Genomic DNA, 261,564 nt, shown 5'->3' with positions numbered 1-261,564 from the left:
GGGGGGAAGGGGAAGAGGTCTGTATTCAGCACCCCAACCTCACAGAGGCTCCCCTGGACTAGGTGCTGTCTAGCTTGTCTAGGGGCTGGTGAAAGCTGGCATAATCCAGCACACTGGGCCAATGAGAGTTGAGACAGAATTGACAATCCTGAGCACCAAATGATTAGTTACAAATACAGCCAAATATATCCAAATAGTAAAATAGATACAAAGAGTACATATGCAGGAAACTCCACTAGTGAAAGGGAGACTGCAAACAAGACTAAAGGGACTCTTTGTTTTCGAGACTGTGTAACCTTGACTGTCCTGGACTCACTTTGTAGACCAGGCTGGCCTCGAACTCACAGCAATCTGCCTGCCTCCCTCCTGAGCGCTGGGATTACAGGCGTGTGCCACCACCGCCTCACTGCCAGTGGACTCTAAAATGGTTCCAGGAAATATGCAAAACCTTCCTGACACTATAGAAATGCTTAGAAACACTGCAGTTTGTCTGTTTGACCGATGTAAATCTCACCTCAACAAAAGAACACGTATGTAAGAGGCTTTCAAATGTCTCTTCAAGCACATCTCCTCTTCCTGGGCCAGCATCTCTGAGCCCTGTGAGCTGCTCCCCTGGCCGTACTCCTGGGACGGCGTCTCCTCATGTTTCTTGGTCCTATTGACTCCTACGCTATTTCATATTTTTGCATTGAAGTTAACCAATGCTAAATTTTACAATATTGTTCCACATTTAAAAATTGTTAATCAACATTTTTTTTTAATCTTAAAAAGCTGAGTGTGATAGCACATGTCTTTAATCAAAGCACTCTGGAGGCAGAGGAAGGTCAACTCTGTTAAGTTCAAAGCCAGCCTGGTCTACATAGTGAGCTCACTATTGGGCAGCCAGGGCTACAAATATAGAGAGACCCTGTCTAAACAAACCAACAAACAAAAACCAAAACCACCAAACAAACAAACAAAAACACCTTGAAATGTGCAGCTCTCCTTACTCTTTTGTATTCCAGATAGTAATACTTCACACGGAAATAAGGTTAGCTGTTCTGTAGAAGGTACAGCATTCTGGGAGCTGGAGAGATGCTGGGGAGATGAGCTCAGTGCCTACAAGCCGATGTCTGATCTTATTGAGGACTCACGTTCATTTCCCATCGCCCATGTCAGATGGCTTAGAACCACCTGCAATTCTGGCTTCAGGGCGGCCAGTGCCCTCTTCTGGCCTCCTGGGGCACCTACACTCTCAGGCACACACACACACACACACACACACACTGTTTAAAATATAAACAAATCTCATATACAATATTCGTGTCAAAATTTCTGGGTCTGACAAATTTTATGGGATTTGCAAATAGCCTGCTTAATTGGTGTGCTTAGATTTTTAGGTATCTTCAGACATCTGTTGTAATATAATTATGATTCTTAATTATAATATGTTTTTAGAAAATCATCTGTTTGAACCAGGCTTTATTTATTTGCTTGGCATTCAAATGTTCTCTTCCAATTAACCTTTCTTCTCTAACTGTGAATATTTTCTTCTTTTGTATGTTTTAATACTTCTCTTTCCTTTGCTGGGTTTTCTATTTATTTCCCTATTTAGACTCGTGTACCAAATAATTAGCTCTTAGTTTTGTTTACCAGTTCTAATAATCTTTTTGTCTTCAGATCCATGCATTTTTATTTTACTTCTACGTCTGACCTTAAAAAAAAAAAAGAGAGAACCAACCTGCCCAGTATCCCCATCACCCACTTTTGTAGCAGCAACCTCATCTGTGTTAGTCCTTTGTGTGTGATAATACCACAGTTCCCAAGGCTGAACTCTTTAGAAAGAAGAAAAGTTTATTTAGCTCATAGTTCTGGAGGCTGTGGTTAGTTTTTGTTTGTTTAGGTTTTTTTTTTTAATAAATTTCTGTAATTTAATTTTATTAATTTTATTTATATGTATGAATGTTTTGTTGGCAAGTATGTATGCCTGGGTCCCGTATGTGTGCCTAGTGTTCATAGAGGCCAGACGAAGGAGGCGGGTCTCCTGGGACCTGAGTTACATACAGGTGTGAGACTTGTGGGTGACGGAGTCACACCTCAGTTCTCTAGAGGAGCAGCCAGTGTTCGTCGCTGCTGAGCCATCCCTCTAGCCTTCTGTGCTGGTGAAGAGAGTCTCGATGAAGGGTTGTGTAGATGGGGCATGCCAGGAGTCGTCTCGGTCCTGTTACGCGAGTGGTGCAGTGCAACCCCTGGTCCGGGGCCTTGGATCATATAAGAGTAGAAACACTGACTGAGCAGCAGCAAGCTTCTGTTCTGCTCTGGACTCATTGCCTGGGCTTTTGGCAAGGGTTCACTGGGCTCATTTCATGGTGTGTTGTAGGCTTTGAGCCTTTACAAACCTGCTTCATTGGGCGTTCCTTAATGCCTATTCCTCCCTTCCAACCCCCCTACCCTAGATAGGAGAGAAAGGAGGTTAATGGGAACAGGAGAGGTAGACCTTTTTAGACTCAGTTCCTTGGAGGGAGCCCACTCCTCGTTGTCAGGATTCCAGCAGGCCCATTAAACAGCAAACCAGCAATTCAGCAAAAGGTACTGCAACTGCAGCGGCCGGAACTTGGAACCTGGAAGTGTTCTCTGGAGCATTTCTCTCTAGGAGCATCTCAAAGCAAATCGACAAACAACCAAATGGTGGGACACAACACTAAAACCAAAAAGCCAAGACTCCGGTCTTCACACATACACACACACACATACTCTCAGAGTCTGTTAATAGGATATTTATCAGTTGACAAAGACCATGCCCCCGCAAGAGGCAGTTCCTCTTCTAGTGGACAAACACCACGTGTTCTCTCACAAGTCTGTTTCCAGTGAACCAACACTGCACCCCCTCACACAAGTCTGTTTCACATCCTACACTTGGGATCAAACAAAAACATGTTACAGCGTACTGTGTCATGGAGGCAGTGGGAGGTGAGGTGGGGTAGGAGAGGTCACACAGTCAGACAGGAAGAAGCCAGAGGGAGAGCTTGGAGCCCCATAAGACCTGTGATAACCCTTCATGGGGCATCCTCAAAATGACCTAAGAGCCTCCTGTTGAGCCCCACATGGCTGTGAGAACCAAGCTCCCAATTCATGAACCTTTGTGGGAAAGACTATACCCAAGCTCTAGCGATTGCTACTTGCTGCCATCTGAAGAACAGCTACAGAGCTGTCAGAAAGTCAGGTGTTCCACACCCCTGTTCCTCAGTGTCCCTGAAATCCTATTGGAGCAAAGTAGGGGTAAATGACTCCTCTTGTATGCTTCTGAGTCCTTCTCAGCAAACTCAGCCTCACCCCTGGAGGTCATTGGCAACACCTCTGTGAAGTCCAGCTAAAATCATGAGGGGAGGGGAGACACAGAAAGAGGGGGGAGAGAGGAGAGAGGAGAGAGACAGAGAGAGAGGAGAGAGAGAGGAGAGAGAGAGGAGAGAGACAGAGAGAGAGAGGAGAGAGAGAGAGGAGAGAGGAGAGAGACAGAGGGACAGAGAGAGAGAGAGAGAGAGAGAGAGAGAGAGAGAGACAGAGAGAGAGAGAGAGAGAGAGAGAGAGCGCCCACGGCCTCCGGGCACACATGCCCACGTGCCCACAGCTTCCCTCCCACGCAGCCCCATGTTCTAACCCTATAAATGGCAAGCCTTGCAAAGCTTTTGATGTGGAAGCCTTCTTTTCCCAAACTAGGTTTGTACTTATCCCCCTGGGACATGCTGGGATCTGACGCTAATTGCAGGTTTGCAAGCAGTGAGGAAGTGTGAGGAGGATCAGCACCTGCTTGCAGGGTAACTGCACCAGGTGAGGTCAAAGCGAGGTCGCCTGACAAGACGGGGCAGGTGGGGGCTAGGGAGGAGGTTTTTGATGCCTCCCCTTTGCTCTTACAGTTCTGGAATCCCACTCTGCCAACCAGTACCCACACTCTCCCTGCGCACCAGGAAAGGGGTGGGTGTGTGGCTCAGTCTCTGTCGAGCTTGCATTTGCCTCTGGGGCACGGGGGCTCCGAAGCCTTGAGCTGCAGTGACTATAGGAACATGTCTACTGAAGGCACGCCTCACACTCAGCATTCCAGACCCCGACTGTACTTCCTGACACTCAGTGTGGATCCCCACAGCCAGCTCATCTCCTCACCCTGGGCCCGAGTGTCACCAGCCCCTAGATGACCACTTAGGCCACTGCCTCACCACTGTATGCTGTGGGTTCCAGAAGCGCTGTCATCTGCAGCCAAGAGCAGCTGGGATCCACCTCGTGAGTGCCTGCAGTCACTTTTGGCTCCGCGCATTGAAGACTTAGGCATCCGTAGGCTTTAACACCTGGCCTCCCAGCGGCCCCGTGACTACCACATAGGGCAGAAGGGCCGGGCTAATGGGTAGGGATGAAGAACATCATGCTGTCCATAAGAATAGGGCCCCAGCTGTCCCTCAGAAATGGCCAGTCACAAGCCATTTCACCTCCCATGAATGGGAACCAGTCTTGTGACCAGCCTTGTGAAAAAGGCGTATTTGAAGGACAGCCAAGCAGCTGCTACTTTGGTGTTCCCAGGGGATGGCAGCGTGTGAGCAAGCCCCATCCAGGCCCAGACAGCCCCAGCCTGTCCCAGCCAGCCCCAGCAAGCCCCAGCCAGGCTCAGCAAGCCCCAGCCAGCCCCAACCTGTCCCAGCCAGCCCCAGCAAGCCCCAGCAAGCTCCAGCCAGAAGCCCCAAGGCAGTCCAAGGCTAGAGCCGTGCAACAGGCCAGCAAGAAGCAATCGGCCCCCCATGGACATACTGTCTGACAGAAGAACCAGCAGTGGGCCTCAGGTGAGCCCTGTGAGCATGGCCAGGGGCTCCTGGTCCTGTCAGCATTCCCACGTGACCAAGGCTTCAGAGACAGGTGTAATCTTACCACACCCCAGATCCACACGTTTCACAATGTGGGTTTGCACAGTCTCCCAACATCAGGTACAGCCCAGTTCTCCACTTCTTGAATCGAACGTGTGTGTACCTCAGAATTCCATAACAAATTTCAGTGGAAATGCCGCATCCCGGTTCCAAGCCTGAGCACTTTAGGCAGAAACATACACACACAGAAAGTTGCATGTTGATGGAAAAGGCTACTGAGGTGAAACAGTTTCCTCAGAGACGGAAACATCCCATCCTGCAGGGAAGCTCCTAAGCAGGAAGCTAAACAATTCTAGTAGCTTCAGGAAGTCCTTGAAACTGACCAGATTCACTAGGCCCCGCCCTGCCAGAGTAACCAATGAAAGCTGAGCATTCCCCTCAGACAAGCCAAGCTACAAAGAAGACTTAAACTCAGAGCAGAACCGGAGGAAGCAAAACACTAGCCAAAGGTGCCTAACCCAGCTCAGACCAACTGAGGCACCTGGAAAGACATCCTGCAACCCGTTGAGCTGATCTGCAGTGTGTTCCAGGTTCTCAGCGTTATGAGCCATCACCCATGCTGGGGTGGGCTTTGGTGATGCACTGTCGTTGAGTCATTTTTGCTCCTATATTTAATCCTATACCCATGTTCCTGTAAGTAGCCCCAATAAAGCTCATGGTTCACCAAGTTAGACTTTGGTGGTGTCTGTACTGTTGTGTTCTCTTTCTGGGATGAGCACATGTGTGTGTGGTACCTTCCCAGGAAAAGTGTGTCACACAACAGAGGTGAAGAAATCTGTGAGTGGGAAGGGACCTGATGTCCATGGATTGACAGCTCAGTACTGGTGAGGTGGCAAGAACCCCCCACATTTATCTGCAATGCATCACAACAATCGCAGCTGGATTTTTAAAATTTCCTACAGATATTGGCAACTGAACCTAAAATTCATATGAAAGTGTCCAAATACTCAAAGCGGGGGAAAAAAAAACAGCGTTTGACATAAAAACTTATGACAGTAGGGGCTATGGAGATGGCATGAAGCTCTGATATCCCAACAGCCATGTACAAATCTGGCCACGGCAGTGGACAACTGTAATCCCAGTAGTGGGGAGGCAGGCAGAGCTGAGAGCTCACTGGCTGTCAGCCCAGCCAGACTGGTAGCTCCAGACTCAGTCAGAGACTCTCTCTTAAAAAGTAATGTGGAGACCATTTGAGGAAGACGCCACCAAATATCTTACTCTGGCCTCCATATGTGTGTGCAAACATGTGCATACATGTATGAACATAGACTTGCATGCAAAATTTTACTATAGTAAATCACAGCAATCAATACAATGCGATCATGGCCCAGAAAAGAGACATAGAGACCTATGGAATAGAAGTGAGGGTCTGGAGACGATCCTGTACATTTGTGGTCGATTGATTCTCTCCGAAGACGATCCTGTACATTTGTGGTCGATTGATTCTCTCCGAAGGACGCCAGCACAAAAGTGTACAACTCAGCAACAAGGCTAAAAGGCGAGAGGTGGGGAAGTATGATCCTTACTGTTTCTGCAGAGGATTCAGGTTCACTTCCCAGTGCCTACATTCACAGCCATATTCAATTCCAGTTCCAGGGGATCTAACACCCTCTTCTGGCCTCCTCGGGCACCTGCACTCTCAGGCACACGCACCTGCGTGTGCATGTGTGTGTGTGTGTGTGTGTGTGTGTGTGTGTACACAGACATACATGCAAGCAAACACTTGTATACATCAGGTAAAAATAAATAAATATTGTTTTTAAATGGGTAAGCTGGATGTGGTGGAGCACACCTTTAATCCCAGCACCTGGGGCCAGAGGTAAGTAGATCTGTGTGAGTTCAAGGCCAGCCCCGTCTGCATAGTGAGTTCTGTCAGTCAGGACCACTTAATGAGAGTCTGTCTCAAAATAACTAAATAAAAAAGGCCAACAGATTGGAATAGATATTTCTCCAAAGCCTGTTTTGGAGATCTGTCTAAATGGCAGCATTAATAGAGAAATGCAAATCCAGAGCACAATGACACGACGTCACATCGCAGCAGCAGGACTGAGCCATACACACCCTGCGCTCACCCATACACGCTCATCTCCCACGCCAGATGACTGACGTGTCACTCTGACCGTTGATGGCAGCTTTTTATTTCCGACATGGCAGGTAACAGCTTCCGTGACGGTTCGCAGCATGATACAGGCTCCTGAGGCTGTTTCTACACGCAAGTCTACCTGATGGGCAGCGCTCCCGGGCAGACGGAGGCTGGCTCCGTTTCTGATGTTTGCCGAGCACCTTCTCTTCCCCTTTTGGCCTGGGATCTGAACAAGCTAATAAGAAACTCCAACTGTTGAGCCCTCATCAGGAAGTTAGAGCCATACAAACTCCAGCCTAAGAGAACCCACCCTATTCAGCATCAACTCTCCATCCCTGCTCCACTAAACATCACCATCCCCCACCCCCACCCCCCACCCCTGTCTCTCTGCTGGAGCCATTCCCGACTTGGGTCTGCCTGCTCCCTGGTAGATGGCTCCATGAAGGTGACCAGCACTGCATATATCTTGGCATGTCCCCCCTGGTCCGTGTCATTACGGATGCCAGGTAGCACAGCCATACTGCCAGCTGGATTTTATTCAGTGTACAGATCCGAGGGGTCTGACACCAGGTTTGTATAGAGCTCAGGAGGCCTGGACATGCTGCCCGGAGACTTTCAACTGCAGGTAGCCACAAGGCTTATAGGAATGGAGCCGGGCTTGCCACCCTGTTGTGTTGCCTCTGCAGGGGGAGGAGGGTCGTGACACCTTTCCCTGTGAAAGGTCAACCAGGACCTCCGATCAGCCTCTTGAGTTCTAACCCTACACAAACAGAATCCTGAGGTGAGGGGCACTTCCATGTAATTTTCAGGTCCCCGGTCACTAGGTGCAGATGAGTAAAAAGAAACTGGTACAGGCTGAGCAAGAGAAAGGTCTAGAATAAACCCTGCAACCACACAGGCAGAGGATGGTGAACACACTGACCACAGACTTCTCCCCAGCAATCAATCAATATTCAGAGCTCAAACACTTGCTGCAAAGCAAGAACCTCATGTTTCTCTCTCTCTCTCCCCCCCCTCCTCTCTCCAGGGTTTCTCTGTGTAACCTTGGCTGTCCTGGACTTTGTAGACCAGGCTGGCCTCGAACTCACAGGAATCTACTTGCCTGTGGCTCCTGAGTGCTGGAATTAAGGCGTGTGCCACCTCACAGGCAGTGTGTGTAGGAGGTGGAGGGAGCCCTGCACATAAACTTAACAGCAAAGCTGAAGTAAGTAGTCCAGCCCTGGGAAATCCAGGGTTGCTCTGGTCACATCCTTAGGACACAAACAAAACAGGACCGACCCAGCTGTGTTGCAGTTACCATTTTGCATATGTGTGAGAGAACCTTCTGGGAACCCAGGCCTTCTTCTCACCTGGGCAGAGCACGAGGGCCCCACCTGGCTCCACATTCTGGACCACGTTTCTAGAAAGAGGAAGGCCAAGAGGAAGGAACAGCAAGCCAGGCTGCTCCTTGGCTGTGGCAGGGCAGGGAAGGTGTGGCGTGAAGGACAGGGCGGGGCAGCACGGACAGGGCCTGGGCCAGGCGGTGCCATAAGCTACGGGAGCTGGGGAAAGGCAGATGTAAGATTGTCAGGTGACACAAGACTCCTGGAGGACTTTAGCTGGGTGGAAAGCCCCTGGGGAATTTTATTCTTTCTAGAGGTGAGAAGGTGAAGGTAAGGGTAGAGGGAGATGGGGGGGTGAGGGTGGGTGGGAACAGTGTCAGCAGAGCTGAATAGATACCCTGAGGGCAGGGCCTGGCTGACTCCCGCCCCCTCCCCTCTGCTGCTGCCACGTGGTGAGTAGCTAAGTGGTGGGCCAACCCCCTTCCTTTTTGTGCCCTAAGGGCTGAGTGTAATTGGAGCATCCCAGACTTAGGCTGGCTGAACTCCGGCTGTACTTAAGTAGACCAAGTCACACAGAATTGCTACCATGTGGCTGTTTAGACTGAGAACAAGCAATTTCGTGGGGTTCACCTGGTAGAGCCGAAGGACACCTAGTTGTGAACATCAGGGAGACACGGAAGAGTGTGGGTGAGCCGGCTGGCGTGTGAAGCGAGGTGGGGCTCAGTCCCTGGTCTCCGTTTCCTGCCCATCCTCCACAGGTGGAAGCTCTTGCTCAGACAATGCCAGGACTCTTGTGCCCGCCTATACCTTGGCTACATTCAGGCCACGTACATGGGGACTCTCTCTAGACGCTTCTCGGCCCTGTGGATGCTCACACGGGCGGCTGCAGGAGGAGGATTCTACCATCTCGTGACTCTGCTGTGATGGGCTCCGACTGGTTGGCTTAAGATCTGGGCTCTGCTGCATATAAATTAGAAAACAGTTTTAGAAGCAATTTGGCAGCACGGATTCTAAATGCTCTTGTGTCCTGCAACCCAGCAATTTAGTGTCTAGGAATTTTAACAGCAAATCGGCCGGATGACTCAATCCCCCACCTCCACCAACGAAGCCCGGGCTGTTTCTCAAAAGCAGAAACAAGCAAGTTAAACCGGCAATGCCGTAGGATACAAGGCTAGTGGGGGTGGGGGTCAGTGTCAAGAAGAAGTGGACCTGGGGAGCGGTGGACTCGGCGTGCCCAGGGTGATGTGCTCTGCCTGTCAGTGGAAAACCACAAAGCGTGAGCTGATCACTCGAAGGCGAGGCTGCGTGATCTATGCCACGTGACCTCGCATGGTGGCAAACACACATAAAGAGGACAGAGACCCAAGCATAGGGGAAGCCCGTGCCAACTGCTCTTGTTTCTGCGTAGTGGGATGAAGGTCCCACCCTCACTCCATCCCAATACTCACACAGTTTCTGTACTTTTCTGTCCCTTCACGATTCTCCCCAATGAACAAATGTTACTTTATAATTGGAAGTGAGCAAGATAAACTTAAAATCGACAACGAGACATTACTGAGAGAATCACAAGGCCCCAAGTGGAGTGTGGCTCAAGACTCACCGGCAGCTCAGAACACTAGGTTTGTTACAGTGCCAGCTCAGAGGCTGAGCTGTGCAGAACCCAGCAAGACCCCAGCAGGGGCTGCAGCCACTCAGGAAATCCACCAGACACTTCTCCTAAAGCCAAACAGGAACTTCCTCCTACCAGCAGCAAGGCACTGACCAGAAAGGAGCAAAACCATTGTCCCGGAGCTGGAGAGAGGGACCCTGAAAGTCAGGGCTCCCCAGGGCAGAAGCTTCGGAGCATGGTGGTGGGGAAGCCCCCCCCCCCCTCCGCCACGCCAGGGCTCTCCTGGAGCTTGTCAAGAGTACACTGCTCTTCCATGAACTTTCTTCCCCTGGGATTCACCAGGTTATCACAGCTTGTGAGGCAAGGGGTCAGGGAACGAGTCATACACCCCCTGTGAAGAGGGAAGGGAGCCTTTTTACAAAGCCCAGGGCATTGGGCCTTCCTGACAGTCTCCCCTGAGGAAGCAGCTGCCCATCAGGTAAGAGAAGAGAAGTGCCCAGTTCTGCCCCCAACCCAAGATCACAGGCTAAAATGATGTTCACCTTGGCCAAGGCCAGTTGCTGGGCAGCAGGACACACCCTCCGCACAGCACAGCGTCTCACCACCATAGCACCGACGGCTGGTTACCTGCAGTTCTCTTGCCTGTTCGTCGGGGCTAACATTGAACAAGACTGATGAGTGTTTCCTCTGTTGTTCTCTGACGTTCTCACATGTACCATGGTGTGTGCATGGGGGGGGGGGGGGGAGGAGAGAACAAATAAATAAATGTAAGAGAGAGAAGATGAATTCAATAAAATGGTTCATTCAGGAACTGTAGCCACTCCCAAAAATGTATCACCCACATATGAAAGACAGAACTGAGGAATAAAGAAAAGCGTTCAGAGGGAAGAAGAGGAAGAAGAAGAAGGAGAAGGAGAAGAAGAAAGGAATATCCATCGGATGAAATATCTGATGGAATAGTAGCTGAGAGTTTCCCCAAAATTAATGTAAAAAACAAGCCACGCTGTCTAGAAGCTCAGAAAACTCCAGACAGGACCCCTGCTGTCTTAGTCACGTCTCTATTGCTATGAGAAAACACCACAATGAACGCAAATTAGTTAGGAAGCATTGAGATGCCGTCAGAAGGCTAGAGCCCACCGCTGACTGAAGGCGTGGCGGCGGGAACAACTGAGCGCTCTCGTGCTGAGCTGTCTCGTGCTGAGCTGTAAGCAGGAGGCTGAGGCAAGCGCCCCGAGAATGACTTGAGTCTTTTGACACCCCGAAGCCCATCCCAGGACACAGCTCCTCCAATGAGGCCACACCTCCCAACCCTTCCCAAACAGTTCCACCAAATGGAAACCAAGCGTTCAAACATATGAGCTAATAAGGGCCATTCTCATTCAAACAGCCTCAAATGCCAAGAAAAACAACACTTTGATTAAACTTAAAGCCTCGTGCTCTGGAAATGACAACATCCAGAGCATTGGAAGGCAAGGCAGAATGCAGGATGGTGTGTGCAAAAGCTGTGCCTGGTAAAGAATTGCTACCTGAAATATACAAAGAACTCTTAATACTCAGTGATTACAAGGTGAGCAAGAAGGGAAGTGTCCAAAGGTCTGGAAAAATACTCTGACAAAGAATATGGGTCGCAAACAGCATGTGGAAGGATGCTGGGTGCCCACCCCTGCTGCTCCTGGAGAATGGGCCAGCTGTACCCTGAACACATGTCCACTCAAACCCTGCACAGGAATGTTTATAGCCATTGGGCTTACAACTACTATGACCTGAAAGCAACTGAGGTAGTCTTCCAGAGTAATGGATGGATAGGTGTGGTCCATCCTGTGGGCGGGACACCCCTCCTTAGTAGGGAGAAATGAGCCATCCATTCACAGAAAGCCATGGGGGGAACTGAAACATCTGTGGCTAAGTAAAACCAGTCTGAAGAGATCAGACTCTGTGTAATCCCAACGCTATGATCTTCTGAGGGGCTCAGCAAAGGGAGGTGAATAGGGGAGCCCAGCACTGCTGTGTAAACACGGTGGGTCAACTCCAGCAAAGGAGCCTCTGGGTGGTGTAGAAGGTGCCAGAGGTGGAGGGCTCAGGGGCGGGGTGGGGGTGGGGTCTATAGGAACTCCACTTTCAGCTTAATTTTACTGTGACCCTAAAACTATCCTAAAAATAAATTTTATTCATTTAAAGAAAAATGTAAGGATGCATTTAGCCTACAACCCATCGTTTACACTCTTGGACATTTGTTCCAGAGCAGTGAAAAATACCCTCACACAGACATCCACACGGTGATTTAGGTGGGTGCTTTATTTGTAATTGTCTGGAAGAGGAAATACTTCATGTCCTTTGATGGCTGAACAAACCTTGCTAAGTCCATATACTGGCATAATATTCAGAAGCAAAAGAGTAACATGCTGCGGATGTGTGCAGTAATTTGGGTAATTATTAAAGACTCAAGGAAGAGAAAGCGGGTCTCAAAGGTTATTTATTGTATAATTCAACACATCTCTAAAATGACAAGCTAATAGAAGCATTCTGTTGGCTTTCTGTCATTGTGACTTACAGGAGGAATCTGGCCCAGGGTGCCAGAGGTCTCAACCCATTCAGGGCTCTGTTGCTTTTAAGCTGTGGCGAGTCAAGGACATGTGGCAGAAGAAAGCCACTTCTCATGTCAGCCAGGAAGCCGAGGGGGCGGGCAGGGACAAGACGTCCTCTACAGATGCACACCCCTGTGACTCACGTCCTCCAGCGAAGCCCTAGCTCCCGGTGGTGGCTCCTTCTGTGTGAGATCCCCAGTCCATGGGCCCTCTGATGAAGTTGGTGCCCTGGGAGCCAATCAGCTCACAGCCGCACCCCCAGCTAGACTTGAAGCCTTCCCCACAGGAGCCTCTGGGATACCTCATGCCAGATCGACAGCAGATGAACTGGCGGTTGTCAGTGCCTGGTGAAGAGGTGGAGAGTGTGGCACTCAGGGACAACAGTGGAGTTCTGTCAGGGGCTGTGATCGCACCCTGACACAGGGCTGGCTGTCTGAGTGACTCTACACTCATGATGAGATGTCATGGGAATATGCACATGCAAGCCAGGAGACAAGTTGCAAATATCACTCCACAAGTGAGGCCCGTAGTTGGGATGGCTTTGTGACAATTCGAGTCCTGGCTTTGAGGATGCCTGAGAGCTGTGTGGGTCACATCCGCTAAGGATGGCAGGCATATACATCGCTGCAACTTCTTATGAGACATAATTGCTTGCAAATTGAAAGTTAAATAAAAAAGAAAGGACGGGGAGCTGGAGAGATGGCTCAGTGGTTAAGAGCACTTCCTGTTCTTACAGAGGACCAGGGTTTGATTACCAGCGCCCACACAGTGGCTCCCAACCATCCATGTCTCTAGTTCTAGGGCCTCTGATGTCCTCTTTTGACCTCAGCACAGATGTGGTATGCATACATAAGTGCAGGTGAAACACTCAAACATATAAATTAAAATAAAGAAATCTGATAGAAAAATATTGTAAAGCAACAGCTGGTTTGGGGGCACAAAATTGGCAAGGTGTCCTGAAAACTAATGTAGAGATGTGAGACCGAGAATGGCCAAAACAACTGTGAAAAAGCAAAAACCGACACCCAGTTCCAAGACTTACAGTGAAGCTGTGGTCACCAAAGCCACGTGGCTCTGAGACAAAGATGAGAGACTGACGTGTGAGGTCAGTTCAATGGAAAAAGGATTTAAGGGGGGGAAAGTAGCAGCCAAGCAGCTGTTTGTCACCGATGAAACTAACTCAGAATGGATGGGGGGCTTAAGGGTGAGCCAAAAACTACCAAATCAAAAATATATAATTATGGGGGCTGGAGAGATGGCTCAGAGGTTAAGGGCACCGACTGCTCTTCCAGAGGTCCTGAGTTCAATTCCCAGCAACCACATGGTGACTCACAACCATCTATAATGAGATCTGATGCCCTTGTCTAGCCTGCAGGTGTACATGCAGGCAGATCAATGTATACATAATAATAAATAAATGTTATATATATATAATTATAAAAAAAGAGGAAAGCTGGGCATGGTAGCGCACGCCTTTAATCCCAGAATTCAGGAGGCAGAGGCAGAAGGATCTCTGAGTTTGAGGCCAGCCTGGTCTACAGAGAGAGAGAGAGAGAGAGAGAGAGAGAGAGAGAGAGAGAGAGAGCGCTCCAGGATAGCCAGGGCTACATAGAGAGACACTGTCTGGAAAAGCAAAGACAATTAAAAAGGGGGCAGCGAGGTGGCTCAGTGGGTAAAGCCAACCACCATGCCTGACAGCCTGAGTTCAGTCCCTGGTGGACGGAGAGAACTGAGCTGCTGGTTAGCCTTTGACCTCGATATACATACAGTGGTGTGTGTGTGTGTGTGTGTGTGTGTGTGTGTGTGTGTGTGTGTGTGTGTGTGTGTACATGTGCACACGCACACTTAAATAGTGTAATTTTTAAATTATAATTCAGAGCTGGAGAGATGGCTCAGTGGTTAAGAGCCCTGGCTGCTCTTCCAGAGGGCTTGGTTCAACTCCCAGCACCCACATGGCAGCTCACAGCCCTCTGTAACTTCGGTCCTAGGGGACTCAACCTCCTCTGCTGGCCTCTGCAGACATGCACTTGGTGCGTGGACACACCTGCAGGCAAACCATCCACACCCCACACCTTAGGAGAAACCTGGCTCCCAGCAGCAGGAACGCGCACCAGAGAAACAGCATCACCAGGGTGTTTGTGTTCCCCAGACCCATGGACTCTTGGGGTGATTGCCTTCAGGTTACACAGCGACACAGTTCACATCTCTATTGGCTGAATGGCGTGAGAAGGGAATCCCTTGCCACCCAGCACAGTCTAAAAGTGTCCCTGTCTTAGGGACCTGCAGGTTGTTCAGAAGAACGCCGGACAGCAGAGAGGGCTGACTCCAGAGTCCCAGGTAGTCACACTAGAACACCTCTACGCTGTCATGTGGCACTTGGGGACCTCAGGGTGGCTCTGGCTCCTCAAGACACGGATGCCTCTTCTGCCTTCGGTACCCACATTCTTTTTCTTTCTAACACGAAAGCGAGAGAAAATGGGGCTCTCTAAGTGATGTAAGCCCTGCTGTAAAATCAACTGCTGGGAACTGAGAGAAAATTACGTGCAGGTAGTTTGTGAAAAGAAAATAATTTTAATGCTCTGAATGTGGTTTTCTGCATTTCAGTTTTCTTCTTCATATCAAACCTCTGGAGGTCAATGCCACGATCCAATCGCGTGCTGTTATTTTGTTTCGTGCCCAGGTTGAGGAGGGGCGGGAGGAGTGTGTTTGTTTGGGCCTGAAATTCACTGTGTAGTCACACTGGCCTTGGATTTGCAGCAATCCTCCTGCCTACGCATCAGAGTGCTAAGATTACAGGTGTGAGCCAACACACCCGCCCAGACAGCTTCAAGGGAAGCTGTGCTGTGAGCTTGATTGTTAACAGCTTTGAGGACATGCATCTGCCAGCCTCTTGCCTGCTTAAGTGAAAATCGGTTATAGCTTTGTCGTGTATTCACAAAGCTAAGCAATCACAGTGCTGCCCATCCCACTGGCGGAGAAGGACATCTTGTACCCAGTTACCAGCCCCTGCCACGGCTCTGACCCTCACCACCTGCAGCTGCTCTCTGCTTCCTGTCTTTAGATATCCAGTCCAAACAGCTCTTGAAGGATCGTCTAGTTTGCCTTTCTGTGGTGGTGATAAGACACTGACTAAACCAGCCTGGGGGAGGGAAGGGTTTATTTGGCTCACGGGTAGTCCCTCATCTGCGGAGGCCGGGACAAGAGCTGAAGCAGGGAGCATAGAAGAAAGCTGCTGACTGGCTCCTCCTCAGGGCTTGCTCAGCCTGCTTCCTTACACACCCCAAGACAACCTACCCAGGGGCAGCACTCACACTGGGCTGGGCCCTCCCACGTCAATCGTCAATCAAGAGAATGGCCCCCACACACCCCCGCCTGCCTGTCTGATGGAGGCAATTCCTCAATCTGATGGAGACTGGTCCTAGTTTGTGTGACTCCCGTTTTGTGTCAAGTAGACACAAGCACGAAGGGGAATCGCTGCACGTGTGGCCTTTTGAGCCTGGCTGTTCTCCCTAAGCACAGCTTTCATCCACCCTGCAGTGTAGTCACATCTCTTCGTTCCTGTCTCTGGTTTGTACCATGTCTGGATATACAACATTTGTAGGAACATCCTCCAAGACACCTGCGACTGTAGATGGTACTGATTCCAGTGCAGATGTTTTCACACCTCTATATCTATGATAAAGTTTAATATTCAGGCACAGTTGAGATTAACAATAGCAAATAATAATGCTGAACCACTGTAACAATGCACTGTAATAAAAAGCTATTTAAAGCCGGGCGGTGGTGACGAATGCCTTTAATTCCAGCACTCGGGAGGCAGAGGCAGGTGGATCGATGTGAGTTCGAGGCCAGCCTAGTCTACAAAGTGAGTACAGGACAGCCAAGGCTACATAGAGAAACCCTGTCTCTCCATGGTGGACCCTGGAGACCAGGAACCATACATAGATGGCAGGGTTTGAGGCATCACTGTACTTGCTTTTTTGGCAGGGGTGCACAATTAGGCACCCATTTCCCTCACAGATTTATAGCCTATACTCGGCTCTTCCAAGTCACCCAGTATGCCTTGCGTGTGCATTGGCCTCAGAACTGTTTCCTTGCCTTCTGAGTATCACTTTACCGCCAAGTGTGGTGGCGCACACATTTAATCCCAGCACTCATTCACTCTTCCGCTGTGCATTTCTTTGATGATAAGGACGGACGGCCCCCTCCTCTGCAGATCCATCACCTGCTGTAGACAGAGTGCCTCCTGACCCAGCCACTATCCGACCAAGCATCTTAAGACCATCCGGCTATCTTTAGGAGCCCAGGGACTTCTCTCTCAACTTCAGGATGGGAAATGCTACATCCTCCTGAAAGCAGTGAGAAACTAGAAAGATGCAGGAAGAGTTACTCCAAGAGCCTGAAGGTCATATGGCTGCAGGTGACAGTCATTTACCCCCCCCCCCCACGGAGATTTGGGTGTGGGGGTTAATCAGTGTTTTGGGACATGTTCTTGGTGGGCCATGTTGAGTTGCTGCCTCCACGGGATTCGCCGTGAATCTGCCCACCTAAGGACGGTCCTTTCTAAGCTGAGTAACTTTAGCCCAGGCCCTTGCTCAGTCCATTTTTGGCTTTATCAGGGCTCCGTATCCTTCCTAATCTTCAGATGTGGGGACCTCAGGCAACACCAACACTTGTTGATAACCAGAGTGATCTGGGTTACCCATGGAAACAGTGATGTTGGATGGACAGTGCTACTCCAGTGTTCTCTTGGTGGCCTCCAGGCCCATTTTGTTGTTTTAATTTGGCTGGGTGTTTGTTTTTCAGACATGATCTCACTGTTTAGCTCCGACTGGCCTGGAATTCACTACATAGACCACGTGGGCCTTGAACTCACAGAGATCCACCTGCTTCTGCCTCTCAAGAGCTGAGATTAAAGGTATGAAACACAATGCACAGCCTCTGGGCCTGTTTGTTTGTTTGTTTGGTTGGTTGGTTTTTTGAGACAGGGTTTCTCTGTGTACCCTTGGCTGTCCTGGAACTCACTCTGTAGACCAGGTTAGCCTCAAACTCAGAGATCTGCCTGCCTCTGCCTCCCAAGTGCTGGGATTAAAGGTGTGCACCACCACCATCCAGCTTCTGGCCCTGTTCTAAATTAGCCACTCCATTCAGAGGTCCCTCTTTCATGACATACTATTACTAGGCAGACACTTCTCCTCTGGCTTAACACCAGTTAAAAACAAAAACCCGGCCAGGCGTGTTCCTGCGCAACTTTAATCCCAGCACTCAGGAGACAAAGGCAGGTAGATTTCTGTGTGTTCAAGGCCAGCCTGGTCTACATAGTGAGTTCAGGCCAGCCAAGGCTACATAAAGAAACTCTGTCTTGAAAAACCAAAAACCAAAAACAAACAAACAAACAAACAAACAAAAACAACTAACCAACCAACCAACCAAACAAACAAACCAAAACCCCAAACCAAAACCCTGCACTTGAGCAGATGGGCCCATGTGCTCCAAGCGGCCTCTCTTCTCTGGTGCCTACAGAAACAGCACTTTCCTGTGGGTTCCTGGCCTAGAGCCCCTTGGAACAGCCCCTGCTTAGTACTGCTCACTCGCTGCCTGCCGCCTTCCTTTGAGAGCACACCCCTTGGGGCATCTCTTCCCCAGGCTGTACCCTAGCCGCCCCTGCCACAAACTTCTGAGTCCTATGGGGCCAGAAGGGAAGAAGAACATTGCAGGGCAGACCCCTTCCTTGAGTGCCGCCTTCATTTCCCCCCTTTGTATCCTGGCATAACTCAAATCCTAGATGCTTTCAACTTGACATCTCCAGGCCCCTGCTGACCTGAACTCTTTGGATGACCTAGGCCTGGAACGGATGGAGAAAGGCGAGTCCAGCTGCGTTCAGGAGAGGTACAGCCCGCCCCTAAGTCACTACAGGGCCAAGCCAGCTCCTCCAGCTTCACCTGCAAGGGTTAATGGGCCCAGCTACCCTGGGACCAGGTTCCCATGTAGACTGTCCTCACTGCTCCCTGAGGCTGGTTTCTTCGGAGATAAGCAGTCAGAGCTGTCGCCAAGCAGAGTCAACTTGGTCCCTTGAGCCAAGTGCCAGAGAAGCCGCCAGGAGGGGAGCCTGCCTGCTGCCTGTGGCAATGTGCGAGTAAGTATGAGAGGCACAGATTCATGACCTCAGAACTATCCTGTACCCACATCAGGCTGCCAACCTGGACTTAGTTCCCTGGGTCAGGATGGCCGCTGGGATGCACCCCAGGATCTAGACTGTGTGGACAGGATATGTGGGAGAGAAAGGGCAGTCTGACCTCAGCTCTGAGGAGGATTAGGTGTCAGGTGTTGGGCTAGAGGCCCTGCCCCTGCTGTCTAGACTGCAGTGCCAGCCACTGGGCACGTGTCACCCCACCTAGAATCAGTGGTGGAAAAAGACGAGGCTGTGTGTCCTGCACAAGGAGTGAGCACCCACCCACTGCCTATACCCCAGTCAGGCACCTCTCTGGGGTTTTCCTGTTCACCTCAGAATCCAGACCCATAACCCTGGAGCCACACAGCTCATACCTGCTGGGATGAAGGAAATCCCCATGGCCACAGGAAGCACCTGACCTAATCTTGTTCAGTTGCTTGGCCCCACAGTTATCTCTACATTGTTCCTGGTCCATGCGTCCCTTCCTGGGGGCTGTTCTGACCCCAGCATCACCTTCTTCTTCTTCTTCTTCTTCTTCTTCTTCTTCTTCTTCTTCTTCTTCTTCTTCTTCCTCCTCCTCCTCCTCCTCCTCCTCCTCCTCCTCCTCCTCCTCCTCCTCCTCCTCCTCCTCTTTGGTTTTTCGAGACAGGGTTTCTCTGTGTAGCCTTGGCTGTCCTGGACTCACTATGTAGACCAGGCTGGCCTCGAACTCACAGTGATCCGCCTGCCTCTGCCTCCCGAGTGCTGGGGTTAAAGGCGTGCGCCGCCGCCACCACCGCCCAGCTACACAGCATCTTCTTTCACTGCACATCACTCAGTTTCTAAGACGCTGAACAAGAGGCTCAAACCTTGCTGCAATGCTTGGCCTCCCGACCCCGATGGGAAGGAGGTGTCTATAAGGCAGGGTGCAGACTGACTGGGGGTCAGTTCTAGCACCGGCTGGGTTCTTGTCCATGAATCAAGTTATCTTTCCCAGGTTCCCAGTACAAGACAAGTAGGATAAGAAAGAGGAGGGGCCCATAGTTTCCCAGTGGCCCACACCACAGCAGGTACCTGGCAACGAGATAGCTCTAGGGTAGAGAAGCAGGTATATCCGAGCTGGACCACAATTCATTCCCACATTTTGCTCTTCTCCATCTGGGCAGCAGGATTTGTGGGTAGGGGAATAGGAGCAGTGTCACCAGTCAGGTGGTCAGCTTGGAGGCTGCGACAGTTCCAGGGACAGACACGGATTTCTCCCCACTGGGCCAGGGAAAACCCAGGGCTAGGTCCAACCTCGGAATGACAGTGCACAGCAGATAGCTGGGCAGATGAGCACGTTTTCCTTCGGCTAGACTTGCTGAGGAACCAGGCCCCTGTGACGCTAATTACTCAGCTGTCCAGAGGGAATGGGCTATTGTAGGTACAGGACGGCCCTGGGTCTGACCCCTGCCCATGGGAGTCCTGTTGTCAGCTGAACGGCCTACATTCCCCTATAGTCACTGGCCACAGTGAGAGTGGAGACTCCAAACCAAGTAGAATGTGGAGTGAGCTAGGGGGAGCTGGGCCTGGACCACTTCAGATCACTACAGCTGTCAGCACGAGCTGGCTGTAGCCGGTCTGTCTCCATTCATGCTGGGTACCAGGTTACCTGAGAGGGACCAACTCTCAGCTACTGACCAAGCCAGGCCTAGGCAGGGTATAGTGTGTCAGGGATGCCTGGAACCTGAAATGGACGGGTACACTGGACAGTAGCAGTGGAGGGGAGAGCAGGTCTGTAAGCATGTGCACAGGTGGGCCTCTATAGATACCAGCTCTACTCATGCACTTGGTACACACACAGCACATGGATGCCGCTCTCACGCTAGCCTCCAGCAGCACCTTACCTTGGGCATGAGGTAGACCTCATCCTATGAGCCCCTCTGGTCTATGGGCCTTTACGCTGGCACCAACCAGGCAGTCATGAGCAGCACCCACACACGCATCGCTGCTCATCCTGAGACTAACTTCGTTCTCACGGTTCCAGGTCTTCCACGACAGGCCCTCTACCCAGGGTTTTTGGCTGCTGATGCCATTTCCATTTTTGTCTCTGAGCCTCGTTTGGACTGTGTGTGTTCACGTTCATAAAGAGAAGTGTGTGAGTGTGTGTAGAGGGGGGGGGGGTGCGCACGCACGTGCATGCACACGTATTTATGAATACATATGGGGGGCAGAGGTCAACCTCACATATCTCCCAAAAGCCATCCACTTTTAGTTGGGCCTAGAACTCGCAGGGCAGACTAAGCCGGCGGGCCACTGAGCCCCATGGATCTTTCTGTCTCCTCAGTGCCGTGATTAAGAGCACTTGCCACCACACCTGGCTTTTGATGTGGGTGCCAGGGATTGGACTCATCTCTTCGTGCTTGGGCAGCACGCACTTTACCCAGCTGGGCTCTCTCCATGCCCTGGACATCTTCTGAGGATCACCTAGCTCCACAGCAGCTGCTGGACTTACCTGAAAGTTTTCGTGGGGGATGCATAGCTCTTCCTTTCTCTAGGTTCTGCTCGACTCTGACCGGTCCGGACTGAGGCGTCTTCTCTGAGCATGGTATGCAGCCTTGCCCTGTGGGTGATGGCTGAGAGTCCTAAGGTGCACACAGGCGCCTCTGCAGTCTGTCCTTTAGGTTGCTGCTCACAGGTCAGGCTTCCTGGAAGTCTTGGCCTCTTGGCTATGGTGACCTTGGAAAGTCATTTGAGATGGGTGGGTAGAATTCTAGGATGGGGATTGGTTTGTATGCGCTTGAGGGCCTCGGGTGTTATCATTTATGAAGAAGCTTGAAGCCTAGGGGGCTTTTGGCCAGTATAATGATTGGAACTTAAGTCTTACCAAGTCATGATGACCATGGCTCCTTGGCAGCCTTGCATCTGGACCACCCCGGGCCTCCGCGTCTATCACTGCCGGCTGAGCAGCGTTCTGAAGAGGCTGGTGGGAAGATACAGCAGGTGCCACGTAGATGCTCACCACACGCAGTACAGAAGAGAAATGGCCGAAGGTATCCCCAGAAAAAACACCTGGCAGTGGCCAGGCCAGTTTGTTTACCCAGCAAAAAGTAGGGTGAGACCCCTTTCTCAAGAACTAAGCAATTTTTCTGCTCCCCCGCAGCTGTGAAATCTGGCTTTGCTCCCTACCTTCTGCCAGTTTCTGCCCCCTCAAAGTGAGTAAACAATCTGCGTACAGGCTGGCAGGTGGCCCCAGGACTGGCTCCCAGTGCTCAGCCCTCAGGCCACAGGTCATTCCTTTGTTCCCACGTAAGATACAAACACAAGAGGGCTCTGGCCAGAAGGCTATCCTGTCCCTGGGCTTCCTTCTCTCAAACTTGGGTCTCCTAGACCTTGTAAGTTCATCAATTCTGAGCAGTTTCCTATTTTCACAAAGCTTACTTACCTGTTTAGAGGTAGGAGGCCAGGCACCCACACCCCCCATACGCTATCCCCAGGAGGAGGGTGCCACTAAACAGTGTCTACTACAGGACTCCAGCAACGCTTAAGGCCAAAGGCACCTACTGCGTTGAGGTCAGCAGAACCATCTAACCTCCAAGACCCCACATCTGCATAGCCCAGCAGCCCGGCCATGTCCAACGTCTCCCTGTGCCCCAAGTGTGTAGAGAAAAGGAACAGCCCAAAGAACAGGAAGGCCAAAACGTTTAAGTTATTAAATCAAATATACAGAGTGATTCATTTAATATGTACATATTTACAGAAATGCACTTTCACAAGGAGGGGGGCCGGGGCCGGCAGGTGGGCAGTGGCCTGGTGCCCGCGGCAAACGCTGACAGCTGGGAGGGGGTCTGTGTGAAGGCACTTGTCACAAGCTTCAATACTGCCGCCATCCCGGGAGGGAGACTGAGCAGTTGGGAAGGGCACTTCTGAAAGCACAGTTGGAGATCTCTGGAGAGTTCTGGGCAGGAGGAAGCAAGGACGGCAGGCTGGAGGGGCTAGCCAAGGCATGGGCCAGGTCTGCTTGCCAGCCTTAGGCCACACGAGTGACCTCCAACCCCACTGAACCACAGGCGCCACCAACAGCTATAGTAACCAGCATCACACGGGCCACCAAAGGTCCCACTGACAGCTGCAGGCCAGCCCCGGCAGCTAGTGCCACTTACAGCCATGGGTGTCACCGACAGCCACAAGCCGACAACCACAGATGTTTCTAACAGCCATAGGTCCCACTGACACCCACAGGCCAGGCCCATTGCCGTGGGTGCCACTGATAGCCACAGGTCCCACTGAGAGCTACAGCTAAGACAACAGCCACAGTCCCGCTGACAGCCTCAGGCCGCACTGTCAGCCACAGGTCCCACTGAGAGCCACAGGCCACACTGAAAGCCACAGATCTCGCTGAGAGCCACAGCCCAGCCCATGGGTCTTGTGGGCTTTTGGGCCTCGAGCCAGAGAGAAACTCAAATGAGGAATAAAAAAGAAGATTCTGTAAACAGCGACAGCCTGTGGTAACAAACATTATACGATTTGGTGAGAACACAAACACGCCCTGCTCTCCTGCCACAGTGCGTGCGGACACGGAAACGTTACAAAAATAGCAATGATCCGAGAATACTCCGTTGTTTTCTGCCTGACAGCCATTGAATAATTTATACAAGGTTAAAGAAACGTAAAAAATAAACATTTGTTTTTTGTTTTTGGTTTTGTTTTTTACACAAAATAAAGAAACTATGCACACGGCCTTGGGTCCTGTGGTCCAGCAGGCAGCATGGCACCAGCAAGAGTTCCGGGTGCCAGCCTGGCAGCTAGCCTACTCCCTGCCAGCACAGAGCACATCCTTGGTGCTTCTGACCGCGCGGTTGTCCACTTTGGGCCCTGGAGCCCAGCAGGCTGGCCTTCCCAGGGAGCAGCTGGGGTCTTTGGTGAATTTGTGTGAGAGGAACTTCTCTGCCTCTGGGGAGTCCCCGTCTCCACGGCCCAGCTCCTCATCCTCCTCGTCCTCCCCACCAGCCCTGTGGCCGGCTGGCCCGGGCAGTGCCTCGCCTGCCCTGCGGGGCGGCGGTGTGAAGTTCTTGCACTGATAAAGGACATCCTTGTGGCCCCCAGTGCCCAGGCCACTGCTGCCTGGCCGCTCAATGGGGTTGCGGATGGGGTTGAGCGGAGCCCACTGGTTGTTGGCGCTCTCGTCCCGTGGTAAGCGGCTCCTCTCACGCTCTTTCCTGCGCTTTCGCGTCCACCATACGCAGATGACCACACAGGCGAGCCACAGCACACTGAACACACTGCACAGCACAGGTACCAACAGACCTACGTGGGAGGAGAGGAAATAAGCATCCTCGGGTCTCCAAGGCCAAGCAAGGTCTCTTTGGTTTCTAGAACGGAGCTGGGGTCGCAACAGATGCACCTGCAGATTCCCACTGGTCTCGAGAGTCTGTGAGCCCCCCATCACCCCAGCTCACCTGTGGAAGAGCCACCCATGACAACTGTTTCCACTTTGACCTCAGTGACAGCCAGCAGCAGTGAGCTGTTCCCTCGCTGAGTGATGGCAGCCACGATGGCATGGGCTGTACTCTGAATCAGGTTGCCGTCAGGCAGGTCCCTTGCAGGGCTGAAAGACTGCAACAGAGGATGACACTGGGGGACAGCCCGACAGCCCAAAGGTACCCTGGCTACATACCAGGAACCTGTCATGGCCACTGCCCAAACCCTGACCAGTTCCTAGCCAGATGCACAGAGGACTGCCACGGGTAGAGCTGCAACAGTGCTCTGTGCTACATATCGTAAGGACCTGAAAGAGCCTGGAGGCCAAGAAATGGGACGCCCAGTGGATGCCCCACCAGAGAGGCTCAGAGAGCGGCCTGGCTCTCCCCAGGTCAAGCCCCTGAATCCTGTATGGGGACAGTTGGCCTTCCTCAGTCTACTCAGCTCCCAGGTCTGCACCTAAAGACACACACACACACACACACACACACACACACACACACACACACACACACACACACACAAGCCTCACCCCTCCAGCTCTACTTGTGTGTCCCTGAACACCGTGCTCCTCCATTACAGCATACCAAAAGGCTTCTTTGATCTCCTCCTCACCCCTCCCTTGGCTAGCCCCTACCCCTGCCATCCCATGGCCACCTCTTTCAGGGATAGTTCCAGAACACCCTCTCCTACCTCCTTGCACATGTCAGCCAGGGATCCTACCCAAGAGCCAAAGTGTGGCTTCAGAAGCCAGGCAAAAGAAGGGACTTGTGCTGTGTGGTGAGCCAGGAGTCCTGGGAGTCACTGCTCACGCTGCTTCTGGAACTCTATCTCCCACTAGCCTGTGCCCATCTTGACATCTCTGCCTCCGCCTCTGCCCTGGGGCCTGCCAGTGCCTCTGCCCAACCCTCCCCCCCACACCACGCAGCCAGCACCGCCTCACCGAAGCACGCCCCCTGCTAACCGCACTGGGCTCCTAGCAGAATCTCATCTCACACCCCTGCTGCCTTTCATCCATCAGCTGGCCCCATGGACTGCCAGTGACCATCATCCACACGAACATCTTGGCGTTCTTGCCTCTTACAGCTCTTACAGCCCTCGCTATTGCTGCTTTCCAAGTGGGTACAGCTCCCCACCCAGCCCCACTCAACTGTGGAGGTGCCCCCCAGGGGGATGCCAGATCTGGTTCCCATCTCAGTCCCCACTCTCCAACTGCCATTCTCCCATGTAAATGCCTCCCTGCCTCAAGTTTGCCACTGCCCTCCTCCTCCAAGATGCCAGAGTGCCACAGCCAGGGGGATTAGAGCCTGCCTGGGACAGGTCCCCACACTCACCACAGCCACCTCCACGGCACTGGCCCCTGAGGGTGCACGGTCACAGAGCAGCAGCAGGAGGCGGTCTCGTGCCACTGCCCTTGTGGCAGGCAAGGCTCGGATTCCAGCGCAGATAGCGTCCACGGTGGTGCCCTGGGCAGAAGGGCAATAGGTTAGCAGGGCCTGGAGCCTGAGGCTGCTCGTCTCTCTGCTGGCGGGGGCTCCATCCACGAGGCAGAAGAACAACAGCGGGAGCCTCCCCTGTCCCTGACCCAGCGTGTCTGTAGGCAATGGAGGAGCTTAGGGAAAGCAAGGTTTGTCAGGACCGGCGTCATGGTTTCCAAGCTCCTCCGTTCCAGGGGACAGGCAGGTTAGTTCCAAACATCCAGAGGATGAAGATGGGATGCTATCACAAACAGGAACTATCCTTTAAGTGGCGATCTAAGGTACCCCTGCAGTCTAGGCTCCTGGAACACTGGAGGAGTAGGCAACCCAGACAGGATCTACTCTGCCCCGCATGAGCCCACTGGTGGCCATCTGGCCAACTATGGCTTCTGGACTTCCGGGAGCTGGGCCATGACTCTAAGGGTAAGCTTTGAAGTACGGGGCTCCCCCAAGATCACTTACCTGAGGCACTTGGTCACGGTTAAAGCGCAATGTGAGGCGTGCACAATTGTTGTCTAAATGGGTGGTCCGTGGCAGGCAGGGGGTGCTGGGTGGCAGAGGCTCCTCAGCTGTGCACTCCCCCCAGTTCTCACAGGGTGGCTGCAAACACTGACCCAGGGCCTTCTCCCGGCATTGCTGCCCTGGTGGGCACTGGGCACTCAGGGCGCTGGGCTGGCCAGAGAGCAGACAGGGCTTCCATCCACACCACACCTGGGGGGAGACACACCCAGGAGACACACATGGGAATGTGGGACCCCAGGCAGGCTCAGGCAGCACGGGAGATAACACATGATGGAGTCCGTGAGTCCCAGGCCAGTGTGTGTACCACCCAGGGACCCGAGGGAGGGAGGCAGGCGGAAACGGCTCAGGAAAGGGCTTTCTATCCAAGGAGAAAGAGCAGAACCTGGGATGGGCCTCAACTTCCCCAAGAGTACTGGGAAGAGAGGTGGGTCCGGGACCCCTCCCAGTTTATCCCCCTAGGATGAACCTCAGAACTGGGCAGCCTTATCTACCAACACCCCCACCCCTGCACCAGCCTCTTGATATCTGAGTGAGCCTAAAGGCTCAGACTGCTCAGGGTCAGAGTGCAGGAGGGGTGCACGAGGGGCTGGCCCCACCTTGCTGCAGTCCTGGTGGCCATCCAGGCAGCGGCAGCTGTTGCAGTCTTCTACCCAGGAACTCCCATGTGGGAAGGTCATGCCCTGGGACCAGCAGGGCCTCCTGATTATGACCACTGTGACGAGAAGGAGGCGGCTCAGCAGAGAATCCAGGGAGGATGGGCCTGGTCCACGCCCTGACCAACGTGGCCACAGCCAGCCTACCTTCCTGGCATCTGGGGCCTGAGCGGCCTGGTGGGCAGCTGCAGCGGTACCCGTTGATCTCGTCCACACACGTCGCTCCATAAGCGCAGGGCGAGGACTGGCACTCATCGATGTCTGCAGGGAACAAAGCGGCTGTGTTTCTTACGGCAGGAGGGTGGGAGGATGTGCCTCAGGCCACCTGACCCCACAGCTACCTAGGCCGAGACGGCTGCTACGCTATGGCTGTCACTCGGCCAGTCAGAAGCCTGCTGGCCCACAGGCCTTTTCCCTCTTCCACGGGCCTCTGTGCTCCACTCTTTCTGAGGTGGCCACGCCCACAGAGACATCCTTGCAGTCAGAGGTGAGCATGTGCATTCCGCCCTGTAAGCCTATCCCCCTCCTCCCAAGATGCAACTGGCTCTTCAGGGAGGACTAGGAACCCACAGGACACAGACATGAAAGAGGGGCGTGGGAGAGCTGTGTCCCCAGCTCTTGACACTGAGGTTGCCAGGTGGGGGCCCAGGACAGACCCCCTCCGCCCCACCCCGATTCCTTCTATCCACCTAGGCTGCTTACTGATGCGGCAGTCAGGACCCGCAAATCCGGGGGCACACTCGCAGCGGAACCAGTTGATGCCATCAACACAGATGCCTCCGTTGTAGCTGCAGGGGAGAGGGTGGTCATAAAGGGGTTCCTCGTGATGGGCCCTGCCCCCTACCAGCCTCCTGGGCTGCCACTCACCATGGCAGAGGGTTGCAGTCATTGGTGTCTGGATTTGGGGGGAGAAGACAAGGTGGTTATTTCAGCACACACACTTGCCCATCACGCCTCTGCAGCATATCTTTGCGTCTGAGGTTCATGGGTAGACATTACCCTATCCGTCCCAGCCTGGCACAGGGAGCAGCAAAGTGCCAGGAAGGCCCAGGAGCCCCAGGCAAGGCACAGGGAGTGGGGCTATAGTTGGAGTGGGACCTGTGCCGCAGGCTGCACAGTGGTGGTGGGGGAGGGGGAGGGGGAGGGGGAGGGGGAGGGGGAGGGGGGAGGTAGCGGACGCTGCAGATCTGGGGTAGGGGTTGAATTGCAAAAGGGCAGAGCAGAACATCGAGAGCGTGGAGGTGTGAGAAGGAGGACAGGTGGAGGGACAGGTCTTCGAGGCAGCTGGAGGAAGGGATGAGGAGCTGGGTGAAGACACGCAGACCCCCACAGGCCTCCCCCACCTGAAGCCCCTCCAGCTCACTGTGTGTGCAGGTGCGGCCCTCCCAGCCATCCCGGCAGATGCAGGAGAAAGAGTCCCCGCTGCCCACGCAGGTGCCTCCGTTCACACAGGGATTGGGCAGACAGCTGCTGTTTTTGGCTGCAAGGAGGGAGAAAGGGCTCCTTGTGATGCCTGGGCAGACCCCAGCACAACTCGGGGCAGGCAGCCTAGGGTAGGGGTGGGTAGCAGAGCACGCCGGGGCTATGCTGGGCAGGTAGGGGGCTCACCGATGGTGCAGGTGCTACCCTTCCAGCCTGGAGGGCAGGCGCAGCGGAAGGTGTCGCCACTGTCATAGCACGTGCCGCCGTTGCTGCAGGTGTAGGCGTCGCACTGGAACTCGCCTGCAAGCATGCGGGCGCTCAGCGGGTGGTCCATACTGACCACAGCAGGGCCCTGGCGGGCAGCCCCTTCCACTTGTTTGCGGGGACCCCAGGCACTCACGTGAGTGGCAGGTCTTCCCCTTCCAGCCATCGTCACAGGCGCAGTAGAAGTCGTTGACCAGGTCAAAGCAGCGGCCGCGGCTGTGGCAGGGGTCGGGGAGGCAGTCGTTGGGATCTGGGGGGAGGACGCCGGTCAGCGGGGGTCACCGGCGCTGGGGAGGGCTTCACGGAGAAGAGCAAGAGCTGGGCCCAAGCACACGAGAGCCTGGGATCCTACCCCATGACTTCAGGCCCACGCACACAATGCCGAGTAGGACACAGGGGCGGAGCCAGGCCTTAGCCAGTGGGGCAGTCCACGTGAGGCGGGGGTCTGCAGGAGGACACACTCACTGATGTCACAGAGCTCGCCTTCCCAGCCGCTGGGGCAGAAGCAGCGGAAGGAGTCCACTTCGTCGATGCACGTGCCCCCGTTACGGCAGGGCCGGCCCATGCAGTCGTCAATGTCTGTGGGAGAGGTTAGGTGAGCTGTCCCTGCGGCTGGCCAGCCGGCCCCACCCCACTGGACTCTGCGGGCCACTCACTCTCATGGCAGTAGGTGCCCGTGAAGCCGCTGTCACAGACGCAGGAGAAGTTTCCCCCAGGCAGGCTGACACAGCGCCCATGAGGGCCACATATGCCAGAGGGCGCTGCACCATGTGCCCTGGACCCTGTCTCGAACCCGCAGCCATCAACCACTGTGGGAAAGACGGACGGGGATCAGACCCATCTCCACCTGGGCTCCCACCCTGCCTCGGGGGCTGCATCCCGCACCTCTGCACACCCCGCCAGGGCATGTCTCCCTGGGCACCGAGCAGTTCTTGCCGCCAAAGTCTTCTGGGCAGGCGCAGTAGTAGTCACCCTCGAGGTTGTAGCAGCGCGCACCATTGAGGCAGGGGCTTGGCTCACAGAGATCCAAATCCACCTGCAGATAAAGGGTGGGGTGGGGGGTGTACATCTGTGAGAGTCCAGCTCTAGACAGAAGCACTGTGTAGTGTAGACAGCCAGGCCCTCTCAGGCTTAGACCAGGCAGTGCCAAGCTGAGCTCAAAGCTCCCGCCCACCCGAGAATATCCAGGCACCATCAGCTGGACGGAAACACCTGTGGGCCACCAGCCCCCTCCTGCCGTCCTCGCCTCCACAGCAACCAAGCTTCCTCTGCCTCCCACAGGCAGCATCCGGCCTTGGCTCCTCCTGCCGGCAGGAAGGCCAGCTTCTGACCCCCATGTTGCCAGGCTACCCTTAGGGCTCAGAGAGGACCTTCCCACAGCCAGCCTCACCATACTCCCTGGATCTGAAGCCAGCCGTTTGCCATGGGCCCCAAGAAGCCCACCGCGCATGAGGCTCACCCTTTTCACAAGGGCCAGAGCAAAACCACGTGTCACCCAGGACAAAGATCACCCAACAGAGGTCAGGGCAGCGGCCGTGGGGAAAGCCACCCACTTTTTCCTAGGCACACCCTTGACCCACGATGGGCCCACACATCTAGTACTTGGCTCTGCCTTTGACGGGGGTGGGGGGGTGGGGGGTGGGGCAGGTTCTCACAGGCTGCCTCCTTGCATCATCCCATTAGAGGGCACAAAGCACAGGACTGTTGTGACAAAGGCCAGGCCCGTCTTTGGTGATGCTATGAGGCCCCCTCCCAGCTAGGCTTCTGAGTGTGGGCAAAACACCCAGCTCCCACCAAAGCCCTCCAGGTCACTACCTCACAGTGCAGCCCAGAGAGGCCCCGTGGGCAGTGGCAGCGGACGCCATCCACCAGGTCCTCGCAGATGCCACCTCGACGGCAGGGGTTGCTGGCACACTTGTCATACTCTAGCTCGCAGTGCTGGCCTCCAAAACCCCGTGGGCATACACACTGGTACCCATTTACCAGGTCCTGGGTGTGTGGACAGGTGGGTGGGTGAGCCTGCCTCACCCGACCCCTACCCCACGCCCTCCAGCCACACACCGCCCTCTCCGGTCTTGGCAGGGCATTTATCAGCCTCCTTACCTTGCAGGTGCCGCCATGTTGGCACTGCCCGTGACAGTCGTTGACATCTAGGGACAGAAGGGCACGTGGGCAGGGTCAGGCGGGGCCCCTCTCTGTGCTCCCCAGCCCCACCCACCTGCGCCGCCCACCCATACTGACTGATATGGCAGTTGATGCCCTTCCAGCCCGGGAGGCAATCACAGTAATAGCCGCCAATCAGGTTTTTGCAAGAAAAAGCATTAAGGCACGGCTTCCCTTCGCACTCATTGGCGTCTGTGAATGAGACAAGGGGGGCTGTGGGGCTCAGGCCCCACGTTTCCCACTGTGCCCCACACCTGGCACCCGCAGCCCCAGCAGTGCCAGCAGCAGCAGCCACATGCACAGCGCACAACCCATGCATGGACGGCCCCTAGGGAGCCCTTACCCAGCTGGCAAGTAGCCCCCACCCACTGCTCCGGGCAGATGCACTCAAAGCCGTCCACCTGGTCCACACAGGTGCCGCCTGCTGCACATGGATTAGAGGCACACTCGTCAATGTCTGCAGGGGCAGGGGGTGGGGGGAGAGAGAGAGAGAGAGAGTGAGTGAGTGTTGTAGAGGTGTGGCCAGCCAATGGGAGGGCAAAGTCACTGGGCATAGAGCACGGTCAGTGGATGAGTGAGAGTTTCTAGTTAGTGTAGATGCATGAACTGTGGGTATGGGGTGTGGCCAGTCAGTGGGATGGCACAGCCAGGGAGTAGGGGGACAGCCCATGGGGGCTCGGTCAACAGTAGGGAGACACGGCCCAATGTAAAGAAGCAGGAACCAGTTGTCATCTGCCCAGTGTCCACTGTGCAGTGGATCCAACCACTCCATCCACACTCCTAGGTGCTGCCCACTCCCTACCTCCTGATGCCCCCGGACACTCACCGAGCGCACAGGTAGGTCCACTCCAGCCCGATGGACAGTGGCATTCAAAGCCAGACGGCACTTCATGGCAAGAGCCCCCGTTGGCACATGGGTTGGAGGCGCAGGCATGCTCAGCTGCAGAGCCAGAGTGAGAAGAGTGACACCAACCAAACTCAAGCAACTCCTCCCCAAGCTCACAAAACCCAGAGTCCACTGGGGGCACAGCCCACTGTACCACAGTGAAAAGTGGGCTCATCCAGGCTCCCCGAGAAACAACGGCATTGTAACGTACCCCGCTCGCAGTTCTTTCCCAAGTAGCCCTCTGGGCAGGCGCAGAGATATTGGTCAGGCTCAGCGTTGATACAGGTACCCCCATTGACACAGGGGTGGTGGCTGCCACAGTAGTTCAGGTCTGGGCAAAAGAGTAGAGCTTTCAGGGACGGCCCTATCTTCAGAGCTTAAGGCCTGGCCCTGCCCACTGCCCACCATCTACCTTTGTCACAGAGCAGGCCACCCCAGTTGGTCTCACAGTCACAGTGCCAGGGCTCCACACAGCTGCCGTGCACACAGCCAGGGTAGGGGACACACTCATCACAGAACTTGCCCTGCCAGCCGTAGCTGCACCTGGGGGGGGGGGTACCGAGTGGTGAGCCCATCAGACAGGCAGATGAGTAAGGGGTATGGGAGGCAGGTACTGAAGTGCAGGCCACCGCCACTGGGTCTTGGCCATAAAGAACAGCTCTGAGCCAGCCTCACTGTCATGGGCATTCCCGGCCACTGGCCGACATGATCAGCCCAGCTGTCCCGTCACTCCTCTCTGAGTTATTCTAGGACTCAGCCCTGAGCCAGGCCCCACAAGCAGGCGCCGGGGAGGAAGGCCAAGCCGAGGGAGGCCCAGGGACATGATGCCAGGTCCTGCTCACCAGGTGCTGTTGGGGCCACAGCACAAACCAGGGTCTGAGGAGGAGAGGTCCTAGCTATCCTGGTCCAAGGACTATGTGACCTTGGGTGGCACCCATGTCCTCACTGCTACTCAAGGGCTGAAGTTTCTCTGATTCCTAGGAAAGTCCAACCCACGGGCTGTCTAGCCAGCCTGAAGGGAGGGCCACACGGAGTGGACCTGAAGGTCTTGGCTGACGCCGTAACCCTAAGACCTGGCTCGGACCGCACAGTCGATTAGAGTCACCTCTGGGGAGTCCCTCAGGATGTAAGTGGGTGTCCAGCATAGAGCCAGTAGGTGAGAGTATAGGGTTCCAGTAGGCAGCCCTCTGGGCCCTGGACAAGACTCTGGGGGCCCCTTCCTTAAAGGCTAAGGCCCTGCGGGGCAGGAATGACGTGCAGGCCACGTCACTTCCACGCCGACACCCGCCACAGAAGTTATTTTTATAGAAGGAAAAACCACAGCCCTTCCTGAGCAGCTTGGAGCCACGCACACAGACAGTTATCAGCTCGGCTCACCCAGGCTCACCTAGGGAAACTGAGGCTGGCTATAGGATCTAGCCCAGAATGTCTAAGGCAGGCCCACAGTAGGCCTCCCATCTATAATTGGAGTCTTCTCCCCCAGGTGATACGGGGAGTTGAGGGACAAAGTGAGGCTGTGACTTGCGCTGGGTTATCCACCAGGGAGCTCCATGGCCAGCTAAGAGGCCAGACCCTGTGAGTCCCAAGGGTGAGTTCTCCACCCTGGGCGGGCCATTCCACACCAGACCCCACCTTGTGGCTTTCCTGCCAGTAGTTCCAGGGCTTGGGGAGGGTGGCAGGAAAGCCCAGCCATCTCCGCAGTAGCATCCGGTTGGGGAGGGGTGTCCTCTGCTGAAACCTGAGCCCTGGACAGCAGGAGGCTATTTGGCCTCACCTTCTGGCCCAGGGAGGAGGGGAAGGCACTCACCTAGTGCCCCCTAGCCCGGTTCTCCCCCCTAGTACTCCTGTTGGTGTGCTACCCACAGCCTTCCTGCACTGTGTGGAGGTTGACTTCTTTCATCTCCCTCCTGCGCAGCACTGACCACAGGGGGACGCTGGTACAGCCACACCTTGGGCCAAGGAGTGAGTGTGGGCCAAGGGTTTGAGGGCAGGCTCCTAAGTTTACCACCAATGTAGGCCACATCTGCCCAGAAGTCATGCCAACTCCAGCACACTGCTCAGAGCCAGGCTGTAAAAGACTTACACCAGACAGAGAGCTATCCCCATGGACAACTGCTGCCCCCCCCACCCCCACTTCTCTCCTAGGATGTGGCTCCTACAATAAGATGCTAGCCTATCCTGACACAGGTGCTCCACATGCTGCCTGGAGTTCATGCAAAGCCTGTCTGAAACCAGTGTGTGCAAGTGACACTGGGGAGTGGGGGCGGATCTCCACTGCACACACATTGCTTTTTGCCCTGGGACCAGCCTGGCTGCTGTTCACATCACCACCCAGGCCGTTGTCACCGCACCCCTCCCCAACCCACCTCCACTCCCCACTCCCTGGCCATCACTGGCCTCACTGACCTCACCTGAGAACACTCACGAAGCATACCCATCACTCAGAGGGACACCCAGGGATACTGAGAGCCAGGATGGCAGGGGGGCATTGACAGGCTGACCGCTGGAGCTCCTCATCTCCAGACCCTTTTTCTATACCCTCCAGCACCCTGGCCCGCCTCCCCAGTTCACAGACCTGAGGGTGCCAACCTTCACCCGCGTGAGCTCTACTCGACCCTCTACACCATCACCTTGATCTCGTTACACCCACAAGGCTTTGCAAGCCTCAAAGGGCTTCTGCTCTCTGCTCTAAGCTGCAGGACCCCTTCTGGCCTCCCTGAAGCTCTAGGTCCCTTGTCAAGCCCCTAGTTAGTCTCCGTCTACACGCTTCCAGCTGCACTGTTCCCAGCCTCTCCTCTCCACCTGACCATTGGGCTGTAAATGTTCCTGTATGCCACACGCTCCGGTGCCTTAAGGCCAGGCCAACCGGAACACCCATTTTTATATATGCCAGGCTGCCTCTCCCATGGCCATCCCTACCTCAGCCACCACAGCGCCAGTGTTTAGTAGCTCAAGCTGGCAAGTGTGCAGGCCCTTCTTGACCATCCTCTCACTCCTGTACCAAACTTATCACCAAACCCCTCCCCCCTCCCCCCGAGAGCGTCTGCAGGCCCTGTCCACCCCTCCACCCCACTGGCCCGTCACTCTTCTTTTGTGGTCTCCAATATACTTTCTTCCTCCTTGCCTCTGTGGCTCTGTGGCTCTCCTAAGCCTCTCCTGATAGGGTCCCTCTTCTCACTAAGCCTGCAGCTCTCCCTTTCCCAGTAGCCTGCCACTGTGACTTCCTACTGCGCTCCTCGGGGTGCAGACTCCTCATATTTATGTAGGGGCCCGCATGCCCGCATGCACTCCCGCATGCGCACACGCGCACGCGCACACGCACACGCACACGCACACACACACACCCGCATACCTTTGGCCTCTGTCTCCTGGTGGTGTGACTACTTGACCACCCTCCCTTGTCCCCTTCTAGATGTCCTAATGGAGAAAATGTCACACTGGGCACACCACATGCTCAGGATAGCACGGTCCCCTTCATGGCCACAAGCTGCACCTCTATAGCCTCCGTCCTTCCTGCACGGTGGGCACCTGGCATGAAGCCCATACATACTCCACGGCCTACCAAAGCCTGCAAGGTACTCCAGCTGCTGCGGGCTCTACAGCAACTCAGGTGAAGAAGGGCGGGCACGGTGCTCACCTGCACTCCCCAGGCACAGTGCATCCCCCGTGGAGCAAATTACATCCTTGTTTACACACGGCTGGAACAGAGGGGGCAGAAAGAGGCACAGCTGCAGCCACCCGTGCTGGCCATGCCCTGTGCCCACTCCCACGCCCTCAGTGGGAGCGCCCCCCCCCACCTTCTTTGCACTCCTTGCCCATCCAGCCGTCCATGCAGGCCTTGTTGCCATACTGGTCGCAGGTGTAGTGGCCGAAGAAGTCGTTCCGGGGCCGGCAGAACTTGTTGCAGGTGGCGCTGTAGTAGTTCTCGTCACAGCGCACGCGGATCTGCAGCTCCAGGTGCGCCACATGTCCGCTGAAGTGCAGGCTCTTCCAGCGGTCCTCGGGGTTGATCATGCCGGCGTGGGACACCCGCTCAATCAGCAGCTCCTCTTTGGGAGCAGCAGAGTCAGCGAGCAGCATCGGGCTTACCCACCCGTCAGACCCCAGGAACGCGCGGCACAGGGCAGCCAGGCAGGGGAAGGCTGACACCGGGTCAGGGGCCAGGGGTGTGGGGGGAGACGCTGTCCAGGCTCCCATGGGAAGGTGGGACCAGAAATCTAACCCGAGGGGGCCCAGGAAGCTAGCACTCCTGCTCCACCCTCACAAAGCCAGGGTCAGCAGGTTGTAAGCCCTAAGCTTCCTTCCACGTGCCCTGGGCAACAACACATCAGCCATGGCCACCATTCTCTCCTCCTTCCTGTACTACCTCTGGCTTCCAGAAGCACCCTATCGATGCATCTTTTTTTTGTTGTTGTTTGTTTTTCAAGACAGGGTCTCTCTGTGTAGCCTTAACTGACCTAGACTCGCTTTGTAGACCTCGAACTCACAGTGATCACCTGCCTCTGCCTCCTGAGTGCTGGGATTAAAGGCGTGCGCCGCCACGGCCCGGCTTCTGACCCGTCTTAAAACAAAATTCTAGGGCCCCACTTACACAGGCTGGGCCTCCCAAACGCACTGAGCAGGCTGCACAGCACCCGCCACTGCTGTTTGGGATTTTCTATCTTACGGAACTCCCCATTTTTTCCTCCTGTTGCATTAGTACCTGCCCAGCTGGGTACTCAGTGCCTTGGGCTAGCGCTCTCCTTACAGGGGTGGGGTGAGGGTGGGGGTGGTGGGGGTGGAGGGTGGGGATAGGGGGGGTTGCATCAGGCGCATTAGCCTGTCCTTGTTAAGGCCCTATTGCATTCCTTGGGCCTTGGTGACCCCTACCCTAGCAGTCTGTTCTCCCTGTTCATGTATCCTTGAGTATCATGAGTAGAACCGGGTTTCATCCTGGTCATCATGCATTGCTTTGGAAGGTCTCGAGGGTGACATTTGACCCTAGCCTCAGGTCCCATACATCAGCCACCCTGTGCCTCCACCTTCAAGAACAGCCAGAGCCCCTTAACCGCTCAGGCTGCCCGTCTCAGCGCCCCTGTCTTAATGTGCACAGCATCCTCTCTGCTGGCCTTACCTTGGCCTTGCAGACCCTGTCCACACAGCAGCTAGAGCAATCCATCCCCAGAAAGAGGCCGGGATCCTCACTGGCCCCAGAGCCTGCCTGACCTGAAGGTAGCCTGACTGGCTGCCTCATCCCCAAGCACGGGAACGCCACCCAGATCTTCAAACACTGGGTGTGATCTAGCCTCTGGGCCTTTGTGCCTACAGCCAGTCTCTGCTCAAGGAGCTTCCCTGCGTGTCCACAGAAAACCTCTGCCTCACCGCTAAAAGGCTGAGGTGACCCCACCACATACACACACGACACACAGAACAGCCGGCTTTGAGGTGGTGACCCTCAAGCTTCCTGTTCCAAGACAGAGAAAACACCACACAGCCAGAGAGCCACTTGAGGGCATCCCATTCCACTGTGTCACTAGCATGGGCCCCAAAGAGTGCACTGGGGACACCAGGAATGGAGGGACTGTACACACAGCTCTGCAAAGCTGCAGGTAATGGAGCGAGCCATTGCACTCACAGAAGACAGAGGACTGGGCACCTGGCCACAAGCACGCTGGCCCAGGGACCAGTTTCTCAGCACCTTGGGGAAATGCTGCTGGCAGCGTCATCGCCCACCCACTTCCCCCAGTACAGGGTACACTCACCATCTGGAGTGGTCTCGTTGTCCCAGTCCCAGGCCTCCACAATGAGGGTGAACGAACGCTGCAGACAGAGGATAGCTGGTCAGGTGTCTGAGGCTCCCTCCCACCTGCTGCTATTCAGGTTGGCATCCCATGTGGCTCTGGGATGCTCAGGCCTATGGCTCTGTGGTGTCCTCCTGTCACCATCTTCTGTCCCCAACACTGGCTCCTTTCCTCTGCAGACCCCCAGATATCCCAACTCAAATGTAGAAGTTTTATCTCTGGCTGTATCTGTCAGGAAACTCTGGCTCCTTGCTCTTGGGGTTCTTGGGGTTCAGCCCAGCCACGTGCAAGCTCCTTAAATCAGCAAAGGGTTCAGGCATCTGTGGGCTAAGCACTCCGCTGGGAACACATCCCTGCGCCTCACTGAGGTATAAGCTGAGGTTGAGAATATGTGATGCTGTGTATTTTAAGCCCACTTGGGAGGATGGTATCCTGGCCACTCCGCAGTCCCTCTAGCGGGCACATGGAGGTGTTTACCCAGAGGGCGCCCCCCCAACAGACAAAACCAGCAGAGAGTAACTACCATCCAGAGCAGGGGTTAGGGAGCTCTCCTGCTGTTCAGACAGGGGATACTGAGCCCAAGAGGTGCTATGCTCAGCACAGCCTCAGTCTTAACCATAGCCAGCCCTCACCATCTGTCCCTCCTGCCCCGGGCCACAGTGATGAGCACTGCTGTTGGCTGTTACCTTGGCAACATAAGGCCTGCCCTTGTGAGAGGGTGGCCTGCACCCACCATGCCTTGTCCCTCGAGTCCCCTTCCTCTGCATCCTGGCTGTGCTCAGGAAACTTCATGCTTTCCTGAATGGCTGAGCACACCACTGGCCATTGCTCAGCCCCCAAACCCTCCCCTCAGATGCACTGGAGCCCCATCTCACCTGGTCCTAAGCCCTAGGCTTTCTAGGGATTTTCCCATTCCCCACTGAGCCTGCCATAGCCAGCCTCCCTGGGCCTGGGGTCAGGAGACCTTGACCCGTTCCCTGTCTGTTGGCACCTCAACCTAGACACCCTCACTTCCTATTCTGGCACCTCCTCTGAGCACCTGTCTTTAGACATAGGGCCCATGCCACTGTGAGCAAGGCCAAAAGCAGAGGGCCACTAGTTCCCCCCTAAAAGTCCCTGGTTCCATGAAGCTACTACCAGGTTTCTTAATACTCACTAATCCCCCTTAAATTCTCTTCCCCACACCCACGCCCCTGTTCCCACCCTAACAGCTCCTCTCCCTGGTCTCTGAGCAACCACAGGTCTCCCAGCCCTATCCACAGAAGCCTAAGACGTCCCCACAGCACTGCCGTCACCGGCCTTGGCGAGAGCCTATCTGGTGCTCTACAGTTTCTCCCTTCGCTCCGCCACATCACGCAAACCACTGTGAAAGCCTTCCTCCGGGGCCTCCACTCTGCCAAGTCTGTCTCCTTGGTGATAAGCCAGGTACCCAGTCCCTTCTCAGGCCTTACCTGCCCTGTTCCTTCACCCACCCACTGGTCAGAGTGTAGAGCACAGTTCAGACACTGCCTGTTGCCTACGGCCCCTGCACCAACAGGTGGAGCTAGAGAAAGGGAGGGAGAAGCCCAGGTCATAGAGCCCCAGGAGAAATAGGCTAGAGCCCAAGGGAGAAAACAGTGCAAAGAGGAGGGGGAGGAGGAATGAGGGCCAGAAAGGTGGCCAAGCGGGCAAGGACTGCGAAACGGAGAGGGCCACAGACCCCACCGTGGACACCATCACCGATTCCCACAAACACAGGTGGCCAGTGGGATCTGATGCCACCAGGCTTGACACTCGCTCTGCTGCATAGGGGCAAGGAGCTGCTGGGCTATCAGAGGGCAGGCTGCGCCTGAGGTCACTGCCATCACTGCCACAAGCCAAGCCCACCAGCTGGGTACAGAGGCATGGCCACAAGGCAGGCATAAAAGCCCGGGTCTGGATTCCCTGCACACACCTGGCCTTCAGGTGAGTCAGGAGCACTCCCAGGAAACCCATGCCAGCCACACAGGTAGGGTTACCACCACCTTAGCCTGAGCCCAGGGCTCCGGTTACCTGCTCCCGCAGGGACATGGCCCGCCCGCCGCCCAAGAGGGCCTGTCGCCCGCCAGCTGGGCTCCCTACACCTGGATGGCAGGAAGTCATCTGGGGAGAACCTGAGCCAGCAGGCAGGCGGCACCTGTGGCTTCTCCCCACCTGCCACAGCGGCCCCCCAGCTCCTCCCTTCCCCCAGCCTCCAGCACCACATCCCTCACTACGAGGGGCAGTGTGCATCCCTGCCTGAGAAGCCAAACCCTACAGCTGACAGAGGGACAACGATGCCTAGGCTGGAAGCCTGTGGGATCTTGGGGCCCTTGGGGTATGTAGGGGCTGGGAAAACTGGAAGAGTACGGGAGAGACAGAGAGCTACCACCTGCCCAGGTTCCCCAGAAGCAGAGACAAACTTCTGGTCCTTCCTCCTAGGCCAGCCCTCCTGGGCCACCTGCCTGCCAGCCTCTGGAGGCTCTACGCATCAGAACCTCTTCCTACAAGCCTGGCCCCAGACACACCCACAGCCCAAGTCCATCGATGTCTGGTCAAATGCCAAGTCTTCCTGCAATCCCCCTCGCCTCGCCCTCAGACAGAGCTAATAAAATAGGACAACAAACACGGGGAAGGTCCACCTGGGACCAGGCGTGCCTCCTGCCTGACAGCTAGGGTTCTCAGCACCCAGCAGCAGGCACGACACTGGCTCTAATCCAGCCGTCTAACTTGGCCACCCCCCCCCCCGACAGAGCTCCACACTTGCTGCCAATGCCTGAAGCCCTAAACACAGACAAGTTTCCTGAAGCTAGAGCTTCAGAGAGGCCCAGACCTCTGTCACCACTGTCACCCAAGGCGGAAGGGGCAACCCTCTTAGGCATTAGGTCTCTGGATCACAGGAAGAGACGGTAGGCTACCCCATACTAGAGCTTAGACAGCCACAGCCCACATCAGAGACCAGCTGAGGCCTGGCCCAGGCGCCCCAGTCACCCACTGCTGGAGAACCCGGGCGTGAAGAGTGAAGCAGCCAGCGGGTACCCTAACACGCCTCAGTTGTCCGGGGTTGTAGCTAGCCCAGGATCAGGTATGCCCATACCCAGCTCAGGATGGGGTGTGTGGACAGAGACTAGTTCAGGCCTTCAGTCTGCTCACAAACCCCTTCTGGGTTTGCGAATTAAGTTCTGTCATCTCCTTACTACCAACTAGCTCAAGCCCTTGCCTGGCTCTCTAGGACCTCTCACTGGTCCAGCCCACTTCCCATCCCCTCCAGATACCATGACACATGGCCGGCCTGTCACACTACAGCCCTGCTTTCCAATCAATCCCGTGGGCCCAGGGACAAAGGCCCCATCCACTTCCATGTCTGGATCCTCCACTGGCTTGTGCCTCCTGGGACACCCCTGTGCTGTGGGCTACTGGGAGCCCTACTTCACTGCACACTGTACAGCCTTGAACAAGACCCCCACAACCCACGAGGGGTAGGTCGGGTACAGAACAAAGTGCCACCTGGCCCTAGTTCCACCCAGGGAGGACTCTGGGTCTCATGGGGATGGTGTGGGAGGCACGATGAAGAGGCCAGTGCCCTTCCCAGTCCCGGAAGGCATGGAGGGCAGTGTACACGCAAGGTGCAGATTCCAGAACGCTCAGAACGCTGGGTCAGGTGGTGCCAGTGTGACCATGCCACCGGAGCTGCTCCAGGACGTTCTGCTCTGACTAGGTAGAACTGTTTAGCCCTCTGCCCTATAGGACAGTCCTGTCCTGATCCTCGTCTTGCCACCCTCAAGAACACACTTGGCCATGTGCTAGACAGCCAGCAGGGGGAGAGGACGGATTTATGTAAGACAGAGCCACACTAGGGACTTCAGCTGAGGACGTGCTGGGCATCCTACAGCCTCTAGGCTTGAGGACTCACAGTCAAAAAGGCACTGCATCCATCTCGAGGGAGGGGAGCCAGGCTACAGCGCTGCTGCCACCGCAGCTCTTCTGAGGCACAGAAACCAGGTCAGCCTCAGAGCGCACCTCACTTTCACACAGGACCCCAAATGAGCCACGGAGCCCACACTTTACCATGACACCATTCCTGCAGCTCTGATGGTACATGCACCACTGACCTGCCACCAAGAAAACAGACTGGAACAGGGCTGCAGCCCTGTGCTCAAAAGGCAAGCTGGTCAGGCAGAAGGCTTACAGCAGAGACCTGCCCTCTCTGGCAGCCTTTCAGGAGCCGAGCCCCACTACACACAGGCCAGCAACCACTTTTCTCCTCATTCAGCCAACAGAGACACCCCCCCCCCCCGAAGATGCCTCCCACCAGACCCTGAAGGAAAGCTCTCACTCTTCCCAGAACCCTCCATCAGCCGCCCGCTCAACCCACAGAGCTCAAGCATGTATGGCAGGCAGCAGAGCCACCCCAGGGAAGACACACATCTCCTGGGGCCATCTGCAACGTGCACAGCCTGATGTGGGTTGCTGCGCCTTTCCGAGACACATCCAGAGCCACCGCTACACCAGTGCAGACAGAGGGGGACTCGTGGGAGGCCTGGGCTTATTCTCCTCCCATCTCTCCACAAGGCCCTCCTCCAACCCAAGGAACCCAAGTCCCAGCTGGTCCTTGCTGTCCCCGGGAACCAACTGCTCTAGAGGGCACCTGGATTCCCAATGTACCCTGGCTTACGGAACAGAGCCGAACTTGTGGCAAACCGAGCCGCATGGCCGCAGGGCGGTTGCTGAAGAGCGGAAATACCAAGAGCCTGGCATCACAGCACCAGCTAGAGGCCTGGCAGCCAGGTCATGCAGCAAGAGGGGAGAGCGGGAACCAGAAGGGTCCCCCAAACACAGGATACCCTTTAACCCCAAACCTCCATCCAGGCTAGAAACGTGCGCCTTCCTGGGGCATTTGGGGAAACCAGCTGGGAACAGAATGAAGGAAGTTAAAAATGTCCTCAAGACCAGGTACCCTGACTCCAAGGAAGGCAAGGCCTGTTCCATCCCGTCCCACACCAACCGGCTGGCCAGCGGGGCAAAGAGCCACAAGGGACACGCGTTGGCCCGCCACATTCCTCCAGGCCCTCCCTACCCCCACACCCACCGCTGCCAACTCGAGCAGAAAACACATCCTCGGGTAGCGATTTGGAGCCACGCTGGCTTGGGCCCAAGTGCAGATGACAGGCTGTCGGCCCTGCTCAGACCTGCCTGCTGTGCTGCTGTGGGGGCGAGGGGGGCAGGGCCAATAGTAACTGCCTAGGGCCCCTCCCATGCCTGCCCCTGCCTTTTCAACTCCAGGGACACACTTCCTATCACAAGCCCCCAGGGTTGAGGATACCTGGCTAGGCACTGGAACCTATGTACAGGGCAGGAGCCCAGGAAAAGGTAAAGCGAAGGTACAAGCTGGGTGGCCTTGGAAGGAGTTGTCCGGGGCTCAGAGCAGTGCAGGGGAAACCCTGCCTGCCCAATCTTGGCCACGCCTGGTCCCCAACTGGTTTCTTTCAGGACCCAGGCACCAGGCAGACCCACTCCCATGGTTCTGGGTTGCCGGACCAACCAACCACAAGCCCTCGGTCAGGACAGCTCTTGTGCCATTTCCTGATAGCCCACCGCACTCCCTAGTCAAAGGGCTTACCCACACTAGCTGTTTTTGACCTGAATCTCAAGGCTTTGCCCACGCTCACATCTGCTCCCACCTGATTCCACCCATGTGGACATCAGGTAAGGAAGGGTATGAGCCAGGACCAGAAAATGAACAAGACCAAGCACCGTACGGCTCCCAGCTCCGAGGCCTTTCCACTACAGGCACAGGGCCTGTCTCCCCAATGCTGGATGCCCACCACCTTTCCTCCCAGCATGTCCAGGTTTGGGTTCCTGCCTGACCTGGCCACCCCTAAGCCGACAGAATGCTTCTCGATCCCAGAAACTAACGAGCAAAATAAAAAGTCCACAAACGGCGGTGCCACAGAGGGTTTCAACTTGGAGCCTAGTTAGTGTCTCTTCCCTTGAGGGGGGGGGTCTTTCCATCTGTAGCAGCTTCTACAACACACACACACACACACACACACACACACACACACACACACACACACACACATCAGGCCATCCCAGTACAGGTACCGGGGGTGCCTGTCCGTGCCCTCGGGCATCCAGGAAACTGCAGGGCAGGAGCAGGCTGGCCACGGGCCCGGACGGCTCCGCCAGGGCCTGCCCTAGACCAGCCCCAGCACGCGCAGCGCACATGCCTGCGCAGTCTACCGGGCCGCAGGCGCCTCGCACCTCCCCACGCGCAGACACGCGCACGGCGACCTAGGCACACTCCGAGGCCGCCGTGCAAGCAGACCTCGGCCACCCCACCCTGCCGCGACCCCAAGCCTATCGGTCCCTGGGTACCCCGCGCGCCCACGTGGCCAGGCGCGAATCTGGTCTCAAGAGCACGCGCCCCAGGCCCGCCCGCGGCGCGGCGCCCCCTGCCGGCCCCGCCCCGTCTGGGCGCGCGCGGCCCGCACCCGCGCGGCCGCAGGTGCTGAAGGGACCGCGGCGGGCGCCGAGGCGCGCAGGGAAGCTGAGTGCGGGGGAGGGGCGCACGTACCGGCCAGGCGAACTGAAAGGGAATGACGACGAGGCCCGGGTCCTGGTGGCCGCCGGTCCGAGACCGCGCGCGCGCTCGGTCCCCCGCAGCGCCCGCCGGCGGCAGGTAGAAGGAGTTGCCACCCAGCACGGGCGTGGCGCCGTAGCCGTAGCTGCAGGGCCCCGTGGGCGTCACCTTGGCCTGGTACTCCTTAAGGCACACGCGCACGTACGTGTCGCACTCGTCCCGGCCGCAGCCCCCCGCGCGCGTCGTCCGGCCGTCGCCGTCACAGCAGGCGCCGCTCAGCAGCTCCCCGTTCACGTTCCGCAGCGCGCTCAGCTGCAGCTCGAAATAGCCCATGGGCCGCGCCGCCTAAAAATAAGGCAGCGGAGAACGCAGGGAGGCGCGGGCCGGGGTCGCCGAGCCTCCGCCCCGCCCCCACCCTCGCGCTGTCCCTAAGGCTCCGGACTGCGGTCGTTAGTGCGCCGCCAGGCCGGGAGGAGCGGCCCTGCCCGGTGCGCCCCGTCAGCGCCCGTCGCCGCCGCGCGCCCCACTCACCTGCACGCACAGAACCAGCAGCAACAGCAGCCGCCGAGGCAGGCGCCCCCAGCCGCGTGCCCGCATCGCCGCCTCGACCCCGCCCGCGGCCCCGCCGCCGCCGCCGCCGCCCTCGCCCGCTACAGCCGCCGCGCTGGCCTCCAGCGCCCGCCCGCCCTCCGAGCCCGGCGGCGCACAGGCGGCGGCGGCCGCACAGGCGGCGCGGGCGGGGTCGAGCAGTGCGCGCGGGCTGCGCGGCGGGTGTGCAGGGGAGGCGGCGGCTCCGGCTCGTTGCGACCGCGCTCCGGCGGCCGGCCCGGCTCCCACCCGGCGGCGGCGGCGGCGGCGACGGCGGCGGCGGGTCCCGGCCTCGGCTCTGCGCGCCCGCGCTCCCGGCACCGCAGCCAACAAGTTCGGGACGAGACTGACAGCTCGCTCGCCCATTCGTCACCCGCGCACCTGCATATGCATGAGAGGGCGGGGCTTCTCAGTGGGGTGGGGCCGTGGGGGGGGTGCTGGGGGCGCCCCTGGCTTTAAAGGAGGCGAGGGCGCGGTCTGTGCTCCCGGTGGCGGGGCGCAGGGCCACCAGGCTGTGGCTTCTCCTGCGCCCAGGCTCGCTGAGGTGGGGCTTCTTCTGCTCCAGAATTCTCGCCCGGGTTAACAGCCTGGGAGTGGGGCGCCCCCTGAGGTCACCGCCATGGTCCCCTCCCATCAGAGCGCAACCACTCTGGCGCTGCTCTTGGTCCCAAAGGAGATGCCGCCTGCTGTACACATCAGGATTTTGTCCCCACGCAGAGCGGGTGGGGCCCTGGGACCCGAGTGAGCCCAACTCCTGGTTCGCCCCCTTCTTCCGAGGAATCTCCCTCGCTCCGCAGCCTCCTGTCGCTTCCATACCAGCTACAGGGGGCGCTGCTCCCCTCCGACGCCGAGCCCTCCCTTCTTCCAAGCGCACAGGTTGAGTAGCCAGTCAACAAATACTCCTTCCTGCAGTGTGTTCCCTGTACGGGAGCTGAGATGGAGATAGCCAGAGGTCCAAATTTGAGGGAAAGGAAACTGGCATAAAGGATAGTGGTCCATGTCAATGAGCTACCCAAAGAGTATTTTCCAGCACTCTGGGAGTCGAGGTCAAAAAGCCTGGGTGACCCACCCCTCCACTACCATCTCTTAACCCCGTTCCTAGGTGATCACCTCCTACGTATGTCAACACCAGGGGTTCTTCGTCTACAAACTGCCTCTCTTCCACACGACAGGGCTAACCTCAGTGATTAGAAAGCCTACCTACCCTTGGAGCCAGGTATGGAGGCACACACCGGTAGTCGCAGCACTGGGGGAGGCAGAGGCAAGTGCAATCTCTGTGAGTTCAGGGCCAGCCTGGTCTACAAAGCAAGTACAGGACAGCCAAGGCTACACAGAGAAACCATGTCTGGGGAAAAAAAAAAGACAAAAAAAAATTAGAAAAAAAGAAATCCCCACAATTGAGGTGGTGATGTGCTATCCTCCCCTTGAAAATCCCACATTAGCTGTGCTGTCTTTCCCCGCAAGGCTCCTCTCCCTAGTCTCCTCGACTGGACCGTATCATGGTAGAAGGAAAGTGGATCAGGGCTGCCACCCATTCTCCTGGGCAGTGCCAGGCAGCCTACACAGGGAGTCGAGCCCTGGTAAGTCTTGATCCAGTTCGCCTGCCCTACCACACTGTCTGGTGGTCCTCCACAATCTCCTTCTGCAGAAGCAGTAGGCCTGAAAGCATATGCCAGCATCCCCCACTCTTGTAGTGCTCCCGGCTCTTTCCACTCAGAGTGCTCCCACCCCAACCTGAGCCCAGAGAGCCCACAGGCAGGTAGGGTACGTGAGGGACCAGACACAAACCAGGCTTGGCTACACCCAGAGCCCCCACCAAATAAGGGAACTGGAGTGTGTTAGAAGTCTTCCCGTTGTTTGCATCCTTCAAGAAACATTCCCTTACCTTGCCTTCCGCCATGGCCCAGAGACCTGAGGCCACAGAGGACAGATAGCCATAGCTTCCACCTTGCCTATGTTCACCACCTCTCTGAGGCACTCAGCCAAGCTGTGACCTGGGCAGCCACAGCCCTGGGCTACCTGCAGGGGCCTCTGTATAAAGATGGATGGTGGCAGAGACAAATATTGTAGACCAGCAAACCGTAAGAGTCTAAAACCAGGTAGGGCCCTCCCCTAAACACCAGAGGGTGGGGCCAGCAAGGCGAGGAGGAGTAACACGCCGCCACGGTCCTGGGGCTGAGAGAACCTCACAAGGCAGCCAAACCAAGGTGAGTGGCATACCACAGTCTTCCTGCTGATGCCGATGGGAACTCACAATGAGCAGGGCTGGGCTGTGTCACACAGTGACTTACATTTTCACCAACGTCCCTGGCTGTGGCATGGAGGGGTTCCAGGGGAGGTCAGGGTGATGCCATGGTGCTGTTGAGAGCCACGGGGGTCTAGGACAGTGACTAATGGTGTGAGGACTAAGGAGAGGGAATTTAGCATAAAACAGAACCCAGGGAGGCCTCCTACACGACCCCCCCCCCCGTACCTTTCTGTTTCCTGCTGTCAGTCAGCTGTAGGAGGACAAGCCAGCAGCAGGCAGAACCACAGTTTGCTGACACAGATTTCTGTATGGCTGCCTGACTCAGACTACCCCCCCCCCACCCTGCTCCTGCTCAGAACTGTGGGTACAGTGGCCCAGAGAAGGATTCTTCATGAGGTCAGGACACACACACAGGCTCTTGAGGGGATCTGTCTACCAGCATGCCTTAGAGAGCAGGGAGATGTGGGTCTGCCCCTCCTGTCTATCCAGGCCCTTTGTGTGTGAGACCTGGATCCCCTTGGCCAGAACAGCTGGCGAATGTTAGGGCAGAATATTCAGTATTTGAGTGACGCCTGCCATGTCCAGGTGCCATCCCCACAGTGATGATGACCTCTTCCTCCTCCTCCTCTTCCTCCTCTTCCCCCTCCTAAAGCTCCTCCACCTGTCTTCTGGGAGCCACAATCTTTCCTAATAGTGACCAAGAAATGCTCAAAGTGTAAAAGGTGGTCACTTGCATTGAAAGGGACCCTCTCCTGGAAATACCCTCCTTCCTGCACGGACTTCTGCAGCCGTTCGGTAGCACTGCCAGGGCAGATGGACCAACCAGCGTGTGGAGAGTGTTGCCTCACACCCCTTCAAAGCTTATCCCTTCATGCTGCTCCCAGTGTAATTGGGGGAGGGGGTTGCTCAGGGTTCCTGAGCTGACCCTGTGGGGTCAGCTGCTCTCTAGGCCTTTATCACCCTCCAGGCATGATGGCCTTAGGTCTCCCACCTGGTAGCTCTCTCTAAGATCCCTAGCACTAGGGGTCTGGACATATTCTAAATCGGTGCTTGGCTTGAGCTGAACAGGCACAGGGGGCCTCAGGACCAGGCTAAAGGATGAGGCAGCCCAGGATTTGGACAGAGCTGGCTGGCCTCAGGAGTGAGCTATGCTTCCGCCCATGTCCTGTGGTGCTAAATATAGTGACCAGGGAGGGGAGTTTCCGGTTACAGCCCCCCCACCCCAAGCCGGGAAATCGATGCCAGCTCCATTAGTCCCAGCAACGGTGCCTGCTGACCTGCCCGTAAGGCTGCAGATCTGAGTGAGGGACTGGACTTTACCCAAACCCAGGTTCCCTAACTCCCAACCCATCCTTCAGGCTGCCAGAGCCCTCCCTGACACAGTGCCTTTAGAAGCCCCTCAGACAGCAAACACCCGAGAGCAACCCGGAAAGCCACAGGATTCCATTGGTGGACATCAGGCAGCTGCAAAAAGTCAGGGCAGGGCATAGATGGCAGGGTCTGGGTAGACTCCTGTCCCAAGAACATCAGGTTGAAGCTGGGTCACTGTCTCCACCCCCCCCAACTCCCCCAGTCCCCCAACCCCCCTCCACACACACACCTATGGACCCTCTGCTAAAAGCTGTGTTGCTTGTCTGGCTAGGCTCCACCTAAATTGCTGCAAATATTTGCATACAGGTGGTGCTACCTGAGCACTCCACATGTCACAGCCTCCTCAGGGTGGTGCCTCAATGTCACACCCACCTGGGGCATTGTGAGGGGGTGAAGTCGGTACCCCCTCATCTTCTAGGACAGGGCAGGTAGGGGGACTAGAAGAGGGCAGAGGGTACCCCATCTACGTCAGCATGCTGATCTCAATGTGTACAATTAGAACTCCCAACACTTCAGCTCCCGGCCTCATCCAAGGAGCTGCTGGGACAGAGAGCCCCCAGGACATGCTTGCAGATGGCTCATCACCTGAGCTCCACTGACTAACAGGAGGTTGGTGGGGGGGGGGATCCCTCCAGTATACCTCACTGCCTTGGGGAGGGGAGCGGGGAATCAGTGGGCCGTGAACTTAGCTGATCCTCAGGAAGTCATACAAGATGCTGACTGGAGGGTTTGAACCTCTAGGAAAAGACACAGCTGGGCCACTATTCTGAAGCCTGAAAACCAACTCCAAGAAAACCAACAGATCCCCCCCTCAGATGTTGCCCCAGTGCACCTTTAACAGAGGGGCCCTAAATATGTGCCTGTGTCCCATGCAGGTGACTAGGTGGGACAAGGGTGCTCTTTTGTCTATGCTAGGTACTCTGGGGACGTGTAGGATGGCTCTGAGCTATGTGCATGCCTCTCATGTAGCCCCACCCTCAGGCCAAAGAACAAGGCCACACTCCTGAGGCAGTACAAAAGACCAGGCTGCCCACACCAAAATGACTACCCTGGACTCCTATCATGAACCTATCCCTCAGACATTACTTATGTCCTGCAGGCCACCTGAGGTCCCTTCCCTACCTCCTGTGGCCCAAAAGTCATGGAGCGGGTACCGGAGACACCAGATACGGAGCATCACCGGATCTGAGTTCCTGAGCAGTGGTGGTGCGGTTCTAGCCCGGCCCCAAGCATGGCAAGGACCTGGTATCTGCCCGGACCAGGGAGTGCAATCTCTGGGATAGGCAGTACTGTGCCCATTACTCTATCCTGAGGCCAGGCTCAGTCTCTCTTTTGGGGACACAGATCATGTTATGCATATGAATCATGGCCCCATCCAAGGCTGAGCACCTGGTCCTCTTCTGAGCTGGCTATTCCACCTGACAGTACCCCAGGTTTGTTGTGCCAAGCCCACGGACAGCCATGTGCCTCCCAGAGCCTGCACAGCCTGTAGAGGAACAGAGGGTTTTGTGTGGAGACCGTGCTACCCTTCAAGGCACTTTCGTCACCCAGGTCACAGTACTCAAAGCCATCGGCCATCAGTAAAAATTATACAAGCTTTATTGTGTGTTCTGGGCATGAAGAGGAGTGGACGGACCAGCCTGTCCAGCTCTAGGGTCTCCTTGGAGACTCAGGTGGGGAACCACCTGGCTAAAGAACCAAGAGATAGCGAAGATAACACCGAGGGTCTTGGGAATGTCAGGGTTGTCTGCAAAGGCCTGGGCATCATCCAGCTTCAGATGGACCACCTCGATGAGTTCTCCCTCCTCCGCCAGGCCTCCACCAACCCCGTGTCGCTGAGCATCTGTCACCTCCGCATAGAACATGGTCTGCCTGGAGCCAGTCAGTCCCACTCCAGACCTGTCGGGTGGGACAGGGAATGCTGAGACAACCTGCTCCCATACCTCTCTCTCCGCCTGAGTTGCTCCACCCTGGTGGGTACATCCACATAATCCAGCCCTACAGTTGGGAAGCCTCATGCAGGCTGGGCAGTCCTTCTGTTGCTAGGCTGTCACACAGCAGAGGGGGTCTCACACCAATGAGGAAAGAGATATAAAGGGCACTGGGATGATTTTTTTTTTTTTGAAGACGGGGTTTCTCGGTGTAGCCTTAGCTGTCCTGGACTCACTTTGTAGACCAGGCTGGCCTCAAACTCACAGCGATCCCCCTGCCTCTGCCTCCCGAGTGCTGGGATTAAAGGCGTGCGCCACCACCGTGGCACTCGAATTTTTAAGAGGACTCTGATAATCGGGCAGGAGAGATGGTTCCAAAGGCAGCGCACCATCTGACTTCCCAGATGAATATGATAACTGGTATTTTGGAGGGAGACAAAAATGTCAGAGGGAATTTACATATATCAAGGACCCGGGACCAGGACCCAGCTCAGTTACCTGACTGAACTCATCCTATGGGAGACACATAGATAGGCCTGGCCTGATCACGTGAGTTCACAAGACAGCTGCAGGCTCAAAATTTGAGGAAGTCTGATACTCTCTGCTAGCACAGAGGCCAGACAAGCTGCTGTATTGTAAGGAAACATGTGGCAGGGACATGCAGGCATCCTGATCTGAAAGTGATTCTGGTCAACAGCTCGTCAGGAAATGGCCTCTACCCCATAGCCACAAGGAGTTATATTCTGCTCCCTTTGCACCTGGATGGACCATGGATGTGGCTGGTAGCTCTGAATGCAGCTCACGAGACTATGAGGAGAAGATGAAGGGCACCGGACGTACACTGTGCACATACAGATGCCATGAGGTAATTAGCCAGTGGTACCTGAATCTGTTCCTTAGGCCCCTGCCCATGACTCCTGCTGTACCCAACCAGGGCCTCTAACTTCCATCCTGCTAAGGCTCAAGCCAGGCCTACCCACATCAGGGCCTTCTGACTGGCTGGGGAGCCATGGACTGCATGTGGTGGTGGAGATGCAGGCCTCCCACATAAAGGCCAGAACTCCAGCTCAGTTCCAGACATGTAGTGGAGGCAGGGAATCTCCCAGCAGGACACTTCATGGAGACAAGAGCGGAGCTGCAAAATACTCAATGCCTCCCAACCCCCAAGAGGAGGAACCGCCACCCCATCTCCCGCCCGAGACTGACTGTGCCCAGCTACCTCTTTGTCCCCACAGGTGCTACCTGATGGCTCATTTTCCTGGTAGTCACGGCTGCAGCTGTGATTAAAATAAGCCAGTGTGTGCAGCCTCCAGCCTCAGTTTCCCTAGTTTCTGAGAGAGACGGCTCCAGCCTGTGGTCTGGTCAGGTTCAAGGCTGCCTCCAGCCTAAGGGGCTTCTCACTCACATCACAAGGCAACAGTGAGGAAGCCCCTTGGCTTCCCTGGGCCTAGTCATTTATGACTATCAAGGGAGTAGACTGGCTAACCTCTGGGGTCTTGGGCAAGGAACCAGTAGGTGGTAGTCTCTGGCCTGTTCAGTCCCAGTAAGGCTCAGAGGGACAGGTGCTCTGACCTCTACTTACCTGACCCTCAGTTCAGGCTTCCTCACAGCCACACCTTCCTCTTCAAAGCATAAATCCGAGGAGGACATTCACTGTCCAGAACGCTCACTGTCTTGCTGGTACTTTGTGTAGTCAGGACGCAGGCCAGAGGCCCTGCCTATGAGACCTCTCAAGACAAGGCTCCCCTGCCCTCAAACATCTGCCCCCAGGCTAACTTCCTTCCTGCCCTCCATCCCTGGCCAAACTCCTTAGATTTCCCCCCTTCCCTAAACACTGCCATGCTGGAAGTTGAAGGATTCAGGCATCACTGGCTGTCTACATGGAGGGCACCGGGCACAGGCCAGCACTTCAGAGGCAAGATGGTCAACACTCTGGATCGAACACGCTCCAACCACAGCTAGGTGTACAGGGTGAGGTCAGCCGGGATGAGGCAGGAGGTCCCTGGCTGTGTGGAGTATGCCAGGAGACAGGTGGCAGGGACTCTGGTCCTTCTTGGCTGGGGCGTGGTCAGAAGCTGGCATGCAGCTTGTTGGGGACTGACAGGCACCATAAGACCTTCCTTCTGCCCTGAGCCCTCAGCAAGGGTCCGGATGGTGCGTCTGAGGTAAGGGGTGGCTTCTCCTCTGAGGACGGTAGCCCGGGTTGGCTGCCTGAGGGAATCATGGGTGGCTGGCACCTGGGCTTCAGTCAGGGGTTGTCCCTCCTCCTTCCCCTCCTCAGGACTTGTCCTTCCCTCATTCCTGAGCCACGGGTCAGAACAGAGCTGTGACTCACCCCACCCCCAGCGCCGGGGTGCTTAATCCCACAGGAAGTGGGGCATCTGTCGGCAGCAGCTGCCACCCAGAGCCCAACCCCACGTGGCCGGGGCTGCAGGGTAGGGGCACAGGGTTAGCATGCTTCAGAAGCAGCCCAAGGGCCCCAAGTCCGGCCCTTCCTAGGAGGTGGTCCACCATCCTCCGGGGACAGGGGTTTCACCCACTCCCTGACAGCCCGTCCCATCCTTTGGACCACACTTGGTAACATTCCAACCCGTCAAGCCTCCTTACATGTATGTGGCAATTCTGCGTATATTGGTGGGCTCCAGGTGATAGCCACACTCTTCCCAAGCCTCCTTGCAGGCCACCTCTTCCAGTGAGCAATCAGGCTTGTCCACAATGCCGGCACACAGTTCCACCATCACTCCCACTGAGCCAGGCAGTGCTGGCTGAAGTTCTTTGGGCTGGTCTTGGTCCACATCTGCCAGAGACCCGGGGAAGTGGCGCTCCACCTCGCCGGCATATACAGCTGGTTTAGGGGGGACGGTTGAGGGGGGAAGCACCGACACATGGAGATTACCTCAAAGCCATCTACTCTGGGCCAGGCACCGCTTGCTGGCCTCAGTTTCCCCTTCAGCCACCACTGCACCAGCATCCAAACCCTCAGGATGAAGGGCTTGAAAGCACGCTGCCACTCCCCATTCCCAACTCCTGCCCACCCTGCTGGTCTCACCTGGCCGGAACTGCTTCACCAACACCAGGCTTCTCTGAGAAGTGTTGAACATGAGAACCGCTACACTACATGGGGGAACAGAGCTCAGTAAACACACACTCCCCTCTCCCTAGAGCCCCAGTCCCCAAATCTTTTCTTCCCTTGACAGGCCTTGCTCAGATGGCCACACCATCCGGCCATGTTCCAGCTTGCAGGATATGGGTAGGGGAGACAACACGTTGGGCAGCTGGGAAAGTGGAGGCCCCTGCTGGACAGTTTCCCAATTGTCACACCTCCACACTGCTCTGGATCCTCAGGAGTAAGATCAGCTCTAGGATGGCCAGCCTGCCACCAGGGGCCCCATGTCCCCATGCCGGACTTAGCCCCCAGGCCTCAGGGACATGAGAAGCAGAGACTGGGTTGAGGTGGGATGTGTTTGAAGACATCGAGAAGAAAAGACACCAGGGAGCTCCCCAGAGGCCAGGCCAGGCGCTCTCACCTGTCATGTGTCTTCATGAAGTCCCACGACTTTTGGACACCAGCCTGAAAGAGAGACAGGGTAGCAATCAGGAAGGGAGAGTGGCTGCCAGCAACAGATGGAGGTACATGGGCCAGACAGACCCGTTGTAGCAGCTCCCAGCAGCGTCAGGGATGGGGACTTGCAGGAGGTGGCAGTGGAGGAGATTGCCCAGGAGGTCAGGATAGCTTGATGGTCTGGGAATGGTAAGGCAGGAAACCTGGGCCAAGGGCAGGAAAGGCATTTCGTGAGCACAAAGGAGCACAGAGACCTATGCTGCTACTGAGTGTGGCAAGGGACCAGGAGGATACGAACAGGGCAGATGTGACACCCTTAGGCCGGGCAGGGAGGATCCCAGGTGGGCAGAGCAGAAGACGGGTGTTCATTGCTGAAGCTCCCTTGGGCCATTGGACAGTTTACACTGCAGTTGCAGGTCTGGTGATATCAGACGGATGGGTGAATACCTGCCCCACCCTGTTTCAGGCTATCTCTTTCACATCTCATGGTCCTGTTCCTACACAGAGGGCAGGCTGCTAAATTCGTGCAGCGCTCAGGAAGTAGGTAAGGTGAGCCCTGCAGGACAGGGCAGCCAGAAAGGATGCCAACGGTGCTTTGTATACAAGGTTACAAAGGCCCCACCATTCCTGTCACCAGTGGGCTGGGGTCAACAGAAGGACTCCTCCGTGAAGAGGATGGATCCAGGGCTTAGGCACCCCACCACCACCACCACCTGCTTAGTCCATCGCTGGGACATTCGTGAGCCCTGGCCAGCCCACCACAGATGCCCAGGCTCCACCCAAACTGCAATAATAGACAGAGGCCTGATCCCAGAGACAGTGTGTGGCAGGCCATGCATCAAAGAGGGAGGACACTGAGGAACAGCCGCACTGGCTTCCTCAGGTTAGCTTACAGGTGGAGACTGGTGCCTCACAGGTGGAGGTCCCAAATCAGAAAGGTTGACTTGAGCCTGCAGGCTGAAATATTCCTGGGAGGGTAGCAGCAACCTGGTTTCCAGGGGGAGAAGAGAGCCAATGTCCTGGGCAGGTCAGGCTACCCAGGAGGCCGTTGAAGCACCACTCAAGAGGCGAGCCCAGGCCTGCCCGACGTCCAGCCACCCAGGCAGGCTCCAAAGGCTACCAGCCCAGGCTGCAGTGAGCCTGTCCTGCCTACCCCCACAGCTTCCCTTCAGGTAAGCATTACCTTATATGACTTCAAGGGACCCTCTTGACTCAAGGTCAAACATTTTGTCAGGTAGGAAGGTAGGGCCTTCCCTGGTAGGAAGGGCCAGGGAAGCTAACATTAGCACTAGGAGACAGGCCCAGTAACAGTGAACACATGCTGGTTGGTCCTTGCTTTTGGTCTGACTGTTTACCAGACCTCTTTGGTCAGGAGGAGCAGTCAGTTAAAGGCTGCAGATCTCTACTTATGGCAAACACAGCCCAGCCCTGTATCCCTCAGATCCTGAGGAAATGCTGCCTGGCCCCCCAGCCATGACGACGGCTGCTGCCTGCTCAGCTGAGCTCTGGTTACCAACACCATCAGCGGAAATGTGCTGGTGGGCCGCCAGCCAAGGCTGCAAAGCCATCCCACAGCACTTCCCAGGAAGAGAGGGAGAGTGCTGCTGTCACAGGCCATAGCAGAGCTAGCCTGGGTCACCCTGCTCCCACCCACTGCCCACCAGAGCCCCAGGGCCTGGGTATAGACAGCCACAATGGCCATCCCATGTCACCAGCCAGTGATAGGGAAAATGAGTGTGACCCTCATGTCCTCACCCTTTGTCCCTCAACTGAACCCAGCTGCTCCCCGCAAGCCTCTACTACCCTTGGCTGCACCCCGGGAGAGGAATTCCTATCCTGGGGTGGGTGGAGGGGAAAGGACCTCCACACAGCAAAGTGTGCGGGTCAAGGGGAGTTTTCAGGCTTGGGGGGGGGGGGCACAATGCTTGTGAAAGGGATGGGTGAAATGGAGGCGGGGTGAAGGTGGCGGGGGTGGGGGTCGGTGGGAGTGCTGGGCAAACACCAAGCCCTGGGTGGTTTGATCTGGGCTGAAACCTGATCAGAGCTACATTGGTCAGGTTTGGAAAGCAATGTATATCGGACAGCATGGAGAATGGAGATAGGCACGCGCCAGGAACAGCAGGGACCTACTGGACGGGGCCACGCGGGGTGAGGAGAGGGAAGACCACAGGGTGAGAGGAAAAAGCCGTGGCAGCAACTATGCTCAACAAATGCTCTCCGTGAGCTACTATGTGGCCCACAGTGCCAAGTGAGATAGCAATCTATGGCCCTGTTGTCCTGGGGGACGCCTGGGAGCTGAGAAAGGCTGAGCCGAGGAGGCTTCTTCAAAGGCAGTTAGCCTTTCTGTTAAGGCTTGAAGGAGGAGCTAGAAGGAAGGTGCAATAGCGGGTGTCTCCAACCGTGGGCTTCTTTTCCAAGAGCTCTTCTACCCTGCTACCCAGGGTAACCAGTGGGTTCAACTGCATAAAAGGATCGACGGGCGGTCAGAAACGAAGGGCCAGTCAATCCACTTTGGAGGAAAGAGAGACTCTCTTCTTCGTACGTCCTTCCCTGGTAATTCCGGGTGGACTTGTGTCTGAAAACCCGCGGTCAGGACTGCAGGAGGGCGGAGCTCAAGCTCAGAGAACCGGCTTTAGGGAAGAGGCAGGAGCTCGGGGGCGGGGCCAAATCGGGCCGCAGGTGGGGGCTGGGGGTGGGGTGGAGGGAGTGAGCACTGAGTGGCGCGCTCGGGGCGGATCACCTGGCGGTAGTGCAGCGTGAAAGGCCGCAGGTAAGGCGAGCGGGCACAGAGGCCCACGGCCACCTGCTCGATGCGCTCCATGGTGGCGCGCGGAGCTGTCTTCCTCGGACCGGAGCTGGCGAGCGCGTCTACGCACTTCTGGGCATGCCCAGTTCACGCGCGGGGCGGGGCGGGGCGGGCCGGAGGGCGGGCCACTGCGCACAGGTAGCACTTGCAGAGTGGTTCGCTGCCTGGCGTAAAGGTTACTCGAACTGGGTAGGATGGAGGAGGGTTTCGTGGTACATGGAGCCTCCAACGGGTAGGAATCAGAGGGGACCACCGGGGTAGGTGAGTCGAGCGGGTGCCTGCTGTCCCTGGTTAGTAACAGCCCCACCCCCTCCCCGAGTCAGTCTTTTTATGCATTTGATTTTTTTCCAATTCAGATTCCACTCGGGCCTTTTTCTGAGTCTTTTTTGAGGGTCTTACTGTGTAGCCTAACTTCACCAGGAACGCCAAGCCCATCACCCTACTTCAGCCTCTCAGATGCTAGGATTACAGTTCTGAGCCACCACACCGGACAGTTAAAGGTGTTGTTGTTTGCTGTCTGGGGTAGCCTGATGACCTGAGTTCAGTCTCTGGACCCACATAGAAGTTGAAGAGAAGTGACTCTACAGAAGGTGTCCTCTGACCCCCACAGGCCATGTGACACCACCCTCACCCATCATACATCTATATATGGTCATGCTCACTCCTCCACTGCATGCCTTATTTATTCTGCCTCCCTCCCCAAGAGCTGAGATTACAGATGTGCACCCTGGCTTCTGTGGGGGGTGCTGGGGCCTGGATTCAGGTTGTCAGTGCTTGCGCAGGGGACACCTCACCCACCGAGCCATCTCTTTAACCCCTCAGAACAGAGTTTTCAAAGGAATAGGTCCCTTAAGACCAGCCATCCTGAGCACGTCTCGGGTGTGCACGCATCCTTTCAGGCAAGCTCTACAGAGAGTTTACAGCAGGCTCCTGTAAAGTTAAGAGTGAAAAACATAGAGTCAGAATATTGCCCAGAGGTTGTGGCCCAAACAGCTGGGAGTGAGACCAGGGGAGTGAAAGCAGGTCCTGATGTTTGGCTGTGGGGTGGAGACTGGGGCTTTGGCGTCTTCTGAGTGCGAGGCATCTCGGGAAGGGGGGGGGAGGGGGGGCGGGGGGGGCGCATGGGTATCGACAGCAAAAGGATGAAGTTGGAGCCTTGCCAGGCACCAAACACAAAATTAATTCGAATGGATCAGAGGCTTGGGCATAAAAGCCAAAGTTTAAGACCCCTGGGGACGGGGGAGGGGGACATAGGAGAAATCCATGACGTTCAGCTTGTCAGTGACAACCAAAGGGACATCAGACAGATTGCACTTAATGAAGACGCAAAATCCTTGTAAGCCGAAACCTTTGGGCATCAGAACGTTACTGGACGAGTAAACAGGCAGATGTGAGGGAAGGAAGCCAGGGTACAGGCTGCAGAGGATGACCGAGGAGGCAGCCCAAAGTGCCCTGCTTCCATTCATATGAGGGCCCTGGAGCAGGCAGGTTGGTGGATGCAGGGGATAGAACAGGTCCCTGGGGAGGAGCTTGGGGAATTACATAGTGGGACAAGACTTTAGTTTGGGATGATGACAGTGCTCTGAGCTTAATGCCATGGCCACTTGAAAGTGGTTACAATGGCCAGGTGTGGTGGCACACGTCTTTAGTCCCAGCACTCAGAAGGCAGAGGCAGGTGGATACGTGAGTTCAAGGCCAGCCTGGTCTACAGAGCAAGTTCCAGGTTAGCCAGGGCTACATTGAAAAACCAAAAAAAAAAAAAAAAAAAAAGGACTGGAGAGATGGCTCAGTGGTTAAGAGCACAGCCTGCTCTTCCAGAGGACATGAGTTCAATTCCCAGCAACCACATGGTGACTCACAACCATTGATGATGTGATCTGACGCCCTCTTCTGCAGATAAAGTACTCGTATACAATAAATAAATAAATTAAAAAAAAAAGAAAGTGAGTGGGTTCACAATAGAAACTATAATCCCACACAGAAGATGTGGAAGTTCAATGCTCACATTTGCTACATGAGACAGTATTAAACTAAAAAAAAGTTATTATAACAGTAAACGTTGGGTATGCTTTCAGGAAAGAAAAAAATAAAAAAGACAGTTACAAGATTAACCTTGAACTTTCAGCAATCCTCCTGCCTCAAACTTCCAGATTAAAGTGCTAGGATAACAGATGTGCACCACATACAAACGATCAGCAGTGAATGAGTATTACTTTTTCAATGAAAAAAAATCATTCTAAATCGGTTAAGACGGTAAATGTTGTATTGGTGTATTTTACTACCATTAAAACGCTGTGAGGATGGGATTTGCCAGTTGATGTGTGTGTGTGTGTGTGTGTGTGTGTGTGTGTGTGTGTGTGTGTGTGTATTTTGTGTCAGAGGTGAGGTGGGCCTGGGAGACTTAGGAGAGAGGTGGCAGGACAGGGATGAGAGCAGCATGTAGCAAAAGGCCCCAGACACCTTGGCTTGCATCCCTTTAGAGCCTCCGCCACTCCTCTCAAGAGGTAAGATGAGGGAGGCTTCCCTATTATACCCCTGAGACACCATGGCGGCTCTCGTCCCTCCTAGTGTGTTCTAGAAGGTTCTGCCGGGGCAGGTACTCAGCCCTGAGTCAATCCTTAGGGCCACCTCTCCTGAGGTGTCTAGTCTTGTAACCTGTGCCGTTGCCCCTGGGGGTCTGTTTCAGGCCCCTCCAGTACATAAGACGTGGTCCCACTTCCTGCACTAGGACTGGGCTCCCTCCAGCTGGCCACCTGCTTCTGTGAGATGATCTCCCCACATGTCACTGTAGACTCTGGGTCTCCAGGAGACAGCTGTGTTGTGGACTCTTGGAACCAGGAGCCCCAGATCTCCCTGCGTGCTATTGGGCTGTGGACGGTTCTCACCTGCCCTCAATAACGCTGTTTGTTCTGTCTGACCAAGGAGGTCTTGTGACACCAGAGGGCTGCAGTGTGCTCACGTACAGGCCTCTGCACGTCAGGCCGAGCCTGCGAGTCTGTGTATGGTGGCGAAAATGAACCCGAGCTCTGGTTGTGCTACTGAAATCTTTGACCTGCAACTGAGGCAGGTTCAGGCTCTCCTGGGACAGCTAAGGAGGGCTCCCAGGTGCGCAAGGGTGGTGTGGATCTGGGCTTGGGATGCAGCTCAGAGGGTAGAACTCAGAAAGGTGAAAGTGGGGTTGTCCCTTACTCTCTGGGGGGGAGGCGGGGGAGGGAGAGGTGCTGGGCAAGGGACGCGCCCACCTGGCTCCCTTCTGTTCTACTCCCACCTCTATGCTGCACTGCACCGCACCGCATAGGGGGCGCCAGCGTCCCCCACCTCCTGTGAGGCCTTGAGTCTTCTGCGGTCTGTCAGTAAATATAGTCCTCAGGCACAGGTGAGCACCTGAGGGCCAGGTGACACTGTGCCCATTCCTATACCACAGCCATTACAGGGTCACTCCTTGCCACAGGGCCTGTGCAGACTCAGAGCCAAAGTGAACAGAGGGCTGGGGTCTGCAAGACTTCCCCGGGGGAGGCAGCTGCTGGAGTGTAGGGGACAGTGCTCAGCCTTGCTTCTCCCTCTTTCATTCCTGAGCTCCATTCCTGTGACCTTCCTGACCTAGCTCCCCCTCCCCCTAGGGCACCCCTTCATGTAGACGTGCTCCTGTCACCTCAGACTAGTGGCTGGACCAGGGCCCCACATTCTTAACCTCCAGGCGCCCCTGGGTCTCAAAGGGAAGCAGTTCAGTCCAGAGTCCTAGCCTGCTGGTTTCTGAAGGAGCCCACCCGGAAAGCACTGGCCATGAACAATGCCTGCGTGTGACCGGCTTTCCCCCTGTGAGAGAAAATAGTTCCATAGAATGGCAGTTTCCTGCATTTGTGCCTGGGCCTGAAGGGGGTGACTCATGCTGAGACCTCCAAGAAAGAGCTGGCCCCAGAGCCCCTCCCCACCCCAGGTCCCAGGCAAAGCAAGGGTCCATCTTTCCCCGAGGCCAGCCCTTGCCCAGCATCTCGCATCTCCTGGGCGAGCGGATGATGTGTGTGTGTGTGGGGGGGGTCTTCTTGGATGAACCCGGTGGGGTATGTAGCTAGACCACTTAGAGATAAAAGGTTTAGGGAGAGAGGCCATTGGCGTGAGAAGGGTGCACTGACGGCCAATTAGGGCCCCACAAAGGGTTGAGCCACTCTGAGCGGCACTGTAGCCCTGAGAGGGTTTTCTGGAGCAGTGGGTACAGCTTGGGGGAGCTGACAGGTACTCCAACTCGGGGTGATGCAGGGGAGTCATTTCAGACCAGGACTGTGGGGATGAAGCATGTAAGGATGCCCGGCTCCTCTGGCCTTCAGTTGTCACACGGGGAGCTTGTGTCACCTCCTGCATACTGCATGCTCTGGGAGACCGCTAGTTCCAGTCCTGTCCTCAGCCCACCAGGCTCCCTTCCCAAGTCTGTTTTTAATGTAGCATAGTCCATGGGAAGGGAAGGGGCACACCTCTAGCCTAATGTCCCTGCCTGGCCAGTCCCACGTGACCACCTATCTCCCAGGTCCCCTGAAACTTCAGCCCTCCCTCTCTGCCAGTTCTTGCCCCTCTCCTAGGGGCACCACAGTACTCAAAAATGATGGCTCCAGTGGCCAACAGTGGTCTCATCGCATGCCGCCTCCCCTCTCATTTCCCAGGTCCCCATCTCTCAGATCTTGTGACCTCCAGCTGTTCCCACTTAAAGCCCCCGTCAGACATCGGTCGGGTAGGGGGCTTTTGTCCCTGGAGGGTCCAGGCTTCTGAGAGCACCTGCTGCTTGTGAAGGAGCACTAGGCTCTGTCCTGTCGGATGCTGTTTGTGCGTGCCTTCTTCAGTTAGCACAAACTTCGTATCATGGCTAGAGACTCAGACATGGCCAAGACATGCCCAACGGGCAAGGATCTGGCTGGGCAAAGGCAAGCAGCTGGTTATGCTCATCAGCTCACCTGGAGCATTCTCACCCCACTGTGCCCTGAGGTGAGTATGTAGGGAGGTCTCTCTTCATCCCAGGGAGCCTGCCATCCCCAGACACTTTTTGTCCATTTTGTGATATCCTCATGCCTAAAAGAATCCAGGACAGGCATAGGTATTCTGGCTTCTTGGACAGCAGGGCAGTTCTGTCCACTTGCTTAAGCCCTTTGTTGCCAACTCCTCGTATGAAATCCCTATTTGAAATACGTGTATGAGTGGCTGGAGAGATGGCTGAGAGGTTAAAAGCACTGGCTGCTCATCCAAAGGTTCTGAGTTCAATTCCCAGCAACCACATGGTGGCTCACAACCATCTATGATGAGATCTGGTGCCCTCTTATGGCCTGCAGGTGTACATGCAGACAGAACACTGTATACATAATAAATAAATCTTAACACACATACACATACACTTATTTATCAGTGTGAGACTGGGTACTGAGGTCTGGAGAAGGGAGGGCAAGAACTGTCTTGATCTATACTAGGTGGTCATGGGCAGCCCGGTAAGGACCACAATGGATTGTGGGCCAGAGGGCAGACGCCTCTCTCCCACCAGACTCATAGGCCACGTGTCAGCCCTCAAAAGATGCGCCGTCTGGCAGGCAGGTCCACAGCCAACCCAGGGGTCCCACAGTGCCCAGGAGAAGGAGCGACAAGAGGACTCACAGTCCATGCCACAGCCCCCTTTTTCTTTTCTTATTTTCAGAGACAAGATTTCTCTGTGTAGCCTAGGCTGTCCTGGACTTGCTTTATAGATCAGACTGGCCTGGAACTCACAGTGATCCGCCTGCCTGAGTGCGGGGATTACAGGCATGTCACAGTCTTTTTTTTTTTTTTTTTTAAAGTTGAGTTCCAGTGGATTCTTCCTGCACAGGAGGCAGTAGGAGTGGAGTTTCCACGCCCGGATATCTGAGTTCCATCCGAAACAGCGGTTCTTAACTTCTCTGAGCCGGGTGACCCTGTGTCCGGCAACAGCAGGAGGCAGCAGACCTGGAAGGGCACCCGAGTCTGGGGAACCTTCCTCGGCCCCTCCCCCAGCTCTATAGGATCTAGCTCATGAACTCAGCCCCCATCACCGCTTCTCCAGGAGGAGACATTCCGGCTCTCCCATCCACCCAACAGGCTGCTGACGGAGCCGAGACCCTGAGACAGGACCCCAGGCCAGGCTGGCCTCCACATCTTGGTTTCCTGCCGCCCGCCCCCTGCTCGGTCCTGCAGGAAGTGGCCGCCTCCTGAACAAAGGGGCCGGCGGACAATGGCCATTGAATTGGGCTGGGGCGCTCGTGCGGGGACAGGCCGCCAGCTGCCCGCACTGATAAGACCCGGCGCGCCGGACCCAGTGCGACACGGAGCTGCGCGCGCGTCCCTTCTCACCATTCGCTTCCACAGTGGCCCACAGAAGTACCGCGCGAAGCCTAAGGCGCGCCGAGGCCTGCGCGTGGGTGGCTGGGGACCAATGGGGAGTCGGCGCGCCCCGCTTTCGGACCAATCTCGGGAGCGCGCGGGGGAGCCGCCCCGCCCAGAGACTGGCGCACCTAACAGCTTCGGTACTGCCTCTTCTGTTTCCTACCCTAGGGCCGCTAACGAGCGACTCCATCTATGCTGCTTGATACCGCTGACCAGCGACTGGCTCCTGTGCGGCTCTTGAGAGCTTGTATGATGTTTTGATTTTTTTTTTCTCCCTGAAGCCCCAGACGTCATCCCTGTTAATGCTGGGAAACGTTCTCATAGCTGCGCTTCTCTCGTATTTCTTTGGGTGGCATGGGTGCCTACGTGGTAGGCAGTGCCAGTGCCGCCTGGCTTTCAGCAAGGGTTGAGGTGCTGGCTGCCTAGACTCCACGGATACTACACACAGCAGGAGCCATGCTAGAATAGCGTCTGCTCCAGACATCCCCTTTCCTTGCCACACTTTACCCTTAAAGTGTGTGGCAGGGCCATCAGAGCCAGGCCAGATTCCTGCTCCCGGTGACTTTGAGGGCTATCCTACAGACAGATTCCGCGAACTCTCTGGGACCTTATCTGGAAAGCTCACCTCCTTGGGCCTCCTCCTGCTCCAGAGGCGAGGATGGCTAGCACTGGAGCCTACTCCAGAGGGGAGGGGAGCTGAAACTATCAGTTTCCAGGCTCCCAAGTCCTTACCCTAACCCGGTGCGGCTCTGAATGAGCCCACAAAGCTGTAATTAGTGTATGCGGCAGGCATCTGTTGTAGTTGGCCAGGGAGAGCTCAGCTGCTCCAGAATGACAGGGGATACGGGGAAGAGAGCAGAGATGGCAAGGGTAGAAGCAAAGGCTGTAAGTTTGGGGAAACTGAGGCAGAGTGAGATGGCCCTGCTCATGTCCAGTCTTGGCAGACCCCAGGCGGATGGGACAGAGAAGGGGCTGCTTCCCCTGGCAGTGCCCAGACCACAGCGTTTCCTGCTTCATCTTCACAAGCAAGCAACCCCTCCCCCAACAAGTTCAGATCTGCTAGCTGCTCTCCCTACCATGGGGGAGGGGGGGAGTGTCAGGAATTATGGGATAGCAGAATGCAGTGGGTTGGGGACAGAGGGACCCTCAGACACTTCTGAGGCCCCCCGGGGAAGAGGCACTGTAACTCAGCTCTGGTGCAAGGGAGCAAAGGCTTTTTTAAGAAGGAACAGAGAAGAGAGGCTGCAGCAGCAGCAGAGTAGACATTGGGATCATGAAGAGCCAGTTTTGGGGAAAGAGCAGCATACAGCAGGGGTGACACAGGGTGTTAGAGTGCTAGGGGACCTGGTGAGATCTACTTCTTGTGCTGTTTGAAGCCATCATATTGGTAGCCTGGAGGAGGCCTGCCCAGGCAGGGAACATGCCCATGTGGTAACCACCTGCCAGGGGCCCCAGGAGCTGAGTGGGAGTGACTTAAGAATATCAAGTCTGGAAGACAGTGCTGCGTGTGTGGCCCTAGTGATGCAAGGGTCAGGCTAAGCAGTCCCTCAGTGGCCTTTGTGGTTCTGTTGGTGGGCAGGCTGGGTGGCCATTGCATGGCAAGAGTGCTGAGGTGTGGAAGGGCAGCACGCATAAGCCACACAGATAGGACTTTAGGTGGGGCTCTCCACAGGCACCATCTGGAGTCACACCAAAGGTGCGAGTACTGTGCCCTTCCTGGGCGTGCCTTGACTCCTTGGCCTGGCATTGTCCACCTTCTCCACGCTGCCCCTGATTAGAAGGACCTTCTCCTGGCAGCTGTCTGAGATGCCTTGTGCCCACTAGGTGTTTTCTTGTCACAGATACTGCCAGACAAGTCATGTTTTGTGAGACATCCAGGCCAGGCTGTGGACACCTGGGCCTGCAAAAGCAGATGCCGTAAGTCTCCTGGCTGTACCACTCAGTCTGCAGGAAGTGGGAAGCCCTTGGCTTCCAAGCCTGCCTTTTATCAGCCTTCATGGCTTCCTGCCATAAAAGTGCCCTGCTCCCCCACCTTGGCGCCAGGACGTCGGGTCAGTGGTGACTCACCCAGTGCCCAGCATGAAGACGCCTTGGCCTCATGTCCTCCTGCCTACCTTCACAGCACTTGTGGCCTGGTCATTAGGTCTCACAACAGGCTGGCTCCTTCTCCAAGACCCTCACAGCATGGCACACACCTCTGCTTCTGGGCCATGAGCTTGCCTCTGTTGGACTGCCCCACTCTGCAGAAAGTATGACACCCCAATCTCTGGGCACCTCCCACCCAGAGAACCATGCTATCCATGTGAGTCCTGCTCTGACCTCCCTACACCTTACAGCTCCATCAACCTTATTCTAGCATGGTCTCTGTTGCCAGCTCGGTCCCAAGTATGTGGAAACCTAAGACTGTTTTGGCCTGGCTCTGGGAAGTGTAACTTACGCATCTCTCCCCTCAGGACCTCGGGAAGGCTCTCCGGGGCTCCTTTTCCACCCTGGGTGCTTGCATTCCACAGGCTTGTCTCTTGAGTGTTAACGGACTATTAGAACCCTGAGGGAGGCTGCCCCGTAGCAAAACTGATCCTCCACTTTCGCCTGGTGCACCCTTTGCCCAGGGCACTCCAGGACTATAAAGATGGGAGCTGGGCTGGGGAGAACAGAGAGACGCTTGGCTCCTACACCAAGGAGGCTGGTGGAATGTGGGGAAAGCCAAGATGTCTGGGAGGGCTTTTGCCTGTAGGGGAAGCATTTCTCTCCTTTGCATGGGGCTTGTGTTCCCCATGAAGTCCTGTCCTGCTGAGTCTGAGTGGAGGGGTGTGTGGTTAGTTAGCACAGTCACCTTGGAAGAGCAACGACAATTGAGGGACCATGTCTGCGGGGAACCTCACATGGGCCATGCCATCCCGGGGAAAGCAAGCTGAACAAGCCTTGGAGAGCATGGTGGTAAGCAGTGATCCTCCATGGATCCTGCTCAGACTTCCTTCAATGACGGACTGTCAACAGGACATGTAAGCCAAAAGAACCCTTCCCTCCCTCCCAAGGTAGGTTTGCTCAGCATTTTAAAATCATAGCAAGGCATGCTTGGTGGCACGTGCCTTTAATCCCAGCACTTGGGAGGCAGAGGCAGGTAGATCTCTGTGAGTTGGAGGCCAGCCTGGTCTACAAGTCCAGGGCAGCCCAGGCTACACAGAAAAACCCCATCTGGGGGGGGGGAACAAAACCGTAGCAACAGGCTGGAGAGATGAGCTGGCTCAGGGTTGGGAGCACTTGTTGCTCTTACAGAGGACGCAGGTTCACTCTCTCCTACCCACATGGTGGTTCACAGAGATGTTAACTCCAGCTCCAGGCATCTCATACCCTCTTCTGACCTCTGCAGGCACGAAGCATGCACGTGGTGCACATACATGTATGCAGCAAAACACACACACACACACACACAAAGAAATCTAATGAAAAATTTAAATCACAGGAGAAAGCAAACTATGACAGAAAGGGTGTGACACCCATGTCCCACCCAGCTGGACATGGCTGTGTGCAGCCTTGAGCCCGTGACAATGCTCCTACTCCAAGTTCTCAATCTGTCAGTGGGCTGGGTAACTGGTCCAAAGCCAGGCTGGGGCACATCTGCCATTAAGCCTCCAGTCTGGATTTTGCCTGTTTGCTTTTTGGAGAGAGGGCTTCTCTGTGTAGCACTTGGCTGTCTTCGAACTTGCTCTATAAACCAAGTTGGCCTTGAATTCAGAGATCCATCTGCCTCTGCCTCTGCCTCCCAAGTACTGGGATTAAAGGTATACCCCCACCATTGACCAGCAATTCTAGATTCTTCTGCGCAGGGACCCCTGTCCACAGTGCAGGCTCCTCAGGGTGACCCAAGCAGCCAATCCAGCATCTTCGCAGGTGATGGGCATGGTTTAACAGCTTTTCCGTTACACTTGTCTTTAAAGTATGCTCATGACAACAGAGAGGAGTCTGGGTTAAATTCCATGGGGCATCTGCTTTCTGTTATTTTTTTTTTAATCTTTTTAAAATTTATTATGTAATGTGTACACTTGCAGGCCAGAAGAGGGCATCAGATCACATTATAGATGGCTGGGAGCCACCATGTGGTTGCTGGGAATTAAACGCAGGACCTCTGGAAGAGCAGCCAGTGCTCCTAACCTCTAAGCCATCTCTCCAGCCCCCTCTATTAATTGTTTGAAATAGGGTTTCTGTGTACTCCTGGCCTTTCTGGACCTCACTCTGTAGATCTGCCTGCCTCTGCCTCCTGAGTGCCCCACGACTGCCTGGCCCATTGCCCACATTAAAAAAAAAAAAAAAAATTTAGTTATACAGTGCTCTGCCTGCACATACAGCTGTACAGACCAGAAGAGGGCACCAGATCACATTATGGATGGTTGTGAGTGACCATGTGGTTGATGGGAATTGAACTCAGGACCTCTGGAGGAGCAGGTCAGTGCCCTTAACCTCTGAGCCATCCCATCCCATCCCAACCTCTAGCCCCCCATTACCCAGTTGGAGTACACTGTTCGGACTCTTGTGGAGTGTGCTTGTCTGTAGGTAATGAGGGTGCCTTGCTTTCCACGAATTGGGAGGCAGCTCAAACCAGCAGAATCAGCAGCTCCTTAAGTGAGTGCTCAGCTGTGATGAAAGACCTCAGCAAGCCTACACCACCACCACTTTTAAATAAAGACAGCATTTCCTTGTGTGTAGCCTTGCCTGTCCTGGACCCACCAGGCTGGCCTTGAACTCACATATCTCCACCTGCCTCTGCCTCCCAAGTGCTGGGACTTTAAAGGTGTACACCACCACTGCCTGCTGTAAGTCACTTATGAATACATGTCCTGAAGACAGCATGCTTAACCTCTACCTCACAGCCTGCACCTCCATCCACTATAGTCTGCCCCTTGCTTCTACCCACACTACAGCTCACCTGGGCAGCGGGGGGTTATGCTCTGTGATCAAGCCATGCCATCTTCCCCAGGCCCTGCTGAGGCCAGATGCCTGGCAGAGAGCTAATCATAACCTTCATACTGGGAGACAGGAGTTATGACCAGGCTTAACTAGACGCTCTCCAGACTTCTCCAAACTTGGCCCATGCTTGGGCTTCCTGGGCCTGCCAGGCCTCCACCTAAGCAGTAGGGCTGCCAAGGGGCCAGTGACACTCTCTCTACTCCGCTCCCTTCAAGCTGGGCTGGGGTATAAGGGCATTATGCACTAAAGCCCTTCGGAGATGCTTTGGGAGGACCTCCGTCCTCCTCACTGGCAGGTCAGCTGGGATGATGGGAACCAAGAGTATGGCAGGATGGGGCTCAGGACAGGCTAAGACCCAAGGTTAGGTTGAGATGGATTAGGTCCCACCAGCTTGGGGGGAGCTGGCTTCATGGGTCCTAGCCAGGCCCATTGTTTGGGGACAATAGCTCCCCTGAGCTAGGTTCCTCTCCCAACAGGAAAAACCATAAAATCTGCCCATTACCACTGCCCACGGCCCCTTTGAAGGCTGGGCAGGCCTCAGGCGCCAAGTGCAGCTTGGAACCTGGTCCCACCCGTAGCCAGCCTGCCCTAGGGACTAGGAGCCTTCAGGCATGTAGCTCAGGCTACAGACACAGGTTCTAAGGAAGCAGTGGCCCGCCTCACTAGAACTCAGCAGCACGTGGACAGCTGAGCCCCCCTGCCTAAGAGTCCTTCCTGAAAACCGCTATGGGCTGGAAATTCCCAACTAAAGCTGACTTGATACCAGTGTCCCCTAAGAGGTAAGGGCACTTTTGCATACTGGCTGAGCCCTGTGAATGAGACAGATAAGGAGTTTGAGCAGTGGTTCCCAAACTTTCTCAAGCTGTAACCCTTTAATACAGTTCCTCATGCTGTGGTGACCTGCTCCAGCCATAACATTATTTTCATTGCTACTTCATAACTAGAATTCTGCTATTATAAACCATAAATATCTATTTTCTGATGGTCTTAAACAACCCCCTGTGAAAGGGTCATTCCACCCACAGGGTGAGAACCACTATGTTAGAGGGTGCCAACTGTAGGGTAAGTGCCTTAGGACTAAAGCCTTGGAGGTGTGTGGCTCCAGGAGCTGTATTCCTGCCCACGTGCCTGGCTGGTACAGGGGCTGTTTGTTCATCTGTAGTACAGGGAGCGATAGGGCCAGTCTGGCTGTACCACCCAAGCAGTGAAAGCACCTGAGGTCAGCTTTCACAGCTAAGAGCACGTCCAGCAAGGTCCTTCAGAGAGCAGTGCTGCACACAGCCACCAGAGGGTGCAGCCCAAGCCGACCACCCGCGCTGTGGCAAATAGACCCATTTGCTGCAAGCAGCAGATGGACCTGTAGATCCTGTACTCCTGAGGTTCAGCCCCAATGTCTAGTTTCTCCCCTTCACTGTGCCCTGCCCCCACTTTTACCCAGCCAGCTTGACATGTGCTTCTAGCTCACCTGCCCTGCTGTTTGCTCACCCCCGCTGGGGTTTACTGGCCCAGGGCAGTCTAAGTTAAGGGTTGCTTAGCTGTGGGCTCTGGTCTGCAGTCCTACAAAGCAATGGTGCTAAATATTAAATTTTACCCAGGTCAAGAACAGGAGGGGAGGCTCAGACAGCACTGTCATAAGTGCACACTCTCATGAGTGACCAAAGTTATGCTTGCCTGCCTCCAGGGCAAGGCATACCACCTTATACTATAGGTCATCTGGAGACCCCAGTCCTGACTGGGATAAACTGATTTCTAGGAACTCAGGGAGCAGGCTACCTCCTCCAGGATGCTCCCAAGGCAGGGCTATCCAGGGCGTTCATGGAGTAAGCCTGTTATCCCTGACTGGGCCCCTGCACTTGGAGGAGGCTGCTAAGTTAGGTGCAGAGGGCCATGCAAGCTTCAGAGGGCTGAAGGTGCAGGGGAGCCGAACAGGAAGATAGCCACAGTAGGTAAAAGTGGCGACACCCTCAAAAGATATCATTGCCACATGAAACATTAACCTGTACTGCGTATGTCACCAGACCTGGGGACAACCAGCAGAGGACCAGCAGAATCAGCCTTCCACACCAGCAGTCACAGAAATGGGTTGGGCTGAGGGGTGGGGGTGGAGGGATCAAGCAGGTATTTTTTCCCCCAGTGATCACAGAGCTTCCTCTGAGCCCAGGAGAAGCCCAAGATTTGGGATTGCCACACGCTTGCCCAACAAGGGTTACACCCCAAGGCTTCAGAGACTGTGTTCCAAGGAGGGGCAAATGAAGTCAGACACTCCACTCTACACAAACTTAGGGAGGATGTTTAGTTCCAGTTGGGGTATGCCCAAAGCTTACAAGGGTTGTGGGGCCTGCAGCAGGCTACGGCTCCAGCCATCCAATGCAGTTGAGCTGTCTGGATCTCCTTGCTAAAGTCAAGGCCTTTCAGGGGTTGGCCTAGTCTTGGCTCCCAGACTGGACTCCCAGGAAACCACCCTAGATTCAGTTCCAGCTACTGCCTGTAACCCCATTGTCCAGGGCCCCTAACTCTGCCTAAACTGCTGAGCAGAGAGCAGTGTGAACCCAGGTTATCTACCATGCAGGAAGCAGTCCACAGAGGGGTACAGAACAGTCTCCTTCAGTCCCCCCCTTCCCCACTTAACTCCTGTTCTAAGCCTCTTAGAAGAAAGGCCAGAAAGAAATGCTGGGTCTAACAGGTATTCTAAGATGTCGGCACCCATTCCCTCAGGAGCAACACCCACTGAGGCTGCTTCTCTGACCTAGGAGTCCTTGCCGCCCAGCCAAGCATCTGGTGACAGCTACTTCGAGCACATCCAGCTGTACCCATGCCCATTCCATTCATTTCTCTCAAACTGGCAAGGTGTGTGTCCCAAGTCTGTCTGAGGCACAGACCTGGGCTAAGGGTGCCTCTGCCCGGGTTTACTTCACTCCTGCTCTAACAGCTGTGCGGTGGGGTAAAGCAGCTGGACCACAAAACTGGGGTTTAGGGTTAGCTGGACAAGACTCTTACTAGACCCAGCCAGGCGGTGGTGGCGCACGCCTTTAACCCCAGCACTCGGGAGGCAGAGGCAGGTGGAATGCTGTGAGTTCTAGGCCAGCCTGGTCTACAAAGTGAGTCCAGGACAGTCACAGCTACACAGAGAAACCCTGTCTCGAAAACCAAAGCACCAAGACTCTTACTAGGCCCAGTAGCTCAGCTACAAGTGGGAGCAGTGCTTCACAGCCTTGAATGACTATAACCTCTCTCTGTAGCCCAGATCCTGTAAGGATAGGCACACACCCTTCCAAGCCTCAGACACCTAGGGTCACCAGGGACCTTGTGACTGTTATTGTCTTGCCCCAGTGATCACCAACTTTCAGAGGATGGTGGCAACAACCAAGTACTAGGTTCCTCAGTTCAGGTGGCTGGCAAGAAAAATGGATAGTGCATCCTACAGGCAGCATCACCTGCACTTCCCTCTCCCTGGTAGGAGAGCGCAGAGAGCTGGCAAATTTGCCATCTGCTTAGCATTCAAGTGTGCACACCACACAGGGTCCCAGTCTAGAGTGCAGGATCCAATGGACTCCCTTGTCCCTTCCTCCCCACCCCCACCTCGTTTTGTTTTTCAAGACAGGGTCTCTCAGTGTAGCCTTGGATGTCCTAGACTAACTTTGCAGACCAGGCCTCCGAGTGCTGGGATTAAAGGCCTGCACCACCACATCCAGCTCCTCCTCTTTTCTAAGGTTCAGTGTCGCGAGGCCTGGCTCTGCCCCTAGAAGGCTGCCTGAGGCACTGCTCTGCACTCAGGGAAGATCCCAGCCAGGGGGATCCTGTTGATAATCCCAGTCAGAAAAGAGCACACAGAAATGGATTAGCTGCACGCAGATGGGAGCACACAGACCCAGTGCCTCCTCGAGCTGGTGGTGGCTCAAACACAAGGCTGTGACCTCAGCTTAGAGGCACCTTGCCCACTTCACGGGCTGCCCCCCACTGGGACCCTCACTCCTCAGCACCCCAGTCTCTCAACTATGTGACACAGGTCCAATCATCTCAGGCCCCTCCCATATGTCACCTATCTTCTAGGAACCATTCTCACTACTGTCCCCCATGTAACCACAGGTCCCAAGCATATCAAGACCTTCCCATATGTCACCTATCTTCTAGGGACTGTCCTCACTACTGTGCTCCTCGCTCTGCCCCAACTTTTTTCAATTCTACCATGGTAGTGTGGAATTCAATTACTTACCACCACCATTCCAGCCTTACTGGCCCTTGCTCATTTCCCAGGATTGACAACCCCTCCTCCTGCTGTCTCCTGGGCAGACAAGGTACAGCCGGGGCGCAGGTCTCGGTTCCCATTCCAGGGTATTTGCTTCTATGGCCTCAGCTCTTACCTCCCACTCCTCATCCCTGTATTCTCTCCATGCCATAGACAAGTCGTGCTGTATATAAGCACACAAGCATCCTGAAAATACTCTCTCCTACCATGGTTCTAATCTCACTTCTGAGAAGGGCCCCTGACTATGGTTGCACACCCCTCATAGACTTGAAAAGCATTCTGCAATCTTCTCATCAAAATCACGTCTATCTGTCCTGCCCAGCTTCTTCCATCTGTAGCTCCCCCCCAACTCACCATCTCCAGCCTGGCCCCACCTCTGGATCTAAAACAAGTACTCTGCCTCAGCCCAGGGAAGGGCAGCTTCAGTTAAACGCACTGAGGGTAGGCCCTGGGTCTTCTCATGAAGAGGCCCAGGAGACCTTGTGGGCTTCTTGGCAGAGGGTTCTGTTCAGCTCATTCCAAGTGATGGGGCAGCACCAGAACCGAGAATTCCACATAGGCTGTGCTGGACATCAGCAGGAAACTGCATGCAGGTGTCCGTGGTCTGCTGGTCTCCACTTTCTGGGCGCTGCTGATGAGCTTGACTAATTTGCTATTGGGTGGCCCCAAGGGCTCCTGGATGCACAACTCATGAGTCCTAAGCAGGAGGCTGAGGCCTGTAATGCTCTTGGTGGTTCAAGACAGTGAACGGCACTGGAGACGGTAGGGAGCTCCTGCTCACCTCTGCAGGAAGCTGGTGCTGCAGTGAAGGCAGGCTCCAGACTACAGTTGCCTAGAACAGAGCAGTAACTGCCACGTGTCTCCTGACCCTGGCAGCAGCACAGACCAGGGATCTACTTGACTTAAGCCCTTGTGCTTCGGCCTGATGAGTAGGCTAGGCCATGAAGTAGGATCCGGACTCGGCTACTCCCTGACCATGTTTCATTACACATAAACACACAGCTAGTTTCCTTCGCTGGGCAAAAATATCCCTTACATTGCTCAAAACATGATTCCCAACAGTGAGTATGATGGGGCCTCATTGTGGCCATGGGAAGGAAGAGAGTTTCAAACCAAACGGGGCAGTGCTTGACTGGCCGAGTCTCAGGAGTTCTGCCTGTGAGCCGTGGCCCAGGGCCCATCTGACCCTCATAAGACAGACACACTTGGAGTCCAGCACCAGGACGCTGCCTGGCCTTGAGTTCCACTCAGTAGCCGTCGTCCTCATCACCATCACAGCCATAATCTGTAAAGCACAGAGGACAGTGGTGGGGTCCAGGCAACCCTCTGCTGTCACAGGGAGCATGCCCCCAGCTCCCAACACCAACCCCTCTGCTCATCTCACAGGCCCCACAAACTGAAGGACCATCATTTCAATCTGTTCCCAGATGTCTTTGGGGTTGGTGGACTGTGTGTGGCCTGTGGGGCGGCCTTGGCTCCTAGCTGTGCACTGTCAACAGTATAACCAACCCGTGACATTTCCCTACTGACTGACCAGCCCCTCTGCTGACTCGCAACAAGCCCAGAAACCATGACCCTCATAGCAGATACCTCGCCTTCACTGTGGAGCTGGCCTCCTAGTCTTTGCCTAGTTCCTTCTAGCATATTCAAGGGCCTCAAAATCAATATGGCCAATTTTCAGTCTTTGTTCAAATCCCCCCCTTTTTTTTTGCAGAAAGAAACTTAGTTTGCAGCCAATGGGCTTATTCATACTTAGAAGTTACTCAGGTGAGCGACTATGTCTTTATGTCTCTGGATGCCCCTCAAAGTTCCTTATTGGGCCCATACCATGTGGGCCCTACCCACCATTGCCACCCATCATCTGCAGAGCACTGACGCAGGGCTCTCCATCCTCTTCCTCCGCATCCTCCTCATCTGCATCCTCCTCAGGATGATATGACACAGGGCCACTCTCCACCAAGACTGCTGATGGCTTGATGGGCTCAGCTCCCAAGGCAGGGGGACTTAAGAGCAAGGCCTGGAAAGAGAGGGCTGACTGGGATAAAAGCAGAGTGTGTGCTGCCCTCCTGACTGTACGGGACCTCAGGTTTTTCTCAGTGTGAGCATGGGCATTCCTCGGAGCTCCTGTGGAGCTGGTCAGAGGGTCAGCCTGCCTCCTAGTACGCACTAGCTCCTTCTGGTCTCCTGGGGTTATGTAGTTCTAGCACCCCTTCTCCCAAACACTGTGGTATGCAATCTAGCCTCTGCCCACATTAGTCCACAGTGGCGGTTAGCTCACCCCTAGCCCCAGACCAGCAGCATATAACTGGCCTTTATTACCTCCCTGCTCCACCCAGAAGCCCTCTCACCCTGAACTTTAGGACTCTCTGCTGGAGCCAGGCCAGCACTGGAGCAGCAACCAGCTAGGCCTCTCTCTCCCTGCCAAGCCTGATGGCAACTTGTGATCCTGAAGCCAGCCCTAGATGTGTAGGACAACATACCTGTCCCACAGCTGCCTTCTTAGTGGGCTGTGCAGATACCAGAGGCCTCAACCTGAAAGAAAGTATAGAAGCAACTTCATGGGGGAGGAAAGAAGAGGGGAGGGGAAAATATGTCATACATGTGTGGGTTCCTGTGGATGCCAAAAGAGAACATCAGATCCCATGGAGTTATAAGAGCTCCTGACATGGGGCTAGGAACTGAACTTGGGCATCTCTTAACCACTGAGGCATCTTTCTAGGCAGTTTTTGATTATTTTGGGGACTGGGCCTCACTATGAAGCATCAGCCTTCTAGGTGCTACAATAGGTCTCTATTATTAAGAAGACAACAAGAGGGAAGCAGCACAGCAGAGACATTTGCTCCATTAAGACAGATGCCTGGGGCTGGAGATACGGCTCAGCGATTAAAAGCACTGTCTGCTCTTCCAGAGGTCTTGAGTTCAATTCCCAGCAACCACATGGTGGCTCACAACCATCTATAATGTGATCTGATGTCCTCCTCTGCCTGCAGATGTACATGCAGGCAGAGCACTGTATACATAATAATAAACAAATACATCTAAAAAAAAAAAAAAGACAGATGCCCTTCTGGCTTCCCTCCTTCAACAAGCCATGGCTAATTCAAACATGAAGACTGAGCAGGACGCTCACCACACTGAGTGTCCAGCCTATTGCCAGAACCAAAGAATGAACTATCTTGGGACCTCATCAGGAAAGCTGGCAGCTACCACCCAAGAGTAAATCATAGCACAGGAGGACCACACACAGCCCAGCAACCCCCAGTTATCTCCCTGTCAAGCCAGAGTTAACACTGACCCAGCATGCTGTGGCTGGTCGGCTCTGTCCCCACCAGAGGTCTAACTGTGGCTGCTTCCTCCCTCTCAGCAGAGCCCATGGTGTGGCCTCATGTCCAGAAGGGGTGTGGGTGTGGCAGGGCTGGAAAAGCCCATTTCCATTGAGTGTCCAGCTACTTTCTGGGGATGGAGTAGGTCCTGCTGCTGCCAGAACCTCTCAACTCTGGGACCCAGAAGTGAGGGGCGTCAGGACACACCCACATCTGGAGATCGCCAGTTAGCATTCAGCATACAGTGGGACAAGTGTGGCTCCTAGAGCTCTGGCTGGCAAACAACAGCCCCCATGGTGGCCTAGTCCTCTGCTTGCCTCTTCCCAGGCCGAGACCCAGTCCAAGGGGCAGAATGGTACCTCTTCCCTATGCTTGTCCCAGGGTCAGCACTATTCCTGCTGGCTGCTCTTTTCCTCTGTGACAGCTTCTTGGTGCTGGCACGCTCTGGGGGCTGTGAGTCCTCCCTGGGGGGGCTGCTGCCACCCTTGCTGTTAAGGTCCCGCAGCACACTGTAGTTGATCTTGCTGGAGATTTTCTTCTGTTCCAGCATCTTCTCGATAGCCTCCCCAGCTGTGCTGGCCAGGATCGGCTCCCGGCGTTTGCAAGACTTCTTGGGCTGAATGAAACACAAAAGTAACTCCTGTCACCTGCTGGCTTCACAGCTGCCATCTACTCTTGAGCCACAGCTGTAGCCCACCTGGCACAGGAAGCAGCGTAGCCCATCTGCAGGGGCACAGGAAGCTTGGCAGCTCCCAGCCTGGGTACCTGCTACCTCACTTTCTGTGTTATCTATCGTTCCAGCTAAGCCTTTCTTGTGGAGAAGAAAGGAAGCGCCTCACAGAGCATGGAGCATGATGCCTGGTGGGATGGAATTTTGGGACCCACGTCCCTGCCCAAGTCTCCAGTCCTCCTTTGGGGCTAGTACCATTTACTTTCTGGGCCTCTACCCTGGACCCTAGAAGTTTTGCACCACATCCTCTTCTCACTTGGCTCCTAAAAGGTTCAGTCTCTCCCTAAGATAATACTCAGAGGCTGAAGCCCCAGACACAGCAACTGAGCCAAAGTACCAAGACTGCTTGCCTATTATTGAAGAATACAGGTACAAAGAGAGGCTTTTTTTAAAAAAAATGTATACAGTGCTCTCCCTACACATACACCTACAGGCCAGAAGAGGCCATCAGATCACATTGTAGATGGCTGTGAGCCACCATGTGGTTGCTGGGAACTGAACTCAGGACCTCTGGAGGAGCAGTCAGTGTCCTTAACCTCTGAGCCATCTCTCCAGCCCCAGAGAGGGTTTTGTTTTTTTTTTTAAGTTTTTTTTTTTTTTAAATATCCCAATAGAATGTTCTCCTTCTTCCTTTCTTCCCAGTCCTTCCCTCTTACATCCCCACTCCCTCTCCCCATCTATTCCTTCTCCTCAGAAAAGGAGAGGCCTCCCACAGTAGCAACCAGCCTTGGCACACCAAGTTGCAGTAAGATCAGGCACATCTTCTAATGAGGCTAGACAAGGCAGTCCATTTAGGGGAAAGAAATCCAAAGGCTTTTGTGTCCTCAACAAAGACCTCGAGCCCAAGGACCCCTGAGTCCAGCCCTGTATCTCAACTCTATCTCCCCCTTAACACCTGTACTGGATACCCCACTCCAAACCATCTGGGATGGAGCACGCAACCAACACCACAACCTGGCAGTCAGGTGTGTGGGGCCTGTGGTTTCCATTGCCTGTTCCAGGCGGGCTCCTATGGACACAGGAGAGAGGTGTTCCCAAAGTTCTTTCCTCCTATCAGCGAACACTAAGGCTGAGTTAAGCTGGCAAGAGGCACCCACCTTGTGTTCTTTATAGATGCCAAGCTCCTTCTCCTTCGCTATTCTTGCTTCTTTCTCTGTAAGGTGAACAGAATAGCTGGCATCAGCAAGGGACATGGCCTAGGACCTGGGCAGATGGATGGATGGTACTTACCCTTCTGCTCCCGAAGGTACTCAGCATTCTCCCGCATCCACAACTCGGCTTTTACTCGGGTTTCCGACTCGTTCAGGATATACTGTGGGAAGCACAGTGAAGTGGCTTCAGCTCTCTGAAGTTGAGCTCTCAGGTATCTTGAGATCTCTCAGCAACTAGTTCCCTATTTATATGCTCAAACTGCTAAAGAAAGGACGTGAGAAGGCCTCTCTTCAGCACTGAAACCTGTCACTCCTTTGTCCTTCTCTGCCAACTTTACCCTGCAACCCTGAGCCAGTACTGATAGTTCCTAAGCCTTATTAGGCACATCCCTGAGATACAGGGCCAAGTGTGAGTGTAGAGTCTGGAGCCCCTGAGGCTTGGAGACTAGAGATGTACAACATACTTGTAACACAATGGGAGCCATGGCAGGTGCAGAACTCAGGGTCTTCCCAACATGGTCCTGGTGGGGCTGCTTGGGGTTTCAGAAGGAAGGGCACATTACAGCCGAGGCTGCTTTGGAATGGAGTTTGAAGAAGGGAGTCCAGCTGCATGCCTGGACCATAGGCACTATATCCTGAGACCACTCACCTGTCAGGGAATGTCTGAGAAAGCCACAAGGCTCACAGAGGCTAGAGGTAAGTGACCGGCCCTGAAACTAGGAGTCCAACCCCACCTTTGCCTCCTTAAGTCCCAACCACCACTTGGGGACAAGGAGAGCCAGGGCTTACTTACTCTGTCAATCTCAAGGTCATCGATGCCACTGAGGTCCAGCTCTCCGTCCTCTGAAGTGTCTTCTAGAGAGAAGAACCTCGATCAGTGTCACAGAGGCTGCACTAGCAGACACTGCTCACCACGGGATGCTTGGGACTCAAGGCTGGGACAAAGGGGCAGCCCACACAGCCAGGGTGTCTCATTAGTGGTCAGACCGTCCCTCCAGGCTCTCTGAAGTCTGCACCACTTACCTTGCTTTCTGCTCTGAGCTCCCTATGCTCAGATTGCCAAGTCCTTTTATAGTACTCTTAATTACCTGCTCCCTCAAAAGCAGATATCCAACAGTCCTCTACATACTTGGCCCATAGGTGAAGCATTCTGCCTCCCCAACTCAGAGGCTTACCCCTCATATAGGCCCTACCCTCCACCCATTTGAAAGGCTCAATGTTCTTGCAAAGGCCAAATCTTTTTTAAAAATATATTATATTAATTTATTCACATTATATCTCAATTGTTATCCCATCCCTTGTATCCTCCCATTCCTCCCTCCCTCCCATTTTCCCCTTACTCCCCTTCCCTATGACGGTGACTGAGGGGGACCTCCTCCCCCTGTATATGCTCATAGGGTACCAAGTCCCATCTTGGTAGACTGCTATCCTTCCTCTGAGTGACACCAGGCCTCCCCATACAGGGGACATGGTCAAATATGGGGCACCAGAGTTTGTGTGAAAGTCAGACCCCACTCTCGACTCAATTGTGGAGAATGTCCTGTCCATTGGCTAGATCTGGGTAGGGATTATAAGTTTACTGCACGTATTGTCCTTGGCTGGTGCCACAGTTTGAGCAGAACCCCTGGGCCCAGATCTGCCCATCATAATGTTCTTCTTGTAGATTTCTAGGACCCTCTGGATCCTTCTATTTCCCCATTCTCCCATGCTTCTTTCACCTAGAGTCCCAATAGGAGGTCCTCCCCTCTGTCCCACCTCCCTGCTAAGTGAAGACTTTCATGGGACATATCCCTTGGGCTAGTGTCCAGATATAAGTGAATATATGCCATTTGACTCTTTCTGTTTCTGGGTTAACTCACTCATTATGATCATTTCTAGTTCAATCCATTTGTCCACACATTTCAGGAATTCCTTGTTTTTAATAGCTGAGTAGTATTCCATAGTATAAATGTACCATAGTTTCTTTATCCATTCTTCTACTGAGGGACACTTAGGCTGTTTCCATGTTCTGGCTATTATGAATAAGGTTGCTATGAACATGGTTGAGCAAATGTTCTTGTTGTGTGCCAGAGCATCTTCTGGGTTTATTCTAAGGAGTGGAATAGCTGGGTCTTGAGGAAGCCCTATTCCCAGTTTTCTGATATAGCGCCAGATAGATTTCCAAAGTGGCTGTACTAGTTTGCATTCCCACCAGCAATGAAGGAGTGTTCCTCTCTCTACACATCCTTGCCAGCATGTGGTGTCACTTGAATTTTTGATCTTACAAAGGCCAAATCTTTACCTGATCAGGGATCAGAGCCAGATTATAGGGATGGAACCAGTTAGCCTTCCAGACCATTGGTGTCCTAGTCCTTCTTCATAATGATTTATTATTCATTTTATTCTGTGTGTATGGGTGTTTTGCCTGCATATATGCCCATGCAACACATGCGTGCAGGACCTCTAAAAGCCAGAAGAGGGTATCAGGTCTCCTGGGACTAGAGCTACTATGTGAGTGCTGGGAGTCAAACCTGGTCCTCTCTGAAAGAGAACAGTCAGTGCTTTTTTGTTGTTGTTGTTTGTTTTGTTTTTTCAAGACAGGGTTTCTCTGTGTAGCCTGGGCTGTCTTGGACTCGCTTTGTAGACCAGGCTGGCCTTGAACTCACAGCAACCCACCTGCCTCTGCCTCCGGAGTACTGGGATTAAAGGCATGCGCCACCACCGCCCGGCTTTTTTTTTTTTTTAATGAAGTTTTCTGCCTAATTGTGAAGAGGGTAAACAAATCTCATTATGGATGGTTGTGAGCCACCATGTGGCTGCTAGGAATTAAACTCAGGACCATCAGAACAGCCAGTGCTCTTAACCTGTGCGCCATCTCTCTAGCCCCCAATCAGTGCTCTGAACCTCAGTCATTATCCCAGCCCCCAGTGTTCTAAAGGTGACGGGCAGAAGCTGTAGGGATCTGGCACTGCTGCACAGCAGGGGCAACTGCTGGCCTTTATGTTTCCCCTCTGTCCATGCTCAAGCTCAGCAGGTGATACTAACTGTGAAGACTCACCACAACTCAGGCTTTCCTACCCCAGCAAACAGGGAAGGATCAGGAATGACCTGGTCCCCTCCACCTGCATGACTCCAGGCTATGTCAGGTCCTCTCTGAGTCATTTGGTAGCCATGCCGTTAGGCAGCTAGCCACAGCAGCTGGAGTAGAGGGAGCTTATGATGTAGCAAGGCCAGCTGGCATCTCAGCATGCTGCTACACACCCGGCTCTTCACCCTGTGTGCTCCTTAGTTTTATTTTTTTTTTTTTTTTTTTTTTTTTTTTTTTTTTTTTTTTTTTTGCTCCTTAGTTTTAGATGTCAACTTGTCACAATTCAGAATCACCTGGGAAGAAAGTCTCAATTGTATAAACATCTCTGTCAGGTTTGCCTGAAGGCAAGTCTGTGGGGCACTGTCTTGAAGGTTAATTGGCAGCACTATTCCCTAGGCGGGGAGTCAGGCCTAAACTAGGTGAGACAGGAGAGAGCCAAATCAGAAGCAACAATGTGCTCCTTCTCTTTTTGCCATTGGCTGTGGGTGTGACATGATTAGTTGTTTGAGTTCCCTCAAAGGATGGGTGTGACCCATAGCTGACAGGAAATCTATCACCTAAGATAAATGAAACTGGAGCACCTGGGACCACTGACTTCTGCAGGGGCCTAGCAGGGCCTCACCCTAGCCCATGGCATGACTGGTTCAATCCACAGCAGGGACCACTCAGACTATAAACCTCCCCTGTCCCAGGGCACTCACTGGGGTCCCCACTTGGGGAGGAGATGCACTCTCGAATGGAGTCGGAGATGCCCAGGCTGGCAGCTGTGGGCAGGGGGCCAAGTAGAGACTCCAGAGCAAGGGGCCTGCTGCCCCCATCAGAACCGTCAGCTGCTTCTGTGCTGCCGTCTTCCCCCAGGAGCTCTCGGTAGAAGTCCTTGTTCATATGGCTGGCAGCAGCCTCCAGCTCCTCGTCCTCAGTGTCCTCCTCACAGAACGGGCTGCATGTGGTGTCCTCACCGGAGCCTAGGGACACACGATTCGCACACCACCTGTCAACCAGGCAGAAAGCCAGAGAGAACCCACTTTTGTAACAGAAACATTTTTGCAAAGCTGCAAAATAACCAAGATCACAAAAACTACCAAAAAGCATGCCTTTTTCTGCATCAAAGAAAGCATGGTCCTGCCAGCAAATGGCGTTGGCTGCCTATGTTCAAGAAGAGCCCGGCTTATTCCTCATGATCTGTGCAAAAGCTGAGTTAAATGTGGTATCTGAGAGTGCAAGAATATTCAGGAAAGACAAAATGTCTGTGACCTAGGGTTGGGCAAACACACTTCAACAACACTAAAGCAGAACCCATAAAACACACACAGATTGTGAAAGAAATATGATTTTTTTCTAAACAAATAATAATGCTCACCCTGTGAAAGATACTGTCCAGACAAAGGTGAGCCACAACTTCTTTACAGATAACGCCTGAAAGGACAGCCTAGAGCATGTCAAGAGTGCCTATGCTCAGCAAACACAGAACCCAAATAAAAAGGGACCAAAAGGAGACCTGCCAGGCCAACACAGAGAACACATGAAGGGCAGAAGAGCAAAAGAGCACAGCCAAGCCCTGAGAGACTCGCCAGCTACACCAAGTCAGAGTGTGAAAGCTGTCTCCTATAGTCTGACGGCTGAGAACTCACACCATACACATTGGTGACCTCATCAGAGAGGATGGTGAGAAAAGAGAGGCACTGGCCTCATCCATGCTGACAGTGGGAGAACAGTGGTGGCTGCTGTGCAAACTGTTTGCCAAGAGCAGACCTAACAATTCTATTCTGCCCAAAGGAAATGAATATTGACAGAGACTATACACAGGTTTATCTGCAGCAAACACAAATGTGCAACAGGACTGGTAAGCACCTCACCGCACTTAACAGCAACTACAAATACAAAGGACCACACTGCCCTTGAGCAACATAAAAATGGTGCTGAGGAAAAAAGAGAAGGGAACACACTATGTCTATACTAGACTTCTGCACAAAAGTCTAGAAAAAAACCCACTAATTCAATGACAGAAAAAGCCAGTGGCAGCTTGGAGTAGGGAGGAAGGATGGGGCTCCATTACCAAGGACACAAAAGACAGTGACAGTGGCAGGTCTGGAATCACAGTGACTGTGGTGCTGGCCTTAGCTGACACCAGGTATGTCCACAGTCAAAACTCAAAGCCAAAGGTGCTGTAGGTCCACACACAGCCTGCAGCATGTGCATTCTGCCTTCTCATGTTTGATCAGAAAGATACATCTAACCCCAGTCTGTATGATCTGACCAAGAATACCCGGCCAGTTGTTTCTGTTGTGCTCCAACGCCAGGATGTGTGGAAGAGGAACACAGATATAGTCTAAGAAAAAGAGGAATAAAAAATTACACAAAGGGCAAGGTGTGGTGGCACACGCCTTTAATCCCAGTAGTACTCAGGGGGCAGGGGCAGGTGATCTCTGTGAGTTCTAGGCCAGCCTGGTCTACAAAGAGAGTCCAGGACAGCCTGAGCTGTGTAACAGAGAAACCCTATGTTGAAAAACAACAACAACAAACAAAACAAAGCACAAAGGACATTAGAACAGACAGCTCTACAAAAACGGTTTAATGAGTAGATAAGCTTACTTCAAATTACTAAAGGAAAATGGATGCTCCAGATTGAATCAAGACACCAAACACGGTCTCTGCTGTGTTGGTCAAGTCTCCAAGTGGGCATACAGTAAAAGAGGAGGACAAGCAGACACCTAGTGACACCTGGGCTTATGTGTGCCCCAAGGGACAGGTCTTTAGGCTTGAGGGTGGTTAAGTGTCTCCAGTAGAATACAGGCCTTGGGCTGGGCGTAGTGGCGCACGCCTTTAATGCCAGCACTCGGGAGGCAGAGGCAGGAGGATCGCTGTGAGTTCAAGGCCAGCCTGGTCTACAAAGTGAGTCCAGGACAGTCAAGGCTACACAGAGAGACCTTGTCTTGAAAAACAAAACAAAACAAAACAAAAACAAAAAAACAAAAAATACAGGCCTTGGGAATCCTAACAAGGCAGCAGCTGTCTCTTTTTATGAGGGGCCACTGGGAAAAGTGAGGAAGGACCAGAGCTCTGAAAGAGAGCCACTATGTGGCAGGTTCTCAGTATCAGTAGTGATAGTGGGCTAGCATCACCTCTGTGCCCAAAACACAAAGTGCCTCTCATACTGCATGCCCCAGAAATACCAAGGAGCAACAAATCAACAGTATTGCACAGCGCAAGCAGCAGTTAGTAGCCATATCAGAACACACCTTACCCCCAGAATTTCCATAGCTCCCTCACATAAGGAGAAGAGGAAATATCTTGAGACTAAGAAAAGAGGACAGTTCTCACAGGAAGTTCACTGCCCCAAATGCAGGAAACCAGCAGACTCAGAACAGAGAAGTCAGCAGGTGACCTGGAAGGCGGAGTAAGATTAGAAGGAAGGATGGAGCCAGGCAGAGGTCACTGACCTAGCAAACAGAAGGCAGCAGACTATGCACAGCAAAGGATGGCTTATGCAACAAACCTAAGTTAAAAACAGGACGGTAAGAAAGGTCACAGAGAAAAATCACTACACAGAGAAACTGAAAGCAGCAAACTCAACTCTGCAAACAGACAGATCAAAGCCCTTGATTGGTATGAGTAGAGCAGCCACTGAGGCTCAAATGATGCCTTCCAGGTATGAGGAAAAACCCAATTGTGACTGTCAGGACACTGGATCATATTCATCCATTACAGGAACTCCTGTGGTCTTCAGAGATACTGTGATCCTCTGAAGCCCTCACTTGCATGGAGATTAAGTCAGCAATGCATGTGTGGCCGTATACTCACCATGACAGGTGAGGGAACAACCTGCCCAGTGCATGCACTCTAGTCCATGAGAGCTCGAGTGAAGATATACTGCTGTCCCCCAAATCAGGAAGATGTTGCAGGGTCAGGCAGACTCAACAAAGAAATTAAGGGTTAGTAGAGAACAGCAGTAGAATCACCATGCGAAGATGACAGGATCAAGTACTTAGAAAACCCAATGGCAAAATATGACTGAAAACTAGTAGGAATGACAAGAGAGTTTACATTGCCCAGGAGTAGTCAACACACAGAAGTCAATGCTACTGTCAAGCTGGAAGTTGCCATGGGAACCCAAGGAGGAAAGATACTACTTACAACAGCCACATGGAGGCAGCGTGGTACTAGCATCGGAGCAAAGCCCAGACAGAAAGGAAGCTAGAGCAGGACAGAAAGACAAGCTCCACAGCTTCCCCAAAGCTGACAAGTGAGGCAGACTGTAGGCTGGAGAGCGGTGAACAAGGTGATCCTAATGTGGACATAGAACATATGCAAGTGTCTGCAAACACTGAGAGGAAGTACAAAGGACATTCACCCTCATCTGGCATGGCTCAGGATGTTAGCGCAGGGCATCTGATGAGCAGAGAGGAGAGCAACCACAAGGATGCCCAGAGTAGCTTCCCCAGACCAGGTGCCACAGAAGGAAGCCAGCACTTATGCCTTCACTCTGCACGGTCCAGTGAGGGCTGTCTAGCAACACAAATGGCTGTACCAGCTCTGAAGAGCCCACCCTGGGATGCACTGTCCAACAGGGGCAGTCAGAGTAAGCACACCCCAGTAGTCACAGCCTTGCAACAAACAGCCTGAATGGACGTCAGGGCCTCCTAAAACAGCGCATGCAAGGCTGAGGCTCTTTGACAGCCATTGAAAGGACAGGTGGGTGTCCCGGCATAACGTGATATACAATTTAGTGCTTCATGTAGGGAGTGACAAGCAGCCTGGGGTGGGGTCATGGATCAGCGCTTAGGACAGGTCACGGGTACTGGCCTAGGGTCCTCATGACCCACAATGGCAGGGAGGACTCACCATCCTTTGACAAGTTGGCGAGAGCCCCTTTTGCTTTTGGCCGGCTGTTTTCTAGCTCAATTTCAATGGCATCCTGGTAACTGGATATTTCACCTAAAGTGAGAAGTTGAAAGCAAAAAGTAAGCATGTTGATTTCCTACCAGACAGGAAGCACTTGTGCGAGAACTGGTTAGTTACCTTCAACTTCTTCTAGCTTTTTCGACAGGACCTGTTCCAGCTGAAAGACAAAAGGACAAGGAATCAAAGGCTCAAGGCCTGGCTGTGGACCAGACTGTGGCATGTCAGGGGGTCTGGGTGGTGGTCAGAATGGTGCTGTAGCCGGGCCCTCTCCTTCCAGCAAGATGCGTGGAGCCCTGGACAGCAGCAGCCTTTCTAAACACCCGAGAACTTAAGACTCTAACCTCCCACCAAAGCCAACTTGAGCGGGCAGGGTCAGGTCTGCCCCATCTGCAAAATGCACCCCTGTAATCCAAAACTCAGCTGCAACACACTTCTGGCCCTCTGCCCTCCCCTGCTGAATGCAATCCTACTATGAGAGCAGTCACAAGCTCAGTGTCGATGAAAAACAGTCTGGTTGCAGTGGAAGCTGCCTTGATGATGAGCAACAAACCAGAAACAAAGCCTGGCTGTGGGGATGGGCTCAATGGGCCAGGATGAAAAGCTCGCCACGAGCCTCGGCATCAACAGTGCCCGGAGGTCCACATGCCACACACACCCTGACACTCTCATTTTTCAAGACCCAAAGAAGACCAAGTTAGCAGCATGGAGAGCTCAGCAAGTGTGAGAACGGCAGCGCAAACGCTCCTAGAAAGCCCGAGTGCTACTGTACAAAGCCACCTGCTTCATGCGCAGCTTCCTCTGTCCAGCCGTGTAGGAGGGGGGGTCGCATTCCTCCTCCAAGTCAATCTTCATAAACTCGTCAATGGTGAGCTGACTTGTTGGAGTGTCTTCAAATTCTGTGAGCCTACGACAGAAGAGCGGGAGAAAAGCCCATGGCTCCCTCACTGCTTCCACACGTCTACCCCTGAGGCTGCTGCAAGAGTCTCGGGAGATCCTACAAGGAAGGCCCATTTCTACCTGCCAACAACTTAGCCAGGCACTTCTGTGACACCCAGCACAACGTAAATCTTCTTCTTCTTTTTTTAAAGATTTATTTATTTAATGTATACAGTGCTCTATCTGCATGTACACCTGTACGCCAGAAGAGGGTATCAGATCTCTATATAGATGGTTGTGAGCCACCATGTGGTTGCTGGGAATTGAACTCAGGACCTTTAGTGCTCTTAACCTCTGAGCCATCTCTCCAGCCCCCACAATGTAAAAGATATTTTAAAATTTTTATTTTATTTTATTTTATGTACATTAGTATTTTACCTGCATTTGTGAGGGAGTTGGATCCTTGGAACTGGAGTTTCAGATAGCTGTGAGCTGCCATGTGGGCGCTGGGAATTGTACCTGGGTCATCTGGAAGAGCAGCCAGGGCTCTGAACTGCTCAACTATCTCTCCAGCTCCACAATTTAAATCGTATCAACTAAGCCGGGCGGTGGTGGCGCACGCCTTTAATCCCAGCACTTGGAAGGCAGAGGCAGGCGGATCTCTGTGAGTTCAAGGCCAGCCTGGTCTACAAAGCGAGTCCAGGACAGTCAAGGTTACACAGAGAGACCATGTCTCAAACAAAACAAAACAAAACAAAAAAACAAACCAAATAAATCGTATCAACTTTTCTACATTTTCTTAAACTAAAAAAATTTAGTACATTTATTAGGGGGTGCTCTTGTACACAAGCATGCATGCCTGTCACGCTGCACAGGCGGAAGTCGGACAACAACTTGTAGGCCTAGCGCCCTCCTGCCATGCGGTCCTGGGGACTGAATTCAGGCTGTTAGGCTTGGCAGCAAAGGCTATGACCTGCTGAGCCACCCTGATGGCGTCAACTTGGACTCTCCATCCTCAGGCCTCACTAGCACTCTGAGTATGAGCACCTGGACAGTGGAAGGAAAAACAATTACGGCAGGTTGTCTCTTGAGCTCCACATGCATATTTACACACACTATATTTTAAAAATGTATTACAGGGGGAAAAAAAAAAAAGAGGCTGTGTGTGGTAGCACAACCTTTAATTCCAGCACTTGGGAGGCAAAGGCATTAGGGTCTATGTGAGTTCAAGGCCAGCTCTATCTAACAGCAAGCTCTAGGTTGGCCAGGACTACATAGAGAGACCTTATCTAAGAAAAAAATAAAAATTTAAAAGAGTGATTTGTGAGACTAGCTCAGTTTGTAAAGGTTCTTGCTGCCAAGCCTGAAGGCCTGAGTTCAATGCCTAGGAACCACACAGAAGGAAGAAAGAGAACTTACCGCCCCCATTTTCCTCTGATTGCCATATGTGTGGACTTTTGTGTACATGTATGTGCATACATACACACAAATAAATGTAAAAAACCTTTAAAAAAGTAATTTTAAGCCGGGCGTGGTGGCGCATGCCTTTAATCCCAGCACCCGGGAGGCAGAGGTGGGCGGATTGCTGTGAGTTCGAGGCCAGCCTGGTCTACAAAGTGAGTCCAGGATAGCCAAGGCTAACACAGAGAGACCCTGTCTCGAAAAACCAAAAAAAAAAAAAAAAAAAAAAAGTAATTTTAATGATATTAGAAGAAAAATACTTAAGAACAATTTTCGAAGGTATTGTAGCAGATGCCCTCGGCAGAAGTGGTCATCAAGTGTTGAACCTGTGATACATGTCAGCAATAGCAGGTGTCCCAGCAATTCCTTGGCACGTTCACCTTGCCCAGGTTACCCAGATGAGCTAGCACACAGCCTGTGGCCCATGACAAACTTGAAGAGGTTTAACTAACTCTAGCAAGAAGTCATTCGGGCTCTCAAGGCCAGAATGGACCATACCTAATGGGCTGAGGTGCCCTCTGGTGCTGTTCTAGTGTGTGAGGTGGGAAGTGTCTGCCCATTACAGTCTAGTAAACTCAGGAGACACTGGAGTAGGAAGCCAGGGACTTCTAAAGGGTGGGATAACCAGGGCAGGAGCTGCTCCAATACAGGCTGGCCAGTAGTTGTGACAACGTGAACTAGAATGCTTACCTCTTCCGTAGTGTGGACTCACACACTTTGACCACACTGATGACTTCTTTGACGGTTCTCCGGAAGTCATGCATTCTGGCTGCAACCAAAAGCGCTAGAAAAGAAACAAGAAAGATTATCAGAAAAGTCACACAGAAAGGAAAGCAAGCAAAATTCTGCCAAATGGTGACTGACAGCTGAACAAATGTTGGTGGGATGTGTCTGCTGTGGCTTCTGCAAGGGGACGTGGTGCTTGCACTCTCTAAGTAGACCTATGGTACAGACAGTCTTGGGCAGTCAGAGTCCCCTTCTTATTTTGGGTTGAGGCTATACTACATTCTACTTTTAAACATAAGGGAAACTGAAACACAAGACTTAAGAATTTCTTATAACCTTCCATTCAAAGCACATGAACTAACTTTGATGCAATGTATATGAAACCCCTAGTTATGATGGTCCTGAGGATCCAGTAAAGCTGAAAGGGCTGGGGTTGCAAGGCCAAAGATACTACCTGACACCTGTGAGTCATGGTAATAGTGAGTGAATGGGGCCCTTGAATCTGCAGTGTAAGTGTGGAAATCAGGTTTCAGATACAAGGAGAGCCTTGGGCAGCCTCACCCCGCCACTGGCTGGTGCAGAAGTGGTGGCTGGCTTTGCAGAGAGAGAGAGAGATGAATGCTGTAGAAGGAGCAGCCCCGCTGGCCTGCGGCTCCTCCTCAGTAGGGAGCTCTTGGTCCAGGCCACCTGGAGCTCCTGACAGGTACAATCGGAACAGCTACGCTCCTGGGCTAGCAAAGGCTCAGTGTCCAGGGAACGGCCATATTACTGACCAGCTGAGAGTGCCAACAATTTGCCATGAGTCGACAACCTGGGGTGGAACTAGGGCTACCACTGTCACCTCACTCTCTGAGGCCCTGTCTCTCATCTCAGCACCTGCAGAGGCCAGCAGAAGCAAGGACCAGAGTCCTTACGAGGTGAGGAGCACAAAGGGCAGGCCCGTCCTGGGTTCAGGTGAGGGGCAGGGAGGGCAGGCCAGTCCTGGGTTCAGGTGAGGGACAGGGAGGGCAGGCCAGTCCTGGGTTCAGGACACAGCTCTTCTACAGAAGCGACTCCAGAACTACAGCCAATAGCTCATGGGCTCACTGCTTATAGCTCAGGGCAGATGGCTAGGGCTCAGTTGACCTACTGTGTGTGGGGCCCTCACTGCTTACGGCTCAGGACAGATGGCTAGGGCTCAGTTGACCTACTGTGTGTGGAGCCCTAAATTTGTCTGCTGGTACTGTTCCACACACAAGCATGCATGCAAACATGCACACATCAAGAATCAGGATAGAAAATGCTACCCAAGAGCCAGACTGAGCAGTCATCTTAGGGTCAAATGGCCCCCACTGTACCTGCTCCACAGAGGCCGGAAGGGCGCCGGCCCGTGTGCATCCAATCTCTCTTCATTCTCTGCAGAAGCCTCAGGGCTGTCATGGATACCTCATGGTTCTTCTCCCCAAATTCCAGTAGATGAGCAAAGCGTGGAATGTACAAGCACGGGTCTGCACAGTAGAAACAACACTGGCATTTATGCATGTGTACACACAGCACTAAGCAATGTCCTGCAGTTGGGCACCCACTTCTCCATGTACACAGGCTCTCTGAGGTGGTGCCCTTCCTTGAAGCACAGCCTCTCTGACCCTTAGCTGTACAGCTGTGTTTACTGTACCCAGAGAACTGCGGCCTGCACATGGCACAGTCCTGGGCACTTGTGGCAATGTATGGGGTGGGGAGAGGGGTGATGAGAGGTCAGAGAGTAAGACAGACGTGGGCTCTTTACACACCACCTTCTGAAGTACCTGAATGGCTGGCGTCAGCTCAGCACCTTACAAAATGAGCACAGTAGGCACACAGGTCACACATGCGTTTACAGTTGCTTATTCTCTGCTAGGTACTAAGATTTCAGTCAAAGACTTACGGAGTTCATGAATGGGGCCAGCAAGAACCACTGAGGCACTTGATGAATTCAGTTTATTACTACCACGCCATTAGTGCACTGATGGAAGCCACTAACTAGGGACTGAGGAGTCTTGGGATTTGTCCAGGAAGAGCCACTTATGTTCAGTCCTGAGAAGCAGGCAGCAGGAAGGGAAGGGAAGCCAGCAATGAATGACCTAACCCCCTCCCAGGCTAACTGACCTTGACCAAGAGATCCTACGAGACCATTATACAAGGGTCCACTCCAGCTCACAAAAAGACACAGACCAAAAAAGCTGTTGGTGCTTCCCCCCTGCCGCTCCTGTTACTGCTAATGCACTTGACAGAAGACGGTGAAGAAATTCTGAATCAAGGATTGGACTTGCCCCAAGGAACCTAACGACCCTAAGCAGCAGGAAGTAGCTAAGGAAGACTACACCCCATCTTCCCACTAACCTTTCTCTCCTACCTGGTGTTGGAAGGGATTGGGGTGGAGAAGGGAGAAAGATTTAAGAAACTAAAATATAAGGGAAAAAATGGGAGTTGGCAAAGACCACTTCAAGACATTCTAAAGGCTTCAGGAAGGCTGCGGCTGATTCCTTCCACTGCCTCTGTTTGCTGTGTAGCTGAACTACTAAATTGCCCCCAAGGAACTGAGTCTAAAAAGGTCTGCCTCCCCTGTCCCTACTTTCTTTCTCTCCTACCTAGGACCAGTGAGTTGGAAGGGAGGTAGAGGCATTAAGGAACGTAGGCTTTAAAAACAAAATCAAAGTCTGGGGGCTGGAGAAATGGACGGCCCCTAGGTTAAGAGTACTTCCAGAGGTCCTGAGTTCAATTCCCAGCAACCATATAGTGACTCACAACCGTCTATAATGAGATCTGGTGCCCTCTTCTGGCATGCAGATGTCATGCAGCACTGTATAGAGAATAAATGAATCTTAAAAAAACAAGATCAAGCTGGGTATGGTGGAACACGCCTTTAATCCTAGCATTCAGGAGTCAGAGGCAGACGGATTACTGTGAGTTCAAGGCTATTTTAGTCTACAAGGGTACACAGAGAAACCCTGTCTCAAAACAACAACAATAACAACAATCCCACCAAAGCCCACACAGAGGAGTATGTCCACAGACAAGGCAACCACAAAGATGGGAGAAAACTGCTAGGATTAGGATTGGCACCCACACTACCTAAAGAGCTCAGCACAGTGAGAAGGCAACTAACTAGAAGATGGGTGAATGACTTGAGTAAAATCTTTTCCAAGAAGATACCCCACACCTCACACCCTCTAGATCATCTCTAGTAAATCTACAACACTGTAAGAAGCCTTGGTCAGGGTGAGGAGAAATGAGCCTGCAGAGACTGTGGAAGAATGGAAAATAATACAACCACTACAAAAGGCTGTTGCAATTTTTCCTCCAAAGAGTAAATGTAGCCAGGCAGGGGTTGCACACACCTTTAATCCTAGCACTTGGGAGTCAGAGGTACAGGATTTCTGAGTTCAAGGCCAGCCTAGTCTAGGGTGAGTTTCAGGGCAGCCAAGGCTACACAGAAAAATCATGTCTTGAAAAACAAAACAACAAGAAGTAAATGAAGGGCTGGGTGTGACTCAGAGGATGAGGAGAGTGCTCACTGCTCTTGCAGAAGACCCAGGTTCAGGTCCCAGGACTCACGTCTCCAGTCCCAGGAGATCCAACACCTTCTTCTGGCCTTTGTAAACCAGGTACACATGTGGTACATAGACACATGCAGGCAAAACATCCATACGTATAAAATAAAAACACACATAAAAAATTTAAAGGTAAATGAAGAATGACCATTTTCTCTAACCATCTCACTTTTTCTTCTTCTTTTTTTCTTTTCTTCTTCGAGACCGAGTTTCTCTCTGTAGTCCTGGCTATCCTGAAAGTCTCTTTGTAGACCAAGCTGGCCTCAAACTCACAGAGATCTGCCTGCCTCTGCCTCCCGAGTGCTGGGATTAAAGGTGTGCACCACCACACCCAGCAAGCGTCTCACTTCTAGGTAAAGACCCAAAGAATTGCAATTAGGATCTGGAAAGGATAATTGCCCTGCTGTGCTCACAACAGTGGAGAAATAGTACCTACCCTGGAGTCTACCCATTGATTGGAAAAGCTGGTAACACACACACACACACACACACACACACACACACACACACACACACACACGCAGCACAATGGAATAGTCAACTTAAAAGGAGGGTCTACATATGGAATTTGAAGTCACCCTAGGGCACCTGAGGTCCTGATTCATAAAAGAAAAAGAAAGTCTGACATACTACAACATGCACTGCCCTTGACTTTAGGCTCCATTAACCAAGCAAAACACAAAAGGAGAGATCATGCCTTGTGTTTGAGACTCATTTCTTCCATGAAGAAAAGCTAGCAGTGTCAGGTTCTTTTACTAAACCTGAGCTGCTGATAAGGTCTTATTTCTGAGTGACAGAAGGTTTGACTCCAGCCCGCAGACAAACCTGGTCTCCCGGCAGGCTTCACTCCACCCCCACCAGGGCGGTTCCTCTAAGGGAGGAGCCGCGTCCTGACGCACCGTGACGAGAGACGCCAGCGCCGCAGAGGGTACGGGCCGGACGGCGCCCCCTGCGCGCCCCCTGCGGCGGGGCCGCCGGCTTGGTGCGGGGCGTAGGGTGCGGGAGGGCGGCGGGCAGGGCAGGCGTGGCCCCATGCTGCTGCCGCTGGCCTGCCTGCATGGGCGGGTGGCGCAGTGCCTAACCTCCCTGCTGGTGCTCGCAGAGCCGCTGCCCAGGCCCCGGCGCGGCCCGAAAGCGCGTAGCGCGGCGCCGATCAGCGTGGAGGCCGCCCCGGCAGGAGTGAAGATGGCCGCGGAACTGTACCCGCCCGCCAGTGCCTCCCCAGCTACTGCCACTGACATCGCCAACAGCAACGCGGCGGACGTGGCTGTGAGCAGGAAGGTCGGCCTTTGCTGCCCGCCCTGCCTGGCACCCGCCCCACTGCCGCCCTTGCCCACGCCACCCTTGCCAGACAACAACAATCCCGAGAGCCCCAACTGGCAGTCCTTCCACCCTACGCTGCGCGAGAGGTGAGCCACCGCCCGCCCCCGGGCTCCGGAGCCCGGGCGCGCGCCGTTCCAGCCCGTGTGCCTCTGCCCTTTGCAGGAATGCGCTCATGTTCAACAACGAGCTGATGGCTGACGTCCACTTCATCGTGGGGGCTCTGGGGGCAGCAAGGCGCGTCCCCGCCCACAAGGTGGGTAGGGGCGCAGCCCTGTCCCCTGGTGGGCCCCGACTTAGTGCAGTCTCCCTGGGCCTTCTTTACTGCCCTGTAGCTCAGGTGGCTTTCTTTCATCCACAGTACGTCTTGGCTGTTGGCAGCTCTGTCTTCTATGCCATGTTTTACGGGGATCTTGCAGAAGTCAAGTCAGAAATCCACATTCCAGACGTGGAGCCTGCCGCCTTCCTGGTCTTGTTAAAGTAAGTGTTCTGCTCTGGGGCTGGAAGGATGGGGTGGGTACATGCTTCCTACAACCTGAGAGGTTGTGCACGGGAGCCCATGAGCTCTTCTCTGAGGCCAGCCCTTGCAGCTTCCCAGGAGAGTCCCTGCTTTACCCAGGTACATGTACAGTGACGAGATTGATCTGGAGGCGGACACAGTGCTCGCCACTCTGTATGCTGCTAAGAAGTACATTGTGCCTGCACTAGCCAAGGCCTGTGTCAACTTTCTGGAGACAAGTTTGGAAGCCAAAAATGCCTGTGTCCTGCTATCCCAGAGCCGACTGTTTGAGGAGCCTGAACTGACCCAGCGATGCTGGGAAGTCATCGATGCACAGGCTGAAATGGCCCTGCGGTCTGAAGGCTTCTGTGAAATTGACCGGCAGACGCTGGAGATCATTGTGACCAGGGAGGCCCTCAACACCAAGGAGGCTGTGGTCTTTGAGGCAGTCCTGAACTGGGCTGAGGCAGAGTGCAAGAGACAGGGCCTCCCAGTCACCCCTCACAACAAGAGGCATGTATTGGGAAGAGCCCTTTACCTGGTCCGAATTCCAACTATGACCCTGGAGGAGTTTGCCAACGGTGCTGCCCAGTCAGATATCCTGACCTTAGAGGAGACCCACAACATCTTCCTTTGGTACACAGCTGCCAAAAAGCCTCTCCTTGACTTCCCCCTGACCAAGAGGAAGGGCCTTGCTCCACAGAGGTGCCACCGCTTCCAGTCTTCTGCCTATCGAAGTAACCAGTGGAGGTATCGTGGGCGCTGCGACAGCATCCAGTTTGCAGTGGACAGAAGGGTGTTCATTGCTGGGCTGGGCTTGTATGGGTCCAGTTCCGGGAAGGCTGAGTACAGTGTGAAGATTGAACTCAAGCGGCTAGGGATGGTGCTGGCTCAGAATCTCACCAAGTTTGTTTCAGATGGATCCAGCAACACATTCCCAGTCTGGTTTGAGCACCCGGTCCAGGTAGAGCAGGACACCTTCTACACTGCCAGTGCTGTCCTGGATGGCAGTGAGCTCAGCTACTTTGGGCAAGAAGGAATGACAGAAGTGCAGTGTGGAAAGGTGGCCTTCCAGTTCCAGTGCTCCTCAGACAGCACCAACGGGACTGGAGTCCAGGGTGGACAGATTCCAGAGCTCATCTTCTATGCCTGAGGCAAAGGGGTTGGGATGGCCTTGCCACCAGGCTTTTCTTCATGGAGTGCACCCAGTAAGTGCAGTGGAGGTGCAGGACACTGCCAACTGCTTTACTGATACCATTAAAAGCTTGGCTTATGACATCAGCCAGAGTTTGAAACAGATGTGTTCTCCTCACCCAGAGCCTAGGAACTGGACTGCAGGTGTCCCCTCACCCTAGATGGTACTCCACAGATGGAGGACAGACTTGGGTCCCAGGTAGTCCCAGGCCCCTGCCCAGGGGCACCCCACGCTTCAGGACCCTTGGATTTTCCTCGCCCTCTTTTGGATTCTCAGTGGCTCCAGCCTACCTTCGGGCCGTCCTTTCAAGCCACAGTTGCTGAAAAGTCACTTAAAATAGTTTCATCCTATTTAAGTGAATTTTCATAATAAAGATTTCACACAACCACACATAGATAAGTGACTGTAGGAATTATTAACTGGAGCATTCTCTTTTTCAATTCTACTGAAAAGAACATCTTGTTTGTATGAAGTCTGCAGTGTAGAGCTGTTAAAAGTCAAACCCTATGTCAGGGGGACTCATTCCCAAGATAAGCTGTGTGGTATCTGGGCTGTAGAACTCTGCAAGTCTGGGTGTCTGCGTTTGTTTAAGTACCTCAAGGTTCTGTTGCAGGCAGGAGTCATATTCAGGGAGTGGGCTGCGTGCTCTGTTGCCTGCTGTGGGGTGCTCTGTGAGTAAAGCAGGGTTCCTAGGTCCAGGCCTCTATGCTCCCTTGCAGTTTTGTCCTGGAAAAGCAGCTGACCTTTAAAGGCCCACTAGCAGGGCAATGGTCTCTAGGTAGAGTGTTTATGCCCAATGCCAGAAGCTTGGCAGCACTGACATTCAAATCGACACTCCCAGCCCCTCTACTCCAGGTTGATGCTTCAGAAACCACAGCAACCCCATCTTTGCATAAGGGAAGGAACATGGCTGAAGGGCACCTGCTCCTGGGGCTTCCCTCACAGTTGTGAGGAGGGCCCTGCCTTTCTCAGGGTATCTGCTTTAAACAGGACAGGTTCCCAACGTGATGCACATCCCCATCTCTGAGCACCTTAGCATGTTAGTTTTCAGAGATGGTCCTATGTGAAGCAGCCTACCTATAGCTGGTGCATTGATGCAGAGCTCCCTCGCCAAGAGCAGGAACGTCTTCCCTAGCACGTACACGTTCACCTGTGGCAAAAAGAACACAGGAGTGCATTGCTGTTCAAGGAAACATTTGCTGCCTTTCTCCCCCTGCCCCCCCTCTCAAAACAAAACAATTTTTGTTGTTTTTTGAGACAAGGTTTCTCTGTGTAGCCCTGGCTGCCCTAAACCAGGCTAGCCTCTTAACTCAAGAGTTCTGCCTGCCTCTACCTCCTGAATGCTGGGTAAAAGCGAGTGCCACCACACACAGCTGTTTTCTTAAAGTGCCTGCTTCACTGTTCAGTCTTCAGAGACCCTGCGGGACTGCCTCTCTCTCTCTGCCCTTCTTCCTATCTGGCTGACCAGACTCCACCAATCTTTTCCACAGTTGCTTAGAAGAGCTCTTTGAGGGTACCTGCTAGAGTGTGGTAGGGTAATACAGTACAGAGTTATGCTGAATTCTGAGCCAACATACCTTTCAGTCCCAAGGATCTGTCGCCTTGCTGGACTCCCAATATTTCTTCCACTACCCTCACCTGAAGTCCTTCCTTATCTGCCATGAAGCCTGCTGCCCAGATTGGGCCACCTGCCATAGCTTTTCTTTGCCACAGGAGGTAAGCAATGGGAATAAGCCCATTCTGTGGGCCTTTGCTAATCACGTTTCCTGACATGAAGGTAATACCCTCTAGATGTTTGCATATGATGAGAGACAGCCCAAGGGATGATACACAATAGCGTCTGTATTACATGCAAGACTTGGGGGGTGGAGTTTATGACTTATCAGCTTAGTGAGTCAACCCAGCTGAGAAGGCCAGGTTCAGCCACCATAGCCAATCAGCACTGGGCTGGTCACCTTCCACCCTGACTAGACAGAGGTACTATCTTTCTGAAGTCTTCACAAGGCCTGGCAGCTTACAGAGCATCTTCTGAAGTAATTCTACCTTTCTAAAGTCTCAAGGGTTGTCCACAAAACTATGGTGTACCTGACTATATGGCCTTGTGAGTATGCCGGAGTGTGTGATTTAAGCACATGCATGTGACATAGCATGTGGTATGTAGTCTGTTCAAGTGTGCAGGTAAATGTGCTCCCATAGAAGCACTCCGCTCTGCAGCAGCCTCTCAGCTCCTACAGATATCCAGGTCCCCACTCCAGAGGGGTGGCCAAGGCTGGCCTTGACCTCTGCCTACCTCCCTCAGACTCCTTCACTATCTTAACCTTGGGCTCCAGTGGACATGCTTGACAGTGAGATCTGAATGCTACAGCAAGTTCTCAAGCTCTACTCATATGTCAAGTATAAGTCCAAAGTTTTAAGAACACTTTCCAGGTGTTAGATGGTTCAGTGGTAAAGAGCACTGGCTTCTCTTTCAAAGGCCTTGGGTTCAGTTCCCAGCACCCACACGCTGGCTCACAACCATCTGCACCTGGAGTTCCAGATGATCCAACACTCTCTGCTAGCTCTATGCGGACCAGGCACAGGTGGTCCACATACATGTAGGCAAATGCTCATAGAAATAAACCTAAAAGAAAAACTTAAAATCAATCCTTTCTAGAGATAGTTTTTGGATACTACTGCACCTAACTTCTAGACACACTAATATTGGTAGGTACTATTAGATATCGCTACATACACAATTCATTGTATGCTTGTGGCTGCCAGCTACCTGCCTTTGCCATATATGTGAATCAGGAAAAAGCAAGGCTTTAAATACAGGGCCTTTGCCAATTCTACTCTTTCACTCATTTCTTCAAAGCAGCCAGTCCCACAAGAAGCCTTCAGGGACAGGGGTGTATGTGCTCCACCCAGATAAGAGCAGAACTGTCTGTCTTTAGGTCAGGCAAAGGCTGGCACCAGGGAGATCTTGGAGGAACAAAAACATACTGAAGATGTTCTAGGGCAGGGACAACGCTGTATGGCCCTCAGCTACAGGCTGCCTCATACCTTGCCAGCACAGCCCTACCAAGAAGAGTAGTCTGTAGCCACCCAGACCACACAGCTGGCCAGCCCTCAGCCCTTCCTGGTGGCATGCTACCATGTATCCTGACAGGCTGTTTTCCCATTTCTAAAGCTGTGGAGCAAAACTAACTGGCCCACCTCTGTTTTTCTCTAAGAAGATACTTCTGGATCCAAGATACTTCTGGAGCGGCCTGGCCCTGGCCCTGGCCCCCATCTGTGGCCATGTTCTGAACTGAGCACAATGCAATCAAAGGTGGAGTCAATGGAGTATCACAATTCCAACAGGCTATTTTTAGCTTGACCAAAAAAATATTTCAGCAATAGCTGTTGAGAGATGCCATTTATAAAGACAGCTGGAAGGACAAAAATACACACACAGCACCCACCTCTGACTGTAATCTAAATGTTAGCCTTTCCAGGGGCACTAGTGCGCTAGCCGTGACCTGGCCCATCAGCTCTCGAGACCCCAGGCAGGCAGATCAGGGCAAAACTCAGGGGCGTTCTACTTCCTGGTCCATAGTCACTGGACCTCAAGATCCTGCCACAACCCAGGGTGTGGTCTGGAGACGTCAGTCAGTCTCCACCCAGCCTCCGAGCAGTTCTATCAGTGGGGTGATAGTGCAGTCTTGATGTCCCTCTCTCCTTCACTGCCTATGAAGATCCCTCGCTGCATCTTCCCATGACGTTCAGTTACTTAGAAGTGAGCGGTGCACTGGTCACTGTACCATGTGCCTTTAATCCAACTACAACCAGAGCAACATGAAACCTGGTGTTAAAAAACAAACAGCTGGAAGCCGGGCGTGGTGGCGCACGCCTTTAATCCCAGCAATTGGGAGGCAGAGGCAGGAGGATCGCTGTGAGTTCAAGGCCAGCCTGGTCTACAACAACGAGTCCAGGACAGCAAGGACTGTTACAGAGAGAAACCCTGTCTCGAAAAACCTAAAAAACAAACAAACAGCTGGGCACAGTGGCACACGCCTTTAATCCCAGCACTCGGGGAGGTAGAGGCAGGCAGATCGCTGTGAGTTCAAGGCCAGCCTGGTCTACAAAGTGAGTCCAGGACAGTCACGGCTACACAGCAAAAAGCCCTGTCTCAGAAAGAGAAACAAACAAACAGTTTAACAAAAACCACTTATCTGAATCCAGAAAGGCAATGACCCTAAATAGACTGTATTTATGAGGGTTTTCCATAGTTTGAAATGCATGCATGGGTCCATTATTCCCTTAAAAAAATAATTTTCTTTACCTTGGACTAAGTTTCACAAGAGTCTCTCAAGCAGTTCTAAGGCCCTTGATAATGCTGTGGCTATGAGCTGCCCTTCCCTGCTGAGGCCCCAACCTCTGGCCACATAAGCTCCACCACCCTGAACACCAAGGCTGCCTGCTGCAAGCAGTGGCCCTGTAATGCCCTCGGGCCAAGAAGGACTTAAGAAGTGATCTACCTGGAGCAGGTCGCTGAGGTCGAGGAGCATATCTGCAGCCGGAGTTAAGGAGTGTCTGCAATGGAGGCTACTAGGGCAGCATACCCACTGAGCTGGACCAAGTCATCACCTCATTAGTCCCAGGGTCTCTCCAGGCACTGAGGGAGACCTCTCCACTTCAAGGACAGAAAAGTACAAGAGAGAGTGGGGAACAGGGTTAGGGAAACCAGAAACGGAGGTGTCAGACATCTACCTCAGTGTCTTCTGTTCAGACACACAGCATGGCATGGACCAGCACACTTCAGCTCTATTCCTTAGGTACCAATGGGGATCTGCTAGTCACCATTCTGAGAGTCAGCAGGCCAAATGCTAAGGGGACAGACATTGTAGCAAGGCAGAACACCTACCAAACACTGCCAAAGGGGCTCTGATGTGAGACCTATCCAAGAACAGGCCTCACATGAGTCCAAACACAGATAGCACACAGACAAAACAAAAAACAAGTCACTTGTCAGTGAAGTTAAGATGCAGCCCAGGGACAAATCTTGCTGAACATGCACAAGGCCGGCACCCCATCCCCAGTGCTGCATACTTATACAGGCTGCAGGGATGGCTCAGTGGTAAGAGCACTTGCTGCACAGTCATAACTCCAGCACCTACATAACAAACCAGACATCCCACACATGTTCTGTAATCCCAGCTCCAATGAGAGCAGAGACAGGAAATTGCTGGGGCTTGCTGGCTTCCAGCAGAGCTAAGAAAATGAAGCTCCAGGCTCAAGGAGAGACGCTATTTTAAAGGAAGACGTAGAGAGTGATAAAGGCTGAGTCAGGAGGGTGTGAGTTATAGGGTCAAACACTGAGGCCTTGTCTCAAAAATAATACTCCTCATACCATACTGATCTAGAGGTTGGCAACTGGGAAACAAAATGTGGGACTCTGGCCAGGCATGGTGGCGCACGCCTTTAATCCCAGCACTCGGGAGGCAGAGGCAGGCGGATCGCTGTGAGTTCGAGGCCAGCCTGGTCTACACAGCAAGTCCAGGACAGGATAGCCAAGGCTACACAGAGAAATCCTGTCTCGAAAAACCAAAATGAGGAACTTTGTACTTACCACAGAATTTTTCTGTGAAGCCTATAACTTCCTCTAAAAAATAAAGGTTATTTAAAAATAAGCTGGGGCTGCATCGATGACTCAGCAGTTAAGAGTACCTACTGCTCTTCCAGAGGATCTGGGTCCACTTCCCAGTGCCACATAGGTGGCAGCTAACAACCACCTATAACTAAGGTCCAGGGGATCCATTACCTCTCCTGGCCTCTGTGTACTGCATGCATATGGTGCATGGGCATATGTGCAGGCAGAATATCCATACACATAGAATAAAAATAAATCTCAAAACAATTATAATGAAATAAAAATTGATCAACAGGCCAGGCATGGAAGTACATGCTCGTAATTCTAGCACTTGGGAGATGGAGGCAGGTGGATCTCTGTGAGTTCAAGATCAGCCTGGTCTAGGTAGACTCTGTGTCACAAACAAACAAACAAACCCCAAAAATTTTACAAGGCAAAGGAGAGTAGTTGTAACCTATAGTTCCAACACCTAGGGATCTGATGAAGCAAGATCATTTAAACTCCAGTTCAAGGACAGCTGAGGAAAGAAAAACAGACCTCTCTAGAAGATAAGACGGAGGGAGGGGTTTAGCTGGCAGGACTGTTTGTTGCACAAGCCTGAAAACCTGAGTTTGACCTCAGAAATCCATTGTGAAGGAAGAAAAGTGAGTTTTTCAAGTCCTCTGATCTCCACAATGTCCATGTGGCATGCACAAGTCCTGTACACACAAAGATGCAGATAACTGATTTTTTAAAATATAGAAAAATTTGTATGGGTAATAAAACAAGAGACCAAAACATAGGCAAATCTTGTGAACAAAAGCTTTACAAAGGGGGCTGAAGAGATGGCTCAGAATTTAAGAGTACTGGCTGTTCTTCCAGAGGTCCTCAGTTCAATTCCCAGCAACCACATGGTGGCTCACAACCATCTATAACGAGATCTGGTGCCCTCTTCTGGTATATGGGTATACATGCAGGCAGAACACTATATAAATAATAAGTAAATATATCTTTTAAAAAAAGAAAAGAAATCACTCCATGGTACTCATAACACCAAATGCTAGCAAGGATATAGGTAGCCTTAGCCCCACTCTGTCCACAAACTGACCCAGCACAGCCACTGAAGGCTGAAGGGTTTTGAGATAGGGTTTCTCTGTGTAACAGAGCCCTGGCATCCTGGACTCAATTTGCAGAGTAGGCTGGCCTTGAACTCACAGAGATCCGCTTGCCCCTGTGTCTAGTGTGCACCACCATACCCAGCCCTGGCTGTCGGTTTCCTAGACAAAGTACAAGCACACCTGTAACCCACTATTCCAGTTTGAAGCATTTATTTGAGACAAACAAAATGGTTCACCCACAAAAGACTGCACAAGCATGCTTACAGCAACTTCATTCAAAATGGCCTAATAATGGGACCAACCCAAGGATCCATCAACAGAAGGCTAACCACTATCTTGTAAATAAAATGACTCTAGTGTGAAAGCAACATAAGAAATACAAAGCTTGCCAAGTGACACAAACCTTGGAGCAAAGAGTTTAGGCAGTGTGCCTATATTTAAAGTACATCCCACAATAAGGTAGCAAGTCTCTAGTTGTAGGACAGAAGAAAAATGGCAGCCTTTGGGAGCTGGTGAGGCAGGCTCTGACTGAAGGGGCAACAGCAGACAGAGAGCTATGCAGATGTATATAAATTTCTCAGAACTCACCAAGTAGTAAAGGAAGGCCTATGCACTTTGTTTTATGTCAGTATTCCCTCCAGAGCTAACCTTGTTTATCTACAAGGCTGGGGCAGTGCGGACACTGAGCTCTACAGCTTGTTTGGAAATGTGTCAAAAGTAAGATGCTAAAGGACAAAGAGCTGATGGGAAGAGAAGGTGGCTGGGGTGGAGCTGCTCTTGGGAGAGTATAATTACTTTAACCCTGTGATGACTGGCAACCATTCATAATAAAGCTATGGGAGAAAACTTATGTACTTTAAAAAGAGACTAGAATTCAATCTGCAACCAAAGTGGCAACTTTCTTTGATGTGAAACCACCAGGCTGATAGGACGTGTCTGTGGAGTTTACAGAAAACTGAACCAGAGTCTGTTAGTGCCCTGGAGGCCAGCCCACAGTTTCTCCAAATAATGGCCAGAGCTACTGAACCCCCAGCCCCTTTTGATAAACCTCTGCTTTTAACATGGGTGCTGGTGTGTCACAGAAGTCAAGAGAAAAGTCAAAGTCTGACCAAAGCATGAACATGCAAGAACCCCAGTTTCCAAGGGGTAGGACCACTCTGTGACCCCATCTGAACCCTACCATGCTGACAGGTGGCACTTCTATTCAACAAGCCTCTAGCTCCAGTTGTTAAGGAGAAACATAAACACAATAAAGATTTTGAGAGATGAAAAGCTGTTAGGCTGGACTCTCTGGAGGGCTGGAACAGGCCAGAGTGTGAGAGATTCCCTCGAGCCATCATACCTTTGACAAAGTCTGAAAATACTACTACGCCAACCTGGCCCTATGGCAGCCAATGCTGGAGGCTGGGATCAGTTTCTCTGTAGAGAGCAGGCTAGTGGGCAACCACTTGGCAGAAGAACATTCGTACACAAGCTCTGATTTAAACTTAGAAGCAGTCTTAAATTCGCCATAGCATTAAGTGTAGAGATTTAAATGAAGCAGAACTAGAGAAAACATGGAACTGCTTTCTTGCTCTCTGTTTCCCTCTTTCCGTAGAAGCATGGAGGCTTGAGCCGAGGACCTGGTACGTACGGCTCTCTCTATCACTAAGCCCGATCTCTAGCCCATCCCTGCATCTTCCAATCTGAGCTACAGGTAGGGTCCAAATTACACAAGCTATTATTTTTTTAAAATATTTGTTTGTTTACTTACTTATTTGTTTTATGTATGAGTGCTCTGTCTCCACGTACACCTGCAGGCCAGAAGAGGGCATCATATCATATTATAGATGGTTGTGAGCCACCATGTGGTTGCTGGAAATTCAATTTAGGACCTCAGGAAGAGCAGCCAGTGTACTTAAACTGCTGAGCCATCTCTCCAGCCCTGCCATCTCTAACTACCTAGGCTATTCTGGAACTCACTCTAAGGTCCAGGTTGGCCTTGAACTTGAAATCCTTTTGCTTCAGCCTTTTGTGAAGTTGGGATTAAAAACTTGTATCACCAGGCCCAGCTATGAAATTTCTTTATACAGCCTCACATATAAAATGTTTCTACAGATATCCAAAGATAGAAATGAGAGAAATGGCCCTTTTATGTACAATCCAACAAAAAGATCTGTGTCCGTAACAGCCAGCAGATGAATGGGTTAGTAGGGAACCCGCCAACTAACACTGTCTCTACAGGACCCCAAGAAACAAAGAAGAGAAACTGGCCTAACACTCACCCTAGTCTGCCTCCACCGTCTCCTGGGCCCTCCTGCTTTAACCAACAGTCCTTTAACTGAACAGTCCTTCTAAGCCTGTGCACAGCACCCTCTAGAACAGGAGCTCTCAGGATGCTCCATCAGACAAAGGCCAGCCTGAGCTCCCTCTGTCTGCAGCCATGGTGAGCAATGCCTACAGGGCTCTGAATACCTGCTGCCTATCATCAACACTGGGGTCTGTTGTCTATACAACACTAACACCTGCTGTCTACAAGAAGCTGATGGCTACTGACTGTATGACATTTGCTTTCTGTTCTTTACACAACCCGAAACCTAGTGTCTACACAGTACTACCTGCTGTCTATAAAAAGCTGGAGCTTGTGCCCTCTATACCACTGGTGCATACTGTCCACACAACATGCGGATACCTGCTACCTGCAGAGCACTGATCCTTATGTATACAAAACTGATGCCTGCTCTCTGGCAACATGACATGGAGGCATAAGGCTTTCCCTTCCCCTTCTCCCTGGGAAGATAACAGACTAAGAACCAAGGTTACCAAACTCTGGGGCAGAGGCAGAATTAAAACCAAGATAGTTTGGCCTTGTAGCTTTTGGCCTAGCAGAGTGCAGACCCCTCACCAGAAGGTGACGGAGACTTCACAGAGGCTCCCAGTGTGTGCTGTCTTGAGTCTCTGCACTGGGACCACGAAAGAGAAGCAAGCTCACAGCTGAGAACTTTTTTTATCTGGGTTCCTGAAACAGGAGCTAGGAGGGCTGAGGGCACCCTTCACAGCTGCCTCAGCCAAATTCATGGTCTGCACAGGGCCTAGAAGGGCCTGAGTTACCCCAAGCCCCAGGCAGCCCTAGCAACCCCGGGCAGGTTCTATGAGAACGCAGTCCTTAGGGTGTTATCCGCAGAGACTGACTGGCTTTAGAGCCACATAGAACAGCCGCCCTGGATGGTTTCTGATGTCTCGGGCCTGCTGATGCGCTTCATTCGTCCATCTCCTCAGGACTGGCCCTCAGCTGTAGCCCCTGCAATTCTGTGTGTATGGCACACCTCAGACAATGGACACACCACAGCACCCTGACAGAGCATCTGTACAGCGTGGGGCTGCCAACGCGCCTCCTCAAAGCCTCCTCCCTACAGATCCAGAGACGCTAACTACCTGCTTCTATCTGCTCCATTCTGCCTGTGCCTTACCAGGAGTGGTGCAGCAAGCAGAGTTAGTTCACACGCAGGCCCCACTGCCAACGCTTGTCTCCTCTCCTCGCCCAACCACTGAAGAGGCACAGAACTTAGGTGGAAGCTGCAGAAGCCCACTTTGTGCTCACAGGACAGCAGCCAAGCACAGTTTAGTCATCCACACACAACCTGACAGAGATTCCCCCTGCTGCCAAGGACAGCTGAGCCAGCTGAGGCAGGAAAGCCAGGTACCACTGATCTATTCCCAAGGTCTTCAGGTAACCTGCCCCACAAAAAACAGAAGACAAGAAAGTAGCAGACTGGTACTCACATGCCTCACTGGGAGACAGACTTGAAATTCAGTGATGTCTAAACAACCAGACTTGAAATATCAAGTTGCCCAAAACAGAGGCAAGTGACTCTACCCAATGTGCCCAGGTTCCCTGTTGGCACTGGTCAGCCTGAGCTGCCCCAGTGTTAGGGCTGGCTGGCTGCCTGGCAACAGGAGATCTGCCAAAGATCTAAGTAGCTGTGTGATTGAAAAGTATCATGAAGCAAACAGCTAAGCACTCGAGAGTTCTTACAGACCAGGATGCTCTGTGCCAGGGCTAGCTGTCCAACTAGCCTTGCCTGCATGGGTGCCAATATCTCTCCAGATTTCCAGATATAATTTTCTAAACATTCAAGATATGACCAAATGTGACAGTGATAAGAAAATGGAGAGAGGGGCTGGAGAGATGGCTCAGGGGTTAAGAGCACTGACTAGTCTTCCAGAGGTCATGAGTTCAATCCCCAGCAACCATATGGTGGCTCACAACCATTTATAATGTAATCTGATGCCCTCTTCTGGCCTGCAGGTGTACATGCAGGCAGAGTGCTGTATACATAATAATAAATAAATCTTTAAAAAAAAGAAAAAAGAAAAAGAAAATGGAGAGAGAGAGAACACTAAGAAATAAGACCAGGCTTACCTTTAAGCCTCATCCCTCAGTCTTCTGAGTAGCTGCTAATGCAGGCTATACCACCAGGTACACATGAGTCAAAGACTTAAACTGAGCTCAAAAAACAGCCCAGGATGGTTAGCACTTGGCAGATCTCTGAATTCATGGTCAGTCTAGGTTACACAGCAAGCTCCAAGACAGCCAGGGTAGAAACTCTGAACAGTTGACAGCTGGGTGTGGCCATTAATCCCAGCACTCAGGAGGTAGAGGTAGACAGAGCTCTGTGAGTTCAAGGCCAGCTTGATCTACAAAGTGAGTTCCAGGACAGCCAGGGCTCTTATACAGAGAAACCCTTGTCTCAAAACAACAACAACCCAACAAAAAGAAAGAAAGAAAGAAAGCGAGAAAAGATGAGTATCTTTTGATAAACCATCAACCATTCTGGTTTAAACCTACTGTTCTTGAGGATTATGGGTAGTGGTTGTGAACCAGGAAGTCTAGGAGAGCCTGCCCATCATTTTCAGCAAACCATATAATTAGGTACCCAAAACTTGTTTTAAAAAAGGAAGGGGGGGGGGGAAGCAAATCCTGAAAGCTGCTTCAGGCCTGTAGAACGTGCTGCTGTAGTAACTGCACAGGACCCGTAGGCACAGCTAAGAGGCCTCTCCAGTAGTGAGGATGCATGTGGGAGCCAGTCAGCTTAGCAGCACACCCTGGGCAGATCATTACTGCCTATCACACTGAACCATGTAGGCTCACTGGCCTCCTCCCCTGGGGTGTCAGCTGTAGTGGGTTCCTGGCTTAGACCCACTGCCTCAGGCACCCATGGCAGGCTCCTGGCCACATGTAGATCCACTGTAACATCTTAGGTGTTCCAAATAAAGACAGGTGTAAGCAGAAGCAACCTCTTCCATGAATGTGCCTCACACAAGTCCTTTAGGAACAAATCTGGACACACAACTCAAGACAAGTACATTGGTCATACTTATCTTCTTGAAGGAAACAATGTCTCCTTGTATCTGCCCATCACACCTAGATGCTGCCTGAAACAGGTCAGGTCCTTCCTAGCCCTGACACCCCACCAACCTTCCACTACCCTATGAAGAGACTTGAAAACCGAGGGTGAGCCCACAAGGCCTGGTTCCTATATACCAGACGTAGGAGGTCTCAGTTCCCCTAGGGTAAGGGACTGGAGTGTGGGCTGGCAGGCTGACAAGGGTGGGCACAGTGTGTGGGTGAAAGGTCCCAGCATAACCTGGTACTTACTGGGTCACAGTAGACACAATTTTGAGGATGCACAAGAAACAAAGTTGGGCAAGATGGCAAGCATGAGCCTGGGTACTGTAATAAGTCCTATTCCTTCTGCGTGAGGACAGCTTGTGATTGGTCCCACACCCAGGATTCTCCTTCTGCTAGTGGGCTAACAGACTGACAAAAGAACCCCAAAGGGGCCTGAGCACTCTGACCCTCCAGGCACAGAACTCTCCCAAGTACCACCTAAGGCAATCGGGAAAGGGCTGGGGTATGGGAGTGGGTCTTAGGGAGCCAGGCATCCCACAGCAGCATGGGCGAGCCAGGAGGTGATACACAGTACATGCCTACCAGGACAGCATTTCTGGTGCCAGGACCACTAAACCACAACAGAGCAGCTGAGGGAAGTGACCCAAGAGCTTACCTACACCACTTCCTTAGGAAGTCAGGAGATGCCACATCTGCACGGAATGGGCACAAAGACAGAAATACATGGAGCACACAAAGTGCTCCAAGAAGAAACATGAGACAGAAATGACAGAACTTTGGGGCTGGGGAGGTGTCTCTGTATATAAAGTGACTGCCACACAAGCAAGAGGACCTGAGTTCAGAAGCCCAGCACTTATACAAAATCTGGGTGTACCAGTGAATGCCTGTAACCCCAGCACTCCAGGGGGTGAGGGAAGATAGCACATCCCAGGACTTGCTGGACAGCTCGTCTAGACAAAATGACAAGCTTCAGTGAAACATCCTGTCGCAAAAAATAAGCGGACAGAGGCCAGGGAGATGACTCAGTGGGTAGAGGTGTTTGCCACCACACCTGACAACCTGAGTTTGATCCTGGAACTTACAGGGTAGAACTGACAATCACAAGTGGCCCTCCTAACCTGACATCTATACTATAGCACATGTGCTACCTGCAACCCCACCCTCCCCACTTCAAAAATACAAGGACTGTGCTGAAAGATAAAAGTCTAGGAACTATCTCAAACCAAAAGGGTGCGTACACAATGGAAAGGAAGCAAAGATTATCTAACACTCAGGTGGGCAGGCAGAGCACACAAAACAGAAACAGGTAGAAATCAAGTAACCTAAGACAGGGCACAGGTGGGAAGAGGTCAGAGGGAGGGGCTGGAGAGAAGATGCCTTATGTAAGTTAAGCAGCAGCACACCCAGGCCCCTGGAGAGGTGGGGAGTATGTACACGGCAGGAACGCACGGCTGAGGGCACTGGAGGGTTAGGAGATGCTGAAGGACAAAAGAGGCACCTGCACGTATGCCTGCAGAGCTGCAAAGGGAGAAAACAAAGCCAGAGACCATAGGCTGTCCTCCTCCTCCTCCGCCATCCAAAAGTGGCAGGGACTTAAGAGTCTAGCCTGACTACGCACTTTGGCAGCTGTGGTCGTTTGAATGAAAATGGCCCCAGAGACTCATAGGGCGTGTCATCACTGGAGGGGTGGCCTTGTTGGAGAGAGTGGTGGGCTCAGAAGCTCAAACCAGGCCTCCTGGTCTTCCTGCTGCCTACTGGTCCAGCTGTAGAGCTTTCAGCTACCTCTCTAGTGCCATGTCTGCCTGTGTGCCACCATGCTCCCTGCCATGATGACAACTGATCAAACCTCTAAGCCAGCCCCAACTAAATGTCTTCCTTTATAAGAGGCGCCATCGTCACTGTCTCTCTTCACAGCAATAGAAACCCTAAGACAGCAGCTTCAAAAGGGAGCCCTGCATCAAGGTGGGAGGAGACATCCAATAAGGCAACACCAAACTCCTACAATTCCTAAATCAACCAAGAGGGGGCTCCCCAAGCAAAGGATATGAGGTGTGCCTTCAGTTCGGCAAACCAAGTAGAGGCAGGCAGCAATCACATGGGCCATCTTCCGTCCTCGGGTAAGATGCTTGCTTACAGCCATCTTGAAGAAGTTGAAGGCTGTGTCCAGGCAGTGCTGGTTCAGCTGCAGTTGGCTCCCCAGGTGGTGGATGTGGCGCCGCCCTAGGACAGAATACAGAATGACTCTCAGTCACAACTTTCTATTTAAAATTAATTATCACAGGTCCACCTTACAATTTAAGATTTGAGCAAAGCCTGTTTGTGTAATTTCATCCACTTTGGAGATTGAGGCAGGAGAACCACAATTTCAAGACCAGTCTAGGCCAGGCATAATGGCGCATGCCTTTAATCCCAGCAGAGGCAGGCAGATATCTATAGTTTGAGGCCAGCTTGGTCTTCACTGTGAGTTCTAGGACAACCAATGCTACTCAGGGACCCTGTCTCAAACAAACAAACTAGCCTAAGCTACAGAATAAGTTAAAAGCCAGCCTAGAAACTGGGCATGGTGGTACGTGCCTTTAATCCCAGCACTTGGGAGGCAGAGGCAGGAGGATTTCTGTGAGTTTGAGACTAGCCTGCTCTACAAAGTGAGTGCAGGACAGCCAAAGTGACACAGAGAAACCCTGTCTTGAAAAACAAAAACAAACAAAAAAAGCCAACCTAGAAAACTTGGTGAGACTCTCTCTTAAGTCAAACGAGGGACTGGAGAGATAGCTCAGAGGTTAAGAGCACTGGCTGTTCTTCTGTACAACCTGGATTTGATTTCCAGTATTCATACAGTACACAGACATATATACAAACAAAATATCCATACACATAAAATAAGAAATGTTTTTAAAGTAAAATGAGGTTTGCAGATGGAAATTAGTGGTAAAATACCTGCTTAAAACACACAAGGCCTTAGATTTAATATTTCAATAATCTGAAAAAAAGACAGACAGATGACAGATGATAATGATAGATTTATCTTTGTCCTAAGTTTTTTTGTTTTTGTTTTTGTTTTTTTTTTGGTTTTTTTGTTTTGTTTTTTTTTTTTTTTTGGTTTTTCGAGACAGAGTTTCTCTGTGTAGCCTTGGCTGTCCTGGACTCACTTTGTAGACCAGGCTGGCCTCGAACTCACAGCAATCTGCCCGCCTCTGCCTCCTGAGTGCTGGGATTAAAGGCATGTGCCACCACGCCCGGCTTGTCCTAAGTTTTTAATTCAGTTTGTACATTCCAATCAATTTTCGTTATGAACACCAAAACATTAATTTCCTGATTTTTCACATGCCATAAAGCCCTGTTCCTGACACGCGGCCTTTTGGCTAGGCCTCTTCTGGAGATTCCCCGAGGCCTGGAGTATCTGGCTGGAATGGGTCTCCCACAGGTACGTGCAAAGCACCATTTTTGTTTTAACAGCACAAGACTCAAGCCATCTTCCTGGCTTTCCAGGAATGGTCTCTCTGCCTAGTCAGCCCTGGACAGGCAAGCAGCTTGGCCAGACAACCTGGCAGCCTAGTGAGCTACTCCCTGTACACTTGCAGAAGCAGCAGCAATGGCAAAGCCAGGCATAGTACCAGGCCCTCACAGGGACTGCAGAAGCACCTGCAGCTGGGAGGCTGTGTCCGTGCGTACTCACTGTGCTGCAGAGAGGAGACTCGTGGTCTCTACCTACTTGATAAGCACAAAGCAAAGACACCCTGAAGCCTAGTGGTGTAGCTTTGTGGGAGAGCTGCTGATACCAGCTCTCAGTGCAGACTTGTGGGTGGGCACCAGGGATAAAAAGAGCCCTCCAGACACAAGGAATACCCTAGGACATGTGGATGGCAAGCACTGTCACCAGAGATGTCTAATCCCACTAGCATCTTCAGGCAACCTCCATCTCATCCACAAAATGTTAGATACTGGCTTCTCTGGGTCTTTGATAAGGACTGAGGGCTAGCACACTACTCACAGCCAATGGGACCAATAACACATTTCAAGGCACGACTAACACCTAACCAACTGCACAAAAATCAGCTCTTTTTGTTTTATTTTTGGGCTTTCTTTCTTTCTTTCTTTCTTTCTTTCTTTCTTTCTTTCTTTCTTCCTTTCTTCCTTTTTTCAAGACAGGGTTTCTATGCAGCCCTGGCTGTCCTGGATTTGCTTTTGTAGACCAGGCTGGCTTCAAACTCATGGAGATCTGCCTGCCTCTGCCTCGCAAGTGCTCGGATTAAAGGCCTGCGCACCATGCTCTGCTTTTTTTTTTCCTTTTCTTTCTTTTTTTCCCCCCTCAAGATTTGTTTATTATTATGTATACAATGTTCTGCCTGCATGTACACCTGTAGGCCACAAATAGGCATCAGATCAGATTATAGATGGTTGTGAGGCACCATGTGGTTGCTGAGAATTGAACTCATGACCTCTGGAAGAGCAGTCAGTGTTCTTAACCACTGAGCCATCTCTCCGGCTCTTTTAAAAAACTTTTTTGAGACAGAGTTTCCTAGTATAGACCTGGCTATACTGGACTTATTTTGTAGAACAGGCAGGCCTTGAACTCACAGAGATCCACCTGCCTCTGTCTCCCAAGTGCTGAGATTAAAGGCCTGTGCCACTATGCCTGGCTAAAAAATCAGCTCCTCTTCTCAGCACACAGTAGTAACACAGCAGAGACAGCTAAGGCTACTCTGGGTCCAGACACTGACAATTTGCACACAGCAGACTACACTGAGCTGGAGCCAGTCCCACAGCTATCTAAACTCTACAACGCAGGTGACACAGTTCTTCTCTACAGCCCACTGCTCAAGGCTAGACCTGTTCTAAAGCCTCACAATCCCAGGCTAGGGCTTGCCGGCATCCCATAAACAGGATCATATGATAACTGTAATTGATACAAAGCAGCGAAGACACTCTTTAATGACAGTGTTCCTGACAGCAAAAAACACTGACCCTTTCACACTGAGGTATGTTGACTCTTGTTTTTAAACACTGTTTTATTTGGGGTATTAAAGTCTCTACCTCCCTTCCAACAACCCCTTAACTTCTCCCGGCTGTTCAGGGTCAATTGGGTTCTTTTGGGGATAATACCAATCTTCTTCAATAGCAAATGCAGCAAGCAGTCTCCTCTGAGCCAAGGTGTTGAAACCTTCCTCTCTATTTCCAAGCTGCCCATTACCAGCTGGCAAAGACCACGCCCCACAGGAGGCCATTATGAGCTGTGGACAAACTAAAGCCCGAACTAAAACTCCGCACTTAGGATTAAAACAAAAACATTTAGCAGGGCATGGTGGTACACATCTTTAATCCTAGCTTGGGAGGCAGAGGCAGGAGGATCACTTTGAGTTCGAGGCCAGCCTGGTCTACAAAGTGAGTCCAGGACAGCCAGGGCTACACAGAGAAACCCTGTCTCAAAAACAAAAAACAAAAAACAAAAACAACAACAAAACCCGATTTATATAACATAACTGAGTTTACAAAGAAACTAAAACTTCCATTACAAAGGTCAGCAACTAGTCAAGCCTATCCATTCTCAGCAATTCTGAGGAGCCTACAACATATGACCAAAAAAAAAAAAAAAAAAAAGAAAGAAAGAAAGAAAAAGAAAAAGAAAAAAAGAGCACAGCTTTGAGGTGGGAAGCAAGTCTGCTCATAGCCTGTGTGATTGCTAAAATAAGAAACTGTACAAGTTCACAGTTTTAGGTCAATATCATAAATTCTATAATTTGATCTACAGATTCAATATGACCCCAACCAGATTCTTGTCAGGCTTCCCTTTGGACAGATACCAAGATAACTCCAAAACTGAAACTACAAAGACTCAACTCAATGAAAAGAGAAGCCCAGAAGACTTAGTGTCATCAAGGAACCATATTCCCTACAATGATCAGGAAGCAGAGGCAGGCGGGTTGCTGTGAGTTTGAGGCCAGTCTGGTCTACCAAGTGGGTCCAGGACAGCCAAGGATAACACAGAGAAACCCTGTCTCGAAAAACAAACAAACAAACAAACAAAACAACAACAACAACAGCAACAACAAAAGAGAATCCCCTTAAGCCCCAGCTGATTTCCTGGCAGAAATTAGACACAAACAGACTCAAGGGAGGTGGTGGGACAGGCCTTGTGAGCCCAGAACTGGGTGAGGCAAAGGGTATCATGAGTCTTAGGCCAGCCTAGGCTACACAGCAAGACTCTGTCTCAAAAAAGAGAAGGAAGGACAGATGGACCAACCTATAGATCGATTCAAGAGACTCGGAATAGGGGCTGGAGAGATGGCTCAGAGGTTAAGAGCACTGGCTGCTCTTCCAAAGGTCCTGAGTTCAATTCCCAGCAACCACATGCTGGCTCACATACAGGGATATGATCCCCTCTTCTGGCAAGCAGGTATACACCACACAGATAGAGCACTCATATATTAAATAAATCCTTAAAGTTAAACAAACAAACAAAAACCTCAGAATAATCAAAACAGCACCCCTAAGAGAAGAAGTATATACACCTCCCAAATTCAAACTCACCACAAAGCTAGCAGCCAAATAAGAAACACATACAGAACAGTCTAGAAATGACTCTCAACAAGGGAGGGTGTCACCTGGGAAAATACAGTCTGGATATGCACACATAAAATGGACCCAGCCTCTCACCACATTTTCTAACTCACGAGGACCAACCCCCAAACACAACAGGCAGCCCAGACAGTCAAACCCAGACTATAGAAGATATAAGCACCAGCTTGAGGAAGGGGATGCATGCACACCATGATCACACTATGGAGGCTGGTGCATGCACACCATGATCACACTATGGAGGCTGGTGCATGCACACCATGATCACACCTATGGAGGCTGGTGCATGCACACCATGATCACACTATGGAGGCTGGTGCATGCACACCATGATCACATCTATGGAGGCTGGTTTATGCACACCATGACCACACTATGGAGGCTGGTGCATGCACACCATGACCACACTATGGAGGCTTGCGCATACACACCATGACCACACTATGGAGGCTGGTGCATGCACACCATGATCACACCTATGGAGGCTGGTGCATGCACACCATGATCACACTATGGAGGCTGGTGCATGCACACCATGATCACACCTATGGAGGCTGGTGCATGCACACCATGACCACACTATGGAAGCTGGTGCATGCACACCGTGATCACACCTATGGAGGCTGGTGCATGCACACCATGACCACACTATGGAGGCTGGTGCATGCACACCGTGATCATACCTATGGAGGCTTGTGCATGCACACCATGACCACACTATGAAGGCTGGTGCATGCACACCATGATCACACCTATGGAGGCTGGTGCATGCACACCATGACCACACTATGGAGGCTGGTGCATGCACACCATGATCACACCTATGGAGGCTGGTGCATGCACACCATGACCACACTATGGAGGCTGGTGCATGCACACCATGATCACACCTATGGAGGCTGGTGCATGCACACCATGATCACACTTCCAGAGGCCAGAGTCAGGCATTTGGAGGGCCCTCTATTGATCTGCACCTTGTCAGTTTTTTGATAGAGTCTCTCACTAAATCTGGAGTTTCCCACCACGTGTGGTGGCACACACCTTTAATCTCAGCACTTTGGGGGGCAGACACAGGGGGATCTCTGTGAGTTCGAGGCCAGCCTGGTCTACAAAGTGAGTCCAGGACAGCAAAGGCTACACAAAGGAATCCTGTCTCAAAAAAATAAAATAAGATAAAATAAAAAAGTTGGGGGCTGGAGAGGTAGCTCAGAGCGCTGTCTGTTCTTCCAAAGGTCCTGAGTTCAATTCCCAGCAACCACATGGTGGCTCACAACAATCTATAATGAGATCTGGTGTCCTCTTCTGGAGTGCAGGCACACATATGGGCAGAATACTGTACAAATAATAAATAAATCTTAAAAAATAAAAAAGTCTGGAGTTTCCCATTTTGGTTACAGTGACTGTCCACTGAGGCTCTAGAATCCAACTGTCTTGTCTCTCCAATGCCAGGGTTACAGGCTCAGATCATGATGCTCAACTCGGGACCCTAACTCAGGACCTTATCTTTGCACAGCAACCACTATTGTATATCATCAAATAATGAGAAAAATAAAAGTAGTGAAAAGACAGCTCATGTAACAGGAGAAAATTTTCCATAATATATATATCTGGTTAAAAAAATAAAAAAACCAAAAACCTCATAGAGGGTGGCAAGATGGCTTAGGGTTAAAGGTGCTTGTTGTCATGACCACTGATCTGAATTCAGCCTCCAAACTCACACAGAGGAGAGACCAACCTCCTGCAAGTTCTCCATAAATGTGCCATGGTAAGCACACACACATACATATATAAATAAATGTAAATAAATAGATATTTTTAAAGACTTACAACTAAAACCAGGTGTATTGGCGCACATCCTTAATCCCCAGAACTTGAGAGGCAGAGACAGGCAGCTCTCTGTTGAGTTCAGGGCCAGCCTGGTCTATATAGAGTTCTAAGACAGCCACAGCTACATAGAAACCCTATCTCAAAAGAACAAAACAAAACCTTGTAGCTAAAATATACAAAGAACGTTTTCTTTCTTATGTATATGACTACACTGTCTTCATGCACACCAGAAAAGGGCATCAGATCTCATTATAGATGGTTGTGAGCCACCATGTGGTTGCTGGGAATTGAACTCAGGACCTCTGGAAGAGCAGCCAGTGCTCTTATCCGCTGAGCCATCTCTCCAGCTCCTACAAATTCAATAAAGGCAAATAACCTAATTAAAAACAAGCAAAGGATCAGACAGACATTTCTCTATTCTGAGGCTTTCATAAAACAGTAAAAATGTCATTTGTGCCAGGTCAAACTGTTACAAACTTTCTGGTTCTATGCCTATCTCCAGGAAATCAGGAACAAACAGCTGCAGGCTGGTTCCATCTGAGGGCCCTTCACTGAGGGGAGCTGTAATGGAACTTTTGGTTTCTTTGTAAACTCAGTTACGTTATGTAAATATGTTTTTGTTTTAATCCCAACTGTGGGATTTCAGTTTGTGCTTTAGTTTGTCCACAGCTGATAACTGTTTCATGAGTGGCGTGGTCTTTGCCAGCTGGTAGCACCCGCCTTATGTGGCATGGAGAGGGGCGTGGTCAAAGACGCTGAGGAAAATAAATATGAGAGCCTGGAGAGAGAAGGTGTGGGGAGGGGGCGCTAGTGTGTGGTGTGTAGCAGTTTGGAGAGACCAAGGACTGGCATGGTGGAAGGAGAGAAACATTTCAACATGGTTCAGAGGAGACTGCTTGCTGTGTTTGCTGTAGCCGGAGACTGCTGTTGCCTCAAAATAATCCAATTGACCCTAAACAGCTGAGAGAAGTAAAGGGGTCTGCACCCCCTCTCCTGACTTCTTTCTCCCTTATCCAGCATTAAGAGGTTGGTGGAAGGGAGGTAGAGGCTTCAGTGCACCTAATAAAATAGAGTTTAAAAACAAGTGTCAACAGGGGCCTAACAAGAGCTGCAGAACGTGTAGAAGAGGGGCACGCTGGGAACCATTCCTCCCAGAGCGCTACTGGCCCTGGACTATAAGGGCGGCAAAAAGTAGTTGGCCACAAAGTAGGACATGGAGTAGACAGAGTGGGCACTGCAAAGTCTGGTGGATTCTTACCCTCAACCCTAGTGTCCTGTCCCACCACCTCCCTCTCCTACCCCACCCCATGGCCAGCAGCATTGAAGTGGGCAATACCATTCTGTAGGGTCTGTGCTCTTGATTCCTTTCCCAAGTTCACGTGGAAGCCACCGCCTAGGGTTGGGGTTTTGCCCGCACCTGGAAATATAAAAAAGTGAGGTTAGCTACAGCCCAGCAGACAAGCCCCACAGCCCTTCACTGACTGAGCAAAGCAAGACCCAGCTTTCCAACAGGGAAGAGCAGCAGGATGAGAGACTTTGCTCTGCCTATCCAACATCTGTGGCCTTGGCCAGAGGCATCCAAACCTTTAAAACAAAGCAAACCAACAGGGGCTGATGAAATGGCTGAGTAGCTGGAAGCTCTTGTCTCCAAGCTTGATGCCTGCGACTCACACTGGTTCTCCAAGTGTTCTTCTCCATACATGCACCATGATACTTCCCCCAATAAATGTAATTTTTAAAAAGAACAAGAAAAATACTTTATTGCTCTAATCAAAATGAATGTGTGTTTTGTTTGTTTTGGTTTTCAAGACATAGTTTCTCTATGTAACCCTGCTCACTTTGTAGAGCAGGCTGGCCTCGAACTTACAGAGATCCACCTGCCTCTGCCTTCCTAGTGCTGGGGATTACAGGTGTAATCCCACCACACCCAGCACCAGGATATGTGCTTTTAATACAAGTCACTCATAGGATCTAGAAAGAGCGAGATCTTTTTTTTGTTTTTGTTTTTGTTTTTGTTTTTTTTGTTTTTTGTTTTTTCAGACTGGCCTCAAACTCACAGTGATCCACCTGCCTCTGTCCCCCGAGGGAGTGCCATCACTGCCTGGCCTAAGAGTGAGCTCTTAAAGAGGATTCAAAATTGGTTCACAGACAGTTCTCAACTGCCTGTGACTCCAGTTCTAGGGAGAGCTGGCACCTGAGGCCACTGTGGGCATTTGCACTAATGTGCACATAGCCATACACAAATGCACACATAATTTAGAAAAATAAAAAGTAAGACCCTAAAAAACACAAAAATTAGGCTGGAGAGATGATTAGAGGTTAAGAGCACTGGCTGTTCTTCCAAAGGTTCTGAGTTCAATTCCCAGTACCACATGGTGGCTCACAACCATCTATAATAAGATCTGGTGCCCTCTTCTGGCAGGCAGGCACACAAGGAGACAGAATACTGGGTTCATAATAATAAATAAATAAATCTTAAAAACAAAAACACCCACAAAAATTACACTACATTTAAAAACAATGGTGGCATGAGACAGGCTGGGTATGGTGATTCAGGCCTGTAGTCAGGCAGCAAGTGACAGCAGAGCAAGGCTTGCCTCACTCTCCTACCGTACCCAGCACCCTCGCGCTCCCCTCACCCCATGCCAAAAAAGACTTCTACTCCAATTGAATGCTTACTGCAGTCTTTGCACTCCTCCACTCCAGATCCACAGAGCACTCACTACCACTTCCACAGGCACAATCGTACCCCTATGCTGGGAACCCCACACTTACAGTTGGGCCGTCGTTCTATCTGTACTGGCCCTAGGAACTACCTTCTGACTACTGCTCCTGCTGCACCTCCACGTGTGTGCAGCAAGAGGAAATGTGGTGTAAAAAGTGGTTACTCCTCAAATGTCACACCAGGTGCTAGCTGACTCAGGCTCCCAGCAAGTGTGAAAGAAGAAAAGGCAAATGTGCCCTCTAGATGGCGCTGCTGGCCCTCAATGTCAGCTGCTCTCTACTACAAACACTGGACATTTCTCTTCTCTCTTCTCCCTTCCAGACCAGGTTTCACCGTGTAGCACAGGTTGACCTAGAACTCTGCCTCCCAGTGCTGGGATTACAGACAAACAGCACTATGCCCAGCAGGCTGGAAGTATAGCATAGATGGGTTGGGAAGAGTGTGGCCCCTAATGGTCAATGAACGGTCAGGAAGGAAAGGAAGATATACTCTGATTTAGCACAGGATACAGAGGGGTCATCCCAAGACAGTGTGAGTATAAACAGACTGGACATGCTTTGGAACAGGAAATACTACCCTCACATACTAGACCAGACCTAGGAAGAGGGCCAAGAGACCTCAGTGTCCAGAAAGGCTAGCCCATAACTCTGTCCTTCATTTTTCTCAGAGTCCCCAGATTAGAAAGTCTTCACAACTCTATTGGCTTGACATAGAAGGCTAGAGACTCTGAGGCCAGACTGGACTACAAAGCAAGTCTGGGACAGCCAAGGCTACACAGAGAAACCCTATGAAAAACAAAACAAAAAACAAAAAAAAGTTCTGGCTAGTGGGCTGGGAAGTACCTGCCCCACACATGAGGCTCTGGGTTCCACCAGGGAACCTCAGGAGTATTCCCAGCCTACCAACAATGTTTGCTGCTCCCAGGATAGGGGAGGACGAAGCTGAGGCGGCAGGAGCCACAGGCAGCCTGGTGCAGGAGCTCTCTCTGCAACAAGCATTCTGAATGTAGTTACAAGCCTTGAGAAGGGTGCATTAGCATGGGGGGTCGCCATCCACTGACAGAGGGAGGCCTCACAGGGCCACGGCACCTGCTGGGGAATGTGTGCGTGTAACATGGAAACCCTGCTTTGCCCCTACCATCCTTGCTCATAAGGCCCAGACTCTCGTGGTCCGGCTCAAATCCCAGCTTCTCCAGCTACTCACTGCCTTGCATTTGGTATCTGAGCCTGTGGTCCTGAAGCCCACTACTTCCCTTGGCACAGGCTACTTGAAAAGGCCAGGTACAGGGTGCCATGAACCGCTGCTGCAGGGCTCTCATCACTCCCCTTTCATATCCTAGACCAGACTCTTACGTGTGCAGCTTAGGCTGTGGTAAGCAAGCACACCTAGGAAAGATAGATAGCTGTTTTAGAACCTATGAGATACCCACCAATGAGAAAACAGAGCTTTAAAATGAAGCTGGAGGAAGGACAAGATGAGCAAAGAAGACGAGGGACCTACGAGGGCAGGAAATGGGACACGCCATTTGTTTGCAGCCCGTGTGGTCATGCTAAGCAATGGGGCTGGGGTGCAGGGTAGGCAGGTAGCCATGTGACACCTCTCTCCTGTCCTATCAAGGCTAAGAATCCACGGCCCCACAAAACATTCCCATGGGCACCCGTGGCTGGTTGCTGGAGTGCTGCTCCCTGGAGAGCTATCCTGATGCCACCTACGAGCCCATCTGAGCTTTCTGCTCAATGCCTCTGAGCATGATTTCCTAGGATGCACGGTGAGACCTCACTCCATGCTGGCTCAACACTATTTCCCTGGTGTTATGAGGGAATAGAGCGCGAAACATTGTCACCAAGCCATGGATGCACCTAGGAAAATGCTGCCCTAGATGTCTGCTCTGACTAGTACTGTTATCACTCCAACAGGCATCAACACCTAAGGCTGATGGATGGTAAACTGCAGACCAATATCCCAAGTAAACAGAGTCAGAAATCTGCAAACATGCCCAAAGGATAGTATCTCAGGAGAGCTTAGCTCTGGAACTCACAGCAGATCTGAGAACCTGCCACCGGGGTTGGGGAGATGGTCCTGTGGGTTAAATGCTTGCTGTGCAGGCTGACCACAATTCAGATTCCCAGAACCCAGCCACCTTTAACTCCAGCAACTGGGAGGCTGAGAGTGGGAATCCCTTGGGCAAACCGTGCAGCTAGAGCAGCCTGGATTGGTTGAGTTCCAAATTCAACGACAGACCCTGCCTCAATAAGTAAGGTATAGAATTCCCAAGGAAAGTACTCAATGCCAACTTTGGGCCTACTCACTCACGTACCCACACGTGTGTGCGCCTGCACATGCATGTGCACCCATACACACACATACACACTACAACACACACACATACACACACAGCCACACAGGGCACGGTGATGCATGCTTGCAATCCCAGCATTTAGGAGGCTGAGGCTGAAGGACTTCAAATTCAATGCTTCTCTGGGCTACTGATTAAACTCAAAGCCTGTCTGGACAACTTGGCAAAGCCCTGCGGGCGCGGCGGCAGAGCACTTGCTTAGCATGAGCAAGACCTGCATTCTGGCCCGAGGACCACATGCACAGGACACATAACAAGCAAATACACAGTTACTCTACAGTTCCAAAAAACGAAGACAAACGCTGGATGGCTCACAGTATCTGATCTCAAGACATTAGTATGTAAACAAAATGTAAGGATGGACACAAGACAGAACCCAGAAGCAGGCCCACACAGATGACATACAGTGATCTCTGCTGAAGGAACAATGGTAACTCCATGTTTAAAAAAGAAAGAAAAAATAAACCTTCCAGCAAATTGTGCAGAAAAAACAGGACCTCCACACGCAAGAAAGGAACATCAGCCTGCACATCACACTTTCCACAAGGCTTAACTCAAACTGTGGCATAAGCTTCCATTGGCATAAGGATTTGGGAGCTGTTTAGTATGCCAGAAGCCCTGGGCTAGATGGGGGAAGGGGTAACTATATAAAAATATAAGTAACTTTTAAAAGACAAATGCGGTGACACAAACAAAGACATTTTAGGTTCATGACAAAAGAAAAATTAAGAAAGAAAAGACAAGTTGGAATGCTTCAAAATATAAAACCTTTGGTCAAATGAGTTAACTTCTGCTTCATGAATCACATATACAAAGGAGGATTTGGAAGCCCACCGCGCCAAAGACTCCAACACTTAACGGTTAGGAAACAGACACTAATTAAATAATAATAAAGACTTAGGTGACTGGGCAGAGAATTGAGGCTGGGCGTACCTATTTCATAGCCCTTGTCAATGCACACTGTCAGTGGCCAGCCGGGGAAAATCTGAACGTGCATCAGGATGCGAACCTCAAAACCGTGCCTGCCAGAATCCGGGACGCAGCTCGACCGGCTCCGTTGGACCAGACCGGGACTTTTGGACCGCTCAGATCGCAGAGCTCACGTCGGCGTATGGGACGCGGCGGAGAGCTGGCTGCAAGTGCCTGGCCTGGCCCTGCCTCAGTTTCCCTGCCCGCCTGCCCACGGCCTGTCGCAGGACATCCGCTTCAGCTTCCCAGCCGGCCTCGACTTTTTACTCATCTCGCATACTCAGCCCTGCCCGCCCCACGGTCTCCCCGAGCTGAGGGACCCACCGTCGAGAGACACGAACTGGCCGACCGCCGACGAGCCTCCGCCGCTGTTCTCCACGAACTGCACCTCGGACACGATGATGTTGTCCTCGAGCACCGAGCCGCAGCCCGTGCACACCGCGTCGCCGCGCGCCGCGTCTAGCTCGATGTCCGTGCCGCCGCAGCCGCGGCACACGCGGCCCGTCATGTCGGAGCCCCGGGGCCCCGCCGCCGGCCCCTCCCCCGCCGCCCCGCCGCCCGCTCCCTGCCCGCGGCCCTCAGCCCGCAAGGCCCTTCGCGCCGCCTCCGCCTGCGCCGCGCTCTCGCGAGGCCGCCGGCGCCACGCCCGCCGATTCGTCGCGGCAGATTCGCCTCGCGCGTCCGGGCCGCGCCGCCTCCAACGGCCGCGCCCGCGGGACCGGGAAGGGAACGCGAAGAAGCGTCCGGAGGCCGGGACCGAACCGCCGACCTCCCGGCCGGCCCGGACCGACGCTCCGAACCAGGAGCCCCGCAGGCCTCGCGGGCCAGCAGCGGGGCGGGCGGGGAGGGCGGGGCCGCGGGCGGAGCCTAAGCGGAGCGGACGGTCAGTGAGCGGACTCTGCAAACAAAGTAGTGGGAAGGGCTTGTGGGCGGTAACTTGAAGCGGCCAAGGCCCGGCCCAGGGTTATGGTGGCTCCTGCAGCGATTGGCACAATGGGGCTGGAGGGCGGGCGAAGCGGGAGGGGCCTGGCGAGTAAGCGTCCCCCGGCAAGATCAAGGGGGGTGCGGGGCCAGGTTGTGCGAGGGGCGGAGAAATGTTCTCAGCTGCACCCCCATCCCCCTAGATGGAACGCTTGGTCCCCCTTAGCGCCAAGTTCTCCCCAGGACTCCCCATTTCCTGGGTAGGTGGTGAGCTCTGACGGAATGGAGCCTACGCCGAGCCCTCTGGATCTGCAGGTGCGGCTCACCATCTGCCTGGCAGCCCTTGACAAGTTTTAGCACGACCGCAGGTCGGAAACAGACTCCAGGATGTCACAGGAGCTCAAACTAAATTAGATTAGAGAGGACCTTTTCCTGGGTAAGCGGAAGCATTGTAAATGTGCAAGCTTCTCATCAGTTTGCAAAGCCAGTGTAATCCCAACTGAAATATTAACAGAAAAACATATGAAGAACTTGGAAGCCGCCGAGCACGGGGGAGGCAGAGGCAGAGGCCAGCTTGGTTTATAAAACCAGTCCAGGACAGCCAGAGCTCTGTTACACATAGAAACCCCGTCTCAAACAACAGCAACAAAGAACTTGGAAGATCTCAAAACATAGAAAAGAAAAGCTTGCCGGGGCTGGAGAGATGGCTCAGTGGTTAAGAGCACTGCCTGCTCTTCCTAAAGGTCCTGAGTTCAATTCCCTGCAACCACATGGTGGCTCACAACCATCTATAAAGAGATCTGGTGCCCTCTTCTGGTGTGCAGGTGTACATGCGGCACTGTCTACTTAATAAAGAACTCTTGAAGAAGGCAAGGAGGAGGAGATGGCTGGGCAAGTAAAGGCGCTTGTCAAGCAAATCTGAGTGTCCTGAGTTCGATCTCAGGGGTTCATGGCAAGGTGGACGGAGAGGCTTGACTCCACAGAGCTGTCCTCCACACGTGTGCCCTCCCCAACCGGCAGGCACATGGTAATACATTCTAAAGTCAAGGACTGGAAGGGTCCGGAGGGCTGCACAGTTCTGAGCTCCGAAGCCACCTCCAGGGATCCTAACCAGCTGAGGGACTCCCAGTCAGAAGGTCAGGAGAGCCAATGCTGTGTTGAGAGACCATGTCTGGGGGTGGCAGGGAGGGGGATAACCTTTTCATCTTGGAGTTGGCTTTTTTAAAAATATTTTTATTTAATTTTAATTTACATGCATTGGTGTGAGGGTGTCAGATCTTGGATTTACAGACAATTAGTTGTGAGCTGCCATGTCGGTGCTGGGAATTGAACCCAGGACCTTTGGAAGAGCAGACAGTACTCTTAACCACTGAGCCAACTCTCCAGCCCCCTTGGAGTTGGTTTATAAGGCTCACCCTATCTAGGTCTTGAGGGCAAGGAGCATCCTGCTGCACAAGGAATAAACCTGAAAAGCTGAGCGCAAGGTGGGTTCCTACCACCGAGTCTTCTGATTCGCCATTCCCTTTATCTGGCACACGCTTGCTTCTGAATGTCATCTTCTGGAGAGAAACACAGCTCCGAGCTGGGGTTTGTTGTATTTCAGCAGGACACACACCCGAATGCTTCATTATGGGAAAGCACCAAACCCACAGCAAGGGTGCTAGAGTGCCTGTTAAGTCCCTCTGCCTGCAGATTCCAAGTGTGGACCTCCTGCTTTGCCCACCCCCCACCCCGTCCCCATCCCCCCACCCCCGCCCTCCACACTCCTGTCCACTCCATTAGCCTTGCATCCTCTTATTCCCCGGTATGTGTGGAACATTCCAGCCCTCCCACACACCAGTCCACACATTGCCTTACCTTCAACTCTTTTTCTCTTGCTTCAGTAAAATTTGTGCAGAGCGTATTTGTTTGCTAGGGCTCCCACAGTGAAGTGCCACCGACTTGTTGGCTTAAAATTGTCTACTCTTGGACTGGAGGGATGGCCCCGGTGCTAAGAGCACTGGCTGCTGCTCCTCCAGAACTCCTCTGAGATCAATTCCCACCAACCACCAACCACATAGCAGTTCACAACCACCTAAAATAAGATCTGATACCCTCTTCTGTCATGTAGGCAGACATGCAGACAGAACACTGTATGCATAATAAATCAATCTTTTTTTTTTAAGTGATCTTGCAATCTAGAGGCTGAAAGTCAAAGTGTGAGCAAGGTTGTTTCTCCAGAGGCCTCTCTCGCCTTCTGCATCAAATATCCTCTGTGTGTGGGTGTCTTCAGTTCTTTTAAGGACACAGCTATAGTGGATTAGGGCCTTTCCTAACAAGTGCATGCTACCCTAATTACCTCTTAAAAGGCCACCTCTTCAAATGTGAGGACTGCCCAGTGAGCACTGACAAATCAGCAGGAGGCGATGAGCGTGGCGCATTATGTGTCAATAGTCTATGGCTATCAATGCACCAGGTGAACCTATTTTTTTCGTTGGGCAGAAACACTAGGCTGCTGTAGATGGAGCGCTCATTCCCCCTGGGGGAGTGCACCTGAGCCCTTCCCTGAGGCTTTCAGTGAGCGAGTGAGGCTGCCCTTCTGGTACTTCCAGTGCCTGCGCTGCTACTGCAGTCAGAGTGAGCAGGGAAAGATTCCACATGGCGTGACTCAGGGCGACTGGCAATAACTTAATTAACATGAATTTTCCCACATTGCGAATTCACAGGCAAATTTGCTTGCTTTACGTTTGCTCCGTCTTTTTCATTTGATGGTTCTCAGTTTCCAAACCTGAGCTGATTTTTTTTCTTTTTAACTATTCTCTCTTCCCCCTCCTCAACTTACCATATCCCTGTCAAATCTGTCTTTCCAGTGGCTCTTGCCCACCTGGCACCCTCCAGGGCAGACAGGGCTGACCTTTCCTGCAGCCTCTTTGCCTATGGCTGGCCGGCTCTTCCACAACTTCCTGACTCTTTTTTTTTTTTTTTTTTTTTTTAAGGTGTAGATGCTCTTTTACTCCAGAGTCTCACATTTCTGCTTGCTCCAGAATACAGCCTGGCATTGAAGGCCCACTCATAAGGCCTGTAGCAACCCCCATTCCTGTTAAATCTCAGTGCTCAATGTGACAGTATCAGGTAGGGAAATGCTGGCTCAGAACTGTAATCCAGTAATTGAGCAGGAGAGGCTGAAGGATCGTGGGCTTAAGAACTGCCTCTGCTACACACAGAGTTTGAGATCCAGGGCACATGTGACCCTGTCCCCCAAAGCAAACAACAAATTGTTGTTTTTCAGGTTGGCACGATCAAGCCGGGCAGTGTTGCCGCACACCTTTAATCCCAGCACTTAGAAGACAGAAGCAGGTGGATCTCTGTGAATTCGAGGCCAGCCTGGTCTACAAAGAGACTTCCATGACAGCCAAGGCTATTACACAGAGAAACACTGTGAAAAAAAGAAAAAAAAAAAAGGGCTGGAAAGATGGCTTAGTGGTTAAAAGCACTGTCTGCTCTTCCAGAGGGCCTGAGTTCAATTCCAGTAACCACACGGTGGGTCACAACCATCTATAACGTGATCTGATGCCCTCTTCTGGCCTGCAGGTGTACATGCAGGCAGAGCACTCTATACATAGTGAATAAATATTTTTAAAAAGTGCTATCTCAGATTGGCATGATCCTTTTTCCTAACTATAACTAGCTAACTTTAGAAAAATGAAATAGCCCTACAGAAAAGAAGCAATCCCTTCGATTCTTCTGGTGAGGCAGGATTGAACACCTGTGTGCTGTCTGTGGTACTGTGTCTTTTACGAATGTCATCCGTTGTTTTCTGCATGGTATTAGGACCTTGGTATTTTCCCAACTTACTTATCATTATACTTCTCACTCTGCTCTCATTTTTTGTTTTTGTTTTTTGTTTTCCCAGAGACAGTGTTTCTCTGTGTGATCCTGGCCTCAAACTCACTGAGATCCTCCTGCCTCTGCCTCTGCCTCTTCCTCTGCCTCCCCAAGTGCTGGGATTACAGGCGTGAGCCACAGCACCCAGCTAGCATCATTATTCCTGTTGTGAGAAAGATAGAGGAGCATTTAAACTCAAAAGTCCCTCTGATTCCTTTTCCTATTATTGTTTTGTTTTGTTTTTCGAGACAGGGTTTCTCTGTGTAGCCTTGGCTGTCCTGGACTCCCTTTGTAGACCAGGCTGGCCTTGAACTCACATCGATCTGCCTGCCTCTGCCTCCCCAGTGCTGGCATTAAAGACATGCACCACCACGCCCGGCTTTATTATTTTTCTTTTTTTTAAAGATCAGACTGGGACTGGAGAGATGACTCAGAGGTTAAGGGCACTGACTGCTCCTCCTGAGGTCCTGAGTTCAATTCCCAGCAACCACATGGTGGCTCACAACCATCTGTAATGTGATCTGATGCTCTCTTCTGGCCAGAGCACTGCATACATAATAAAAAATAATAATAATAAAAAAGATCAGACCATATCTGGCCTTCCCTGTGATTGTGTGTGTATCTTTTATTTTATTAATTTATTTTTATTTTATGTGCATTGGTGTTTTGCCTGAATGTATGCCTGTGTTAGAGTGTCAGAATTTGGAGTTACAGTGCTGAGCATGGTGGTGCACACCTTTAATCCCAATACTCGGGGAGGCAGAGGCAGACAGATCACTGTGAGTTCGAGGCCAGTCCAGGAAAGCCATGGCTACACAGAGAAACCCTGTCTCAAAAAACAAAAGGATTTGGAGTTACAGACAGTTGTGTGCTGCCATGTGGGTGCTAGGAATTAAGTCCGGGTCCTCTGGAAGAGCAGCCAATGCTCTTAGCTACTGAGCCATCTTTCCAGCTTTCCCTCTAATTCCTTTCTCTTTTTTTGATTTTGAGACAGGGTTTCTCTGTGTAGCCTTGGCTGTCCTAGACTCCCTTTGTACACCAGGCTGGGAACACCATGCCTGGTTTTTGTTTTTGTTTTTTGTTTTTTGAGACAAGGTCTCTCTGTGTAGCCTTGGCTGTCCTAGACTCACTTTGTAGACCAGAATGGCCTTAAACTCACAGTGATCCACTTTCCTCTGCCTCCTGAGCGCTGGGATTAACGGTGTGCACCACCACACCATGCCCAGCTTCCCCTTCATATTCCCCCCCCTCTCTCTCAGTGTGTGTGTGTGTGTGTGTGTGTGTGTGTGTGTGTGTGTGTGTGTGTGTGTTTGGTTTTTGGAGAGACAGTTTCTCTGTGTAGCCTTAGAAATCCAGGGCTCATTTTGTAGAACAAGCTGGCCTCGAACTCACAGAGATCCACCTTCCTCTGCCTCTGAAGTACTGGGATTAAAGGTGTGCACTGCACATCTCTCTCCTCCTCTAATTCTTTTTTTGTCTTTTAAAAAAAAAGTTTATTTATTTATCTATGCAATATTCTGCTTGCATATGGGTCTGCAATCCAGAAGAGGGCACCAGTGCACTTAACCTCTGAGCCATCTCTCCAGCCCCTCCCCCGCTAATTCTTAAGCATAATTTAACTGTGGTCAGTGGGTTAACAGGCATGGTGCCTCACAGCATGTGAATTCAAGGCCAGCCTGGTCTACACACAGTGGCTTCCTGAACAGCCAGAAGTACACAAAGAAACTCAGTCTCAAAAAAAAAGGATATAAGGTAACAGGATGACTTCCTGATGGGCCATCTGCCCATTATTCCAAGTCATGCTGCTCATGAGCTTTATTTCCTGGTTTTTCACAGAATCACGTGCCATGAATGTTCCTGTAGAATAACACTGGGAGCTCCCCTTCGCTGAATACCTCATACCCGGGGAAGATAAGATGTTGTGGCTGGTCTGTCATTCCCGTTACCAGACATTCCCTCCCATAAACTCACCCTTTGAAATAACACACGCTTCTGCAGTGAATGCCTCACAACACATGCCCAGGCAAACGCCAAAGACCGCTGCCAACCAGAAGAGGGCAGCTCTGCCATCCTTGGGTATAGGGTGAGAGAGCCCACACCCCTGAGCAGAGTAGCCCAGGAGGGGGCGCTTGCCCGAGTGAGTCGAGATCAAAGGGGCTAACCGCCCCGGTCTGTGCTTGTCTCCTCTATCAGGCGGGCAACTGAAGTGCGCATCTCGCTTTGCAAAAACAAAAGCCTGTTTATTCTTTGTGAATACTTGGACATTTGTGTTTTCTACTGGCCTACAGACTTGAATGGTTTCCAAGGTCTGTAGGTATATATTACCTGTTAAATAAATGCCTATTTCTATAAAGATGGTCCCTAGCTGATAAAGGGGATGTGCTGGGTCTGCCCTTCGTTAATTTTTCCAAGGCCCTACGAGGTTCTGGAAATGCCTTCAGTGGCAGCTGCTGGTAGTGGTTCTGGGTGCAGTCAGCATTAGTGCTTCAGGCCCTGCCCCATGCCAGCCACCTGGCAGGGCATCCACATAGACGACTCCATAGACTGCATCGATGCATGAAGCTCAGGCTCTTGCCTAACTAGGTCACACATAAAATAAACCAGGAAACGGAGAGATACAGCAGGTGCCTGTGAACTTCTAACCTCTTGCTGGTTTCCTAAGGATAGCCCTCCAAACACAAGCAGCTCATGTTCCAAATGCTATTCGGTAGAATAAGGACTGAAAGCTAAATCAAGATTTAACAGATCAGTGGTGGCACACACCTTTAATCCCAGCACTCAGGAGGCAGAGGCAGGCGGATCGCTATGAGTCCCAGGCCAGCCAGGGCTACACAGAGAAGCCCTGTCTCAAGAACAAACAAAGAAGCAACAACAACAAAACATAAAAGAAGCCACACAGGAAGACTGGAAGCCTTTCCTTACCTGGCATCATCTAAAGAATAGTGTATGTTGAAAACGAAGCCATGAAACACAACCAGGAGCAGAGGTGGGTGCTGAGTGGCCAGATAATTTCTGCTCACTAGTTCATTTCCATTCTTGGGAGTTCTTCCCCCCCCCCTTCCCCGCCTCTTCTTTTTCTTCTTCATCGTTGTCATCGTAGTCTTTTTTTTTTTCTTCTCCCGAAACAGGGTTTCTTCTTGGTTTTTTTTTTTTTTTTGAGACAAGGTCTCTCTGTGTAGCCTTGGCTGTCCTGAAACTCACTTTGAAGACCAGGCTGGCCTCCAACTCACAGAGATCTGCCTGCCTCTGCTCCGGAGTGCTGGGATTAAAGGCGTGTGTCAGCACTGCCTGGCCTCTTTTCTTTTTAAAACTGATTTTATTGTTTGTGTGTGTGTGCAGAAGCAAGAAGATGGTGTTGGGTCCCCATGGAGCTAGGCATGGATACTGGGGACTAAGCTGCCGCCCTCTGCAAGCGCCCCACACATTCCTCTAGCCTCCATCTTTCCCTTCTTCATAAGCTATTTCTTTTCTTTCTCTCTTATTTTTTCCTTTTCTGAGTCAGGGTTTCTCTGTGCAGCCCTGGCTTTCTTGGAACTCACTCTGTAGACCAGGCTAGCCTGGAACTCAGAGAGATCCAGCTGCCTCTGCCTCTGCCTCCTAAGTGCTGGGATTAAAGGCGTGCGCCACCATGCCTGGCTCATACATAAGCTACGTCTATCCCACGTCTAACTTAAAAGGCATGGCTCTTTCCCTTCTCTTCCTGGTGGTTGCCAGGATTTCTACCTAACCTGTAGTATGTTTTCTCTTAAGTGCTAATAAAATTGTTTTGGGCTTCTTTTATTAATAAGACTAAGGATATTACAACAGAACCTTAGTCTCCTCTATAATGTCCACAGTCTTGTCTCCCTTCTGTGGACCGTGTCTGTAGCCCGGTGCTCAGCTCAGACTCCAGAGTCCGGTGCTTTGTCAAGCCTTCCTGCTCATCCCCTCTCTTTACACACCCACCTGGCTTCTGAAGGCTTACCTAGGTTCCTGCACACAACATTCCTTTCTCTGAAGGAGGCCTGCATGACCCACACGCCTTGTGACCAACGTATCTCCCGTGTATGAAGTTTCTGTCTCTACCTCCTTAATAGTGGCTCAGCTACACAGGCCAGAGCTGAGTCTGAAACCCTACAGAATGTGAACCACGGTTATCACAGAATCACCAGCTCCCCAGGGTCTTGGCAACTTACCGGATGCACAGTGCAAAGGAGGATGCACAGAGGCAAGCAGGGGGCCCAGTGCCCAGTGTGCACCAGTGCTAATTCACTAAACACATGAGTCTGGTGCACCCGTGGCATGGTCAGAGGCCTGGAGTCCCTGTGGTCCTTGTGCCTTGGACACACTGCAAGGTCTCTGGACGCTGAGGGAGCTCCTTCAGGCATGGGCCATGTCACACCTGCACACTTTCCTCATGATGCACCCTATCCTCGTGCCAGGTGCTTCCCATTGTAACCCAAGCTAGACAGATCAGTGGCTTCCAAGGAATGCACGGTCCAGAGCACCTGCTGGAGAGTCAGATCCCCAATGTGCAGACTGAGGGAAACCCAGTGACAATCTGTGGGCCTGTAGGAAGCTGGCTAAAATCTCTACTTCCTGCCACTGCCTGAGGTGGCTTTCTGGAGCCCAACAATGTAATTACTTCCAACAAACCATTGCTGGTGAGCAGGCAGCATGTGGTCAGGCCTTAATAGTGGTCTCTGTGTGCAGACATGGGACTGCAGGGCTCAGAAGGACCCTCTCCTTCGGCATTCACCCCAGCCATGGCCACCCACCTCAGCTGTTCACAGAGGCTCATCCTGAACTAAGTTCCCACTTTAAAGGAAAAACTGTAAGAAGATGAAACATGTGTCAGGCTAGGAGTCACATCATACCTAGTTCACAGGAAGAGGCATTTTCCAGCTTACAAGGAACTTGTCTTGGGAGCCATAGTTTCCAAAAGGAGGATGGACATAGCATTATTTTCAAACACAGAGGCCAAAAATACAAATAACAGGTTTGGTGAAACAGAGTCAAACTGCTATCTACTCACTCAGAAAAACACACTGGTAACTACTAACATGTCCCCATGACCTACCTCAACAGACAGCCATCTCTCTCTCTCTCTCTCTCTCTCTCTCTCTCTCTCTCTCTCTCTCACACACACACACACACACACACACACACACCCCTTAGGATGTGCAGAATGCATGCATCTCACTTTCCTCCCCTTTAAAATGAGAACGGGCAGATATGTCATACTCACTGAGAACCTACAATGGTGTCTAGTACAACATAGCACAACTCGACTGAGGACACTGGTGCCAAGCCCCAGTGTGCACAGCTTGGTCACTCTCATTTCTTCCTCCCTTGACCCTGGCCGCAATGCCTGCCTGGCGCACACAGACACAACTCATCAGGCAGCCCATTCTTCTGCTGCAAATGCACCCTTGGTCTGTCCCCAGCGCTGTATGCCAACTGCTGAGGTCAGTGTATGCTTGTTCTTTGCTTCCAATCAAAGGCAGCCTGTCCACCAAGCTCAGTGAACACAGCCTGCAGTTTCCTAGGTACAAGCCTCACTACTGGCCCCAATAGGGCTGCAATGTCAGACAATATTCATCTCAGCTGGGTACAGACTGACAGACCCTCCGGACTTTGTCTTACCACCCCAATGAGTGAGGAACATGAGGGGGGAAAAATCACACACACACACACACACACACACACACACACACAGGTCCCCTTGTTCTGTTCAAAGTGGGATTCTGGCTTTAAGCAGTTGCAGCTGTTTGCAGCTCCCATCCTGGAGTTACAGCAGGAGGCTGCCTCTGGCAGGGGGGTGGGGTGTCACAGTGGAGGAGGGACCACCCCCATAGGGCCTTCCTGGGAAGAAAAGCAGAAAGCAGGATTGCCAGGGTAACCCCGAGGCTCCAGGAGGGACAGCCAGGTCAGATTGGCTTGGGTTAGAATTGTTTCAATAAAATTACTTGTAGATAATAAGACATGGGACCCAGAGGGAGAAAGGCAGTTGTGTAAAGAAAGCTGTGGATACAAAGAAACAAGACGTGCCAGAAGAGCTTTTTCCTAAATTTGTTGACTTTGACCAAAGACAGCCAAAAAGAGAGGGGAGGGACACGTGCCTCTTGGAGCTTCTCCCTGGGCCCCAGAGGCTGGCCTTCCCAAGGCCATGCCTGGCCTGTTGGGCCCTGCGGGCAGTCTGACTGTCCTCCCCCACCCCTATTGGCCCGAGTTACCAGTTCACTGTGAAAAAGGCAGAGTCCACCCTGTGCCAAATATTTGTTCTGATGGTCTTGAGAAAAACTTACAAATAAATAAATAAAGCACTGCTGAATGTAGGAGGAGTTGCTGTAAGGGGCAGCTAGGGAGGACAGATGGTGGCTGAAACTCCTTAAGGGATAAGGGTGGGTGGGGCCTACAGAGTATGAGGAGCCCAGAGAGGCCTTAGGGGCCTGTGCCGGGGGCACACAGGATGGCAAGGGCAGGAGGCACCGGGGGACACGGGCATGTGCCTAGGCCTCCGGGCCGCAGCAGAGCGCGTGAGGGCTCGCAGACCTGGCCACTCCCGCAGCCATCGCGTCGCTTGCCTGGGTCCCTGGGAGGGCAGAGCCTGTACGCAGCCGCGCGCGCGCGCTCCCGCGCCTGGGCGCCGGAGACGCCCTGGGGCGCGCGCCTCACTTCCGGTAGGCGGTGATTGGGTGCGCCGCGCGAGCCCTATCCTGCCGGCCAATAGGCGGCGCGGTGCGGTAGGGGGCGGGGCGAGGGCGCAGCCTGGACACCGCCCGCGGGCCTGCCCGACTCCCGCCGGCCGCCGGCGCCATGTGACCGCGCCGCCGCCCTCCGCGCGCCCGGCCCGCCCGCCCGCCGCGCTCCCGCGGCCCGGCGCAGCCCCAGGCCGCCGAGGGACGGCGGGGCCGGCGCCATGGCCGAGCGGGGCCGCCTCGGCCTGCCCGGCGCGCCCGGCGCGCTCAACACCCCGGTGCCCATGAACCTGTTCGCCACCTGGGAGGTGGACGGCTCCAGCCCCAGCTGCGTGCCCAGGTACGCCCCCGCGCTGCGCTTTGTCCGCGCGCACCTGCCCGCGGGCCGGGACCCCGCGTCCCCGAGCGCGCGCCGGCGAGAGCAAGGCGAGGGCCGGGGCGGGGCAGCGGGCCTCTGGCTCGCGGGACCAGTGCTCTGCCCGCACCTTGACACCTGCGTCTCGGGCGGGGCTGCGCAGCGCAGCGGACCTCAGGCGATCGAGCTCTCGCCTGGTGCCAGAGCTCTCCTCCCGCGTGCAGCGGTACTGTCACACCCCAGAGGCCTGGGCCTGAGGCTCACAGGACAAGGCACTATTGCCTCTCCCTCTAGACCGCGCGGGTCAGGTCTGCGCTCTTCACCTGTCGGCCTTGTGGGAGTCCCTTGTACTCTTTGCTTGGAGCTGTTAATTTTGCCACTGCACAAGCCTGGCCTCTCTATTCCCTGGGTAGGCGACCTCCTCCTCGTCCCATGGAAAGGGTTAGACGAGATTTACCCACCGGACGGACGCTGTGGCCACCCACCTCTGTGTGGACCTACAGCTTCCCGTTCTGCTGCCCAGCTTGAAACTTTTGTGATTTCTTCTTTGCTAGGATCCTAATCGGGAACTTCAGCTAGTGAGGGAAAAGAGGAACTCCAGACACCATGCTAAGGGCGCTGCAGGCTTTCCTCTGGGGAGACTGGGAAAAGTAGGCTTTTCACCAAAGAGCCTTCCAGGCACAGAACCTGGACAGCGTGCCCCGAGGGGATCAGTGTAGAGTTGTTAGGAAGCAGAGTACTTCACTGCAGGCGAACTTCAGGTTGGCCTGTAGCACCTACTTTGCAAGGCTCTTTCAGCAGGTCTCTGAGTGTGGTGTTGAGGTACAGGGGCCACTAGGTAGTGACTTTGCCCTTTCAGAGTGTATAAGCACTCTGGGTCTGGCTGTGTCTTCGGGAAAGGAAGGATGGATGCTGAACCGGTTTCTTGACCTGTGGGGCATGTGTAGGACTGAGACCTGAGGTGAGCTTTTGTCTCACTGGGAGCATCTCCCAGGACCCCAACGATGAGAGTGTGTGGAGGTGGGGGGGGGGTAATGCTGGACCCTCCCACTCTAATTCTGTCTCTGCATCATTGCCCTGAGCATCCCACTTCACACTGACCCTTGTATTCCTTTAGAAGCCCGAGTTCCCTAAGTAAGAGCTAAGGATTGGTTAGTTGGTAGCCCTCGCGCGCTCTCTCTCTCGCTCTCTCTCTCGCTCTCTCTCTCTCTCTCTCTCTCTCTCTCTCTCTCTCTCCCCTCCCTCCCTCTTTTCTTTCTTCATTTCTTTGACACTGAATCTCATGTTGCTGAGGTTGTCCTTGAACTCCTATGTTCTTGTGATCCACCCCTCCCCCACTACACGCACACACTTCAGCTTCTTTTATTTTTTTTGTTTTTCTTTTCTTTCTTTTTTTAAATTTTTGTTTGTTTATTTATTTTGAGACAGGGTTTCTCTGTGTAGCCTGGGCTGTCCTGGAATTGCTTTGTAGACCAGGCTGTCCTCAAGCTCACAGCATCCTCCTGCCTCTGCCTCCCGAGTGATGGGATTACAGGTGTGCGCCACCACGCCCGGCTTTCAGTTTCATTTATAGTTAGAACTACAGATGCAGGTACATGCCCCACACTCACCTAAGACTGAGGCCTAAACCTGGTAAGGAAGGGGACTGAGGCCTTTTTACTTTCTCCTTAAAGGTGGATTGTGTTTGTTCGTTTGTTTGTTTGTTTGTTTGTTGAGACAGAGTTTTGCTTTGTAGTCACGGATGGCCTTGAATTTGTCCAGAGTAGCCTTAAACACTTCATCCTCCTGAATCTGTCTCCTGCGTACAGTGATTATAGGCATGCTTTGTGCCTGCTCTGGTCTCTGTCTTGCAGAACCCAGAAGACCCTCCTCTTTCTACAGGAGAAGGCAGGGTCAGGGTAGGCTGCTTTAGGACAGGCTTGCACACAGGGACCAGTGATGACGATTCTGGGGTGAGCTGCAGCAGGTGCTGGGGAGCGCCAGGCTTTGGGCTTGGCAGAGGTGAGAGGCTGTCTCTGGACGGGTGAGCAGATGTTCTGTGTGTGAAAGCACACAGTCGCAGTGTGTGTCTGCCTGTTCTCTGTCCTGAGTGTTGTGCCCATCTGTGCCCTGCTGCTGTGTGGCTGCACCCTCAGCAGTACCCTCTGACCACCTGCTGTGCAGTGCTGCTCTTTTGGGCACTATCTGCAGAGGAGCCTGTGGTCATGTACCCCGAGTTCTTTTCACTGCTGTCTTTGCTCAAGTCTTTACTGAGCTGCATCTGTGCTGGTGGCTGCTGCCACCACTGCCACAGCGTCATCGTCAGAGTGATGACCCGGACATCTGTTGAGGGATATTACAAATCTGCCATTGCCACCAAAGAGGAGATTGTCTTACCTATCTTCAGAGCGCATGCCTGTCCCTGTGGCAGGCCGCAGTGCCTTGACCGAGTTTTGTCACGTAGGAGGACTTAGGGTGTGGGTGTGTGTTCCCTTAGTGTTACTACTCAGTTGCTTCCCAAAACAGTTGTACCAGCTAGGGCCCCAGCACCAGGGTGAGAATCCTCACTGCCTTGCACTCTTGCCAAGCTGGTGGGTGTGAAACACTGTGGTGATTCCAGTTTGAGTTTCCCTGACTATGAATCCAGACCATTGGTACTTCCTTGTTAGTGAGATTCCTATTCATAGCTTCTGCCAACTTTTCTTCACCCTTTCCCCCTACTTGAATCTCAGCAGTTTCTGTAAGGGATAGTAATCTTTCCCCACCTACAACTGGTGACATGCAGGGCTGGCCTGCGGGGGGGGGGGGGTGAGGTGGGAGTGCTATCCATCCCCCTCACTGTGGCATTGGTTGGTTTCAGTTCCCCTTCCTTCCTGGGAGGTGGTGAGACAGTTCTCCAGCCCCAGGGGGATCCGGGTGCTGAGGCATCCTGGGACTGGTGTGAGGGGGACCCAACTCCTGGTATTCATGGTGGCCCAGCCATGTTGCCCAATTCCCCTGGCCCCAACAGCTTAGCTTGGTGCATCTTGCCCCTGAAGGCTGAGATTCCAGCCACTGCTCAGCAGGGTCTTTGCCACTTTGGACCTTTGTGCTCCCACTTGACTTCATGCTGATGATTATCAACACATCTCTGAGTGCGTGACCTGCGTACTGTTCACAAGCCTCTGCCGACTTGTAGCCCATGTGTTTGGTCACTTGAGGTGAGGTGGTGCACTTGGTGTCTGGACAGCAGCTTCCAAGTGCACACCACTGTAGATGTGTGTTTGTGGAAGGCACAGACACCTCTGTCGTCCTTCAGTCATTGTGATGCCACCAGCTCTGGACCCCCAGGCATATTCTCCCCACAGGGCCCCATGCGTGGAGTGAGGCTGTCTTTGATGCATCCGTGCTGTTTTGTCAGGAGACTTCCCTTTTCGTTGTTACCTGGTACTTCCTTGTGAGAATGGACCCACAGTTTAGATGTGGTTTGGGGCTGTCGTTTGTTATGGGCTCACTGTGGACCTGGGTCCCCAATAGCTGCAGTGGAGGGGAGACGGTATGTGCAGCTTCGTAAGAAAGCTCCAGTTTAAAGTGACGGCCCAATCTTCCACTCTCCCAATGGTTGTGGACGGTGTGGGGAATTTTCCTGAGCCTCTCTTTGGAGATGAGTAGTGGCAAGAGTTTCCCCGTGTGTTGATGCGTTTCTGAAGTGGAGGTTGTCTCCTGGTTTCTCCTGGGAAGGCTCTGTTGTCCTCACACAGTTGAGGAGTCCTTCACACAGTGGGAGTGGGTGCTCACTGCCAGTGCCTCTACCCTGGGGTTTGCACTCTTCTTCTTTGTGGTGTGCTCTGTGACTTCACTTAAGACTGGTCTCATTTTGCTGCCCAGGCTCTTACCTCAGCCTCCTGAGTGGCTGGGACCACAGGTGTGATTCTGTACCCAGCTCTAGTATTTTGGGGTGAGCAGGGGTTATTTGCTTCTGTGTCTCATCTTAGAAACCTTAAGTTTTTTTTTTCAAAGATTTATTTTTTATGTATACAGATCTCATTATAGATGGTTGTGAGTCAATATGTGGTTGCTGGGAATTGAACTCATGACCTTTGGAAGAACAGTCAGTACCCTTAACCTCTGAGCCATCTCTCCAGCCCCAGAAACCTTAAGTTTTGAATGTGTTTCATGTCTGGCTTTGCCATCGGCTGGGCAGACTGTGACTGTGGCATCAGATAGGCTTTGAAATGCCTGTGCACTTTCCTGAGCTCCACTAAGCTGCATGTGGCTGTCAGGGAATAGCCCCAAGCTGCTTCTCAGGCACGTGCCTTGCCTTGGGCTGAGGTCTGTGATACATCCCGAGGAATGTGTCGGTTCTGCTGACAAATCCTATGTGTCTGCGTCAGACTCGCTCCTCACTGCTCCCACTGTGGACATCCCAGTGAAAGTCATCTTTTGCTGCTCTGGTTTTTCCCCACGGTCCTGGACAGTGGGGAATTTTCCTTAGCCTCTCCTTGGGGATGGGTAACGTCAAGGCTTTCCCATGTGGTGATCAGATGTACAGTTTCCTACCACTGTCTGTATATCTGGCACCCAACTTACTTGGGTTGGTTTGGGTCCTGCCTGAACAGCCGTTTTAGCTTTCTTTTTTTTTTTCCAGACAGGGTTTCTCTGTGTAGCCCTGCCTGTCCTGGACTCACTCTGTAGACCAGGCTGGCCTCGAACCCTGAGACTCGGGGTGTGTGCCATCACTGCCTGGTTACTTTCTATGTAGCTCAAGCTGGTTCCCAACCTTGCCTCAGCCTCCTAAGTGTTTGCATTGTAAAAATGAGCCAAATACCCACTGCTGTGGTCACTGAGGGATCTGTTGTAGATTTTGAAGAGACAGCTGGGAAAGTCAAGAGTCTTGTCCTATTGTGGGTGAATATGGCTTTTTGAAACATTATCGTTAGTTGGAAGGGCATGGTGACTCACTCAGTAGGTGAAGGTGCTAAGCCTGGTGGCCTGAGTTCCATGCCAGGACACACACTGTATTAAGGAGAAAAACCTACTCCACAAGTTGTCCTATCTCCGCATGCGCACAGTGGCACATGATCCCTTCCATAAATACACTTTGGGCCGGGTGGTGGTGGTGCATGCCTTCAATCCCAGCACCTGGGAGGCAGAGGCAGGAGGATCCCTGGCAGTTGGAGGCCAGCCTGTTTTACAAAGAGAGTTGAAAATGGCCAGGGCCTCACAGACAAAACCCTGTCCCAACCTCCCCAAAGCCCCAGAATTATCTTTGGTGGGTGTTATATATACTCACTTGAATACCCTCTCCTCTTTTGCCATCTTTTTCTCATCTTTGTTTTTGTTTTTGTGATGGGCTTTGAGTATTGAGTTCTCTGGGCCCTACTTGCCCTAGGCAGGCACTCTTCTACTGAGGTAGAACCAGCTGGCTGATTTTTTTCCCTTTGCCTTCTAGTTTGGTAAATTACTTGTTTTCTTTTTTTAACTGAAAATTTATTTACTTATTTAGTTTTAGGATTAAATTAATCACGATTCTTTGTTGGGGGGAGAAATCCAGCGTGGTCATATGGTGATGCCTCTTGTGTGTTGGTCTTTGCACTGGGCCATGTCTCAAGGGCAAACCGCTTTGAGGTAACTCACAAGGAAGCAAGTAGACTTGCTTCTGTTGTTGAGACAAAGTCCTATAATGCAGAACAGACCCTCCAGCAGTGTCGTGTGTCCCTCTGTCATCCCTCCCCCCAGGGGATTAAAGGTGCGCACCACCGCTAGACCTGCTCTTCCCTGTGGAAAGTTTAACCTCAGACTCATGGAGCCTCTTTTCCCCTTTCAGTTTTGGAAGGTTGTGCTTTTCTGAGTATGTTTGTACTTCATCTAGATTTTTCAGATTCATTGACATGGAGTTGTTTGTAATGTTCTGTCGTTTTCTGCCTGTATGTGGGATTTAGTGATGTTTCTTTTCAGTCTTTTTTTTTTTAAAGATTTATTTATTTATTATGTATACAGTGTTTCACCTGCATGCCACCTACAGGCCAGAAGAGGGCACCAGATCTCAGTATAGATGGTTGTGAGCCATCATGTGGTTGCTGGGAATTGAACTCAGGACCTTTGGAAGAGCAGCCAGAGCTCTTAACTGCTGAGCCATCTCTCCAGCCCTCCTTTCAGTCTTTCAATTACTGTTTTGAGACAGGATTTCACTCCATAGCCCCGGCTGTCCTGGATCTTGCTATATAGACCTTGAACTCACAGATCTGCCTGCTTCTGCCTCGCAAGTTCTGGGATTACAGGTATGTGCCACCACACCTGACTCCTTTTAATTCGTCCTATTATTTGTACATGTGGTGTGCACTCCTGACTCCTCTTGCCCAAGAGTCTGGCTTTTTAAGTGATTGTGAATTTTGCATTTCCTGCTTGTGGTCCTTGGCCCTGTCTTCCCTTTCCCTTCCTTCTCCCTCTGCTGGGGCAGAACTCAGGGCTGTGCGTGCTCAGCAAGCACTCTACCTACTGAGCTACACTCCAACCCTTCCTTCCTTCCTTCCTTTTTTCTTTTTTTCTTTGGAGACAGGGTTTCAGCTCTGGCTGTCCTGGACTCACTTTGTGGACCAGGCTGGCTTCGAACTCACAGAGATCTGCCTGCCTCTGCCTCCCGAGTGCTGGGATTAAATGTGTGTGCCAACACCACCCAGCTCTAATTTCTTAAATACATAGCTAATTGCTTTTCCGCTTTCTTTTTTCTTTTTTTTGGTTTTTCAAAATAGGGTTTCTCTGTGTAGCCCTGGTTGTCCTGGAACTCTTTCTGTAGACCAGGCTGTCCTCAAACTCACATGGATCCACCTGCTTCTGCCTCCCAAGTACTGGGATTAAAGGCGTGCGCCACAATAGCCTAGCAGCTCCTCTTTCTCTTCATATAAGCATTTGTAGGCATAAGTTTTTCTTGAAGAAATGCTTTAGTGGTATTCACAAGCTTTTATGTACAACATCTCTCAGATTGAAGTAGTTACAGTATTTTTGTTGTTCCTGATTTAAGTTAATGCAGTATTTTTAAGTGCCTTAATATCCAAGCGTCTTCATCTAGTTGTCTCCTCTTTTTCTGTTATTCATTTCTAGTTTGTTTAAGCCACATTCATGAAAGTGGTCAGTTTGACACCAGTCCCTGAACATGCTTTTGGGATTTGCTTTATGGCTCAGGCTGTGGTCAGCTTCCACACAGGGTTTGTCTGCTCCGGAGGTGAATTTGTATCTGGGAGCTGACAGGGCATAGCTTGCTGTCTGTGTGTCCATTGGACAAGCTTAGCTTGTTATAATCCTCAAAGCTGTTTGCTTTAGGGCTACTTTGGGAGTGAATTAAAGTGAGAAAGTGTTTTCTATTTCTCTTTTTCTGTCAGTTTTTGTTCTATACATTTTTGGAGTCTTATTCTATGTGCATTTAAGAATTAGAATGCCTTCTAGGTGTTGTGAACTTACCCTCCTCCCCACCCACCCCTGAGACAGGGCTTCTCTGTGTAGCCCTGGATGACCTGGCCTTGCTTTGTAGACCAGGTTGGCCTCGAACTCACAGTGATCTGCCAGCCTCTGCCTCCCTGAATGTGAGATTATAGGCATGCACAACCATGCCTGCCTTACATTTATTTATTGTGTATATGTGTGCAAATGTGTATATGTATGTGGGTGTGCACATGCCATGGAACTTGTGTGGAGATCAGAAAACAAGGTTTGGAAGTCGGTTTTCTCTTTCTGCTCTGCAGGTCCTGGGGAATCACGCTCAACTCATGAGGCTTGGTAGCAGGTACCTTTACCCACTGAGCCATCTTGGTGCCCAGAAATTCCTTTAATTTATTTTATTTTTCAATTATTATTTTGTGGGTATGAGTGTTTTGTTAGAATGCCTATCTGTGTACTGTGTTCATACAGTATTCTTGTGGGGCAGAAGAGAGCATCAGATACCCTGGAACTGGAGTTACAGACAGTTGTGGGCCATCATGTGGGTGCTGGAGATGGAATCTGGGTCCTCTGGAAGAACCAGCCAGTGCTTTTTTTAAAAAATTGTATTTATTTATTATGTGTACAGTGCCCTGCCTGCATGTACGCCTGCAGGCCGGAAGAGGCCATTAGATTACCTTATAGATGGTTGTGAGCAACCATGTGGGTGCTGGCAATTGAACTCAGGACCTCTGGAAGAGCAGTCAGTGCTCTTAACCTCTGAGCCATCTCTCCAGCCCCTAGCCAGTGTTCTTAATGCTGAGATATTGCTCTAGGCCCTGAACTTCCTGTTTTAACCACCAAATGCCCCCCTTCCATGTGATTGATGGATTGCCACCCTTTGAAAAACTAAAGAGAGAACAGCACAGAAGTCACCATATCCTAGCTGCGATCTGTCCTCTTCCAGCCGTGACAGGAAGTTGAACCAAAAGTAGCTTGGCTTGAATTTATAGTTGTAAAAATAATCAAATTTAGGAATGGGGTGTGTGTGTAAAGAAAGAGTGGAAGGAGCAGATTTAGGGGACAGCAGAGGGTTGGGGGATGCTGGACATGGGGTCACATGTAGCCCATAGGCCACATAGTGTCCTGAGTGGTGTTATTAGAAACAGGCATCATGATGGCTGGGCTGGGCTAGGCAGGGTAGCATCTGCCAGGGACTGCCATTTGAAGCCGTGCTCGCTGGAAGGAACCGTGGGATGCTGGGAGCAGGTGGGAGGGGTGGGCTAGCTGCCCCGCAGGGCTCCTCCACCAGCCCTGGTTTTGCAGGTTCTCCCTGGTGGCATCTCCCCTCCTGTAGTGTCTTGTGCAGTTAGGCCTGAGTTCAGGTCTGGGGAGGGATCTGAGGCTGTAGGGTAGGGAGGAGTCATGCCTGTGCTCTAGTTGCTCCCATGCACACACCCAGAGAGCACCGGAGGCTGGACAGCCAGGACAGCTGCTGGATACGCTTTCGCTCATCTCTGGTATGTCATGGGATCTAGATATTTAGCTGGCAACGGAATGTCCGGAGATGGAGGGCTCGGCCCTCACAGGCTCAGGCCTCTGACTTGTAAAAGGTCTCTTTTCAGGTCCCATGTTCTGAAGGCTGCTTGGTGGGTGGGTGGGTGGGGGGGGAGCCTCTGCACTGAGGAGGAGCCTGGACAACAAAGAGCCATGTACACAAGATGAAGGGAGCCTCTTCCCTCTTCCCATAGCCCAGGGTCCTGGGGCATGGAGGGATAGCCAGCTCCTCTCTGAGCGTCCGGCCTCCCTGGGACGTGAGAGGCAGTCTGTGCAATCAGCCTCACTTTTCTTCTGCTCGTTCACGTTTTTGCTTCCTAGAAAATAGCTTTCCACCCAAGAAAGGGTAGTAGTAACCTCAGGGGAGCACTCACCACCCCCCAAGGTTTTCCCAGGCCCGCGTGTGTCTCAGGACACCCCACCCCCACCCCACACTCAATGTAGACATTCCAGCTGCCCTTATGGAACGCTGTGTCTTGGCCCTGTTACCAGTCCACATGGCCATCACCGAGGCCTGAGGCAGGGGACTGGCAGGCCAACAGGAACAGCTGCACCACCAGCTGGGGAATGCTCTGCTCTGACACCACTCAAGGATACCGGGAGGGCCTCTGCTTGGGGTCAACAAAACCACATATGTTCTGCACTTAAAATAGAAGCCCAGGCTGCATGTTAGGACAGTGGTTCTGACTCCCCCTCTATCCTGGGGGACTCCTTTCTGTGGAAGGTGAGTTGCCCTCAGTGCAGGAAAGCAGTATAACTAGATAGCCCAATAAAGTTGATTTTTTTTTTCAGAATTTTTTTTAAGTATGTCTGATTAGGTATACAGTTCCTTACGACTTTCCCTTCCAGCATCTTCTAGCTGCTTTAAGGATGATGAATGGCGGTGAGCATCGTTGCTGTCACCGATGGGTGTGGCTGGAGGCATCATTGGACCCACAGCCATGCAGCTGGGAGCTTCTGACATCACTTCAGTTTTCTCCACCTGCATTCTCATGGGGCTGAGGGGAGAGAGGAAGGTGGAAGCTGCCCTTGGTCTGCCCGTGCTGCTGGTGCCGCTGGACCATCAGTAGCTCTGGCTGGCTGTAATTGGCACTCAGCAAGGTGTGTCTGTCAAAGTGTCAGCTGCTGACACTGTTTTTTATTCTTTTCTGTTTTCCCAGCTCTGTTTGCTGCATGTGAGCATAGCTTCTCTTGTTCTGATTGAAACATTTTTTCCCTTTACTGCTCAGTGCCCTCTTGGGTGGAAGCCACTTGGTCAGACCCCTTGAGGCCTGCACCCAGCAGCGAGCCCAGTGCAGGCCATCTGTCTGCTGGGCTGCATGCTCCACCCTTTGAGCTCTGGAGTCCAGCTGTTTTGTGCAGTTGTTTCCTCTGTCCTCATAGGCTGTGCTTTAGAAGTACAGGCATTGTTCTCCAGCTCCCCAGGCCGGAGCGCAGGTGGCTTTGCCAGCTGACTCTGTGAATGTGAGACTCTTGGCTCTGCGGATGTCATTCCACAGTGCCCGCAGTTCCCCCTAATGCGCTATCAGCCTGCCGCGCTCAGGATTTGCTCGTGTGGCCTCAGCCGAGGTTATGAGGAGGAGGCAGCTGGGCATTGGAGACTCCCTGAAGGGGGGCCCGGACATTTGCTGTGAAGCCCATACTTGATGCATCCTGCTTTGTGTTTGTAACAGCTGAGGCGGGAGGTGCAGGGGGGCATAGGGTACATCTGGGCCCTGATTGATTGTGGGGTCTCTGGTTTTTCCCAAACACGGATACCTTCTACATGAGGCATCGTGGCCCAGCCTAAGACAGGTACAGGGCCAGTCATGGTCCTTCATTGTATCCCAGGTGGCCCTGGAGTCTGAGCATGTTGGGTGGATTGTGGTGTGTGAGTCCTCCACTGCACAGTGATCCACCCCACCCAGCACCTTACCCTTCTCCTGTGTCCCAGAGGAAGCAGGTTTTTGTTGTTGTTGGTTTGGTTTGGTTGTGATTTTTCTTTTTTCTTTTTTTTTTGGTGGGGGGGTGGTGGATTGGTTTTTCTAGATAGGGTTTGTCTGTGTAGCCCTGGTGGTCCTGGATTCACTGTGTAGACCAGGCTGGCCTCGAACTCACAGAGATCCACCTGTGCTGTGGTTACAGATGTATACCACCACACCTGGCAGGTTTTGGTATTTCTTTCTTTTTTCTTCTTCTTCTTTTATTTTAGTTTTTCAAGACAGGGTTTCTCTGTTATCTTGGCTGTCTTGGACTCACTTTGTAGACCAGGCTGGCTTCCATCTGCCTCTGCCTCCTGAGTGCTGGGGTTACAAGCGCGCACCACCATGCTCAGCTGTTTTTGGTTTTTCAAGACAGGCTTTTTCTGTGTAGTCCTTGCTGTCCTGGACTTGTTCTGTAGACCAGGATGGCCTTGAACTCAGAGATCCACTTGCCTCTGGCTCCTGAATGCTGGGACTAAAGGTGTGTACTGCCACCACCTGGCTCAGTTCTGATTCATAACAATGTCCATCCTACACATCTTTCTGCTGTGAGGGCAGGAGGAAATCCAAGGCAATCTCACGGCCCACCTCTGATACACACACACACACACACACACACACACACACACACACACACACACACACACACTGTTTTAGGCAGTGCCTAGGGTGTGCCTACCATCCTGCTGCCTTCAGACCCGTCCCACACCCACACACCTGCGTGCAGGGCAGCATTGCAGCTCCTTCCTTCTGTCAATCCAGAGCCCTTAGCAAACAATGGAAGACGCACACTCCGGGCCACCTGGCTCTCAAGGCTTGGTTTGCTTCTCAGCCCCCTCCTGGTATTCTTGAGGGCCCCCTCTTCCCTCAGGTACCTTAGTGTTCACTCTTGTGATCAGATAGCTGGAGTCACCTCCACTGTGTCCTCCAGAAGTGCCTCAGGTCCGGTAGGTGTTGGGTCTGTCTTAGGCCTCATTGGAGGTACTCCTATATGGCACCACATTGGTAACTACAGTGTGGAACAGTGCTCTGCAGTCAGTCGGTCGGGCCCCATGGAAACTGTCATTATGATGGCCTGCCCCACGGGTGCCAGCCAACTGTGGAGATGGTGTTAAAGCAGCCTGGGACACCTGGGACAGGCAGCTTCGGGTGACTCCTTAGAGAGCTGAGTGTTTGAATTAGTCCCCTTGGTGAGACAAGAGCCAGAAAACAGCTGTTAAGGGTTTTAAGGGGAGAAGGGTTTATTTTGCTCAGTTTCAGAGGTCCAGTCCTTGCAGGCTGAGAGGGCAGTTTCGAGCACAGCTGCTTACCTCATGGCAGACAGGAGACGAAGAGCTTGCCTGTGCTGCGGGCTCTCTCCCTTTCCTTCCTATTCTACCTGCTTCCATGTGTGCAGTGCCTCCTATGCTCTGGGTGTATCTCTTGGCCCTCAACACCCTCATAGCACACCTAGAGGTATACTAGTCTCTTGGGTGTTTTCCAAACCAGAGGGTGGCCCGTTCTTTTTGTTTGATGCTTTTGAGACAGGCTGTCACTTAAGAACAGTCTGCCCTAGAACTGAATATGTAGTGGGGCTTGGCCTTGAACTCCTGATGCTCCTAAGTACTGGGATTACAGATGTGTGCCACACCTGGATTGTATCCCCACTGTAACACTTCACCCTCTGTCCCGTGAGCCATTGTGGGAGGGACAGGAGGTGTAAGGTATTGGCACTTAAGTCTAGAGGTGGCGGGTGGCTCCCAGGCTCTCACTTTTCTGATTTGAGATTTCATACCGTAGTGCAGCTGCCACAAGATGGTTGCTTAGGCCAGAAGCCTACAGTGTGAGGCCAGCAAACCTTGCAGGAAGGCTCATGAGACTGCCCCAGGGCCTGCCCAACAGCTTAGATCCCTGCACCAGATGAGCACTGCCATGGAGGACATAGCGGACACTTGCACTCACAGCATTCGTCCCTGAAGGACATCTCCATCAGGCCCTTGCTTGCCTGGGCACTGTATGTGGTTTGTGGAGGTTGTGGGTGACTTTGAGGTGACTGTGGCATTGGGCCTGGCCCTCATAGAGCCTTGTCTGTCTTCCTCTGATACGGCTGCTTGCAGGGCAGGGCTCCCTACGCAGTGTCCTACAACAGGGCTCTGCACTTCCTCTTCCTTTCTGGGCCTTGTCTTCTGTCGCTCTGCAGCACCTCCCAAAAGATGGGACCATGGGTCAGCGGAATGCTGAGGTCCTAGAGCCTGGCTTCCCTCATAACCCTAGGAAGCCTGATGAGGACAGGAAGAATGCTATCCCCCCACAAAGCCAACTGCAGGCTAGGCTGGCCTTGCTCCTGAGTGACACCCCTACCCCCGTCTCTGTGTCAGATACTTGACAAACTTTTTGTTTGTTTGTTTTTTGAGACAGAGTTTCTCTGTATAGCCTTGGCTGTGTAGACCAGGCTGGCCTCGAACTCAGAACTCTGCCTTCTGAGTGCTGGGATTAAAGGTTGGCCCCTTGATAAACATTTTTAAACCTTACCCCTCAGATGTCTAAGTTCATGGTCGTGGCTTTTAAAGCTGTGGGGAAGCAGAATACAAGGTAGAAGGGCATGGTAGAAAAAAACTACTCACCTCATGAAAGACAGGAAGCAGAGAGAGACAGGAAAGGGCCAGAGTCAAGAGGGACATGGCAGGGTGACTTCTTTCCTCCAACCATGCCCCACCTTCCAGAGTTCCAGTATCTTCCAGCTTTAAATCAGTCTGCGGTTCATTGACTAGATCAGTGCTCTTGTGATTTAGTATCCCTGGAAACACCCCCATGGACACACCAGATCATCTCAGTCCAGTCAAGTTAGCAAGCAAGACTGTCACAGCCTCATAGTTGCATGCCTGTGTGTGACACAGGAGATAGGCTCAGAGCAAAGAGACACCGCTTCTGTCATCTGTCAGGTGCACAGCACATCTGCGTACCTGGGCTTCCAGGTTGTGGCAGAAGAATGGGGAGATCCTTGAGCTGAAAGATCCAGGCCCTGCCTCCCTTCCTAGTACCCTTTGATGGGGTGGGGTGTAGAGACCCAGTGGTTGGAGGGTGTCTGGCTACTGACCCTTTGCTTCTATAGTGGCTGCCCTAGCCCTGAGTGCTGGCCAGTGGGAACACTGAGAAGACGCTCCTGAATGGCTCTTCTTATTAAGGGGAAAGCTGAGTAGAGCCAGTGAGGCCTGGCAGCTGCCCCAGGCTACACGGGTATATTTCTGGCTCAAGGAGGTTAGCAGGTGCTCAGGGTGCAGTGAATGAGAGCTTCTTCCCCAGGACTGTCACAGCACACCTGTTAACAAGAGACCTCTCCTCAGATGCTCACTGCAGTAAGGACTGGCAGAGTTGCATACACAGCCTTGATACTTGGACCCTCGCAGGAGTCGGCACCACCCTGCCTGGCTTCCAGGGTGCTGGCATGTGGCATTTCTCTGCCTTCAGGGCATGAGAGAGAAATGGCTAGCCGCCACCACAGGCCCAGCTCCCACATGGACAGGCATGCATGAGGGGGCTGCACTTGGAACAAAAGGTCCTTCAATTTTTTTTTCCAACAAACATACGGTCAGCAGGTTTGGAGCCTCCAGATTTAGTCCTTTGTGAGACAGAGACCATAACCTCTTGTGTGCCTTCACATGCCAGAAGTAAGGGAAAGGCTGGGAACCAGTGTTTTTAGGGGGCTGCCAAGGTGCTTTCCGCACTGGGTGCAAGTGGCCAATTGTCACCTGCTCTGGGCCAGATAATCTCTGATAATCATGTTGCCTAGGTATGCTTTGATGGAGGGAACCCTGGTCATGGCTGCATAGAGAGTATATTCTGTAAAGCGTCTCCTGGGAAGAGCCTAGGCTAAGTAAGACTGAGCAGTCTCAGGACACAGGAGAGTGACAGAGGGGCTGCAGAGTGCTGGTGACACTCAGAGTCACTGTCCCTAGGCTGTCCTGTGAGGATCTGCAGCGATGGCAAGCATGTGGAGAGCCGCAGTGCTTTTGGCATGGTGTGTCTCTAGAGCTGCCTCGTTGCCTGTTGTTGTCTTCTCCCATCGGTGGGTAGAACATTCAGAGTCACGGCAACAGTGTGGAGTCTACACACCACCTGTGCCGACCAGCCCCTGAGCTGATGGCCCTACCTGCCTTGTCTCTCATTTCTTCACACTGACCTTTCAGCAAGGTCACCTGAGGCAGTGCTCCCTTACTTACCCTGGGGTCACCGTAGTCTGTGGGATTTGGTATTTCATCACTGGGAGCCTTTTGTGTGAGGATCAGCTCAGGTGTTTGCTCCTTGAGGCTTGTAAACTGAGAGTGGCTCTGGAGCCTGCCTGTGCCATTCTGTCCCACTGATTGCCTCATTTTCAAGGGTCAGTGGCCAGGCCATCGCTTACCCTATATTCAGCTTTCACAGAAGACAGAGACATGAAGTTCTGGTCATCAGGCTTCTGATACTAGGTTCTCAACACCCTGGTGGGTGAGCCTTCCAGCATATTCCTGGGCATGTCTGTGACAGATGCCAGGTCTCCCCTCAAGGCCTCTGTCCATTGTTTTCTGTCACTGGTCCTGGACAGTAGAGGCTGCAGGGAGAGCAGGGGGTCTGACTACAGTGCTGTAGAGCCCCAGGCTAGAGCCCTCTCTGAGACAGACTGGACAGAGGGGAGGGGAAGGTCAGGGGTCATCCAGAAGTTAGGAACCTGGAGTGGTCCCTGGTGGTTAGGATACCGTTCAGGCTGTGGAACCTTTTGTTTTAGGTTGAGAAGGTGAAGACAAAGCAACTTGAGGAAGAGATGAGAAGGGTGTACAGGGCCAAGATAGAGTTTCTAGCTGGCCTTTCTTGGTCAGCAGCTGAGGAGACCCCAGCTTTCAGATTCCCAGGGGAGCCATGCTGAGTGCCTGGGCACAGAGGATGTCGTCTACTTAGTGTCTTGGTCCCTGCGTGTGTGCAAGCAGACCCTGGGTCCTCATCCAGGGAGAGGGATAGATGAGGAAAGGTGAGTGGCTCAGAGATACATACACACCAGGAACTCGGCAGTGAGCCTGCTGTTGGCTGTTGTCCCTACTGCCCAGGTGCACATAGGCTCCCAAGCCCTATGGACGACTGAGTGCTGCCTTGGCCCTGCCTGCCAGCCCTATACCCCGTCCCAGATGAGGTCTCCTGACTCTTCCTGGGTGGACAGCTCACTGAGAGGTCCTGCCCCCCGATTATAGCTGTGTCTTCTCTCTCAACAATTATACTTTTGTGTCTCCACTGTGTGTGTGTGTGTGTGTATGCCCTATTCTTCCTTTCTGCCCAAAGTCACCTCAAGAGAGAGTGTGGTGAGTGTAAGTTATATGTTCCTCCACTCAGGTGAGTATGTGCAGTTGGGTAGAGCCACCTTTCCTGTGTGGCTGTAGAGCCCTGTAAACGGAGGACAACTGTAGGCTAAGCCTCTTCACAAGAGGCTGGGTTTTTGAAGTTTTTGAAGATTTTCATTTATATACATTTGTGTGCATCTGTGTGAGTGTGTGCCATGTGTGCATGCAGGTGCTCGTGGAGGCCAGAGGGGGGCAGCAGACCCACTGGAGCTGGAGCGCCAGGCAGTTGTGAACCTTGTGAAGTGGCAAAACCAGGTGTCCTAGAAGAGCAGCTCATGTTCTTAACCACTGGGCATCTCTGCAGCCCCACAGGAGACATTCACTGATGTTAAAGCTAAGCCCTTGTGCCCTACTTCTGAGATGCAAAGTAGCAGGCAGCCATTGTGGAACGTAGAATGTGGGTGCCTCTGAAATCAAGCCTAGAATTGCCCTTTGATCTAGCAATCTCATTTCTTTAAAAAAAGACACTGCCCCCCCCCACAAAAAAAGGACCGGGAGATAGCTGCCCACCTGTAGTCATAGCCAAGACGTTCACAGCAGCCAAGAGGCAAAATGGCTCCCATGCCATAGACAGATGACACATAAATAAGTGTGGCCCATCTATACCACACAGAGCATATGTTGCATTCTATCACTTGGATGAACCTCCAGACGGTCTAACCTGTTGGGGAGCTCCAGCTGCAATGAGAAACCCTGTCTCAAAATATAAGGTAGAATATAATAAAAAATAGCTGGTGTTGACCTCTACCCATGTCCACACACATGCACTTGTACACACATACGCCACACACCGTAAACAACAACAAAACAGTACCAGCTAGATATGGTGGCACACACCTCTAATCCCAACACCTGTGAGGCAGAAGCAGGCTGATCTCTGTGTGTTCAAGGCCAGCCTGCTCTACAAAGCAAGTTCTAGGCCAGCCAGGGTGGCATAATGAGGCCCTGTGTAAAAATAAAAAGCAAAATACAAAACACAGCATTGTCAATAAGTACGAAAACTTTGATAACTTTTCAGAAAAAGTGAATTATCAGTTCAACATCTGTACATCAAAGTTCGAGTCTGAAACATTTTGAGCATCATGATACCTCAAGTGGAAAATTCCGCTCCTGACCGAGTGTGGTGGATACCTTCAACGTACATGTTGTAAGGATCTGAGCCTCATTTCCAAGATGCCAGTGTGTGTGTGTGTGTGTGTGTGTGTGTGTGTGTGTGTGTGTGTGTGTAACTTGAATTGTTCTCGGTAATGGGCCCCTAAAGTAGAAACCTGAGGAAATGAAGCTGAGGTTGGAGAAGGTGGGAAGAGGCTCCTAAGTTGTGGTGTCAGGAAACACAGCCTCAAACAGAAGAGCAGGAGAGTGTCCCATCTCACATGGTGGGATCCCAGTGACAGGCTGAACCTGTAGGGCCCAGCACAGTCCAGATGGCATAAATGGAAGCCAGGTTGGCTGCACGCACATGCAGATGACTTAATGCATTGGGAAGAGGACTGGTATTTGTTGTAGTTTGAGACAGGGTTTCTCCATGGAACAGCCTTAGCTGTCCTGGACTCACTTTGTAGACCAGGCTGGCCTCGAACTCACAGGGATCTGACTGCCTCTGCCTCCCTGAGTACTGGGATCAAAGGTGTGCACCACTGTGCCCAGCTGGGAAGAAGACTGTTGATTGAAGAAAAATGTTTGGTGAGCTTTGAATGTGCCTTTAAGACCATTGAAATAGGGCCAATGAGATGGCTAAGTGGGCATAGGGGTCTGCTGCCAAGCCTGCTGACCTGGGTTCAATCCCTGGGACCTGTGTGGTGGAAGGAGAGAACTGATTCTTGGAAGTTTCTCTTTCACCCATTCATATGTATCCTGTGGCATTTGTATGTCCCCCATACATAAATAAAATTTAACTATAAATTGTGTGTATTTGTCTTATTCTGTTTAGGTATGTGCATGTGAGTGCATGTTCCTCCAGAGGTGAGAAATTGTCAGGTTCCCTGAAGCTCAAGCTACAGATGCTTGTAAGCTACTGTGTAGGTCCTAGGAACCAAATTTGGGTCCTCGGAAGAGCAGTGTATGCTCTTAACCACTGAACCATCACCAGGGAGGCAGAGACAGGCACATCTCTGAGTTCAGGGCCAGCCTGATCTATAGAGTGAATCCAGGACAGCCAGGGCTACACAGAGAAACCCTGTCTCGAAAACCAACCAACCCACAATGATAGCAAAAAGGAAACAAAAAAGCACTTAATCATCTCTCTTGCCCCCATTAAAAAAAAAACATAGAAATAAGTAAGAAATTCATGTTGTTTGTCATCCAGTTTCTATCAGAGTTTGTAGGCCTTCAACATCCAATGTGTACTGCCAATTGCTAGTTGAAATATGTAACTCACCTCTGAACGAGGACATGGGAGATTTCTGTCTCTGTAGAAAGTTGCAGACAATGTTGCATCAGCACACAGTTGTCAGTGCAGACACCAGAAGTAGTGTGCTTGAAGGCAGACGAGAAAGAGCTGTTTAAACTGTTCTTTTTGATTGATTGACTGATTGATTGATTGATGTGTGTGTTAATGTATGCACACGTTTGTGTGAGTGCACATGCCTGTGCATTGGGGAGCTCAGAAGAAGGCATCTAGGGTTACAGGCTGTTACACTCATGTGTACATCCAGCTTGTTTATACACATGCTAGGATCGGAACTCTGGTCTTTATGATTGTGTAGTACATGCTCTTTTTTGTTTTGTTTTTATTTTTTATTATTATGATGATGCATTCACATTACATCCCGATTGTAATCCTCTAGCACTTATCTTCCTATTCCCACCCTCCCTCCCTTTTCCATCCTATTCCCCTCTCCATGACCTCTGACAGGTTGGGTCCTCCTCCCCCACTGTCTGACCACAGCCTGTCAGGTCTCATCTGGATAGCCTGCATCCCCTTCCTCTGTGTTCCAGCAGGACCCCTCCCCTAAGGGGCGTGGTGCATGCTCTTAACTACCAAGCCATCTCTCTAGTTCTTATCGAAACTATCTGGAAGTACTGGACTAAATCAGACAGCTGGCCTCGAACTCAGATCCACCTGCAGACAACCAAGCAGGATGAGGCATGTCTGTAAACCCAGATACTCAAGAGGCTGAGGCAGGAGGATTGAAAGTTCAAGGCTTAACCAGGCAATTTAGTGAGGTTTTGCCTCAATATAGAGTAAAAAAGGCTGAGGGCACAGTTCAGGGGTAAACCAGTTACCCAACATGCCTTAGATTGGGATGCACAAGGAAAAAAAAAAGCCCTTATGGGAGAAATCTCTGGTATGAGACGGAAGCAGAGACTCAAGGCCATTAAGTGTCACTTGTCCCTCAATGCAGTTTGATTTCATAAAATCCTACACGTTGTTTTCATCCCTAGCAAGGTAGTTCTAGAATGTTTATGGAATAGAGATGCAGCTTTGGAAACAGATTGATCTGTGTGGGCTGAGGGGGGTCCAGGGTTTTTGTGTGTTTAGGTGACTATTATAGGTGGAAGCTAAAAACCAGTCCTCACCCCCATGAGGGGGATGGGGCTTACACATCCAGGATCAGGGTGCTGCAGATCCACGTCTAGTGGAGTTACTTACTTCCTGGGTCATTAGCCATCTTTTTGTGTCCTCACCTGGCAGAAAGAGCAGTAGCTGCAGGATCTTTACAGTCTCCCTCACAAGATTGCACCTTCTTGACCGCCTAGGTCTCTCTCTCTCTGAGAGCTGGGGCTTCAGCATGAATCTGGGGAGGAACCAAACATTATTTAACTGGTTTTACCATAGTCTTCCTAGCCATCAGGGCGCTCCTGAGATGGTCAGGTTGGATCAAGTCTAGCCCAGCCAGTGGTAGATTATGTTTTGGGCCATAGGAAGCATCCCTACCCAGGCCATCCCTGGTCGTCTAGGGCCACAGTGTCTCTGTAACTGGAATCTAAAAACGGAGCTCTAAGTTGGCTGTGCTTCCTTCTTTGATATGTGATGTGGTGGTGTCTCTGGTGTGGGGCGGGTCATGTGGTTCTTCATTCTTCCTGTCCAGCTTCTGCTAATGGGTTCTGTCCTTACAGGCAGAAGGGCCTGCCACCAAAAAGTGATGTAGGCCACCTCTGCTCTGGTCTCTCCAGAACCTCCCATCATCCAGCTAGCATGGAGGGCAGCCCACAGAGGAAGTGTAGAGCAGAGCTTAGTACAGGAACCGCCTCCTCAGGACAGTGGGGAGAGGGGTTTGGGGAGCACAGGGGCTAGGGTGATCCTGGTCTCTCCTTCATGCAGAGAGCCTGCTGACATAAGTTAGTGCACACTGCTGCGTCTGCTGCGCCACACTATTCCTAAAACCAAAGCAGGCTCTGCAGTGTTGGCACCAAGCTGAGTCTTTGTGTTTGTTCGGTTCTTCTGAGACGGGAGACAGGATCTCACACTGCTGCAGTCTGACCCGAACTCTGCTCTGAGCTGGGTTTTTTTGTTTTGTTTCTGCTTTAACATGCATGCTTGTGGTGTTTTTGCATTCATGTTTATGCAAATGCATGTGGAGGCCACAGGGTATGTTGGGCATCTTCCATGATGGCTCTTCATCTTACATACTCAAGCTGGGTGTCTGAACCCAAGCGCTCACCAGTTTGCCTACTCTAGCTGGCTCGTTTGCTCCTGGGATCCCCTGTGTCTGCCTCCAGAACACCGGGTGGCTGTCACTCCCACAGGCATTTCATGGGCTCTGTGGATCCCAGTGACATCTCCCCAGCTCCCAAGTGGTTCTTTAGTCACAGGCTTTAGACACATGTGAGTGTCAGGATCAAGCTTGGGTTGCCAGGTTTGTGCAGCAAGTGCCTTCACCGTGGAGACATCTTGTCAGCCCCGCATGTGGAGCTTTTAGCATGGTGGTTTGCATTTACTTTAGATACTCTTTTGGGGTTTTTTTGGAAGTGATATGAATGATTTTTTTTTTTTTTTTTTTTTTTTTTTTTGGTTTTTTGAGACAAGGTTTCTCTGTGTAGCCTTGGCTGTTGAATGAATTTTTTTCTAACACTCTACTTCTAATTGTCAATTGGAAGCAGCCTGTGGTTTATTGTAGCTTGTCTTGATCCTTCCCGCACTCCTTAGATTTCTCTATGCACAGTCCTGGTGTCTGTAGACAATGGTGGTTTTGCTTGTGCCTTTCCGGCCTGTGTCTTTAGTTGCCATGCCTGTTGACCTGGGCAGGACCAGGCCGTGTGAGGCACCAGGATAAGAGCAGTCAGGCCAGCATCCTCCCTGTCTTAAGGGAAAGAAGTCTGCTCTCCTGCTGAGCTGGAGTTTTTCTCCAGCCTGCTCCTGCAGACTGCCGCATTCCTCCTGCACAGCCCAAGGGGCTCCCCACATCCCAAGTTGTTGCCACAGCAACCCCACTTGGTGCCAGCTTTCTGTGTCGCTTGACTTCTGGTAGATAGCAAACATCTAAGGAGTCAACCTAGAGGCCTCAGGGCTATGGAGACTGCTTTGAGCCTGAGGAGCAGTGGCACATGATGGTGGGACTGCGGGTACAGTGAGCACAGCTGTACACCTGACCGCCAGCAGAAAGACAGACAGATAGACAAACAGCAAACCCCCCAAGCCCCCAAAGAAACCCAGGAAGAGTCTGGGTCCCACAGTCCTCCTCAAGGGTGTGTCTTCTACTGAGTCCTCCTAAATGTTCTACCATCCAATAGGCGCTGCACCTTTAATACGTGACCCCTGAGAAAACTGAACCACACCACAGCGTTTTGGTTGACTGTATATATGCCCCCCCCCCCCCGTCCTGTTGTTTACCTTATTGGCATGGTAAACGTAAATGACTTTCAAATGCTGAGCCAGCGTCTCACTCCTGGGCCATCCACCCTTGGCCACGTGTCCTGATGAGTATCTGTGTGTCTTGCTGGAGTTAGCTTGCAGATGCCTGAGGAAGAACTTTACATCAGTCTGTGGGATGCTTTCCCTCTTCCTTTTCTCTCTCCTCTGTCCTGCTCCTCACCCTGCGTCTTTTAACAAGATCTGGCGGTGTAGCCCAGGATGGCCCAGGTCACCTTATCTCAGCCTCCTAAGTGCTGGTACTGTGTGTGAATGGCAGCCGCCCCACCCCCACTCCACCCCCACCCCAGCTTTTGCTGGGTACTGTTTTTGCTTGTGTTGACAGAAAAGCAGCGCTGCCTTCCTCCTCTGCTCTCTGGAAGATTATGTGCACCTGCTTGCTTCCCTCTGCCCTGTGCTGGGTCTCGTGCGTGTTTACACGCGCTGTCCTGGTCTCTGAACTTGACAGATGTGCTTCCTTGACTTTATTTAATAGATAGTTCTGTTCTGTTACCAGTTTCCGCTCCGTACGCTTTGGAGGTTGGAGACAGTAAAAATTGTTATATTTTATCTGCCTGTGGAATAGATATCTGAGCTCTCTTATGCTTACTTTTTTTATTCCTGATAAACAGAATTTTCTGTCTTTTTTTATCTTTATTTGGCTGGAGGTTTTATGAATTTTTTCAGTCTTAACAAAGGACTAACATCTGGTTTTTATTTATTTGTTTATTTATTTAGTTTTTTTGAGACAGGGTTTTTCTGTGTAGCCTTGGCAATCCTAGACTCGCTTTGTAGACCAGGCTGGCCTCGAACTCACAGTGATCCACCTGCCTCTGCCTCCCAAGTGCTGGGATTAAAGGCGTGCGCCACCACGCCCAGCTTGGTTTTGATTTTCTTTATTTTCAAGTTGTTTCTATTCCATTCCTAACACTTCCGCGTTTCCTGTGTGACACTGTTTCTACAGATCCACCTCCCAGGCAAGCGTGCTTCCTGGCTACCTTCTGTCAGAGTAGCCCCCTCTCTACTGCAGCTTCATTTCCCATAGTGCTCCAAGTTCTGCTGTGGTATGAAAATATTACACGGAAAATACCAGAAAGAGACATCTTACAAGTTTTCAGTTGTATCGCATCCTAAATAGTGGAAGGAAGTCCCGTGGGATTCCAGAGTTGTACGCACAGCCCAGCTGGTGACGTTGGTGACTCATTAGGAGCTGCTCTTGTGTGTAGCTCTGACTGGTGACCACAGCTGTTGAGGTATGCCCCACCCACCTATGGCTGGGCGTCTTCTGACAGGAGACTTGCCTGGGAGACTAGCACTGGCCTCCTCTTCTCAGCTCCTTATGCTGAGTCAGGGTGCTGTGAGGGTGCCCTTGTCTGCCCCTTCTCTTCTCTCAACTGTACAGTGCAGACAGCCTCAACTTTGTCACTCTGCCAGGGAGGACCAGTGGGGTCCCTGTCTTAAACCTAGAATAGAATAGGATCCCTGTCATAAGCTCAAGATGGGGTGGGTTCCCTCTTAGTTGGGGTCACTGTTTTCCCATGAAGTGATAAGCACTCGTGGGGCTCACACGTAGCTTCTTGACGTCCCCTGTGGCCGTTGAGGGACCCCTTTTCCCATGCGCAGTTCTCAGGCGGCAGCCCAGCAGCATTACCTTCATGTGGGAGGAACATGAGCGCTGTCTCTTGTCTTGAGGACTCGTGGTAGCTCAGTGTGAAAGCAGAATTCCAGACCTGCCGTTTGAGACCCAACCCAGACTTCTGGGCACTTGTTGGTCTTGAAGTGTGCGTGCTGCTGGGTAGCCAGTGCTGGGTTTTGCTTGCTTGCTTGAGATGGCTTTCTCTATGTATCCCTGGCTGGTCTGGGACTCTGTGTAGACCAGGCTGAACTCCAAGAAAGCTGCCTTCCAAGTGCTGAGATTAAAGGCATGTACCACCACACCTGGTGCCAGGGTCATTTTAATCTGGACAGCTTACATGTTTACCCTATGCTGCCCCATTGAGCAAATGTCACAGAGCAGGGTTTTGGTAGAAAAGCGATCAGTGGGGCTAGAGAGATGGCTCAGTGGTTAAGAGTACTATCTGCTCTTCCAGAGGTCCTGAGTTCAATTCCCAGTGCCCTCTTTTTTTCTTTTTAATAAGATTTATTTATTTCATTTATTGTATATGAGTGTATTATCTGCCAAAGAAGGCATCAGATCACATTGTAGATGGTTGTGAGCCACCATGTGGTTGCTGGGAATTGAACTCAGGACCTCTGGAAGAGCAGGTGGTGCTCTTAACCATTGAGCCATCTCTCCCGCCTCCCAGTGTCCTCTTATAGCCTGCAGGTGTACATGCAGGCAGAACACTGTATACATAATAAATAAATGAATATATATATATATATATATATATATATATTTTTTTTTTTTTTAAAGAAGAGCAACCAGCATTTATAGATTGCAATGGAGGTTTCTGGAAAGTTTGCCAAGGCAGGTGCCCAGTTCCCATACGTTTGGTGGGCCTGTTTGTCTGAGATGTTGTTCCAGGGGCTCATGTATCATGTGAGTGTGTGCACAGGTATGGATGGCGCAGGTGCTCCCAGGAAAGTGTGCGCTCACTTAGGAAGCAGTCAGGCGTGCCGAGTTCTGCAGAGGCAGACCAAGAGGCCACCTGCTCACCTCTGGGGAGTTTGCACAGCTGCTGTGGGTCCTGGGCGTGTCCCCAGATTGCCCTTAAGTAGGCAGTGCTTGTCTCCATGGATCTCTAAGGCCTGAGAGCAGAATATTGGGGTGAATTTATGCCTGCTTCATGGAGGGGGCAGCATGGGATGGGGTAGCCAGGGCTAGGGTGGGAGGCTGTCTTCCCACAGCTAAGAGCTCTACTCTGTTGGTGCCAGCACCCTTTGAGAACCTTCCTAGTCTTCAGTCCCACATGCTTGGCTTTCATATGTCTTTTCTCTGGCCTTTCCATCTAGCCCCTTTGTGTTGGTGCTTCTCCCAGGGACACCCAAGGGTAGCTGGAGCAGGGCCACACCTGCAGCATGACTAGGAAGTGTGCTACAAAGCTGAGCCCTGTGTCTTGCAGGTTGTGTAGCCTGACCCTGAAGAAACTGGCAGTGCTCCGGGAACTGGAGAAGGAACTCCTGTCCGTGGTCATCGCCGTCAAGATGCAGGTTTGTAACCCTTCAGCGCATAGCCATGAGTGCGGCCAGCTTCACTTCTCACATGGTTCCTGGAGTATTCTCGAAGACCCTCCCCCACTGAGCCACCCACCCAGAGCTTTGTTACATGCTCAGCCAGGCTTGCAGGCTTGAGCAGGAACAAGAAGAGACAGGACATGAGGCTCTCTGAACCTGCCCCACTGTTTTGTCTACCTCTTATGGCTTCCTTCGGGCGCCTGTAACTGGATGAGCTTGGAGCCCACCTTTCTAGGGAAGAGAGTCCCTGGCCCGCCAGATGTGTCCACTAGCCCTTTGGGTTGCCTCTGCTATGTTGGGGATTGCCAAGTTCCAGGTCCACTCTCAGGGGCCAGGATGTAGAGGTCATATGGAGCTCCTGGTGCACCTTTACTGATAGCCCTTCAAGGTGTGTGGCATATGCAGGGCAAGTGGAAGGCAGCCTCACACCAGGCCGGATGTGCCTGGGTAAAGGGGACACCTGTTTATTACTGACCCCTGACTTTCTGCCAGAAGTACTGGGTCCTGATGAGGTAGCCCATGTTTGGCCCCACCTGTACTACCTGTGGCACTGGACACATTCTAGATCTGTTGTGACAGTGTGCTGAGCCTTAGCCCTGGGCAAGACTTTTATCTATCATTTGGAGTCTCCGTCACTCAGAACCCTCTATCCATGTAGGACCCTCCCATTTTGCCCTGAGATAAGGCCTGGCTTCTGTTTATGGTGAAGCTTTGGGACACCGCTCTCCCTGGAGGGGGCGCGGTTCTCGGCATCTAAACAGGCAGGCAAGTCACCACCTGCTTGGCTTTCTGCCAGACTTTGCCCTCTATCACCTGCACAGTTTGGATCTGTCTTAAATGTTTGCTGCTCTTCCTGTCCCTGTGGCAGTGTCTTTTTTTAAGTGTCATGCCTTGTTGGCTGACACACCCACACCTGTGCACTGGCCTTAAGGAGGCTGTCACTGGCCTGTGCGGTGCTTTGGTCACTGTTTCTGGCAAGAGCTGTTCTTGATATTGCTGTGCCTGGGAAGGACCTATTGGCAGAGTCAAGTTTTAAGGGTCCTGACAAGCATTCCTGTTCATGCCACCCAGTGAGGCCTCTGTCGTGATAGCTCAAGAGTGTTGGTGTAAGGACGCGCTTAACTGGTTCACTCTAACATGCCTGAGATTAGAAGGCGGTTTCCTTGCAGGGTTCTAAACGCATCCTGAGATCACATGAGATTGTGCTGCCTCCCAGTGGACAAGTGGAAACTGACCTGGCTTTGACCTTCTCTCTCCAGGTAAGCCTTCTGCCTGGGATTTGAGGACTCTCCCTCATCAGTGCTCTAAGTAATGAACCTCTCCTCCGTAGTGCCCCGAGTGCTGGGCGTGCTCTGTTCAATGTCCTGGAGGTGGGAGGTGATAGTCTCATTTCCTCTGCAGTACCCTGAGTGATCGATGTGCCCTGGTTAATCCCTTGGGTATGAGGGACACACATATTTCCTTATTAGTCTCCTGGGTGACGGGTCTACCCTTGTCAGTGTCCTGGATGTTGCTTGTGCCCTTGTCAGAGCCACCTGTGTTCTCTCTTACTTTGATCTTCTCTTGATCAAAGTTTGTTCTTAAACATTTAGAAACTCTTACTAGTTTACTCCCCCTCTCATAATAAAGACAGTGGACTGATGAGGTCTGTGTTAGTTGTTTCATTGTGACAAGGTCAGAAGCTCACTGAAGGGGGAAGGGCTTGTACTGCTCAGTTTAGTGGAAAGGTTCAGGAGCTTGAGGAGCTGGTCATACTGCATCTGCAGTCAGGAGGCACAGAGCAATGATTGTGGATGTTCGGCTTACTCCCTCCAGCCTAGGACCTGTGGAGCTGCCCACGTTTAGGCTGCATCTTCCCACCTCAGTTAACCTAATCAAGATAACATCCCCCACCACCACACACACCGGCATGCTTGTTCAAAGGGTAACTAGACTAGCTAGTCCTGGCTGGAGCACCTCAGGGCCTGTCCTCTAGGTGATTCTAGATCCATAGTAAGCATCATAGGGACCAAATGTAGCATCAAGACAAGGTTGTTTCATTCTCTTTAGCAAAGATTGGCAAGATGTGGAAACTCAGGGATCAGAATCTTTTGAGCACCTTGAGGAGAAGATAGACTGTTAGCTCAGGTCATCTGCTTCTGGGTTTGTGTACTACTGCGAGAATCCAGTTTATTGAAATGTAATTTATCAGCTTACACAGCTGTATCAAATACATGGCCCGGGCTGGAGAGATGGCTCAGAGGTTAAGAGCACTGACTGTTCTTTCAGAAGTCCTGAGTTCAATTCCCAGCAACCACATGGTGGCTTACAACCATCTATAATGTGATCTAATGCTCTCTTTGTCAGACGGGCATACATTGCAGACAGAGAACTGTATACATAGTAAATAAATAAATCTTTTTTTAAAAGAAGAAGAAAAGTGCATGCCCCATGGCTTCTGAGAGCTGTGTATGGATAAAGAGCCTGCATGGACACTAGAATTTAACCCTGTTTCCAGAAGTTACACTAGGCTCTGCTTGTGAGCCCTGTAGAAGCTGCTTCCGCTGTGTGAAGCCCCTGTACAAGTGCCAGTCCTAAGCATATGCAACCTGCAGCAAAGATGGGACGGTTGCCTGGTGGCCTAACCAAGGAGTCCACAGGGTCATCCACAGAAGGCCCCCAGCTACTCCCACATATAGGGGACTACCAGAGACTTGGGGCCACACTGTGTACTGAGAAGCTGCCAGACTCTCTCCAAAGGTCCCTAAACATGCGAACCCATCCCAGATAGTTTAGCAGATATGTTACCCTTGTGTGGAAGTGGGACCCCTGCTTTAAACAGAGGGCAGCCTCATGGATGTTGCAGATTCCTGAGGGTGGGCTGACGAAGGCCCTGAGGACCAAGACTGGAAGCTTGGGCAGTGTTAGCAGGTGCTCCTCGGGGACCTTGCAACTATGTGGTGCACGCTGTGCTGCACCAGGCCTCAGGCAAGCCTGCTTGTGTCCCTAGTACCCCCACTTCCTGAAGAGAGAAGGCAACAAGCTACAGATCATGCTGCAGCGCAGAAAGCGGTACAAGAACAGGACGATCCTGGGCTATAAAACGCTGGCTGCAGGCTCTATCAACATGGCTGAGGTAGGTTTCCGGGCTGGTTAGCAGATTTCTTTTATGTGTCTGGTAGAGCATTCTCCGTGCTGCCGGAGAATCCACTGTGGTAGCACTGTGTGGATGCTTCAGGTCCTTAGTCCTTTGCTGCGCGGTGTGGCTGCTCCTGTACTTTAGCCAGGTGAACCCCACTTTGCAGAAGAGTGCTTGGAGCTGCCTGGCCTGCTCTTCTTCCTTAGACAGGTTCCTCCTGGATGCCCCCATCGTCTTTGTTCTGACCCAGTACCTCACATGGGCAAATGGGCTGTGCCAGCAGAAAGTGCCCCAGGAGGACGACAGCCAGAAACCCCCACACCTCCGGAGGGCCTGGTGTTCTGGGGAGACAGGGTGGGCTCCGAGGCGGATGATGCCTCTGAGCCGAGCAGCTACAGGAATAGCCCCGGAGGAAGAGGCAGCTCAGCAGTGGCCATTTTGTCCCTAAGCTGTAGAGCTTTCCTCTTTTGGAGTTCCGTTTACTGTCTGGGGCAAGTGCAGCTGGGTAGGTGTCTACCTGAGGCTGGAAGGTTGGCTGCAAGCCAGGACGGTGCCACAACCTGAGCTACCCAGGGCTTCTAGGCTGCACAGTGCCTAGTCAACCACTGTGCATCCTGGTCTCCTACATCTGTCTCTTGCCCTCCTGGCCTAAGGGTGTCCCTCTAATTTCCTAGGCAGTTGCTTGAGTAACCATGCCAAAGGTGCCCCTGCTCTAGCACCTGTGGTGTGAAAATCGTATGCTCCCAGTGGCCCATCACTCCTAAGGCTCCCCTCACTCACTGCCTAGAGTTCCCTAAATCCCACTCTTCACTCCCTTCTTTGGCCCTCCTCTACTCTTTACCCTCTCCAGCTACCTTAACTTTGAAAATGAAAGGCTGTGAGGAGTTGGCAGGAGGAAGGTGCTCCAGGGGGACTTGGCCTCAGCCCTGTGCTGTGGTAACTCAGCATCCATCCGTCTGTCACCAGCTCCTGATGGACCATATGGTTCCTGAGTGGTACAGAGCTGCTGAGTGGGAACTGCTACTCTCCAGGGCTGCCCCTAGCCAGCCACGTATAACCTGAGATGTTTCCAGAAGCCCAGCTATGCAGCCCAAGGAAATAGGAAGAAAAGGGCTGGCAGCAAAGCAGAGCTGTGCCCATCTGACTGGGACTATATCTGGCCCAAAAGTCACTTTAAAAAAAAAAATTATTTAATTATTATGTGTATAGTGTTCTGCCTGCATGTGTGCCTGGACTCCAGAAGAGGGCACCAGATCTCATTATAGATGCTTGTGAGCCACCATGTGGTTGCTGGGAATTGAACTCAGGACCTTTGGAAGATCATCCTGTGCTCTTAACCTCTGAGCCATCTCTCCAGCCCCGTAAAAGGTACTTTTTAGGTGAAGCAAGGGGTACAGAATATGCTTCTGACTTTCCAGGTTTCATCTTAGCGTGCACATGTACACACACACATACACACGACTGTAGAGCCAAGTAAGAGAGGTTTTCCTTCCTGTATTTCCTGTGTACACTTGGCACATGAAGGCCCCAGCATTTGGCATAGAGCTGCTAGCCTGCCTTCCTGATTTGGTTTCTGAAATGTTGGTAAAAACAAATGTGAACATTCTTAAAATTTATTTGAGGCAGGGTTTCTCTCTGTGGGCCTGGCTGTCCTGGACTTGCTTTGAAGACCAGGCTGGCCTCAAACTCAGAGATCCCTCTGCCTCTGCCTCGTTAAGTGCTGGGATTAAAGGCATGTGCCACTACCCTTGGCCTCCAGGATTGTTTTGTTTATTTGTTTGGTTGGTTGGTTTGTTTTTCGAGACAAGGTTTCTTGTGTAGTTTTGGCTGTCCTAGACTCGCTTTGTAGACCAAGCTGGCTTCGAACTCACAGCGATCTGCCTGCCTCTGCCTCTCAAGTGCTGGGGTTCAAGGCATCCACCACCACGCCTGGTGCCAGGTTTTGTTGCTTTTTTTAATCTATAAAATTTTAACATTTAAGGGGCTGGAGAGATGGCTCAGAGGTTAAGAGCACTGACTGCTCTTCCAGAGGTTCTGAGTTCAATTCCCAGCAACCACATGTTGGCTCACAACCATCTGTAATGTGATCTGGTGCCCTCTTCTGGCCTGCGGGTATACATGCAAGCAGTGCATTGTATACATAATAAATAAATCTTAAAAAAAAAATTTTTTTTAACATTTAAGTCTGATCAAATAACCCCAAAGCAGCTTTGTATGTGCGAAGACCCTGTCAGGGCTAGATCTACTGTCTATAGCTGCTTTTTTTTTTTTTTTAAAGACTATTTATTATGTATACATTGCTCTGCCTGCTTGTACCCCTGAAGGCCAGCAGAGGGCATCAGATCACATTATAGATGGTTGTGAGCCACCACGTGGTTGTTGGGAATTGAACTCAGGACCTCTGGAAGAACAGTCAGTGCTCTTTAACCACTGAGCCATCTCTCCAGCCCCTATGGCTGCTTTTGAGGCAGTGTCAGGGCCAGGACAATAGTGAGATCAGGACTGGCTCCTGCTGTTCTTTGTAACTTGATGAGGCTGTTAGGACAGTCAGCCAGGGCCTTGGCACTCCGGCCAGTCAGGCCTGGTGGGCTCCTCGTGCCTTGCAGACATGCCCGTTTCTCTTTGACGTCTATTCACACGAGTCTTTAGACATCTGGTTCTCCACGGTTGGGTAGCTGCTACTGAGGTTCCCGGGCTGGACAGAGGACAGGGGTGAGGGGAGCCTGAAATTATTTGAGTGACTTCTAAGGGGCAGCAGGGGTGCCAGAGTTGCTTTGGTCTATAGACAAACTATTCTGTCTGCTTATAGCCAGAAACACCAAGCCTGGCACTGCCTACCCCACTCAGGCACCTGCAGCCCCTAGGCTGCTCTGGTTTCCCTCTGAGGGGGTGTCCTGTTGTTGAGTGTTGGAGCTCTCTGGGTGAGAGCCTTCCTGATGTCTAGAACCATGCCCCACAGGTGATGCAGCACCCCTCCGAGGGTGGCCAGGTGCTGAGCCTCTGCAGCAGCATCAAAGAGGCTTCTGTCAAGGTGGCTGAGATCTGGATCGTCTCCCTGTCCAGCCAGCCCATCGACCATGAGGACAGTGCCATGCAGGCTGGCCCCAAGGCCAAGTCCACGGGTGAGTCACCGCGCCTTCCTTGCTCTGCCCTGCTCTGTCCATGCCACTTCTGGCCCGCGTGTGTAGGAGGGCTGTCCCAGGGTGGTTGGAGAAGGCAGGGTGGGATGGGAAGGGGCTGTTGGGTTTTCCTCTAGCTAGAAGCTTTTGGGGAAAGTTGTGTGTGCTATTGAAGTTCAGTCACAAGCTCTGTGCACCCTCAAGATGTAGGTGTCATGGGGTTTATCATGCAGCCTTTGAAGCTCCCAACACTCAGTTTCTGATGTGGGGCAAGTGCTCAGCAGCCATTGTCTGCTGCTCCTGTCACACTGAGGTCACTGTATTTGCCTCCCTCTCCTGCTCCAGCAACCCCGTAGCCTTGTAGCCTGCTACCCTGAGGCCCTTGGTGCTCAGGGCCACAGCACTGAAGGCTATCTCAAGTTTCCCTGGTCTACCCCGGGGCTCCCTCCCCACAGCTCTCCTCTGCTCCCAGGGGACACCTGTGGTTCTGTTGCCAACTTATTGCCATGGCGTCAGGTGGAATCTAAAGGTACTCTCCCTTCTGTGTGCTCATTCCACAGATAACTACTCTGAGGAGGAGTATGAGAGCTTTTCCTCTGAGCAAGAAGCCAGTGATGATGCTGTACAGGGCCAGGTAACAACTTGAGCCTGAGATGGGGAGGCACCTGACAGCTCCCACTCCCACCTCTATAGATACGAGGCTCGGGACTGAAGGGGACTTCCCTGTGCTAGCCCATATGAGATCTGTGGGTCTCAAGTGCCACTTGGGATGAGAAGGATAAAGGAACTGACGTGTGGTACCTGGCTGCTTCCTCCTGGGGCTGGGACATGTCTGTAAGCAGCTCTGCATCTGCATGGCTTGGGGTGTTAGGGGCTGATGGCCAGTGGTGGCCGACCTCTGAGAAGGGGTGGACCCACTATGGAGGCACTGTGGCCTCAGGCGCTGTCGTGTCTTCACAGGATCTTGACGAGGATGACTTTGATGTGGGCAAACCCAAGAAGCAGAGGCGCTCGATAGTAAGAACGACGTCCATGACCAGGGTCGGTGGAAACTAGTTTTACTAACACTGGGAAGGGCGAGGAGGGTGGGCAGTGGTTGGGCGGCTATGGGCAAAAGGGCAGACAGCCTTTTACATACGGCACGAAAGATTCCTAGAGCTCCCACTTGCCTGCCTGCCTAGCATCTGGCTGTTACTAGTCAAAAATGGACGTAAGCCAGACAGGGACGCCTTCTGGCTGCCGTTTTCCCACCACCACCCCAACTTCATATGGTCGTGGAGGCCTGGGTCTGGAATAAGGCTGGGATAGCTGCCTCAAGCCCGCAAACCTACATGTGTAGGCCATTGAGTGTGCTGTGTCCCTGTCACTACAGTACCGATTCACCATCTGTGGGGCCGGTTCCATTTTGGGGGCGCCTGGTCTGCCAACAGAGACTAAGCTGTTAGGCCTTTCCCATGGAGGAAACATGAGCTAGGTAGCCCTCAGCCCAATCTCAGCCTGCCCAGTGACCAGCAGTGTGCCCTGGAGCCCCTTAGAGCACTGGGCTGACTGGCATGGGTAGCCCTTGCCAATACTGACTAGGGACAGCACCGCCAGCCTTTGGCAGGTGTGAGAGGGAGGTTGTGGGCAGACCGTGGCCACAGGCAGCAGCATCCGGAGCTCTGGGGCAGCTTGAGGGGCTGTGCAGGAAGAGCTCTCCCTGGCGCTGTAAGGGTGGCTGAGATGATCTGGAGGCGCTGTAGCCAGCAGTGTGAGCAGCCTGCTGAGCTCATAGCTCACATATTCCACCCTGTGCTCTACTGAGTGCCTCCCACAGGGTGGCAGTCTCCTGAAGATGAGGCCAGGCCTTTCTTGGGAGGCGGTGCTGTGGGAGGGCGCTGGACAGCCTGGAGAGGACTGCCTAGCCTCCCTGTGCCCTCCCTGGTTGCCCCTCAATATGGGTAGACCATCAGATCCCCCAGATGTTTTTGAGCCTGGCTTCAGTTTGTACTTTCAAACACTAAGAGTGTGCACATGGCCGCATGTAAAAGCTGCGTCCAGTTCACACTCCTGTAGTGTGTGTGTGTGCGCTGTGTCTCCTCCTTTCCCTCATTACTGAGGCCAGAGTGCAATTCCTTGCTATGTCCCAGGAGTGTAGCCTCTCCTCACGTCATTTCTGATGTGAGATTCTGTGCTTCTTGTCTTACAGCAGCAGAACTTCAAGCAGAAGGTGGTGGCGCTACTGCGCAGGTTTAAAGTGTCTGAGGAGGTGAGTGGAGCAGGGCTCTGCACAGCTGCTGAAGCCGCCCCCACCTACGTCATGCTGGGCAACAAGCGCTGAAGCTCCAGGCCACTCTGGTTCTTCACTTACCATCTGTTGGGGGGCAGGGAGGGGTGCCCTCTGCCTGCCAGCCTGGATGGCAGTCGTGAGAGGCCAGCAGTTGTGGACTCTGCACCTGTGGAAAGACCAGCAGGAGGCTGATCACTGGGTTTTATAAACTCACTATTTAGAGCGCAGTCTCGGGTTCATAGAAAAAGTAGGTAGAAGGTACAAGTGTCCACACCCCAGTTTTAGGTATTGAATTTGTTCATAATCCAGAGAAAAATCACAAAACAGAGTTAAGATTCTGGTCCCACAGTAGAGAGGGGACACTTGGGTGTTTGATCCTCCAAGCATGCACCTACCCTGTGAATCCATATTTGCAAGGGCCACACCCAGAGCAGCAGGGCTCCAGTTCAGCCCTGGCACCAACACCTAACAGTTGCTCTTCACATGTGCGGGCACTGAGGGTGGCCCTTCTCAGCCATGGGGCTTTCTGTGGGGCCAGGACCCATCCTGGAACATCACCAGCCTGTCAGTGGAATAGCCTCCAGGCCCTAAACCTTGAAGCTTGCATCTCTCGGAGAGACAGACCCAGACTAGCTCACAGTGGGCACGTAGCAAGGACCATGCAGGCTTGCAGCTGGAGGCAGGTGGATCTTGACCCTGAGTTTCCTATTCACCAAGCAGCAGGGTTGAGTCTCAAAATAAGCCTGATATACACGGCTTTTGTTCTGGCTTCTGAGATTCAACCTAAACTTTTCCTGGACATTGGTCAGGGAAAGAACTTTTTTGTTTTCATAGAAATAATCTCCCACATTTGTGTAGAATTCATGCGCATTACCAACCCATGTGGTCTGTCCCTATCTGCCCTCAGGCATTCCCTCTTATGCAAGGAGAAGACCCCCATGTCTCAGCACTCCTAGTCACTGCTGCTGGGAGCTGTGCATAGGCACGGATGCTTACTCACAACTCACAGAGCTGTCCCAGAATATGTAGTCACCTGTCTGGGGCTGTAGATTATCTTAAACAACCATTGTTGTGCTATAACTAAACTTCTTGGTCTTTGTAAACAAAAAACAGTCAGGGGCTGGAGAGACAGCTCAGCAGTTAAGAGTACTACTGGTGGGTTGCTCTTCTAGAAGATCTAAGACCATTTCCTAGCATATACATGGTAGCTCACAGCCATCTGTAACTCCAGTTCCTAGAGATCCAGTGCCCCCTCTGGCCTCTACATGTGTGTGTGTGTGTGTGTGTGTGTGTGTGTGTGTGTGTGTGTGATAAGGCTGGATCTTCATAGGCAGTGTGGCATCCTCATGTCTTCACACAGTGGATGGGAGCAGTGCTTTCCAAAGGCATGCCTCTTACAGAATGACCTTGAAGGTTAGGTTTCAGCATAAGAATTTTAGGGGCTACAAACATTCAGACTAAAACATTATGCTCCTAAAATGCAAAATTTCTTTCCCTCAGAAAATATATTCATTCTATCCCAACAGTCCTTAAAAATCATAACTCACTCTAGCACCAATCCAGATTCTTAAATAGTAGAGTGCCTGCGACTGCCTATGTCAGATGTGGCAAGCAGCACTTGTCCAGGTATGAGCAAGAAGTCCACATTTCTGCAAACTTTTATAGTTGACACTTATAGGTGCTGCAGAGATTGTTCTCCTGTGCTGTCTGAGGGGCTGTTACTGCTGCCTGTGCCCTGTGAAGACACAGCTTTGTGTCTGAAGAGCAGCAGCTTGAAGCTGTACTGCGCTCAGGCCGTCAGCCTGGAAGCATCTGTGGGTCATCACCTGCATCCCATGGAGCAGCCCCCCCCTCCCATCCATACTGATCTCTTTGAATTTCTGGTGGCCAACATACTTCTTTTAAAAAAATATTTATTTACTATGGATACAGTGTTTCACCTGCATGTACGCCTGCATGTGCATCAAAACTCAGTATAGATGGTTGTGAGCTCTCATGTGGTTGCTAGGAACTGAACTCAGGACCTTTGGAAGAGAAGCCAGTGCTCTTAACCCCCTAGCCGTCTCTCCAGCCTGGCCAAACATACTTTAATTTTAAAACATATTTTTAATTGTGTGCATATGTGCACATCTGTGTGGAGTTTGTGCACGCGACTGCAGTGCCCACAGAGGGCAGAAAAGGACACTGGATTCCCTAGAGCTGGAGTGCAGACTTGGGAACTGCCCGACTTTCATGCTGGGACTGAGCTCTGGTTCTCTGTAGGAGCAGCGTACCCCATAGACTGCTCACCCTTCTTCAGCTCCTACTTTCATTTTTACAACCTGGTCTAGCTGGGACTTTTCCAAGTCTTTAAGATCTGTTTCTTTTCTGATTTTATCTCATTTTCCCCCTTGCATTTTATTGTAAACTGCCAGGAGAGGTCACATGGTTCTCTGTAAGTTGGAGGCTTATTTTGCCAGATGCTTTGTTTTACCACTTAGGAGCTTTATGTTCCACAACCTCCTGGACCCGGACCCTGCAGATTTACCAAGCTGCTTCTCCTTTGTCATAGGTGACCCTTCCTCCTGTCCCCAGAACCACACTTTTTCCTTTGGGCTGCACTCTGTTTTTACCAGCATCCTGCTCTACCCATGCGCACGGTAGCTCCCTGCTTCTCTGCTGGTTTCTGCCTCTGTTAGGGTTGCCGTAGCTGATCATCCTAGGCTGAGTAATGGAGCAGCCAGTGTGTCCTGCTCATGTTTCTGGTGTCTGGAAGTCCAAGATTAGGGCGTAGCAGGTTCAGAGTCTGGGGAAGACCTGTTCCCCAAGGACAGTGTTTGTGTGTCCTCCCATGAAGGACAGAAGGAGCTTACTCCCTGCAGCTCTCTCAGTGGTCACAAATCTCCATGAGAAGTCCACCTCATGCCTGAATCACTTCCCAGAGCCTGTTCAACATGGCGCTTACAAGTTTCTCTTGATTGATACTCTGACAACATCTTGGTGGGAAACACAGCTCCAGACTGAACACACCCTAGATCAGGGCTGGGAGAACTCAAATGTGGCTCTGTCAGGCCAGGAGGACTTTCTGGGAGAGAAGAGCCCTATGTCTTGGTTGACAGTATGGTAAACAGGGCCTCATGTGCTGTCCAAGTTCCACTGTCTGTTTCATAAAGCGTGAGTACTGTGATCTTTTGTTGGTTTGTTTGCTTTTCGAGACAGGGCTTCTCTGTGTAGTTCTCGCTGTCCTCCCTTTGTAGACAGGCTGGCCTCAAACACACAGAGATCCACCTGCCTCTGCTTCCCCAAGTGCTGGGATTACAGGCGTGCGCCACCACGCCCAGCTGAGCACTGGATTCTAAACACACTCTTGACAAGCCTGTTCACATAGAAAGGTAATCACACCATGAGGTGACTTGAGGTCTTTGTGAGGTGAACAGTTCCTGAATTAGAGTAGTAAACAAAAAGCTGTTGGGAAAATGGCTCCTTGAGAAGAGTGCTTACAGGCCGGGCATGATGGCGCACACCTTTAATCCCAGCACTGGGGAGGCAGAGGCAGGTGATCACTGTGAGTTCAAGGTCAGCCTGGCCTACAAAGGGTCGAAAAACAACCAAACAAAGCAAAAGTGGAGACGAGTACTTGCTGCACTAGCATGAGGACCTGAGCTTGGATCCCAGCGCTGCCTAAAAGCTGACGTGCTGTGGCCACTCGTAACTGCAGAGACAGGAGGATCACTGGGGCTTGTGGTCCACCTAGTCCCAGCAACAGTGAGCTACGGCTTCAGTGACAGACCTTGTCTCAAAAAATAAGAGGAGGGTGGGGTGAGCAAACAGAATAGGATGTTTTGGCAATTAAGTGTTCTGTGGCACCGTTCACCCGCTCCTGGTTGTTTTCCTTCACATCCCCTTTTGTTAGCCTTCAACTAATAGCCAAGTAGTGGCACAGGCCTCTGTGGGGCCTTCATACATGTCAGCATTGCTTTAGGTCTTAGATTCGGAGCAGGACCCTGCAGAACATGTCCCTGAGGTGGAGGAGGACCTGGATCTTCTGTACGACACGCTGGACGTGGAGAATCCCAGCGACAGTGGCCCTGACATGGATGATGATGACAGTGTCCTTAGTACTCCCAAGCCCAAGCTCAGGTAAGCTGCACCAGGTTGAAACTGTCACTTCCAATAAGCCTGAGCCTAGACAGAAGGTATTCTGAACAGCCTGGCAGTATCTAGAATGGTCTGGGGCAGTTTGAGTTGATTGTGACCATGTTTAGCCCTAGAGCCCCATGGGCTTGGAAGGTTGTTATAGGGTAAACCAGGGACATCATGAGAAGAGACAACATGGGGTGAGTCCAAGGCTATGGCGCGTGATAGAGCCAGCTGACTTTCCCCCGATGACCAGAAGAAAAGCATGCCTTTGTAGAAAGGCATGTGTGCCCCTGACCACGGGAGCTAGGACTGAAATATTTTCCCAGGGCGGAGTATTTCTCAGGGTGAGTGGGACCCATGTAAACAGACCCCAGAGCTTGCACATCCATTGGTAACTAGAGGCAGGCAGAACCATCTGGAGGTGGGGAGAGGGCTTGAGCTGGAAGGCTCTTTCTAAGGCCAGAGCTTGGTCCATAGGGCAGGCTGCAGAGAAATGAAGGGTCCCAGGGTGTCCCCACTGAGGTATACTGGCAACTGCAGGGTCTACTGTACAGGCAGCAGAAGGGAGCCCCAGCTAGCGCCCTAACTTGGGTTGGCTGGGAGGATAGCTGGCAAAGCCTAGCCTAGAACAGAAAGAGAAAAAGGAAAGCAGGCCGTTCCCCCACGCAGGTACTGGGGCCTGTGGGGCCTAGAGAGGCATAGCCCTCAGGACAGGTAGTGTGTGGACTTCCATCTAGTGTAGCTACTGAGGACAGAGAGACTCAAGCGGTTCCAAAATGTTATAGACCCTTCATCTTTTAAGTTTTTAACCTGGACAGTACAGAGAAGCACACACAAGACATTAGGATTTCTTTTTTCTTTCTTTCTTTCTTTCTTTTTTTTTTTTTAAGACAGGGTTTCTCTGTGTAGCCTTGGCTGTCCTAGACTCGCTTTGTAGACCAGGCTGGACTCAAATTCACAGCGATCCACCTGCCTCTGCCTCCTAAGTTCTGGGATTAAAGGCATGCACCACCATGCCGGCTCGCTTTCTTTCTTTCTTTTGTTTTTGTTTGTTTGTTTTCGAGATAGAGTTTCTCTGTGTAGCCTTAGCTGTCCTGGTCTCGCTTTGTAGACCAGGCTGGCCTCGAACTCACAGCAATCTGTCTGCCTCTGCCTCCTGCATGCGTGCACCACCATGCCTGGCTGAAATTTGGATTTCTTGTGTCTTGAAGTTAATTAACCGTAACATCCAGAAGGTCAGGCAGCATGACTCTTAACAGTGTGTGCATTGCTGCTGGATTGGCTTCTCAGCATTGGGGAAATTTGCAAAACTAGTTTAAGGGCAGCTTGGACTATAGAACAAGACACTGTTTCAAACAGAACCAAATCAAGTCCAGTGTCTAGGGGTCCTGGTTCTGGGGTGCCATCCTCAGACCTCCACTTCGTTCTCTGCCTCCATCTCGCTGGACTCAGGGCCGGGTATTAAACTGCTGTTTGGGGCACGTCCTCTAGGTCGAGGGAGCTGGTGTTCCTCCTGCTCCTCCCTGTGGTCCTTCCTGCCTCACATCTTCTGTTTAAGGCGTGAGTATGTTCTCTGCTCTAGTGTAAGCGCTGCTGGGCGAACATTGGGTCCACCCAGAGTTCAGCCCCTGCCCATCGTGAGCCCCATGACCCCTGGCCAGCTACTGCCTGCGGTGGCCACACAGGTGCCATGCTATGCCTCCAGGTCACCCACATGGACATGCGATATCCTGCCAGCTGTTTTAGCTTAAGTTCTTTAACATCTTTTGGTTTTCTGCTTTCCTCGTCGCCTTTACTTCACTCACATTTTATCTGCTGAAGGTTGATTTGATTGTGAGGAGCTGGCCTGGCTGATGTAGAGCCATGGCTGTTCTGGATCAGTCTGTGTGCTGTTGTCAGGCGTGGGCTGCTGTGGCCTCCTTGGTGTCAGGTCATCTGTGCTGGTCTGGAGTGGTCTGGAATGGTTTGGCTGTGCTGCCCCTGATGCCCATGTGCTGTTGAGAATGTTCTTCTGATATCTGTAGCCTGGCTGTGGATCTCAAGGTTCTCCACGGGGCTGTCTTAGGAGCTCATCGCTGGGAAAAGACATCATGACCACAGCCACTCTTAGAAAGAAAAACACTTAATTGGGACTGGCTCACAGCTCAGAGGTTTAGTCCATTATCATCATGGTGGGGAGCATGGCAGCGTGCAGGGAGCCATGTGCTGGAGACGAGCTGAGGGAATCTACGTCTGGATCGGCAGGCGGCAGCAGGAGACTGTGTGCCACACTAGACGTAGCTTAAGCATAGGAGATTTCAAAGCCTGCCCCCACAGTGACATACTTCCTCCAACGAGGCCACATCTACTCCTACAAGGCCACACCTCCTAATAGTGCTGCTCCCTATGGGCCAAGCTTTCACACACATGAGTGTGGGAGTCCTATCCAGCCCACCACAGGGGCAATCTCCGTTGAGCACTGAGTCATCCAGTGCTGACACCCCTTGTGTTGTTGACAGCCCCACCTTTGGTGAATGCCACAGCAGAAGGGGCTTTCTTCTCTTTTAAAGTTGCATTTTTTTCCGGGGGCGGGGTGTGGCATGCATGTGCCACAGCATTAGAGCGGAGGTCAGAGGACAAATTGCTAAGGTTACTTCTTCCCTTTCCACTATGTGGATCCCAGGGATCAATGCCAAGTCTTACGGCTTAGCTCATCTCACCAGCCCTGGAACACACAGTTTTCTGCTGCTGACTTCACGGCCAGGGCAGGATCTGCACCTACCTGGAGTTTAGTCACTCCAGAACCCCACCATGTGTGTAAGGTTCCGTCGGGAATGGATGTTTAGTCACAGAGTTCTTCCACAGCGTGTTTCTTTGGATGTTAAATTCCATGCTGTTTGCCTTCTCTGTGTGGTGGGTTGAACCTCATTTTCGATGTCTGGAGGATCTTGGGAAATGATACCTACTCCTTCCTCCTTCCAGACCGTACTTCGAAGGCCTGTCTCACTCCAGCTCACAGACGGAGATAGGAAGCGTCCACAGTCTCCGGAGCCACAGGGAGCCTCCCAGCCCGGTGAGTACGGCCATTCTGTGTAGTGCTGGGCGCGTGGGCCAGGCTGGCCGTGCTCATCCTTCTGGGCTCCCAGAAGTAGACATCCTCGTTCTACAGCACAGCCCAATTCCTGTCCCCAGGCGGATGTACCTGAGAAGACGAGATCCCTGGGAGGCAAGCAGCCCAGTGACAGCATCTCTGACACGGTGGTCCTTGTAAGCAGGCCTGGGGTGCATTCACCTGTCCCTGTGCAGCAGACCTCAATCATACAGTGAACTCCACATGGAGGGCTTTGTGTTCATATACTCTGAAAACGTGTGTAGCAGCTCAGGGGCGGCCAGGCTGCCTGGTGGTCAGGGCACCTTTGGTCCACCCTCCGTGGATAATGGCCTGGTAGCTCAGGCGGATGTCTGCATCCCTAACCTCGCTATCAGACCTAGGCCCTCATTGTCTCTCAGATACGGTGCGGGTCGAGTGGGGTTTCCAGCAGGTTCGGAGCTGATCTCTTAGTAGTGCTTGGGCCATGAGCTACCATAGAAGAGGAGTACCTCTCCTCTTGCCTCCATGGGCAGCATGTGATTGTGCCTCACGCAAGGCCTTGGGTCAAAGGAAACCCAGGACCTTATCCCAAAACAGAGGCATGTAGGTAGGAGAGGCATGGTAAATGCTTCTGCGTTTGGTGCATATGGCCCCTTCTCAACCCGTCAGAGTACGCCAGCCCCCCGGGAACCGTCAGGGCAACCTGAGGATAGTCCAGAGACTGAGACCTCTACCCTGGATGTGTTCACCGAGAAGCTGCCGCCCAGCGGAAGAATCACCAAGACCGAGTCACTTGTCATCCCCTCCACCAGGTGTGGGCTTGTGCTGAGAGACCGTGTGCCCCTTTGGGGCAGGGTTGTGGGAAGCTAGCTATATGGGCCAACTCCAGAAACTGCAGGTGGGACCCCTACCCAGTCTGTCAATAGCAGCTTCCGCTGGTCTTCTGCTGGCCTACAACCCGAAGGCCAATGTGCCCGAGAGGTACCACCTACTTCCATGCTGCGGAGGGCTCAGGGTGCTGGGGAGACGGCGGTGTCGCAGCACAGTGTGCAGCCTGCAGTGAACACGTGGCCTTCCATTCCAGCCGTGCTCCTCTGTCTTTCCTGGTCTCTAGCAGGTCAGAGGCAAAGCCAGCAGGCCGCCGGGGCCGCAGCACATCACTGAAGGAGCGACAGCCAGCTCGACCACAGAATGAGCGGGCCAACAGCCTGGATAATGAACGCTGTCCGGACACCAGGAGCCAGCTGCAGGTTAGGGTGGGAGCTGGGGGAGGGTGCTACCCAGACAGAGCAGAGGAGCCTAGGGGCCCTAGGACCAGGCAAACATGGAGGGCGTGCTATAAAATTCCCTGCAGACAAGCCGGTCAGAGGTCCTCTTGTCAGTAAGCCTATTGACCCGGGGCAAGTTCTAGCCATACAGTTGCTCTCCCTGAATTAGAGCCACCCAACATGTGGACACGCTAGAGTTAGGGACCTCCATGCTAGGTACTGCCTCCGTGCCTGCTTGGGGGGGTATGGAGTAGTGAGGCCCATGGCTCAGAGTTGAAAGGCCAGGGTGCTGCGTCCCCTCGTGTGGACACCTCAGTGTCTCTAGATTCCCAGGAAAACTGTGTATGACCAACTGAACCACATCCTCATCTCTGATGACCAACTCCCTGAGAATATCATTCTTGTCAACACCTCTGACTGGCAGGGACAGGTAAGGGGTACAGCCACGTGCCCTGCCCTCTCCTGGGGGACTGAGGGTTCATACGGCCTGAGGAACACCAGTCTATGCTGCGGTGGGGTGCATGACCATCAGAGCTGCCTGGATATTTGTGGCCCCTGTGGGACCTGTGATGAGAGTGGATTGGGACTCCCAGGTGCCACGCCAAGGTCATTGTCAGCTTCTCCTCTTCTAGTTCCTCTCAGATGTCCTGCAGAAGCACACACTTCCTGTGGTGTGCACCTGCTCGGCCGCTGACGTGCAGGCCGCCTTCAGCACCATTGTCTCTCGGATACAGCGATAGTGAGTCTGCCACGCCCCCTTCCCTGGGCTCCGTCCTTGGCATTCTTACCTGAGTATTTACTGGAGTCTTGCATCCTGGCCCTGCCTGCCATTTAAAGACTGGGAATATTTGATCCTGAGAATCATGGATGGTTCAGGTGTGCTGCCCGTAGACTTCCTTAAGCTTTACTCTGATCCCACCAGCGGAGATCCTGAGCAGTCTTCTGGCTCAGGCAGATTCAGGCAAATGTTCAGCTTCCTGCCCCCTAATTCAGAACTCCTGTTGGTGGGGATCCTGGGTTTGGTAGCTCCCTTGGGATTGTGAGGCAAGAGCAGCTGCATCTTAGGGACATCGGGTTCCCAGACCTCAGCAGGGTGGTCCTGGGTCACAGACAGTGAGGCATCTGTCTCTCCCTGCCCCACCCTCTTGGAATCGCAGCTGCAACTGCAATTCTCAGCCGCCGACCCCTGTGAAGATCGCTGTGGCAGGAGCACAGCATTACCTCAGCGCCATCCTGCGGCTTTTCGTGGAGCAGCTGTCTCACAAGACGCCTGACTGGCTCGGCTACATGCGCTTCCTCGTCATCCCGCTGGGTGAGGGGCCTTGGGCTACTGGCCACCTGTGACTAACCATGGGAGACCTCAGAGACAGGGACACAGAGGGGAGAAGTACCAATATGACATGCTTCTGTTACTTAAAAATTCAGTTATTTTTACTATATTGAAGAGTCATGTGTGCCAGATATAGTGTTACGCCTGTCACCCTAGCACTTGGAAGCTAAGAAGCAAAAGTTTCAGACCAGCCAGGAACTAGGCTGTATGGTAAGACCTGTTCTTAGTCACGTTCTCTTCTTCTCTTTGATAAATTCCCTAATCATGTAGAGTGTCTTAGAGGGCAAGCTAGTCTCCAGGATGGTCTATGCTGGGTGCCCCACCACAGAGCACTCCACATGAGCTTTGGTTTCTGTCACCAAAAATTCAAAGCAGTCTCTATCGGTTGCCATGGTCCTGTGGACTTGAACACCAGGAGCCACTTGGCCTGTGCAAGTCTAACTATAAAACACACCTGCCCAGGCTTCCTTTGTTTAGCAGTCGGGAAGTTTGAAGGCAGTGCCTCGCCTGGGGCCCAGGTCTTATCACCTTCCTCGGTCTTCCTGCCTTCACCTTGAGCTTTCTTTCATCTCGTTTGCCTTCCCTGGTAGAGCAACAGGAAGTGGGGTCTTTGTCGGAGCTCTTCCTGCAGGCCTTCGGCAGCCCACTGCAGAGAGGCCCAAGTCAGCAGGGTTGTCTGGGTTAGGCAACTCCACATGCTAACGATTACCTGGGGCTGTCAGGCTCCCACCCTGTGGCCAGGTACCTGGGCTCTGTGGATTACCGCTACAACAACTTCTTCCAAGATCTGGCCTGGAGAGACCTGTTCAACAAGCTGGAAGCCCAGAGTAGTGGTGAGGCCTGGGCACCGTGTTGGTGAGGGGGGATACCCATGCATCTCCAGCCCCTTGCATTGGACAGAGGGGTCTCTTCCATCCATCCCTCAGGCTCAGCTCAGGGAGGGGTCGGAGGGGGTGTTACAGGGCTTCCCTCGCCCAGCCTTGCTGTAGGATATGGGACCATTGGGGAAGGACAGGCACAGGGCTCTAGAACAGGCCTTCAGGATTTGAGAAGGAACCCTGGCACCCTCACCTGGCACTGTTATGGGTGGGCACTTGAGCCAGAGGCTGCTGGCAGAGTACAGAGATAGAGAAAAGCCAGAGCATAGTGCCTGGGACATAGCCCAGACCCCAGCAGATCCCACCTTGTCGCCATGCTGACCCTCTGCCACCTCTGCCTTGTGCAGTGCAGGACACACCAGACATCGTGTCACGCATCACCCAGTACATCTCAGGAGCCAACTGTGCTCACCAGCTCCCCATTGCAGAGGCCATGCTGACCTACAAGCAGAAGAGGTAACATGGTGGGCTAGGGGTGGGGCCCTGGAGGAGGTACCTGGCCCCTGCTCCTTGTAGACTATGGGATAGACCCTCAAGGGGCTGGGATGAAAAATCTGAGTGTGGCAGGAGCCTACCCTGAAGCCATGTCAGATCCGAACACCAGATTGGGTTTTAAGAACCTTTTGTTCCTGTGCATGTTAAAATTCTACGTGCTGTAGTAAGAGGCACTTGTCCCTGTGGTCCTTGTATCTGGTCGTGTTCCTTCCAGATGGCTCCTGCACCACAGGTCCCCTGACCCTGGCTTTGGCCTCTGGGTGAGCAGTTAGATTACCATCCCATCCATTCAGAGGTGGCCAGTGCTCAGCAGCTTGGTGAAGATTGAACAGAGCGGGTCTGGGCCCGGGCCTAGATCCTTCCTCTTCAACTTAGGGAACTGAATGTATCTGTCTTGGCTCAGCTCTCTGAACATTCTAGCCTACTGCAGTCAAGGAGAGTTAAATGCACAGAGCCTAAGGCAGCAGCCTCTTTGGTGTCCATGGTGCCCAGCACCCTGCTCAGAAGACGCACAGACCTGGAACCAATGACAGCGAAGTTCAGAGTCTGTGTAAGCTGTACATGCCACACACCACCTTCCCCAGACCACAGTGGTTGAATTGAAGGCTGATTCGGTGGAGTAGGTTAGCAGAGGCCAGCCTTGCTTCCTGACTGCTCAGGGGCAAATCCACGGCACAGACCCTCCAGGGACCCTCAGCCTGACCACCAGGGGCCATTCTGCTCCTTCCTCAGTGTGTGGACAACTTGTCCATGTTCCTGAGTGTCCTAACATGTGTGTTTTCTCTCTTGGTGGCTTCCCAAAAAAGGAAAAAGCACTTTCACTTTGACTTTACCCTGAGGTACAGCTCTCTGGCCTAATCCTCTCTGTCCCCAGGCTGGTCTTCGGGCTTGTTTAGCAGGGTCATTCATTGCCCAGTGCCTCTCCTCTTGCTTCAGGCAGGATCCCTGTTCACTGAAGAGCAGCTTGAACCTCTTTCTCAGGAGACTTGCAGATGGATCCTGTGTGTCTGCAGAACCAACCTCAAGGCGTTTGTGCTTCTAAAGCCTCTTGCTAAACTAAGCTGTGCTGAGCACTGGAGCCGGCATCTGGGCTACCCCATGCTGCCCTTGCTCTTAGTACCCGACACTAGCAGTGATCTGGTACCCACACACAGCCTCAGAAGGGCGGTACCACAGTGCTGGTCCCATGTGCGTGTGGAGGTAGGGAGGTGAAGGAGCAGGTACAGTACGCAGGTGCCTTCACCACTTTCTGCTCTATAGAATCAGTACGGCCAGCGGAGGCACAGAGACGAGCTTGTAATGTCGTCTCTATTTTCTTGGAGAAGCAACCAGGCTTTTGAGGATTCTGAATAGGAGTAAAGTGTTTTACTTCCCTGGGAAGGCTCTACTTTCTGAAAACCTGAGCTACTCTCAGCTGCCCTCAGAGCTACCATTTTCAATGCTGAGAGAGTCCTGCCACACTTGCCTCAAGGTATCTGCCGTGGACAGAGTCATGGCTCCAGGGTCCTCATTGCTGGTGGTGCTGCTCTTTACCCGAGCCAGCATGAACACAGGAGGGTCCTTGAGTACCAGCTTGCTCTGCTAAACAAGCCCCTGAGTTAGAGAAAGACCAGCCTTCATACCTCTCTCCTGCCCTGAGGCTTGGCCTGTGCCACCGGCTGTGACAGGAGGGGCCTGCAGCATGCTTTGTGCTGTACTTATATCTGGTAAAACCAGGCTTGAGGAGACGCTCTGGCCCATAGCTCCCTCTCCCTGGGACGCAGTAGTGACACCAGCACTAGGTGGGCACAGGTACCTGCAAGGAACCAGTGAAGACCCAGACTTGCCTGGCCTTCCCTGTGAGAGGGCTGCCAGGGAAGTGCCTGCTCTTGCTTGCCTCTTACTTGAAGCTGGGAATGGAGCTTATCCTGTGGTAGCAGCCGAGGTTTTGGGTCATACTGGGACAGCACAAGCTCCAGGCTGCTGTTCTGGTGTATGTGGGTGAAATGGGTCCTCGGGCACAGGCTCTGTGTCTAGCATCATGGCAGGTCTCGGGAACAGATCAAGGGCATGGTTCTCTGACTGCCAACCACTTAACTTCCATGAGTACCTGTGTGGCAGGCCCTGGCTGCCTCGGCATCCGGGCTCTTGGTTAGCCAGCTAGTGTCACTGCTGTTGCACCCATGCCGGTGCTATCTGCATGGCCCAGGATTCAATGTGGCACTGGTGTCACAGTTGCTGTACCTATGCTGGTCCTGTCTGCATGGCCCCGGATACAGCTTGGCTTTGAGTAGCTTCTCCATGTTGCAGTGTCTCCTGTGTCTTGTCACACATGACTTTGTGAGCCGTGCTCTGTTCCCAAGTGTCTTAGAGTGGACCACGGATAACAGGCTGCTCTGCTGTGGTCCTAGAGGGCCCTATAGAGTGTATGAGGCCCAGTGGGTTAGAGCCCTCCATCCTGGGAGCCACCATGCTTGCCTGCTTTCTAAAACCTCCTGGGCCTGAAGTGGACAGGTAAGGGTAGGGCAGATTGGGGCCAGGAGCCACAGCATTTGTATGAACTTGAAAGAAGAGATTTCTCTTCAAAACTGCCCTCCTTGGAAAGGAAAGGGAGGCTGGGAATTTAGCCATCTCCAGTGGGCTAGCATAGCCCAAGATACCTGCCAGGTCTTTGGGTATGTGGAGGAAAGACAGAGACCCCTCTTGCTGCATAGGGCTGTCTTGTGAGTGCGAGTGAGAGCACTAAGAAAAGTCCTGTGCCCCACCAGGAGGATGGGCTGCCAATCCTGAAAGCTCATGCCCACAACAGGCAACCAGCTAGCCACACACCTTCCAAGTGTTGCTTCCCACAAAGGTGTTAGGCCGCACCTGCTGCACTGCAACACTCGGGGGGCACCCCAAGCCTAGATGCAGAGATCTGCCTCATCCATCCATCCATCTCGGTGCTTGGCCCGAGGAACATGACAGGCCCTGACAGATGCACTGGCATCCAACACCAGTGTGAGGAAACAAGATGTGAGAAGCTCGAGAACCATGCAGAAGTGACTGAAGCTCTTCAGGCCAGGAAGGAATATGTAGGACCAGCCTGCTTCAGAGCCAGCCCCACCACGAGATGCACAAGGACACATTCTGACTGCGCATAGAGCCATGTGCCCGAGGTCGAGGTTATGCCTTGTGGGAGACTGGGCTACTGGGGACCAGACTGGTTGTCAAGGAGCCTCCTCAGAGATGAGCCACGTGGCTAGCCCGGAAGAGGGAGACAAATGGTTTTTCATCTCTGCTCTTGATCTCAGATGCTTGGAGTCTTCATGGAGGATAGGCCCTGACTAGCACTTCCAGGATAAGCTACTGGTTTATCAAATGCTACTCAGAGTCAAGTCCAGACAACACTTCATCCGGTCACTAATCGTGGTCAGCTATTCCAGCTTGTCCCAGGAACTCTGCTCAGGCCTCGGGCTGCACTTAGTTGTTACTGTTAGAACTTAGCATCTGCACCCAGCACTTTAGCAGTGCCTTAGATGGCACTGGAGACACCAGGCTGAAGAAGAGACCTTCATGCACTGGTGTTGGGAAGGCCAGCCCTATTACTGCAGAAGGCCTGGCCTGCTGCCGAGGTCTGGATTCCATGGGCCATGCATGTAGAGCAGCTTGGTAGGCTTGGAGGCCTGGCCTTTCTGTAGTGACACAGAGTACCTGAGGGCAGGTGATATGGCTGAGGGCCAGGGTGGGTAGGGCCAGGTCCCCAGGCTGAAAGCCAGCTGGGGTTGGGTGCCACAGGAGGGAGTCCTAACCGTCTGTTTTGCTTCTAGCCCTGATGAAGAATCCTCTCAGAGGTTTATTCCCTTTGTTGGGGTGAGTATCACCAGCGTTGTTCACTGGGAAGACAAGCCTGCCAAGATCCCTGTCACAGCAGAGTGTACCAGAGCTTACATGTACCAGAGCCTTACTCACCGTGTGAGCCAACCAAGGCCTGCCCAGTTCCTCCTCATACACCCCCCCCTTGCTTCCTTCCTGCATCTTTTGGTTCTCTTAGTGAACACATAGCAGTGTAAGCCACTTTTTTTATGGAGATGTGACAGGTCATCAGGGTTAGCTCAGCACTCAGAGAGGAGGCTCAGCCCTCCTGGCAGGTCTGCTCAGTCAGGCCTGCACCTCCTGGCATAGGCTAAGAGAGACCGAATGTGGACGTTTCAGTCTTCTCTCGCTCAGACTGAGGGCCAAGGCTCACTCTCATTTCCACTCCCACAGCCTTTTCATGTCTAGCAGAGGTGTCCTGCTGTGAGACCTCTAGAGCAGCATAACACTTGGTCTCCAGGGCAGTGACAACTGTCTATAACGTCCTGTTCAGGACCTTTTCTGTAGTAACAAAAGTGCCCTATGGGTACTGATATGGTGAAGACTCTGAATTTGGTGTTTTGATTTGCTCCAATTTCCTTGTGGCCAAAGGTCACCGTGCTGGATGGTTCAGGCCAGAGACGCTTTCCCTAGTGGCCCATGCATACTGTAAAATAGCTGCTACTTCTGCAACAGTGTTTCTCTCATACCAGCATTCTAGTATGATGGATGTTTGGGACTGGCCAGTCATGTGGGATTTGCCTCTTCCCAGAGCTGGGCCCTGCCCCATAGGGACCTAGTTCCTCTTTTGTGGGCACAGAAGATGGGTTGGCAGCAGGGACATAGAAGTCCATCCTAGATTAGCTCCCAGCTGGGTCCCTAATTGGAGACAATAGTGCCGTCTGACTTCCCCACCTGCCACTAGCCAGCATCTGTTACTTCCTAGGTTGTGAAGGTTGGAATTGTGGAGCCATCTTCAGCCACATCAGGTAACCTGTCCTCTGTGAGGATTGTCCGAGTGGCCCTCTTAGTAGGTGGCTACTCTGGGTAGGTGGTCCCTTTGGGTAGGTGGTCCCTCTGGGTAGGTGGTCCCTCTGGGTAGGCGGTCCCTCTGGGTAGGCGGTCCCTCTGGGTAGGCGGTCCCTCTGGGTAGGTGGTCCCTCTGGGTAGGTGGTCCCTCTGGGTAGGTGGTCCCTCTGTTCTTAAGGACCAGTGAGTTCCTGCTGATTGTTCTATACTCACAAAACCTCAGATCAAGGCAAACTGGGCAGTTCTCCCAGAAAAGAAAGAGAATACCCTGCCTCCTCCCCCCATAAGCTACTCTGCCTACCCTATTGTCCCGAGAGCTGCCTCTCCAGCCAGCTGTGGGACCAAACTAGAAGACTGTCTGACCACTGGCCTGACTCCTCTCCAAAGGAGACTCTGACGACGCAGCCCCCTCAGGCTCCAGTGTGCTCTCTTCTACCCCACCGTCTGTGTCAACATCTCCTGCGGCCAAGGAGGCTTCACCTACCCCGCCCTCCTCCCCTTCAGTGAGTGGAGGTCTGTCCTCCCCCAGGTAAACAGCATGGCTCTCATCCTACTTGTTCTTAGGGGACAGGCACCCTTTGTGTTACCAGTCTTGTCAGAGCACTGTGGACATAGAGCAGGGTAGGCCATGTCTTCAGTGGGTCCTCCTGGGGGCAGGAGCTGCCATAAACAAACAGGACTCACTGAACTTGAGAGCACCTTTGCACGGGGTGGGCTGTTAAAAGTGGAGCTGAGGGAGAAGATGCAAGAGATAGCTCTTTAGGCCCAACACGAGTGAGCCAAGCCCCACCAGGCCTCCTGGGCCTTGAGTCAATGATCACCTGTTCTCACCAGTCATGACACCTCTGATGAAGCCACTCAGGAAAGTGAGTGCATAGGTTGCTGGGCATGGCCACAGGCACTAACAGTATCCCGCAGGCAAATGGGCAGTCAGCCCTGCAGAGCTTCTCACAGCTCATTGGCACTGGCCAGTGAGTTAGGGCAGGTGCTAACCATACCACCTTGCCTACGATGGCACAGTGACACGAGTGTGGGCACTTCCCTCTGCCTTTTCACAGCCAGGGCGTCGGCGCTGAGCTCATGGGGCTACAGGTGGACTACTGGACGGCAGCATCGCCTGCGGACAGGAAGAGAGACACTGAGAAGAAGGACCTGCCTACCACCAAAAACACGCTCAAGTGCACTTTCCGGTCCCTCCAGGTCAGCAGGCTGCCCAGCAGTGGCGAGGCTGCAGCCACACCCACCATGTCCATGACTGTGGTCACCAAGGAGAAGAACAAGAAGGGTGAGGTGGGAGTGTACTGAGCAGGGCTGGACAAGGGAGGCCGTTCTGTGGTGACCATTGGTGACAAGGATGTCATTCTCCCCACGCCCTAGCAAGTTCCCAGTAAATTCATGGTCGTGAGACCACAGCTTACCTCAGAAGGGGTTGGCCGTCAGACATGCTTTGATGGCTGTGGCCCCTGCACTGTGAAGACACTGAGGTTCTGGGCGGCTTCTGGCTTCAGGTGGGACAGCAGGAGGGAGGGTGCTGTATGTGGCCACAGCGAGAAGCTGAGGCCCAGGTGAGCAGGGCCAGCCACGTCCCCACTGGCTACTGTTCTCACATCCTGCCTGCTGTGGGGCTCTGGCCAGCTTGGCCCAGAAAGAGCAGTGGGTCAACAGCAGAGCTCTTCTCTTCCCAGTGATGTTTCTGCCCAAGAAAACAAAGGACAAAGATGTGGAATCCAAGAGCCAGTGCATTGAAGGCATCAGCCGGCTGATCTGCACAGCTAAGCACCAACAGAACATGCTTCGGGGTGAGCATGGGACAGGGGCTGCTCTGTAGGCTGCTCGGGGAGTCAGTCCATGACCCAGGTCCTGTTTGGTTCTGTCTGTAAAATGTGAATGCAGAGCAAAGGACCTTTCAAACCCCACATGGGAAAGGCGTATTTTCAATTTACTTGGCACACTTTTCGATAAGGTGCCTGCATGCATCTAACAGCCTTTCAAGTTCAAGTAATTTTTTAACCTTTTCAGTTTTTATTGGTGGGGATTTGTGAGGAGATTGCTAGAGATTGAACCTAGGGTCTCATGCATGTTAGGCAGATGCCCTACCTTGAGCTGGATTCCCAGCCCTTCCTTCCTTCCTAAGATTGAGTTTTATACCTAAGTGTCTTACAGAGGCTGTTCTGTAGGAGTGCACTGAGAGTGTAGGGCTCGTGGGTCCCTGTGAGTTCGGGGTCCTTGCGTGGTCTTCCTAAGGCTACCTCTGGAAGTGCAGCTTTTTAAGTAGGACCCTGTGAGGTGGAGGTGGCACAGATGAGCCATGCCTGGCTGACGTGTGGCTCAGACCGCCCTTACCGCTGCTCCCCTTGGGAGTGGATCACCATGGCACTGAGTCCTGGGAGGGCAGGGGTAGGAAGGGCCTGTTAGGCTTCCCCCAGCTTCAGGATTCCCCTGCCTCCTGGCAGCCGCCCACCATCTCTGGTGGCTGCCTTGCCAGGCAGGCAGATGGTCAGGTGGCCCTCTCCCACAGTCCTCATCGATGGCGTGGAATGCAGCGATGTCAAGTTCTTCCAGCTGGCCGCCCAGTGGTCTTCCCATGTGAAGCACTTCCCTATCTGCATCTTTGGACACTCCAAGGCCACCTTCTAGCCCCACCCACGGAAGGGCTGACACGGGACAGTAGAGGGGCCTATGTCCTGCTCTGTGTCAGCCATTGATGGAGAGACAGCTGTGTTTCTGTTAACACGTGGTTACTACAGAGAGAGACTCTTAAAAACACAAAGAAACAGTCTTAAGTATGAATGTGCTCATAGCCCAGAAACTAAGGGGATGCTAGCCCCCTGTGGGCCCCTGAGTAACTGTGCTCTGCTTATTAACCAGAATATGTGGGCAGGTGGAAAGGCTGATGAGAAGGGAGGTGAACTCTGGTCTCATGAAACCCCAGAACCACAAGCATAAGTGTTCTTGCCTTTGTATCTTGTCCTCTCCTAAGGTCAGGATTCTGCTTCCTTAGGGAGTAGGGAGCAGAGTACAGGCTTTGGAGTTTAGTGGCCGGAAGTTGAGGGTCAAGGCTTGGTCTCCTAGCATGGGATATTTGCCCCTGGCACCCCCATGTGTGGTTCCCAATAAACTCCAGCCTCATGGCGGAGGTTTTGTAGTAGCAGATCTTTCTAATGCTCTCAAATACGTCCAATGACATAGCTGCCAAGCAGATGTTGCTCTTGTAAAGTCCCCTTGGGCAGGGCAGAGCCAACAGGAGCTGCATACCCAGCCCTACCCCTTTGGCTCCCGTTCCACAGGCACCACTAGGCTTCTTTGGGTCCTGCAGCTCAGATCAAGTGACCCTTGCGAATTTCCCAGCATCTGGCCTGGCAATGGGAGACGCTGCTGGGTCTCTGAGACCGGCTCTACCATGCCCTTCCACCTCCATTCTGCCCGCTGCACAGGGATGTCCAGGCTTGATTGGCCATGTGGACTCTGAGTAGAGAGTCAGGATTATGAACTGGAGACGGGAAACTAGAGTGGTGTGTGTGTGTGTGTGTGTGTGTGTGTGTGTGTGTGTGTGTGTGTGTGTGTGTGTGTGTGTGTGTAAGTAGCCGTGAAGGCTCCAGCAGGCTGGTCTGTCTTCTACAGAGGCCAGACTCCCTTATAGGGCCGAGTCTGTCCAACCCAAGCTCCTCAAAGCCACCTGGAGCCCATTCTTCCTTTCAGCTCCATCTTCCAGCACCTTCCCACGGAGCAGGAGAGGGGTGTGCTGGCCTGTAGCCAGGGTCATCCTGACTGTACGTGTACCATCAGATTCAAGAAGAGGTCACTGCCTCAGTCCTAATTGTCTCAAGAATCCTCCTGGGGTGTCTAACTAGAAGAGTGCCCGCCTGCCTGTCTTCTCTGCCCGGAAGCTGTGGCACTCCCAGGGACCCTGGTGGTCGGTTTGGGAGCTCTGAGCTTGATGTCTTAGCCTTGAGACCTTCCTAAGAGTGTGCTCAGAAGATTGCCAAGAGCAGGGCAGGCTGAGCTTGAGGACTCCTCCTCCTGGCCCAGTTTTTTGTTTTTATTTTGTTTTTTTACGTCCCCTTCCCTGACTTGCCGAACAGGGTCCATTTGTCTAGGGTAAGGGCCCTGCGCTGCTGCTGGGATCTGGGTTGGGCCGTAGTCCCTGGGCAGTGGAGTCCCTGGTGAGGGACTCTGAAAAGATCCTGTGTTAAGGAGTTAGGGCAGGCCACTGGACTTCTTGGACCTTAAGAGCCTGGTTTACCTGCCCTCGAGTCTCTTCCCAAAGGTCAACCTTGGTAGGAAAGATCTGGCCTAGGGAGTTTAAGCTCATGCCTGAGGCAGCCCCTTTCCAGAACTCTTCCCTGTACATGCTTCCTTGATGGGTCCCAGAGGTGTGACTTCACATACACAAGAGGAGGCTGCTTCTGTTCCCCAGCTGGCCCAAGGCAGACGTGGGAAAGCCTAGCACGTGAGCACCATGTACCCACTGCCATAGTGGTGCAAGGTGCAGACCTAGACGTGTCTTCCCCTGTGCCTCAGTTCCCCCAGTGGTTAGAGACGGTCCGTTTTCCTTGCCTACCTCATGGAGCTGTAATGAGGACTCAGAGAAGCACTTTTGTGAAGGATGACTAGACACCAAAGCCCCCTGACAGGCAGTGCAGTGCTGAGGGCAGCAGTGTGTGTCTCTCACAGGCCTTAGCTCTGAGGCATCACCCCTAGAGTCTGCAAGTCTCAAAGGTCACTGTCCGGCAACACCAGGTTCCTCTTAGGCCTGGCCGTACAGTCTGTGGGAACGGATAGTTTCACTCATTCCTGTCAATTGGGGCCCTGCCTCTACCTTAAAGTCAGTCCCTGCCACCACCCTGGGTATGCAGCTCAGTATCACTGTATAAATACCAGAGCTGAGGGAGGGGCGTGGCCTTCTGCCCCCATGCAGTGGCTTGCCCTAGCCTTACCCTGCAAGCCTCACTTACTCCTCTAGCCTCCATCTCAAGTGAATTCCGCTTAAAAACGTCCTGGTTGTACTGCCCAGGGCCAGGGTACTGGACCCTCTTACTTGCTCCCCAAATCCCCAGGCCCTCCAGAGGCTGACAGCCTTGTGTGAGGATGACTCCGTCCGCTTCTGCCGACTGTCCAGCGCGCTGTGACTGACTTCCAGGATGTGTGTATGTGTTGCTAGGGGGTTTTTTGTTTTGTTTTGTTTTTCTTTTGTTTTTTAATGGAAAGCAGCATTCGTGTAAATAGCTTTTTTGGGAGCAGATGCTGATCTGTCCCATGTGACCATGTGGACGATTTCAAGGTGCTGAAGCGACACTAATAAACTGACGGCGTTCAGGCCGCCCACTGCTGTGATTTCTCTCAATGTATTGGGGCCACGCGGCTTGAGCGCCTGGGCGCAAGCGTCGTAGGGACGGAAGTGGCAGCGGAGGGCGGGGTCTGCAGAACGGAAGCTCCAGGTCGGCTCCGCCCCTCTTAGCATTCTATCCTTGGCTCCAGCTCGGATATCTCAGGCCGATGCTGTTGGTTCCGCTCCATTTACCTGGACCCAATTGACACAGCCTTACACACTGCACTCCCGGTGTAGACCCTTCTGAGTCTAGCCTCTCCGGCTGATCCATTGTCAACCGGAGCCCATTAAGCCTGCCTCATCTGTCCCGGTGCCCACTGAGCCCTCCCCAGAACCCTCTGAGCGATCTATTGCCCCGCGTGGGAGCGGGTGACCCAACTCCTCACATCTCTACCGCTTCCTCTCAACTGACTTCCACAGTTTAGACCCGCGGAGAGGGTGGAAAATGAGAGCGCAGCCTGGCCCTGAGCCTGGGCCTTGTGTGGGGTCGGGTCGTTGAAAATACAGAGGGGAGGCGGCCTGAGGGTGATAGGATCCTAAGATCGAGGAGTTCGTCGGGCGGACAAAGTGCCCGCTGCGAGTCAAAACTGACCAAGTGGTCGGATGAGAGCGGAGACGGGGAATATCTACTACTGGGCTACTGCTGCCCCTCGGGGGACCGCTGGTGTGGAGGGCAGTGGCCACAAGAACTGGGAAAGAAAGTCACTTAAGGGCCCCGCCCATCCGCTATTTGGCAAGAATGGTCAGTGGCTAGAAGGTGGCCTTAGCAGAGCCTGCCATCTACTTCAGGGGTCTGTCGTGGCAGCCAGGCCCCTCTCAGTTCCCTTCCCGCACCTTGCCCCCAGCCCTAGAAGTACGTACTGCAGCCTGCTGTAGGTAGCGATGGATAGCAGGCAGCAGCGCCCCCAGAGGAAGACGCTACAATGGCAGCTCGCTCAAGAGCAAAAGCAGCCGTCTCCCTCACGCGGGCCTTCAGAGGCCTCCAGTCAGCCAGACACCAAGAGCAACCCTCAGGAGGACCTGCAGACCCAAGACTGGGTAAGCAGTAGGAGGTTCTTCTGAAAACCTACGACTGGTTGGGGAGGGGCCTTTGGGACGAGAGGAGAGGGCTGAATGGGACTGACAGAAACCTTCCATTTCTGGGGCATGCCCTCTCCAGCCACTCTGGCTAGGCTTGGAGGTAGACTGGCACTCCTTTCGTTTCCTCTGGTGGACGCCAGGAAGGGATTGCCTGAGGCCAGGAAGAGGGTGACACATAGACCCATCTCAGCTCCCCCCCCCCCCCAGTGTCCTTGACACCTGGACAAGAGGATGTCACTAAGTGGGAGGGACAGTGAGGTCTCCACAGCAGGGAAGTGTCCACTCTGGACCGGCCTCGAGGGGTCCCCAGGCTGCCTTCCCTAACCTTATCCTGCATCACTTTTTCTCCCTGGTGCTCCCTTGGAGTGGATTGTGCTCCCCTTGGGTCTTCACTGGCTGGCTCTATCTCATGTTACCTCCCACAGAGCTCCTGGCCTAGCTAACATAAGTCCTTTGTTCTCTTCCCAGCCTGAGCCCTTAGAAGTCACTTGCTCTGCAGGTTGGCTTCAGCCCACAGTGCCACTCTCAGTGCCTCCTGAATGCGGTGACCTTGGCCTGAGGCAAGGGTTCGAGAAAACCTTCCTAGTAGAGGGTCCCTGAGTGTCCAGCCCAGCCACTGTACAGTACTTCTGACTGATTGGCCAGCGTGCTCTGAGCACTGGAGAGGAGCAGGCAGGAAGCCTGGGGTTGCTATAGGCTGAGCCACATAAGGGACACCTTCCTCACCCTGCCCTGAAGCTGTGAGTGGCCTACCAAGGAGCACCCAACATACAAAGCCAGCCTCATTTGGGGACTCGGACTGTCCTGGTTAAACCAAAAGAGTCTTCCGGAATCTTACAGTATAGTGGTCAGAAGGATCAGCAAAGGAAGATAACACTCACTCTTCATGCGAGCAGTAAAACTTAGGAAATATACAAAACGTGCTGAGGGGATTTTTGTTGTTGCTTTGTTTTTTTGAGACAGGGTTTCTTTGTGTAATGGCCCTGGGTGTCCTGAACTCACTTTGTACACCAGACTGGCCTTGAACTCACAGAGATTGCCTGCCTCTGCCTGAGTGCCAGGATTAAAGGCTTGCACCACCATTCCACCCCCACTCCCATCCCCGCTTGTTTGAGGTGAATTTTAGCCACCTCTTCCCCCCAAGAACTACAAAGACTCGGATGGAGAGGGACACTGTGTTTCTGGAGAGCAATGTCAGATTACATGGGCTCTCTCCAAGGCGTTCCATAGCTCAGCGTGTCCTAAAAATGCTACATGTTGCCAGGCGTGGTGCACAACTTCCCAGCACGTGGGAAGCAGAAGCAGGCAGGTCTCTGTGAATGCAAAGCCAGCCTGGTCTACATAGAGACTTCCAGGCTAGTCAGGGCAACATAGTAATACCCTGTCTCAAAGCAGCAACAGCAAAATAACATAAAACAAAATAATAAGCCTAAGCCCCATGTGTCTCTTGTCTTGCAGCTAAGCTCATGTGGAAAAATAAGAGTAGTTGGGCTAGCTTCAGCCCGAGAGGCAGGATTCCATAGTGTAAGGCTTTGTTGTGGTCAAGAAAAGGAGCTTAAATAGCCAAGTGGGAAGAAAACAGTTGCTATTGGAGCAATATAATGTCAGCCTAGAAAGTCCACAAACAACTTAAAGCTGAAGGAGGAAGGTTGGCTGTGTGACTGTGGTGACATGTTTCAGTCCACTAAGCTGGGAAATGTCATGAGCAGTCTCCACTGTAACAGCAGAAATGATGAGCTCCTTCAGATTCCTTGTTGCCTTTTACCATGAACACTCAACGTTTTGCCAGATAACACCAAGGTCTAGATTGTGTTACTGGCTGGACATATATAATGTTTTAAACCTGATAGTTTGCCCCAAAATAATTAAGTGGTACACCTGTTGGGGGCTGGGGCATTGGGCTTGGGTTTTTGAAACAAGGTCTCACGTAGCCCACACTGGCTTTGTGCACATGTGAGAGAGTGTTGGGAGTAAGGAGTAACCTTGCCAGAAGCTGCTTGTCACTGGCTACTACCGCCCTGGAGGCTGGCTATCCTAGGCAGCAGCTTAAGTATCTGTAGGGGTCTTGACCAGGCAGTGGTGGCGCATGCCTTTAATCCCAGCACTCAGGAGGCAGAGGCAGGCAAATCTCTGAGGTCAAGGCCAGCTTGGTTTACAGGGAGAGTTTGAAGACAGCCAGGGCTACACAGAAAAACCCTTTCTAAACAAAAAAAACAAAACAAAACAAAACAAAAAACCCTACAAGTTGGGTTGGAGAGATGGCTCAGCAGTTAAGAGCACTGTCTGCTCTTTCAGAGGTCCTGAGTTCAGTTCCCCACAACCACGTGGTGGCTCACAGCCATCTATTCCCTCTAATGCCCTCTTCAGGCATGCAGGTGTAATACAGTTAGAGCACTCGTATACACAAAATAAACAAACAAAATCTTTTAAAAATCAAATAAAAGTCTATAGTTAGGCCAAGCAGGATAAGTAGGAGGATCATGTGTTGAGCACCATCACAGTGCAGAGTGCCAGAGATGGCAGTTGGAGACGTTCTGAGGCCAAAACAGCTCAGGGTCCACTGTAGGCTCTATTTTCTCATCAATTATATTTTATTATGAACTTATTAAACGAGCCTACCTCCCTAACAACCCAACTAACCCAAACTATCAGAAAAGGATATTAAAAAACACTACAATGAAACCTTAAGGACATCAGTCCCTGGTGTAGTCTGCAGGGTTTCAGCAGACCAGCAATTCCACCAGAGTTGCTGCTGGAACCTGGAGCCGCAGCTGGAACCTCAAGCCTCAGCTGGAGTCCAAAGCCTTGAAGCTTTCCCTGGAGCAGTTCTCTTTAGGAGCCTCTTGAAGTGCAGGGATGAACAGCCAAAAACCAAGTCCCAACCAAAATGCCTCCTCTCCTGTTTTGGGTATATATATATATATATACCTCCTCTCAGTCTGTTCAAGGCTGTTTTTTTCACCAAGGTCCCCCATGAAGTAGTTCGACCTCTGTGTGGAAAAAAATCCTGCCTTCTCACATCTAAGTGGTAAACATCCCTCCCACACTTGGGATCAAAACAAACAAGTTTACCTCCCCTTCAGTCTACTTTATCCACTGCTGCAAAAGTTCATTACAGGGAATAGACGCTCACACATGCTGACAAGAAAACATCCTGTTTTCTTTTGTTTGTTTTTGAGGAAGGTTCTCAAGCCCAGGTTGTCCTTGACTTTATAATCCTTGCGCCTCAGCCTTCCAGATGCTAGCATCCCAGGTACCACTACACCTAGCATAGCAGTCAGAGTTCTTTTTATGTAGATGCACATGAGCCTGAATGAGTTTCCATGTGTTGTGTGTCTGCCAGAAGAGGGTGTTAGATTCTCCTGGACCTGGAGGCATGTGGAGTTGTGAGCTGCCATATAGCTGCTGGGAGCCTAACCCATGCCCTCTGGAAGAGCAGTGAGCACGCTCAACTACTGAGCCATCGTGACAGCCCAACAGTCTACTTTTAATTTTATGCCCAGAAAAAAAATCTCTGGCATATATAAAAATAAAATGATGGGCTGGAGAGATGTGTCAGAGGTTAAGAGCATTGCTTGCTCATCCAGAGGTCCTGAGTTCAATTCCCAGCAACCACATGGTGGCTCACAACCATCTATAATGTGATCTGATGCCCTCTTCTGACATGCAGGTATACATACAGATAGAGCACTCATATATTTTAAAAATAAAATTATAAAACAGAATTTTCCTGTCAGAGACTCTCACCTCAGCTCTGAGAGCTCACCTGGGAGAGCCAGAGAAGCAAAGGTGTTTTAAGGTTTTATTTTGAAAAGAAGCTATGCAACATTTAAAAAACAAAACAAACAAGACAAGACAAGGTTTTACCGATCCTAATGTCAGAACACGCAAGAAGGAAGCAAGCAGACAGATAAACTGAAGGCAAGGCTGAGGACAGCAGCCTCAGCATCTAAGGCAGACCACGGCTTTGCTTCCACAAGTAAGCGCAAGGACAAGATGGATTCCAGGCCAGCGAGGGCTGCACAGTGAAACCATCTTCCCTGCCCCCCCCACACACACACACAAGTAAGCAAATGTAGCCAGGAGTCTGTGATCCCAGCACTGGGGAAGCAAAGGCCGCGTGGATCTCTGTGAGTTCGAGGCCAGCCTATCTACAAAGTGAGTCCAGAACAGCCAAAGATACACAGAGAAAACCTTGTCTCAATAAAAACCAAAATAAATAAATAAATAAATAAATGTAAGCAATCTATTGCCGATATGTTCATGAACATACCATCTGAGAAGCAAAGGTGTTTTAAGGTTTTATTTTGAAAAGAAGCTATGCAACATTTAAAAAACAAAACAAACAAGACAAGACAAGGTTTACCGATCCTAAACCCTAGCACAGAAAGATGGTATGGAATCAGGAAAGTTGGGTAGATGTACCTGCCATCCTGGACAAATGCTGAGAAATTGACCCCCAAGTAACTCTAGGTGGTTAATTTCTGCTTACCATGGAATTTCAAGGCAGTAGTAAAAGGTTTTCAACAAATGGTATTGGAGCAGTTAGCTGACCATCTACTAGAATACAGTCCTACCTTTCACCACACAAGTGACAACACACCAAACTCAAACACAAACTGCTTTGGCAGAATCTTCATTTAGAATCCCAAAGGAGAAATGTTTTTCTTAGTCCAAAAAGACCAACGGATTTAAAAAGTGTGGCACAAGTGGAGATGGAAAACACTAAATGACAATCTGGAAGAAGCGCTTACGATATTACTCCACGGGATATTATTGGAGAGATGGCTAAGAATGAGGAAGCCAGCACAGCAGCCGTACCTGTAACCCCAGCGCTGGATGCTGGAGCAGGCTCGTGAGTTCAGGAGCAGCCTAGGCTACACGCCAAAATTCCATCTACAAAACAGCAGTGAGAACACTATTTTCTTTCTTTCTTTTTTCAGAAATATTTTTAATTTAATTTTTAACGTACCTCGTTGTTTTGTAAACATGTATATCTGTGTGAGGGAGTTGGATCACCTTGAACTGGAGCTACAGACAGCTGTGAGCTGCCATGTGGGTGCTGGGAACTGAACCCAGGTCCCCTGGGAGAGCAGCAAGTGCTCTTAACTACTGAGCCATCTCTCCAACCCCCAAGAAAACTATTTTCAAAGTTGAGAGGGGGTGGGGGCTGGAGGAGATGGCTTGGTGGCTAAAAGCACTTGCTGCTGTTGTAGAGGACCTGGGTTCAGTTCCCAGCATCCACATGAACCCTTCTTTTTTTTTTTTTAAGATTTATTTGTTTATCATATATACAGTGTTTTGCCTGCATGTACACCACAAGAGGACACTAAATCTCATGATAGATGGTTGTGAGCCATCATGTGGTTGCTGGGAATTGGACTCAGGACCTTTGGAAGAGAGCAGCCAGTGCTCTTAACCTCTGAGCCATCTCTCCAGCTCCACATGAACCCTTCTATAACTAATTCCACGAGTTCTGATATCTTTTCTGGCGTCCACCAGCACAGACATACATGTGGCATACATACATGCAGGCAAACACATAATTTTGTTTGAGTGGCAGCTCATTGGTAGAACATTTATTGCCCACACAAGGTCCTCTGTTTGATCCTCGGCCCCACAAAACAAACATGGAGAAAGAGGAAGTGGGTGAAGTCGGGGCTGTCCGTTCCAAAACAAATAAAAACAACTAAATGAACACCAAATGTGAATACATTAGTAGAAATTACTAGGAGTTTTTCTGGTTGTTTTGTTTTTTTGGGTTTTGGTTTGGTTTTTGTTTTTTTGAGACAAGGTTTCTCTGTGTAGTCTTCGCTGTCCTGGACTCATCTTGTAGACCAGATTGGCCTCGAACTCACAGTGATCCACTTGCCTCTGCCTCTCAAGTGCTGGGCTTAAAGGCGTGCGCCACCACGCCCTGCTAGGAGTTTTTAAAATTATTTTATGTGTATGGGTGTTTGATCTGCACGAAAGTTCCTTCATGACTGGTGCCCACAGAAGTCAGAAGAAAGTGTTGGATCCTGGAGCTGGAGTTACAGACAGCTGTGAGCCAGCATGGGGTGCTGGAAGTCAGACCTGGGAACTCTTTTTTTCTTCTTCTTCTTCTTCTTTTTTCTTTTTTTGTTTTTGTTTTGTTTTTGTTTTTGTTTTGTTTTTCAAAACAGGGTTTCTCTGTGTAGCCCTGGCTGTCCTGGAACTTGGTCTGTAGACCAGGCTGGCCTCAAACTCACAGAGATCCGCCTGCCTCTGCCTCTTGAGTGCTGGGACTAAAGATGTGCACCACTGTTTGATAGTTGTTGGGGCTGCTGCCTCCTTTTTGTTGTCTTCTTCCTCTTTTTCTTTGATTTTTACACAGACCTTTCTGTGTGGTCCTGGCTGCCCTGGAACTCAGAGAGATCCACCTGCCTCTGCCTCCTGAGTGCTGGGGTTAAGGGTCTTTCTCCCAGTGGTGGATTTAAGCTGCAGATTGTTGTCAGAGCACCGCGCTGCCCACACTCTGCAGCTGTGATTTGGTTTATCTTGCTCTCATGCTCTAGCTAAATAAATCTGCGTCTCAGTCTTGACTTTCTTTGGACTCACATGTTGAATTAGAAAGGATGCCCACTTCAGTAGGAGTGCATTAACTCTGATTGGCGATTCGGCTTGTGGTGTTCTGTGGCCTCGAACCGATGAGCCGCAGGGGGTTGCTGTGAGTCCACTCTGTCGTGGCCTAGATCATGGCCAGCTTGCGTGGGTGTTCCATCTGTCTAGGGACAACATGGTCAGAGTTCTGAGCATGTTCTCCCACACGAGTTACTCAAATCTCTTATCTTTACATTTGTGTGTTACTGTTCTTAAACATTCGAGCATGCTGTTGGGCAGCGATCCCAAAGCCTGCTGTCAGCTCTTTGCTGACTGCCTCGCCAACGATGTTTGCAGAGTGCTCCCGTGAAGTTACTGCTGCTCCCTCCTGCGCCACCACGCCCAGCTGAAAAAAAATTTTTTAAAAGATTTATGTATTTTGCCAGGTATGGTGGCACATGCCTTTAATCCCAGCACTTGGGAAACAGAGACAGTCAGATGGCTGTGAGTTCGAGGCCATCCTGGTCTACAAAGCAAGTCCAGGATAGCCAAGGCTACACAGAGAGACCCTGTCTTGGAAAAAAAAAACCAAAGAAAAAACAAACAAAACCAAAAATGATTTATGTATTTTATATGCATGAATGTTTTTCCTGCATGTATGTCAGTGTACCACTTGCTGCCTGGTTCCTGTGGAGGCCAAAAGAAAGCCTTGGGTCTCCTGGAACTGGAGTTAACAGTTCTGAGCCACTGTGTGGGTGCTGGGGCTGAACCCAAGTGCTCTTAACCACTGAGCCATCTTGCCAGCTTCAGCTTCAAAAACTTTAAAGATCTTTTTCTTCTTACCGGTGTTCTGAAATGCAGGCATACCGTATTCTGCTAAGGCTGTTTCCTCTGTCTCTAGGGACAGAATGTGTGCCTGTTTGTGTGTACATGGCTTTGTTTTTACCTTTCTCCTTTTGTTGCAAGTTGACTTAACAGAAATGACTCTCAGGCTTTCTCGTGGTTTCCTAGGGTTTCGTTGTTGTTGTTTGTTTGTTTGGTCTTTGCCGTGGCACTCTGCTTTCAGCCCTGTATTAGTACTTGTAACCGTAGTACTATGTCATAAGTATCTCCAAATGAGTACTGAACTTCTGTCTGCCCGTCTCTCTGTCTGACGTGCTGGGTTGGCTGTGCTGTGTGTGCCTCTCACAGGTCTTCTGTTCCTCTGTCCCTGCGGTTGCTGTGTAAACACAAAGGGCCTAGCATGGGGCTTCCTGTCCATGTGGCATGTGTAGTGCACATACTCCCTCAGCCAGTAGCACAGCACAGCCATTCTAGAAAGAAGCACTGTGACAGCAGTGTCACAGGACGTGTGCTGTGCCACCACACCAAGGGGGACTAGCCATGTCCAGGGTCATTCCTGTCCTCCAAGTGGCCCCTCTCCACGTGCTGCTGCTCCTGTTTCATGCACGGCCACCGGTCTCCTACATCCGAGGGCCCAGTGTTCGAGACCTGGGATCTCTCTGTTGTTTCTCAGGAAACAAGCAGTTAGTGGCTCTTTTCTGATCTTTTCCTCTGGCTCCAGGTGTGTGGGTGCCCAGGTGGCCTTTGTTAGCAGTTGTCTTTGCTGTAGCATGGGCATGTGGGCATGTGGCTTTTAGTGGCTACAGGCTTCTGCCTTTCAATAAAAAGACACTTCTCTGGACTGGGGGATGGGGGTAAAGTAAGCTAGGCTGCAGGATGGGATGTGGACTTCCACCACCGCCTCCATTTTTTTTTCTGACTTAAACAGAAATGTAATTGTCTCACACTACCAAAGCCAGAGGTCCCTAAAGAGAAGGACCAGGTGTTGATGTACCCCCTTTTGGGGGATGCTATAGCAAACCACCATGGCTTAGTCAGCATGGAGTGGTGCTACTCAATTCTAGGGACTGGCAGGTCCATGCCCAGGTCTGCAGAAGGCCCACTTCCTGACTCTCAGAAGTGCTGTTCCCTGTGCTATTCTTTGTTGCAGCACTGTGGCCGGGAAGACCTTGCTTGTGGATTTGGCCCTGAGGACCTGCAGGGTATCCTTCCTGGTTTATAGACCATCATCTTCATCTTCTGTGTGCCTTTGCATGGAGTCAAATGTTCACTTACTATTTGTGTGTGTGTGTGTGTGTATTTTTAATTTTATTTATTTATTTACTTATTTTGCCGTCAAAACCACTTTTTGTGTGTGTTGGTGGGGGTTTTGGGACTGGACCCAGGGCCATGCATATGCTGTTGTGAAGCAGACTTCCAGGGCTTTTCCACTCTCAGAGTCTGCATTGTCGCCAGTAGGCAGCTTCCTTCCTATTCCCAGGCCCCAGAGGCACCATTCTACGTTCTGTCTTGGTGAACCTGAGCTTGCCAGTTCCAAGGCCAGCAGGGCCATAGAGCTGTAAGAGATTGAGAGACTGATTAATTATGTGCACCATGTGCATGCAGGTCAAAAGGGTGTTGGATTCCTTGGAATTGGAGTTACAAGCCTGACATCGGTGCTAGGAACTGAACTCAGATCCTCTGCAAGAGCAGAATGCAAAAAAAAAAAAAAAAAAAAAAAAAAAAAAAAAAAAAAAAAAAAAGAGCAGAATGCACTCTTAACTGCTAAGCCATCCCTCCAGCCCCAAATGCCCATCCTCCTTTGTTGTTGTTGTTGTTGGTGGTGTGTGTATGTGTGTGTGTGTGTGTGTGTGTGTGTGTGTGTGTGTGTGTGTGTGTGTAATGCTGCGTTGTCGGGGTGGATACATCCCTCTCCACAGGCACCTGAATTGCTTCCGTGTTTTGACTAAGTGGATGAAGCCGCTGTGTGGACATGGGGGTGCATACACCTTCCAAAGTCCCAGCTTTAAATCCGTCTGAGTCTGTACCCAGATATAGAACCACTGGATTGTTGGATAGTAATTCCTTCAAGAATTTTTGAGTAAGGAGGACCTTCGCTTGAAATTGCTTTATCCCCGCTTTTAGCTCTCTATCTAGAAGGTTCTCCTAGAAGGGCAGTCTGGAGGGACCTCCGTGGACACCCATCTGGGCAGTCACACCTGGGCAGTCACACCTGGGCAGTCACACCTGGGCAAGGCTTCCCGTGGCTGCTGTATGTGGGCTTTCCTCACAAGCCTGTGCCAGCTTTCTTGCATGTCACCACCTTCCAATCTCCTGCATGGTGCTGGCTGATAACCCTCCTCAGCTCACTCCTGTTTTAAAAAATTTGTTCATGGGAGTTGTGGTAATTATCCTTCTAAATCTATTTATAGACATTTTATTTGTTTTGTGTTGTTGGTTTTGGTAACAAACCAGCTTTAGGATCAGATTATAGGCCTCTTAGGGAGAAAGGATGCCTAGGACTGATCTCTAAAGCCTGACTTTCTGGGGGTACACAACAGGTTAGCTCTGTTAGGCCCCTGGCCCAACCCACCCTCCTCACCTTGGGGCATAGGCCAGGGACAGATGCATTGGTACCCACAAATATGTCATGGGGCCCATGAAGTGCGCAGTGTAGGAATGTTCCACAGAGGGGTATGTGGAGGGTACTGCCTCCCCAGCCACGAGCTTGCCCTGAAGCAAAGCAAAGGAGTAAGACCAGCCTGGATTTCATAGTGAGACCCTGTGTCAAAAATAAACTACTAGGGGACAGAGACATAGCTCATTTGGTCAAGTGCTTGCTGAACAGATGTGAGGGCCTGAGTTTGGAGGTGACCATGCTGGGAAAGAAGCATCCGCCACTCTGTCCTCACAGGTGTGTGAACCTCAGGAGCACAGGCACCCAGGTAGCCGCTGGCAAGTCAGCATCGACGCACACAGGAGACTGGCCATGCTGCATGCCCAGGAGAGGACACACACGGCCAGGGCCCCATCCAGAGATCCGCCAGGCCAGCAGACTGCATCCTCCCCACCGGCCTGGCCTGCCCCAACCTCTCCCTGCCAGGATCCTGAAACCATGGTTGGTTCGCTACAGGATATCCAAAAGATCGTGGCAAAGCTGATGTCTGAGGGTATTGACAAGGATGTACTCCTACCTCACCCTCTAAAGTCCACCAAGTACCCTAATGTCGTTCAGGATGGCCCGGAGCATGCCCCTGTGTGAGGAAGAGGATTTTGAGGCCCAGAAGTTGAGGTCACCCCTGTCCTAAGAAGGTGCCTGGTTTAACCCAGTGTATGTTGTCCAGTGCCTTTCTTTGTGGTGGGGCATAGTTTTGGTACCCCTTGTGCCCTCTTTGCATCTCACAGTGGTCATGACCCACCCAGAGAGGACAAACACGTCAGGACAAAGGTCTCAAGACTCAGACTAGCTGCTTTTCCTGGGAACCCAGTTGGGAACGTAGGAGAACCATGACAGGGAGGGAGAGAGAGAAAGGAGAGAGGGAGGGGCTTTCCAGAAGAGCCCCTGTTCTGTGGGACATAATGGTGACCAGATTTTGTGGGCCTCGGGGAAGCTGGATTTCCATACACACCTGTTCATAGCCTGCTGCTTTGCTAGCCCCATTACTAAGCCATGCTGTATGCGGAGGTGCTAAGATCTCTGCCATGCCCAGTTCCTCCCAGTGGGCATTTGGGACCAACAAGATCCAGCCTCAAGGTCCAGACGGTATGTGTGACCTGGGAGCTACTGTGGTGGGGACAGCTTGAGGAGACGGACCTAGTGAGGTTCTAGACATAGGTAGGCTTCCAGGTAGCTTAGTTCATCCCAGGACATTAAGCTGGAGGAGAGACAGGAACAGGAGGGTAGTAACCCAGTCTGTCTGGTGGGGGACTGCTAGTGATGCTGGGCTTCTGTGTTAGAGGGGCTGAGTACAGGGGATTTTTGAGTCAACAGGAAGTGATAGATTCTAGGTTCAAGTCCGGGCATGAGTCAGGCCAGTGTGCTGGACCTTGAAAGAATCAGCTAGCTCAGTATTGCGGCATCAGCTGCCCCTGCCCAGAGCCCATTGCTGAAGCACAGACTTGCTTGTGCTTGACACTGGTCCCTGGCTGGTTCTTGCTTCCTTTCCTCTCTTCCTAAGCCTCAGCAAAATCCCTCTTCCTCCAAGAAGTCTGCCTTCATCACCCAATGGGGCATCCCTTCCCAGCTGTCCCGATATAATTTCTGTTCATCCCAGCCCTCTGTGTTTCTCAGGATACAAAGGGTAAAGGGAAGGCTGAGCATGGTGCCACAAGGACTAGGCCAGGGACAGTCCTAAGGAGTCTGGACAGGGCCCTGGGGCTCATTGTGACCCTCCCATGTCCTCAGAGGTTTAAAGATGACGTGCAGCACGGCATACAGTGGGATACATACATCCTGTGCTGGGCAAGAAGATATACAGGAGTCCTGTTACCCCGGCGAGCAAAAGCCAAAGCATACAAGTGCCACGTGCCGTGTGCATGTCAGCGTGGGGTGCTTGGAAAGGACTGCATGTTACTGCCCTTTTGCTCGTGGCTGGGGGCTGACAGGGCGTCTCCTAATGCTGTGCTCTTGCCAGATGGATCCTGAGACAATGAACTCCTCTTAGAATCTTCCCCTTACAGCAACTCAAGCCATATCATTTAGAGCATCAGGGCTGAGGCCCTGAGGTGGCCCCGCCCACTGGCCAATTGTAGTAGTCAATGTGGCTGCGCAGCCAATGGATTCAGCAAGGAATGGAGGCTGGTGTTGGAACTGTCAGCGGCTCCCTGCGAGGTTGCTCAAACACTGGGGCAATGCCTAGCTTCCAGTGGCTGCTGCAACAGAGTATCACAGGTTTAGTATTTGAAAAGAACACAGATTCACTGAGTTGGGTAGCAGTCCACAGTGGGCCCCTCTACACTAGGATCAGGATGTAGGCCTGCTTTACTCCTGCGTTCCTCCTGAGACTCCAGGGGCTTCAGCTCACACCCCTCAGCTGCTTGGTGTAAACTGGACTGCTCACCCCTTGTCCGTCCCCCTCCGGCCCCTACGGTTAAGGTCCCTTGAGACTATGCTAGGTCCACCCAGATGCCCTGGAAAGTCTTCCAGTTTTAAGATCAGAGTTAGTAAACCAGACAGATCGATATGAGTTCGAGGCCAGGACAGCCAAGGCTACACACAGAAACCTTGTCTCTAAAAACAAACAAATCAGATTTAGTAAACTTCACTTCCTGCACCCCATCTGCATATTCACAGGATCCCTCTTTTGGGAGGGGAGCATGGCCCCACCTCCAGGCCATTGTTGGCCTATAGGGGCTGAGGGCCAGGTGCTGCTAAGGCGCATAGGACAGCTCCATACAAATACGTGTCTCCAGGGTGCTCTACTGGGAAATCCTGGTAACAGAAAAGGGTAGGGGAGGTGGGGAGCCCTCTGAGGGACTGGGGTAAGTAGGGGTTCGCAGCAGACAGGTTGGCTCATCTTAGGAACACAAAGGTCTTGGGGGCAAAGGTCTCTGGACACCTTAGTCAAAGGGAGGGAGGGAGGTTGGGATCCCTCCCCCAACAGGGCAGGTTGAAGCTTTCTTGAGCTAGCAACAACCACAGGATCTCACTGGGCAATCGGCACCTTTCTCAGTTCTGAACAGGTTGCAGAGGATACCCTGGCTACTTGAAGCAGAAAGAAGCCTTCCCAGGAGCTGACCTTCACAGTGCAGGGCCACTGGGGCACCTGGGAGATGTAGTTCACAGCTGTCTGTGCATGCTACCACATAAGACGTTACTTCACTGACTTTGTAAAAATTCTCACTCAAAAGTAAAGGATTTTTAAAAATGCAGTTTGATTGCTAGAGCGACTGCTAGTAACCCCAGGGAGAGGTCATTCCAGCTGTATCTGGGGTATTCGAGGCGATGAAACGATTGGAATTCTAGAGCACAGAGCTGCTGCTTACACACTTCAAAGAGAAGACCATGAAAAGATGCTAAAATGCCAGGTGTGGTGCTGCATGCCTACAACCCAAGCACTCAGAAGGAAGCAGCAAGAGAATTGATGCAAACGTGAGGATAGCCTGGGCCTGGGCTATATAGTAAGACCTTGTCTCACACTGTAAGATTATTCTTAGAAACTATACATACATTAAGGGATAAATACCCCTTGTTTTTCAAGGTAGACGGCAGCGGTTTTTGGTTTGGTATAGAGTGCCATGGGCCTTCCTCAGTCCACTAAGCAAGATCCATTCCCTTCCCTTCCCTTCCCACTCCTCCCCAGTCCTTGCTCTGCCCTCTTCTGTCTTCAGTTTACCTCTAGAACTTGGGGCATTAGCATTATTTTCTATTATTAGCTGGAATGAAGGTTGACATCTAAGTTTTATTTTCTTATGTGTACAATTCTTTTGCATGTGCATAGTGAACTGTTCCCAAGGAAGCCAGAAGGGAACATGAGATTTCTGGGAACTGGAGTTAACAGTTGTAGACAGCCACATGGGTGCTGGGAACTGAGCCACAGTCTCTCGCAAGAGCAGCAAGTGCCGAGCCATCTCTCCAGGCTCCTACGTTTTTGTTTCTGATTTGTCTCTTTTACATGGGGCTTCATGTAAACCAGGCTAGTCCTAAACTATTTAACTGGTCTCTCTGTGGTCTCTCTGTGTTAACCTTGGCTGTCCTGGACTTGGCTGGCCTTGAACTCACAAGGATCCACCTGCCTCTGCCTCCTGAGGCCACCATGCCTGGCTTGCTGGTCTCTTGTCTTGCCTCTACAAGTGCTAAAATTACAGCTGTGTATCACTATACCTGGCCAGTTTTTTTCCTTTTTATATAATTACATCATTTCCCCTCCTCTTTTCTCCTTCTAAATCTTTTCATATATCCCACCTCTCTTTCAGATTCATGGCCTTTTTTTTTTTTTTTTTTTTGAGACAGGGTTTCTCTGTGTAACAGCCATGGCTGTCCTGGAACTCACTTTGTAGACCAGGTTGACCTCTAGCCCACAGAGATCCGCCTGCCTCTGCCTCCTGAGTGCTGGGATTAAAGGTGTGCGCCACCACACCTGGCTGATTCATGGCCTTTGTGCATTGTTATAGACATACATGCATGTGTTTACACACATGTATTTCTAAATATAATCTGGTAAGTCTGCATAATGTTCCCAGGGCTGAGCACTGGGTCCTGGATAACCAGCTGGTGTACTCTCCCTGGCTCTCCTGCTCTCAGCATTCCTTTAGTTCTTTGTGTAGGGTAGAGGCCTCCTGGTCCTTCCCTGCTGACTTCTGGCCAGTGCTTATATATCTGAAAGTGCTTTAAAGGCTTTATTTATGCAAGAGAATCTGTCTGGGTAAAAACTGAGTTATATTTCCTTAAGTGCTGTTTCTCTAAGCTTCAAAGTGCTGATGTAAAAAAAAAAAATCAATTTTTAATTTTTTTAGTGGTGGGGTGGGGGGAAGGGAAGGAAAGCGAAGCAGGAACTCAAAGCTAGGAACCTGAAGGCAAGAACTGAGACAGACTATGGAGGCGCATTGATCACTGGCTTGCTCACTATGTCTGTTTAAAGATTTATTATGTACACAGATCTCATTATAGATGGTTGTGAGCTAACATGTGGTTGCTAGGATTTGAACTCATGACCTTTGGAAGAGCAGTCAGTGCTCCTAACCTCTGAGCCATATCTCCAGCCCTGTTTGTTTTTTGAGACAGGGTTTCTCTGTGTAACAGCCCTGGCTGTCCTGGACTCTCTTTGTAGACCAGGCTCGCCTCAAACCCAGGACCATCTCCCAGGGCTGGGCCCTCCCACAATCTAAGGACATGCCCACAGGCCAATCAGAGCAAATCCTCAATGGAGGGTCTTTCCAGATTATTCTAATTTAAATTGGAAGAAACAAAACCAACAAACTCATCCAAAAAGCCCACAACTGACACCTTGTCAAAATGACACACAAACACAACACAAACATAATCTTTGTTTGTCCTCAAGTTCATGTTAATATAATCTTTAAAAATTTCAACACTTTATGTGAGATTCATGAGAGAAAGGCAAAGTAGAAGGACCCAGAGGGTCCTAGGAGCCTACAAGTAGAACATTATGATAGGCAGATTTGGGCACAGGGGTCCCACTCAAACTAGGCACCAGACAAGGACAATACAGGCGGTAAACCTTAAACCCCTACCCAGATCTAGACAATGGACAGAACACTCTCCACAGTAAAGTGGAGAGTGGGATATTACGTTCTCACACACTCTGGTGCCACACCTCTGACCATGTCCCCTGGATGGGGAGACCTGATGGCACTCAGAGGAAGGACAGCAGGTTACCAAGAAGAGACTTGATACCCTATGATCATATAGAGGGGGAGGTAATCCCCCTCAGGAACTGTCATAGGGGAGGGGAATAAGGGGAAAATGGGAGGGAGGGAAGAATGGGAGGATACAAGGGACGGGATAACCATTGAGATGTAACAAGAATAAATTAATAATAAAAAAAAATGGAAAAAAAAATTTCAACACTTTAAAGCCAAAAGTTTTCTTTAAAAATCCAAAGTTTCTTAATTGTGGGCTCCTTTAATAAGTTAAATACTTTCTTATTTCAATAAGAATCAGTGCACAGGTATAGTCAGATCAAAGCAAAACCAAAATCAAACTGTAAACATCTGACATCTGGGACTCAGTCATGATCTCTGGGCCCAAAAGTCTGGGCTAGTCCCACCCAGTTCTCCATCCCAGAACACACAGCTGCTGTGGTAGGCGCAGGCCAGGTCATTCCACAGCTCAGCTAAGGCCACGGAGGGAGGAATGTTAGAGACAGTCTGAGGAGGGGTGTTAGAGACAGTCTCTATACACAGCAGTGACTGTCCTAGAACTCACTATGTGGACCAGGCTGACCACAGACTCACAGGAGCTCTACCTGCCTCTACTTCCCAGTGCTGGAATTAAAGGCTACGGACAACCACACCCAGTGCTCCCTTTTCATGTTTTGGTTTTCTTTTCTTTCTTTCTTTCTTTCTTTTTTTTTTTTTTTTTTTTTTTTGCCTTTGTGATATTTTTTTTCTGAAAAGTGGTTTCAATAATGCTTAAAGTTCAGTAGTAACACGTAAGACAAAGCTCAAGTGATGTGTGCTACATCGATGTGCTGGGGCATGGCACGGCATGGACCTCTCCCACAAGGCTTCGGGAGGTCTTTCTTGCAGCTTAACTTTTGATTTACTAGGTCCTATAGGTAGGGCTTTTTCTCTCATCTTTCACTGCATAGCAGCCTTAGGGATCATCTTCAACAGATCAGCTCAGGTCATCAGAGCACCTGGAGGCAAAACACAAATCCCACAACACAAGCGAGATCGGCTCAGGTCATCAGAGCACCTGGAGGCAAACAAATCCCACAACAAGAACTGACAGATGTTGCCCTCTGGACCTCTGCTCACCTGCATGGGAGCCTCCTACAGCTCCTTCCCTGACCTTTCACGAGCTCACAGTGCCTTCTCGCTGCGTCTCTCTCTGCTCCTTTATTGGCACCACTGCCTTGAGACCACTTACCACATATTACCGCTTCTCTGGCCACTTCTGCTATGTGGTCAACTCCCCAAGGCAGACACCGTGTGACCCTCTATTGTCTGACATTGTAGCATGAGACACTCAGAAAGTAAGCCGAGTGGGTTCCACGGATGGTTCTGTCTCCTCCTGAGATGACAGGGAGTCCTTCGCCCCTGACTAGCTCAACACTTTGCTTCTGAGGTGTGCTATGACCCATAAGGTGTTCCTGGGCTGAGTTTTTTTTTTTTTTCCGAGACAGAGTCTCTCTGTGTAGCCTTGGCTGTTCTGGACTCGCTTTGTAGACCAGGCTGGCCTCGAACTCACAGTGATCCACCTGCCTCTGCCTCCCGAGTGCTGGGATTAAAGGCGTGCGCCACCACGCCCGGCTTCCCTGGGCTGAGTCTTGTCCTCGCTTTCCTGTGTCATCCAGTATCTGAGCTCCATTGTCTCCACATTGCTAGGATCCTAGAAGGCGGAGCACTCCTGTGATGGCCTCCTTTGTGAAGATAGTCCTATAAATTACTTGATGTGCCACCACCTAAGCCAGTATTCTCCACACAAGCAGCTCTCCTGTTTGGTGGCTCCATTCACTCTTCTTCCTCCCTTTGCCACTGAGATCTGCAGGCCTGAGCTAAGTAGTCTACCTTCTCTGGCCTGCAGAGAGGAAGGCAGTGAGCTGAGCTGCCTTCTGAGGTCCACAGCACTCCATTCTGAGGGATTCCTTTAGAAGTCAGCCATGACCACCTATGCTTTTGCTACTGCCATCTTTCCCCAAGGAAAAGCACTGAGCCCTGCCGCTGGGGCTGAAGGGGCAACTCTGGAATGGGGCAAAGAGAGATGCTAGAGTGTGCCAAGCCTCTGCCCTCTGCCCTGACTACTGCCTGGAGGTTATCTGGTACTTTCTGTTGAGACACGGTCTCTGTGGCTCTGGCTGGCTGTCCTGGAATTCACTGTGCAGACCAGGGTGGCTTCCAACTCATTGAGATGTGCCTGCCTCTTTGAGTGCTATGACCAAAGCCATGTGTCACCATGCCCGGCTCTCTCTGGTAGTTCTCAGGTAATGGTGCAGAGAGATCCCGTGCTGGATGCACTAGAGACGGACCTGTGGGAGACCAGCCCTCTCACTTTCCCCACGTGGGGAGACTGTTTACCATCATCTGTTCTCCCACATTCCCCCTTCTCACCTCACCAATGACCATCCAACAGAATGCATGCACCTGGGATCCCTTGTCCCTCTGCCTTCTCCTCAGGTCCCCTCATCAGGTTTGGGCAGCTCCAGCTCCTGACCTGCAGCTGCTTGCCTACTCAGTACTCGGCGAGGTAGCCTCTTCCTTGAGACCTTTCCTAGCTTGGGTTCAAGCATCATGCAGATTGGCCTCAGCCCTGACGCCCTTACCGCATGCCTACACCTCACACAGTGGCCTGCATTGCTTCCCTGAGCTCCATTTACTGCGATCCACTCTACGTTCCACAAGGATGCACCCCAAACAAGACACTGGGTTTTGGCAGAAGCCAAAGACTTCCACTATCAAAGTAACCCACTGTGCTCAGACTCAAGCAGAGCCCAATCAGCTCCTCCTCACCTCAACTGTGGCAGGGACAGGGACTCCATCAGGGACGCCACCTTTTTTGTCCTCTCCCCTTGAGGGAATGTCTAAGCACCCCACCTCCCACAGACCTCAGATGAGCACAAAAGCAAGCCCATCACCACACATGCTTGTGAATGCTACAAAACGCTGCCTTCCTCCACAGAGGACCCTCCTCAGCACTGCAGCCCTGCGGGGTGGGGTGTCTGGCTGGGAGGCTTATGTGATCTCACCTTCAGCTGGGGCCTGTGGGAAGGAAACTTAAGGAGAAGGGAGGTCCACTGAGGCGGGCAGTTGAGGAACATACTTGCCTCCTGGGAGGATAGTCATGATGGGATGACCAGGAGACTGAAAGATGAGGGACAGACACACTAAGGACCCCTACAAGATTTGGAAAGGATCCCTACAAGGGGTACAGGGAAGAGCTCACACAAGGACCCAAGGACACTTTTGAGAGAAACTCCCAGGGAGCCCTCAGGGGGCCCACCTCAGGACACCCAGGTATGCTGAGGGCCTCTTAGGAGCGATCTCTCTGGAGGGCCACCTGGGGATACTAAAGACTAGGTGAGCATGGGGCTGGGGAGGGTCACAACGGGTGCTGAGGCCAGCAAGGCATGGGCCTAGAGAAGGTCATTGGAGGATGCCAAGTACCACTCCAGAGGGGTCGCAGGAGGGCCACCGGTGATGTCGACGGCCACTCTGGAAGGGCAGCAGGACTGCTTCCCAGGGATGCAGGGTGTAGGCCTCTGGAGGACCACCTGGGGAGATGCCAAGGGCCACTCAAGCGAAAGCTTCGAAGGACCTCCCAGGAAGAGTAGCTGGTTGCTGAGAGCCAGGTGGGAGGGCAACCCGGGGATGCCGAGGACCACTCTGGAGAGGATACGGGAGGGCTACCCGGAGATGCCAGAGCCAGGCAGGCGTGGGATTCCGGATGGCCACCACGGGATGCTGAAGGCCCGGCGGGAGGGGTCGTGGGAGGGCCATCCGGGGATGCCGAGGACCTGGCGAGCGAAGGGCTCAGAAGGGCCACTCGGTCAGGGGCGCGCGGGCCGGCGCGGCGCGGGGTCGGGTAACGGCCCGCGCGGTGGGCGGCGGCGCCCGAGGCCCCTCCCCGCCGCCCGCGGCCGCTCCTCCTCTTCCTCTCCCGCCCGCGCCGCGGCCCTCCCGTCCCTGCGCGGCCTCGGCGGCCTCGGAGGCGGCGGCGGCGGCGGCGGCGGAGCAGCGCGGTCCCTTTAAACCGCCCGCCGGCGCCCCCGCGCCCGCCCCCGCCCCGGCCCGCGCCCGGTCCGCCGCCCGCGCCCGCGCCCCCGCGCCCTCGCGCCCCGCGGCCCCGCCGCCGGCCCGGACATGGCCGCCAACATGTACAGGGTCGGAGGTAAGGCCCCGCCACGGCCTTTATGCGCCGCGGGCCCACCGCCCGCGCCTCCCGGCCCCGCCGCGGCCTCCGCGCCTCCCCCAGCCGCCCTCGCGCGCGGCCCGCGCCCCTCCCCCCCGTCCCGCCCCCGTCGCGCTCGCGCCCCGCCCGCGAGGCTCGGTTCTGGTCTCCGGTGCTCGTCCCGGCCCAAAATGGCCCCTGGGCCGTCGGGGCCGGGGCGCGCGCGCGGGGGAGACGAGCGGCGCCGGGAGGGGGCTATGCCCACCTGTTGGGGGCCTGGGGTGGCCCGCGGGACGCAGGCTGAGTAACGGCGAGTGGCCAGCGCATCCCGGTGGCCAGCGGGCCCGGCGGCGCGAGGCCTGGGCCTGGGTCCGGCCCGGAGCCCCTGAGCAGGAGCACGTGCCTCTGGAGCCCTGGCTGCCGTCCCGACAACAGGAGTTTGGGGGTCTAGGGGGCCAGCGGCCTCCTCTGGGGCCGCGCAGGGCCGGCTAGGTGTGCAGGCACCGGGAATCCCGTTGTAGGGGCCACAAGCCCGCCCGTCTACAAACGGCGGTGGGGGGGGGGAGGGGCTCTTTTTAGTAGGGGTTCCTGGGGGGGGGTCGGCTACAGCAGGGGGCCTTCATCCCAAGTGCTGGTCTAAGTCACCCCAAACTTTTCTCTGCCGGCTGCTCACCCTAGCCTAGCAAGGAGTCACTTTACTAGCCTTTGGAAAGGCAGGGGTCCTTACTGAGCAGGAGCCATGAGGAGCCATGAGTCCTGGTTACTGTTGTTGCCTCTACCCCCAGGCCCTTTCCCCAGTTTGTGTGAGTGTGATGGGGGCACTATGGGATGGCCTTGCACACATCCAGCCCGTGCTGACCCTTTCAGTTATGTCATCCCTTGGCCTTCTTCTCCCTCTCTGGACTCGGCGAAGACCCTGGGGTCACAGCCTAAAGGAAGATGAGTCTTTGCTGCTATCCTCCTCCCCCGCCCCCCCACTAGCAAAGTTGGGTCTGCTGTGAGCCTGATGGAGTGGGAGACGGTCCAGAAACACCCATTACCTCTCCTGCGTATGACCCAGACCCCTGAGTGCCCAAGTCATTTCCTTCCATCTCACACCAGCAAGACCCCAGTTCTGTGGCCTTGGGCACCGGTGGTGCAGCAGCGGTCGCCACCCAGATTGGTCACCTACCCACAGCAGGGCGTCCTGGGTTCTTCTGCCCTCTCAGGGAATTCTTGGCCTCACACCTTTGCTTCCTGCCATGCTCTGCCACAGGGTACAGCCTGGGGTGTTGAGGCCCCGGGGAGATGCTTCAGTCTTGCCAGTCCCAGAGGGTGTGGGCCGGAGTATTGGATCCTGCAGGCTTACTGGCCTGCCTTCCAAGGCAGAGCTAGCTTTGTTCTGCTCCTGGTTCCCCTGGTGGCCCTCTTCCAGATGCTGTTTCTTGCTGTGCCCTGTGAACCACTTTTGCATTCAGACGCTCTTCCAGTTCAGCATGGTTCCTGTTAGTTTGGACACTACCTCTACTTCCCTCATTCCGGAAGCTTCTTCCCGTGTGAAAGCCTTCCATTATCCTAGTGCCTGGCCACCCGTTCCCCCAGTTCACGTTCCTCCCTTGCTGTGGTTTCTGGCCCACGATGGGATGTCATATGCTGAAGAAATGAACTAATAGCAAGAGTGGAAGTCTGGCTCCTCTGTCTGACTCGGGGAACGGGGAGTTGGTGAAGGTGGACTGCAGGCCACTGGATTCTCAGCCCAGATGCAGATTTCAACTTTGTACTTTCTAAGGGCCCCATCCCTGCCTGCCTGGCAGAGAGCTTTAGCCAAGGCCTTAGCAGTCTGACGAGGACAACCTGAATTTGACTTATTTGTACCTATCTCAGTTTCCTCACGGTATGGTTAAGGATCTCTGTTTTCTTTGTTTGTTTGTTTTTGAGACAGGGTTTCTCTGTGTAACAAGAGTCCTGCCTGTCCTGGATTTGCTCTGTAGACCAGGCTGGCCTCAAACTCACAGAGATCATCCTGTCTCTGCCTCCCCGAGTGCTGGGATGTGCAACCACGCCTGGCCTACCTTTGTTTTCGTCTTGTGTTCTGTGGCTTCTCCTCTAGAGCATATCTGGTGCCCTGGCGTGTCTGAGGTCCCATGAGGGTGGGTGGCTGGACCATGAGCCTCCATGCCAGGCATGTATGTATGTGGCTAAGGAACAGACATAGGTCCTTATTCCTATGTGTATGTTGGCTGCCGTGCGAGGTCTAGTGCTCTGTACGCACTAGTCCCCACAGGGTGCCCATGGCAGCTGTAGGGGCAGCACCTAAAGAAGGACTTTCTAGATAGGGAACTCTCGTGCCATCCTGTGAGTCCCAGCAGGGCCTTGTAATGGTGCTCTGGGTGTTGGCTGTTGGCTTCCTGCCTCAGTCACTGCTTGCCAGATTCTCAGGCCCCCAGATGAGAGGACACACTGGCTTTCTGAGCAGGCCTTGGTTCAGTCTGTTGTCTGGGGTTTGGCCCTCTGGGAAGTCTCCTTTGTCCTGAGGGGGAGTGACCAGTGGGGACCTAGCTTGGGATATCTTCCCCTGCACCCCCCTCCTGGCACATGTAGCAGAGAGAAGTACAGGATACCCAGTCAGGGTTAAATTCCAGAAAAGCAGCCATGCCTTAGTGTAAGTGTGTCCCCAGTATGAAGGCATAGACACTAGAGGAATGCTGTCTACAACACAGTGGGCGCCCCGTGTTCTCCGTGGCCAGCTGTCAGGAGGTCTGTCAGGGTAGGCTGGGCTGGGTGAAGGTGTAGGAGAGGAGGTTGCAGGAGCCAGCACACACACACACACACAGTCCCCAGGGAGGGGACACGGAGTGCTTCTTAAGAAGTGATCTTGTGGGGCTGGAGAGATGGCTCAGTGGTTAAGAGCACCGTCTCCTCTTCCAGAGGTCCTGAGTTCAGTTCCAGCAACCACATCTATACCCTCTAAAGCCGCCTTCCGGCGGACAGGTGTACATGCAGATAGAGCACTCATATACATAAAATAAATAAATAAAATCTTTTTTTTTTTAAAAAAAAGGAGAAGAAGAAGAAGTGATCTTGTGGTGGTGCATGCCTTTAATCCCAGCACTCGGGAGGCAGAGGCAGGCTGGCAGATCGCTGTGAGTTTGGGGCCAGCCTCGTCTACAAAGTGAGTCCAGGACAGCCAAGGCTACACTGAGAAATCCTGTCTCAGAAAAAAAAAATGCAGCACTGAGCCAGTGATCTGTAGCTTCATCGATTTTTATTTTCCAGAAGAAACGTTTTGACTAAGATGAGCCCATGGTTGAAAATCCCAGGCTTGCAAGGGAATTCCTATATTGTGAGCCTGTGCCATGTTCGTGGGTCAGTGATCTCCCCTAGCAGAGCTGGTTTGAAGAGGAGCCCTGTTGAGGCTTCTGGGCATTTGGTCACAGCACTTGCTGTAGGGAAGATCCCGTTAGGCTCTAGCAGGAGTTGTGGAAATAGGCCACACCCAGGGCTGCAGCATGACCTGCTCAGCCTCTTAGCCACTGAGCTCTCAGCTGGATTTGTGTTGGAGGCTGCAGGGAGGACTCCTCCAGGCACGGCCTGCAGCATCCCACAGAGGCCTGTACCCTCACCTGCTGGCCATGAGTAGCCTGTCCCCATGTGGGGTGGGAGGTGTGTCTGCTTTTGGCATTAAATTCTCATAGTGACAGCAGCAGCACTAGCAGAAGTAAATGGTCCAAAGAGGCGGCTCCCATGGCTGAGTCCCAGAACATGATGCTTCCCTGTGCACAGGCTCATGGGACTGGCACCCATCCACAGTGGCCTCCAAGGTTGTCCCTCCCACTGAGCAGCGAGCTGGTGTCCTGTGAAGCAGCATGTCACTTGAACACGTCATAAGGGATGCTAAGGTGGTGAGTTCTTGAGAAGGCATAGCCCCCTCTGCCCCAGGCTGCCTCTGCTGAACAGGTGGGTGCTTCTTGCCAGATACCAAATTTGGTCCTGCTTTGGACCAAGTTGCTCCTAATCCTTGTCCTGTCATAGTATGCATTCCGCCTCACACCTATGTTCTTAGGAAAGTCTTATTTCCTTGCATCTTAGCTCAGAATTGTCTGTCTGGGCCTTGGGTCTCCATGGTGTTCGCGGGCTGCCCACACTAAGTGCTGCAGTTGGCAGTTTTGTAGGTCCCATATCAGCTGGTGCATGGGTGAGGGCTGCTGGGATTGCTTTTATAGGAGGGCACCTGGGAGAGGCGGACGCTCTGGCTCTGGCCACAGCCTGTGAGATAGTGTCAATGGTGGCCTGTGCCTGCTCTTGGGCAGGATTACCTGTGTGCTTAGTTGGGGCCTTTGGCGTCCCTAGGCCTGGAGGGCTTTATGTATCCTAGGCTGAAGCCCCCTCTTGTCCCTCCTGGCTCAGGCTGCTCACTCCTGATGCCTTTCTAGGGAGATGTCCTGAGCAGATATAGTCTGTCCATGTTCCTGCTTCCAGCCACCTAGGGCCCTGCTGTCCTCTGTCTGGCTCTCATACCCTGCTGTGGCCCTCAGAACCCGGCTGCCCTGAAGTGCAGGGCATGTTCTAACTGCCCTGTGCTGTCCTGCTTTACCCCAGAGGGGCCGTGAGTCAGCTTGTTCACCTCTGTGCCTTGAGCTGTGCGGTCTAGGGGTACTCTTTCTTTCAGGTTCTTGGTTAGGCCCCCAACTGGGTGTTGCTGGGGTTTGGGAGATTCACAGGCAAAAATCCTCAGTGTGCAAGGGTAGTGTGTTGTATCTAGGGGCAGAGGCAGGGTCTGGGCTACTACCATGGTGGCCGTGTTCTTGGTGCACTCCACACCCACTTTGAAAATTAACCACAAGGTCACTGGTGGGTCAGTAGAATCCAAGACGACTTCCTAGTTCATCTCTCAAGGCTTTCGGCTCAGTAATGGAGCTGCATGTGGCCTTCTTGGGCCATCTGGCCACTTGCACACACCGGTGCCGCTGCTGAGGCTGGCTGGTCATTTGTTCTTGCTGGTTAGGGTCTTAGCCTCTTCCCCATCTTAGATTTTGCAGGGCCAGTGGCGTGGTCCCCTATGGTGGCTGCCCTCCAAGGTCATTGCTATGACCAAAGGCCCTCTGAGGTAGAATATAGAGGTCTAAGTGAACTAGGATTAGTAGGGTGCTGGCAGGGTGACAGGACCATGGCCAGGATGCAGGTCTAGTGCCCCTAGAGGTGGGACCTTAGCTTACAGGAATGCTCGGGTCAGCAAGCAGCCAGAGCAGGTTGAAGTGCAGCTGCATTGTCACATGTATGCCTCCGTCGAAGGATCTGTCTCTTTGGACAGTCTATCCCTAAACTGGGAATGGAGAGCAACCCAGCCACAGACTGTGCTGGCTGAGAGACAGGCGCTGGGCTTTGGGAGTGACCCTGTAGGGTGGGATGCTGCAGGTGTTGCTACCGTCTCTGAGTGTGGGGTGGGGTGTTTGCAGCTAAGGTCTCACAGGGACCCCACCTCTTGCCTGGGAGTACAGGGTCAGTCTGTTTGTTGGTCAGTCTCTGTGATGACAGTAGCAAGTGTGGGTTCTGGTGCCCGCCCCCCCCCTGCCCTGGGGATGAGGCCGTGGCTATGTTAGCTAGACCTGCTGCCCTGGACCTCCTGAGCTTATAGTATCCTCTTGCCTTGGCTTCCTGAGTACTAGGACTGCAAGTGTACACCATAGGCACTTAACATCTGTCTTTTGACAAATTTCACTGTAGACCTTCAGAACATTCCCAGAACCCTACACTTCCGGTGGTGTTTGCTGGGACGTCTTTCTTCCCTCAACTATTCCTGTGCTCTGTACCCCAGAGTGTCACATAGGTGGAGCTGTCGTTTAAGACGGCTTTTGTTGTTGTTGTTGTTTTGTTCTGTCTTTTTAATCAAGCACACTACATATGGGAATCAGAGTGCCTGGGATGAGCCTTCTCTTGCTGAGTAGTACTCCTCTCCGGGCGTGTCACCATGTCCCCACTGATCCAAGGTGAGAATAGTGACCTGGGCTCTCATTCCTCCTGAGTAAAAATGTGCAACTTTAGGATGAAGGGTCAGGCTATGTTGCTTGAGAATCTGGCCTGTGGTGTTCCAAAGTGCTCTAAGCAAGCGGTCAGGTCCAGCCTTCCCTCTGCACGCCTGGAGTGTCAGTGCCGCCTCTGCAGTGTTTTGGCAGGTGTGTAGGGCACCCTTACTGTCTTAATCTGAGCTCCTTGGTAAATGTGTTTGGCTTCTCATGAGTTCATAGTGCCACCTGTCCCCGGCAATTTGTTTTGTTTGGTTCTTTAAGTTTATTTTTATTTCATGTGCATTGGTATTTGGCCTGCAAGTACCTCAACGTGAGGGTGTCAGATCTTGGAGTTATAGACAGTTGTGAACTGTCATGAGAGTACTGAGAATCAAAACTGGGTCCTCTGGAAGAGCCATCAGTGCTCTTAACCTCTGAGCCATCTCTCCAGCCTGTTTGCTTGTTTGAGACAGGATCTCGCTGTTTAGCCTCAGTGAATAGGTGATCGTGGTGCCTCTACTTTGTGAGATTAAAGGTGTAGCTGTCATGCTCAGCTGCTGTGTTTGACTTGTGTGTTTTTTTTTTGTTTGTTTGTGGTTTTATTTTTGTTTGGTTTGGGTTTTTTTTTTTTTTTTTTTTTTTTTTTTTTTTTTTTGAGACAGAGTCAGTCTGTGTGTAGCACTGATTGTCCTGGAGCTCCCTGTGTAGACCAGGCTGCCTTGCATTCAGTGATTCTCTCACTTGCTGTGCCTCCCCAGTACTGGGATTAAAGGCCTCTGTGCCAGACACTTGCCTGATTTTTACATTGGACGGTGTTCTTGCTGCTGTGACCTGGGAGGTGGAAGTCTAACCAAGGGCCTGCTCGTTTACACTGGACAAGAGAACACGTTCTGCGCTACTGTTGGACACAGCCCCAAAAGCTGACTCTCAGTCTGCACCTCGGACCTTCTCAGAGGTGAATCTGAAACCCAAGATCACAAGGTCTTTGTCCCCTTTTATTATAGATTATTTAAAAATTGAGTTTGACTTTAATATCCATCTTGTTACTTTCCGTGTAAGGTTTAGTGCATGTGTGTCCAGTCCTCCCCACTGGAGCATTGTGACCACGTTGTCAGGAGGCTGCGGGATGCTGGTGTTCTGTTGGTTGGAGGTCTGGCTGTTCACCCCTCGCTTCCCTGTAGTGTTGGAAGTTAGCTGGTCTGAGTTCTCCAACTCTGTTCTTCTGTTCTGTCGTAGTTCCTGGCTTTCCCTTTAAAAGTGTGGAATTCATTTGTTGATTTTGTTTATTTTATTCCTCACTATGTAGCTCTGGCTGGCCTAGAATTCGATATGTAGACCAGGCGGGCCTCAACCCCGCAGAGATCTGCCTGCCTCTGTGTCGGGAGTACTGGGATTAAAGATTTGTGCTGCTAAGTCTGGCTTTTGCTAATTTATTTGTTTCTTCGTTTTGGTATTGGTTTTACAAGGTAGGGTTTTTATCCCTACCTGTCCTGAAACTCAGTGTGTAAACTCAGTAATAGAGATCTATCTGCCTCTGCCTTCTGAGTTCTAGGATTAAAGATGTATGCAACCACTGCCCAGCCTGTTGCTGATTTTGTTTTTTTTGAGACACAGTTTCTCTGTGTAACCTTGACTGGCCTGGACTCACTTTGTAGACCAGGCTGGCCTTGAACTCACAGCGATCTGCCTGCCTCTGGCTCCCTAGTGCTGGGATTAAAGGCGTGAGCCATCATGCCCAGCACTTGCTGAGTTTTTAAATTTAATTTTTTACATTTATTTATTCATAGGTGTGTGTGTGTGTGTGTGTGTGTTGTGGGATGTACGTATGTGCCAAAGCACACATGTGGACAACTTAGGTGAGTCTGTTCTCTGGACCATCTGGCTTCTGGGGAGTTGAAGTCAGGTTGTCAGGTTTGGCTGCAAGTGTTCCTAGTTGCTGGCCCTGGCTTGGCTTGTTGATCTCTACAAGGTAAACAAGCAAACAAGTTAGTGGGATTCGGATGACCCTGGCTGATGGCAGAGCTTCTTGGGAGAATGGCAAACTGCATTGGCAAACTGTACTGCCTAGGTTTGTGTGACTCATGAGCTAAGAATGGCGTTTACATTTTTATGTGGTTGAAGAAAAAAATCACAAGAATACTTTATGACATGAAAAGATGATATGAAATTCAAATCGCTTTGCCCATAAATAAAATTTTATTGGAACATGGCCACTGGAGCTGAAGTGTATATTCTGTGGCTGGTTCTAAGCTATAACCAGCTTGCTTGTCCTCCTCAGCCACAGTACAGAGCACTGTAGCTTTGCCATCAGACGTTGGTGTGGGGCTCTCCCAGCAGCAGCCATCCGTCCAGGTCTCCGTGGATCACTGGCTGGGTATGTTGTGGTTGAATAGGGCTGATGCCATCTGCCTGGAGACAACACAGGCCTTATAGTTGAGGGTTCAGTCCCACCAGACACCTGTACTTCATAGGCTGGCCAGCTGAGCACCCCTGATTGTGGCCTGTGCTCTTGACTTTGCAGCTGTGGGTCAAAGCGCCCATGACGTTCTTCAGGTTAGATTACGTTGCTGGAGCAGCTCGTAGGGCTGAACAGTGGCTGTGTTTGCTGGCTCATTACAGAGGACACAAGGAAGTGCACAGATGAAGAGCTGAAAGCCCCAACCCTTTGATCCTCCCTGCTCTTTCTGTGGTTAGCTCTGTGCTGGGCAGTGGGGTGGGGGTGGGGCTGCGGTGACCATCCCATGGGGCCCTGTGTTAAGTTAACATTTTGTGCCTTCACAATTGGAGACCACCAGTTCATAAGGAGGAAACTTGATCTTGGCTTACAGTTTGTAAGGTTTCAGTGTCTCCTTGGGCTGTGTTGGACCTGTGACACAGCGGAGCATTTGGATAGAAGTGTGTAAGATGGCACAAAACTGGAGAGTCAAAAGAAAACAGAACAGGAAAGGAGTGCAGGCCCTACCCCAACACTGCCAAGCTGGGGACCAAGCCTCTCTGTGCATTGGCCTTTGGAGACACCCTATCTTGTAATAGCACATGCAAAGTGCACTCTTATCTTTCTGAAGGTCCCAAGGCTTTTAGGAGCCATGTGCCAAGAAGCAGGAATGGAAACCAAATATGTATTTCCTTTGTCAACTGTGTCACAGTAGCTGTTGCTTTTGTGTGTGCTGTGGATATGCTTGTGTTAACTGGGTTAAGGCAGTGGCAAATACGCCATCAGTCATTCATTACCTCAGATGGCAGAGTTGCCCAGTACCCACAGCTCCATTACCGTGTGGGCGGAGCACACAAGAGGCTCTCATACCAAGGGAGCCTCCTCGGAAAGTGAGGCCACGACGGAGTGGGACACGGAACAGTGCTCCACGTGAACCTCTGGAACAGTCCGTGAGCTGGGGGAAGGTGGGAGAGTGCTCAGGGTGCAACCGGGGGGGGGGGGGGGGAGGAAGTTGCTGAGATGTATGACAGGATGCATGGAGCAGAAGGGGTTGGGACTAGACGAATGAGGAAACCTCGTAAAAACCCTCAGAGCTAGGAAGGAGCCGCGCCTCACTGAGCCAGTGCCCCAGGCAGCGTGCTGACTGCAAGGGCTTCCTGGGCCACTGAACACGGCCAGAGTAGAAGGTTGACATTGCGACCTGACCCAGTGTGCAGCTCAGCCCGGTGGCATCCCAAAACAAGACAAACCACTTAGAGTCACCACTGTTAAAGCAATGGATGACTTTCAGAACTAGTTCTTGCTACGATCTTGGTGATGTATGAGTTGTTTGTGGAGTCCTGCTGCAGGAGGCTGAGCAGCCCTTGTTTGAGAAGCTCGCACTGTGTTAAGTTCACTCTTGCTGCGGAGAAATGGAATGGGAAGGTCTGGGCAGGGGTATTTTCTAGCTCATGTGCCACTCTGGCAGGAGCCTGCCTGGAGTTCCTCCCTGGGGAGGTGGGTCTGCATGACAGTCCTTGCTGTGAGGGTGGGGTGTTCCTCAAGGCCAGCCTCGGGACCAGGACTCTGCTAGAAAGGCTCAGGAGACTGCAGTGCTCTTGAACTCAGCTCCTTGCTCCTTGTCCTGAAGGGTGCCCACCAGCCAAGGTGGGCGGGTCTCAGAGGATGGAGGCGAGGTGTAGGCCAGCATGTGGTACCAATGATTGGAGACATGTACAGAGGGACCTTGAAACCAGGACTGTTACTGGAGGTTGGTCATATGCTCATGGGTGACCACTTCATCACTCAGCCTCTGTCCCCTCAGGAGTTAGCTTGTTACCATGTAGCCTCAGCCCCAACACTGTAAGTCAGGTTGTTACCAAAGATGATTTGGCCAAAGCCTGGGAAGGGGACACTCCTAGCTCGGACTGTGGACATCCCATACCTGATCTGCGCAGAGGCCGTGCTTGCCATGCTGTGGTGAGGCATGCGTCCACCAGGGCTACAAGATCTGAGCTGCAGCAGCAGCATTGCTGGCGAGTGTGAGCAGAGCACTAACCCTGAGCTGTTGTCACGCTCTGAAGCCCTGTTTACTCACTAATCCATCTCTACTTTTTGCACTTTTAAATTTTAAATTCAGTACATTTGGAAGCTTTATTGTACCTACATACTGTGCTTTACTTCAGGCTTGACCTGTGTGCCTCAATTCTACTCTCTAGACCTCTGCGGAAGTATGCCAGTTTTTATTGTAGTTCATCACACCTTCCCCCCCACCCCCAAGACAGGGTTTCTCTGTGTAGCCCTGGCTGTCCTGGACTCACTTTGTAGACCAGGCTGGCCTAGAACTCACAGTGATCTGCCTGCCTCCGCCTCCTGAGTGCTGGGATTAAAGGTGTGCGCCACCACGCCTGGCTTACAGACACCTCTTAAAGTACCATTTTGATTGTGTGCCTGATGGTGGGTATGTGCATGAGTGCAAGCACCTGTGGAGGCCAGAAGAGGGTAAGGACCATCGAGCTGGAGTTACAGGCGTTTGTCCACGTGGGTGTGGGGAGCAGTGCCAGCCCATCCCTTTAGCCAACCCACTGTTCATACTTTTATCATACAGACCTTTCAGTGCATGTGTGTGCGTGCGCGCTTGCATATGCATGCAACTATCAAAACGAGGGTATTTTAGCCTACCACCCCTCAGCCACCATGTTATAAAGTGTGTGTCTCTGTCTCCCACAGATGTAAGGTGGCGCTTTGCCCCTGGGCAACTGTGCTGCTTTGTTTTCTAGGCAGTTGGTCTATTTCATCACAATTGTTGAGTGACTGGCATAAAATGTAATCATTGCCACCTTGTCATTTTACCTCTTCACAGCACTGGGACCTGTAGGGATGTGTCATGTCCTGTGTCCCATGTCATGTTCTCCTTGCCTCCCCTCTCCCCCCATGTCATGGCTGATGGTGGTTTTCTGTAGCTTTTTTATTTGTTATCAGAATAACATTTGTTCATGTTTTAATCATTTTCTAGTTTCTTTGATTTTTGTTTGTCTTTATTTCCTCCTGCCTTTTTTCCCTCTTACTAAAAAGTATAATGTCCATTTAGCATACTTTGTCTTGTTGGGCAGGCACTTCTGAGGTTTGAAAGAGGCGTGTAGTTGAGTCACTGCTGCCACAGACAGATGTCCTGTCCATGAGGGAGCCCTCCTGTGGCACCCCATCCCCTGCTCTAGGGTGCCTGTGTGCCTGTCCTTCCCTAAGAGCAGCTACATGGTGCCTGCTTCTCGTGTGTCACCCCCGGGTACCCTGCTTCTCGTGTGGCGTCCCCGGGTACCCTGCTTCTCGTGTGTCACCCCCGGGTACCCTGCTTCTCGTGTGTCACCCCCGGGTACCCTGCTTCTCGTGTGTCACCCCCGGGTACCCTGCTTCTCGTGTGGCGTCCCCGGGTACCCTGCTTCTCGTGTGTCACCCCCGGGTACCCTGCTTCTCGTGTGGCGTCCCCGGGTACCCTGCTTCTCGTGTGTCACCCCCGGGTACCCTGCTTCTCGTGTGTCACCCCCGGGGTACCCTGCTTCTCGTGTGTCACCCCCAGGTACCCTGCTTCTCGTGTGGCGTCCCCGGGTACCCTGCTTCTCGTGTGTCACCCCCGGGTACCCTGCTTCTCGTGTGGCGTCCCCGGGTACCCTGCTTCTCGTGTGTCACCCCCGGGTACCCTGCTTCTCGTGTGTCACCCCCGGGTACCCTGCTTCTCGTGTGTCACCCCCGGGTACCCTGCTTCTCGTGTGTCACCCCCGGGTACCCTGCTTCTCGTGTGGCGTCCCCGGGTACCCTGCTTCTCGTGTGTCACCCCCGGGTACCCTGCTTCTCGTGTGTCACCCCCGGGTACCCTGCTTCTCGTGTGTCACCCCCGGGTACCCTGCTTCTCGTGTGGCGTCCCCGGGTACCCTGCTTCTCGTGTGTCACCCCCGGGTACCCTGCTTCTCGTGTGTCACCCCCGGGTACCCTGCTTCTCGTGTGGCGTCCCCGGGTACCCTGCTTCTCGTGTGTCACCCCCGGGTACCCTGCTTCTCGTGTGTCACCCCCGGGTACCCTGCTTCTCGTGTGGCGTCCCCGGGTACCCTGCTTCTCGTGTGTCACCCCCGGGGTACCCTGCTTCTCGTGTGTCACCCCCGGGTACCCTGCTTCTCGTGTGTCACCCCCAGGTACCCTGCTTCTCGTGTGGCGTCCCCGGGTACCCTGCTTCTCGTGTGTCACCCCCGGGTACCCTGCTTCTCGTGTGGCGTCCCCGGGTACCCTGCTTCTCGTGTGTCACCCCCGGGTACCCTGCTTCTCGTGTGGCGTCCCCGGGTACCCTGCTTCTCGTGTGTCACCCCCGGGTACCCTGCTTCTCGTGTGGCGTCCCCGGGTACCCTGCTTCTCGTGTGTCACCCCCGGGTACCCTGCTTCTCGTGTGTCACCCCCGGGTACCCTGCTTCTCGTGTGTCACCCCCGGGTACCCTGCTTCTCGTGTGTCACCCCCGGGTACCCTGCTTCTCGTGTGTCACCCCCGGGTACCCTGCTTCTCGTGTGGCGTCCCCGGGTACCCTGCCTGTTTACCTCTTCTTCACTTGGGAGGAGACACTTGATTTTATTCCAGTTTTTTACAAGTATGAATAACTTGGGATTTTAGGCTTAACTTGCTGTGATTTGTAAACATAAACATTTAGATAATATTGCCTTTTTTAAAAACTAGCTTTATTAAGAATTATCTGCATTGATGAAATTCATCAGGGTGTTTTCACAGTGTTCCAGGAGGACCCCAAATCTAAGCCTAGAGACTTCCTCCAGTGCTGTGTCCTTTCCTTCCTTGGGCTTTTCTTTTTCCAGGAGACCCTTCACCCTGGTGTGAATGCCTCTGAATACTAGCTGTTGGAGTTCTAAGTCCTGGAGGGTGGCACAGGCTCAGGGAACAATTATGATGACAGACCTGTTCCCACAAGTTATGTGCCTGCATGGAAGAAGGGAACAGCAGTTGCTGACTCTGTCCAGGGCCCATGTCAACAAGAGGAATGTTCTAGTCAGCTCAGTTAAGGAGGGGGTTCATTGCCAAGGAGTTCCAGCCTGGCAATATGACAGTCTAGCTTGCTCTCTGCACTGGGGCTGCTGAGCATTGTGGTAGTGGGGTGATAGGAGCTGTCCAGATGGAGGCTGCCAGCTTTTAAAAGTGTTCCTGTATATCTGTGGAGCTAGGAAGACATTTGAAAGCCATGTAGCTTCACCAAAATGCTGAAGTTTGTACTGACCTTATAGTCCTAGTCCCAGGGCACCTTCTGGGGTCATTGTGGCACCCCTGGCATCATACACCTCTAGGATCTCTGACTCTAGGGGAGGCAGAACCTGTAATTCTGACGTGGCTGCCCTGCTGGTGTGTATGATTGCCTAGAAGCCATGACCTCTGCCCTGTGTAGTTGCTATTTCTGTTTTGGAAGCGGCTGGGCACGTGCTGGGCTGCAGTGGCCTCTGGTGGCAAATAGCAGACACAGTGTTGATGCCAGCAGCAGCTACTTGGGAAGGTGTCCAGTGGCTTTGAGCAGGGAGGGCTCAGTGTAGCATTTGAGATGGAATTTATGGGGGAAGCTGTAGTCAGTCCCCACAGACTTCCCACTAAGGCTTGTGCTCTTGAAGGCAGTTGACATGGGATGTTTGAGGGCTGCAGGCCCCTCCCAGGACAGCCCCCTCCATCCTGTTTCTCCCTAGCCCATCCACAGCCGTCATCTGGCCCAGCAGCCCTGTCTGGGTTCTGTCATCCACTGCTCTAGTAGTGTACGGCTTTGCCGAGGGCCTGCCTGAGGCTCTCGGGCAATCCTTTAGGGGTCCTAAGAATGCTGGGAACGGTTTAGAGACTTGGTGCTATGTGTAACGATCTCTCTGTTTGCAGACTATGTCTACTTTGAGAACTCTTCCAGCAACCCATACCTGATCCGCAGGATTGAAGAGCTTAATAAGGTAAGAGCTCTGCTCAGTGGCGCTCCTGTCTGGCCCTGGGGGTGTGGGCGTCCCGCCAGAAGAGGCTGGGAGTCCCTGCCACCTCTCTGGGGCCATGTCTAGGCTGCTGCCTCTTTTTTTTTTTTTTTTTAAATGCTTTTATTTTATGTATATGGGTGTTTTGTCTGCATGTATTATCTGTGTACCACGTGGGTGGAGGCCGGAAGAGGGTGTTGAATCCCTGGAACTGAATGGAGTTACAGATGACTGTGAGCTGCCATGTGGGTGCTGAGAATCGAACCTGAGTCCCGGAAGAGCAGCCAGTGCTCTTGACTTCATTTACCCAGCGCTAGCCTTTGCTTCTTGAGGACTTGCTCAGGGTGGCCTAGAGGTGTTGCCAACTCCGCTACCCCATCTCCCAGCATGTACTGGTCTGTCTGTGGCAGGTGCCTTCATGGACCTGAGCACACCTAGGACGCAGGAATCCGGGTGGATGCTTCTGGACACCAGGCAGGGTAGTGTCTTTCAGGGCTTAGTTCCACCTGTACACACACCCTCTCCTCATCCTCCTTTCATTTCCATCAGCTTAGGTGGCTTCCTGGGCTACAGGACTACAGTGGGCATTGCAGATTTGTCTGCTCTGCAGCTCTGAGGGTACATGCAGTATTTGTATACTGGGGTCCTGTTGGCCTCTTACCCAGTAGCTTCTTCTCCCATGGCCTGTGTCTGCTGGGAATCCTTGGTCTGGGGACATGGTGGTTCCATTACTGGAACCCCAGGGTATCTACATGCCACCTAGGGTGGAGGCTAGAAGTGAGAGAGATGGATGTCTGAGTTTCGGAAGCTTGGCTCCATTCCACCCTGTGCTTGAGGTGAGCTCCTGGCACTTTGGGCAGTGGGTTGGGTCCTGTCAGCCAAAGTCATAGCAGGCACACACTCTAGAAAGCTTCTTGTTCCTTCTGGATTGCTGGGGCTCATGCCCACTTCACTACTATGAGCCTCAAATGTAGCTCACTGTTGGCTCAAAAGCTGACACTGATTGGAGACTTCTCGGGTGCTGGAGTAGACAGGCATGTTCCTGTTCTGCTTCCTCCAGTGTCAGGCAACTGACATGACAGACTTCCCTGACCTGTGTCCCTGAAAATCCACTTTTTCCTGTCAGACTGGGTGGCCCTGGGGCTTCTTGAGTGTCATAGACCAGCGAGAGGGGCTGTTTTACTAGACCTCAGTTTCTTGCAATCAAATGGGACAGGGAGGGCAAGGGTGGATGTTACCCCACAGGTGGCTCTGTTGTACCTGACTGGGCCCCACAGGTGGCTCTGTTGTACCTGACTGGGCCCCACAGGTGGCTCCTTGATGGAAGACTAGGTATGGCCCCAGCTCCTAGGGTTTGGCCTTTCCAGCTCCTTGGGGCCCGTGATGCTCAAGCTGTGCTGTCTGATGTCTTATGCTGCCTCTGTAGCATCTGCTACCAGCCTAGAGGCAAGTAGTGGGTTTGTATGTCCATGTATGCACGTGGGGAGGTGTTGGGAGTATACAGGGAGCTTCTGGAGGCCTGAGGCCTATCATGGCATAGGTGGGCAGTAGTGTTTACTCTGATGTACTTCATCAGGACCAGAGCCCTGACAGGTACCCCATGATTGGCCCTAGCCACAGTTGGCAATAGGCAGGGCAATAGGTTGAGTGGCTGGACCTTTCAGACTAAGTAGTTGGCTGCTACAGCTGTGGGTCAACAGGCTGTCCACAAAGTGTCGTTTATACATCTCAGTTGCACAGACTTGGACATGAACACACAGGCTTGTAGAAGAGTGTCCCAGATGCAGTGAGTGGGTCCAGTCTGTATGTCTGTGTCCCTTGCATTCTGCAGTGAGGGTGTCCCTTGGCCCAGCATATGTAGCAGTATTGGCCCCATTTTTTTAAAAAAATATTTTATTTATTATTATGTATACAATGTTTAGCCTGCATGTACACCTGCACTCCAGAAGAGGGCACCAGATCACATTATAGATGGTTGTGAGCCACCATGTGGTTGCTGGGAATTGAACTCAGAACCTTTGGAAGAGCAGACAGTGCTCTTAACCTCTGAGCCATCTCTCTAGGCCCCCATTATTTTTTTTTAAGATTTATTTATTTATTATTTATAGAATGCTTTGTCTGCATGTACACCTGCAGGCCAGAAGAAGGCATCAGATCACATCATAGATGATTGTGAACTGAACCACCATGTAGTTGCTGGGAATTGAATTCATGACCTCTAGAAGAGCAGTCAGTGCTCTTAACTGCTGAGCCATCTCTCCAGCCCCCAGCCCCATCTTTTTGAGTGACTATCTGGCATAAACCTCACCCACCTCAAAGCCAAGTGTAGAGGACATGTCATGTAATGGAGCTGTGAACTCAGCTGGCAGGCCCAGAGTCCTAACTGTAGGCCAGCCTTGCAGTCTCTCAACGTCAGACCTTTGTTACAAGGATAGGGCTCCCATCTGTGGTGGTCTACCTCTCATCTCCAGCCTGTGAGGGGAACTCTAAGCTGTAAGACTTGCTTGACAGCCCTGGCTGCCATCCAGAGCCAGCATATTCCACACACATGAAAGGTACCTTCAGTGATGAGAAACTTCTGATTCTAGGGACAGGTGATGCTGACAGCTGTTTTCAAGCTGGTGCTTCCTAGGAAGGGAACATCAGAGCTATGTACAGACAGGCAGCACTCCCACCTGCTGACACAGGTTGATGAGCTCCAGTGCCCCCAGGCTATATGGGGGGGCGGAGGTACCATATCCACCATGGGTATTGACCAAACTTGACCAGCCAGAGCCCTACCTAGGCAAGAGTAGGCACTGCACAGGTGAGGCAAGTTCTCCCTGTGGCGTCAGGAAGGGGATGAGAAGATTCTCCTGGGAGCCAAAACACGATGTTGAGCAGAGTGTGGTTCCTCTCCCCACGCCCTGTGACAGATCACACTGTGATGACACCCTGGACGAAGCCCCCTGTGGACGCTCGAGAAAGCTTTTTGTGCAGAAGTTAGAATCCAGGACCTCAGAAAGGAGGGGACAGTACTGAGCATGGGGAGGCACTGTGGCCAGTGGTCACCTCCAGAAGTGGAGACAAGGAGGGAAGATTGGGTGACAACTGAGGGTGCTTTCTAGGGAGTAGGACAGGAGTAGAGAGACGAGGACACAAGTTAGAAAGCCAAAGGTATTCCCAAAGCCCAACACCCACTTAGGAGGGATTGCAGCAGTAGGAGTGACCCGAGGAATAAGGACTGAGCTGAGGGTCTTCTTAGGTGAGTCCTGTCATGTGGAAGGATAGAAGGTGTGGAAACACGGACAGGTGGAGCTCTGAATTTGAGGCTAGCCTGGTTTACATAGTGAGTTCCAGGGCTAGTGAGACCAGCTCAACAAAAGAACTCCTGAGTTTAGAGGAAAAGCAGATGACAGGGGCACACAGCGGCATCCTCCATGACTGTGAGAAGGCAGGTCATGCCAGCCCTGTGTCAGTAGAAGACAGACAGATGACCATAGCTGCCAGCCTCTCAGAAGGCCATGAAAGCTGTGCCCTACCACAGTGAGACCTCCATCCCAGCAAAGGAGGGCAAGTACCCCATCTTAGACATCCATAAGGATGATGTGGAGAGTCTCCAGGGGTCAAAGCTTGACATTGGTCCTGGACCCCACTGATAGCTGTTGGAAGGGTTCCGTGATGGCTGTCGAGTGAGAAGGTAGTGTGTAAAGACATGTGGTGAACGAGCGTGAGTTTGACACATGGGGACCACGTTGGGGCGCGTCACAGGATTGGCTCAGCGTGTTTCTGCAGTTATCTGTGATTGGAAGTGTGTGGTGATTGATTAGTACTGCCAGCGTGGCAGAGTCTAGAACGCCGTGTAAGACTGCCCTCTGGGTACACCTGGGAGTCTTGTCTCGATGTGTTAACGAAATGAGACCTGTCGCTGCTTCCTGACCATGTGACCAGCTTCTGACACCACGACGCCTCTGCCATGCAACATGGAGCTACAAGCCAGACTGTGTCCACAGCAATAGGAAAAAAAAAAGAGTACAATGGTAGAAAAAAACCATTAAAATATGTATTGAGGGAATGTATTATGGTATTGGGCTGTGTGCAGAGAATTCTACCCTACAGTACTGAAGGAACCTGTGGAAGTTGAGCTCAGGTAGGTATGTGGGGTGGGAGCTGTTGTCACTGCTTCAGACTGCATGAACCGCTTCACCGTGGTCTGGCAGACACAGGAGCCACCCAGGGAAATTTCTGGCCATAGAAAGATGGCCTAATCATAGGAGAGGTAGAGTTCTGTTGTGTGATTGCTCTGGGTACACCTGATGTCCACAAACCATGCCAATGTGAGTGAGTGAGCAGGGTGGATAAACAGGAGTGAAGACAGAAGTCTTGTATAGAACTTAATTTGTGTATTTTCCACTCAAGGTGGGAACACTAGTTAGGGGTATAACCTTGCATATTTGCAACATTATTATTTTATTATTAGTCTTTAGACAGGGCTTCACTGTGTAGCCTGACTTGCCTGGATTCCACTACATAGACCAGGCTGGTCTTGAACACACAGATCTGTTTGCTCTTGTCTCAAAGTGCTGGGATTGCAGGATGCCTTGCATCATTTAGCAGTTATGTGACCCCGACTAGTTATATAACCGTCTCTGCTAGTGCCAGCTTGCAGATTGTCACAGGAACTCAGGCTGATGCACAAGGTTGAGGTCCCACCTTCATGGTTCCTGTTGGTGATGTGGGTCTCCACTGCTGGTTGCCCTGGGGAGCGCAGTGTTGGAGGCCGAGCTAGACGGGAGGCAGGGTCAAGGCTGGCCTTAGGAGTTCTGGTAAAGCAAGCAGGGCTGTAGGGCCCTGGCAGCCAGTGTGGAACCTCATGGGCCCAGGTCACTGGGTGGGGGGTGGGGGTCGGGGGGAGTCAATCTGTGTGTCTAGTCTAGCATGCATTCCCTTTTGGTGACGCTTACCTGACTTTGGATGTGTTGGTTGGGGGACTGAGTCCTGTCTCGAGGCTGCTTTTAGGGCGTACGTTGCTCAGACACCTCTGCCTTGCTGTTACAGACAGCCAACGGGAATGTGGAGGCCAAGGTGGTGTGTTTCTACAGAAGGCGGGACATTTCCAGCAGCCTCATCGCCCTGGCTGACAAGCATGCAAGTGAGTCTCAGCCTTCCCCCTGGGGTGACGTGCCTGCCCCCTTGAGGGCCCACTCTTGGGTCCTGGCTTCACTGAGGCCATTCTGCTGGCCTGCTTTGTCTTCTCCTGTCTGTAGCTGGATCCTGGGTATACCTTTGTGGCTCAGTGCAAGTGCATAGTCTCTGGGGTCTGGTTTACTCATGGGCAAGGGTGAAGCATCCCTCTTCATGCCTCTTGCCGGTGTCCCATGCTTATAGATTGCCTGGGATGTTAGTGTACCTGGACCCTGGCTCAGGCCCATAGAGCAGAGGGTAAGAAAGGTGCTGGACCAGAGCAGAGGCTGTGGTCACTGCCCAGCCTTTGAGACAGATTATTATAATTTAATGGAAGATATATACTGTGTCCTCCGTAGTTTTGTTTTTTTCAAAAACAGAGACCTTCTTCCTTGCTCAAGGGAACTCCAGCCCAAGCCTGATAAGCATGGTCCAGGGGCACTTGGCCTCCCTGCTGGACCCTTGCCTGGTCCTCATGCTTAGGGCCTGACCTCTCACTGAAGTAAACCCCCATAGACCTGTGATGTTGTGTACACTTAGCTGTCAGGATTGAGCAGAGCTGTGTGAATGTTGGACAACTGCTGAGCCCTAGATGCTTGGCCTGGGGATATTCCCAGCCGCCATGTACTTGTGGTCACCTGGGGGCTCTGCCTGGGCTTGGGAACTTTAAGGCTGTGGTCACTGGGTGCTCTCGCTCTCTTGCTGGTGTCCCATGGTTATAGGCTGCCTGGAGCAGCAGAGTTGCCTGGACTCTGCTCCCAGGGTACTTCTCCGTCAAGAGTTCAGGAGGTGTCATCCCTGACTCTTTGTTGCTGGTTGAAGGGTTCAAGATCCGTTTGTCTGTCTGTCTGTCTGTCTGTCTGTCTGTCTGTCTCTCTCTGTCTCTCTCTCTCTGTCTCTCTCTCTCTGTCTCTGTCTCTCTCTCTTTCTCTCTCTCTCTCTCTCTCTCTCTCTCTCTCTCTCTCTCTCTCACACGCACACACACACACACGACCCACATGTAGCACATATGCATGTACACACGTATGTCCATTGTCCCCATTCCTAACAGGTGAGAGTAGGTTTGCAGGAGCCGGAATCTCCTTGTGGCTGCCAGTCAGGTGAGACTCCTAGAAACCTCTCCTAAGCAAGACTGTTTGCGTGGCAGGTCTTCAGAACTGGCTCCCTTCCCCAGCCACTGGGGACAGAGTTAGGGAGGGGCAAGAAGGGGCCAGAGCTGACTTTAGAGTAAGGTTGGTTTTTTGATGATGTTCCTGTCATACTGTAGGCAGCCCTGGGTGACTCACTAGCGCAGCATTGGGAGCCTTTTGTTTTTGCTTTCAAAATAAAAGTGCAGCTCCCATCTTAGACCAGGGCCTGTCCTCAGGAACCCTTTGGATACAAAGTTGGGCTCCTTGACCTCTGGCCTCCAGGTGCGTGTGCTCCCAGCATTGTGAATGTTCGACAGGCTTGTGGTCCTACAGGCGTGGGTCCCAAGTCTCCAGAAAGCTGGAGTTATCTTGTGTCCACCACAGTAGAGGGGGTGGTCTGTGATAGGACAGTGGCCTGCTGTAAGGACCACAGTGGAGGGGTGGTCCACTGTAGGGCAGTGGCCTGCTGTAAGGACCACAGTGGAGGGGTGGTCCGCTGTAGGGCAGTGGCCGGCTGTAAGGACCACAGTGGAGGGGTGGTCCGCTGTAGGGCAGTGGCCGGCTGTAAGGACCACAGTGGAGGGGTGGTCCGCTGTAGGGCAGTGGCCTGCTGTAAGGACCAGTGTGTAGTCAGACCCTCACTGCTGTCTAGATGTCCAGATGTGCTACTGCCTTTGTGGAGAAGGGTGTGTGGTAGGAAGATGCAAAGAACCGCAGGAGCATTACCCAGAACCGGGGAGTCTACAGAGCCCCACCGCTATGCTCCCAGAAAAGCTGCATGGGGCACCTCTGGCCAGGCCTCCTATGCTCTGCATCAAGCCCAAGAGGTGGCCTCAAGGGTACCAGGGTTTGCTGGCTGACTCTTTGGCCTGTCTTGTGACTGGTGGGTTCCCTGGTCCCTGGTGCTGCCTCCTTCCTGGTTACATAGAGCTCCCTGAGGCCAGGGTAATAATTCCACAGGAGCTAGAGACTCTGGGAGGGCCCTGCCTCTAGCTCCCAGTTCATGCCCCGCGAGGGTGTCTGGCCCAAGCACTGCCCTTAGAGAGGAAGCTTGTGGTGCACCTGAGCAGGCATCCCTTCCAGATGCCAACATAGGGAAATGTGGCCTGGCCTCTATGAAGTCCCCTCCAGAGCAAGTTAGGGTGTAGCAGAGGTAACTGGAGGTAACATGGGATGGGCTCTGGGCTTGGAGTATGGGTTGGGGCTGTGCATCTGCCTCCAGTATTGGCCCTTTGAGAGGTCTCTAGGCAGAGCTCAAGCCAGAGGCTGTGCATGTAGCTATGATAGGGTCTGGGCCTGCTTTAGGCCTAGAAGAGATGAGGGCATCCTGGAACTACTTAGTGCCTGTGTCAGGGTTGTGGGCATGCACCTGGGGACCTGACGTTGGTACAGCCCACAGGTCCATCTACCACTGAGGGTGTGGTTGTATCCCCTGGATGTACTGTACAGTTCAGTGGGCATACACAAAAGCTGAGTGGTTGGTGGCTGGGCCTCATGTGATTATGACATCTCAGGCTGTATGTGCATAGCTTCTAGCTGCTGGGCAAGAGCTGCTCTGGATAGACCTGTCTGCCTCTTGTTTAGGAGGAAAAACTTCTGTGGAATTGCCCCAGGCTCGTGGGACCCAGTGATCTGAAAACAAACCTACATCCACCTCCCAGCCTTGTTCTAAGGGTGCCAGAGGCTAGGGATTGCCCTCCCAAAAGTGCCAGTACTCCCTGTAGTCACCACAAGGGGGCAGCCATGTCTAGCCGGCTTACTGGAGCTGTGGGTATCAGCAGGGGACCCCTGCTGGACACACTAGGCAAGCCTGGGTTATCATAGTGCACACTATTCCACACTCCCCACTTTGAGGAGCTAGGCAAAGGGGTATTTTGTTGATACTGGGTAGCGGGCAGTAGCTAAGCCTCCTGACGTGTTGGCTCTGACGTTGGTATATTGAGCTTCTCCCAGTTGTCAGCACCCTCCACCTGATGACCTGTAGTTCTCTTGCTCAGGTCTGGACAGTCTTGTCTGGAGGTCCCTGACTCCTGTACTTGCCATTTAGGGAGGAACTAGCTCCTGATTGGTGCAGTGTGTGTGAGCAGCCTAACTGGCGGACAGAAGCTGCACATACCAAGGATCTCAGGCAGTAGTTGGAAAAGGGATGGGTTGTAGGTGGGTGGGCAGTGTGAACGCTGGAGCGGTCAGGTGACACAGTCTGTCTTTGGCTGGGTGGGGTTTGTCCTCCACTGGGAGGCCTGTGGCCCCCATGTCTCCTCGGTCCGGGCCCTGGGCAGGGAGCAAGCGCTGGCACTGGCCCTAACTTGCCATCTGGGCGCTGTCTGTCTGTTATGTAGCCCTGTCAGTCTGCTATAGAGCCGGACCGGGGGCGGACACCGGCGAGGAAGGTAAGAGCCGACCTCTGCAAGGAGGGTGTCCTCGCGTCTGTGTCCCTGGGCTGGGGCGGGCGACGCACGAGTGGATGTATCCTGGATGGGCTGCCTGCATGCCCATCCCTGCATCCCTGCCAGCCCGCTGAGGGCCAGGATTCCCTGTGTCAGCCTGTGCCTAGCCTTGGCTGTGGCTCAGGCTTTGAGGGGGATGACCTGCTTGTGCAGGGCATCTACTGTGTTTTGTGGGGTTGTTGGCCTCAGGCTGCCGGATGACACTTCCTGAACATGTAGTGTGCCCGTGTTCTTCCTGCCTCTCTTCCGGCTGCTTCTGAGGCCAGTCCAAACACTGTCCTTATCCTCCCATCCTGATGTTGAGCCCCTATATTCCAGGCTTCCAGGGCATCCGTGGGGCCCTGCCCAGAGCTCCTGAGCCACCTTGGAATGGGCAAGAAATGTGTTAGGCAAGGAAGTGGCCCTCCTGTGCTTGGCACCCTGCACGAGGAAGAGCTAGCTTGGGGGCCAGGGCTGTCAGCTTCCATCTTCGGTGATTACTGACAGGGTCTCTTTGTCCTCTAGGGGAAGTGGAGGAAGAGGTAGAAAATCCAGAGATGGTGGACCTGCCGGAGAAACTTAAGCACCAGCTGCGGCATCGGGAGCTATTCCTCTCTCGGCAGCTGGAGTCCCTGCCTGCCACCCACATCAGGTAGTTCTCGCAGCTCGAACCCGGCACCTTGCTGTCTGCTTTTCCTCCACCTACCATTCTCTCTTCCAGGGGCAAGTGCAGTGTCACCCTGCTCAATGAGACCGAGTCGCTCAAGTCCTACCTGGAGCGTGAGGTAAGGCCCATCCTACTGTCTGCTGGCCTGGGCACGCTGCTTATCCTATTATTCGCACCACAGCTCCTTCCACGGGACCCTGCCACCAGGATTCAGAGAAGTTTAGATCCTGTTGGTTATGTCAGGTATTCAAGGTGACCCCTGTGTGGACCCACTCTGGGGGGATAGATGGTTGGAGTGTGAGCACTTCAGTCTCACTAGCCAGGATTCCAGGGGTGAGAGTCACCTTGTCTTTTGTACACACGGAAGCAGAAGCCCACACAGACCATCTCTCTCCACAGTCTGCAGTGACCCCATGGCTGCTGGCCTTGGTGGGCATTGCTGCACTTGGGGCAGGGTCACCCTGCACATAGTTAGGTATTACCCACTAGATGCCACCCCAAGAAACTAGTGTTTCTGGGGAAGCAAAGTCCCTGAACATGCTGTATAGGGCTGTATAGGGTACCACTGCTGGGAAGGCCAGGCTCTGAAGTTAGATGGCTGGCATGCCAGTTACTTGGAAGATGTGGCAGTGAAGGGAAGGAACACGGGTAGGCAGGTAAGAGCCAGGTGTGCCCCATTTCACACCAGCATCCTCCCCTCCCCCTGCCCACTGCCTCTCACCTGGGACCTAGCCTCTAGAGCGCTGCAGCCTCAGCTTATTCCCTGTGGCCTGAGGCTCCGTGTACTCAGGTTGGGCTAGATAGGGCCATATTCTCAGCCGCAGCCCCACGCCGGGTGTACCAGAAGCCGTCGGGTGTTGTGGTTCAGCTGTTGATACGTGAGCCCTTCGGGGCCACAAATCTGGGCAGTCACAGTTACGGTGGTCTGCTGAGAAGTGACTAGGAATCTGAGCAGCCATGAGATGTGCACTCTCAGTTCCCCAGGCAGCCAGGGCCTTCGGAGGAAGCCATGAAGGCTGTGCAGGAGCCTAGAGCAGAGGCTGTGGTTGCTGCTGGGCAGAGGGGACTGTGGCAGGACCCCTGCTGACAGCTGTAGAGAAGGGTAGAACTGCAGAAAAGGAAAAGATGCAAGCATTTGTGAGCCAGAGGCCCAGCCAGCCAGTGTTCCCAGCTGCTGCCTCGAGGTGGTGAGGCTGCTGTGCTCTTTGATACGGTTTCCATCCAGATGTTTAGGAAACATGCAGTGCCTGAGTGATGAAGGATGCAGGCAGCAGCTTCCTGCTTCTGCTGGCTAGGCACCTCGCCGTCCTTTGTGCCTGAGACTGCTTTTTAACTTCTTCCTTAGGCACACTGAACTAATCTACTGGGTTCTGTATAGCTGTGGCCTACCAGGCCTAACTGCCAGCAGCCTTTGAGAATCCTACTTTGCCTAGGCCTGAGTCTTCACAGGCAAAATCTCAAGAAACAAGAGACTCCACCATGAAGAGTAGCCAAATCCCAGGCAGTAGCAGATGATGAGGCATGACCAGGCCACCCAGACCTTCCAACTAGTGAAACTCAGCACAAAACAGACCACAAGCTTTTTATAATTCAAAGAAGCAGTATGGGATCAGAACACAATGACAGGTGTGGGTCAGCGCCACCATCCACTGGGTGTTCTGGACCCCGAGAAAGGCAGGCGTTGTTGACTAACATCCCAATGCAGTGTCTAAGAGCAGCTAGTCAGTGCTAGCAGGAAGCAGAATGGGAAAAAGAGAGGAATTGCAAGTCATGGTTGGAGTGTGAAGGTGAGGACTAGCAGCCCAGGAGTTAAGGAAGAGCTGGGCATCAGGCCTGGGAGCAGGGAGCACAGGGGCAGCCATGAGCACCAAGCGTCCAGGGCGTGGGGCCCAGAAGACCACAACTCAGAGCTAACACCACGTTGGTCGGAAGGACTAGGACCGGAGTTGTGGGGCCTAAAGCCTGAGACAGAGAAAGGTTGAGAAAGGTTGTGCTGTGTGAGTTTCAGCCTGGTGGCCAGGCGCAGAGGTGGGTCAGCCATGAAGATGCATCCTGGAACGGTGTCTAGCTCTGTGCTTGGTGCGTCTCAATGTGTTTGCCTGCCTGTAGCCTATACAATTTATTCCCAGGTATCTTGGGGATTTTTTGGTTTTGTTTTTGCTGCACTCATAAGTTGATGTTTTTTTCTTCTGGGCATGGGATGGTAGTGTTTGAGACAGGTTTTCATTATGGAGCCCTGACTGTCCTGGAACTCTGTGTAGACTGGCTGGCCTCGAACTCACAGATTCTGCTTGCTTATGCCTCTCAAGTGCTAGGATTAAAGGCAAACACCACTATGCCTGGCTGTCGTAAATTGAATTTCAAATATTTGCTGTGACAGAAAGATAGTGGCTTTTGTGAGAGGGTTGTGCCTAGGGACCCTGGCAAGCTCGGGGCTCATCAACTTTTGAGTTCCTAACCAGACAAGCACCCTCTGCAGCAGTGTGATGACATCCTTTGCAGTTCTCACTTCACTCCTGCTGCTGCAGGGGCGGAGCAGGCCGGCCACACCCCTCCCTCACAGCTGCATTTGCTTGCTGGGTACAGCTGGAAGACTCGTCTGACACCTCTGTCTTGTGTGGTGTTTTTCAGGATTTCTTCTTCTATTCTCTAGTCTACGACCCACAGCAAAAGACCCTTCTGGCTGACAAAGGGGAGATTCGTGTAGGAAACCGGTACCAGGCTGACATCACTGACTTGCTGAAAGAAGGTGAGATTCAGGTTAGGCCATGGCGTAGGGAGGCCAGAGGTGTAGCTGCAGCCTAGGCTGCAGCTCGCTCAGAGCCTCCTTCCCAATAGAACTGGGATCCAGCCTCAAGTCTCAAGCCCTAGAGCCGCCTGCTGAGCCCTGTGGCTCCTCAGACTTCTTTTTGGCAGTCTGTTATCAGTTTGGTTTTATACCGTTTATTCTGCCACATGCCATCCCCCCAGTTTTGTTCCTTATTTATTTTATTGCTTTATTTATATTAATGTATATGGATATTTTGCCTGTATGTATATTGGTGCACCACATTTGTGCAGTGCCCATGGAGGTCAGAAAAAGGCTTGAATCTCCTGTGACTGGAGTTACAGAAGGTTGTAAGCTGGCCAGGTGGTATACTGCGCACACCAGTAATCCCAGCACTGTGGGAGGCAGAACAGGTGGATGGATCTCTGTGAGTTCAAGGCCAGCCTGATCTACAAAGCGAGTCCAGGACAGCAAAGGCTACACAGAAAAACCCTGTCTCAAAACAAAACACAAAAAGAAAAGGGAAGAGGAGGTTGTGAGCTGTCCTGTGGGTTTTGGGAGTTGAACTCAGAGGTTCCCTGGGAGAGCAGCGCCATCTCCTCAGCATCCATCCCAGGTTTTTGAAGCAGGGTCTCATTTTACTTATATAGGCAAAACCCCCCGACCTTGCCTCCCTTTTCCCTCAGCCTTGAACAGTCTAAGATTACAGTAGCAAGCCACCACATCAGTCTCATTAGTTCTACATTTGTGTGTGTGTGTGTGTGTGTGTGTGTGTGTGTGTGTGTGTGTGTCCGTCCGCCCGCCCGCTGTCTGTCTGTCTGTCTGTCTGAGCATGTGTGTATAGAGGTCAGAAGACAACTTGCTGGAGTCTGTTTTCTCATTCCCCCATGTGAGACTCAGGATTCAAGTTCAAGACTTGTGGAGGTCTGAGAACAATATGTAGGTGTCGGTTCTCCCCTAGCATGTGGGTTCTGGAGATTGAACTCAGGCTTGGCAGCAAGCACCTTCGCATACTGATTCATCTCACCAGCTCCTCCCTCCCTATTAAATGTAATAATAGATTACTTTATTCATTGCTTGATTTGTGTATAGGGTTTGGTGGTCAGGAGACACCCTATAAGGATCGCCTCCATCCTGCTATGGTGGGTAGCAGGGATCAAACTCAGGTTGTTAGGTTTTTTAGGACCCTTTATCTCTACCAGATCTGGTTGATAAGAGCCACCAGTTCTGGCCTAACACCCAGGGCCTGCGGGCCCCTCCCACAGCTTCCTTCTTTTAGCAGCCCTGGCAGAATGATCAAGACCTTCTCGGTAGCCTCCCAGTAGAGCACTTAGGCTCTGTCCCCAGGGCCATGTAACTCTGGCGCAGCTGGGACTGAGGGTCTAAGGGAGAGCTCCAGGGCCGTTACTGTTCTGCTGTCTCACGGAGCGCAGCCTCAGGTAGAGCGCTGGCCCCGGTGCAGCGCAAGCGCGCGCACCATTTTGCATGCCCTGCCCTTCCCTTCACCTTATCTCTGTTGTAGTCCTGGTCTTCACCACCGCTCTCCCAGGGAGTGCAGCCTCTGCGCAGCCTTGGCTGTCTTGGACTTGCTTTGTAGGCTAAAATCCACGAAGACCTGCCTGCCTCTGCCTCCCCAGGTGCTGGTATTACAAGCTGTAGGGCCTGCTTGTGGGAAAAAGCAAGACCCCAGGAGTCTCCAGCCAGTCACAGTGGCCTTTTCCCTCCTAGTCTCTGCAGCCTTTGGTCACAAAGGGCAATGGGTTTCCCCATGGTGTCACTCTTAAAAATTGTACTTAGTCATGTGTGTGTATGCTGTGTGTGTGTTCGGGGGAGTGCTCGTGAAGACCAGAAGTGTTATATTTTTTTGTCATGTATACATATGCTGTGTGTGTGTGCGCGCGTGCGCGCGCTGCGAGCAGGGATTCTCATAAAGACCAGAAGTGTTGGATCTCCTGGAGCTAAAGTTACAGGTGTTTATGAGCTAGTAGGTAGGGGTACTGGGAATTGAACCTGGGTCTTCTGGAAGAGCAATACATGCTCTTAACTGCTAAACCATCTCTCTAGCCCTAGAGTTTGTGTTTTGAATGATATGAAATTGAATACTGCCTTCATTCACCGTGTTGGAAATTTCAAAGTGAGTGATGTAGGTTGGGATCCACCGGCATTACTTGTTCCAGACAGTTGTAAATCATTTGCTATGAATAGTCTCTTGGTTTGGGGGACCTTGGAATGCCAAGGGTTGTACCCTGTGACCCTGGATTAAGTGCAATCCACATCAAAACAAACCCACCCACCACACTGGGGAAATGCCACTGTGCTGGAGCTGCACAGGCTGGAGTTGTTAGAATCCAGCTGTGGACCACCAGAGCACCTGATGGCTCAGGCCCCATGCTCTAGCTGGCTGACCCTAAGACCTGCCTTGTCCTGCTCGGCCTGGAATTAGGGGCCATAGGAAGTAATGCTTCAAGAGGTTCAGGGAGACACCCAGTCCTGCTAGAGCGCTTGCTCAGTACGGTGACTTGGAACCCAGTCCTCTGCTGGGTCTCAAGTGCAGGCTGTTTATGGCCACATGGTGCACAGATGCCAAGGGCCAAAGGGGACTTGATTGGATCTGATGCAGACTTTGAAGCTTGATACTGTCATTAAATTATGAATGTAGCCCTTGCCTGGAGAGTCAGACAATGGATGCTGTGGCATTTGTCCTCCGGCCATTTCCTTGGAGTCAGGCCTGGCCTGGCTCATGGGACAGTTCTCCTCAGGATTCCTAGTGCTGCTGTAGAATCTCTTGAGTATATGGTTATTTCATCAGGGCGTGTCCCTTAACTCCCAGGGCAGAGCACCTCACCTCCCTTCTTCAGTCACTCCAGCTCTAGTGTTGGGTGTGTGTGCCGGCCTCCCCTCCAAGCAAGCACCTCCCATCACCTGGGGAGAAATGGTGCCGTGGGGCCTGGGGAGAAAACGGACTCTGGTTCCACTGGAGTCTTGTTCACAGCATTTGCTGTTCTCACTAAACCACACTTCTGCCCCATAGGTGAGGAGGATGGCCGAGATCAGTCCAAACTGGAGACCAAGGTGTGGGAAGCCCACAATCCTCTTGTGGATAAGCAGATTGACCAGTTCCTCGTGGTGGCCCGGTGAGTCCGGTAGACAGAGGCCAGCAGGTTGTTTCCTGGGGTACTGTCATGGGTCTTGGGGACAAAGAGCCTTACTTTGTACATCCAACATGGAGTCCATGGTCTTTCCCTTGTTTCCGAAGCCTTGTTTCCCTAAGTATGAATGCAGCCTTTCAGGCCTACAAATGTCCCTGGGATACTGTGGCAAGTGTTACTGGGCCCTGTATCCTCACTGCGTGCCTCCCACTGTGAGCTGTACTGGGGCTGTGTGCGTTATAGGCAGGTGCTTCTCCCAGCACTTGGCTAGGACCTCGCTAGAGAGCTGGCTGTCTGAGTGGGTGGCTCGACACTGAGTGACAGAGGTATAGCCCCAGTTTGTGCTGAGCCTACAGAGCAGTTGAAGTCCAGGCAAATCCCAGCGTGGCCGTGGAGGGGGCCAGGCTACATTTGCACAGACAGTGAGGCTTAGAGTTCACCAGCCACACACATGCACACAGAATTCTCTCAACCAGTATCGAGGCCCATTTTGTATGTTCCTTGCCCCCTGGTTCATTTACGTACATGAGGACTCACATGCTACTAAGATGCTTATGCACCCTCTACCCAGGCTCCTCTAGAGCGCAGCCCATCTCTGGGTGTGCCACCTGGTCCTGCCCCTCACTGACTTGCCTGGTAGAGGCCATCCTTCTAGGTCAGCTCTGGTGGTTAGTGATTCTCCTTCTCCCTAGCTCTGTGGGCACCTTTGCACGGGCCCTGGATTGCAGCAGCTCCGTGCGGCAGCCTAGCCTGCACATGAGTGCCGCAGCAGCCTCCCGAGACATCACCCTGGTGAGTGGGCCACTGCCACCTCCCATACTTTCTTCTGGGGCCCAGCACCCACCTAGGCACAGAAGATCCTAGCAAGGCAGCTGAGGACTCCAGCCTCCCTGGTGCTAAGGGGTTAGGGAGGGGTTCCATCTTGGGGCCCTGGCAGCTACTAGATTGTCACCTTGAGACCTCAAGGAGTGGGGGGGGGGTCACTTCACAGGTGCAGGAAGATACTCCTTAGGGCCTGGGGACAGCCTGGACCCAGGGGAGCCCTGCTGTTTTGCAGTTCCATGCCATGGACACCCTGCACAAGAACATCTATGACATCTCCAAAGCCATCTCGGCCCTCGTGCCGCAGGGCGGGCCAGTGCTCTGCAGGGATGAGATGGAGGAGTGGTCAGCGTCAGAAGCCAACCTTTTTGAAGAAGCATTGGAAAAATACGGGAAAGACTTCACAGACATTCAGCAGGATTTTGTGAGTGCTTAGGTGGTTGGGGGCTGTCTAGCCAGGCCCCACCTCATCCAGGGTGTGTGTGCTTATTATGGCGAGGCCTCTGCCCTCTCAGTCCAGGAGTGGGAAGAAGTTCACTGTGGAGCCAGGACACGACTGTGGAGGAGGTTCCCCTGGAAATGTCCTCAAGACTTATCAGCCTGAACTTGTTTTTGTTTTGTTCATAACTAAGCTGAATCTCCCTCCTGCATGCAGTTCCAGCAAGTCTTAGGGTCTTTAATGTGAGAGGGCCTGAGCACTCAGAGCCCCCCGACACCTTCCCAACTCCCCAAAAGACAGAATAGTGTTAAACTTAACTGAAGGCCTGCAGGCACTCTGAAGGAGCACATCTGTAAGATGTGAGGCAGCTGGGCCACCTTCACAAGAGCCTTGAGGAGGTGGGTTACAGGAGCCAGGAGCTGCTGAGCGGACTGTGCAGTCTATTGCAGCAGCAGCAGCAGCAGCAGCAGCAGCAGCAGCAGCAGCAGCAGCAGAGCGATAGTGAGACTGCGCATGGTGGACCTGCCTGTAACCGCAGCACTGAGACTGCAGGCTTAGGAGTTTGAGGCAGTGAGAAACTGCTACAAACAACCCAACTCAGTAGCAAGCCCAAAACAGGGAGGCAGAGCCAGGAGCATGCTGGGTGCTGGTGTAGGCAAAGACAGAAGGCCTGAAGGAACCGCCCCGGGAGATCCAGGTGCAGGTCACTGCCAGGGCCCACAGCACGCACAGTTTCTTCTAGACAGCCCAGTGTGTATCTGGTCTTAAAAAGTAAATAAAGGGAGCTAAGCCCTTTTAGACAAAAAGTAGAGTCAGAAGAATGGGCTAGGAGGAACGCAGCAGAGAGCAGAGCTGATAGCTCTGAGGGAAGGCTGGATTTGGTCAGTCCAGTGGTCAACAGCCCTGGAACAGCTGCATATTCTAGACCAGCTCAGCAGGTAAACTGAGTGTGTCAGAGACTCAGAAGAAAGGGCTGTAGAGCCGCCTGGTAGGGAGCAAGGCTGACTGGCAGGGCATTGAGTGAACCAGGTACAGAAACAGCTCTACAAGCACTCAGCCTTTGCACAGCTCCATGCCATGAAATACAGTCATGGGTCTGCGTGCAGGAAATTATCAGATAAAGCTGATAAACCTAAAGAAACAAACTTTACATGTGACATCTTATAACCATCATGCTAGACTTTAAAGACTGAAGTCATAGCTTTGGTGTGTAGCTTAGCATGTGCCTTGCAAGTGGGAAACCCTGGGCTTGATCCCTACCACTGCCAAAAACAAACAAACAAACAACCCTAATAAGCCCTTTGAAATTAAAAGTGCCATTTTAAACACTGGCTTGAGGTGAGAAGACTAAAGTTGAGTCACTTGGCTTGTGGCCTGGGGCACTGGGAAAGGGACAGGGTTAGAGGGCTTGTAGCTCCAGACACCGCTGTGTGCTGAAAGAGAAGAGTCACCTCAGGCACTCAACACTGAAGCTAAATACTGAGGAGAGGACACAAATGTGTGGCAGGTAGTCCCAGAGCTTCCAAGCAAGGGGCAGTGCACGGAGCTGTGGATGGTGAGCGGGGCCTCTCATCCTAACGCCTGAGAACGGGCACTTCACAACAAATTCATCAGTCATTCGTCTGGAAGCTGGGAAGTCCAGGGTCGAGGGTCTGCTTTCGGCAAGAGCCTTTGTGCTACGTTGGCTCATGGTGGAAGGCAGAAGGGCAAGAAAGACCACACGTTCTGCCAATCTAGTCTTGTCATCTACTTCAGGGCCCAGACTTAGGCATAATGATCATTGTTTTAGCTTGGGTTTTCAGGGGAAAGTCAACCACACACTTTCTATGGGCTTGCTGTGTTTACCACTGAGTCGAGGGTGAGGGGCTTGTTGTTGTACCGTTAGTGGGGGAGCAACATTGATGCCCCAGTACTGCCCTGCCTGTGGTACCCTACTCCCTAGCCTATTTGGGCAGTACTCCTGTTCCTGCCACTGATATTTCCTTCTCACCCCAGCTCCCATGGAAATCGCTCACCAGCATCATTGAGTATTACTACATGTGGAAGACCACCGACAGATACGTCCAGCAGGTGGGCCATCCCACCCTTCCATACCGTGCCTGTTCCCGTCCTTCTCCACAGCCCCATATAGCAGCATTACATTTGTTCATACCTTCCCAAAGACCTCCCCTTAAGCCCTGCGGCAAAGAGGAAGGAGCCAGGGTCACTAGAGGACTCACAGACTGGGAGGAAGGGACGTTCCTGAACCTGGCCAGCCTGGTATCCCCACTTCTTGGCCCCAGGGTGGCCAGCGAGGGCCATGCAAATTTTCTCAAGTTCTTCCCAAGGGAGCCAGTGCTGGAGAAACAGTGGTGTTGTCCTCCCTGTGGTCCCCCGCTGCCCTGGCAGCCTGGTGACCTCCCGAACCCTCTGTTTTGTTTTAAGAAACGTTTGAAAGCAGCTGAAGCAGAGAGCAAGTTAAAGCAGGTTTATATTCCCAACTAGTAAGTCCTGTCCTTGTGTTCCTGGGGGCCAGTGGGGGGGTGGTTGGTGGCTGTGGGGCTATTGGGATTCACTGGGGTCAGGCGGCCTCCTGAGCTAAGTGGAAGGACCTCGGCTCCCCTTTTCATGAGCTTGCCTAGCTGGGAGGAGGGATCAGGAGTCAGCTCCTTTTGCCCCGCAATTAGGCTGGGTTTAATAATGAGTGTGGGCTGTGGCTGCTGCAGCACAGTGGAGCAGGTACCGGGATGTCTGCTGGGGTACAGACAGCCCAGGGCACCTGTGACTGATCCTTCTCCTCCATCAGTAACAAGCCAAATCCAAACCAGATCAGCGTCAACAGTGTCAAGGCCAGTGTAGTGAATGGCACAGGGACACCAGGCCAGAGCCCCGGGGCCGGCCGGGCCTGCGAGAGCTGTTACAGTAAGTGCTGTACCTGGCACCCACCCTGGGCAGCAGGGGCCACGGGAATGCTACTGCATGGCTGTGGTACTCATGGGGCCTCTGAAGGCCCCTGTGCCCAGACCTGGAATGACTCACCATAATGGGGCTGTAGTGGGGGGTAGTGTGGAAGAGTTCCTCAGGAATATGAGGTGGATGGACCTACTTCGGCCCTGCGTCAGGGGGTGGGATGGCTGTGGTGGTGGTGGGGACACTGGGATGCTCTCTACACCGTTGGTTCTGCTTAAGAATCCGTCTATTTCCAACTTTGTTGTCCGTAGCCACACAGTCTTACCAGTGGTATTCTTGGGGTCCCCCTAACATGCAGTGTCGCCTCTGCGCATCTTGTTGGACATATTGGAAGAAATATGGTGGCTTGAAAATGCCAACCCGGTTAGATGGAGAGAGGCCGGGACCAAACCGCAATAACATGGTAAGCGGGACAAAACCATACTTGCCACCTGCTGCATGTAGGCCCCAGGTCTTTGGCCTCCAGTCACAGTGCTGTGTTGGGGCGATGTTCCCCATTCCACAGAGTCCCCATGGCATCCCAGCTCGGAGCAGTGGGAGCCCCAAATTTGCCATGAAGACAAGGCAGGCCTTCTACCTGCATACTACCAAGTTGACACGCATTGCCCGGCGCTTGTGCCGTGAGATCCTACGGCCATGGCATGCCGCACGCCACCCCTACATGCCCATCAACAGTGCAGCAATCAAGGCTGAATGTGAGTCATCCCATATGCACTTTCTTGGGCCCAGCAGGAGCCACACTCAGGCGGAGTGTCCAGGTTCGGGTAACGGTGAGGGCCCTGGCTCTTGGGGAACATAGCTCTTCACCCTCCCTTGTCTTCCTACAGGCACAGCACGGCTGCCCGAGGCTTCCCAGAGCCCACTGGTGCTGAAGCAGGTAGTGCGGAAGCCCCTGGAAGCCGTGCTCCGGTATTTGGGTAAGCTGGAAGGCTGGAACATAGCGTTCTAACTATGATGCTAGCACCTCCTCTAGGAACACTGTGCCAGGCTCAGGAGCACCCACCGAGGGCTGCACTGCTTCCTGTCCCTCCAGGTCCCCAGTCCAGACGGTTTGGTTCTAACCTCCCTGGCACTCTGAGTCTATATGTCCTGACGATGGTTTTTGTTTGATATAAGATCTCTCTACATAGCCCTGTCCTGGATTCACTATGTAGACCACACTGGCCTTGAACTCACAGAGATCCTCCTGCCTCTGCCTCCCAAATCCTGACTTCTGACTAGAGTTTATGCCAGGTATAACCCAACCAACAAGTCCCCAGGGCAGGGTGGACACCTGCTGCCTACAAGGAGGCCTCTCCCCAACTGTAAGACAAAATTGCAGGCTTCTGTGAACCCTTGGTGGCCAAGGTGCTTATCTGGCCAGCAGCCTTGTAGGGATAGTTCCTTGCTTGTTTGCTTTGGGACTGTCAATCCCTGCTAGCCACTTTAAAATGGCACATCTTGAGGGTTGAGCCAGATACTTGGGCTCACTTGTTTGCAGGATGTGAGTGTGCTTGCGTCAGTCCTCCGCACGGAGGCAGCAGGCCTTCTCGAAAGGACACTCCAGAACCATAAACAAAGTGTGCTCATTGCAGACACAAGTGTCTGGCTTTACTCCCTGTCTTGGAACCTGGCCCCCAGGGCCAGCCCTGCCCTCCACCCTACCCTTGTTCCATGGGAGGCTGTGGTCATTGCCAGGACCCACCTTCTGTGGGGCGGGCTGAGCTAAGGCCAGCCAGGCTGCTCGGTGTCTGGCCAGTAGCCAGTCTTCTGCCATCAGCCCTGGTGGCCTGGATGTAGAGGCTGTTTGATGTTATGGACTGTGTCTGCATCTTGTAAACTCTTACACTTAGCAGCTCTCTTGTCCAAGGCAATGGGCTCAGCTCTACTTGGCTGTCATCCCTCCTGAAGATACCCTGGGTAGCCCTGGCTTCAGTGAACTCCTAGCACAGCGACTGCTTCCTTCCAGCCTTGTCAATGGGGCTTTAGGTTGGGAAGGTTTTAGTACTACATTGAACCTTCTAAGTCACACCCTTGCCTCTTCTGTTCCCACAGAGACCCATCCCCGCCCCCCTAAGCCTGACCCTGTGAAGAGTTCATCCAGTGTGCTCAGCAGTCTGACCCCTGCCAAGTCAGCCCCTGTCATCAACAATGGCTCTCCCACTATCCTGGGCAAGAGGAGCTATGAGCAGCACAATGGGGTAGACGGTGAGTCTGAGCTAAAGCACTGGCCCTGCGAGGAGGCCAGGCCAGGTCTGCTGGGAGCTGCAGGGCTGGCCTATGAGGAGGTCAGGCCCACTGAGGGCCGTGGCTAACCCTGGAGCTCCATGTGACTCCTGTTCAACTGGCTGTCTTAGTTGATGGTGTTTTCTCTCCCTCTCTCTCCTGTTCCTGGGCACTGCCAGGCAACATGAAGAAGCGCCTCTTGATGCCCAGTAGGGGTAAGGCCTGGGGCGGCCGCTGGTGGGGTGCTGTGGCCGAGTCCTGTCGTGATGCCTGTGTGTGCTGTCTGCTAGCAGACTGGGCGGTTCAGGGCACGTCCAGGGGCAGTCCACACAGACCCAGGCCAGCCCGTACTTCTTGGGTAGACCTTGGTAGCAAGCCCATTACCCCTTGGGCCCCCTCCCTTGGCCTGAGCCATGGGTGGACTGTCCTTGCACGAGGGCCCTGGTGCCCCCACTGCTGTCGCGCTGTGACTGCTCGCATGCCTTCAGCCTTGCTTGTAGGGCTGCTAGTGCTACCTGCAATTTTTGTGTGCCCTGCCTGGTGGGACAGTAGGAATGGGTTGGTGGCTGGGCTTACATATGGCCTTCATATCTGCTGAGGATGAGCTCAGACTCTGCTGATGGGGCAAGGGCTGTGGGGCACAAGCCTACTCTGGGTGTGAGGGACAGCACCAAGTTTGGATGTCAATGTGGGGGGCAGTGTTTAAGGCTGGGGGTAGCCGAGAGATACCAGCTAGCCAGCATGAGCCTGTTCAGGCCCACCCCAGCTGTCAGGACAAGAGCCCAGGATATAGCAGTGGGCAGAAGCCATCCAATTGTACCTTATTCCCTCAGGACTACCCCCCCCCCCAAGGTTGCTTTGGAAGGTTGCCAACTGTCAGGTATACAAGCAGGTATATCCCTTTTGTGTGGCTGTGGGACTGGCCGTGTTATCTACACCTCAGTCCAGGGGCCCAGGCATGGCCTTCCCTGACTTTGCTTCTGGTTTCTATAAAGAGCTATTCACTTCCACTGAGTTTTTCAAAGCCTCCCATGCAGACCTGTGGTGTGTCCTGCAGTGGGTACCCTACCAAGCTATAATGGGAACTCACTGGCCCTGTGAGTGGTCTGGGCAGCTCCCAGGGCAGAGCATCTAGCCACAAGAGAGGTGGCTGTCCTGAAATTGTAAAACCAGGTCTCAGTACTGGAACTAGTCTAGCAACCACGGGTTGGCTGCTTGGAAACAGCCTCAACCTTATAGTGGTGCTGTGGTAGGCCTCAGGCCTGGCCCTTGCATATGCGGAGCAGATGGGAACTCTGGGCAAGGCTCTGGTCCCTGGCACCCTAGATTCTTAACTCACTAACCCCTGCCCCATACTGCCTGCTGCTCTGCCCTTCAGCTTAGCTGCCATGTGCATGCGGCTCACTCCTAACTCTAGTGTGTATCTTCTCTCTCTGCCACCTCATCACTCTGGCAGGCACTTACCTGGGTAAGTAGCTCCTGTGATAGCACTTTGTGTGGGCATAGGGTTGGGGGCTCTAGTAGCTGTCCCTGCCTAGGGGGCTGCAGACCAGGAAGTTGGGGCCTCTGAGAGCTAAATGAGCTGCTAGGGAGGCTGGGTCCAGGATTCTGGAGTAGGGGCAGATGACAGGTAGAGGAGGTGAGGCCGTCCAGGCTGGGATCCCCGCACTGGGAGACTGAAGATAAGATCTTGCGTTCCAGGTTTGGAATGCACGTTATAGCCCTGTCTTAAAATATTAAGCGGGGAGCCGGGTGTGGTGGTGCACACCTTTAATCCCAGCACTTGGGAGGCAGAGGCAGGTGGATTGCTGTGAGTTCAAGGCCAGCCTGGTCTACAAAGTGAATCCAGAACAGCCAAGGCTACACAGAAACCCTGTCTCAAAACAAAACAAAACAAAATTAAGCAGGAAATCTCTGATGAGAAGTGTTTGGTGATTGAGAGATTGCAGTGGGGTCCAGTGGCACTAGCCAGGCACGGTAGAGGAGTCCTGTCTTGTCCCCTGCTTGGGGCCAGGCCATGCAGAGACCTGTTTGACACACATGTTTATACATGCCAGCAGACCAGGGAGGCTGTCATCCCACTCCTGCTGGGGTCAGTGACAGCCTAGATTTTACCTCTCAGCCTCATCCTAGTGACCTCTCAGTTTCTTTGGCCCTCAGCCTACAAGCATGAGTGTTGTCGTCCGACATGTTTTTCTCACCTGGCATCTGCTTTTAGCGTGTGAGCAACCGGCAGGCAGTGGCTGCTCCAAGAAGAGATAGGAGTGATGATGTACATACAGCCCTTCAGGCTGTTGCTTGGTGTACACTAGGCTTCACCGGTCTTGGCTCTGTCTCTTACCTGGAGCCCAAACTGCCAAACTGCCTCATCTGCTGGCCAGGATATAGGTGGCCCTCAGGCTTGGCAGAGCCAACAGACCACCCGGGCTAGCTGAGAACACCTTATAGGCTGGGTGTGGGCTTTGGCTGCACAGGGTGGCCTCAGATGGTACATCTCCACCTCCACCCGCATGGCCTGGGCTTGGAGACATTGGCAGGTAGTGTGGGTGCTGAACATGCCCTGCCCTCTGCCCCCCACCCCCGCTCTGGCCTCACTCTGTGTTCTTTTTCATCAGGTCTGGCAAACCATGGACAGACCAGGCACATGGTAAGAACGGGTAACTAGAGATTTGGCACACCTTCCTCCAGTTGCTGGGGGAGGGGCTCTGGTAGCCCCCATTCTCCAACCAGGAGCCATGGCTAGCAGCATCTGGGAGCCTCGGCCCAGTGCATTCAAGCCTCAGCACCCCTCCAGGGCCTCCCTCCCTAGGCTGGGTGGGTTGCCTAGGGAACCTTAAGGCCTGGCTGACTAGAAAGCCGCTTGCCTTGGAGATTGTAAGGTAAGGTCAAGGCACTGTCTCCCTGTCTTCATACCTCTTGTTCACCACAGGGACCAAGTCGGAACCTCCTGCTCAACGGGAAGTCCTACCCCACCAAAGTGCGCCTAATCCGTGGTGGCTCCCTGCCTCCAGTCAAGCGGCGGAGAATGAACTGGATCGATGCCCCAGATGATGTGTTTTACATGGCCACCGAGGAGACCAGGTTGGAGCCTTTCCTGAGATGGGATGGGGGTCTTCAGCTGCCACCTTCTGCTTTTCATTGGCTCACCTCTTCCCACAGGAAAATCCGCAAGCTGCTCTCATCCTCAGAAACCAAGCGTGCTGCCCGCCGGCCCTACAAGCCTATTGCCCTGCGCCAGAGCCAGGCCCTGCCGCTGCGGCCACCCCCACCTGCACCAGTCAACGATGAGCCTATTGTTATTGAGGACTAGGCGGTCGCCCACACTGTGGCCTGCCTGGGCCCTCCATCAGCCCCAGAGTATCCAGTGAGGCCTGCAGAGGCCAAGTGGCCTCCCTTCCCCCACCAGACTGCTGCCCACCCCACCCTCTGTTTCCGTAGTGCCCCAACTCCCGCCCTCACATGCAGAGAAACTGCTCCTCTGGTGGACATGCGGGGGAAGAAGTGTGGTCTAACTTATTCCAAGACACCGAGGAGTCTTTTTTAGCTTTGTGTTTACTTTTTGGCTGGAGCAGAGATGAGGAACGCCCTGGGCCCTGTGCTGCGGGCCTTCTCGCCCGGGGTGGGCTCTAAGGTTTTGTTGTGTTCTGTTGAAGGTGCCATTTTAAATTTTATTTTTATTACTTTTTTTGTAGATGAACTTGAGCTCTGTAACTTACACCTGGAATGTTAGGATTGGTGCGGCCAGCAGCGGCCAAGCTGCCTGGCAGGGTTGGTCCCTTGTCTTTTCAAGTAATTTTCTTATTAAACAAAAACAAAGAAAAAAAATGTCATAAAAAGGAAAACCCCAGCAAGCCCTTCTGTGTCTTTTGTTCCCAGTTCCTCACCTGGTTTAGGGCCTTGAACTCAACCTGCTCCAACACCTGGAGTACCTCCCTCGTCAGACCCATGGCCAGCAGCCGCAGGGCAGGCAGACGCTGCTCAGCTCTGCTGCGGTCACTCAGGCTGTAACTGCAGCCTTCCAAGAGGGGCAGGAGGGACTGGCCACAGACGACTTCCATGTTAGATGAAGTTGTGCTAAAACTGTCTCACAAGCCCGAGCTGACTTTGCCTGAGACCCTTACCACCTTTTCCTCCCAGGGTTACCTGGGGTTGCTTGGTTCATGAGCTCAAGGTCCAGGGCCTATCTACCTCCTGTACCCAGCAGAGCCCTGCCCCAGCTGTCAGGCTGGCTGTGCTGCCCTAACAGGTGTGCTTTCTTTCTTTCTTTCTTTCTTTTTTTTTTCTTCTTCAAGAATTTGCTCATATTTCTGCTCAGAAATCCTATCTCTGCCTGTGCCTATCCTTGCAAGCCTAGAGACAGGTGCAGGCCTGGCCAGCCACTGAAGGGAGGAGGCCTGGCTCTGCAGACCATCATCCCGCAGGCTGTGGCCTCAGCTGGCCAAGAAAAGGGTCAACCAGACCCTTTGTGGGAACAGTGGGGGTTTTGGCTTCCACCCTGCTGGGGCGCCTGTGGTGTGTGGAAATCTCAGGCAGGGGATTAAAATAGAAATCACTTATGCTTCCACTTTGGGTATAGATAAGGGGTATCTTAGCTTCCCTGAGCCTGTGACGGGGCTTATCAGGGTGACAGGCCAGGTGTCTGGGACAGGCCTGTGACATTTACCCTACCCATCTTCCTAGGGGCATTGGGCTCCTCCCAGTTACTGCTGGTCTCTCCACTTTGTCCTCCACTGCTTTAGGACACCCAGGTCTTCAAGGGCTCCTAGGAGTCTGCAGGCAGCATGGCTGTCAGCTCAAGCGAGGTGCAGATGAAGCCCCTTCTGCCCTAGTTTGCTTAACTCTGCTCAGGCAGAAGTTCTTTCCCCAAACACTGTCCTTTCCACGAGTCAGGCTGGGTACTGACATTACTGGGTAGGTCCTGGCCAAGACAGAAAACCAAGGGCAAGAGGGCCCCTCTAAGAAGACAGTCCCCAGGGTTGTCCTGTTAGCCTTGACTTGCCTCACTGCCTTAGCTCCAGTGCCCACTATAGAAACAAGGCCAAGTATTGGACTACATGTCCACCTTCGACTGCTTGGAGATCACAGCCAAGGTTAAGAGTGGCAAGTACACACAGGCTGATGGCTTATGGGCCCAGGAAGGTAACTCTGCTCTACTCTGATACCTTTTTGATGAAGAAAATAAAAGGGGCCATTCTGTGATGGTCAGTCAGTCGTGACCCAAGGGACTGGTGCGGACATGAATCAGCCTGCATGCCTGCCCTGGTCATAGTTGAGAGCCTTCATGCCATGCCTAGGACCTCACTTTCACCCAGCCCAGCCATGGGTTTTCCTACAGTAGATCTGTGACTCTGCCCTGGATGACATGACACATGAAAACAGAATTGCAAGGTTTTTATTATTGGGGCCCTAGAGAAGAGATCTGCTGACTTGCTCCACACCCTGCCATCTTTCATACTGCGAGGCGGAGGAGGAGGAGGAGGAGGAGGAGGAGGAGGGCACAGTAGGGGGTGATTGGCATGGGAGTCAGGGCACATAGGAATCCAGCCTAAGCAGAGCCTGCCTATGAAGGAAGGGACCCTGTCCAAAAAGGCGCTGTGGAAACCTCTGCCTGCCTGAGCTGAGCTATGCTCTCCTTTTGCCCTCCACAGCCTTAGCTGTGGAGGCCAGGGCCACTGTTTTGTCATTGTCCCCTGTGCCTTCCTGCCAGGCCCAGAACAACCCCATAGCCCTCCATCACTGCCCAGGGACCACAGCAGAGTAGGTAGGACAGCAGCAGTAATTAGGCTCTCTGCCCCACCCTCTCCAGCCCCTTCTCACCCCGGGCATCTGGCCAGTACTGCATGCCGTTCTGCTGCTGCTACCCCTCGGAGGGGCCCTACTCCTCTCCACTCTTTCAAAAGGCTGGGCACCCTTGAGGCCTTTTCAGAAGACTGCCTGTGCCCAGCCCAGTCAGCCCTGCCTTTCACTGCAAATATTAGAGGTGGAGTGGTCAGGCAGGCTGGTACTTAGGGTTCCCAGAACTCCTAAGATGGGGAGCTGGTGTGGACACAGCAATAGAGTCAGGGCACCTACGAATCCAGTCTGAACAGAAATCTGGCTGTGAGTGAAAGGACCCTGTCCAGGAAGGCGCTGGGGAGGCCTTACCTGCCTGCCTCTCACCTTGGCTGGCATCTGTCCAGAGGTGCCCAGGGGGAGCTGGTCAGGCTGGTCAGTCAGGCTTGGAGGGGGTGGTGCATGTTTCTGGGCTGTTGTCACCATGGAAATGGCAGTTTCTGCAGGATATGTGTGCAAGGAAGGGAGAGGGGCCACCTCCAACATGCCTGGCACCTGGGACCACTTGGCTCCCAGTCCTTGGGCTGGACTGAAATGTGGATGTCCAGCACAGCAGTGAGGACAGAGTGGGAGGCGGGTCTCTGGAGTCAGCTGCCCATACTGGGTTGAATCATCAGGGTTTGGGACATGTAGGGTGTTTGTTTCCCAGATGCAAGGCCCAAGTTGGGTCAAGAGAGGCTCAGTGAAAGACGCTGTGAGTCCGTGGGACCCCTCTTTGGTCCACATTGTCCTAAGTTCCAGGATTGAGTTAGGAAATAGGAGGGACCTAGCAAGCCTCTAATGGGAAGGAGAAACAGGAAGGGTCTGTTCCTGAGGACAAGCAACATGGGAGACAGGATCTGGCTGGCAGGATTTCTGGCTCTGCCACCTTCAAAATGCAATGGGGCCAGAATTCTGGGAATCAGAGAGACCCTGGCATGAGAGACCGGCAGCAGCCATGGGTTTGGAATGCTCACAGATGGAGGTGTTAGCCCACAACACTTGATGCTCAGGAAACTCGCAGGTACCCCATTTCTCTAAGGACAGAAATGGGGAGGACCGTTAGAGAGCAAGTGCACCTGCGGCCCCTTCCGAGTCTACCAAGGCTGTCTCCGCCCCGCCCCCACTCATTCCAGCGGTTTCTTCGGCTGTTTTTGGAAGTGGTGGTGCTTACAAGTGAGCCCCGCCTGCCCCTCCTTCAGCACCACAGACAGGACCGCGGTGCCCCGCCCGGAATCCGACGCTTCGTGCTTCTGTGCTGAGAGGCCGTTGCTATAGAAACGAGCCAACAAAGGGAGGCGGCGCCGGGCGGCAGGAGTGGGCGTCCCGTGGGCTTCTCGCGCCCCTTTCTACCACAAGTAGGCCGGGCGTCGGGGCCTAAAGCTGGGGATCCCAAGTCCGCTTTCCAGGTAGAGGCCACAATGTTTCTATGGAAACCTCAGGCAATCCCAATAGACGCCATCTCACTCCGGGGTAGGGGGCACGAAGTCGCGCCCCTCGGACCCTGGCAGGTGCGCCCCGCCTGCAGCGAGCCCAGCTGCTGGCGTCCTGGGGGCCGGCTCCCGAGGCCCCGCCCAAGTCGCGGAGCCAATCGACGCCCGGGTATGGGCGGGGCAGGCGCGGGCGGCGGCGCAGAGATCGGCGCGGGTGGAGGGTGCGGACGGACCGAGCTCACCGACCATGGCTTCCAAGTGTCCCAAATGTGACAAGACGGTGTACTTCGGTGAGTATCCACCCGCCGTCTGTTTTCTCCTCAAGGCCTCAGGCACAGAGCCACACCCCATAGTGTAGACGGATCGGGGTGCGTAGCCACAATCTTGGGATGCGCGACCCGTAGCTGAGCTCGCCACGCTACCCACGCGGGTGCGTCCAGAGGCTCGAAGATGGGGCTGCGCCCGGCGAGGGAGGCCACTTGGGATCCTGGAGGGGCGGGTGGCGTCGGGTGGGTTCGGAAGCGGTCTGTAGGCAGAGACCTGATCTGCCCGGACTGCGAGCGCCCTCCTAGCCACCCGCACGTTCGGCTTATCGCCTTTCTTAAGCGGGCACTGTTCGGGGCGGGATCCAATAAGGTCGCACGCCTGGAACTGGTCCGGTGAGATCCCCTGAGGCATCTCCGCCTCACCCTGTGGCTGCCTCCCAGCCTGCGCATGGGCCCAGTAGTGTAACCCAGAGTAGTGAGTTGACCCCAGATCTCACTCCGACCTCTGCCCAGGCCGCTGGACCAGGTTTGGGATCCGCTGGGATTCCGGATTCAGTCCAAGCGGGGGCGACCTTGGCCTCCGCCTCTTACGTGCCCCAGCTTGCTCCCTTTCTTGGCTACTTGCCTTCACAGTTTCACCCGGGGTGGGGCACCGGTGACACCTAGGTCTCCATTAGCTTGAGAGTAAACTGAGTGACTAGGACCCTGTCCTCTTAGAGGTCAAGGTTATCAGTGAAGGAGGCTGTGGTATGTAGGATTGGTTCCTGCTAAGGTGGCGCCTGAAGGCAGTCACCTTTATTAAGCATCCCCCTAGTTCCTGAATTCTAACCCCCGCCCCCCGGGGCTATGCTTCTGGCTGAGCAACTTTGCAGGAGTAGCTAGCTGTGTAGTCGCCCACTAAAAGATAGTCTCAGGGCCAGAATAGGGGAAGACAGAGGGCCTCAAAAGACAGGGTCGCTTCTGTGGTCGTCCCAAAACAGTAGGCAATGCCCAGATCAGTGGGCTTCTTCAGCTGCGGGGAGGAGAGGAGAGGCCACTTTTGTTTGTTCTCAGAGAGGAGGGGCCGGATTTAGCTTGGAGTTGTTCTGGGTAGCCTGAAGCCAGGGGTTTCCTGTTGCCTCCTGGAGGGCACAGATTGCCTGATTTCAGTTCTTTTCCTATGGACAAGTCCCCCAGAGTGGGGTTGTTCCCCCCCACCCTCCCCCGGGCCATTCTGCATGACCCTGCTCCAGACCAGGCCAGCTTTGGACTCTCTGGGGCCTTGGCCAACAGGCCACCCGGAAAAAGTACTCTGCCTGCTTGGGCGCCTCTGGCTCTCAGCAGAAAACAAAGGCTCCTCAGAGTCTGTTGGCTTCTGTCCTGTGGGGAGGTAAGGGGTCCAGAATACGGCTCCTTCCACCCACCTGGGCTGTGCCAAAGCGACCTCAGGGTGCTGTGAGTCTTGATCCCGCTCTAGAATACACAGCCAGGGAGGCAGACCATTCCCTTCCAAGCTATTAGACCCAATCGATGGTGCATTCCCAATTTTGGTCAGTAATGGGGCCATCGACCCAACCAGTGGGTCTGAGGGTCAGCACCCTGCCCCCACATGGCCCAGATCCCAGAGCTGGCCAGAACAGAGTGGTTTTGGCAGCTGTGAGCTGCAGCTGCCACAGCCACTGATGGCCATCCCAACAACCTCCTTATCACTGTCCTGAGAGAGAATGCCAGGTAGGCATGGGAGCCAAGCCTGCTTTCCATCCAGGTAGCTCCTGCCTGTTCTTGGACCTGGCAGGGCTCTGCCTCACCTGTGTCTTACTTAGCATCATCGCAAACGGAATTAAGCAATACTGTCCCGGACTAGGGTCTGGGGCTTCTGGAGACCGCCTGTCCTTCCTGGCCATGCTCAGCAAGCTAGGGCTGCAGGGAGCCAGACTTGGCCTCATGAAGGAGTCAGGCTCTCTGCCCAGCAGCAGCACTTCTGGGGGGGGGGGTTGAGGGGTGCTTCAGAGTAGGCTGTGCTCCTTGATGTTTGCCAAGGTTGTCCAGAGGAGGCTTGGCTCCTAAAGGGACTACTGGGCCACTCTTGAGAAAGGAAGGCTGGAGAGCTAGCTGTTTCTGCTGTCCTTGGTGTAGAGTCCAGAGCCCAGCAAGCAAAACAGCCCTCCCGCCTCCCCCGCCACTCTGGCCTGGCCCCTTCCCTCTGGAATTCCAGCTCCGCTCTCAGCTCAGGCCCTTCTTCCTGCCCACTTCTCCACCCTTTTCCTGCCTTACTCCCTTGGGGAGGCCCAGGCTTCCGTCCATTGGGATGTGGTTCAGCAGTCGTTGCCCTGGGATTGGGGGTTGGGGCTGGAGCCCGCAGCCCTCAGCTGCTGGTCACAAACCTTTGGCGCCAAACTGGCAGCTGGAGGCAGATCTCAGGGCTTCGGATAAGGAAACCAAATAGGGATCATCCCGCCTGGTGGTCCTGTGGCAAGCAGGACCGGCGTTCCCTCAGCGGTGGGCGCTGCTTGGGTTCATTAGGCTCTGTGGGAGGCGGGAGGGACAGGTGTGAGGAGAGGCACTATGAGGGTGAGGCATGTATGTTGAGGAAGGAGCCAGAACGAACGGGTGCAGTCGGCAGACACTGAGGGGTTAAGCCAAGTGCATGGCCCGGGCTAGGACTACTTAGGATGAGCAAGGAGCAAAGGGCCACAGGATGGCTTGAAGGAGTCTCTGTAAACAGTAGCCTCATCTTGAAGCCTCCGTGGGTGGGGTGGGAGTGGGGCTTGATGCCTGCCAGGTGGTGTGAAATGGAGGGCTTTGGGCTTGGAAGCTTCTGGAACAGGCATGCAACCTTGACCACCGCCTCCTACCACCTACAGCCGAGAAGGTGAGCTCCCTGGGCAAGGACTGGCACAAGTTCTGTCTCAAGTGTGAGCGCTGCAACAAGACACTGACCCCCGGCGGCCACGCTGAGCATGATGGGAAGCCCTTCTGCCACAAGCCCTGTTATGCTACACTGTTTGGACCCAAAGGTAAAGGGTCCCAGGCAGGCCTGAGACCTGGGACAGCTCCTGTGCTTGCTGTAGGGGGGGATGGGGGGGGGGACAGGGAAGCTCCTCCTGCTCTTTCCTCCCCCACTTCTCCTTCTCTGTGTCCCCTCCTACCCTGTGAGCTGTGTAGCATCTTGGGGTGTGGGGGGGAGCTCTGTGTGAGAGATGGGTGGGGTCAAGGCCTCCCACCATTACCCTCCTGCTGACATGCCTGCCACCTACAGGCGTGAATATAGGGGGCGCTGGTTCCTACATCTATGAGAAGCCTCCGACCGAGGCTCCTCAGGTCACTGGCCCCATTGAGGTCCCTGTGGTGCGAACTGAGGAGCGGAAGACCAGTGGACCCCCCAAGGGTCCCAGCAAAGGTGGGACCGGCTCTGGGCGGGGTTGTTGGTAAGGCTAGCCATGGTCCACCCTGACCTAATGTCACCTCTCCAGCCTCTAGTGTCACCACGTTCACTGGGGAACCCAACATGTGTCCTCGATGCAACAAGAGAGTATACTTTGGTAAGTGACTGCCCAGTCCCCAGACTCAGGGGGACCCTGCCTCGGGTCTGGGGTTAGCACCATCACCATTCTCCCTCCCTCCCAGCTGAGAAGGTGACCTCCCTGGGCAAGGACTGGCACCGGCCCTGCCTGCGCTGTGAGCGCTGCTCCAAGACACTGACCCCAGGCGGGCATGCTGAGGTAAGGGGTGCAGGGGTCAAACAGGGCTTGAGGGGACGGGGAGAAAAGAGTGCTAGAGTAAGGATTCCGGATTCTGCAGATACTCCTTGGAGCTCTGCTATTTCTGTCAGAGTGAGTGGTCCTGCATATGACCTTGGAAGCCTAAGAGCTCTCCGGGAGCAGACCTGGAGTCTCGTTTGTGAGGGAGTGAAGGAAGGGGAGGGGTCTGTACTCAGTGCTGTCAATTCGTTGCCCACAGCACGATGGCCAGCCCTACTGCCACAAGCCTTGCTATGGAATACTCTTTGGACCCAAGGGTAAGTATAGTGGGTAGCGGACACAAGGGCCTTGTCCCTTCCCCTGATCCCTGTTCACTCCCACTCAGCCACTTTTCTCCACAGGAGTGAACACCGGCGCTGTGGGCAGCTATATCTATGACAAGGACCCGGAAGGCACCGTTCAGCCTTAGATCTGCAGATGCTGTCCTCAGAGTCCTGTGAGACTCTGTGGAGCCTTGCCTGCAAGCCTAGGTCATAAGTGATGGAGGGGGAAGCCCAGAATAGCATCCTTAGTTTTTTTTGTGTGTGTCACCTTGGCATGTCCTTTGTTGCCCACTACCCACTTTGTGTCTCCATAACCCCGCGTGTCCTATGTCCTCTCCGTCCCGGTGTCTCTGTGCTCCTGATAACTCTCCAAGGTGGCTGTCTTATGATATCCCTGTTACCCACACCTGCCCACCAGTATTATTTATGCTCTGCTTGCCGGTGACGGCCTTGAGCTCACAGCATTCCCAGGGTGATGGCACCCCTGCGAGGAGCCCTCTGCTGGTCCCCACGTCACTCCCTACCTACTCCGCACGTGGTTCACAGCTACAGAGACATTTGCGGTCAATAAATGGTTTGGTTTGAGGATTGCAGAAGCCCAGTGTCGTGTGTGTGTGTGTGGGGGGGGGGTATGAACCCAAGACAGCGTCCCTTTGTCTCTTCATAGATGTTCCCTTGTACCCCTGGGCTCAGCATTGAAGTGGGGAGGCTGACTTAGGCATCAGTGCCGACACTGAGATGTGTGGGAGGCAGGGAGGGGCTGCACCGGGCAAAGGTGAGAAGGTATCTTGGGAAAGGGGTCCAGACAATGGACAGATGGGAGCAGTTGAAAACACCGCTCTGAAGCATACAGAGCTGAGGTATATACCTGAGATGCCGGGACACAGCTCCAGGCCCTGGGAGGTCCAATTTGAGAAGAAGCAGGAGACATGGGCTAAGGCCTGGGGGACCAGGTGACCAGAAAGGTCTTGGGCAGAAAAGCATGTGGACCTGGTGAGAACCGGGTGGGACCTGAAGTGGAAGGCAGCCTAGGTCTGTGCTGAGAAAGCCATGAGAGATTAAGGGTGCGGGCCGACCCCAGTCTGACCAGGCTCAGCTGTGGCCATTTCCTGCTATGTCCACAGGGCAAGGGCTTTGACCATCCTGACTTGCCTCTAGTTGGTGGCCCAGAAAGAGAATGAGGGTAGTCTACCACACGAGGTTCTAGGGATTTATGTGACTTCTCAGTGAACCCAGGATCTGGGACTGCAACCCCCTTCTCACAGTGGGAGCGTCCTTCCCTCACTTGCTTTTCCACGAATGCCCACTAGGATGCGCCCTTGCATTTCAGTGGCGCTTAGGAGACTAGTCTGATCCGCCCCATCTAGTCCCGCTCCCTTCTCAGTCGAGTCTCAGAGCGACTGGGGGGAAGTGGCTTTTAAGGTTTGTCCCTGGCTTTTTGTCCAGCCGTCCTGTCCACTGACCCTGGTGTGGTTGTGTCCGGGCCTTACTTGTCCTATGGCCTCAGAGCGTCGGTCGGCTTCGGTGCCAGGAAGCCCCCACTCTCCACCCTCGCCAAGGGAAGGTCCAGCTAGTGGGCTCTGGGACTCCTCCCCCTCACAGCCTCCCCACCAAGACGCCGCTTCGGCTACACATTTTGGACTGTGCTGGGCAGCCCGCTCTCCTCCCGGCGTTGGAGTAGAGGGGACGAGGAGTGGTCTGCCTTCGGGAGCAGGAAGACTTCACCCAGCTCAGCCTGAAGGAGACAGTCGGGGTGACCTTCCTCAATCTTGGGCGGGACCTGAAAGCGAGAAGGGGATTTACCCTAGCAGGGATACTAGGGTCCAGGGTCTTCCCAGGGCCCGGCGCATCCCCGCCCTGCGGCCAGCTTTGCTGTGCATCATCGGATGGGGCGGGGCAGGATCTGGCCTTTTCCTGCAGGGGAAGATGACGCCGCTTGGTGTTTATTTCCAAGGAGTTGTCGTGGAAACGCGGCGGTGCTGCGACTGTTTGTCTGGGCCTTGTTGCCAGGCGGTGTCCGCTGCTTTGCAAGGTCGCCAGCTTCCGATGCACTCAAGATGAAGGAGTGAATGGAAGCTTTTGTCTCTGGCATCCACCCTTCTCTGGGAGAGTGCCCCGAGTTTCCATCTCCCAAATGAACACCTAGTATGGGGAGATGATTCTAGATACCATCTGACCATCTCACCCCGTTCCTAATTCTGTCAACGGAGTCCAGAGCCCGAGACTAATAGCTGCTTTGTACTGTTTAGCTGTGCCTCGGAGTTCCCCTGACATGCCACCGCCCACCCATCTATCTAGCCTGGCTGCACCCTTCAACCAGGCCCTCCTAGCCCTTACTGGGTATGAAGTGCCCAGCCTATGGCTCTCTCCTCCCACGTCCCTTAGTCTTGGATCTTCGGGACATTTTATACTGCCAACATCCTCCCTCCTGCCCAGCCTTGCTTCCCTGCAGGGCTCCTGCATCAGCCCTGGGTACCCCTCTGCCAGAGTCTTCCTCAAGTTCCAGGCTCCCTGCAGATCCCATTTGTCTCATCCCTGCTCACTGGCTGCTGGCTGAAGCCTGGGGGCAGGCCATCAAAAAGATCACCATGTGCTACTGAGTGGGTGCAGTGCAGGCTGGCTGGAGACCACAGTGCCAGGTGTGGGCAGTCTTTTTTCCCAGGGCCAGACTGGCTGCGGGCATGGGCTCCAGGCCATAAACATGGCTTCAGCTGATGGTTTAGAAATTCCAGGCGGTTCTTCCTGGGCTTTGGCTCCAGGAAGTAGTCACTGGGCACCAGGCCCAGCCTCAAGGAAGGCACAGTGTAGGGCACCCCGTCTGACCAGATTAAGGTCCTAGGTAGGGAGTGCAGTCCTATTGAGAGAAGGGTGGCCGTGTCATGTTACTTCTGGAAAAGGTGGAATCTAATGGTTGTCTGCCTAAGCCTGAGGTAAAAGGCCTGAAGGACAGAGGAACCTGTCTGGCAAGCAGTGTTCAACTCCTTCTGACGGTGGCCATCCCAGCAGGCCCACCCTAGGGCCAGATCTTGTGCCAGGCTGAGGTCCCTGGAGACAAGCTGCTGAAAATAGGCCCTGGGAACTTGTAAATGTCCTCCCTCGACTGGTCTAAGGGGAGGGAGAGGAGGGAGGGAGAGGGAGGACAGGCCCTAGGGAGGCCTGTACTGTGTCTTGGTAGGCTCAGTATGTTCTGATAGCACATGCATCTGAGAGCAGAGGACACAGGACAGGCTCAGCTGGCCTTTAGCCCTTAGATGGAATCTCCACACGTGACTGCACCCTCAGCCAGGTACCAGCAGAGCCAGCACACTGCTGAGGCCCTGCCCTGAGGTGCTGAGCTTTCCTGGTGTGAGTGGGTGTTGGCATTCATCAGTGGTCATCAGCCCTACCTTCTCTGGCTGACTGTAGGGTGTGGTATCCCAGCCAGTGGAGGGCACATGGGTGTGTGCAGAGGAGGCTTGAGCAGATAGATCATGATTCTGCAGCCTCCATAGCCGCTATGCTGTACACATGGTGGGGAGCTCAATGTGAGCTCTTTGAGTGCTTCTGCAGAGTGCCCCAGGCCTCTCCACTTGGCCGGTCCCGGTCAGTTGTCCTTCTCCGGGGATAACCTGGGTTAAGGGGAGGCAGGTGAGTGTGTGGAACTCTACCAGCTCAGAACTCTACCAGCTCAGCCTCAGCCGAGAGGGTTGAGGATAAGGCTAGTGGTCTGAAAAGAAGCAGGGGGGGGGGGGGCAGGGGGGGCATTCAAAGACACCATGGAAGCTTTGGAAGAGTCTGTCTGTCCGTCTTCCACCCCTCCCCCTCCCCGTATGTGCATGGGCTGGCCTTAAATGCTCTATGTCGCCGAGGCTGCCTTTGAATTCCTGATCCTCTTGCCTACATCTCCAAGTACTGAAAAAGAGCTCTCAGGCCAGGAACAGGCTCATGTGTTTCCAAGGCAGACATGATTTTTGAGGGAGCAAAGGGTTGAGACCTTTTTTTTCTTTTTCTTTCTTCTCTTTTCCTCCCTCCCTCCATCTTCTCTCTCTCTCTCTCTCTCTCTCTCTCTCTCTCTCTCTCTCTCTCTTAACTAGGTCTGGCTCTGTAGACCAGGACACTGTGCAGGTGATCCTCCTGCCTCAGTCTCTGACCTTAGCCCATCATAGGCCCAGGAAGCCACACCAGCTTGTGTATGTCTGTGTCTGAACTGACTGGGAAAACTGCTGTGTACCAATGAAGACGGCATCAACCCTTGGCCCTCCTTCCATGACCATGGCAACAGGAAACAACATAAGGGAAGGCCAAGGAGACATGGTTTGGGGGAGAGGCTCCCCAGTGCAGAGTGGGGCCAAGATCCAGGGGTGGGGCCTGTGGATGGATAGAACATGAGCTCAGCCAGGGTTATTGACTAGCTTCCTTAGCAACAGTCTCTGGCTGAGAGCTGGGGTCTGTCAAGACCTCCTTGCGTGTTAGCTGGGCAGCTAACCTTTAATTCCAGCACTCTGCAGGAAGGAGCAGGTGGAGCTCTGAGTTCAAGGCCAGCCTGGTCTACAAAGCGAATTCCAGGTCAGCCAGGGCTACACAGTGAAACTTGTCTCAAACAAAACAAAACAAAACAAAACCCCCCAAGCAACCAGACAAACAAAAAGTCCCTGGGTACAGCTGGATAGAAGCTACACAGGACAGGACCCTGGAGCCACCTTAAAGGACATCCCCCACAGACAGGCCTGCAGGCTCCAGGATATGCACATGCAGCCAAGCATTCAGCCTCTGGCACACACACACACACCCTCCCACACACACCCAAAGGGAAGCAGTCTGCCAGGTGCCCTGTG

At 52.7% G+C, this 261,564-nt stretch overlaps 8 protein-coding genes and 2 long non-coding RNA genes across 29 annotated transcripts; 6 read left to right on the top strand and 4 right to left on the bottom strand.

Moving 5' to 3' along the window:
- Positions 1 to 6,199: 6,199 nt before the first annotated feature.
- On the bottom strand, positions 6,200 to 9,084 carry LOC311603562. Its single transcript, XR_014781129.1, has 3 exons — positions 8,922 to 9,084; positions 6,948 to 7,204; positions 6,200 to 6,377 (listed from the first exon to the last, which is right to left on the bottom strand). It is a non-coding gene; the product is annotated as an uncharacterized lncRNA (long non-coding RNA).
- Positions 9,085 to 22,300: 13,216 nt separating this feature from the next.
- JAG2 (jagged canonical Notch ligand 2) lies at positions 22,301 to 44,793 on the bottom strand. 4 transcript variants are annotated; one of them, XM_084791433.1, is made up of 26 exons: positions 44,376 to 44,793; positions 43,839 to 44,189; positions 37,226 to 37,283; positions 35,282 to 35,533; positions 35,122 to 35,182; positions 31,897 to 32,027; positions 31,696 to 31,815; positions 31,425 to 31,538; positions 30,942 to 31,022; positions 30,677 to 30,790; positions 30,539 to 30,585; positions 30,251 to 30,424; positions 29,321 to 29,471; positions 29,092 to 29,244; positions 28,901 to 29,014; positions 28,572 to 28,685; positions 28,358 to 28,471; positions 28,113 to 28,229; positions 27,617 to 27,644; positions 27,452 to 27,537; positions 26,897 to 27,010; positions 26,693 to 26,808; positions 26,037 to 26,285; positions 25,431 to 25,562; positions 24,075 to 24,231; positions 22,301 to 23,922 (listed from the first exon to the last, which is right to left on the bottom strand). In XM_084791433.1, the coding sequence occupies exons 1-26, from the start codon at positions 44,439 to 44,441 to the stop codon at positions 23,426 to 23,428; spliced, it is 3,711 nt and encodes a 1,236-aa protein (XP_084647559.1). In that variant the 5' UTR covers positions 44,442 to 44,793; the 3' UTR covers positions 22,301 to 23,425. The 4 variants fall into 4 exon arrangements, with proteins under 4 accessions (XP_084647559.1, XP_084647558.1, XP_084647561.1 ...); XM_084791432.1 differs by having other exon boundaries at positions 30,942 to 31,055; positions 44,376 to 44,791; XM_084791435.1 differs by lacking the exon at positions 30,677 to 30,790 and having other exon boundaries at positions 44,376 to 44,792.
- Positions 44,794 to 49,632: 4,839 nt separating this feature from the next.
- On the bottom strand, positions 49,633 to 56,433 carry NUDT14 (nudix hydrolase 14). The gene is made up of 5 exons (XM_084793672.1): positions 56,285 to 56,433; positions 53,510 to 53,553; positions 53,032 to 53,096; positions 52,590 to 52,827; positions 49,633 to 49,950 (listed from the first exon to the last, which is right to left on the bottom strand). The coding sequence occupies exons 1-5, from the start codon at positions 56,363 to 56,365 to the stop codon at positions 49,650 to 49,652; spliced, it is 729 nt and encodes a 242-aa protein (XP_084649798.1). The 5' UTR covers positions 56,366 to 56,433; the 3' UTR covers positions 49,633 to 49,649.
- Positions 56,434 to 69,961: 13,528 nt separating this feature from the next.
- Positions 69,962 to 121,937, bottom strand: BRF1 (BRF1 general transcription factor IIIB subunit). Of its 2 annotated transcripts, none has more exons than XM_084793311.1 (18): positions 121,630 to 121,937; positions 116,592 to 116,672; positions 108,899 to 109,072; positions 99,252 to 99,283; positions 95,830 to 95,902; positions 89,507 to 89,656; positions 88,134 to 88,227; positions 85,884 to 86,010; positions 85,224 to 85,263; positions 85,047 to 85,139; positions 80,906 to 81,169; positions 77,931 to 77,992; positions 77,217 to 77,298; positions 77,084 to 77,139; positions 75,616 to 75,872; positions 74,414 to 74,465; positions 73,779 to 73,950; positions 69,962 to 73,218 (listed from the first exon to the last, which is right to left on the bottom strand). In XM_084793311.1, exons 1-18 carry the CDS (start codon positions 121,811 to 121,813, stop codon positions 73,181 to 73,183), a joined length of 2,031 nt encoding a protein of 676 aa, XP_084649437.1. In that variant the 5' UTR covers positions 121,814 to 121,937; the 3' UTR covers positions 69,962 to 73,180. The 2 variants fall into 2 exon arrangements, with proteins under 2 accessions (XP_084649437.1, XP_084649438.1); XM_084793312.1 differs by having other exon boundaries at positions 77,931 to 77,989.
- Positions 92,617 to 99,245, top strand: BTBD6 (BTB domain containing 6). 6 transcript variants are annotated; one of them, XM_084793314.1, is made up of 5 exons: positions 92,617 to 92,666; positions 92,841 to 93,147; positions 93,224 to 93,314; positions 93,420 to 93,538; positions 93,678 to 95,142. In XM_084793314.1, exons 2-5 carry the CDS (start codon positions 92,924 to 92,926, stop codon positions 94,708 to 94,710), a joined length of 1,467 nt encoding a protein of 488 aa, XP_084649440.1. In that variant the 5' UTR covers positions 92,617 to 92,666; positions 92,841 to 92,923; the 3' UTR covers positions 94,711 to 95,142. The 6 variants fall into 6 exon arrangements, with proteins under 6 accessions (XP_084649440.1, XP_084649444.1, XP_084649439.1 ...); XM_084793315.1 differs by lacking the exon at positions 92,617 to 92,666 and adding an exon at positions 92,706 to 92,720; XM_084793318.1 differs by lacking the exons at positions 92,617 to 92,666; positions 93,678 to 95,142 and adding an exon at positions 96,337 to 99,245 and having other exon boundaries at positions 92,673 to 93,147.
- A 383-nt stretch (positions 121,938 to 122,320) lies between the features above and the next one.
- On the top strand, positions 122,321 to 125,854 carry LOC311603967. The gene is made up of 2 exons (XR_014781348.1): positions 122,321 to 123,362; positions 125,495 to 125,854. It is a non-coding gene; the product is annotated as an uncharacterized lncRNA (long non-coding RNA).
- Positions 125,855 to 132,935: 7,081 nt separating this feature from the next.
- PACS2 (phosphofurin acidic cluster sorting protein 2) lies at positions 132,936 to 188,169 on the top strand. 6 transcript variants are annotated; one of them, XM_084793301.1, is made up of 25 exons: positions 132,936 to 133,110; positions 158,216 to 158,303; positions 159,497 to 159,586; positions 161,317 to 161,442; positions 164,405 to 164,567; positions 165,125 to 165,198; positions 165,525 to 165,581; positions 166,753 to 166,812; positions 170,795 to 170,952; positions 173,914 to 174,004; positions 174,124 to 174,198; positions 174,692 to 174,834; positions 175,137 to 175,272; positions 175,616 to 175,720; positions 175,923 to 176,029; positions 176,448 to 176,602; positions 177,343 to 177,453; positions 177,846 to 177,954; positions 178,800 to 178,832; positions 181,782 to 181,824; positions 182,753 to 182,795; positions 183,223 to 183,364; positions 183,894 to 184,120; positions 184,521 to 184,634; positions 185,354 to 188,169. In XM_084793301.1, the coding sequence occupies exons 1-25, from the start codon at positions 132,992 to 132,994 to the stop codon at positions 185,470 to 185,472; spliced, it is 2,688 nt and encodes an 895-aa protein (XP_084649427.1). In that variant the 5' UTR covers positions 132,936 to 132,991; the 3' UTR covers positions 185,473 to 188,169. The 6 variants fall into 6 exon arrangements, with proteins under 6 accessions (XP_084649427.1, XP_084649426.1, XP_084649425.1 ...); XM_084793300.1 differs by having other exon boundaries at positions 165,525 to 165,605; positions 175,140 to 175,272; XM_084793299.1 differs by having other exon boundaries at positions 165,525 to 165,605.
- A 132-nt stretch (positions 188,170 to 188,301) lies between these two features.
- Positions 188,302 to 199,974, top strand: TEX22 (testis expressed 22). Its single transcript, XM_084793319.1, has 2 exons — positions 188,302 to 189,202; positions 199,542 to 199,974. Exons 1-2 carry the CDS (start codon positions 189,047 to 189,049, stop codon positions 199,887 to 199,889), a joined length of 504 nt encoding a protein of 167 aa, XP_084649445.1. The 5' UTR covers positions 188,302 to 189,046; the 3' UTR covers positions 199,890 to 199,974.
- Positions 199,975 to 209,017: 9,043 nt separating this feature from the next.
- MTA1 (metastasis associated 1) lies at positions 209,018 to 249,084 on the top strand. 6 transcript variants are annotated; one of them, XM_084793305.1, is made up of 21 exons: positions 209,018 to 209,138; positions 223,438 to 223,505; positions 228,558 to 228,651; positions 232,153 to 232,203; positions 232,765 to 232,891; positions 232,961 to 233,024; positions 235,538 to 235,655; positions 238,705 to 238,807; positions 239,515 to 239,614; positions 239,880 to 240,068; positions 242,079 to 242,153; positions 242,508 to 242,566; positions 242,869 to 242,984; positions 243,284 to 243,435; positions 243,538 to 243,727; positions 243,860 to 243,949; positions 245,067 to 245,219; positions 245,417 to 245,452; positions 247,853 to 247,884; positions 248,167 to 248,318; positions 248,397 to 249,084. In XM_084793305.1, the coding sequence occupies exons 1-21, from the start codon at positions 209,111 to 209,113 to the stop codon at positions 248,545 to 248,547; spliced, it is 2,148 nt and encodes a 715-aa protein (XP_084649431.1). In that variant the 5' UTR covers positions 209,018 to 209,110; the 3' UTR covers positions 248,548 to 249,084. The 6 variants fall into 6 exon arrangements, with proteins under 6 accessions (XP_084649431.1, XP_084649433.1, XP_084649432.1 ...); XM_084793307.1 differs by lacking the exon at positions 232,153 to 232,203; XM_084793306.1 differs by lacking the exon at positions 245,417 to 245,452.
- Positions 249,085 to 252,611: 3,527 nt separating this feature from the next.
- On the top strand, positions 252,612 to 257,338 carry LOC311603907 (cysteine-rich protein 2). The gene is made up of 7 exons (XM_084793178.1): positions 252,612 to 252,771; positions 255,591 to 255,743; positions 255,986 to 256,126; positions 256,200 to 256,268; positions 256,354 to 256,448; positions 256,687 to 256,744; positions 256,829 to 257,338. The coding sequence occupies exons 1-7, from the start codon at positions 252,729 to 252,731 to the stop codon at positions 256,894 to 256,896; spliced, it is 627 nt and encodes a 208-aa protein (XP_084649304.1). The 5' UTR covers positions 252,612 to 252,728; the 3' UTR covers positions 256,897 to 257,338.
- Positions 257,339 to 261,564: the final 4,226 nt, after the last annotated feature.

Source organism: Acomys minous (assembly GCF_964271855.1).
Source record: "Acomys minous genome assembly, chromosome: 8".
NCBI lineage: Eukaryota > Metazoa > Chordata > Mammalia > Rodentia > Muridae > Acomys > Acomys minous.
The sequence above is the reverse complement of the archived record's forward strand: the minus strand, read 5'-3'. Positions and strand labels throughout refer to the sequence as shown.

Coding starts and splice junctions, on each gene's coding strand:
- JAG2 (XM_084791432.1), bottom strand. CDS start 44,441: ATGCGGGCACGCGGCTGGGGGCGCCTGCCTCGGCGGCTGCTGTTGCTG. Junction 29,245..29,320: donor CCCTGGCGGGGTGTGCAGAG/GTGCGGGATGCA, acceptor TCTTTCCCACAG/TGGTTGATGGCTGCGGGTTC. Junction 28,686..28,900: donor AGGCGAGCTCTGTGACATCA/GTGAGTGTGTCC, acceptor TCCTCCCCCCAG/ATCCCAACGACTGCCTCCCC.
- NUDT14 (XM_084793672.1), bottom strand. CDS start 56,365: ATGGAGCGCATCGAGCAGGTGGCCGTGGGCCTCTGTGCCCGCTCGCCT. Junction 53,554..56,284: donor TCACGCTGCACTACCGCCAG/GTGATCCGCCCC, acceptor TCTCTCTTTCAG/GCTGGTGTCCAAAAGTCGTG. Junction 52,828..53,031: donor GGTGAAGCAGTTCCGGCCAG/GTGAGACCAGCA, acceptor CCCCTAAACCAG/CTGTATATGCCGGCGAGGTG.
- BTBD6 (XM_084793313.1), top strand. CDS start 92,771: ATGCTGCTGCCGCTGGCCTGCCTGCATGGGCGGGTGGCGCAGTGCCTA. Junction 93,148..93,223: donor CACCCTACGCTGCGCGAGAG/GTGAGCCACCGC, acceptor TGCCCTTTGCAG/GAATGCGCTCATGTTCAACA. Junction 93,539..93,677: donor GCCTTCCTGGTCTTGTTAAA/GTAAGTGTTCTG, acceptor TGCTTTACCCAG/GTACATGTACAGTGACGAGA.
- BRF1 (XM_084793311.1), bottom strand. CDS start 121,813: ATGACGGGCCGCGTGTGCCGCGGCTGCGGCGGCACGGACATCGAGCTA. Junction 109,073..116,591: donor AGCACAGACCCTACAGAATG/GTATTGCCCACT, acceptor ATTCTGTCCTAG/GGCGGCGCCACATCCACCAC. Junction 88,228..89,506: donor TTCCGGCCTCTGTGGAGCAG/GTACAGTGGGGG, acceptor TTTCTTTTCTAG/CGCTTTTGGTTGCAGCCAGA.
- PACS2 (XM_084793299.1), top strand. CDS start 132,992: ATGGCCGAGCGGGGCCGCCTCGGCCTGCCCGGCGCGCCCGGCGCGCTC. Junction 133,111..158,215: donor AGCCCCAGCTGCGTGCCCAG/GTACGCCCCCGC, acceptor TGTGTCTTGCAG/GTTGTGTAGCCTGACCCTGA. Junction 177,454..177,845: donor GCTGGAAGCCCAGAGTAGTG/GTGAGGCCTGGG, acceptor TGCCTTGTGCAG/TGCAGGACACACCAGACATC.
- TEX22 (XM_084793319.1), top strand. CDS start 189,047: ATGGATAGCAGGCAGCAGCGCCCCCAGAGGAAGACGCTACAATGGCAG. Junction 189,203..199,541: donor ACCTGCAGACCCAAGACTGG/GTAAGCAGTAGG, acceptor CTGTCCTCACAG/GTGTGTGAACCTCAGGAGCA.
- MTA1 (XM_084793305.1), top strand. CDS start 209,111: ATGGCCGCCAACATGTACAGGGTCGGAG. Junction 243,728..243,859: donor TGCAGCAATCAAGGCTGAAT/GTGAGTCATCCC, acceptor GTCTTCCTACAG/GCACAGCACGGCTGCCCGAG. Junction 245,220..245,416: donor GCAGCACAATGGGGTAGACG/GTGAGTCTGAGC, acceptor GGGCACTGCCAG/GCAACATGAAGAAGCGCCTC.
- LOC311603907 (XM_084793178.1), top strand. CDS start 252,729: ATGGCTTCCAAGTGTCCCAAATGTGACAAGACGGTGTACTTCG. Junction 255,744..255,985: donor TACACTGTTTGGACCCAAAG/GTAAAGGGTCCC, acceptor TGCCACCTACAG/GCGTGAATATAGGGGGCGCT. Junction 256,127..256,199: donor CCCCAAGGGTCCCAGCAAAG/GTGGGACCGGCT, acceptor TCACCTCTCCAG/CCTCTAGTGTCACCACGTTC.